Source organism: Alligator mississippiensis, chromosome 9, assembly GCF_030867095.1.
Source record: "Alligator mississippiensis isolate rAllMis1 chromosome 9, rAllMis1, whole genome shotgun sequence".
Lineage (NCBI taxonomy): Eukaryota > Metazoa > Chordata > Crocodylia > Alligatoridae > Alligator > Alligator mississippiensis.
Genome location: NC_081832.1, coordinates 8,466,846 through 8,755,203, shown reverse-complemented (window position 1 = coordinate 8,755,203; position 288,358 = coordinate 8,466,846). Strand labels below are relative to the sequence as shown.

Sequence of the window (288,358 nt, the reverse complement as noted above, 5' to 3'; positions counted from 1 at the left end):
TGTTTTTTAGCAAACTGCTTTTCAGCAAACTGTTCTTTCTTTAGGGAACCATTTCATGAAGGGAAGGTCTCCATTCAATGCAGCGTAAGATTCACTGAATCCATGTTGAATTCCATCTCTAAGAAGTTCCTTTTATTATCTCCTCTTCTCTCTTTGCTCAGATAGCACAACTAAGAGGCACTTTGCCTAAGAGACACAAATTATCAATTTGCATGAAGTATAAAAATAATGGGTGAGAAAGAGAGAATCTTCTGCGCTGGCTTTCTGATCTGGATGCTCACACACAGTAATATGAAGACATTCACATACCTAGCTTTGGGTACAGCTAACATCATCCCATTTGCAGTCATGGTACATGCACACAGTAATGATTAGTTAAAAATGCAAATACCCTTACCATCAAACATGTGAAGACAGCTCTCAAATGGCAAATTCCAAATGGATTTATTCCAGAATAATTTCCATATTTGATTCTTTTAAAGGGATATACTTTGCTCTACATAGCAAAGTCACATGGTAGGAATTAAGAATTCTATTAATGATTAAACAGAAAATGGTCTTCATTACTACAGTAAAAAGAGCTGCAATTTTCAAAGGCATCTAAGGGAGTTAAGAGCCAAAATCCCATTACATTTCCATGGGAGTTGGCTGCCTGACTTCCTTATGCTGCTTTGAATATCATACTAGATCAGGCCTAGTTGAAAAATTTCCATTCAAAGTCTTTTGCATCAACAAATTATTTTTTCACAGAAAACGTCTGCTTCCTCTAAAATGATGTGATCATCAGAAAACTGAAAAAAGTGAGACCATAATCCCTCAATAGTTTTACCAAAAATGTCCAAATTTCAGCTTTTTCTTTAGGTACAAAGAAAACCTTTGATTTTCTGTTCCCCAGCTAAATGTGAATGTTTTCTATGGTAAGTCTTCACTTCCTCTGCTCTCCAACGTCTATCAAACTCTAATCCACGGTAGATAGATACAGGGCAGAACGATGGACACATTTCCATGACATTAGCGCAAATACAGAACATCTTTAATTACTGTTATGGGGTTACTCTGCCTTTTACTACAGAAAATAAAAATGTCATCATGCCTATTCTTGTTTTGTCTGCAAAACACAGTGAATGCTTATATCACTATATTCATAACAACAGTCAGAATGCCATCTTATGCTGCTCTTTTAATTACTGGGCATGGATTATTCTAAGATTTCACTTATTATTTAGATTTACATAAATAGACCCAAATTATTGATATGTGCAGAATCTACCCATTTCATTGCGTATCACCAGCTATATGAAGCTGAGATTTTCTCATTTATAAAAGGTGGCTACCTCATATGTGGTTAAAAATAAACTTTTATTTATAGGTTGTAACAACTGCTAAAGAAGATCTCAGATGATGTAGTAGTAAAGAATTAAGAGTCAGATCTTCAGAAGATGCACTGGCTTAGCTGCACTGAAGTCAATGGAGCTACACTGATTTATTATACCTGCTGAAGTTATGGCCTTAAGTGTTTAAATCCTTCTGGTTATCTTTCTCCCACCTATTCTTTTGCCTTTGACATGGATCAATGCAGTAGCTAACATTTGGAGAGTACGTGCTGAGTATTTAAAGAAAATAATGCTTTCATCTATGTACATTGTATCTTTAGAAAAAGCATGTCTATGCCATGTCAAAGAATCCAGAGAGTTGACTAAAGGAAGCTAGTAATACTACTGAAAGGCGAAACGTGAAAGTCAGGAGACCTGGGTTCTAGGCCTGCTTCTCTATTGTGTGATCTTGGACAACTCACTTCACTTCTCTATGCTATTTAGACTGTAATCTGTCCAGGCTGGGGACTGTCAATGTAAATTTGCACAACACCCAGTGTAAAATAACATCATACCAGTTTGGGCTCTAGGTGTTTCCATAATAAAAAACATTAATAATACAGCTCTGACACAGGCTTTTTCACCCACAGATCTCATGACAATTTTTATTAAAGGTGAGTATCATTATTCCTAGTTTATGGATACACATTCATTCTCTGCATTGGTGACTCACTGAACTGCTCATAAAAAGCTGTGTTTCTTGGCTCACTGTTGCTCATGGGAAAATCAATTCATATTCACCCCTCCTATAATGTACTTTACAAATGCAGCAAGTGCCTGAACTCCGGCAGGATATTTAGAATTGAAATGCAATGTCTCAGAAGATCCCTTTTCGCCTTGCTCCCCATGCAGCCTGATGAATACTCCTAATAAGTGAGCTGTGCTCTACACTAAGCTAGACTGGGATGAGTTGCCACATGCTGTCTGCCTTCATTAATCATTATTATCCCACTGCTTCAGTCCCTAGGAGGTCTTGTGCGTTTCATAAATAAATTACTTTATGGAACTTTGTCTCTTTAAAAACAAACCTCAACAAATACACCGCAGAAATAATTAAAATGTAAAAGCAACTCTCAGATTAGAGGCCAGCTAGACAGAAGTGCTCCAGACTCTTCCCCATTCTGGTCAGCTCTTGCAACCAAAGTGTTGCTCCAAGTTTATAAGCTCAAGCTTGCAGGCTCTCTCACTTTTCTGCCTACCAAGCCTAGTCATCGCTGCACACCTGGATATATCCATTAGACTGAGTCTAATAGGCTAGGGACAGAAGTTACACATAAACTGGTTTAAGTGAGCAGAAACTGGTTTAAACCTGTAACAGAACAGACATTCAGTGCACATAAACCAGTTTCAAAATGGCTGAAACCAGTTTGAGATAAACCTGGTTGAATGTAGTATCAGACTTAACGGATTGAGAACAAACCAGTTTATGGAACTTCTGTCCCAGATTCCTTCCTGGTTTAAGTTAAACCAGAATCCCCCAACATCCCAGCATGCTCTGCAGCCTGCATGGGATTTTACTCTCTGCTCCAGTGGGCTAACCTGCAATTATTGAATCAATTCAGGCTCCGGTTTTTTGAATGTCTGCCCCTAGCCATAAAGAGTCTAAAATGTAAAATATCTCTAAACCATGTTTGTTCTAAACGTGGTTGTGGAGAATATGGCAAAGTGCTGTTCGTTTGGGGGTTTTTTTAATATATATGAATCTATGTATTGTGCACTGTGATTGACTAGAAGTGAAGGGGTTAATGTCTCCTTAAAGCAGAGCATTATAAAATGGGTGTGAGTCATGAAAGTGTGTCTGGTTTGGTAACAATAAACCATCAAGAAATGTCAATATAGAAGTGGAGGTATCCTGGAAATACCATTGAAGACCAATGACCGGATATTAACTTCTGTCAGCCAAGAGAGTCAGAACAATTGAAAACAGCATGACTAGAGTCTGGAACAAAGAAATGAGGTGTTAGAAAATAGTAAAAAGAATTCTGTTGCCCAATGTTGAGGAAAAGGGCCTTGGAGGCAGAATGAAAGTGCTGCTTTTCCATGTTAAATTAAGAGCCTTAAAACATTCAGTTGACTAATAAACACTATGTGTGTAGATGAAATGGGGCCCCTAAATTGAAGCGGTGGGTTTTAAAAAACACCGCTTCAATTTAGAGCTGATTAAACCCCTCTATCGTGTACACACCTCACTGATTTACCTGCTTCTCTGGCAGGGAGGGAAGGGCGAGCTGCCAGTGGGTGGAGCGGTCCTTGGGCTGCAGAGGGGCTGGTGTTTCCCCCTGGAGCAGCGGTGGCCGCCCCCCCCCCCAGTGGCCCCTGCCTGCAGGCACCCAGCTCAGGCAGTCCCAGCGGGCACTGCAGCCATGGAGGGAAGTGCCAGGCCCCCGCGCACCTGAGGCAGGCAGGCAGGCAAGCTCCATTGGGGGGGGGGAGCGGAAAAAAAGATCAGGCTTGCCGCTTTCCTTGGGCAGAGCTGCTTTCCCAGGCTGCTGCCAGGCTGCCTGCAAGGCTTCCTGCAAAGCTGCGGAGCTGCATGGAGCCTGGCACTTCGCTCCGCAGCTGTAGGGGCAGAAAACTAAAACTCCTTGAAAGAGTTTTAGTTTGCTGTGCCCCAAGTTATTTAAGGTGCATTACGCCATCGAATTTCCTGCAGCAGCTGAAATTAATGCACAATACACTGCCAAGGCATGCAAACACTGACCCATTAAAGCAGTGCAAAAGCATTTAGCCCGCTTTAAAGTGTTGTGCACACATGTCTCTTGTTTCAACTACACACAGCCCTAGTTTGTAAAGGCCATCCCATGTCACTGCAAATATTTGCTGATTACACCACTCCCAAGTCAGGGCATCCCCTGCAAAAAGTGGACAGGGCGCCAAAAAGAACCACTTTCTAGGGTCCACTTTCTGTGTCCACTTAATTCCACCAAAAACAATCTCTTCCCTGGAATGTCTAGTTAAAAAGAAATTTAAGAGACATAGAAAGGTGTCCTGTATTATGAATTAAAAACATACAATGCAAAGGAACACATCTCTACGACTTACACATTTGTTGGTCCAGATGCCAGACATGCCACATGACATCAACTTTCCTGATGATGAGCTAAGAAAAGGAAGCCTGAAATATAGTCAAGAAAGTAATCTACATGGCTCCACAGTTTACAAACAAGTCCGGGTTTCTTAAATTGGTTTCTACTCAGTCTATTCATTGAATACAAGAAGATTTATTTGTGAACAGCTATGTAGAGACTTCAATATCTGCAGTTTTTATCTTTTACCCATGTATTCATAAAATCAATTGTCCTTTGGCTTAAAAAACTAACCAAAATAAATGTCTTTGATAAAAGAAACTTTTTAACAAACTCAAATTTTGCATTTTTGTTAAAATTTTGTAGGTTTTCATAAAAAATAAACATTGAACATTTTTCATTTCTGATGATTTTTTGGGTGTTTGAAACTGTTTCAAAACACAGAAAGAAAATAAAAGATAGCAAAGCGATTGGGAAAAATCCAAAGTTTCCGTAAGAAAGTCAACTGGCATTTTTTACCCTACTAGGATGTGAACCTCTTGGTCTTTGCGCACACTACCTATTCTGCATTGCTACACATTGTAGATTTGATCCACTGTATTTTCACCCCTTTTCTCAGTCTTTGGTGAACCACTTTAAAGTAATTTTACTTCTCAGAGACATGGAGCCAAATTTTCCACCAGACTCCAATATTTTATTCGCACTTGTGCTGGCACTGCTGAATAGCATGCTCAACATTTTATTTGCTTGGAGCAAAATATATGTGTGCATATTTGTGTGCATACAATCTGGTATGTATGTATCAGTTGTGCACACAAACCTGGGTTCACAAAATCAGAAGCCAGAGGCTACCAAAACTGCAAAATGACCTTATGTTGGCCTTGATTTGCTCGTGGATTAGGTTTGTGGTTATAAATTCTATGACTTGCAAATATATGAGTCACTGTGCATTTAAAGTAGCTGATGCACAAATAGAAACCACATAAAACAATGGCCTTTTATATCTCTGACTAGTCAGGATGTTAAAATTAAAAGGGACTGTGAGAACCAAACAGTATTTAAACAATACACTCAAGGGAACTTCTCTGGAAAAACTGGAGACCAAGATAATAAGACAGAGACATTTTTATGATCATAGGATCATATGAAAGTGGGACTGGTAGGAACCTCATGAGGTCATCTGATCCAGCCACCTGCTTAAATCTAGTCATCAAAACTTGGTTATCTAGTCCAGCCCTCGGAACAAAAATTAAACAGTAGGTAACTCTTTGACTAAGTATTTTTCTTCCTTCTTGCTAGGGGTGCGTGAAACGGGCCGTATTCTATTAGGATTTGGATTTGGCCCGAATCAGGGACGGTGATTCGATTTGTTGATTCGGATCACTGTCCCTGATTTGATTCGGACAAATCCGAATCTGAAGATTTGATGCTGATTCAGAGAATCAGCGATTCAGACATAGACACAACTTTAAATGTTTTTTCTACATACCTCGAGGTACCAGCATGGCTCATGAATGCTGCGATGCTGGGGCAGCTGGAGCATCCGCAGAAGCATAGGGGGACTGCCTGCATGCTCAGCAGTGAACCCAGAAGTGGGCTGGAAGTACTGCCGGTCCACTTCTGGGTCCCCCCGGGAGCGCACTTGGGGGCCCCCCGCCCCTCTCGGCCTGGTGATTGGCTGCAGGGGGACCCCAGGTGTCACCCTGACCCAGGAGGCACCAGTCGCCAAGCCAGGGCATGCAGGGGAGGGGGGGGCAGCGCGCTCTCCAGCAGACCCAGAAGTGGACTGGAAATGCTTCTGATCCACTTCTGGGTCTGTTGCTGAGCGTGCTGGGGAGCCCCCCGCACTCCTGTGGGATGCTCCATGTGCCCCAGCATCACAGCATTCACGATCCGCGCTGGTACCTCAAGGTATGTAGAAAAAACTCTTAAAGCTGTGTCTATATCCGAATCGCCTAATCTTTCCAAATCTCTCCGAATCAATTCAGAGAGATTAAAGATTCAATTTGGATTTGGAGATTCAGCCACCAAATTGGGACGAATTTCTGCCGAATCGAATCAGAGACCAAAGCTTCGCACAGCCCTACTTCTTGCTTCTCACATCTTTTGGTCCTTTTAAAATATTTTCTTGATGGTCTGACTAGGTTGGGGTGCATTTCAGAAGCAGAGAGAGAGAACTTGTTACTCTGGTTTCTTCCCAGCTCTAGTAATTACCAAACACTTAGCAGGATGGCAATCTGAGATGAACCTCAGCCTTAGCTCAGGCCAGCACAGAACTGGAGTGTCCCCAGAATCAAACAACCCTAAAAAGGTAGTATGAAATATGACCCAGGAATAGTGGGGGAAGCCAAGGTTGAATGTGCGAAGTACAAACCAGGGCATCCATACAATTTAATGTCTGTAAATCATCATTCCTCCCACCAAGCACCACACAACTGTTCATTGTAAGCCGCAAGGCAAATAGCTTAAAGTGACATTTGCAGTTAGAAAGTGTTTTCTAAAGAATGGGAAACAAGAAAAAAGCAGAGTTCCACAGAAAAGGGAAAAAACAAGGAACAATCTTTCACCCTCCAACTGTGGATGACAAAGCAAAGAGACCCACAAGTGGTAGAAGAGAATGAGAGAGTAGGACAGGAAAAGGTCAGAGAAGGGAGGGGACAGGGAGGAGAGAATACTGGATGAGAGGAACACCATAAAAGAACAGCCTAACTACAATATTTTGAGAGAGATAGTTAGCTATGTTAGTCTGAAGGTAGGCTGATGGCAGGGCCATGGCTTGAGTTTTCTAGGCTACAGCCTACTTTGTCAGATACTCATGCCTCTCTGAATGAGTTTGCCTATAAAATGTCACCCTGCCCTGCCTTCTACCATATTTTGGTCTACCTGAAACTGAGAAACAGAGGATGGAAAAAGAGCATTAGCGACCAAACTGCAGAGGTAAGTTCAAGAACTGCCAAAATCCAAGTAAAGAGGCAGCAATGGATGAATTGCAGCATAACACAGAGATTGTGCCGTGTGCTCAAGGAAGAACTGAGAAAAAACAGAATTCAGGATCTAGGCTGAGATATGTCTTCCCTAGGTAAAAAAATTAAGGTTTAAGAAAAAGGGAATGAAAACCAAATGAACACAGAACAAAGAGCATGAGTGTGAGCAGATGGTACATGAACATAAAGAAAAGTAGCATACTGAGAGTCAAACCCCTTAAGCTAGGTAACTTCACTCAATCAAATGGAAAATTGCCCATGAAGAAATCAAGATTAAAACTTTACTGATTTAAACTCTATTGGTTGCCTATTCATGTCCATTCCAGGCTATCCATTTGCTAAAGCTAAAGAAACTACATCTACGCCCCTAGCATCTGTGCATGCAGCTATCCAGAATAGTTCTTTCTGCATTCTTGAGCCTGGTGTAATGTATATAGGTAGACAAAACTGATATTCATTACATCAGCATATGAGATCATCTGCCTGCATTTTAGGTATTCCCATTGCTGGATGGGTCAGGGATTGGTAACATTTTCTCTCAGTATCATCCTGTGCTTTACTCTGACCTCATTTACACCCTGGGAAACTGGTGAAATCAAAGTAAAGTACAAGTACGTGTAACTACAATCAGGATCTGGTCCATCTCCTTTATTTCTGAACAAGAAGATTTGGGGTTTTATGACCTTACACATATCAAGGGCATGTGAAATGACACTAACTAATTCTCCAAACCTTTGAATGTTCTCCATTAGTCAAGAAACAATTTCCTTTCTTTTACAAGGTTAGATCTTGATTTTGCAAACAACTCTGTATGTACTGAACTTCACGTATATGAGTAATCCCACTGAATTCAATGCAGCTACTTGTGTGGAAAATTACGGATGTAGCTAATAGTTTGCAGGATTAGGGTCTAAATTGCAAAGAAAAGTGATTGAAACAATTAAAAGAGCAAGTTTGCAATCATTTCTCTAATGTGGCGGTATGCTTCCAGGATGCAAAGGCAGGAATTCTTAACAGAGAGCTAGGAATATTAAACATGGTGGGCTTCAAGATAATTAAGAGATTAGGAAGTTAGAGCAAATACTGATCTTTCCTTAAAATTGTTTTAATTTAGTCCTTCTCCCCCTCCCCCAATCACACTGCAAGCTAGCTCAGTGTGAAATAAAGCACAGGGCGCATAGCCCACTGCATCCAGTACTGATTTCAAATCCTATTTATTCAAAACACTTTTAAAACTTGAACAGAGCCATTGCAATTTCTTCCCTCAGATTCCTGTTGTCCAGAAAAATACTGCAAAAGCCACATAGCTCTGCCATTCAAAGGCTTTAATTCATTTAGCATCTAATCATCAAGAACATCATAACAAAGGGGATTTAATTCTTCTTTCTAACTGTTCTGAACCAAATTTGACTGATGCAACTTTTTGATTCCTGAATCATACAATTTTTTTTTTATCATTTTCATACCAGCAAAAAATATCAGATATCAAAAAAAAAAGAAACAAAGGAGGAACATTTCCCAGAAGAAAATAAAGAGTTAATCAAAAGAGAGGAAGTCTCCAGGCTGGCATGTGCAGAGAGCCTTGTGGAAGTCCATTTTGTGTTAGTACCATGGACATTTTTAAAAAGGGCTAATTCAAAGTAAAATGTTAGTCGTGTTAATTCCACAGGCCAAATCCTAAGGTCCTGACTCAATTTTTATTCAGACAAAACTCCCTTGAAGCCCAGTAGGAAGCAAAGACTTTGTAGTGAAGGCATTGGACTAAGATTCTGGTGGTCTGGGTCTAACTGATTTCTGTCACCGGGACTCACATGTCATATTGGATGAGTCACTTCTGGGTTTTTTTGCCTCTACAAACAGAGCTAGGAATGTGTTCTCTTTTACCTAGTCTCTATTATCTTGCCATTTTAAACTACAAGCACTTTGTGCACAATAAAGTACAAAGTACTCCTTAAAGTACTCAATCTAGCACAATAAGGACCCAGCCTTCTTTGGGGCCTCTCAATGCTACCATAATACAAACAGCAGTAATATGAATGAAGATGTCATTCAATGGGATATTAGAACTGATATATTGGGTCTTAAAATAATGTTTAGTTTTCTCCTTAAAAAAATTTGACCATTCGTCTTTGACGCAGCAACTCTTGCAAGTGCTGAGTGCACTTACCTGCAAGGGCTCGAATGAGAATGAAAGATTCCCACATCCTCCAGGAGCTGCTCTGGACCTGAGCAGATCAAACTCGAAATGGGCAAAACTCCCAATTGGGATATACAGATTGAGTTCAATAGCTTTGGTGTTAGCATATCCAGGGGGACTTCAGCATCTTCACATCGGGGGGGGGGAAACTGCTGCATTAGAGTAGTCAAATCCTTTGCCCTCAGAAATAAACACTTTATTCAAGACCTCTCCACGGTGCCTCAGCGTTCTTGCTGATTCTCAGAAAAGCCTGGTACATAAATAGGACAGAAAATTCATTCAATTGGAAATGCTCTCCTTGTCCTCAATCAGCAATCGAGCCCAAGACCCTATTTCTGATCTGAACCTACATACAAGCAAAACAGAAGTAACTTCACCAAAGTCAATGGTATAGAACTGGGATAAGACAAGAATGAGGCCCCGCATTATTATGGTGAAGCCTTTCTACACATACCTCCCTAGTACCCCTGATTGTAATCCCAAAGTCAGAACTGAGGTTGCAGAAAGAGCCATCTACACTAAATCCTTCAGATTTTTTCAGATTCCCATGTAAATCATTTTAATTTTGGCTCTGTCACCCTTTCTGTCCTATTTCTGAGCCTGGAGAAGATGAGAAGTATGCACCAGTGCCTGAGGTGCCATCACCTCAAGAAGAAAATCATCAACTCTAGAGTAAAATAACCCCACAATAGTCCCATTCCTGCAAATTCATAAATAGCATTACTTAGGAAAATTATTGCTATTGTGTTTCCCAGAGAGAAATCAAAGTAAGAACCAGCTGTCTAGTTTGTTCTTTTCTGTAAGCTCACATGCAAACCTAACTGAAGCAGCAGATGAATACGGGTAAAGCAGCTTTCTGAGAGCTCTCACGTGGCACATTGTATGGAAACCACTTCCTTTGCCTGTAGGTGTTTGAATTGCTCTCTCACAGGGAACATGGCCAATCATTGTGCCACTGCAAAAAAAAAAAAAAAAAAGGGAAAAAGCATAGAAAAAAACAAAAAATACAGATTTAAAGCTGAAGTAAGAACAGAGTCTACAGAAATGTATTACAGCAGCCACGGATGAAATCAGTCCAGTTTTGCCACTGCTATGCCATTTAAGTTACCACACTAAAACCACCAATACCACAATAACATTAAATATTGAACAGATAGCAACTGTGAAGAGTTTAAATATGATCACAGCACATTTCAATAGTGAATCTATAAAACCGGTGCAACGTTTCATTTTTGTATTTTTCTTTACTGGAGTTTCCTCAATAAATAACTTATGAACATGCAATTATGAATATGGAACTTATTTGCATGAGCTCTTAATGCTTTGCGAAAATTAAATGGCTCCATCTTCAGTGAACTTATTATAAATGTATCTTTTATGAGCCGTATTTTCATAGACTTTATGCTTGTGACACTTGCAATGCCATGCTCAAGCCATGTCATTGGCTTGAGTATGCAAATGGTCCCATGCATGTTCAGCCACCCAGTAAACTGATTTACATGCTTAATTGTAGTGCTCTTGCATGTACACTTTAATCATAAAGTTAATTGCCCACAACCAGTCTTAGTTGTTCACAGCAGAGATATACACACAGCCTACTATTCTCACAGCCTAATCCAGGGGTTTGAGTGCTAAAAGACAAGTCTATACAATAAAAAGCTGGTAATAGGATCCATCTCTTATCTTCCAGATCAACTCACTGGGAAGACATGAAACACAGCCAATATGCTGGATATTCCTGCAGTAGCAAGATGGCCATTAGAAATAGAGTCACAGAAGCACAGAAACCTGCACTGTGCTTGGGGGCTTGCACATGGGCAACTATTGCAACTCAGCAAGGACTTCATCCCAAGCTCAAAGGGGCCAGTGGAAACATTGCAAGATCCAAAGCTAATGCTAGGGCGAAAATTGGTGAGGGCTGGTCACCTAACTAATGAACTGATTCAAATAATCCACCTGAAAAAATTGGACGTCAGAATACAGCACATTTTAAAAAAAATCCCAGTGTATTTGGCTAAAAAGGCCCACTCCCCAGGAAAAAGGATAAAGCCACCCATAGAAGCCAATATTCCAGCCTTTAATTTTTCTGTTTTTGTAGATATTCTAAGTGCTCATGACTAAGAGTTTGTTGTCTCCAGAATTCTTGTTTGTATAGTTGATAAAAAGCATCCAGATGTCACCAAAAATATCTGCCCCATTCTGTAGTCTGTACTGTACGTCACTATTTCATATGTTGCTCGGTTTGACTCTGATTCAACAGCTCAGCAACAGATGGTTGAGTTCTACTCTTCCAGTGTGTTAATTTAATTCCTTTTTTTAGCAGATATTGGGGCAATTCATCTCTATAGTTTATTTAGGCAAGAGGCACTTTTTGTTTCAGAAGCATTGTTTAAAATGTAGAGAACAGGAGAGATCCATAATCTGATGTTTAAAGAGGCAACACATTTGAAGGTCATTTTTCTTTTTATTTTACCGCTCATGATGGCCGCCCCTTTCCAGAGCATGCAATTTAATTCAAGCAGGTAAAACATCCCATATATTAACAGTGCTATATAAATAAGGCAGTATTACTTTTGTTATTCCAACATGTGCTAGTTTCTCAAGTCACACACAGAATATGTAGAGAGGTCCCGTGTACTTGATATAACACCCTAAATTACGGACAGTTTAGGAACTGATGCTGCAGCACAATTTCAATAGAAATTGAGGGCACTAAAGGCTTTCGGAAGGTGCTGCGCAGCTTGCTGGCCTCAGGCCTTTAAAATGACACCGCCTTTCAGTACGCCATAACTGCCTCATTACAGTTCAGACTGATGGTATGGGTTAATTTTTAAAAAAATAAAACTTCACTTCAGTTGTCTGAATTGGCCTTCAGTTGACTTGTATCGTCCATCTCTATGACGTGGGATATTGATGGGCCTTGAATCTTATTTCCTGTGGTAGATCTGCATGGCAGCAGTCTGGTGGTGTTCTCAAAGGACTTCGCAAGTTCTGCATTATGGTTCTCAACAGAGGATACTGCCAAAACTGTGATCTACCCGGCCCTTTTTGTTCCAACTAGAAGGAAGAGACAAATCTGTTGTTGTTTTTTTTTAACCAGATCTTCATCCCACAGAATCTTCTTCATCCTGTTTGCACAATTTAGCCTTTAATCAACTTATTAATTAAATAATTTCTCTTGATATGGGGCCAAATTCCCTGCTGATGTAACTCCAAACAAGTTCAATGGAGTTACGCCAGCAAAGAACTTGGCCTGCCGACTTTTAATTGGAATTCTGCCTAGCTCCCTGTCTTTCTACGCATCTCCATGAGCACCCAGTGCTGGGCTCCTTGAAAATAATAGATAATATCCCTATCAGATATCCTTAACTACCCCTGAACCAAAATTTCAGATAGAAAATATTATTCACATACCTCAGACATGAACATGTGCTAAAGGAAGTGATGTTCATAAAGATATATGAGTTTTTATCAACTCATCTGTGATAAGTAAAATCGGAGGCTAAAAACTGCTGTCATTGCAGATCAATTGAAAAACACTTATAGAAGATTTAATTGTTTCGCTTGAGTCTTCTAGGACAGAAACAGATGAACATCAACTGAAAATAAGAGAAGGGTCAAGGCAAAGTAGGAGTAAGGAAGCCTGAGGCCAGTACTTTTTGCCAGTCTTGTATGTAGGACCCTTACTGACTTTAGGCCCTATCTCTGACTTATACCTGTTTAAGTAAAATCACACTGGAATCATCGGCTCTTTTCCAAACTCTGTGCTCCTGAGGAAGTCATTTAGTTACAATCCTACAGGGATGTAACCCACCGTTTGGGCATCAGTGGATGTATACAGGGTTTAAAAATGTAGTCCTTTTCCTCCGTAACTTCCACCAGTGAAATGGTAATACCCTCTTCACAGGGATGCCGTGAGGCCAAATGAATTGGCATTTGCAAAGTAGGTCCGAATCCTCAAGTGAAAGACACTCTACACCATGAGCAAATTTTTGTCTCGTTCACATCAGAAGTAACTCCAATGGAGTTCCACTGTCATAAAAGGTGCTACTACTATTATTATAAGACTGTTACTTAAGCAACAACTTGAGGAAAAGCGAGTAAGAGATCATTAATTACTGTTAATGACATGGTTGCTTATGGAAAAGTTGCGACAAGACGACTAGAGAAGAGACTGTGTATCATTTTCTTCCTGCTTGAAGCATAAAACAGAGTTTATTCTACTTTCAGGATTCACAGCTGAAGTACCAAGCGGACGTTCTGCTGAGCTGGGAGTTGCTCACAAATTAATTGACTCCTCTGCCATATTCACTGACCAAAATAGAAGTGGTGCTGAGTTTTTACTGGCAGGCATTTTTGTTAAGTACTGTCGGTCCATATTTCTGGGCATGGCTACTATCATAATATGCTTTTCTAAAATGTTTGCCAGTGTTCGACTATAACTCTCTCCAGGGTTTTTAAGCAAAAGAGGAAATATCAGCAATTTTACAACTATAAACATTTGGACTTATCACAAATTCAGGACTGGATTCTGAAAATTGTACCCACATGAATACTTCTACTGGTCTTCAGTGGATATCTTGACCATATGTTAGTATCAAAAAATGGAGAGGGAAGGGATGATCCAGTGATTATAGGATCAGTGTAAGAGCGCGGAGATGTGGATTCAATTCCCTTTTCTGGCACACGCTTCGTTTGTGACCTTGGACTTGTCTTTTAGGTCAGCTCCAAAAAGTTAATGAGGAGCCTGACTCTAATTTATTACTTCAGGCATCTTCCAAGCTGAGATCTACCACTGACATGTGAGTAGGTCCTGATTATAAGGAGGAGTGGCTTTCAATGACATGTCACGTCTGTGGTTGGCATTAGCACCCTCTGCAAATCCATGCCCTTATAAGTGGTTTATCAAGTGGCTAGGAAACTTTTCTATCTGCAGGCAGCTTTAATCCCAGTGGTTTAAAAACAGTTAAAAATATTCATTTTCTTGTAAATTGTTTACTGAAAATATATGAACCAATTATGATAAACACATTTATCTTCTAAAGTAATTGCATTTGCAGTCGCTGTTTAACAGCTTCTGTGCTATAAATTCTATGTAAGCTAAGCACAAAGCATTTCTATTCTAGTGTGTGCTATCATTTGCTTCCTGGCCTATTAATTCCTTAAAAATGAAGAGCAACACTCAATATAAAATATTTAATCTATATTCCAGTAAAGCCCAGTTTTCTAACTTGTAATCAGGACTTTATTAAACTGGGTTCTGTAAAAGCACATGGAGCTGCAGGGACAGCTCCAAAGACTTTATGTACTTAGCAAATAAGTGACACCCAAATGGTGAGGAGAAATAGGGAAATACTTTTAACACACATTTGCAATGTCTTCACCTGCTCCTAGTCCAGCCATGAGAAACTGCCTGATTTCTCATAAATGTCACAACAACGTGGTCCTAGGAACATGGCCCCAGCTTGTTCACGAACTAATCTAGTGCCATGGGAAGAGCTTTGTCACGCCATATTATCCACTCTCTCACACATTTGCAGCACAATTCATACTTTGACCATACCAGATTAGCTACCTGGAGTTGGGTGCTCTTCTGAGCCTTGATTACTGATTGAAGCTTAACAGCCATTGTATTTGATTGACACAAAATCTATCTGAGGTTTATAGGAGGACTTCATTCCTAGCCACTTTTTCAAACAGCTTGGACAAGTCAAAGATCTATGCTTTATTGTGTGGTTAGGACCATACAGTTATCTGCAAGGGGGTTATACCCATCAAAATATGGATAGTCCCTGCACTGAGTTTCACTGACATCCTTCCTCCAAGGGAGGAGCACAGGAAGATCCTCAATTTGCACTGAATCTTTTGGGGCTCCAATGAAGGAGAAGACATATTACACAGATATTCTGTGGCTCCATGCTGCCTTCAAACAGCATCATTGTGCCAATAACAGAGTAGTGTCCCTACCCTCAGACCTGGGATCCCCACAGCCACTATTTCCTCATCGAGGAATGCCGATTCCTTTGTAACATTCACAGAAGAGCATTGACAGAATCTAACGGAGACAGCGAAGATACTATAAGGGCCCCATCCCGGATTTACATTGAAGTTCATCCCTGCAACCAGTGGAGAGGATCTGCTTAATTACCTTCACTCATTTGACTCTAACTTCTACCAGACACGCTCCCCAGAATCCTCTTGGCCCAAAGATGGGACATACCCTGAAGGCCAATCTTGTGTTTCCCATTTTAAGAAATAAATAGTGTAATTATTTTCCAGTCTGCCAGACATGGTAAGATTGCACATGATCTGTAAATCAGAGAGCAACCTGGAATGGGTCGATTACAAACCAAAACCGAAGAAAACACCTTCGCCGTCTTAATACATATAATGGACCTAAAACATCCTAACGAAGTGGAGATGATATAACATTCTGGTTGCCTGGAGACTGGCAGGTAATGCTCTAAATAATTATAATTTCTAGACAGCCCATTTTCAATAGCTCCTGGGCTGCACACATCTGTTTCAGAACCTCCTGTTCTCTGCTTCAGTTTAAAGATCAGACTCCCTGCTTATTCTGTAGTCAATGTTGCTTCTGGCTCAATGTCATACTATCTTATTCAAAAGCACAGTCAAATGTAAAAAACTCCTCAGTAATTAACCAGCAATTTGTAGAGGAGGTAAAATATCTTTATAGTAGAGACATAATTGAAAGCTGTCTGAAAGTGCTGCATGAAAATACAGTGAAAGACATTTGACCTCAACTACACCAATTTCACAAATAAAGCCTTAATAATAGCTTGCAATCACACTTGGCTGGGCATTATTCCCCAGACACGCAAGGTCTGGATTACAGGGCCAGAAGCAGTGACTCATTCTGCCAGCTGCTGTGATGGCACAGGGCAGCTTGTTATTCTGCCATGAGTTGTTTTGTGCATGTTGTAAAAGCTTCCTATACATCCGATTCCTTCAGAAACAACATGGCTCTTATGCAAGTGAGAAGGTACATTTTTTTTTCCTTTCACTTTTTATTTAGTGTACATTTGTGATGGAGGGAAAGAGAAAAAACAATCAAGTTTCCGTTTCTTTCCCCCTAGTCACACAGGGCTAAGTATTATTAAAGGTGATGTGGGACTGGCAACCAGGTTCGGAAGACTTCTCAAGAAGGACCATGGTACGAGGCTCCATCTTTCTCACAATACCAATATTGTGGCAGACACATTACTGAGATCTCTCTGAATTTTCAAAACACGGAGTAAAGACTCTGAGATCAGACAGTAGGGTCTTTCCTTGTAACTTATCCCAGCTGTGGATTTAGCACTGCAATTATGTTATCAAGGATAAACATACAGCCTATATCTTTGTCTCCTCTGTGGGTACAAGACCAAGAGTAAAAATCAGCAGTACAGGATCAAAAGTCAAAACCTGTATGACAATGCTCCCACCCACACTACCATCGCCACTCTCAGGGATTTAATCTTCTCTTGCTCACGCTACTTTAAACTGGCATAACACCATTGATTTCTTCTTTCCGCCACTGGTAGGGGATCATAGAGCTGAAATGTTGGTGGCAGTGTCCAGTGCCAATGCTTCTGTGCCAGTGTGGGCTCCAAAAGGAGTGGCTCTCCAATGGTCTAAAGCTTAGGTTAGGAATGAATAAATAGCCACAATTTGGAGATTGACAAAATCTTTATATTACCTCTCTGAATATCTTGGGTGTTGGCAAATCACCTGGTTGTCTTACTCCAAGACTGTTTTTGAACTTGAACTATGTAGAACAAACACCAAATTCGTGCTTCTTGTGGCATTTTGGCTTTTATGGGCACATCCAGACAAATGCAGACATGAAGTGTATGGTGCCACAAACACATCTGCAGCGCCACACACTGCACACGCTGCACATGCAGGCGTTCCCTATGCTGCTAATCTGCAGTGTGGGGGGGCACGAGGTTGATACCAGGAGACCCTGGTGTCAAAAAATCCTGTACCTTAAAAAAGCAGAACAATACACATGGTGGTAGCATGCGCCACCAGGAACCGGAGCCTGGCCTGTCAGAGCCAAGCTCCAGCTGCCATCCAGGCTATGCGCTGCCGGATGGCCATGGCTGCAGCCCCGGAGGCCCTCAGGATGCCAGGTAAGGCTGCCCCAGCCTTGTCTACCCCCGCAGTGCAAGGTGCTGCACGCCAGAGCAGATGTGCATGAGCATGTTCCACGGACATTGTGCCACTGCTGTTTGTCCCTGAGGAATTGTGTGTTCTCACTCATGGGGATGTGCCCGATGGGTCTGGTCTTCTCTAGGACCCAGAAGTGTAGGGGTGGTACTCTGGGGTGGGGAGTAGTTAAATTATCTTTTCAAAATCTGAAATATTCAGATGCAGACTGACGACTTTCTGTTTCACGAGGGACTGAGAAGAGGCTTTATTTTTTTCTGACATGAATCATCTGTCCCTTATGTGTGTTTGTATACATATATATATACATATATATATGTATATGTATATATATGTATATGTATATATATATACAGACATACACACACCTGAGCTCAAGTGTAAAACATTAAATGAACCAGCAGTCTAAACACATCAGAAAAAAAAGCCACCATTGTGTTTTGCCACTATTGCTATTCACTATTAATAATTTCCCTCTAACGTTCTCTTCACATCATACACTGTCCTCAAACCTCTTCAGTATCCTGGAACAACTGGGTGAATGCAATACAGAAAGGCTAGAAGAATTCAAGTCTAATCTTCCCGATAATAAAATTTCCTGCTTTGGGGCATAAGGCAACCACTGCATGCCCAGGGTTAGGAAGAAAGTTCCTCTATAAGCAAATAATTCCTGAATTAGTGGTAGGGGGTTTTTTAAACCTTCCCCTAAGGAATCTGTGACTTGCTACTGTTGAAAGAAAGTACTGAACTAGATGGACTAGCAGCCAATCCCTGAATGATAATTGCTACATTCCTAGTTTTCGTAGACTCTGCTTAACATTTTAATTAAGTTACTTGTAGTTGAATATTTCTTCTGTCTGCTAAGTAGACCGGGGGCACTCTCTGAAGCTAGTAGCAATGCTAAACTCCTGGGCATAACCTGACATGGATTACTTCCACTGCCAGGGGGGCCAGAGGGCAAAATATTACAGAATGAGAGTCACAATTTGGCTTTCAAGCCTAATTTTCCACTTAACTTCTACAGTAACATCATTGTCGCCAGTGCCCTGGTTCAGATGAATATGAACGCTCTAATCCTCTGAACCCTACAAAGAGAAAGGACATATCACATCACAAACACTCGCTGCCTTCTCTGGTTTTAGTCTTCTACTTAAAAATTACTAAAAACTGAACGTGTAGGGGAGACAAATTGGGGAAGAGACCGTTCTCACATAAAAAGACTGTCGTGCCAGTGCAAAATCATATGTGACCCAATTTAGAACAAGGAGTGGCAGGAAGGCAGCAGAGACGGCTGACACCGCAAACTCCAGATCTGAGCAGTTCTGTGGGTTTCCTGAAGGTAGGAGATAGGATCAAGGAGGGGGTGGGGTAGAGAATGGGAATGACATATTCTAGACTCTTGCCTATGGATGAATCCTAATCTTCATGCACCAGACTCTTCTTTGGGCAAGCCAGGAATACAAGTGGAAAAAAACAGTCTCCATTGTTCACAGTGAGCTCACACCAGCATTTTCACAGAATAAGTTTGCTTTTCTAAATATAATTGAGCTGATGCAACAGCTTTTGTCATTCTTCAATGGTGAAATATGATCTCGTTTGGAGACAACAAAGAACAGTACAGATTCATTCCTAATTACAGTGCAACATAGCCAGAACAGGGAAATCAAGCCAGGATTATTTTGCTAAACCCAGAATAAAATCTATCAAATATTTGGCTTGATCTGGATTCTAAGAGGTGCAGTTTTAGTCTGGACCCAACTTGTATGCTTGCAAAGTTTACTATACTCATCTTAAATTCATAAAAACTCTAAAACGTATATTTTAACTCAAACCCAGAGCCTTGCAGAGGTACCATATTTCCAAATCTTCCCACTTCCTATCTGACTTTCCTCTGCAGGTAGGAAACAGAGGTTTGAGGAGTGAAGGAGGAAGGATCTCCCAGAATGTAAGCCTTCATGAACTTTTATTTTAAACTGAAAGGAACCAAAGTATTTTTAAGGACAGGCAAAAAAAGTTGAGGCGAGTACCATCTCAATCAAGCAACTTTACCTACTTCCCTGAGAATGTATCTAGCTTCTCAGTAAACTTATTGATCTATAACTACTCTACAAACAGATAAAGAAATGGCCGTGATCATATTCCTAATCCAGCTGGGATCTAGCTAGTACATCTAGCTGGGAACTTTCCTTCATTTTTACCATATAAATATATCCAGTGATGGAAACAGTTGGGAAAAGCTATCTGAAACAAGCTCTTTCATGCAAAAGAACAATCAGCATCTGACAAAAAACTGCATCCACAGGTCTTGCATCCACTTGATCATCAACAAGTCACCCTTGCACATTCAAAGGCATATTTGTGCATGTAAAAGGGTAGATGCATATGCCAGTGACCATGGAACAAACCTGAGGTGTATACTTAGTCCTCTGACTACCATGGGAGTTTTGCCTGGGTTAAGGCAAAAGAATTTAAGATGGGGCCCAAGCCCAAATCTTGGGTGTCTGCAGATATCTCTGGACATGCAAGCATGGTTAGCCAAATGGGGATATGGATGTTTCCACAAACGTATAGCATTTTAAAATGGCTTAGAAATTTTGGCCAACTGCACAGTTCGATATTTGCAGTGTCATCTTTAGAAGCAAAAGGTAATGGGGTGGGATATTTTAAGAACAAAAAAAGTACTGAAACTCGTGGTAAATTTTAAAGGAAAGGATCAACACACTGATCTCAGAGACAGACCAATGAAGCAGCCCTTGCAGGATTGCAAGGCTCATTAGGTACTGTACAAACCCGGTGCCTTATTGTAACACGCTACCTTTCCAGCAGATCATCAATGACCTCAGACTGTCAAGAGGCCGAACTAAGACATAAAGAACACCCAGAATCAATGTGTACCAGTGGACCCTAGGTTATCTAACAGAAAACACAGTGGGCTGTATTCAGTCTTCTCTGTAGACCCTGCACAGGGAAGCTACACAGCTCAGGACACTGATGGCCCTTATCTCTGAATGGATGTCAACAACTCCATTCATTCATTTACTCATTCAGATCCCTCTCACATCTCTCACTGGTTGCCAGGCAACTCAAATAGGATTGCTGCATTTGTACCATAGCATGGCTATTTAATTTTTATTTTTTTTTCATTAGAAAGCAACTCCTACTTACAGTGGGATATAATCCTCTCGACAGACAACAGCAATAGATGCGGGTGCAAATCCATCTAGGAGGAGGCAATTCACAACACGTGAGGACATATTCAGACATACCTATGCACCCAAATCTATTTCTACAAAAAGGGCCAGCATTCACATTCTCCCCTCTCTGTCCGGTATGCCTTGCTGCCTGCCCCAGTCTCCCTCGAGCTCTACAAATCAGGCAAAATGCATTCTTTGCACATCTACACAAAGCAATGTAAATCCCAATCCCGCCGACTTTACCTACGCTGTTGTCTCATTTAATACTGTGTTGGGTTCATGAATTTTCTAAAAAAGCCTGCAGCCACAAATCTGTCCCTATCTCCAAATTTTAAAGCAGAATGCAATGATGTAAAAGATTCAAGAAATATTCGGGCACTGTGTAGCGTGGGTTCTAACACTGAGTTTCACTGACAGATCATTTTAGGCCTTCAGACAATCAGATCAGGGTTTCGAATACAGTGTTCCAGTGTCCTTGGGGTTTGGGCTCTTTGCGTTGTGAAGAGACTCAATAACTTCAGCCTCAGATCTAAAATCATGATGCATTTGCTTTCTAGACACAGCATCTTTAGATTTCTAAAGACCCCGCTCTCCGTGCAATGATGGCAACTGTTTTATTCAGAGATGCACTGCAGCCAGTTACAAGGAGATACCCACACTGTCTCCTGTCCCAGAGACATCCTTCTTGCTGCTTTTCTTTAAAAACAATTATCCAAGCCAACCAGAATGACAGGCCGTGTCTGGAGAAACCATACCATATTCCACATTTGACGCTCTTCCCCCAACTCCTTCCCCAACTCAGCCGTGGCCAGATCTTCTCTTTTGTCTTGGGCCCATGGTCCCTTTTATTTTGAACTTTTGCCCCAAACTGCATGTGTAAAAGTTCCCGGGGGTGGAGGGAAGACAGGGAGTGTCTTGGGCAGGAGTGCAGAGGAGGACTGGGAATCCTGCAGGCAGATATGCATAGTTCGGCCTCTCCAGGAGCAGACCAGGGAAGAAAGTGTTTTTTCTGAACAGCCACAATCCTCCTCTGCTTTTCTTTACTCAAGAGAAGGATTAAATTGCTCTGCTATGTCTTCCAGAGCATGTGCGAGAGACTCTAGACAGTGAGTAGGGTTTGGAGCCAGGTCTCATCTGACTTACAGCAGGAAGAATCCCACATGTTTCCTAAATCCCGATGACCCAACATGACAGTAGTGTCACAGCCTAAGCAGGGTTAAGCCAGAGAAAAAGTGGGAGGCCATACTCTTCCTTTCTCCCATGCATGGCTTAGCAGACAGTCAGCCTAACCAGAAGTAAACTGTTTTTATTTAAATCCAATTAAGTCACCCAAGTAAGACCAAATTCTAAACCACGCTGTAAAAGCTCAACAGTACCTGGAGTTGAGGAACATCTGGTAACATTTTAAATTTCAGAAATCAAGTACATGGCTATAAACTCTGTGAATGCACTTTAAAGTAGTAGCTTTCAGCTCATAATTTCATGCCTAATACACATTAACACAATCTGGATTTTATGCAGCCTACTAAAATATCAGTGCTGGAAATGGAAATAGGGACTGGTATATGGACAGTGCCAACATTTATATCCATGTAAAGATCAATACGTAATACCTTTCACAAGATAAGAGGTGCTTTATTCCTCAGCCTTTGTGCTTCTTTCCTGAGATTTATTGCCATACTTGTAAAGTTTTCTAGTTATTGGCTTTACCCTTTTCAAGGACTAAGGAATGAAGGGCAGTTGTGATTACCTATTAACTGTCCACTTCATTTGACTGTAAATCATGGCGAAAGAGTCTAATTTTACATATTTAAAACAGTGGAAAATATATGAGTGATCACAATTTTTTGTCAGAATTGTGCTAATTCTTCAATGAATATGTTACAAGACTGACCATAAATTATTCTGTCTTTGAAAAGAAAAGAGAACTTCAACCAACCATTGCAGTTATGCCAGTCACAGAAAGACTTTAAAGTGGAAAACCATAGGAGGCTGTAAGGATCACTTTTATTTTGGCAAGGATTCACCCTAACTTCAGAGGTGAGCCACTACACCACATAATACAAGAAACTCCAACATATAAGGAGTAGTCAGTGGCCAAAGCGAGGGTACATATTTTTCACCACAGGTTAAATACTTTTTTTTTTCTCATAACCTATTCTCAGTCTGCTTTTACATTCTTAATAGATCCAGTTTGTTTGTACTGCACAGTATGATGCCATACCACAAACCAAACATCTTAATTCCTCCATATTGTCCCAAGAAACCATAAAAATATATGAACTGGAGAGTGAAAAGTCTTTAAGACTTTCTGTTCTGATATTTATGCCAAGTGATTTCTCTCATTTCAGACAGATGCAGTATCTAATTGATATCATTCCCTATGCTGTTCAGTTCCAGAAAACAAAAATAGGGAAAGACCAAAAATAAATTTGATAGACACAGTCAACGCTCACATAGAATGAAGAGGCTCAATGATAAGCAAAATCATGAAAGTCATACAATGTAGAAAATAATGGCAAGACTTTACTCGTTCTCCCACTGTCACAGTTGCCCTGACAGATGGGAATTCAAGAAGACACTTAAGATCGGTCTGCTGTGATCCAGGCCAACAATGCAGGAGAACAGTGGTATTACTGTACCAAAACCTCTAAAGATATTTGCAAACATTTTGCAGGAATTTTCTCTTCTAAACTCTACAAACACCATCTTAGCCTCTTACATGTACTAGCAGGTTTCTAGCACAAATGAAAGAGAGACTTCCCATGAGGACAAGTGGAGGATCTACCAATTTGTCTCTTTAAGTTCCCTGTTTTCCTCTCCATCTGCCTAATCTGCAGGCACCCTCTGCATCTGACAACAGCATGATTGCAAATGCTGCCCTTTTGGGGTTCTTGTTTAGTGGGAAATAGCTCACTGGCACATAGCAGAACCCGATGATTTGGGGCCAGAAAAATGTATCATGAAACAAAGAAATCCCAGAAAATCTGCTAAGAAGTCAAGAAAGGTAGGAGGAAGTTTATGAATGGCAGTGGCAGCAACTTCTGCAGAACATCTGGGCCTTTTTAACATGCCGAAGACATTACAGCACAGAGCAGCTAATTAAAATGACAACAAACCATCCCACTTAAAATAAGGCATAAATATGTAAATGTAAAACATCTAAGTTGCATGGTGCAGTGTTTCACAAAACACTGGACCAGATCCTAAGTTGTCATAAATAGCCATCACTCCCTTGAAGCCAAAGGACTTATGCTGATTAACACTAGCTGAAGTTTTGGTCAAGCATATTTAGCACTCACATTTCTGTTGCCTTTGTAGGAGCCCTTAAGCAGGGACAGCCTATCTGTAAAAACATTTTGTGTGTATGGTAGTTAGAGATGGCATGTTACACTTTCTGGCTCCCTTCCTTGCTCTGTCCTTGATTCCTTGTATGAACTTGGTCAAGACATTTGGATTTACTCTTGTGTGAAAGAAGGCACAGAAAAGAGTGTGCAAAAAATTTTTGCAAATATTTATCAAAGCCATTTGGTTACCTTTGCAGCCCAGTAATCATCCCATTACTTCTGCCACTGATCTTCAACAAATTGTGCACACTCTTGTTTGAAAATGTAGCCCCCAACATCTCTGTAGATCTGCTTAGACATCTGTAAATTGGGATTTCACTTCACAGGGGTATTATATATTAATGTTTGCAAAGCTTCTTTGAGATCTTCGGATGTGAGATGTCATAGTGCTTAGTTAAAGGAGAATCAGAAATGATGAAAATATACTGCACAAGCAAATTGAGAACTGGTCCCTGCTTTATTGATATCCCTCCATCACATATCTATAGCATCTTATTCTGTCCAGTTTGGGCAGTACACTTTAACAAACCTGTGGACAAACTGGACAGAGTCCAGAAGAGAGCAACAAGAATTAGTAATGATTTAGAAAACAGAATTAAAGATAGACATAAGAATTGGGATTGTTTAGTCTACAGAAGAAAGGATTGAAGAGGGATGTAATAATAATCTTCAAGTATGAAAAGGGTTGTTATAAAGGGAGTGACTAATTGTCTTCTGTCCACAGAAGACAGGGCAAGAACTAATAGACTTAAAATGCAACAAGGCAGATTAAGATCAGATATTAGGAAAAGCTTGCTAACTCTGAGGGTAGTTAAAGCACTGGGTCAGATTACCTAGAAACACTGTGAATCTTCCTTCTTTGGACGATTTTTAAGTGCAGGTTAGACAGACATTTGTCTGACATGGTTTAGACAGAGATGATCCTGCTTTGACCAGGAAGCTGGACAAGATAGCTTCCTTAAGTCCTTATTTTTCTATGATCCAGACACTAAATAGGGAGTATACAGAAGCTGACAGATAGAAATGCAAAGTATTTTTGCTATTCTCAAATCTTCAAGTGACCTCTTTCCACACTATAGCTCTGTGGCAAGTCATAACACCCACAGTTTGCTCAAATTGTCCTGGTTATATCCTAGAGAATTGTGATAGTTCTCCCTGTATTTTGATTGCAGAGACTTGAAAATTATTAGGCATTTGCTTCACAGTTCACCACAAATGAAACATTTCTGTGGCTGACTTGCTGCTTGTAGCCTTGATGACGTTCTTTGGTCTTTGTCTCCTTTTCCAATGTACTGTCCTTTGCCACTCTGTTTGTTATTTCATAACTTTAAAATGAATTCATGGAACTGAAATCGCAGTGATTCATAAGGTCCTTGTGAGGTCGCAGCTAAAAATGACACTAAGCAAATGCAAGAAAAGGATGAGCGATACTTTAGGACCCACTTGATAGTTACTGTGTCTCAACAACTCAATTAAGTCAGGGACACTGGGTAATGTCACCTCATACTTCAGAAAAACTCTGAACTTTGCCTTTAAAGTTTCTAACTAAGATTCTCCGCTACAAAGACTGCCAAACATAAGCCTAAAATTGCTAGTGAGAACCAGTTTGTGATATATTAACTCATGCTGAACCGACCATTAGGCCAGAAAAAGAGTCCCATGGGACTCAACAGAGCTATCGTGAAATAAGCTGCTGCCCAATAACGACATCAGAATTTGTCCATCTTATATAAGAAAGAGAGGTGGGTTGAATTTATTTTTTGTCTCATCTCCTTTCAGTATTCCCAAATATTTTCCATTCTGCCACCAACCTACTGGCTGTTCGAGGCTTTTTCTGTTGAAGCTATCTCTACCCTAAAGACAAGTGATTCCTGATTAACATTTCTTTGAAATGGATGTGTACCCATGAAAAGCTTTGGGAAAATCAATTTGTCAGGACATTCTCAACTGTCTCTAATAAGGACCAAGGTTTTCTAGTGTTAACATGATATTGAAAGGCAGGGCTTTTGAGTTCTGTCCATAGTTTTTGGACGTTTTGGGGTCCTTTCTTATCGTCATAAGAATCAGATCTTTAAGTATTTAGATCTCTTGGGGAGCTTGGGCTGTTCTGCTTATAGCGTGGGGGGTTAACAAGTCATTCTAATCCAGGCTGGAAACATTTACTTTTCTGCGAGAAAAGCAACACCGAGAAAATTAAAATTGTGTGCAATTATCTAAGCAGAATTAAACAGAAGGGAAATCAGTCCACTCAAATGCAGACATATTTTCACTTGGATCCAAATACATCTAGACACAGAAGCACACATTGTTCTAGTCAACTTTGAGAGGGTTGAGTATTTGAAAAAAAATAAGACATTTTCAAAACTCCAAACCACAAACAGCGTCCAGTCCAATATACACTACAGCTTAATCTGTGCTCCTGCTGAGAGCTTCTATATAACAGAGGAAAGCCTTTATCCTAAAGATTATCCTCTTGTCTTGCAAACAGTCCTTTACAGGGCATTTTTTCTTCACAAAAACCGTCTGCTCCTAATGATGAAATTCAGTGACAAACCTAAGGGTTCTGCAAAGACAGATTGCACCTTTTTGTGAATTATTGTGTCTGCAAAAATGTGAACACAGCCAGTTTTGTTCAACAATTCAAACAGATGTCAGGAGTATGATAGCTTATGCACACTATTTTTCTGGGTGTGTGTACTGTAGACTTCATCTAACGTGTGGGAAAATGTCTCTTTTAAAAATGGAACGTTTTATTACTTTTCCAAGGTTCATTCAACATGAGACACAAAGCATTAAAACCAAACATGTCATTCCAACAACATACTATTGGCCCTTGAAATTTCTGGACTTCATATACAATTCCCGTATTATGAAAATAATGTCAAGGTTAGGTAGAAAACTTTGACACAAAAGAATGACCACGTCCCACTATTCTGAGACATAAAGAAATGCTTGGGTTTTGTTTCTTTTATATTAAAGTATAATTCTCAGCCTGCAATGAAGCATAGAATGAAACAATACTCTTCACCTCCACAGGTTCTTCACACTGACCTCCTAGCCCATGCTTATCACAAGAAAAACAGAATGGTGGAGCATATACCGTTGGTGACAATGAAAGGAAATTGATTGTAAATACGAAATAGGTCACCTTTCTGTCTGCGTGTCAGCTGCAAGCCGGTGATAGACGGCTACGAGTGATATTTCTTCCCACTGATGCATGAGTGATACATGAAAGTTTTCAGGCAGCAGCTGGTTGCATAAAAGCCAAGGAATACAATCAAAAGCAATAAGCATCTGACCTTTAGAAGGGAGAGAAATGAAGAGGGGTCATGTGGCTGAGTGACAGCTTTGTAACAACAAAAATTAAAAGTTTAAGTTTGGTTGTGCTGGTAATGTGTTCACTTTTTTCTTGCACAGCCTTTTTCTGAATTTGTGACCTTTGAGAAAAAAAAAACAATCACAAAGACGGAAAGAGTTGTGAGTTGTTGGGCTTTCAGTGAAGCCACTGGCAATCCCTTGCTGTGCCACTGACTTACGTGAATTTGGGCACGTCACTTAAACGCCACTTCCTCTGGCTAAAATGGAATTAACAGCTCTTCCTTTTTCTCACCCTTCTGTGTGCATTAGCAAGGGCAAGACTGTCTTTTACAATATACCTACCCAGTATCTGGCATAATGTGCCTCGACTTTAGCTGAGATCTGTACAGCCTTGTCACATTGTTCACCAGGGTATTTAATGGCTGGAGGTACCACCACTTGAGTATACCCTCAACAAGGAAGGTGCCCTTTCTAGAAAAAGACAGCAAGTTAGATCTCCAAGCTCTACCTAGAGAGCTTACCGGGATCAACTGCTGGGGAAACCAATGAATTTGATCCTCCTACAATGAAAAGGCCTGGGAGCAGGGAGAAGCTGCTCAGGACCCTGCAAGTAAAAAGTCTAAGCATCTAGCTGCTTCATCTGTGCACCAGTGCTGGATGAAGCCGGGACAAGGGAAGGAAGAATATATATATGGATTTACAGTCCTCTTCTCAGTATTCAGACCTTTCCTGCTCCATCATCTCCTAACAATACGATAATGGAAGGCACTATGAAATAAAAAAGGCTTTCAGATCAAAAAACTACATGTTGTTAAGACTGGATTTTCAAAGAGTTTAACTGCACAGCTTGGCAATATATGTATGCAATTTTATTGTGACCGCCTGGACTCAATTAGCAATTGTATGACAAGTTTTGAACAGAGTTGCTAAATTTGACTATACAACTAGCTACATGTGGAAATTAGGCAAACAACTGTGTGTGATTTGACAAAGATATTTGTAGACTTAAAAACCCACTTTACTTAGACAGGCTAAGTGAGACTTTGTACATAACTAGCGGTTTTGGGCCCCCCCTTTCTGACTGCCAAGTGAGCTCGTTTTGAGGAAATGTTGGGCTCTCACCTGCTGAAAATCAGGTGTTTGAATTGAGGTACCTAAAATGCCTGATTCATTGTCAAAAACTTGGCCATAGACACTACTTATGGCTAATTCTCTCTGTTGAATTTACCTATTAACCATGAAACCTTCAGAGAATATAAAAGAATTCTTATTCAAACAGAATTTCTAAAATGTTTTGTACTAGATGGTGATCATAACCTCAAAAGAAAAAAAAAGATTGCATTAAATTAAAGATACATGCTAATTATAATCTCTAGACATCAAGACTGCTGAGACATTTAAACACACTCTGCACCAGAATGAAACTTTTTTTTATCTTTTGAGAGACTTTTGTAGATTTTTTTTACATTGTCAAATACAGAACTAACTACATCTGTCACATCAACAGCACAAAGTATCAATGTTTTCTTCTATAAACATCAGGCAGCTTTTTGATCCAGATTATTACTAGTTAAATATTTTTAAATGATTGCCCTGCAGAACCCACTTTGATAGCTGCTGCGAGCAAATTTTATCTTCCAACCCTGCTTCCAAGCTCAACAGTGTGGGAGGAAGATTTTAAACCAATTCAAGAACAAAATTCATTTTCAGTCCATTTAAACATACTCCCCATCCTCCCAAACATATTTAAAAGCAATGCCACTGCACTCTTGGGAGAACAAATAATATAGAAGTAGACAAAGCAGATGTACAAAGGCAGAAAGTTAGGCAGAAATGTTTGGTTACTGCAGTGGGTGCCAGAAAGTATACAGCAATTGCACATACTGGGCAGGATGAATCAGTCATTTTTGCTCAATTACTTTTCTTTGTCATTTCTTTACTGTTATAAGTCATTCTCTTTACTTCCTCCTGAAACGTTTGGCATCTGTATATCCTTCTATACATTATAAGCATATTATGTTTCTTATCTTCCCCAATGATCTCCTTTTTGCCCTGCAGTTTCAGCAGTTTCAAAATAAACATGAATGACCAAAAATGGTTTCATCTACCAGCCTACAAATTACCAAGACAAATGGAGGACCTGGTGAAACTGCTCTTCAGGAATGCAGGGAGATGGCCTAGACATCAGCAAGACCATTTCAGCTCTGCTCTTATACTTAGAGAAGGACTTGAGGAACTTGGTAAAAGGTTAGCGATGCATCTACAGGATGGAGGCATGTCCAAGGAGGACTGAGAATGAGATGGTGAGTCTGCTGGTACCTAGATCATCTGTTTCTTCTACTCCCTGGTGGAGAACATGCAGTAGTATCTAGAAAACAGTAATTGGACCTGGGAGGAGGATTGTCTCCCTGAATTCTTGTTAATCCCCCAGTGCACGGCACGGCATAGCTACTCAGACTGGGCATTAAGATGCAGCATTATGTTTCAAATACATTCATGACTGTAGCACCCTATGAATTTAACACGCAGAAAATCTGCCTGGTTCTGTCTGGCAAGAAACAAGAAGCTGGGGACAACCCAAAGGATAACTTGACAGGGGATCTTCTAGGCTCCATCTTGAAAAAGTAACGGTGCTCATTTGGTGCCTGATTGTGGCATGCCAATACCATGACAGCTACTTACATAGTGACCCAACGTGCTCGCATTCTTGCACTAACTGGTTTTGCAAATTAGAATCAGAAATGAATATCCCAACTCCCATTGTTGCATATGGTTGCATTAGACCAGATATTTAAAGAAAAAAGTGTGCACAGGCAAAGCAGACATTTAATAAGATTGTGCTCACAAATATAGAATTAATCTAGACTTTACACAAAGATAGAGTTAACTGCCTAAAGAACCCATAGCCTAACTAGTTAACTAGCATGCCACCACTACTAATAAGTGATCCAGTACAGGTACAACTATATATGTAATTTTGTATGTGGACCCCCCATGCCTCTTGTTTTCAAAATTGGGCCCTTTCTGTTAACATCACATCAAAAGAAAATGCAATCAACACTAATAGTTACTTAAAATCAATTAAACTAAGTCAATTAGGATGGAAAAATAATGTGTTTGTTTCCACAGGTCTTCTCTAAAAATTGATTTCAATTTCAACTCACCATGTTGTTTCCCTCTAAAAAAAAGAATTGATTTTTGTGTCACTCAGAAGCACACTATCTCATAAGTATAATTCACATAAAACAAATTAAGAGGTTGATCAAATGCTCTGTTAATGTAACTCTTTAATAATAATATCACTTAGATCTCAAACTGCCTAATTAGATTTCAGTCATTGCAATCAACAGCCTCATTGAAACTGTTCATTTATAATTTATGGTCTCTTTGCATTTTACTGTTCTTTGTAAAAAATAGCAAAAAAAAGAAAAAAGAACCAGTATGTGGTAAAAAAAACCTCAACAACAAAAAGCCAACTGACTCACAGAGATGTTGCACATCTCCACACTCCTCTGGAGCTTTGGGGGGAATGCTGGCTCCCTAGAAGTCAATGGAAAAACTTCTTATGTGGCTAGGATTTCACTGTTGAAGAGCGTTTGTAGAACCCAAACCCAAGTATGGATCCAAATTCCACATCTGAACAAAACCTGAAGATAAAGAAAATAATAAATGCAGTATTCAAGACAGGTGAAAGATGAAATAGATCCAGCAGCTGCATTTGTGGCATAACAATTCAATGTATTGACATCCAGACACAAAATAGATTTTTACAGGGAATGCATATTTAAAGAGCAGGTCAGCTTGCATTACATTGTTTGCTTCGCTAAGGCAGATGTTAAAGAAAAAATTGTGAATGTCAATCAGTTAAGAAATATTCTATAAAGAAGACCTTCATACATGTAAGTTTGTGTTTGTGCGCACACATCTGCCTAGTATGTATGCTTCTCTGCACATAAGCCATATATCAGAAACACATGGCACAATCTGACCAACCCTCAGAGCAACACAATACTAGTTTGAGAACGGCATGTATCAATGGAAATATTTTTCAGGGGTGACAATGAAACCTTTGGGACGGGCTTTCAGGAGCTTGCCATTTAAAAGATTTCCCCATATAGAGCAGGTGGAATGTCACGCTCCAGGACAGTAGGTAAGGTTTATGAAGACTTGGGTCCCTCTCAGCACTGAAACCCTATAGGCATGCGAGCCATTTTAGTCTCTTTCCACTGTTCTTGAATGTTTTGTATATAATTATTTTCATCTGAATAGAAATCCTGATCAACTCGCATGCCATAGATCCATAGTCAGGTTTGGATGCTCTTGTTGGTGCTATCATCCAGTAGTCCAGGACTGCACTCTTGCTTACTCTTGCCTCCAGTGTCTACAACAGACCCCTGCAGAAAGCATTTGAATAGCATTGACTCCACAGACTTCTACTGATGTGCTCAAAATATGTGTAAAACAGCAGACAGCTGCTTAATTACCAATGAAGTATCCTGTGTAAAGATCTCAGTAAGTAAATAAATGCATCTGGGTTGCAGCCGCTGAGATTTATAGCACTCTTTCCTGATTTCCTTTTTCACACTACAGTAAATACAGTAATGGTGCTGGCTAATAAACAGTCATAAATCTGCTTTACTTTTTTTATGATGTTTGCTGATTGGAAAGTAATGCTGTGAAGTTGATGAAGTCAGTGACTATGAATGTGAGAAGGGTTTGTGGGTCGTTGGGGTTTTTTTTAATGTTTTGGTATACTTGAAACTTTTCATACTAAAAGACTTTTGTACTTCCACACTGATCTGTGGGGGGTTTCACAATCTCTACCTGCTCTTTTTTCGATATGCTGTAGGCTAAACCAGTGGTTTTTTACCTTTTTTCATTTGCAGACCCCTAAAATATTTAGAATGGAGCTGCAGACCTCTTTTGGAAATTTCGAATAGAGGTACAGACCTCTTTGAATTTAAATGTGGTGGATTCACATACATTTGATTAATCAGAGCCATCTTTCATGGACCCCACATTGAAAACTACTGATCTAGTTGATTTCTTCAGATAAATTTAGCAGATGCAGTGCAGATACCCAACCAGTGGCAAGTTGCAGGGGTCTGACATACCTCTTACCAAGGACTCCATGCAATTTCCTGAGAAGGAAATGGGAAAATACCTGTAAATTTCAATGAGACTTGGATTGGGCCCATGTTGTTTCCTTCCTTCCTTCCATTCATTCATTCTCTCTCTCTCATTAATTCAGTTTTTTCTTCCTTCCTTGAATGAGTAATGTGGCTTTATTTGGAAGCACTGGTTCAAAATATAAATCTGTTCTGGGAGCTGAGCTGATACAGAACAGCACAAGATGTCTAAATACATGGGGCCAGACCATCAGCTAGTATAAGTGAAACCATTTTATGCTAAGGATACCGCAAAAAGATATCAGAAGCCCATTTATGAGTTGGATGTTTCAACTACTTATCCTGGTTCTGCAAACACTATGAATGATGTCATGACTGGTAGCACTGTCCCTTGGAAGTCAGACCTCCTAGAGCAGCAATGCTCAACTTCAGCACAGAAATCTGTTGGAGGACACTGTGAAGGATGAGGCTGAAGCAACCAAAGCAGATGGAGGTGGACTAAATTATCCACATTTGGCTGGTTTGGAACCAACTCCATTTTACAAGTAGTGAGAGAGAAAGGGAGGAATTCCACCATAATGGCTTAAAGTGTATGTCCTGGTCTCTACATTTGCATGCTTATTTTGGAAATGCAACTAATTTTGCCAAATAAAGGAGGTGACTGCCTGTTTTGTTCACATAAGCAGTCGTTTGGTTTCATACATGCTCAAAAGCATATAACTATTTTAGTAGTGCAATTGCACCTATGAAAGTCAATGAGGAAAATGAGAGGCTGGCTTTAAATTGGCTAAAGCATCGTTCAGTGCACAAAGCCAGATAATGTTTGAACTCTTCAAAAGTGTGTGTTATGTCCAGGCACTCAGCACTGTAGAAATAAGTATATAATTAGTAGGGTCCTTAGAAAAGGACAAAATGGAGGGGTGATGTGGTGTTAGTGAGCTGTTACTGTAAATAGTATCTATAATTCATCATTTGCTGCCATTTGAGCCAAAACCTTGGGTCCAAAGGCTATATGTTCATGCACAGAGATAAAGAAGATAAGCTAATAGGAGTCATAGCTATTAGCACTCTCAGTTAGTCTTTCACTAATGAAGTCCAAGTGCCAACTATGCACAGGTATATGTCTCCCACTAACATTAAACCATTGCATCAAATATTTCAATCACTATACAATGGAAAGAAACAAGTCTTTATTGCACACTAGTGTAAAGAAGATAGTCTTTGAGGAAAGGTTCTTGACTGGGCATAAACAGACCTACATGCACATTTCTCCATTACAACCTTCTTGTTTGACATTGGGCAAGTCACTTGAACTCCCCATGTCTTGGTACCTCAAGTGTAAAATGCAAAGACTACTTTCTTATTCTTATTCCAACAGCGGGGATATGAAATCAATCTGGTCAATAATTGATGCTATGGCGATGAGAGAAGTCAATGATTGATACTACAGTGCTGAGTGCCAAATGAAGACATATACAATTATTTCTAAAAAAAAATAATATTGGAAGGGAAAGGGTAAAACAGTTCTGACAAACATCAGTAAAAAGGAAAATGGAGGAGAAAAATGAGACAAAAGTGTAATGGATTTAGATGGGATAATAATGTCAACCTCCCTTCTAGCAGCACAGGTAGAGGACAGCTGAACTAGCAGTCTTACCAGGACTATGGGTAATTTCTTAAACCATCTATTTCTTTTTTTTTTTTAAATACTAGGGTATTTAAAAAAATACTAGTTGGTATTCAACTTGCCATTAAGGTCCACATCATGTGTACAGAATACATGTTGCTGACATAATACATTAGCTGCTGCTGCCAACCATCATGATAAACAGGGAATAAATCAGAGGGTGAGTGCTTACACCTCATTTCTAACCCCAAATAACTTACATTTGAAACTTTGCTCACTTATTAAAATCAAACTGTGACATACACACACTCGCTGGCTTTTAACTAATTGAAGTAATCTGTATGCCAAAGGCTTCAGTCAATGCTCGCAGGGGATCCGATGTGTTTATATTTCTGAAGAGAAAGAGAAACAACTGCTTTGCACCACCAAGAGGGCAGCCTGGGGGCATCAGCACATCCAAGTGCCTTCTCGCCTTCTGATGTTGTCTCTCACGTGTTCAGCAAGAGATGAAACTCGCCCTGCTGTTGTGTCAATCAACCTTAAGCACCATGTCTCTGAGCTACAAGTGGTTTCTTCCAAGAGAGATATGTAAACCAAGTCCTTACGGTGACCTCTGAAAACTCTTGCAAGTCAAAGCTTAAATTCTTTCCAGGAAGAGCAATCTGTAGGCACTTATCCTCAGATGTGTTTCGGTATATACTTGTCTTTGAAATCAGTGAGATTTAGGTGCCTAAATTGAAGTCAGTAAGTCTTAGAGCCTTCTCAGCCACAAAGCTCTCCCTCACTATTAAACAGGCTCTGACACCCAGGGCTCCTATACACGTGCCAGATACACGTGCTCTGACACATGCTAATTAGCACACATCGAAGCACACTCAATTCATCGAGTCTGCTGGAGTGTGCTTAGCATCCTGCACATCATGTGCAAGTATCCACACTTCAAAATGGCAGCAGGGGCGCTTTAACTCCAGCTCGTCAAACAAGCATGAGACACTGAATACACGTGATGTTGCGGGGGCTTTAATTAGAGCGGCTCCTGAGAGCCGCTCTAATTAGAGTGTCCCCCCACCATTCCAGAGCGCATGTAAAAACACCTCCAGGGACCCAATCTCAGACTAAATCTCAGCATGCCTATGTGGTCAGATCCACAGGATCACAAAAGACAGACTCCTTCCTTCTGAACTGCCATAGACCTACCGTTGCTGTACTCAAAACAGATGAGCCACTGGAGCTGACCACCAGTCCCCGTCCAACTGGACTGAAAGAGCCCCGTAAGTTCACAAAGTAAGTAATTCCTTCCAGGCTCTGGCAAGAGGAGAAAAAATCAACTCTCCATAACTCCTGTCTAATAAAGGAAAGTGTTGAAACAGGATATTATGGAAAAGATGTAGCAAATCAATCAATCAATCCTTTGCATGTTGGAACGGGCAATATCTCTGTGCAAAAAAAAAAATGATCAAAAGGTATTTTATTCTTAATATCAGCGTCTTTTGAGATATGTTTTAAATTCCGTGTCAATACCATTACTGATATCATCTATATTTGGCGGGAGGAGAAAAGAGAGATGTGAGAAAGTAAAGCTGTTACTGTGGAGTTGTGCAGTGCTGAAAGGTCACCGCCGGGCTGGCTTTGTTCAAGACATTCCCAGTTCGTTGTTCCTCTGCACTACATAGATCTCAGGTCCCATTTTTATTAGTGCTAAAATAGGCAGTTCCCCTACTGCCACACCATCTGCCTCGCTCCTCTCCGCCCGCCGCTACACAGAGCATCTCGGAGTTGCTCTGAGAGGGGGGGAGAGAAAAAAGAAAGAAAACCGTATTGTTTTGGTCACACACCCTGCTGGCGGCAGCCAGTTTCCAACAGTGACTGTCTTCACAGAGGGGCACATTCAGCCTTTGCCAACCCGTGACACGCATTTTGTTAAAAAAGCAAAACAAAACCCTCATTGGTTTGGAATGAGAAGAAATGTGGTTTCCTTTCTGCTCTCCCACTGTGTGATTTCAGAGCCGAGCGGCTCCTCCCAGCATTGTTGCTGTCTTGTTGACATTTCAAACCCGGACTGGAAATTTCTCCTGACAGATTTCCGATTCAGCCCGAGCTTGAATTAGCAGCAGCGAGACCTGCTCACAGCACACACCAATAATGGGGTTCTCAAAAAGTGACAGACAATACAATGCAGGCGAGTGATGCTTTAAGCACACACACACACACACACACACACTTCAACTTTCAATCTAAAAATGCTTTCCTTGCCTGTTGATTAGAAAACTCAAATTGCATTTTGTCCTACATCATATTTGTCATCAGTGCAAGTGCCAATCCAACAAGAGACTCTCAATCCCAGAACGTATTCCAAATAAAGTGGTCTACAGTACCAGGTGGCATAAATAAGGCAAAAGAATTATCATTTTAAGGGCACCCTTTACATATAACTTCAAGGTACCGGGCAACCAGGATCTTATGAAACAAGCTGGACCATTCACTTTCCATTTGCTTATTAGAAATTGCTGTTGATGTGATTTTTCTAACGAGAACCTATTAATAATAAGACCTGTCAACAGGAAAAGACATTTGGGAACAAGAATGCATCTTTCACAATGGATTACCAGACAAACCACTTCCCCAGCACTGCAATGCCATAGTTTGGGAACAAAATGTAGCTTGAGCAGCATGTGATTTCTGAAGTCACCCGTATGAAATGTCTCTTTCAGTTATCTCTGACACAGAGATGCGGGAATGCCCAGAAAGCACTGCCATTTGTTTTGCTCTGGAATCAACATATATACCAGTGTTATAAAGATAGCTCCATTAACTTCCCTGCTTTGACTCCAAAGTGTAATCCCAGAGGAGTGGGGAAGAACAACTGATGGGTAAACTAGACACAACAACAAATACACAGATGGCAATTCTGACGCCAAGTCCTCTACCTCGGCATCCTCCTTGAAGCCACCCAGTCTTATAGGAGTAACTGAAAGCAGAATATGAAGAGGAGAAGAGAGCATGAAGATATCCTGATTGTAAGGCTGTGTTTGAACATAAGAGAGAAGGGCAGCTATAAGAAGCCAGCGCTAGATTCCTCATTCATATTTTCATTCCCTTCCTAAGGTTAACTATTATATCTGCCGTTAAATGGTCCTTGCAGCATCCTGCATTTTTGCAAGTTCATTTTTGTCCCAAAGATATCTGGCATTTCAAACTTTTAAGATCTTTTAAGGAGAAAAATAGCACTCTCTTGCAGAGAAAATGAACCAGATTTCATTGCAATATATTCCTATTTTCAACTTTGCAGGAAACATTCCCACTTCCAAGGACAGGAATTATACATTCATACATGCACTGACTTGAACTTCTACCTCCCCAAGGTTTACATGCAATGATGCATATAACAGTGCATATAATGATGCATGACGTTCTGTGCTTGTGAGATCTCATGCTATTGGGCCATACTCTCAGCTGCTGTGAATTAACATATCACCATGGAACTAAACCAATTAGCACCATCTGAGGATCTGGCTCAATACAGTCTGACAAGGCTTGGAGCTCCTGCTACCTTAAGAGCAGGCAGGCTGTGGCTGAGGCAGGCTGCAGGCACGGCAATTAGGGACCATGCCTGAGAAGCAGCTTGCAGGTGTGGCCAGGGCAGGTGTGGCATCTTCTGGCCCAGGAGCACAGAAATAAGCCCAGACCCTGAGTTTAACAGGTAGTAAGATCCTGGAGGCTGCTGAGGAAGTATCTAGTAAGCAAGATGACTGCAGCTCTTGAGTGCCAGCACACAAAGAACAGCCTGCAGCAGTTGGGAAGGGACTATGGGAGGAGCTCCCAAGGAGCCCAGTTAGGGGCTGAGTGTGCGACCAGCATGTCCACAAGCCTAGAGAAGGGTTGAGTCTGGGACCAGAAAGGTCCATGAGTCCAAAGAGGGGTTGAGTGTGGGACCAAGGGGTCCAAGAGCCCAGAGAGGGGTTGAGTGAGAGGCCAAGGGGTCTGAGTGTCCAAGGAGGCACTGAGCAAGGGGCCAGGACATTCAGGTGCCTGGAGAGGGGCTGAGAGTGAGCCCAGAGCCCAGAGAGGGGCTGTGTGTGGGATCAGTGAGCCCAGGAGCCCAGAGAGGAGTTGAGTGAGAAACCAAGGGGTCTGAGTGCCCAGAGAGGGCTGAGTGAGGGACCAAGGGATCCAAGAGCCAAGGGGGCTGAATGTGGGACCTGAGGGTCTGATAGCTGGGAACGGCTGAGAGCAGAAAGAAAGAACACCAGAGGGTGATGACACCTGTGAGGCATGGGGCATGGTGTAGGGGCAGGCAGAGCCATGCAATTATCCCGTAAGGCAATGACCACAGACACCTGGTCATCACAAGAATGAGAACAGATTGGGGAAACCCTGGGGCAGCCTCCCTTATATAAAGCAAATACATCAAGGAGTGGTGGGTGAATGAAGGGGTGCCCACAGAGACCAGAGTGGGTAAGGGCTGAAGGGACTCCAGGGAATTCACAGCCACCCCTGGAGACAATCCTGTTACAGGAGCACTCTACAGCTAACAGCTGTAAAGGTTTTGCATTTTAAAACTAACGTAAAAGGTTTTGCATTTTAAAAACTGCCTCATACTTTGCATCGCAACATATTGCAGACTTAAGTCTGCTTCCTTGCTTGCTTCCTTTGGGTCAGAAAAAAAAGGATTTTATTTATTTTGTTTGTATGATTCACACACATCTGTTATAGGGAATGAAAATTTCATCTGAAAGACTTGTTGATTTCCTGAAGGCCTGCCATGGTAAAGTAAACTCACCTGTCACTATAATGAGAAAGTGTTTATATCCAGTACTAACTAATCAACACAAACCATGCCTAGATTCACAGAGCAACTGATAAACAAGGCTTATTCCAGCATTGGTCATTATTCCACAGGTGGTAATACTCAAATATACGGTTCAATCCCCCAGCTGCCTTTTCCAATGTACACCAGCTCAGGATCTTACCAAATGTAGCATTGACCCTGTTTTAGCATTCAGGTTGCCTTTATCATCACTGCCTATCTGGATAGTAGTAGTAGATGTCTGGGGTGTGACAGGGTACCTCCACATTGGAGGAGAAATCAACAGTGTGGGGTATGCTCTCTGTGGGCACATGTACATGAGATGTTACCGTGCAGTAGCTCATTGCTAGCATGCAGTAGCATTGCCAGGCACTAACTATGCGGCGATGGTACTGTGCAGTAACTTGTTGCTACTGTGCGGTACTGTCAGAAAAAAAACAGACATGGCGATGGTACTGCGCAGTAACACCGACTACTGCGCAGTCATTGAGTACTTGCATATGCATAAAGTAAGTTACGTGGAGCCAGCACCACTTCTTTTGGACCTGGAACCAACTTCCAAAAGAAGTGGTGCTGGCTCCTACTCTGGGGGTCTTTAAAAGGAGGCTGGATGAACATCTGGCCAGGGTCGTTTGACCCCAGTACTCTTTCTTGCCACGGCAGGGGGTCGGACTAGATGATCTCCTCAGATCCCTTCCAACCTGACCAACTATGAAACTATGAAACGTGGGCCGTGTCTACACGAGCAGCAGACTGTGCAGTTGTTACTTTTAGTACCTGCTTATACATGCAAGTACTAAATGACTGTGCAGTAACAACTGCACAGTCCGCCACTCAAGTAGATGCAGTCCATGTAACTTGCTTTATTTAAACATATGCCCTGACCTTAAGTAAGATGGTCCAACAGCATGCAGGGAAAGCCCTCCTTCAACCCAATGCTCTTTTCCAGTTCCCAAAGATCACCAGCCCTGAGAATTGACTGAACTCAGAGGCCAAAGGGCTCAGAGTAAACCCTCATGCAACTCCCCCTCTCATTAAGCTGCCTCTACATCAAGACTTTACAGAATGAAAAGCTAATACGATGTCTTCTCAGAGCCTGCCCGCACGCTGGGAGTAAAAACCCCTGAACTGTCATGGATGCTGAAAAGCTTCTGTTTCAACAAATCCAAATTTGCCATCTAAATAAGTTTTCATCAAAAAATTCAAAACCAGCTCACCTGCTGCATCCTACCAACACCAGATAATTTTTCACGTGTGTACACAGCTGACAGTTCCTATAGTTCAAAGGGGATTGTGGTGTGTGATCACTTTGCCTGTAATTACAGTTGTTAGAAGCTAGCATCGTGCACACAAACATTAGTGTTTCAATGAATGCAAATAGGGAAGCGGCAGCATACATTTGCATGTTTGAGGAGTCGTATAATGCATCACTTTATTCAAAGTGCCACCGACTAATCAGGAACATGCTTTGAGCAGTCATGTTAAGTACTGCAAGATACAGGTCTGTTCCAGTGCCATCTTGATAACTCCATTTGATACGAGGTAGCTCATTACATCACAGTCCTGTGCATTATGCATGGAACAGTATCTGTTTCCCTTTCTCCACCAATAAAAGTTGTTTTGATGATAAATAGACTAAACTAAACCTTATAGCCATGACCCCCATGAGTTCAACACTGCTCTACTGCTGCATGAAAGCACTTTATGATCCTGCTGCTTCAAAGGAGATCACAATACTGCAGCTCTAACAGCCTGGCAGTACGTCACATCTTTGATCCTTCCAAACTTCCTGTACAAAACAAACAGAAGAGGTCAGAAAGCAAGATATTTAAAAAGCCATTCAAACAGGGAGCTCCAAGAGGGGGCCTCACAGATGGTTTTGTTGGAAATGTTAACAGAACAGATTCAGTAAGGCTCACGTCAGAAGGTCCTGTGGGTCCCTTCTGCATAGAAAGTATTCTCTGGCAGACAGTTTGAGGAGCCATGACTGGTCAACGTGAGAGTCTCTTTCATCTTTATTCAAACATTTAAAAACAAAAAAACAAAGTTGTTTATCTTTCACTTATGAAAAGAAAACCAATTAGCAAATGAAATCTTCGTGTCTTAGGTGACATCTAGCTGTGCAGACTCATCTATTTAGTACATGGATAGAGTTAGACAAGCTTTCAGATGCAAAGCATCATTTGACCTGTTGAAGAATGCGTTGCATTCAAAAGCTGGTCTAACTCTATCCCAACTACACAATTGGTCAAATAAAAGATATCGTCCTAAGAAATCCAGGCCTCTCCCATCTATTTAATAAGTCATTTGCATCTGCTTGCAAACAGTTCTATAAGTCCAATACAAAAAATCTTTAAAGTGCTGATTGTGGTACTCACTCAGTACTCAGCATTCAGGAAACCTTTCCTGAATTAGTAAGTGTGCATTACTAGTCATTGTAAGAGAATCACAATCTGGCCCAGCATATTCCTGTACTAATAACCCCAAACATCTGCTGCAATTCATTTGCTTCCCTTAAGCTCCTCTACTCCATCCACTTCCATCTCCATATACTACATATTTGAAACTCATCCTCAAGCATCTTAAAGAAATGACAAGATATTGCACACCTAAAGCTAATTAAATCTGATGTGGGCTACCCCATATAAAAATGCTTTTTATATAGGCTACCCTATATAAAAATGCATGAGCTACCGAGGGAACAGACCTGAGCTTTACATATCCAAAGCAAATACTGCATGTACTAGGGAAAGTGTAAGGGGATGTTTGAATTTCTACTGCTCCAAACATGAGAAACATTTCATGAAGTATTTATACAGTTCTTTGTCTGAAATGCCTTTTGATACCCCTTTAAAATGTTATGAAGGACTAATAATGCTTTTGTGAGGAGGAAGAACTGAAACTAAGCAACCTGCACCTGGTAAAAAGGGGCTCCTGGATAACTGAATGCAGCTGAATGGGAAAAGTGGGTGAGGCAGTAAATGTAGGCAAAGAAATCAATCCAGCCTTGAGCCAATTGGAAGCTTTCCATGTAAAGGATATTGGATAAGAGCATTAAAGATCTTGTGCAACCATGAGAGCAAGTTTTTGGCAAGACATTGTTACAGTTCCTGACAGTCCTAAGAAGGATTGATCCCAATGGCTCTGCTAAACTCCTTCTTTTCTGTGGGCTCAGTTCATTCTCCAGACATGCACATGTGGCTCTCATTTAATTTCAGCCATGACCATGCCTGGACAGTGGAAGAAAAAGATAATGGTCTTTTCCATGTGGACAATTAACACACAAAAAGAGAGAAAGAAAGAAATTTAGAAGAGTACAAGCTCCAGGATCTTCTAATTTGAAGAAAAAAGAGAGAGAGAGAAAACATGACATGTATTTGCAAAAATGTGGTAGTGCTAAAAGTCATTTATATGTCCAAAGGAAGGAAGGAATCACCTGGCTGTAGCAGAGAATTGGATATTTGGAGTCCTGGATGCTATCACTGCTCCACTCATGCTGTGCAAGGTTGGAAAAGCCATTTAACTATTCTATTTATTACAGATTTCCTTCGCTTTATGCTGTACATGCGTTCCTGGAAAACGGCACATAACTTGAATTTGCAGAAAGGGAACCCACTTTACAATGTAACAAATAGGGATACTTTCCAAGACTTCAGCTGTACTGACCCCCTCGACTGTACTGATGTGGTGTCGTGCTGCTCCCGGGGCAGCTCTAGCTCCAGAAGCATGGGCACCAGCTGCTCTGAGCAGTGGCCACAGCGCTGCTGCTGGGTGCCTTCCTGGCTCACAGTTCCCGGGGCGCTGCACTGATGGAGCCAGACCAAGTCGGGCTGCAGGGGCCTGGCCCAGGCACCACCACCCGGCTCAACCCCCTAAATAATTTTTTCTTTCTCCACCTACGGCATCGCTCCCACAATGCACCGCACAAAGCAGCTGACTACAGGCTTCCACCACACCGATCGCATAGGAGTCAATTTACCTCGCATATAATTAATTTTTGGTATAAAAAGGAACGAATTTGCACATACAGAACCCGCGCAAAGCGAGGGAAACCTGTATGTTGTAAGTTTCTGTTGTGCAACAGGTCAAGTCCATGACCTTCCGATATGGCCTGTTACTGGTTTTATTGTGTTGGAGTCTTGGTTTAGATTTTGAGAGGAGAAAATGCACGTTCTCCTCCACCTCCTTTCATGCTATACTATGGCATTTGTTGGTTTCAGATATCCAGCTGGCATTTCAGTTAGATTACTAAAGGTTTCCAAATAAGGACATGAGCAGTGTTAGAAAAACTGCATTGATAGGAACAGCAAATCTTCTTTAGGTCTCTGTGTATGTGTATGTCTCATTATTTTTCAGCAATCCAGAGGGCTACTGTTATTTGTCGATAGACCTCTTTCTTCTTCAATTTAATCATCACATTTTTGCTCTAGATTCTGTTACAGTCCTTATTTCTGAGTAACAGTTGGGCTATGACTGAAGACAAATTTAAGACCCTTACTTTTCCTTGCTTAGAGGAAACCCGGATGGTGGCTTACATCAATAGCTGCAGCGCAGTTGCCCAACGTGATAATTCAATAGACGTTCCACTCGAGGTTTAAGTGTTATGTTGGATCAGATATCATATCACCATTAAGGCCACTTTATTTGCCAGGACTTCAGATGAGATGAAAAAGGGTATAGTTGTTATCAGGACACCATTAGTTTATTTCAATGACACAACTGCTGCAAATGATAATAGAAAAACACTGACCCAATGGCACTTCAGACCTACCATAGCCTCTGGGCTTGGGAGCCAGTCATATGGTGAAAATGCTTGTTAGAAAATAATTGAACAAGTCAAAAAAAAAGGCAAAACAGCAGAACTAGAAGGATTGTACTTGACATGTTTTCCTCTGGCTCCCAGCTCCTGCTTCAGTAAGAGACTGCACCAGTGAGTGGAGCCAGGTCTATAATGCAAAGTGAATGGGATTCAAAACTACACCGATCCTCATCGGGGAACTACAAAGTTAGGATCCATTTCACTGCTTAAGGCTAGATATTGTGGCTGTAAAGTCATAACTTTCAGTAAGAGAACTATGGAGCTGTGACACCTCAAAACTAAGATATAGAGGCCCAGGCCAAGATGGCCTCTGCAATAACCACTAAAAGAGTGAACAGTCCTGCAATGCTGTCAGACCAGAAACAGAGGCATCCTGGTCCTTGCATACAAATGGAGATTGTGCCTGGTGTCTGAATCCTGAGCTGGGGCTCAAGAAGTGAGACACAGGAAGATAAAGTCCTCTTCTACGCCCTACCCCCTGGCCCAGATCCGGCTTAGTCTTAGTGTCACCTGGAATGTGATCTTTCTCCATCCGAGAGCATTTTCTGCTGTACCAGACACTATGCACTGTTCAGTACCCATGGCATGCTAGTGAAAAAAGCTTTATAGAATCAGCTCGCACACAGATAATCAAAGAAGACAAAAATTTAAGGTACAGGAAGACTAAGATTAAAGTGACTGGAAGAGAGGAACCAGCTAACTCCAAGACAGCTTCTCTGCCAGGTGGCACTGGCTTTCAGCAAGATCTGGGCACAGGAATGGGATACATGCTGTTCTTGTCAGTGAGGCGGAGGGAGCTTGGATTGAACAATTTCAGAAGCCGATTGAAACAGCACAGTAACAGAGTCTATGATCTGTAGCAGTCTGCTTTCCTCTGATCTGTTCTCATAGTCTAAAGCCCCACCTTTCAAGTGGAGTATGGCAACTCTTTGGCCTCTGCCACTATCTCACATCATCACATGGTAACGGCTTTTGATATTTCTTTTTTCTTTGCATAATACACATATTGAATTAAACTTACCCCTGTGCCAAGGGCCAGCAAAGGGCCCAGATTTTGGTTACAGTCCACTGAAGATTCGATGCTGATTCAAAGAATCAGTAATTTGGCCATAGACACAGCTTTATATGTGTTTTCTACATACCTCGAGGTACCAGGTGCGGCTCATGAATGCTGTGATGCTGGGTCGGATGGAGCGTCCCACGGGAATGCGGGGAGCAGGGGGGTGCATGCTCAGCGGCAAGCCCAGAAGTAGACTGGAAATACTTCCAGTCCAGTTCCGGGTCCACCGGGGCTCAGCGATCGGCCATGAGGGGTCCCCAGGAGGCACCAGTCACTGAGGCACAGGGCCCCCCCCCACACACGCTCCCTGGCAGACCCAGAAGTGGACCAGGAGTGCTTCTGGTCCACTTCTGGGTCTGCTGCCGAGTGTGCCGGGGAGCCCCCCATGCTCCTGTGGGACATTCCATGTGCCCCAGCATCACAGCGTTCATAAGCTACCTGCTACCTAGAGATATGTAGAAAAAACATTTAAAATTGGGTCTATGTCTGAATCTCTGAATCTTTCCAAATCTTTCTGATTCTATTCGGAGAGATTAAAGGGCCCTCTGATTCGATTCAGATTCAGATTCGGAGATTCGGCCACTGAATCGGGCTGAATGAAATCAGGGACCGAAGCTTTGCACAGCCCTAGTAAACAGTCTCTGATGAAGTGACAAAACAACATTAAAAACCTGCCTTTTAGACTAATTCTCAAGCATGTAAGTCACTGGTGCCCCAACATATCAAGACAGCTGAAGCTCTGGAATATAACCTTGTGGCCAGGCTGCCTCAAGATAAATGCAAATAAGTCTTTGCACGTGAAACACCAGCTTTTCAGCATGTTTTAAGACATTTCTGCTGTCTTTACCCCATTCTCTCCACATCACTAACTGCTAGTGAAACATTCTAGATCAGTCCCTCCGCAACTATATGAGTACCACCTAACTTTGAGGCTTAATTTGAAAGTCAAAGTTTGTTTAACTTTCTGGGGTGACCTGGGCACAGATCCAACCGAAATCCAAGCACATGTATGGTTTGATGCTGAAATTCTGCAAACAGAATGAGTTTGCATGCCTTCCGTGCTGACCGGGATGAACTGCCACCTTTCCGACTGAATTTTACTTTCAGCGGGGGTTCATTTGAAACCACAGCTGAAAGCAAATTGCAGTAGGTGGAGGTAGCAAGGGAGAGGGAATAAAACTAAAGGAAAGGTTTGCTCACATGCCTGGGAAGCCAAGTGTCATACAAAACTCCTCAGAATGTGCTGAGAACACAGAATATTAATGGCACCATCACAAAACTTCTATATTTCATCTTAGGAACAGGCCTCCTACTGCTTGTGTTTATATTTGATTCGTAAAAAAGTAAAAGCAGGCATCACAGATGTTGGGATTTCTGTTGTTCTGGTTTAGCTTGAAAAGGCACCAGGCAAACTGATAGATAAACACTTCTGAGAGTGATTGTCCCAGAGAGACACATTTTCATCTTTCAAAACCGATCACTTCATGGCATTGCATCATGTAACATAACAATACGATGTGTCTGAATAACAAATTGCTGGCTCCCTGCTGAACATGTAAAGAAATAATAAATATACTTTGCCTTCCCTTTCCTTTTCTTTTGTACTGATTCTTCTGAACTAAAATTACATGACAGTGTCTTAAGTTGGAGCACTGACAAACAAGGCTACTTTGCCAACATCCAAATTACCAAGCATGCAAATGCTTCATTTATCTTTCTATTCAAATAAGATGGTAAAGAGTTCGCTCTTTATTTTTTAATGAAAGCAGAACTCCTTTATTCTGTGGTTTCTTCTCATGGATCATCAGATGCACTCATGCTTTGCTCCAAAAAATTGTCTTTTACATGCTTAATATTTATGCCTCTCTCACTGTAGCCATTAAAAAAGCAACAGTTTAGCAGCTTAGAAAGTTGAGACACGCAAGGAGTCTTAACATGGGCACGGATGTAACCGGAGTATTGAAAAGGGGTCTTAATACAGCGTGAATATGGTCAACAGCCTAAAATAGGAGAGGAGCCTACTAATAGGCTCCTAATAGGAGAACATTAAAACTAGCCCAGTTGTTCCTATGTGACCACTGATTCATCATCTCCTGCTAATGCCCTTGCTGGTATTCAATTTTCTATGATTTCTGGGATTGTAGAGAGGCAGCAGCAAGGCGCCAGACTTCCATGCGTAGACCCTGAGATGGTGCAGAGTCACTTGGAAGAACTGGATGCCTTTAAGTCGGCAGGCCTGGATGGGCTCCATCCGAGGGTGCTGAAGGCACTGGCCGACATCATTGCAGAGCCACTGGCGGGAATATTTGAACACTCGTGGCGCACGGGCCAAGTCCCGGAGGACTGGAAAACGGCCAGTGTGGTCCCCATTTTCAAGAAGGGGAGAAAGGAGGACCCGGGCAACTACAGGCCAGTCAGTCTCACCTCCATCCTTGGCAAAGTCTTTGAAAAAATTGTCAAGGCTCACATTTGCAAGAGCCCGGCAGGACAAATTATGCCAAGGGGAAACCAGCACGGGTTCATAGCAGGCAGATCATGCCTGACTATTCTAGTCTCTTTTTATGACCAGGTTACGAAACATCTGGACACAGGAGGAGGGGTGGATGTTGTATACTTAGACTTCGGGAAGGCCTTCGATACGGTATCCCACCCCATACTGGTGAACAAGTTAAGAGGCTGTGACTTGGATGACTACACAGTCCAGTGGGTGGCGAATTGGCTAGAGGGTCGCACCCAGAGAGTCGTAGTGGATGGGTCAGTCTCGACCTGGAAGGGTGTGGGCAGTGGGGTCCCGCAGGGCTCGGTCCTTGGACCGATACTCTTTAATGTCTTCATCAGTGACTTGGACGAGGGAGTGAAGTGTACTCTGTCCAAGTTTGCAGATGACACAAAGCTATGGGGAGAAGTGGACACGCCGGAGGGCAGGGAACAGCTGCAAGCAGACCGGGACAGGTTGGACAAGTGGGCAGAAAACAACAGAATGCAATTCAACAAGGAGAAATGCAAAGTGCTGCACCTAGGGAGGAAAAATGTCCAGCACACCTACAGCCTAGGGAATGACCTGCTGGGTGGCACGGAAGTGGAAAGGGATCTTGGAGTCCTAGTGGACTCCAAGATGAACATGAGCCGGCAGTGTGACGAAGCCATCAGAAAAGCCAATGGCACTTTATCGTGCATCAGCAGATGCATGACAAATAGATCCAAAGAGGTGATACTTCCCCTCTATCGGGCGCTGGTCAGACTGCAGTTGGAGTACTGCGTGCAATTCTGGGCACCGCACTTCAAGAGGGATGCGGATAACCTGGAGAGGGTCCAGAGAAGGGCCACTCATATGATTAAGGGCCTGCAGACCAAGCCCTACGAGGAGAGACTAGAGAAACTGGACCTTTTCAGCCTCCGCAAGAGAAGGTTGAGAGGCGACCTTGTGGCTGCCTATAAATTCATCACGGGGGCACAGAAGGGAATTGGTGAGGTTTTATTCACCAAGGCACCCCCGGGGGTTACAAGAAATAATGGCCACAAGCTAGCAGAGAGCAGATTTAGATTGGACATTAGGAAGAACTTCACAGTTAGAGTGGCCAAGGTCTGGAATGGGCTCCCAAGGGAGGTGATGCTCTCCCCTACCCTGGGTGTCTTCAAGAGGAGGTTAGATATGCATCTAGCTGGGGTCATCTAGACCCAGCACTCTTTCCTGCCTATTCAGGGGGTCGGACTCGATGATCTATTGAGGTCCCTTCTGACCCTAACATCTATGAATCTATGAATCTATGATGCAGTAAAAGATGCAGACCTGTGAAGCCAGCCCGGCCCCTGTAGTGGGTAGTCAGTATTTTGCTAGTGATTTCATAGGCCTCCAATTCTACTTCCCTGGCCCAGGTCTTTGACACCAGACAATTTACTCCTGACTGGCTTTCACTTCACAGGCCCTGCCTGGAGCCCATGATGAGGTGCTCTGCTTCTCTCTCCTTGCTAACCTGCTCTGTGCAAGCTATCTGCTGAAGCCAGAGCTGACACTTTCCCCTGTCCCAAAGGTCTTTCAGAAAAATCTTCCCACTCAACAAAGCATCTCAGTGGTTTATACAAAGTCTAGGTGATCTCCAGCCGCTGTCCTTATACTATCAGCTGGAAGGTCATTGATTTGACATACGTGGTACCATATCACCTTTAAAAGGCCAGCGATCTAGTGCTGAAGAATGGGAGACCATCTAGAACAATGGTTCCATGTGAATGATAATTAAAGTTATCTCAAGATCCTTCTATCACTGGTATGTCACCTCATTTAAAATTAAACATATTCATGGTACAGGAGAAGGTCCTGTTGCAGGGTGTGCTGCCAACTGGAAGGATTCTACCGCATATGTCGGGTGGGTCCCAGAAATAAACTGTTCTGGAAAAAGGTTGAAGTAAAAGTAAGGGGAAAAATGGAAGGCCAGCTATCAGATAACCTCTTAGGGTATTTTACATGTGCTTTAGGATGCAACATCAGGAGCTTTAATTAGCGAGCCGCGCTAATTAAAAGCGCCCATGCGTCATGTGTATCAGCGTTCCCGCACATCCCTGCACTGAAAAAATGGTGGCAGGGCACTTTGAACTGAAGTTCATCAAATATGTTTTATTTCAAAGTGCCCCACTGCCATTTTTTCAGCGGGGGGACGCATGGGGACACTGATACACGGGACACAGAAGGCTGCCCGAGCACGTCAAATTCTGTGCTCCAACGGACTCAAACCTGGCTTTTTATTTTCCGTGGCTCTCCTTTCCAAAGCCACGAGCAGCTCTTGCACTAGCAAATCTATCAGTGTCTTTTATGCAGCAGGAAGAAAGGTAAAGGAATTCAGATAGCATTATAAACACAACAGCGAAACAAAAAGCTTTTAAGAAATTATATCACTCTTTACAGACGTTATTAAAGAACTGCTGATCCTCATCATCTGGCACCTTCAGGTCCATTCAGATTCTGCTTTTGTTGCTGTATTTAAGCACATTGTAAAGCTTCTCTTTGAAACAGAAAAAGCTGCTGGTCACAAAGAACATCTTTGGAAATTACCCTAATAGGAAAGAACATGCAAGAATCACAGTGGTGAGCACTTACACTGTCTTCTATGATATTTCCCAGTCTTATGACCTTCATTAAAACTTTCCCTAACGAGTCTGTGATTAAAGTGATGAAAGGTCATTTAGCACTTCCTATTCCTTAAAGGCACAAAGTCACACTTTGTACTGCAAAGAACATTTGTCTTCTCTCAGAATGCTTAAAACTGTATAGGAGGTAGCCAACATTGTCATGTTGAAAGAGTTGTTCATTTATCTTTCTCCAATTATCCTTTATTACAAAGACTTCAGTTGGCTCATTCAATTCTTGATGTGTTGTGCTTGTTGATTACAAATCTCATTCAAATTGCTGACAAGAAACTTAATTATAGATAGGGTCAGGCTGATTGTCTTACATTTCTACTAACATCTTATCTAACCTGTTCTAGAGTCTCTATAATGGTAGTGTCTGTCTTGTTATTGGGTCTCCATATATTTGCCCACAAACCAAGTTCCTTTTGTATGAGTGGCTTCCCAAAAACATTCCCGTAGGCAGTTTCTTCTTTCATTTAATGTAGATTTAAATTCAAAATGAGGCCTCATCCCCTTGCAAGAAAGGAGAACCCATCATCCTATGAGCCAACCAAACAATTGCTTGGACAACAATAATTTTTATAACCCACTATTCAGCTCTAGTGACATAAATCTTCTACTACTCATAGAACAGTTTCAATTCAGATATGGTCAATATTTATCTTCCATCTCAGTCTTTTGCTGAAACTATTCATTAAAAAAAACCACCATACTATCCTTATCTCTATATAGTTAACATGCATGTAAGAAATCTAGTAAATGGCTGAAATGTAACTTATGGTACCCATATAGAAAGACGGACTCATTTAAGCATCCATACTTAAAACAAATGCCAAGTATTATATGAATTAGGAACTGGGTGACTTAAAGGGGTTGGAATTAAATAGAGCAAAGCTTCTCTGGCATTCTGTTTTCATGCAACCCAGGCCTCTTATCTAAAGAGTCTCTCTCTCCTAAACCTCAGATGGAGGCTTGCCATTTTGTCTCTTGTTTGAAGGACATGTGGCAGATCTTATTATTGTAAAGTTATTACTTCAGTGGAGCCATTCTGACTTACTCTAAGCGAGGATCTGGCTGTCTCTCCCACCACTTCCATTAATCAGTAGCAGTAACTGTAGTAACTGGATTGATTGGATCAAGATTTTTTTGAAGTGTAAGTTTCAGATGTATAATATTGAACAGAAAAGGATGGGGAGAGAGGGAGTCAAATTCAGTCCTGATGCAAACTGCTGCAATTCCTACTGACTTCACTGAAGGTTAATCCAAACACTATCAAAGCTGAAACCAGTCCAGGGAAAAGAAAGATTTTTTCCTCCTTTTCATCTCTCTCTCTCTCTCTCTCTCTTTCTAGATATATAGATATAGATATATATAGATATAGATCTCTCTCTCTCTCTCATATATATGGAGAATATAACTCTCTTTTCACAATTAAGAAAAAAATAGAAATGAGGACAGCTCTAATTCCATTAAACATCACTCATTTCACACCAGTCACGAATAACTCAGGCAATGCTCTCCTTTGTGTAAATTCATGAAAGGAAAATCATATGCAGTAGAGGTTGAGGTGATTGTTTGTTATTGGTGGATGTCATGAGATGATGGAGATGCATCTAAGTCAGACAGCAAAATCTGTCAGGTTTTGATTTTTTTTTTCTATTTGAAAAGTGCAGAGAATGTAAACCAGAATAGTAAGGATTAGGGGCCCATTTTCTGCAGAAATCCTTTTGTACTCAATGGGATTTTTTTTTGCTATAATTAGGTACCAAAATTTATGGTGGTGGTTATTTCTATTATAGCAATGCCTAAAGGACCCAGACAGGATTGGGCCTGGTTGTGTTTGTGCTAACACCTTGTACGAGGGTTCCCTGACCAAAAGAACTTGTAATCTAAGCAGAGAAGACAAAAGGTGGTACAAAGGAAGTATTATTCCCATTTCCAACTAGAAAACATAAAATACATCTACACTGTAGTCACTGCAATGACAATAGTTTCTATAGAATTACCTAAGTTGGGTTTAAACTAGCTCATTTGGGTACTGCTAAGAGTAAAAAGCAGCAACACAATCTAACAGTGGCCTCTACTGAGCTGCATTTGCAAGGCAGGCACTGTAACAATAGTTGTTTTTTAACTTAGTTGAGACAAAGACATTTCACATGTAAATGAATAACGTTTATGGTGACAGCAAATACAGTATGGCAGACATCAGGGGAATCAAGGTACAATTTCACTTCCTTTCCTTATGGCCAAGGCGACTTTAGGAATGTGCAAGACAAGGGTCACAGTTTGGGATTTTGTCATCTTAAGAAAAGATAAAGGAATGTAGAGTATTCTTTTAAAATGTCTGCTCTGTTAGCCGAGCCTAATTTGCACAAAATGAACTTTTCCAACCCGATCTTACAACACCTTCAGCTCTCCTGTGAAATATGAATTTTCATATCCACCCAGGAAAAAATTTACAGTCTTTGCATTCTCCTATGCCTGAAGAAGGGTGGGTGTGCCTGAAAGCTTGCAAATATATATTTTTTTTTTGCAACTATCTAGTTGGTCTAATAAAAGTTATCACCAGAGTTCTGATTTCTTTTAAATGCCAGCATTTAGCTTTTTAAAATAGCTGAGTTACAGAGGCCCTGGATCAAAGTTCAACCGCACTGCCTCTGTGTCTGCTTTGGTGTGGAGGGGATGCAAGCAGCTGGGGCATGCTTCTCCAAAGTGCTCTCTGGAGTGCTGCAACAGTGACATGGATTGGACACACCCTCTGAGCGTCCACACAGGGATTAAGCACAGAGTATGCTCTAAACTCACACATTAGTAACTGTGTGCTAGCTGCTAACAATATAGACAAGCCCTTAGAATAGATTCTGTGCCAAACTCTTGAGAAAATATAATCACCATTTGATAAATGTCTAAGCTGGCTGAGCTGCATTCTCTACCACAGACAGTTGAATTGCAGAACACTTCACTGGAGAATTCTGCAGAATATTTCTCCTCTGTTTCTTTTCGGGATCATTAATAGGGAATTCCTATCCTGATTCTCATATGGATGCAAGATTGATAGAGGCCAGTGGGGCATTGGTTGGGGAGGGGGGAGGGAGGACGCACCCAAATTTGATTAATTCAGTCAAAATCTGGATTTAGAGAAGGGAAGGAACCCATCCAATTTATCACCTACTTCTTCATTTTTTCTCTCTCTCAATCTCTTTTTTTTCATTTTCAGTCCTGAGTTCTATGGATTACCTTAAACTGAAAGGCTGATGTGACCTATTAAAAAGAAAATCAATGCAAAAGTTAAACTTGCATGCAAGTATGATTTCAGTCCATTTACCAACTGGCTTTTGCCAAGTCATCACCCTAACATGTTTTGTAAATAGCTGAGGTTGACAAAATAGCAGAAGCTATTCAATTCTTCATTGGCTGATAGCATGTTTGTGCATGGAGTAACCTTTTCCTTCTCTTCTTCTGAACAAACTGTTCTGTTAAAAAAATTCCAATAAACAGATTACTAAAAAAAACCCATGCTCAAGTACAAATAGTCTCTCAACAACAACAACCAACACATGCATTCATGATATTTCAGAAATTCTCTCAATTGCAACCTTACATTGCGCATAGATGTACAAGTAAATATATACAATAATAATTATTATTCCCTGGATAAAACATAAGCTAGATTTTTTTTCTATTTATAGGATATGGCCAACATTAATTTTCCAACATAGATATTCAATTTTCATACAAAAGAGCTCACTTCCTTTTATAAGCTATGTTTACACGTACTGTGTGTGACAATTTAGTTGGAGGTAGAAAATTCAGCCTGAGTTCTACATGTATTTTTAATTCAGTTTTACTCCATCTAGACTCATATGCAAGCTTTTTACCTTTTTATACTAGCTTTAAACAGTTTACATTTTTAATGAAAATGTCCATATATAAAGAGTTTCCACATACATTTTTTCCAGTCTCCGCCTTGTTGTCAATTTTTTTTTAATTCTTATATAATTCTTGCCTAGTAAATGCAGAGCTTGATGGGTGTTTTATGTTAGAGAGCTGAACACTAATAACGACAACTTCTAATGAGCAGGTGTAGGCCTGAACTTGTCAAATGCCCAAGTTTGAAAGAAGTTTCCTTCCAAGGAAAAATAGTTATTTTTGTAAGATTCTCTTTAGGAAAATATCTTTAAGGAAAAAATGGTCATGATCCTTATTTTCACTGTATCTAGTGACTAGTGATTTACCCATTCATACTGACAGCCAGATTTAACTCAGGCTTCCCTTTATTCTATTTGTTGGATCCAATACAAATTGGATGAAATTAAGCTCCACTCCACGTGTTCAGGGAATGGCTGCTTCTCATGTTTTGCTGCAGTCTGGAGAAAGTGGCTGGAGTACAGCAGTTAAATACAGCCAAAACTTATTAGAGGGTTGGTTTAGCCATGGGAACAATCCCATGACCTCCATGGAATGTGCCCATGTCCCCCAAGTACATCCTGTAAGTCCTAATACTGGGCTCATCAAACAGTATGTGTACACCACACTTAATGCCAGGTTAATAATTTAAACCCATTGGAAATTTCACCAAATACAGACAAAGATCCTCATGAAAATCTTCATAACAAGATAGGCCTAGGTAGCTTTTTCAACTTAAGCACACAGGAGACTCATAAATAAACCCAGCTCAAAGGAGAAAACTTGGCTAAATCAGAAGAGAGATGTTTTACAATCTGGACCACCAGTTGCATAGACAGTTGTATAGTTACTCTATAAAATCAAGAGAGCAAAACAACTTCTTACAAGTCAGTTATATCAGCTAGAACATACTGACCTCTTTAATATCAGTGTTGATGTCAAAATACATATGTATTGGGCATGTCTTATAAAAGTGTTATAAACAACAGCCAGAAGTGCAATGTTAATATAAGTGCTGTCTGAGTGGCTTCTGTTAGCTTTGCGGGGGAAAAGTTCTGAATGACCATTATTTGTAACTAAACTAAACCCGCTCCCTGACTCTTGATACTGCCAAAGAAACCAAGGAGGAATGCTATGCCAAGCTTAACCAAGTCTATTCTGATGTTCTAGAGGGACACAAACTTATTCTTCTCAGCAAATTGAATACCAGAGCTGGAAGACACTTGAACCTCTGGAACACCACCATCAGGAAGCAAAGTTCTGCCAAAAAAACCCAGCAGAAGACATCATGGTAACACCCACAATCTAAGCATTGCACTTGATTGATTGTCATTGTACTTGGTATAGCTAAGATGTCTGCATCTGTAATGCTCCCACTTACTCGTCAAGCGTTATACAGAGTACCCAGCCAGGTTGAACTCTCCTCAACTTGCCTGCCACAACTACATCCAACCACCAACAAACTTCCAGTTGGAATGGAGTACTGAATGGAGGGTAATCTGTTTAATCTCAGCCAACTCTGAGCCAAAACCAAGACCACCCCAACCTCACTCATTGAGCTCCAGAATGCAGATGATGCTGCAGTCTGTGCTCACTCGGAAGCAAACCTTCAAGCAATCATCAACATCTTTACTGAGGCATACAAGAAAATGGGACAGATGTTTAACATTCAGAAGACTAAGGTCCTCCATAAACAAGCTCTTAATAGGCGGTCCCCAGCTCCAGTAATTTAGATTCACAGTGAGACACTGGAGAGCGTTTGAGTACTTCCCATACCTTGGAAACCATCTCTCACAGAAGGCTGACATTAATGAAGAAATCCAACACTGCCTCAACGTGAAAATGCAGCCTTTGGATGCCTGAGGAAATGGGTGTTTGAAGACAGGGACATCAAATCCAAAACCAAGCTCGTGCTTTATCAAGCAGTTGTGATCCCCACCTTACAGTACAGAGCTGAGACATGGACAACACACAGGAGACACCTCAAGTTGTTGGAGAAGTACCATCAATGCTGCCTACAGAAGTTCCTTTGAATCTAGTGGGAAGATAGATGCATCAATATTAGCGTTCTCTCACAAGCAAACACCATGAGCATCAAGGCGATGATTATCCAACATCAACTTCACTGGGCCAGCCACATCAACCGAATGTCCAACTCCAGACTCCCAAGGCTAGTTTTATTCTCCCAGCTCAGTCAAGGCGTATGATTAAGAGGAGGGCAGAGAAAGCACTTCAAGGATGACCACAAGGTCAACTTGAAAAAATGCAGCACTGACATCAACTCATGGAATACAATTGTCAAGGATTGCCCCAAATGGAGGATGAGTCTGCTGCAAGAATCACAGTACTTTGAAACCTCACGACAACAAGAGGAGACAGAAAAGCAGGAGTGGCAAAACCGGCATGTCACAGACTGAATCAAAAATCTGGACCCACATGCCCCAAACAGAAACACATGCCTGAGCTGCAACAGAGTCTGTTGATCCCGTATTGGCTTCAACAGCCAACTTCAGACCCACAGATAAGACAATCATGAAGATAATCATTCTCAACTGTAGGGGATTGCCAAAGACAATTTACTAACCAAAAAGCCATAATATATTCCTCCCCTTTCTCTCTCAAATATCAAAGGGTATACACCTGCAGCACCTAGTTATCCAGAGTAAACATGATGGGTCAATCCAGCCTTGAATTTGTAACATACTTATATTTAAAATTTGCAGAAAGAGATGATATCTACATATGCCATCCAGGCGATTCCCCAAAGTGTTCACCACATTAATATAATGAATAATAATCTTAATACTAATTGAAGAGCACTGCCCAATCACTACACGATTCAGTAGTTACAAAGAGAGAGGTTTTGCTTTAAGCAATATATTTCTCCTTGCATTAGGTAAAATAAGTCTGAGCAGTTTGGAATTCTTCGGTTTCTTTGGCATCCTGAAAAGTGAATAATTTCCATTAGTGCATTTCAAGGCTGCTTTTCTTCACCCTTTGTACAGTTCTCACCCGGCGTGAGTGCTTTTAAGACGTTCTTTGTTATTGCTAATTAAAGCGCATACCTGGCATTTTAAAAAGAAAATATACCCCCAAAATACCTGATGCTCAAGAAAAAAAGGCAAATGGCTGAGGAAAAGAAAGGAAAATATACCCCCAAAATACCTGGTGCTTAAGAAAAGGGCCAATGACTGAGAAAAAGAAAGGATTAACAAATGTAATTCAATACATTTTCGTGTTTTCAGAATTTTCCATCCTCTCTTCCTGGTGATTAAACTGACGCACAAATATGAAATCTTTAACAATAAGGAAGGGGAGGGAAATGTCTCCTTTCTCACTATTGCCAGTACTTTGCAAGCTGTTCCCCACAAAGCATTGTGAAAAAAAAATATCACAAGAGTGAGATTATGTCACCAAAATCAGTTACAACATCACGCCACTCTTCATTTAATGGCCAGATGACAGTGGGATAGCTTAGTATCAGAGAAAGCTATATATACAGTATTTTTGTTTTGCTAAATTAAAGGATGTTCCCTTATTTCAGCTAGAACCCCATATGCCACCCATGCCAAGAGACACCAGCAGCACATTTTCCTCTGAAGAAAGAACACAATGAACCAATTAATCAAACCTTTTCTGGTTTTAATAACTGTAAGGAAAATCAATGCAATCATAGTTTCATAGTTTCATAGTAGTTCGGGGTCAGAAGGGACCTAAATCGATCATCTAGTCTGACCCCCCGCCACTGGCCGGAGCACACGCTGGGATCACACGACCCGAGACAAGTGTTCATCCAACCTCTTTTTGAATTTACCCAAGGTAGGAGCAAGGACCACTTCCTTAATCTCCTCCTAATCTCTAACCTGAACCTATTCTCTAACCTCCTAATCTCTAACCTGAACCTATTCTCCAGCAGCTTCTGGCCATTGTTCCTCGTCACCCCAGGTGCTGCTGGGGGGAATACAGCCCTTCCTATTTGCTGCTGATCTCCCCTAACGAGTTTGTAGGCAGCCACCAAATCCTCCCTCAGCCTCCATTTGCTGAGGCTGAACAGGTTCAGGTCCCTCAGCCTCTCCTCATAGGGCCTGCCCTGTTGTCCTCCAACCAAGCAGGTGGCTCTCCTCCTCAAGGCAGGCCACATCCTTCTTGAAGTGCAGTGCCTGGAATCATTTCATAGATTTCAAAAATTTCATAGACATTAGGGGCTGGAAGGGACCTCATGAGATCATTGAGTCCAGCCCCCCTGCCATGGACAGAAAGTCTGGGGATCCCAGCAAGTCAAATGATCCCAGCAAGATAAACATCCAAACACCTTTTGAATGAGTCCAGAGTAGGTGCTTGCACCACCTCCGTCTGTTCCAGACCCTGGACACTTGGACTGTGAAGAAGTTTTTCTTTATGTTCAGTCTAAATCGGTCTTCTAGGAGTTTGTGGCCATTGGACCTTGTTATTCCTTGGGGAGCCCTGCTGAACAACTGTTCTCCCAGATCCTGGTGCACCCCCCTTACATGCTTATAGGCTGCCACCAAGTCACCCCTGAGCCCTCTCTTCTCCAGGCTGAAGAGTCTTATGTCCCTCAGCCTCTCCTCATACGGTTTGCTCTCTTGGCTTTTGATCATACAGGTGGCTCTCCTCTGGACACTCTTGAGCCTATCCACATCCCTCCTGAAGTGGGGGGCCCAAAACTGGATGTAGTACTCCACTTGCAGCCTCACCAAGGCCAAGTAAAGTGGGAGGATGGTTTTCCTAGAGAGGTATTGATGGATGCATGCCACAGTTTGGTTAGCTTTGCCGACCATGGCATTTCATTGGTGGCTCATGTTCATCTTGTGGTCAATCAAGACCCCCAGTCTCTTTCGGTCATGGTGCTGGCGAGCATAGCAGTGCCAAGCCTGTAAGTATGATGCTGGTTTTTCCTCCCAAGGTGGAGCACACTGCACTTCTCTACGTTAAATGGTATCAGATTTTGGTACCTGCCCACCTTGAAAGGGTGTCCAGGTTGGTCTGTATCCCCAGCCTGTCTTCTAGTGTGGCCGCCTTCCCCCATAGTTTGGTGTCATCCATGAACTTTACCAGCCCACATCCAATGCCCGAATCCAGATCACTAATGAAGATGCTGAAGAGTACTGGCCTGAGAACTGAGCTCTGAGAGACTCCACTGGTCACCTCCCGCCACATTGATTCACTCCCATCAACTAGTCCAACCCCGGAGCCAACCCCAGAGCCAATTCCCCAGCCATCAAACTATGAGAGGGTCAAGGTCAAAGTTCCCCAGCTTAACTATGAGGACATCATGGGAGATCAAGTCATGGTCTTTCTTGAAATCCAGGTATATAACATCATCGTTGTCTCCTTTACCAAGGCATACAAAAGGATGTTAACAAACTAGAGATCTAGAGATATTTGCTATGGATAACACAGTCTTTTCAAAGCACTAAGTATGCACAAAACAGGTATCCTTTCTCTTACCTTTTTCACTTCTGATGTGCTAAAGTGTCCTATTGGCTACTGATGTGCTCTTTGGTTTGCTAAAAGTGAACATTTTATACTTATGTAGATTGATGCACATCAGGTACACATGCAGGCTGCAGACCATGGCCCTGCCCTGACTCTGGACCACACTGTTACTACTGCAAGATCCCAACCCAGCTCCGGAGCAACTCCCCGACCTGCTGCACACCCTGCTATAACCCCCCATAGCCACCCTTCCCAGTGGTACCACTGCCGCTGCCCACCCCGCACTGAGCCCACTCCACTCCCACCCACAGCACAGACCCCCTTCAGCTCCCCCCCCACCAGGAAGAAGCTGGCACCGCAGCTGCCTGCCAGTGCTTCTGGGGCCAGTTTCCATGGAAGCCCCCAGCCGCACTATCTCCATGGAAACCGGCCTCAGTTACGTGGGCAGGGGCTGCTGGGAAATGGAGTCCACTGCCAGACAGGTCCAGTCTGCGGGCCAGACTTTGCCTACCTCTATGCTAAGCTATAAGTGGAGAAATGGTGCCCTTTGAGGTAAAAGCTACAGCAAATAGCTAAGTGTCTCATCTTTAATTCAGCAATCTGCTACAAACCACCCAGATATAAATCATCCAACTTCTACAGTACGTATAGGCATCAGTGGTGAAGCATTCTTTACCCTTCGTTCCTCTTTCTACAAGGGGGAGCGGACTTTAACCACGCATGCCCACTCAGTCCTTTTCTGGAGAAGGTAAAAAACAGTGCCAAATGGTGTGATGCTTTTGTAATGTGAATACTTCTTCACTAGGAAATGAAGCACAAAATAGCTGTCAGTAATTAACTATGTTCATTTGCAACCACCATTGTATATAACTGATTAGTACTAAAAAATAGTTAAGTCACTGAGTCCAAACCCCTGCACAGATGCAGGGTTGCTGTTCCTAAACAATCCTAGACAACCTTCTGGGACTTCTGTCCTTCAGCAATTATGAGGAGCGCCCTGTTCCAACAGCTATCCCCATTAGAGCCCAGAGGATAAATTCTCTGCTGGTGTAAGATGGGAAATCTCCACAAAATTCAATGACCTTACACTGACTTTCCAACCCTAATTTTCTATCATTCTATTCTATGACATAACACTAGTTTAACAGAGCAAAATACAGGCATATGTTGTGCACATAGAAATTAGGACAGTTCAGGTGTACAATCATACAGACAAATAACTGGAAACTTCTGTGCATTCAAATGATTTAAACTTTCATTCATAATTGTAGTAGGCAGGCAATTATGCATACATTTTAGAAGTGCAACCATATGATTTGACTTTAGGCTGCAGTGAATGACTCCAGAGTCTTTTAGTGACTGCTGCTGTATTCTTTAGGGGCAAATTTAATTATTATTTTATGCCATACGTAGACAACCCACTTATCATTCATGCCCGCATTTGAAAATGCAGCCTCCATGCCAACCTTTTATAAGAAGCGATACTACCATCAAACTCAGGAATCAGTCTGCATTCAGGCATTTTTTCAGGACTGCAGCCCTAGTATTTTTTATTCATTCATCCACCAACCGCACTTGAGTAGCACAGAGCAACAGGAAGCATTATTGGAGAGAAAACCACTCAGCAGGACCCAAAACTGAGGAAGGAGGTTGAAAGCCAGGGACAAGCATGTTGAGCTGGCATCTGTATCCTGTGAAAAAGCAAGGAACTATTTTGCAAAATGATTTGAGCAACCTGGATGCTCAGACAATCTGGTGTGCTCCTTTGCTCAACATGTAGCAATTAATTAAGCCACTTGGTGCTTTTTTATTTTTTCACCTTTCTTTCTTGCAAAACTAGCACTTAAATAGGGAAATATAGCTGGGTTGATGAAGCACTACAGGGATATACAAAAATGAAAGGCTTACTACGATAATCTTAACAGTATCTGGAAAAAGGCCATTTGACTCAACAGAAGGTATTACAGTGGGCATTGGTGTCCAATAGACTTGTAACGATGAACCAAAAAGATCTACTGGCTCCAAACATTAGTTATGTCTTGAAACAGCTGTTTGGTGGCTAGAGTAAAGCTGACTTCAACTTCCATTGAAACCTATAATGATAATCACTATTATAATGACCACCTGACTACAACACTCTGTACTCTTTGCTCTATGACAGCACAGGGAAAAAAAGTTAGTGAAATGAGGAACTGATTATTATTATAAAGGAGACTGTGAATTAAAATGTCAGCACCAGCTGATGGGTACAATGTGAAATCACAATACAAAGGCGAGCTGCTGAATCTTAGCATTAACCAAAGGGTTAGAGAGCAATTTCCACCTCTGCCTTGAACCAAGAAAAGCATAGGGTATGATTTGATCTTGCATTGATTCTCTGATGTACTGCGGAGAAATGGACAGCATCACACAGGCTCTGCTGAAAGGAAATATGCAGTATTTTAGCAGGCCCTTTGCAGCATATGAATAAAAGCTGAGGTGCCTGCTTCATGGTAAAACAGTCAAGAACTGGAAATCAAGGGTCAAAAGAAGCAATACATAATGCTCTGCTTTCAGATTAAATACAGGTTTCAAATGAAAAAAGCACAAGCTTCTGCTATGACAAAGTATGATTTTTTGTTCATCACAAATGTAGCTACACAAGCAGAAGATCCCTGTGCAATTACTGGCAGGTAAAACAAGAACAAATAAAAGTGAATTCTTCTGACCAATATATAGACAACTTGAGAATTTGCTACCACCCTAGATCATCACAAAAGTAATAATGAAGCTTGATTTTCAAATGGGCTGGATAATTTTATGACCAATTTGCAGTCATGCAAACTACAATAAAGGCACTCAAATCCTATGCTTCAGGAAGCAAACTGCTTCTGCCTAGGTAAGTGCATATATGGCTCTCATTAGGCCTCTGCAAAGTGGCTAGTATTCACTTCAGATTCGGATTCAGCTGATTCGGGGGACAGTGATTTGGTTCGGTGATTCGCCCCCCCCACCCAGCAGCACCTAGTGAGCACCAGGGCTTTTTTTTTAAATACTGGGAGCTGGGGCTGGCAGCGCAGCCATGGGGGGGCTGGGGTAGTGGGGGGCTCGGGGGGGAGGGGGGGGCTGGCAGGGGTCCACCCATGGTCCCCTCCCCCAGCCCCCCTTCCCATCCCTAGTACTTACCAGTTCTGAGTCAGCTCCAGCTCCCTGCCGCAGCCACCGGGGACTGCCCAAATCATCAAAGCTCTCCAAATCTTTTCCGAAGATTCGGAGAGCTTTGACTCTATTCAGACCTTTTAATTGGTCCCCTGATTCAATTTGGATTCAGAGATTTGGCCACCAAATCAGGCTGAATCGAATCACCACCCAAAGCTTCGCACAGCCCTAGTTCTCATCACTATACTATATAAGCACTTAGGTGTAACAGTGGGAGAGAAAGCCTCGCATCCAGCTAACAATACTGTACATGGGAACAGCTGTATTAAAGAAGTATGTTGCCTCCAGCTGTGGACTGCTCTTTCTGGTACACAGCTGGAGCATGACTGGTGAGCTACCTGTTTGGTGGACTACCAGTTTGACCCTGGACGGTGATTCTGTGTTCCTATGAATACTTCGCAATAATATCAGAAAAGAGGTGAAGGGCAGTTCAAGCGAGGGGAGCTAAGCCAGCAGCCTGTGCACCAAAGCAAGTTCTGCAGGATCCCAGTAACTTCTCTTCACTGGCTCAGTTTTATTTCTTCAAAAATCACACAAATTCAGCCTAGTGATCATTTCTTTTCCCCCTGATCCCAGCTCTTGCAAAAAAAAGACTCCAGCTCTGCTCTACTCATGCATGCTGTACAGGGCTCCTGCCTGGAGTCACAGTGAGCCTCTCCCGCTCCCCACAGGATCCCAGCTGAACTAGGAAGAAACCTGTGAGAGGATGATTTCACCTTGTTTGCTATCACACATGCCTCTTCCATGGGCTTCATATGATTTCTCAGAAGGAAAGGAAATGTTACATTCATGGCAAAGTGAGCTTCCTTCAAACCTCTGGCTAGAAGCAACTGTACAGTACAGATAAAAAAAAACAGGAACAACTTTAGGGGGAAAAACCTGCCTATATACAATGGACATCAATCAGACAGTGTTAAGCAAATACAACCTAAACAATCTCCCAGAAAGACAGCCTTCTCAGGAACATGGAGGGCTCTATTGCTTTAAGCTTCAAAGAAGAAAACCAAAGATAAATCATTCTGGTGCCATCTGCAACCATATCTGAAGATTGAAAAACAGATCTCCTGGTGTAAGCAGGTAGAGGGAAATAGAAATAGAAATAGACCCTGTGAAAGGAACCCACCATTGGGTCGAGCATTTTAAGTGGTGACAAATGAATGACCCTTTCTTCTGAAATGAGCCCATGCACATGTTTACAGGCGGTCTGCTAGGCAGGAGGTGAAAACCTTCCCAGCTACCTCTTGCTGAAATGCACAACCACTGAAAATGAAAGAATCCTCATTAAAGAGCCGTCTCTTCTCCTTTGCGTCTGATATCTCAGTGTCAGAAGTCACCTCTCATTCACTGTTTCTCCAGAGTCTTGGCCCATGCAACCCAGAGGGGAATAGGTAACATGCTACTATGAAAGAAACGCTCAAATGGGGAAAGTTTTCAAAGGCTGACTGGCCCTAAAAATTCACTGGAGAGTGCTAGCTGCTTCCCAATCCCATTGTTTCCCTATTCACCAGCCGTCTCCAAAGACAGTGCCCCAGCCCCAGACAATCCACAAGCTTGCTGAACTACTGCAGTATATTGAAGGTAGCTGCACAGGCCACTTCCAGCCTCTGCAACCCAGACACCTGCCAATTATTTGAGATTGGGCAGCAGCCATACTGGGTGGATCCCTGAAAATAGCTGCCAGGGGTTGTGGCCCCTGAACAGCCTGAAGCCACCCTGGGGTGTGCAAGTCACTAGGCCAGACCTTGAAGAATTATGGGGTAAGGGAAGAGACTTTCTGGGACAAGGTTGGAGTTGCCGCTCCCTAGCAATCACCTAGTCTGTACGTAGAAACACCCACATGCACAGGAAAATGCAGTACATAAGAGGGAAGGAGATGCATCCCCCTGTGAGGGAAAGCCCATTTATGAGATCTTCGATTTGTTTGCTTAAAATATTTTTTACACCAAGAAAAATGCCCTCCAAAGGCTGAAACATGTATGTTGGAAGGCGGTGGCAAGAGAATGAAACACATCATCAGGCTACAACATTCTCATAGTGAAAGACATGTTAAAAGCTTTCACGAGGCATTATTGGCTCTCTGTATAATAAAAGCACTTAATGGCACTTCAGTGAAAGAGCATTCTACAAAAAAAACACTTTGGAACAGCCAAATGACAAGAGACAACCTACAGCTAGGCCTAGAAATCTTGAAAGCAATTATTAATACTTGATCCAAGATTACCAATATATTTCGCAGGCTGAACCTGCTGAAATAGAAAAAGCATTGATTTATTATGTATAGAATTATAATAGAAATGTAGCTCCGTGCATTTCTCTTCCGACTTGGGGAAAAAAATGAATCCCCTACACCAAATAAACCAAAATGTTGGAGCTCTTGTGCAAATTACAGCACTCAGAATTAAAAACGCTGGCTGGTGTTCATAAAGGTAAGTTTAAAAAGCAGTTGAGTAATGTGTTTGTACATGAACCAGTCCGTTGTGGCAATGTCTCAATTGGAAGACGCAAGTGGTTGACTTTCTGTAATAACATCCACCCCCCTCCCTCCACCCCCCATCCCACACATTACACTTTAAACATTTAAAAAATCTCTTGTTCATTAAGAATGGATCCGTCAAAACAAGCAATAAGCAACTAGCAAGATGCAGCCAAATACAACTGCCCATTCACTTTGCTTTTATATTCCTGAGTTTGGGCCTGATCCAAATCCCATTAGTATCACTGGAAAGAGTCCAAAGGATTTGGATCAGCCTTTCTCTCTTTCCCTTCTAAATGCAAGCCTTCCAGGGGAAAGAATTTATCTCCTTGCATGTCTATATCTGAAAGTACATACATTTTGAAAGTATTATAAGGAATGCCAAAATTGAGGTGCCACAGATGCTTACAAAAGTGTTATGGACTAGCTCCGCTTTGAGTATTTGGCCTTAAAGGCCCCTGACAGGGCCTATTTATTATTGTAAGTTTGCAAATTTGAATACATACAAATATTTGTATCAAAGTACTAAGGAAAAAAACAACAAATGACGTTATCTAAAAGGAATTAAAATACTGTCGTAATCATATTATGTTACAGAAGAAAAGTTTAGGAAGAGAGACTGCCATTCACACTTCTGGAGTCATCAGAGACTTAGTATTGGGATGGCAAAGCCTGCAGTCCTTCAAGCATTACACAAGGAAGAACCTCCCTGTAGAGTGGGACTTTATATCAGGGGAAGAAAAAAGGCATGTGAGTTGCAAATGGGTGAGCTAGAATAAGTAAAAGCTTCAGATCAAGTTGATATCCTTAAACTCTACATGCAGTGAGATCTTGTTTAGAGGCATGATAATATGTGGCTAAAACAAGGACCTGAGGGCAAGGAAATGGAGCTTTATCCAGTACTGTGATACATACCTTCACTCTAGTCTAGAGGCAAGTAATGTAAACCACGAGTATCAAACTCATCTGGCCCCACGTGCAGTGCGCCACCTAAACCAGTCCCATATGCTGCATGCCAGCTCCAGCTCCAGACTGGTTCTGTACTCCACATAAAACCCACGGAGCCAGGGCCAGCGTATGATGCATGCAGTACAAGACCCAGGGGCTGGTGCGAGACCCAGAGGCAGGCCAAATCACAGGGCTCTGCAGACTGTCTCTCTGATATCCCTGACTTAGACCAAAACTGGATGCCCAAATATAGGCAATTAAACCTCACTTAGGCACCATATTTAAGTACCAGACTGAATACCTTGATTTTAAAAGGTAGTGATCATCTCCAGTTATTCAGTGGAAAATCCACATATACAGAGATGAAAACTAATGACCCCAGCATTACGTAGTACTTAACGGCTCCATTTCATTGTCAATGCTCCCAGAAGTGAGTACAACAGCACATTTGCACTAACTAGGAATCATCTTTGTTCCTTCGTTTTCATTTTACTGTGTTAGCATAAAAGGTGGTCACAGCGCCACTCTTGCACATCACACTTCAACAGGCACAGCTAAGCTCAATAAAGTAGAGTAAGTCTTAATCACTGTCTAGCCACTTAGAAGAGGAAGAAGGAAGGGCTGGATAAGTAGCTGAACTGATATACAGTGTTGCTGAAATGCTACTGCAGAGGAAAAAAAGGGGTAATCATTGATTCTAGACTATTCAGAAAGCATACCTCGGCGAAGGAGCCAGAGTCTGAATTTCAGAACACAATAACCAACCTGCTAACATCAGCATCTTGACTTAGGATAGAAAAAAGTTGCCAGTAAGAATGTAATGTTATCATGCGTAATTAAATAGCTGAAACTATTAATTTTTATCTCTAGTGCAACTCACTGACTTTTTTATTCAGCTCTCTCATGTACCTCACTTTTTCTTAAGATACACATGCATCCTACTGCATAGGGATATATGAATATTAATGAATTGCTCCAGTTGGCTAGCTTAATTCAGATAGTAACTGCTTCTGACCAGTTCCTCTGCACATGCGAACAATTAAACTTTTCTTTCATTATAGAAATTGCAATGCTGGATGGAGGTAACTATATGGAGAAATTAGGAAAGTTAGAGATTTCAAAAATCAGCAAATCTGTTATCAGCTGAGAGAATTCTTCTTTTCATTACTTTACAAGCGTCTTTTATTAGAAAATCTCCCTTTTTCTTTAATCCTTCTACTATTCTCAGTTGTTCTCTTCAACGCCATTATTTCCCTCCTTTCATGCTACCTGCACAGAAGATAGGACATAGAATCACAACATTTATTTGTCATTTGCCAGAGCCATTTGAAGCTGCTCAATGGAAGACTTGACATTAACTTCAATAGGAACAAATTCAAATGTTTGACTGTAGAATAATATTTGACTAGTAAATCCATTTTCATTCAAAGGCAAAGGCATCAAATTTGATTGAGTACAATCAAATCTATTGTACCTAAACTGTACTAATCCTTTCATGTAACATCATAAACATCAATAGACTACCACTAGCCATAGCTTCTTTCTGCGCTACAGCCATTGCAGCAAAAAGAAAGTGGAAAGCATAAAAATGCAGGTATATCCAAGAACAGGAAAATAAAATATTTCAGATACCAAACTGCAAAGCAATATTGTGCTATAACTTTAACTTGTGGTATATTCTTTTCTCTGAACTGCTATTTTTTTTGTAAAGGATGATCTTATTCCTTTCAAAAAGGAAATATTAGCATTTCTACTATAGCTATTATAGAAAAAAATGTAAAAGGTCCCAAACAAACTTTGCCAAATTTTGTTCTACAGAAGTCTAAACAGTGTCCATAATGGAAGCATTATGTACAATTGGTAATAATAGCCATTTGCAAAAATAATCAAAATGCATACTGACTAGTATATTCAGATCCCTCCCTGAATGAGGGTGTCAGATTTGATTAGGCATGTGTAAATGTATTGCTCCTAGGGGACAGCCTACAGATCAGAGTATAGAAACCATCGTTGGAATTTGCATTCCACATAGGTAAAGGCTTGGGTCTGGGAAGCAGAAGATTTAAAGTTAAATACCTGCCAGTGACTAAATAGTGCAGATAGCCATGTTAAATTATACAGGCAGGGTGTATGAACCTATGGAATCACTGCAACCTTAATTCTAAAACAGACAACTGAAATTTCCCCTACTTATTACAAGATTTTTTAAAGTGCTGTGATTTTTCTTCTAGCAATCAGAGAGCCTTCCAAACCCAAGGAAGTCAATGTTTCAGCAGGCTTTGGACCAGACACATATATCACCATTCCAAAAGACTCCCAAAAGAATACGTTTTACACGAGTGGCAAACTGACGGGAAGGGCAGGAGGAAGCCATGGCCCCCGGGAGCCAGCCTGGGCCCTTCAGAGGTCTTACTGTGTGATGTGACTTTAAGTATTACTACAAGAAGGCCGGGGAGGGGGTGGCACCAATGCAAGCATTGGCCCCCAGGCACCAGAGACCCATGGTACGTCACCGTTACACATACAAATTACATTTAAATAACTAAAATGGCAATACAATGTCCAACCCATACAAATTATTTTGATTCTTTACTATCTACATAGCCCAAAAATATGTACATGGTGTTTACCAAAATAAAACCCAAAATAAACTTAGTCTCTGCCAAGAAGTGCTTACAGTAAGAGTTAATCAGCCACTCTTTTTTCGTTTTATTAGGATGCAGACTGAAGCTTAGGACTAGAGAGCTGACAACCACAGAAAATTGTTGGGCATCTTGAGACTTTGACAGGACAGTTAAGTATAAGTATTCCTTTAAACAGGTTTGAGCCTCTTTCTACATATCCTTAAAAATCAAAACTATTCGTGCCATTCACAAGAAATGTGTATGAACAGGGTATCTGCTTATAATATATAATGATATATGCATAATGGCATATGATACACATTGCTCTGTTTCCTGTGTGTTTCTGCAAGTTCTGTGCTCTGTAAGAGAATATTAATTATTTCTTTTTGTAGGGTCTTATTCTTTACTGTTAAGAAAATTGGACAGAGATCTAATAAGCCACGGATGGGCCAGTCCAAAATCCACCATTTTCTTCAATTGACCCATGAATCAGGCTCTTAGGTTCTCTCTTATTTTACTTGGGCAAACTCTTTTTCATTTCAGTGAAAGAAAAGAGTATACATAAATAAATAAAAGGTAAGGGCCCGTGGGTTTAGTGTTAATAGAAAGCAAACCAACTGCTTCTAACCAGAACTGAGCAAGGAGATGAGAAGGTGGTCTGTTTGACTATTGTAGTCTGCTACTGAAAAGCAAAGCAGCCGAGAGGGTAAGACAGCTGCACTCTGCAGAATCTCTCAGATTCACTGATCCAGACATGCTTGAAAACAGAGATCTTTAAATCTAGAGTCTGAAAACATTTAAACATTTGTCTGAAAAATGAGCTTACAGTGCATTGGATGTCACATGCTGCATCTTGTGCAAAAGGTAAGTCATGGGGTTAAGCACACATCGTGATATTTCTGGAGCCAGTACAAGGGTTAGTTTGATAGGTTTTAATTTATTTTACAGGGAGATGGAGTGTGTGATCCATAGGGGACAGTTTTTCATTGCAGTTTTTCCGTTTTGATGCATCATTGGTATCATCAGCATGTACCAATGCATATGCCCATTGGAAATTAATTCGACTAACATTTTATCACAACAGTTTTATTTAAGAACAAAACGTGGAGCCCTTTCTTGCCCCAGCAAACACTTATTTGTAGTTTTACTGAAACCAGTTCAGCTGCTTAGGTGAGTGGATGTTCACAGTTTGACCTTGCACTGTAAAAACTCCAGTTTTTACAGTGCAAGGTCCTGTAAAGGTCCTACAGACTTTCTTATTCAGTGGTCCAATCTCCAAAGAACAGTAGGCTCCTTATTTCAACTGGGCTTTCTCAGTGCTGTTGGAACACCAGGGATCATTACAATGGCATCTCCCAGAAATCCAGAAACATTTTAAACCCTCAAATTAATAAACCTTTTTATAGTTGAAATTGCCAGTCAACTGACTTCTACTTAGCATAAGCGATGTAAAATGGTAACTTGATAGTCTTAACAGTCAGTTCCTGCAGCCTTTAGCTAGGCAATCCTGCCATTAGTCTCAATACAAAATTTAGCTGAGAAAGGGCAGAAATCCTTTAGGCCTAAAATAATGACATTAAAACTGAGTCCCTGCTCCTGAAAACACTGACTCAGCTGCCTACTTTTACATGTCTGCGTAGTCCTGCTGGTGTGAATGCTACCACGCTCAGGTGTCTAAAGTTTAGCGTGTGTCTCAATCTTTGCAAGATCAGAATCCAAAAAATATAGTACTAAAACTATCATTTGGTACCTGTACCATTTAAAATTGCAGTAGTTTAAAATAGAAAAGCCACAAGGCTGGTTTTTCTTACTCTTCTTATTTAAATGGTGTTTATTTATTTAGAGCAAGTAATTAGCAGAGCTGTGAGATCACGGATAGGACTGCCTGGGTAGAATTTCAGTTCCAATACACATGTACACCCCCCGCCCCCGCCACGCATCAAAGTGAGAGGTTTTAAAGCCTAATGCAGTGAAGACAGAAAATATTAAACTTTTTAAATTCTCATTTCTCTGGCCTTTTCCTCACCCCAGTCTTCTATCACTTTTTCTTAAAAGACATTATGTGTTAGGAGAGCAAAGCAGCCTGGGGAGGTGATATTTTACCATCGTCTGTGCTATTAATGCAGTTAAAAAATCCTCAGACTGGAAAAATCAGACAGATGCATCTTCCAGGTTCACATGTGCCAACTCCATCTGTTAAATCATTAAAACACAAGCTTGGCAGATTCTGCAGAAAAACACATTTGTTTTCACTATAAAGAGGAAGAGTAAACTTTCTTTCTGTTCTTATAAGGTTTTTTTTTCAATTACTTTAATGTGAAAACCTGCCTGAGTGGGTACCATTTAACATGCAACTAAAAAGATAGAGATATTCATTAAATTAGATTATTTATGTGTGTTAAATTACATGTTGTATAACTTAATGGGTTAATAGTAATAAGAGCTATTATAATGTATAAACTACATTAAGATGGTTCATCATTTGCCTTTTTATAATGTATAACTCCACATAGCACACTGTATGACAGATTCTCACAATACTGTAAGGAAAGTAGACTGGCTCTGATTATTTTTAAAGAGGTAATTTATATAAGGAGTAGCAAATCAGCCTGAAATGTGAAAGGAAGGTAACCTTGAGTGCAATAATTGATACCTGTTAACCTTTCCTAAATTTGGAATTGCTTCTTTTAGAGACAGCTAGTTAGAGTAACCATTACTTAACATGCAAGATAAAAGAAAAGAGGCAAAATAATAGCTTAAATCCAATAACAGGAAGGTGCATTTGCAAAATTACTTATGTACTACATTCTTACTACAGGCATTGTGCAATAGTTCTTCATTAAAGCAATTCTTCACTACATCAACACTACATACAGACTACATGTCTAAACGCTGAACCTTCAAATGCATGCATACATGTCTAGGATAACTGGATTTCATAAGCATGACAGGGTAAATCTTTTAACTCCTTATGACCAGCCATAGCTATCATAAAAGCCAGATTGCAGGAGATGGTGTTTCTCCCTTTTTGTATTCCCTTGAGGAACTAAATACCAGTCTCTGGTCACAGGCCTGTCTTAAAAGTCCAAAAAGACATTAATAACAAAAGAATGCACTCATCTTTTCAGTTCATCCTGCTACAGGTTATCATAGACAGGACTAGAGCTTCAACAACATTTAATGCTTTTGTGGCAGTGAACATCTCTAAGCCACCTTGCAGAATGGAGAAACAAGGCAATATTTATTGAATGGTCCATGGCTGTTATATGTAGTTTGAAAGGCACTTTTCATTTCTCTGCTCGGTGTTTTGTGAAAGAGGCATTATCCCTTGTGCACAAAGATCTTCCCCTAAGGTTATACTACTTCTACATTTTCATATTCACAGGTCCTTAAAGTACATGAGAAAGAAAGAAAAAAAATTAAAAATATGTATTTTCCAAGAGGAAAGAGCTTGCTATTCCTGTTATCCCCCCTCGGTAATATTGCCAGTAATGTTTCTGCTTTCTTTCCTGTAACAAACTGTGCAAGCTGTATCCTGCTGCCGGAACTTAAATTTCACAAACCAAAGGGAGGATTTAAGGAGGTTATTTTTCAACTTATGCTTAGTATGGTGTTAACAAGCATCTAGTGTTTCTATTATGTGTATTGTATATTTTTGTTTCACCATGTATATATAGTAAAAGGACGGAAAGAATCCCTGTAATGTATGTGGTTAAAACAAACAAAGGATGAAGACAGAACCATTTCTTCTTGAAAGCAAATCTGCAGTAAGTGTGATGAAGCGATGAGAAAGCCAATACACAGGAGCCTTTCTGCAGAACACAGAGCACAGGTAACAAAGACTCATTTGTGCATGCACGCACTAATTGGCTAGTTTAGCTCCACCGCTCTCATCTCACGTACAGCCCCTATGCAAAAGGCCCGCTTGAGAACGCATTTAAAATCTGGCCAACATTTCAGCACACTTTAATTACACAGGGTGAAAAAATCCTCTCATTGCAAGACCCATACCTAGGGTATTAAACATCATTTAATTTCCCCATGTTTGACATTTGCTTTTGTAGGGAGGGCTAGCTCACAGCTAAATCTCACTTACATGTCCAAAATAGAACGCAACTGGTGAATGGGCCTGAGCCCACTCTGCTCAAGGGCATCCCTTCCTATGGGATGTCTGTGAGAGTTACATGGGCCATATTAGGGTTTTCTCCATTTGGTTAAATTTCACTGGCAAGACCCAAAAAAAGTATAATACCGACTTTATTTGCAGGATGCAGAAAACGCCAGAGTTGCTGGCACCGCTGCCACTGAAGTGTCCCTGCTGAAATCAGTAGAGTCATTCCAGCTTTACAGTGGAGTGAAAATATAGCAAAGATCCTGACATTGTGAGTTTTAAGCAAAGTAAGCTTTTCGTACAAAATAAAATAATCCCAGAAACAATCTGGTTGTCCCTCCACTTGCAGTGCATTGATTTTATCTAAGTACTTTGGATATGTATAGGAAGGGTGTAAAGCAACAAATCATTTATCTCCAGCATTAAGGAAGTTTATAGAATTCATGATGTTTTATCCCTTTTTTCTGGATTTTATATAAAAATATTTCTAATTCTAGTTGCTAATCTGCTCACTCTTTTCCCATTTATAGTTTGCTCATCCTCAACTCCATTCCTACTATGTCCAATATACAGCATGTTTAGCTGATGGTTTTGAAGTTGGTTTCTTAGGAAGAAATCACTTGTTAGAAAATGAGAACATCTTAAAGGTTTTCTGCCTGCACTTTTTTGTTTTTTATTTAATTTTATTGTATCCTTTTTGCTTCTTTATTATGCAGCAATATAAACCTACATTCTCTGTTCCCTTAAAACAGAACTTAATTAGGAAACATGCTTCTGAAAATGTTGGGAGATTTTTTATTTATAAAAGCATAAATAAAATGCATTCAAGAGAATGCATTTTATTTATAAAAGCATTCAAGAAATGTTTTATTTCCTCTCCACACTTACCATTTTTCATGGTGTTCATCAGAGTGGACACAGAGAGATTCTACAACATTACGTATCTTGTTTCTGTTTGGGATCTGTCAGAAGAAAAAAATAAAAAACAAATGTTGTGAGAGGGACTTCTAACAACTTGTAAAACAGGTCACAAAACTCATTAATTTGCTAACCATTATGCCAGTCACAAAGCTGTTGCAATGTAAATGTTAAAATCCTGCAATTCAGTTAAGAAGATTAGGAGATCTTATGACTTAATGTTTGTGAAACACAGCAAATCACCTTTGTCAGATAATAGAAAAAAGTTATGGAAAGCAACTATCCTTTTTATTCAAATACAAGAAGACAAGGGTTTTTTTCCTCCAGTCAGCCTAGGGGAAAAAGTCCCTCATCTTATATTCACATACAAGAAACCTCATTAAATATATTATCATTAAACTGCTGCCAAAAGCAGTATGTGCTCAGTAATGGAAACCAACAACGAAAGCTGATTCAATGAAGCCAATATCGGCCATGACTATAAAATACAAGGCCCATATTGGGCAGACATATGGATGGGAACCTGCTACTTTTTTATATATAATATATTTCATATTCCAGGTCAAATTAGCTAAATCAGTTCCAAAATGTATCAATTGAACAGAACTCAATCGTTCCAAAAACCATCTTGATTGAGCGGGCAGAACTCCATCATTCTAAACCCCATGTATGGAGCTACAACCAGCAAGCATCCTCTGTCCCAGCCTCTCACCCTGGGACTTCAGATACTCCCAAATCCATTGGCAGGCATCCTATGTGCAAGCCCAAGCCCAGAGGTCTTGGGGTTCAGATGCCCCCAGATACTACAGGCAAGCATCCTCTATCCCAGACTCTTTAGTTTGGGACTTCAGATACTCCCTACATTTGATCTTAGCCCACAAGAGGCCAATGGGAAGCTTTTTTTTTGTAAGAATATATGTCTATATAGATGTAGATAGATAGATAGATAGATCAATATCTACCTATCTATCTATATCTATATAGATATATATAAAGGTTGTATATGTATACACCTTCTAGTCACTGTTCATTACCTCTTTAACCCATCACTGGAAAACCCACACACCTGTTACAATATACACACCCATGGAATGGCGCTCCTGTGCATGCGTCTGCAAGGTACCGTCTCCCTCAAACCCCCTGTCCCTTAGTCCTGTCCCCGAATACAGGGTTTAAAACTCAGTTCATTCACTGTCACTTCCTCTGGAGGACCCGCTGCTGCTGTCCTCATCTCTGTCTTCTGATCCCGTTGTCTCAGCATCCTCTTCACTGTCTCTGTCTGTTTCCCCACTGGGGGGGAGGTTTGAAAGATCCTGTGCCAAGTGTCCCTCTGCCAAGTGGAGCGCTCCTGATGCAGGACATGAACTGATCAAAGCAGGCCAACGGACTCCCCTGGTGTTTAGTCAGGTGCCCGTACAATGCCGCCTCTCGACAGCTCTCCGACCCCTGTCACTGCTTCACAGAGCCGTTTTACCACTTTCCACACCTCCTTGGCATACAAGCAGAGCCATAGGAGGTAGTCGATAGTCTGTGGTGCCTTGGCAGATTGCCCTCAGGCAACTCGGTCTCCCTAGTTGCCCCTCTCTATGTCTCTGGGGCCTCACTGAGAGAGCTCAGTGAGCTATCAGCCAAGGATAAGTTAGCGCTGTCCATCTGATAAGATATATGGTAATACCCATTGTATACAGTCCCCCTCAATGCCAACTCTTTTTCCAGTCCTGGTGAGCCACCACGCTGTATACATTTCAACTTCCTCTTCACCTCCACATCTAAGGTGCGCCTTTCTTTCCCATTTGCAATCATTCCTGTTTCTTCATCACCTTCTTCAACAGTCTGACAAATTTCACTAAACAAGGCCCTAAACAGTTTGCCTAGAATCAGCCAGTTGTATACGATTAGTGTGGCCCTGCCCTCCATGACATAGAGCTGGACCATGTGGCTCTGCACCTTAGCTGAATATAAATTTTGGAAGGATCCCAGAACTCATGATAAGAACACACAGTTCCAGTCATGAGTGGGGGGTGCTAATTAGTGCATGGATCCTTTGTGGGGGGGTGGGAGGTATCTAGAGTACACATACATGCTAAGCAATGCTGAGCTGTGTGGTCACTATGGCTTGAAATGCTGTTGCCTCTGCTGGGGCCCAGCCCAGTGACCTATATTGTAAATCATGAGCTTTCTCACTGTAGAGTAATATCATGCATAGTCTGTAGCCTTTTGTGGGCTAAGATCAAGTGGGGGCATCTGCATCCCAAGACCTCTGGGCTTGGGCCTGCTCATAGGATGCCTGCCAATGGATTTGGAAGTATCTGAAGTCCCAAGGCGAGAGTCTGGGATGGAGGATGCTCACCAGTTGTAGTGCCATATGTGGTGTTTAGAATGATTGAGTTCTGCCTGCTCAATCAATATAGTTTTTGGAAGTTCTGCTCGATTGATATGATCTGGAACTGATTTGGCTGATTTGACCTGGAACACAAAAAAGATTAAAAAATAAAGTTTGTATTATACATAAGTAGATATAAAAGTGCTGCTTAAAAGTGTATCTATAGAGTACCTGAGCTAAATATTACAGCAGTTCCAAAACAGAAAAAAATGCATCAATTCTGCATGAACTAAGTCTATGTGTATCTGTAGTAACTTTATGTAAATTACTGCAAGTATCTTTATTTCGGGGGGTTTTCAAATGTACCCCTCACTTCCATGTGCTCAGGGAGAGCAGAGCCAGACAGGAAGGAGAGGAGGGAATGGGCTGCTGGGGAAAGAAGTTGGGGTGGGGGGAAGAGGGCAAGGGGGCTACCTGATCCCTCAGATTTATTTTCTTTGCTATAGCAGTGGGAGGAGCACAAATTCAAGGCAAACCTCCAATAACAGATTCTATACCTGAAAAATTATAACAAAATTTTAAATGTTCTATATATAGAATCTAATTATCATAGAATCATAGAAAATTAGAGTTGGAAGGGACCTCAGGATGTCATCTAGTCCAACCCCCTGCTCAAAGCAGGATCATCGCCAACTATAACATCCCAGCTAAGACTTTGTCTAGCCGGGTCTTAAAAACCTGAGGGCTTGTCCTATATTCAGGGTGTCTTATATGTGAGTAAATACAGTAAAACCTACCATTTTTCTGTAGTTTTCCTCAGAAACAAGCACCTGCAACTGTGATTAGAAATATTCACTATGCCTCCATGAGTCATAGGTATATCATTTATTCTTACTACTTTCAAATCTCTCCAATTACTTGCTTTAAAAAAATCATGTAAACAAAGAGATCAGATGGCATAACCAGTAACAACAAACCTACCAGGCCCTATAATTTGCTGTGCATGAAACATGAGATATGTATCCCAGAGGTCACTAATGAACACTTAAGACAACCTCATACGAAGTGGGAAATTTTTGTCCATGATATGCTTTAAAAATGCAAAATAATGTTTTTATTTCTGTATCTGGAACAAATTTCTTTCAATATTTAAATCTATGTCAAAATATCACATGTACATATTCAAATAATAATAAAAAATTATTAGACGTCTGAAGAATCGTGTGATAGAATTATCTGAAGTATCTTTACATTTGAGTAAAGCAGGATTCTGACTTAATTTTTAAATTAGAAATAAAAAATGCATTCTGTTTCAGATCATCCTTCTTTGGATAATGTTACCTGAGCCTTTTATATGCATTTACTCACATATTTTTTCAACTGTTTTATTCTTATATCCTAAAATGAACAGTAGTTTTGCCTTCTCAGCAGCAAAGAGGGGTAGTCATTTCTCAACAAAATGATTGCCCCAGTAAAATAAATATGCTTCCACAAAGGACAACTAGCTCCCCCACCCAATGAATTCATCACACACTATTAGCTGTATCCGGGCTCATAAAAACTGACTTCAACCATGAAACAAAGATCTTCCCATATACACAATCTAAAATTGGTATATTTGAGAGCTTTTGAAAGCGTCCTGGAATCAGACAAGGGTGTAGATCAGAACAATTTGTGAAGTCTACCAGACACCTAACACTGCTGTTTCAGATTATGACACGGGGTCACATGCTCCAAGTTAAATTAAGCCTCTTCACTGTAGGTCATCATTTGTTAACATGCATATTATCTGAATTAGCAGAGTAACAAAAGCTCCACCAATATTAAGCCTTCAGAAATAATGGAGAACCTGGTCCAGTCTCACAAAGCAAAGTAGCATCCTTATTCCTTTCATAACATCGTTGATTAAACTTAACTATTGCTGATGACACCAGTAAAGTGTCCTGATAATTAAAAATGAGGCTATTTTGAAAACCAATGTGCTAAGAGCAAGAAAAGAATAATGCAGGTGATTTGAGTGGAAAGGACTCACTAATACATAGCAGGTTTAAAACAGGTCTGAAATATATTTTTTCATCCCTTTCAAAAGAAACGCCATTTAATGTGTTACAACAAAAGATGAGTAATTCTCTCTCTCTCTTTTTCACTCCCAAGTATGTGTAATTTAGCTGCTCAGAACATGCACGCTGCGATGTATCTCAGCCAATGATAATTTCATCATGCTACAGTTGCTATTTGTATGTAGGAAAATCTAATGCTAATAACAAATATTCTCTCCAATTAGAATACAATTAGACACTGATGCCTCCGATCCATCTCGAGAGAAACAAAATATCATGAGTCTAAATGAAGATCCCCTGTTTTCAAATTTACAGGAAGCTCACAAAAAGTTTCACACGCATATTACTTCAGAAACAATGTGCTACTTATTCTTCCTAGTAATGATATTTTACATAGCATTCTGGGATCAAAATGTAATTTCAACAATAATATATTTTCTGACATCCTCCAAGGAAAAATTACTAGTTTCTTCCCTCTAAAAGGATTTAGATGGAATAACATCTGTGTTGAGATTATTGTGAATATGTTAAACTGACAGCAAATCTCTAAGGGGCACTGCTCATTAATGTTCTGTGCATAAAATTAAAACTTGAAATATATTTTTCAAGCCATTTTGAATCATTTAAGCAATTCTCATGCAAAGAAACTATTGTGCTGCAATAATATATTTGGAGAGCAGAATATGAAAGCTATTAAAATGTCCTAGACCCCCTGCCTTTCACACAAAAAAATAGCAAAAAGGCGACTCTTTCCTGGTTTGAAACATGTAGCATGTGAGCCATACAAAAATAATACTCTGAAGGAGCACTAAGTCTTTTATTTCAACCCATATAATCCAACACAGTCAACATTATCTCTTCTCACTATATCTTTATTTCATTCATTTACGCCTTGGTACTTAAGTATCTCCAAAGGTAAAATTCTGGTAAGTGTTGTATATAGTCATCTAAAAGTAATTCCCTACCCAAACAAGGCTCCCTCTTTGTAGCAGGGGCTTGTTCAGAGATAGCAGTTATGTATCAAGAGTAACACTGTCACGTGATACACAGTCTAAATTGGCACTAGCCTTATAGGCTGCTGGTTATGCTGCTGGCAGAAATGATGTTCTTTGGGGTGCCAAGCGTGGACATTCTGCCATGCTGCCAGCTAGAATATATGTGCATATTCATTTAGGAAGAAGGACTGGGGTACCTCAGGCAATTGTACAGTTTGGACAGAATCATGGCTGATTCTGGGACCTCTGAAACCTCAAAGGAAATTGGAAAAGTTATTGAAAAATGTCCAAATTCAATTAGCAATTATTCAGTCTTTTGCAGCATGGAAGCAAGGCTGCTGCTGTCAGTGTCATTTTACAGACAGAAAAAGAACAGTAAGTCATTGAGAACGTGTTCGAAAGCCAATGCAATCATTACAATCACATTCAGATGGTGACAGTGCCAAGTGTTAACATCAACGATAATGGTTCCAGCGAGGCAATTGGGGTCCATTGTTAAATGGATAGTCAGGAGTTTTAATTAACGTGTGTTTTACATGATAGACTTCAGCAGCACTTTCTTGGAGTGGCGCCACTGTCTATAGAGTCAAATGGAATTTGTTTACTTAAAAGAAAATCATAGTGATCATAACACAGTATTCTACCACTTATGCTGCCTACATTTGAAACAACAATGTGGAAATATTAATGCAACCAGCTGAAGTTATGCTTACTGGGTCTTCTATTAGGCTCCCACACTGTTGCTGTCATAAATAATATCAGAGTACCAGAGATAGAACTGGCAGTGGTAAATTGCAATTGCAATCATATTCACCCAAAAAGTAGATACTTAAACATGAACTTGGGGGCCGAGATAGGTGGATTGATTTCTCAGAAGTTTTGAGCAACTGCAGTTGATCCTGGCTGACTGATATCTGAAAATAAAGCCGCCTTCTTGGGTGCCTATGCAGACATGAGTTTTAAATATTGCCCTTCAAATATAAAAATGCAGCACCTCTAAATTGTTATTAGCTGTATTCAGAATGAATTATATGTATGTCCCAGCTCTTTGAAGAAAACGCATTTATAGAATAACAGGCTTTCAGATTTCAAAAGTGTGATTTAAATACAAATACACAATTCAAGGTTTTTTCCTACAGACAAATGCTTCCTTTCTTCTGAACCTCCTTGACCAGTGAGGTGCCATATATTTTCATTTTCAGGATTTTGTTCACATCATATATGTGAGGTAGCATAGTGTGTCATGAAACAAATGCAGTTTTGGCATTAATTATCACGGGGGTGGATGGTCTCTAAACCAGCTCTATACCGCTTCAATCCTGCATCTGCCAAGGGTTGAAAGAGTCCTCAGGATGAACATATTGCCTGGCAGCTCCCTTACCTAGTGCTAGGTGAAACAGTTTCATATGACGCATGCAGAAGTTATGTTTTTTGCACTATTGGCCCCCTGAAAGCACTCTACAGCCATGCCATGACACATACGCGTGACAAATTAACCCTCGTCAAATGAGGTATCAGATGATGGCGCTTCACTTCACAACACCTTAGGGAACTTGTGTTCCCTAAAGTTAATTTGTCGTATGATTGAGGCTGGGCTGACGCAGCCCAACCCTGCCCCTGGGCTGTCAGTGGGAAGGGACTGGGGGAGAGAAGGGGAGTGAGCTGCTGGCTGGGGGTTTGCCTGGCCTGAGCTGGAGGGGGCTGTGGCTGGACCCCCCCCTCCAGCTGGACAAACCCTGGATAAAAGCAGGGATTAAACCCAGGTCTCCCCTGGGCTGGGCAAGAGCTCTAACCATGCAGCTACTGGAGTAAAGGAGTGAGCCAGAACTGGCCCCTGTTCCACTCATGTATTTTGTAGGGGTTGACAACACCTAGCAGGCCACACAATGCACACATGGTAGCTAGAGATGATCATGACCGGGTTCAGTCATAAACTTAGTATCTAGCAATTCAATAACACTGCTAGGATTTTGGTGTTTTGGGGCATGCCCAAAAGTATGACGGTAAGCATTTATAGAACTTCATGTTAAAAAGACTGAGGGCCTGTACCTATGGTGAGAGCAGTTTTTGAAGATCTACATTTTGGAGTTGGACAATGGACATGTCTAGATGCTTGCACACATGGGGAAAAAACCTAGCGCTTTAAACATGCACTCCCACGCCAAGCCCAGTGCATGCCCAGAAGAGGCATCGCATTAGTTGGACCTAGTTTGCCCAGCATCTGTATAGATCAAGTGCTTTAGTGGGGCTTTTTTGGCACTTCTATCTAATAGCTGATTGAATCAGTTATTAGATAAAAGCACCAAAAAGCCCCACTGAACCACCCAATCTATAAACGCTGCAAAGCTGGGTTAAAGAAACACACTGCTGCTTCTGGTAAAATACGTTTTGGGTTTTTTCCATGGCTGTCAGTGCCCTTGTGATAAATAACAATTTAAAGCCCATTACTCATTTTTCTATGAAAAAAAAACCTAAGATAAAAACTTCAAAAGCAAGTAAAAACCTTTGGTCATTATTACCCTGAATCACACGTGTGATTTTGTCAATGGGTACATTTTTCAGTGTATCTGTTCATATATTCAAATTCCACTTCATTTCAGCCTCTTTTTCAGCTTGTTTTAGGATGATAAAATAGTATTTCTCACATGTAGCTGTAACAGATAAGTAGTCATGCTTTACTTTGCATCTATATTTTCATATCTGAAAACATGTGACAACGAGTAAACTTTTTTAAGCGTGATTGGAGATTCAGCTGATTTAATTGCTGGTGTAATTGATAATTAGACCCAGTATAGATTAAAGCACCTAAGTGCAAGTGGAATATTCTGTTGTAAACTGTTGTTTGCAGTTAAAAACCCAGAAGAGCAGTATTATTTGGTATTTTAGGAGTACAAAGGGTGTTAGTTTTTTGGGGTTTCTTTTAAACAAATGGGAGACTTTTTGTACATTTAAAATTACTACTGAAAGTGTTTACAGTCTTTTGGCTTTCAAGTATGGCCTTTTGAATCTTAGCCTTAGGAAATGAAAAAAGGCTACGAGCTAAACATTTAAATATGTTGTCCCTTAATGGTAAATTTAATTCAAAACTTCACTGCATTCATTTTATAGCAAGGGCAATAATTGTCTCCTAGTGTGAAAAACCTGCATTAGCTATTAACAGTTCGTTACACAAAACAGTTGTCAGAAAAAAATAGGGAAAAAACTCTTTAAGCCCATAACTGGAAAGAGCTAGTTGGTTTCACTTGTTGTCGAGCTGTTTTATAAAAGCAACTGCAAGAAGAAAAACTACTGAGAAGTTGATGGAGGGCCAAAAATATTAATATACTGGAACACAGTGAACTTTTTACAAGCTGTAAATATTTTTTTGGGTTCCCACATATAACCGTAAAGTATGTTGAGTCCTTTCTTTGTCAAGCCTTCCACTATTAGTGTGCAGTCTGTGATGAATAACATCTACCAAAAAAAAAAAAAATTAGAAAGCCACAGCATGTGTCAGAAGGCCTGCATATTTCCTGTTGAAGCTACCAAAAGGAAAATCATTTTAGTAATACCAGGAGACTCTAGGATGAGCAGAGGGGTAAAATTAAAAATTCAAGAAAACAGGAAGCAGTAAATGGGATGAACTCGGTTTGTGGACCTTGGACACACTAGCAAGTTGATTCCTGCCGGGATGAAAGAAGAGCGTTAGTGGAAGAAATCTGTTCATGCAACAGAATAAAAACTACCATGTCGTTCTTGGAAGGTTCTTCGCCATTGTCCAAGCGCCTTGCTTAGGTTTCAGACATAAGAGCATGGAGAGGTTTCTGCTGTTTGCTTTCTATTAAAAAAGAAGCTGATAAGAGTCAACCCAATGCTGAGTTTGCCGCAGCACTCCTTCCCGGTACGATAAAGCTCATGAAGGCCCCGGGCAAGATGTCCACCTTCCATCCCTTTGATTTGAGCACGTTTTGTTAGGGGAAGATTTTTTTTCCTGCTTTTTCCCTCAGAAATCTCAGCCGTATCACATCAGAGAGGCTCTTCCCTTGCTTGGGAGGCAGCGGAGGGTCAAGGAACGTGGGGGACAATTAGTTGCTTGTCTGAAGGGCGTTGGCTAGCGTGGCCGGAGAGACTAGCTTTCCTAGGGGGGAGAGGAGGGTTGACCAGAAACAAGCAGGTCTGAAGGATGGGGATAAACTCCCTTCCCCTCTCTCAGCTCAAGCGGGGTCTCTTCCTTGGAGCTGGGAGTCGAGGTCTTGCTAACTGGAGGGTGGAGAAGAGACCCAGGGCAGCACAGAAGGGACAGGCCTCTCTCTGACCAGCCTTTGCTGCACCCTTGCCCCGGGCCCTCCTGCATTTGCCTCCACCCCGGGGTTGCAAAGGCAGCGCCAACGAAGGACTATGTAAGGAGGGGACCATGCAACCAGCAAGGGGATGAGGAGAGACTCCAGCCACTGGAGCCGAGGCCACACTGTGTCCACACCTGATGCCCCACAAGGCACCGGAGGCTCCGCCCAGGCCTTTGTCACGCGACCGTTGCCTAGGAACGCCCAGGCGGGGTCCGGCTGGCTCGGACCCGGAGCAGCTGCTGCAGCCCCGGCACGGCCGTGGGGGCCACGGAGGAGGTGGAGGTGGAGGGTGAGGGTGAGGGATGGCACAAATAGGCTCCAGCCCGACCCAGCAGCTCAGCCTCGTGGAGCAGGATCAGATCTGGTAATGGCCCCCAAGAGCCGGCTCCCCTGGGGTGTCCACCGCCCCCCCGCTCCACAGCGGTCCCCGTGCCTGCTCAGACCCCACTTCGGCAGCTGCGAGCTCCCTCAGACACGAAAGGACCCGCCAGGAACAAGGTGGGCATGCAGGAGTGGCATCAGAAACCCTGAGCCGAGGAGAAACGAAGCTGGTCTGTCACCAGGTCCCTTCCTTGCCCGTCCCCTCTCTTCACACCCCCCGGGCACCCTCATTTTTATCGGGGAAGACAAGTGGAGCCTCAAGACTAGAGGAGAATAGCAAGGAAAGCCTCTCTCCTAAGGCGGGAGAAACAGAGGCAAGAAAGAAAGAAAATAGCAAGAAAGGAAATAGTTCATGTAATAAAGCACCGTGTTATGTAATAAAACACGTGAAGAAAAAAAACTTATTCACCACAGTTTTAAATCTTCCAGTCATTTTCACTGGAACATAGTTTTCCCCACACTATTGCTCTTTATATTTCTCTGTCACGTTCGATCATCTGTTCTCAACTTCCGTCAACTCGAGACACCCCTTGGTAGGCTCAAGGCATCCCTTGGGAAATGCCAGCTCTCAGCCTTCCCTTGCTTTTTGACTGCCGAAAAATCCTGGAGCAATTCTTCTCTTGCAAACAGCTCACAACACATCAGATTCCTACTGGAAATCTCTGCGGGTTTGTCGTGCAGATCTTGTTTGCACACCTATCAGTGCTAACATCGCCGGGCACCCTCGACAGGCTCTCAAAGCAGCCCTGGTTGAGAATCACTAACTCCGATTCTCCATGCCAGTATTTTCAGTTAACCTCATCATAAGAAAGCAGGAAGCAGGCCTGTTTTCATTACTGATTACTGACTGCTATTTAACAAAATCAGCCATTTAATTGATTTTGGAGTCTGAAATATTTCTAGAGGTGTGTCATAGCACACGCAACGTCATCCAGTCCTGAATGTTAAACATAAACATAGCTGGGAAGGAGTATATTCCAAATTATTGTTTCATTTCCATCAAAACAGAAAATATTTTCCCCAGCCTCTTCAACCTTAATATACTAATATAGAAATGAGCCTGCTACTTTGAGGGAGAGGCCTACCCTTTTGCAGTTTATAATTTTTCCAGCAGACTAGTTCATTTTGTGACTTCAGTTTGTTACTTGAATGCAGGCGCTGAAGGTCTTTTCAGTCATTTTTCTGTTCGTTCCAGGAAAAGCTGTGTTCACAAGGAACTAGAGGCTGCGAGGAAATGGGCCAACAAATGGGGGTTTTTAGCGACATCTCCTGAGGAGGTAACACTGAATTCTATATAGTACCTGTATGAATTTAACTTGCATAGTTTACCCAGAATAGTTAGGTACAGCTTTTGATTAAGCTGTTCCAGTGCAGAGCCATTATTATTGAAAGCTTAGCAATATGTATCCTAGACAGGCAACTTTGGTCATCTCTACCAGGCAAAATGATTGGAGCACAAAAGTGTTGAAGAGTGCTTATAACACTCCTACATGTAGGGCTCCAAGTTAGTAAATGAAGTTCTTCTAAGGTGATTTAACATTTTTTTTCAGAGCTGCTTTCAGAATAAAATGACAAGTTGTAATTTATATGCTCTACATATTAGAATGCATACGACTCCCAGGAGTGTTAGCAAGAATTAGATGCATGTTGACAGAATATTTCCCCTTTGTCTGTCCATATGGTAGTTTAAAAGTGGAGGGAAAAAAAGGTTTTAGCTAATTAAATTTTCAGTATGGAAATTTACAACTTGCTAAAATACTTGGAAAGGCTATCCAGTCTCAGTGATAATTGCATTTTAGATGTGAGACATATAGAGGCCATGCTGTCCTGCTGCTGAACAACAGGACCAATGCTACCACTGATTTCAGTGGTAACCTTACCCTTGATTTCAGTGAGACTTATGCACCTAACCTTTGGGACTTTGGAAAGTTCAAGTAGACAGCCAAGTACTTTGGAAAACTCTGGCCCACTGGACCCAAGTATCCCTGCTTTACAAACAAGGACGAAATTTGCCTACCAACCCTCCTGCCAGGCTCAGAGATCTACTAATTACAAGTACATTATACATTACCATCATTAAGTCTCATGTCATAAAGAAATTACGGTAAATGAATAAGGAATCCAGGTTGTGGCCATACTGGTCTGGAGGCAAAAGATATCAGAACTTATGGTATTTTTTATTAGACCAACTAGATTTTTGCAAAAAAAAAAAAAATCTTTAATTAAATTATTTAATTAATTAAAGAATTTTTTTGGCAAAAATCTAATTGGTCTAATAAAAGATGTCACCTCTACCATAAGTTCTGATTCCTGTAAATTAATAATACAGATATTTGGCACTATTATGATTATTCAGTTTGCTGTCATATAAGTCACATTTCCATGACTTCTGGACTTTTGGGTGAGAGTTGGAGGCACTCAGAAAGATTCAGCCCTTACACCTGAATTCAGAATGAAATGAGACTGAGAAGTCCATTAGAACAGCTTCCAAAGCTATACAATAATTAGTCCTGTATCAGGTTGCCTAGAACAGGGCGCTTAGAAACCACAGGTATAGATATCAGAGGTTAAAACGCATTTCTTTGGCTGAAGTGTCCATTTTTTATAATGTTGATATTCTATTTTAGTTGATCAAAAAAGAAAAGAAAGAACCCTCTAAACCTAAGATTGAGCTTCCAGAACATTTACAGATCCGACCTCTGACACCACTGGAAAAATATATTAAGGTTAGAAAATTAGATTTTAAAATTGCTATACAGTGAAATCTGTCTTAAGCAGCCATCCAAGCACTAAAAGTCAGTTGTCTAGTAGAGGTGGGCCTTTAACTAAAGGTCAGACTAAATTGTACTGGAAACCTTAGGGATACTTTAAAAGGGTTCATTTAAGACAGGGACTTGCCCTTTGGATGTGGTTTTTGGTGAAGGTTTCACTGCACAACAATCAACTTCTACCATAAAGCAGCTCCTTCTTAGATTTGTGCATAACAGATTATTCATCTAATGCTTGCATGTCTGGGCCCATCAGCATTCATAAGGAAGGCTGTGAAAATTGTCCCTTCTCTGACTGGGAAGACAGAGAGATACGCCCCATCTTTCAAGATAGATCATACCCTGCTTTTTAACTTTCATTTTTCAGCTTCCTCACTATAGCTGAATGTTTCTCTATTTTTATTCAAGCAAGTCACTTTTTGCTGCAGTTTGTTTTAAACCCGCTCAATAGCAGAAATTAGACTGGCCTAATCAGTGAAACAAATTCTAGTATATGATTCATAATGGTTGGTTTTATAGCGTACATTTTATACTCATGCTTCAACATCAGCGGGAGTTATGTACACAACCGGATCAGAAGGTAGAAATCTGATGCACTACTTAATTCACAATTGTACTTTGTTGGAACTCCACTGGATACCTTTTCCCCACAGACACTTTACCCCTGGGAAAGATGCATAATCACAAGTGGAAAGTAAAGTGAAGTTCATGTGATTGCCAACAGAAGGGTGAATAGTCCATGAGATAACAGTGACCTTTTCCCACATAGTCAGATTGGAAACTCCTACCTTTTTGTGCGAAATTTCTTTTTGAAAGGACTTTGCAAAAGCCACAGGAGGAAAAGCCATTACTGAGATCATAAGAACTGAAAATTAAAAAGTAAACGCTGGTGCTACATATTGGAACTGAAAAAGTGCTGCAATTTCTGCTGTTAGAGCTTTACATCTTTGTCATAATTCCAGGTTTCCAGCCAGTCATTCGTACCTGTCACGGCCTGATTTGTGCTTGCACACTCACAGTACAGATCAGACAGCTGGTCATCAGTGCCAGATTACCATGTGCAACCCGTTGTGTGTGCACTGAAAAAGAGTCAAAGCTTCAGATTGGATCATTAAAATATACACTGGCCAAGGGAAGCAAGAGTTCGCTGTGGATCTGTCCTACAGTTTGTCTTTTAAAGACCTATAAAAATGTTTTTCAGTCCATAGTTTGAGGTTACAGCATTCACTCTCTCCCATGGGAATGAACCGTAACATCATCTCTCATCCTCTAGGTGGGTTAGATTCCTAATCCCTTGTGCTCACCCCTTCCTCCAGAGTATAGGAGGGGCATGGCTGTCTTCCAGTATCCTGCTCAGTGGGTGGCTCTTGTGGCAAGGAAAGTTATCTCTTCAGAGGAAGTGCTCCACCTAAATATCATAAACATTTTCCCTTGTTGGCTGGGGAACAAAGCGAAACAGCTCTGGCAAAGGAACTGAAACATTGTTCTCCTGCTCTGTATCTCTTTACTGAATAAGTCCCCAGATGCTAAAGTGATACAACAGAGAGCACTTTGAATGTGCCCAGTTGAGATGATTCAGCCAAAGCAAGCACAGCAGTCGGTGCACAGAGGCTGTTGGCTTTTGTTTGGTTTCCTTTTTAGCCTGATTAATGACTGATTAACTTGATGCTTAACCATTTTTTAGTAGAAAGGGACTGGAAAGGATAAATTAGTTTGTACGCAGGAGCCAGCTTGGTCACCAGTATCTTTAGTGCGTGGCCTTAGAGCTATTATTACTTAGCAATGTAACCACCAATTTGGCCAGTGCAGAAGTGCCTTTTTCCTTTGTTTCCAAATGTTAACTAGCCTAGGGATGATTAATATATGAAAAGAGGGAGACAGTTGAAGCTTATATGTGGGCTTATATGCTGTTCCTAATAATGAAATCAAGCAAAGCCCCTAGAGATTTATTAACCAAAGATAAGGATGAGAAGATAGAATTCAAGTTGTATTAAACATCTTAGTCTCTTGCCAAGTTATGTTAATACTAGTTTTCACATTCTTCCTCTTTCCATTACCAGTGGAAAAAAAAACAGCCTTCAAATCTTAATGTATGTTAATAAGTACTAAGGATCTAATGATATCCAGAACACTGCCCTTTTATTTACTAAGTAACAGGGATCCTGGTTTTTCTCTGATTTAAAAAAATTCCCAATTTTTAGTTAAAAAAAAGCAACCCCAAATCCACATTTTTCCATGATTTAAATGAAACACCCCTAATAGATAGATAGATAGATAGATAGATAGATAGATAGATAGATAGATAGTGATGTTTCATTTTAATCATGGAAAAAATGTGGATTTGGGGTTACCTTTTTTTTAACCGAAAATTGGGGATTTTTTTTTTAAATTAGAGAAAACCAGGATCCCTGCTCATTAACCCCTTATTACTACATGGCTTTGTTTTCTTCCACACCTGCTTATTTAGATATAGCAAGGGTTTTAGTTTGTTAGGCAAGACAGATACTTAGACAGATTTGGCGCTGCTATTAAAATGTTCTCATCATAATTTGCCCTAGAAAGAACCAACAACTTTCCTAAATGTATTTTCAGTGATAGCGTTTCTGTACTGTAAGGCTCAGTCTTGCAAGCTACTAGGCAACCTCAGGATGTCCTCAAGCCCCTTCAGTTTCCTCCTACTTCAGTGGAAGTTGAGCGTATTAGAAACCAAGCAGAAGGAGCCCCGAGTAAAGCAGTATCCAATAAATGAAGTACCAAGCTTCAGAAGAACACCAGCACGTAATGAATTACCTTTGAACACTGGTTGTTTAAAACTAAGTTTTAGCTTCTTTCAGTGCTAGAATACATTAGGGCATGTTGCATGGCAGCATCATAGAAATGAAACCCACTCAGTTAATACATTTACTTTATGTCTTCTTATTCCAGGCCAATCCATCTCCTCCAGTCCCTAAAACTACTCAGGGGTTTATTGGCTGGAGATCATCTGTGCCAGGGCTGAAACTTGAACATGGTTATCAAATCCGAAGCTGCAAAGGTGCCTTTCACAAGGATTTGCGGTGGCCAGATGGACCCTGTGATTGACATGAAGAAATAATGAATAAGCTTATTGATCCATTTGTTTTCTCAACCTAAGTTGAATATTCAATAGTACAAACAGCAGACTTTAAGTAGATAGTAAAGCATAAGTATTTACATGATATCAGCAATATACTTGGCAAGATGTGAGAAATTTAGTTTAGCATATCAGTTGTTCATGTTTTGTTGAAACCTGCAGTATACAACCTGTTAGTGCTGCTTAGGTTTTACTGAGAAAAATTGCTCTGTTAAGACCAATGGACAAATACAGCTCCTCTTAAGATTAGCAAGAGCGTGATTTGAATCCCATTCCTGTCCTCATACCCCCGTAAGAAAATATTTTTGTAGAATAGTGAGTGCATGTATCTGTAATATTTTCTCATCTCATGGCTCTCATTTCCTGTGCCTTATTTTGAAAGAATCATCAAGAAATGAAAAAAAGGAAAATCCAGGGAATTATAGACCTATCAGACTGACGTCCATCCCTGGAAAGATCTTGGAGAAAATCATCAAGGGATTCATCAGCAACAGGCTAACAGAAGGTAACCTTCTGAGTGCCAGCCAACATGGCTTTGTTGCTGGAAGGTCTTGCCTGACCAACCTCGTCTTCTTCTATGACCAGATGACACATTGCCTGGACAAAGGAGACGAGGTTGATGTCATATACCTGGATTTCAAGGAAGCCTTTCACTTGGTTCTTCATGATGTCCTCATGGTTAAACTGGGGAACTGTGGCCTCAACCATCTCATGGCCTGATGGCTAAGGAACTGGCTCTGGGGACGGACCCAAGGAGTACTAGTTGATAGGAACAAATCAACACGGCGCGAGGTAACCAGTGGTGTCCCTCAGGGCTTAGTACTCAGGTCAGTACTGTTCAACATCTTCATTAATGACCTGGATTTGGGCATCAGATGCAGACTAGCAAAATTCACAGACGACACTAAACTATGGGGGAAGGCGGTCACACTGGAAGACAGTGGCCCACCTGGACATGGTGGATGGACCAAAACCTCATGGCATTTAATGTGGAGAAGTGCAAGGTGCTCCACCTTGGAAGGAAAAACCAGCATCATACTTATACACTCAGCAGTGCTTCATTCGCTAGCACCATGACCAAAAGAGACTTGGGGGTCTTGATTGACCACAAGATGAACATGAGCCACCAATGTGATGCCGTGGCCAACAAAGCAAACCAAACACTGGCATGTACCCATGGATGCATCTCAAGCAAAACCAAGGATGTCATCCTCCCACTCTATTTGGCCTTAGTGAGGCCACCGATGGAGTACTGTGTCCAGTTTTGGGCCCCCCACTTCAGGAGGGACGTGGATAAGCTTGAGAGAATCCAGAGCAGAGCCACCCATATGATCAAAGGCCAAGAGAGCAAATCTTATGAGGAGAGGCTGTGGGACGTGGGACTCTTCTGCCTGGAGAGAGAAGGCTCGCGGGGGACTTGGTGGCAACCTATAAGTATATAAGGGGGGATGCACCAGGATCTGGGAGATACATCAGGACCTGGGAGAACAGTTGTTCACCAGGGTTCCCCAAGGGATAGCAAGGTCTAGTGGCCACAAACTCCTGGAAGGCTGATTTAGACTGGACATAAGGAAAAACTTTACAGTCTGAGTGTCCAAGGTCTGGAATAGACTCCCACCAGAGGTGATGCAAGCACCTACTCTAGATTAATTCAAAAGGCGTTTGGATGTTTATCTTGCTGGGATCATTTGACCCCAGCAGACTTCCTGCCTATGGCAGGGGGCTGGATTCGATGATTCCACGAAGTCCCTTCCAACCCCTAATGTCTATAAAGTCTATGAAAGAAACTTCCCCTGTCAAAGAACTTAGAAAGAGATATTTAGCAAGGATGCTATTAAAATGGTCTTTGCTACAACTTAGCCAAGGCAAACTGGAAATGTAGACAAGTTAGATATATAACCAAGCAACAGTTTTTAGTCTAGTGGAAGGGTGCTTGGCCCCTACTACTGTGTCATCCAGCCTGCAGGACTCCCCATGGGTCTGTGGGGAGCCCCACAGGCTGTAGCCCTGTAGATCATGTATGCAGGACATGGCAAGGCCCAGTCCCAGCACACAGGACTGGGCAGGGGTGACTTAAGGCTACAGAGTCTAATCCCAGCATGCAGAGCTGGTCAGTTTGTCAGCCATATTTGAATTTGGCCAGCATTCACCCACCTGTGAAGACATCTACCGTTGTACATTATTTACTATATTTTGTATGTAAGTAAACACAGTGCTGTATATAAGTAAACATGGTGCAACATGCTTCATCCAAAGACTTTTCACTAAAAGCAATCTACTTTTTGTTAACATTGTGGGTAAAAGAAAAAAAAATCAAACAGACCCATTAACAATGTCAATGGGTCATTATGTGACACACTAGGCAGCCTTCAGGCTGCAAAGCTACAAACTCTGCTTGAAAACATTTGTCATATGGCATTTAGCAAGCTTGTAATGTGTATACTGTGTCCTATTTATCAGAAGGCACATTGATATCTCAACTACATAGTTCAGTGCAATATAACAGGTGGAGGCTTCAAATTAGAAGTACTTCAAAACTACACATTTACAAGTTTCTTGGCTCATTTATAATTTAGGTGAAAACTTGCATCCTCATGAAGCGTCTGATGCATCTGCATTAAAATCAACTGAAAGATTCCTATGGACTTTGTTAAGTACTGAGTCAGTCCTTCCACTGAGTCTCTGATAAATCTATGGAAAATATGTTGCTCCCACTGATCATACAAAAAGGAAGTATCATTGACCTCCCACAGAAAGATCCCTCCTTGCTATAGGAATAACAGACTTTGTAGCAAGCATACTGCCTGTCGCGTTAGCAAATGAAGATAAAGGGAAGTCACAGGGATAGATGAGCTTCTTTACTGTTTCAGATGCTATGGGTTACACAATACCATGCTGGCTATTATACTGTGATTTTATTTCTGAAGTCAGTATCCTCTGTTCTCTCAAGCACTGAGCAACATACCAGTGCAAGTCTATTTTATACTAAAGCAACATGCATCAAAACTCATGCAGCTATTGTGAGATAGCTACCTAGACATCCCCACCAAGTAGGGTTCAGTCTTCCAGTAGCACTTCAGTACACATCACCCAACTGCAGGTTTGATAAAGGACATTTGGAAGCAGAGGAAGAGCATTGCTTAAATTTAACAGCTATTTGCAGGTTTTTAACTTGTGAAGAGGTTGGAAATAAAAAAAGATTATTTGAAGAGGGAGAAAAAAGAACCTTCCAAGAAGCTGACATAGACATGTCCTCCCTCAGCCTTCCCAAAAAATCCTCTAATTTTAGCACTGCTGTAAGAATTCCACTGTATCTTGTAGCCATTAATACCTGCTTCTTGAGTCAGCAACAAATCCTGAGCAAACATGGCAGTAGGTCAACAGCTAGTGGGTTGTTAGTGGGTTCTTCTTCCCAAGAAGTGACTCACCATGATCAACACCCCACCTTTTCATTTTAAACATCTTACTCCAAAAGCCCGTAAAATAATATTTGACTTTCTCCAATCTTTTTATATAAATAAGGGATAGGTGGCTCACATTCCCTGGAAAGATCACCAGAAGTAAGATTACCTATCAGAGGTTACCCCAGTCACTATTTTTAGGACAAAAATAAAGAACAGCTTAGAACCAGACTCTGAAAGTGAATTTTGGTTTCAAGTTTGCTACTGAATACAGCATTAAAAAAATATGGTACTCAATGAACATGCAGGGGCACACTAGAAGCGAGTGTTTTAAATCAGTGTCCTTTCCTTTCTTGTCATGGTTGAGCTCATGTCACTGTCAAAAATGTAGTCTTTTTTGTTTAATTATTTTTGCATCAATAGTTCTTTAAAATAAGCTAAAATCATATATCAAAATAAGTTTACATTGCCATCTGCTTTAAGAAAAACAGGCATAGTAGAAATGAACCCATAATGAACAGTCAGAACAGCACATTCAAAAAAATCATGCAGTCCATTTTTAAAGGTTAGGCCTTCAACCAAGAGAGACATGAGACTTTACGAGTTCAAAAGAAAATCCATACTGCCAAAACTGGCACCTTGGATCCTCTGCTTTTATATGAAGTGAAATCCAGATCCAAACCACTCCTGCTTTGATTTTGCAAAACCAAAACAGGGCTGATAATACTATATTCTGCAAAACCAAAATAAGTTTCCAGTTCAACAGGCCCCAACTGTAAACTTCTGAAGTTTATTTTTGTTATCTAAAACATTAACTCGGTACCAAAAATAAGTATTATTGTTATGCTACTTTGCTACTTTTAAGAGGCCCTTACTGCAGCAGAAAAATTAATGCAGAGCAACCTGTGATGTTAAAATATTTCTGTCTAGATTTGAGTTGTTTTTTCTTCATCTGAATTAGTGGGGGGTGGGGGTTGATGGTAACTATAGAACATTTGAAAGTCTCACATTGTATCATACTGATTGCATCAAAATTTCCAGGACTCCAATTTTGACCTTTTTATATTTAAGGAATTTCTGTCTCAATTGTGAATTAGTAGTAGAGAGAAGTGACCAGTCAACTGCCCCAGCCGTGAATGCAAATGGATGGCACAGGGTTATTAAATTACCTTGTACTGTTTCAAACCTGACATTTAATCTATGGAAATTAACCTCTTTATTGGAGCCCAACTGGGCACATAAATGTCACTGCACACTGTAAAATATCACACCATTTCCAAGGTCAGGACAATGTTAGTAAACTCCATGTATATGCCAGGGAAATACATCAAAACAATCAATGCCCAGGGTTTTTTCTTCTTTAAATGATTAAGGACAGAAATGCAACCAAAGCTAAGACAGCAGTAATTGTGTATATACCTCTTAGTTATACATTTTTATGAAAGCCAAAGCAAAATGTTATCTGCTTAAATGTGTAGAAACCACCCAGATGGCTAGTTTTTAGCCAAAAATTGAAAATAGGAGTATATAAAAATTTATGCCATTTTTCAATATTTAAATAACATTTAGTAAAGTTTCTTTCAAAGCCCTTGATTTCCTAACACAAATAGACTAAAATACTCATATTAGTCCAGTAATATATGTACTAGGCAACTGTCAATGCTCTGGATCATGGTGTACATGTAAGAGGTCCAGTCAGATGCTTGATGAATCTGATTGTGGCTGACAAACCCAATTCAAGAGTGACGCAGCTTGTTAGAAGTTTTACAGATCCACATGCTGTCTGAGTTGGAGTCCAGGTTTACAGCATACTGCTTTCTTATTTCTCGCTTTGCTTCCATCCTCTGGATCAAACCTACATGATGCTGAGTTGTACCCAGTGCCAGATGTTGCCTCCAGATCAGACAGAATCCTGCATGCTCCTCCCAGCTCTCTACATTGATATTGAATGACTTCAGATCAAGTAATAGATGTATCAATTATTTTTTTAGTTTGCTAACATGACAAACTGAGAGAAAGCAGGTTTAGGCTAGATATCAGGAAAAACTTCTTCATGGTAAGGGTGGCCAAAATTTGGAATGGGCTTCCAAGGGAGGTGGTGCTCTCCCCTACCTTGCGGGTCTTTAAGAGAAGGCTGGATAGGCATCTGGCTGGGGTCATCTGACCCCAGCACTCTTTCCTGCCTGGGTTGGACTTGAAGATCTGTTGAGGTCCCTTCTGACCCTAGCATCTATGAACATTTTCATAAACCACTGAAGCCATCCTGGCCTTTGACCACTGCTTTTTGAGAAGTTAATTCTTTGTTAATAGAAGTATTCTTAAGAGTCATGGATGAAATCCTTGAAAATTTATATGAGGATATTTGCTTTATTTGCATGTGTAATGAACATGGTCAGACATCCAGACAAACTGTGGACATAGCCAACTCTTATCATTTATAGATCTGTTAATTTTAAGTGTATGTACCCAATGGGTGTGTGTCCTCTAGGCTGCAGTAAGACACACTGGGCACATGTACATATGAAATTAATTGGACTGAATGAACTCCAGCACAGTTTGCACTGGAGTTTATTACTCCCAGGTGCTGCATTTATACGTGTGCCCAGGACCACAGCATGTTGAGCTGGGTTGGAGCAGCCCTGGCTGGCAGGGGACCTGGGGGACGGAGGGGTGGGGTCAACCTGCCAACCCGTGGCAACTCCAACCCAGCTCAATGTGTTGTGGAGGGGCTGACTGGGACACAAGGTTTGCTCCAGTGTGTAGCTAGCTGACAAGCAGTCCCCCAGACTGAAGCACCCTTGTGCCCCAGCCAGCCCCAATAGCCTTCTACACATGTGTTGCAGCATACTAAATAATGCCACTGTAAAATAGTACTTGTGTTGATAAGTACTAACCTACAATGGCATGTATTAGTTTATCGCCATATAATAGGGCCACGCGTGTGGACACTGAGACATTACTGTGAAGCTAATTAGGCAACTGCAGAAAACATCTCATGTAGATGCTCCCAGTGGGTATGTGCTTGCTTTTGGCTTAAGAACGGCTACACAGCTTTTTGTTTATTTGGGCCTCTGCTATTATTTGGCTTAAAGAATTTCTATTGACACAAAATAAACTTGCCCACAAGCAATAATAGTTATTCGGTTTATAGGCCAAAAAAAGTAGGTGACAAAAGTGCCTTTTCCATTCACATGGAACAGAATTCATTTCTGTGCTGCTAGAATATGCATGCAAAGTCTACCTTCACACTTGCTACATAGGATTGCACTCACACAAGATGCCTTCTATGGGGCTGAGCCTGGAGGAGATAGTTATTTGTTTAAAAATGCCTTTGGTGTCTGGGGATAAAGATTTTTGATTAGCTGAAAGTCAAGCGACGGCTCTGATTAAGTAACACCGCTGGAATTCCAGTCGCCAGGCGAGTGCTGTGATGCATTTGGAGAGGCAAAATGATAAGCAACTGCAGCATGCGCACAGCCGATTGATTTACTTGCTGTGCAAGGAGGACTCTTAATTAGAGGATAAATCTCACTGCTATCGTGTAACTGGCATTTCACTTTCTGGAAGGTTATACATTGTGGCTATCCTCTCACTGGGCAGCCCCTGCTGCCATGGCAGAGTGCCCTCATCTCTCCTGCCCTCATGGTCTTTCAGCTGCTGTTCCCAGCCTCCAAAACCTTCCAGATGTCAGGACTGAGCCCCCTGGCCAGATCACAGGGGCATTCCACATTCTCATGAAAGTTCAGCATTGGTATAAAGGGAAAAACCCTCAGCTGCCCCTTGTGGACAGTCCTCAGCAGCCCCATCACCCCTCCCCGGCTCAACAGAGTACAGAGAAAGTAAATACTTCTCTGGCAAGCCTAAGAGGATCGCTGGCAGACAGACACGACAAACGTCCCCTGCCAGGCCCGCCCTTCTGAACAGAGGTTGTGATAGAAAGGTATCTTCCTTGGTTCTGGGCCCTCAACCAGGCTACTCTCTCTCCCTCAACAAGCCTCCAAATGAGATGCTCTTTTTCTTGCAGGCTCAGATGGCCCCCAAGCCAGGGCTGATTAGGTCCCTCCTGCAACCATTAACTCTTTCCTGACTCATGTTATTTCTCCTTCCTATGCCATACATATAAATATACATCCAATTACAGTGGGTATTTGACCAACTGAAAGCATGTCAAAACACAGGCCTTGCTGTCATTAAATCCATCGTATTATAAACCCACTCTCAGTTGTGCTTGGGAACCGGGTAGTTTCCAAGTAGGCAAAACAGTCCCCCTTCAAGTCCCTCCTCAAGCTCATTTCTCACTGAGGCCTCCATGTGAGAAAGCAGCAGCAAACAATAAGGGAAATAAATTTAAAGCAAAGTTAGAGATCTTGTGAAAACAAGGAAACTGCCAGGCTCTGTTTCTTGTTACGGCAGCAGTGTAAAATGCTTTGGGAAGGGTTATTATTTTGTTCAGATGGATTGGAGCTCATTTTGACATTAGGGCTTCTGGCCACTCACGCAGGACTGAAGTTGTGCAGAGACAAGCTAAGAAATCAATCTTTCCTCTCTATGGTGCTGCCGGATTCATTTCCATACTGTTTTCTAACGGGAAATTCTCTGGTAAAACCTGAACAGTTAGTGCCGGGTATATTTCCACCTCCCTGCATACCAGTTGACACTACCACCACTATAAAAATGACACCCTCTCCTCATACAGTGCACTGGGCTCTGCAGGCTTCAATGAGCGCGTGGAAATCCCACAGAAAGCAACTCCATGATGGTAGTGGTCCTACAGCCACCCCTTTTCATTTTCCATCACCTCGCACCAACATTACAGACTTGCAACCCCTTTCCCTTCCACAGCACTGGCCCCCAGCACCTGGAGCTTAAGGACGGTCACATCTGAGAGCAGAGGAATCTCAATGCGTGCCCAGGCAGTTGGCCCACCAGCTGTTCAGAGGAGGATGAGATGGGGTCGGACATTAAAATAAATGTGGCAGGTTAATTTTAATGCCTAATCACTTAAGCAAATGCAGCTGTATTTGCTACAAAGTATGTGATGCTCCAGCCTGGCACTTGATTCAGCATGCCCTTCCCTGGCATGCCTCACTACAGAAGGTTGTGAGCAGGTCAGCAGAAAGCAGCATGCTATGCCTGATCTGCAGTCTAAGATTTTCCAGTACTTAACACTGCAATTATTTTAAAATCATGGACTTGATCGCTCAGAAGTAGCCTAATACAACATTACCAAACTGTCCAAATATTCATCTTCTGTGTTTAAAATTACCCAAGTAGTTACAGCCCACAACCTAATATTTGGTTGTGCGTGTGCATTTATAGATAAAAGCATCTGAAAATGTTGCCACCATTATAACCCCTATAACTGTATTTATTACTGAAATATGTCGTATAGGTTACTTTTATGGAAAAATTGTGCTAGATATATTATAAAACAATATATTAAAACCTATTTTAGATGGTACCTCTGTGAATAACAACATGTAATCATTTAAATGTATTACCCCTGACTAATATCATTGGAAACAAGAGGTTAGGCTACAGACAGAAAAAGAGAAATGGTTAGGAAAATCATTTTGTTTCAGGGATAATCGGCAAAAAAAATGTAAATGTCTTGTTTAACTCAACAATTTCCAAAAAAATCCTCCATTTTCAACAAATTATGAAATAGTCATAGAAAATTAGGGTTGGACGGGACTTCAGGAGGTCACATCTAGTCCAACCCCCTGCTCAAAGCAGGACCAGCCCCAACTACATCATCCCAGCAAGGTGTTATCTATCCGGGTCTTGAAAACCTCCAAGGATGGAGCTTCCACAACCTCTGGGTAACCTGTTCCAGTGTTTTACTACCCTCCTAGTGAGAAAGTTTTTTCTAATATCTAACCTAAACTTTCCTTGCTGCAACTTGAGACTGTTGCTCCTTGTTCTGTCATCTGCCACCACTGAGAACAGTCCAGCTCCATCCTCTTTCAACTCCCCTTGAGGTAGTTGAAAGGATGCTATTAAATCCCCTCTTGGTCTTCTCTTCTCCAGGCTAAATAAGCCCAGTTCCCTCAGCCTCTCTTCACAAGTCACGTCCCCCAGCCCCCGAATCATTTTTGTTGCACTCTGTTGGACTCTCTCCAATTTGTCCACATCCTTTCTGTAGTGGGGCCCCAAAACTGGACAGAGTACTTCAGATGTGGCCTCACCAGTGCTGAATAGAGGAGAATAATCACTTCCCTTGATCTGCTGGCAGCACTCCCACCAATGCAGCCCAGGATGCCGTTAGCCTGCTTGGCACACTGCTGGCTCGTACTCAGCTTATTGCCCACTGTAACCCCCAGGTCCTTTTCTGCAGAGCTGCTGCCCAGCCAGTCAGACCCCAGCCTGTACCGGTGCATGGGATTGCTCCATCCTAAGTGCAGGACTTTGCATTTGTCCTTATTGAACCTCATGAGATTTCTTTTGGCCCAATCCTCCAATTTGTCTAGGTCTCTATGGGCATGTCTACACGTTCAGCGGACTGCGCAGCTGTTGCTGTGCAGTCATTTAGCATTTGCTTAAGCAAGTAGCACTTCAGTGAGTTGCATAAGGTCACACAGTAAATCAATGATAAAATGGGGAATACAATCCAGGTATTCTGGCTCACTGCTCAAACTGAAAGACAATGTTTCCTTCTCTTTTGGCTCATTTCCTGGACTCCATACAAAGGCCTGTTGATATAGCTCATTGCTACTGCACAGTAGCTGATAAAAACAGCCATGCGGTATCAGGACTGTGCAGTAACACCAGTTACTGCGCAGTCATTTAGTACTTAAACAAGTACTAAATGACTGCGCAGTAACCAGCGTACTGGGGACTCCCAACGCTGCCCAGCTTGAAAGACCATATTTCCTTCTCTTTTGCTCATTCCCTGGACTCCATAGTTACAGAGGTCTGTTGATATAGCTCGTTGCTCCTGCGCAGTAGTGTCAGCATCACGATTCTTGCCCGGCAACTCTGTATTGCCATAACAACAAGCCACGGCAACGTAGCGTCTTATGTAGATGTGCTGTCTGAATTCGAACCCTACCTTCCAGCGTATCTACTACTGTCCCCAACTTGGTGTCATCTGCAAACTTGCTGAGGGTGCACTGCATCCCATCTTCCTGGTCGTTGATGAAGACATTGAACAAAACCGGCCCTGGGGCTCTCCATTTGATACCAGCTGCCAACTAGACATCAAAGCCATTGACTACTACTCTGAGTCCAATGATGCAGCCAGTTTTGTAACCACCTTACAGTATAGGAATATTTGTGCTTCATTTTGATGGCACTATCCCTGCAATTTCAAAAAGAAAAGATTTGAATTTTCCAATTGTTGCTGAAATCTTTCATGTCAAAACTTCTTAAAAATAATGCATTTCAATGTTTTCCTAACTTTTGCAATCCCTTTCTTAATGGCTTTCAATAGAAACAATGCCAACAGCTGTTTTAGATTGTAGAGTATTAAATGCAATAGGGTACCACACAGAAAAGAACATACCAAATTTCTCTGAAAATTCCCCCAGCATCCTAAGCATTGTGAATAGAGATGGATGTGAATCCAAATCCAGCATCAAGTCCCACCACCAAACTTGGGGTGTTTGGATAACTATTCAACTGTACTCTTCTACTCTATACCTTTATGGGCCGAGTTCAATCCTCTGAACCGTGGATACTAGCCATCATCACCTCTCCTCCCCTCCCCAAGAAAAACACAGCAAACCTTGCATTCAGGCTGAATCTGAGCAGCTTCAAGGCTCACTATGAACATTTGCACTGCTCTGTTTGTGGAGTTAAGTCACTCAAGCTGAACTAACTGCCTGGCCTCTGTGCACACATAGCAAAAGTGAGGAAAGCCACCATTTTAGGTTCTTTTTTTTTTAATTGTTTTGGACTGTAGAGTTAGAAGGGGATTATATCAACGGGCCTTTGTAACTGTGGAGTCCAGGGAATAAGGAAAAGAGAAGGAAATATGGTCTTTCAGTTAGAGCTGTGAGCCAGAACACCTGGTTTCTATTCCCTGCTCTACCACTGATTTACTGTGTGACCTTACTGCAACTCACTTGGGCCCAGGTACACACCTCACTTAGTCATGTAGTGATATGAAAATCTGGGAGAAGTCTAGAGGCAGAGAGTTGGACTTCCGTGTTTGTGTAACTTATACCCTCTAGTCCCTGAACACGTGTATTATTCCCATTCAAACTCACTTCTGAATTGGGCTTTTTGCCTTACTGTTTCCCATCTGCACCCTGTGCACCCCATCAGGTTGTAGCGTGGCTCAACGCAATGGTGGGATATGAGACATAAGCAAAATACGTGCCCTAGAAATGCAATAACGAAAGGAACATGACCAACGGTGTAACCCGTACTCGGATAGGTAGCCCCACGGACGTCAGCCTTACTGAGCAACCTCGCTGGTCTCAGGATCTGTAGGAACTGGAATGTATAGTTACCTCCCGGAGAAATATGTTTAAGAGACCAGCCAGAGAAAAGCACTGTGTTGTTTGCCATTATTATTTAAGGACTAAAAAATGCAACCATCATCTCCCCAGTCAGTTTCTGGGATATTGGCTTTCTTTACAAACCAACCCCAAAGGGTCAGCCTTGCACCAGGACGGAGCATGGCGGCCGTTCCAACCTCCTCTCCCCAGCACTCTCTTCCATCTGTCTCTCTCCTTTTCCGTGCAGTGCCTCCAGGCTGCCGTCTGACATCAAACTAATCTGTCCTGCTGAGAGAGCCGCACAGCCCTGTGCTCCAGCCTGACCTAAACCTGACAATGCCTTCTCACTTCTCCCAGACAGAAAACACCCCCTCCTCCTTCCCTGGTGAAGTGAGAGACGGTTAATGCGTTTCCTCCTCACTGGGGAGCGAGATGAACTCAGCTGCGCTAGTGAATCTTCTTTCCTTGCTGACATGCGTCAGACACAACACTCTCATCCTCAAAAGCTGGAACACAAAAAAAAAACAAAAAAACCCCTACCATCAGCTGAGCTGCAAGGCCCTGCCTGGAGAAATTAAACCGCTATGCTCTATTGCCAAGACACAGTTATGTCCTTTGTTAAAATATAAGCTGCGGCAACTTCACATGTTCCCCACCATGTTCTGTACAGAACATCCATCTAGGCTGTACGTTTTCATAAATCAAAGGAAAAATAATGATGGTGTCTTTTATTAGAAGCATCCTTCTTCAAGAAAATCTTCCGCTCTAATTGACCACTGCGGAGGTCTTGTGCTTTCAAAACTGATATTCTTCATTGTCTGAGTGCGATCTCACAAGTAGATGTCCTGTAACAAGCCATAGATTGAAATCTAGTAGTTTTGTTTGTAGAAAATCAAATTCTGGCTCTCCCCCTCCCTCCCTGGGAGTCAGGGGAGAACATTTCACAGCATGGGCAAACTACTTAGGAACAAATGTGCGACATCACGCCAGCCTCTCTGAGCCAATTGTAAGCAAATGAGCAGAGACTGTGATTTTATTAGTGACAGCCAAAACTTTCTGTCTGTGTAGAGTTTCCTTTAGAGCATTTTTCTGTGTTCTTTCTCTGCTGAGGAAGGAACAGAACTAGGATTTTCACAAGATACTCTCAGGTAGTTCCTTCTTTGGGTCAGAGGAATTGATGCATCTACATGTTTCCTACCCAATTTGTGCAAAATTGTTATTGTCAAGAATTAAGGATCCTCTGGACTACCTTGATCTGAAGGTGCTGACTGGGTTGTCACCACATGAACCTATTGAGGCTATTTCTCCCTTCACTTGCACTAGCATAACATTGGCTTCCATTGAGACCTTCCCGATTACCTGCGTGTAGGGTGGTAAACCTATTCTAGGGTAGACTGTCCTGCACTGCCTGTGTATACCTGATATCCAGATAGCTCTCTTGGACTTAATGATGTGTTGGATTTGCAAGGAATGCAGAGAAATATAAAACTGCACAGATAGGACATCTATGAGATTTTCTCCCTTTGTTCATTTTATGCCTATTTCACATTTATTAGGCCATATTACCTTCGTTAAGAGCCTGAATCTCAGGGTATAGATGTATGGATGAGTTAGCATGAATTAAGCAATGCTGTGAATTTATAGCACATCAGCTATTTGGTGGTAACTGTCCGCATGCACGCTTTTACCCTGCAGCATATGCCAGGTAGCTTGCCCAGCTTTCACTAAGAGATAACCTGCCTCACACTGGATGAGAGTGTGCTTGTGGGCAGCTAGCGAGGAGAAGGTGACATGCTTTTGTAAACCCTCGCTCCAATTTAATCTCACAATGACTTGCTCATGCATCAATAGTTTCAGATTATCAGTAGCTCTGCCACAATTTCAAGCAGGGCTATGTCTGCCCAGAAGTGCTAAAAAAACCATGTCTACCCCCTTTGAGTAATAATTGTACAAGAAGCCCAATTCTCCCAGGAACTGCCTGAACAGAGGAGTGGCAGAGGGCAAAGATGAGAAGGAAGGAGAAAAAGTAAGAGTAAAAGGGGATGCAGACCAGAAGGGGAGACAGGAAAAGACTTTCAGATGCATGTAATAAACAACAGCAAAAGAAAGAGAGGCCTTTCTAATTACAACGAAGCATCATGAAATATTAAAGACATTGCAATTGCTTGTATAAGGCTATAATTCCAATTCACAGCTCTTGTGACAGTTGCAAAGCAGGCAAGGTTCGTTCTCCTTGCATGTGACAACTCCAGAACCTCTCGATAGAATTACAGCTTTATTATGTATAATTGGCTGCATAATATTCCATAAATTGTTTTTTTTTATTATCCCAGATAATTATGCATACATATACCTGTCACTTATCTGAACATGTAAATCATACCCAAAGATCTGTGCACAAGTCATAAGCTTATTTCCAAAAGCAACACAGTTCACAAACATTTTTTTTCCTCCTCAGAGTGCCTGACTGGGGGAGTTTGCATAAACTCTCCCTCAGCCACCTAACTGATTAACACGGATCCTGGTTTTCTCTGTTTAAAACTTGTGAATTCTCTGATAAAAATGCAAAAGCTCTTATTAAAAATTCCCCAAATCCATGCTTTTCCATGATTAAAATGAAATGCCACTTATACATATGTATACATATATACATATACATATGTACATATACATATATATCTATCTATCTATAGATATATACCTATACCTATATCTATATCTCTATACCTATATATAGGTATCAGTTGAATAAAATGTTTTAATGATATATTTACCATTTTAAAGCAATTTGGAAACCTACCAGTGCCTCAGTAACTATAATAAAATACATTCTAAATACCTATAAATGTTGGTGTTTGATTGTGGGTTTTTTATCATGGAAAATCAGAGCTCCCCGAGCCCAGTTTGTTCACCAGGACATGGGTCCAGCTGCAGCGGTGCCCCCCCAGCTGCTTTGTGGCACCGAGCAGCCCTGATATGCTATTACCTCTCCCAACCCACAGCCTTTTCAGCCCCGCTGGTGCCCCCCCCCGCCCCAGCCCTGCTGGAAGGGGCTCCCAGCTGCCAGGGCTATGAGGCCAGGGACTAGGGTCCACAATCCCCCTGCCCCCTCCCAGCAGCACCCGAATGCCGGTTGCCACCAAAGGGAGGTGGCAGCTGCTGTGGCAGAGTGGAGCGTGGAGCCCAGCTCCCCCTCCCCAACAGGAGGCACAGCTGGAGCTAAGCCTGTCCGGTCGGGGTGGGGAGGAGAGGAAATGCAGGCTGCCCACTGTGGTCTTGTGCTCCCTGCCCTGCTGCTCTTCCCCCAGGGCCTCCGAGGCACAGCAGGTGGGACCCGGAGCGTCAGGGCACAATGGGGCAGGAAAGCTTGGTGCTGCCACTGGAAGCCCCACCGCCACGGTGAGGCACCCCCTGCCCATTGGGCAGCAGCGAGGGGCACAACTCCATGCCGCCACCTGCACTGCTGTCAGGCAGGCAGGGGGCACCTCACCAGGGCGGCATGGGGCTCATGGCAGCGACACCAAGCTTCCCCACTCCACTCTGCCCTGCCATGCCAGGTGCTGCCCACTGGGCCATGGAGGGCCCAGGGGGCAGGGAACCCAAGCTCATAGCAGGCAGCCCATACCCACCCCACACACAAATCTGGAGGGCACATGCCCCTCATGCTCCCCCCAGGAGTACATGCAATGGCAAGGACCCAGTCCCCCTGCCCTCCTAGACAAGCCACCCATGGCCCCATCCCACTCCCTACCCAGGCCCTGTGGCTGCATATAGCCCCAGGCCCCAAGCCCCATGCACTGTTCGGGCTGGGCAGCAGCCCCTGCCCAACTCCCTCCCTCTTTCACTATGGGGCCCTCGTACTTACCTGTAGGGAGCTGCTCTCCAGGCTGCCTGGTGGCCATGTGCATGTGCACATATACACATGGTGCCTCCTGCCTGACCGCCCTTCTCCTGCTGCCCACAGCCCCTTGCAGGCTGGAACTCTGCCAGCCTGCAAGGGGAAATCCTCTCTTTCCTGTGTTTTTCTTCTTAAAATGAGAACATCCAGGTTTTACCATGTTTTTCTGTGACAAACAAAAAACCTGGATCCCTGCTGATTAAGCAGTGGACTGCAACCTTCACCTCATTATCTACAGCAAACACTGGGCTGCCAAAAATACAAAATGCAAATAGATAAATTTCAGACTAAGTCTTGAAGGTGGATGTTTCATATACTGAATACTAAGGCTAGGGACAGAAATTACACATAAACCAGAATAACTAATTGGAAACGGGTTCAAATCTGTAACAAAACAGAAGTTCAGTGCATATACACTGCGTTCAAATTGGCTGAAACTGGTTTAAGATAAGCCTGTGTTGGATGGATGTAGTATCAGACAATGCTGATTTAGGTTAAATCAGTTTATGGAATTTCTGTCCCAGATCCCCTCCAGATTCAAGTTAACTCTCTGTCCCCCAACATCCCAGGATGCTTTGCCTTTCCCCTGCAAAACCCTCCCCCCTCACAAGGTGGGTAGGCTAGTCTTGGCCCAAGCCATCTGCTCCAGCTGAGCAGGGAAGTGTGGTCTAGCTTCCCCTGGCTTCTGTGCTGAGCCACTGCAGGCATGTGGTTGCATTTCCAGAATCAAAAATGAATGTCTGTTCCCTTGCTTATCTATGCATCTTAGACTAACTTGTGAAAATTGAATCGATTCAGCCTCAGGCTTTTTGACTGTCTGTACTTAGTAAAGATGTTTTGCATCCTATGAATCAAGTTTAGGCCTTGGATGCAATTCTAGCTGCATCACTTGGGGCTTAACATTTGCATCTATGATACATTGTGCTAATCCTACATTCAATTGCAATAGGGAGAGGAAAGTTCATCTTTTTTGGGAAAGCAACAGGGTAGGAGTCAGGTAATCCACATTCAGATTCCCACTTTCTAACAGACTTAGTATGACCTTAGTCAAGTCACTTAATCTCCTTTTGCTTCAGTCCCCTCCTTCATGGTCTCTCTTCTCTATTTAGATTCTGAACTCTTTGGGCATTTATACACATATTTTTTTTCCAGCAATACACCAGAGATCCACCGCTTCGGACCAGATTCGATTAATCAAGCCTGCTCTGCACGCGTGCTAAAGTGCACTGCACTGCGCCACGTGCAGTTGTATAAGTGGCAAAATGCATGCCAGTGCACAGACAATGGTGTTGGTGTGCTTTTTGAACTAAAGCAGCTCTGAGGTGTTTTAGCTCAAAAGCACGCTGCAACCATTTTCTCTGCACTGATGTGCGTTTTGCCGCTTGTACAACTGCATGCACCAGGCACTTTTCAAAGCGCCCAGTGCTGCAATGCACACATGTAAAATTGTCATTTGGCTTTGTACATATACAGCGCCCAGTACAAAGAGGTCATGCTTTTTTATTCATGGCCTCCAAGTATAAAAATAAATCAGTCAAAAATGTATTAAAAAGAGAAGAACTGAACAACGCAGAAGCAATACAATATACAGCGCAAGACCTTGTTGGGTGAATGATGCTCTGTCCCATATATGGTGGAAGCACAGGCTCTTTCTTGAACCTAAAACTAAACTCTTGACATCTTCTCAAGCCCTGCCTTTCAACCACTATGTTTGCTAAGATTCCCAGTAGTTTGTGGGTATAGGTTTGTGGCTGTGTTGATCTAAGGACATAGGCAGACAGGGTTCTTTGGGTAAATCCAATATTTTTTTTATTTGATCAACTCAAATAGTTGGAAAAATTCTTTGCAAGCTTCCAGGTACAAACACCCTTCAACAGGCTGAGGAAGTATCCACAGCCTTCCTCAGCCTGACAAAGGGTATTTGTACCCAAAAGCTTGCAAAAAAGATTTGTTCCAACTATTTAAGTTGGTCTAATACAAGAGAGCAGATTTACCCAAAGAACCTCATCTGCCCAGTAGTTGTGACACTAAATAGGAGGTGTTACATCTTCATGACAAATATTAGATACCAGTCTGTTTGATTAACATAATTTGTTGCTTTGTTGGATATTTTCTTTCCAGATGAGTTGTTTTTCATCCATTTTATCTAGATAAAAATATGCATTCTGACAGGGAACGCTAACGTGTCCTTTGCAACGACCTCTCGTGTGTAACTTTTCGTTCTCGCCTCCCTTTCTCTTCGGCACACAAAATAATCTCCAGCAGCAGCTATTGGTCAAGCCTCACACACACTGGATACCCACCAAGGCTTTTGGGGTGTTTAACATGAACAAAAGGTCCTTCCCTCTGATGTACATGTTTAAACTTAGCACTAAATTGTGGGGGGAAGAGGAAAATATGTAAAATGTCAGTTTCTGACAGGCAGAAAATTAGAATTCATTCCCCTGAGAACTAAATGGACTTTTCTGCTTCCAGTCACTAACTATGACAAGGTTAACATTTTTCAGTTTAATGACTAAGGACATTAAGTCTGCATGTGAATAAGGAATAAAATTACTAGAGGGTATTAGCTAAGTGTGTGACAACAGTATGAACTGACAACAGTGCTCCGAAGATGCTGATCCCAACAAGTAATGACCATTTGCCATGGAGGATCAATAGTGAGAAAAAACACAGAGCACTAGGATGTGGAGTCGATTCTCTGTCACTCGTTGTTAGGCACAGGAGTTAGATGGATATAACGGACAGGGAATGGCTGGGGAGGGATGGCAGGAAAGCCCCTTGCTTTGAGTGCGTTCCCTGGGATGGCAGTCTACCCACCAGATAGCACCTCAAGAGCATCATAGGAAAACCCCTAAAGCAACCAAGGATGGATGGATGGCTCCTCCAGTGTCACCATTTGCACCGCCGCACAGACAGCCCGACTCTTCTCTCGCATGCAAGTAAATTGGAAGGCAAGTGCAATTAAGACGAGACTTTTTACTGCTGCAAAGCATTTTGGGATGGATGTATCCTTGATGCAGCTGGCTGTCCAGACAGACATGCAGCTTCAACGCCACGGGCAGCTCAGGGTTAGAATGGTAGGTCAAGTTTTAGCTTAGCTGTCCATGAAGTGGCTCAGTGAGGGCACTTGAAGTGTCCCTAAGTCCCATCCTGTAGCTGCTGGGACCAGCAATTGAAGTAGTGCTGCTGCTTTGTACCCCCTAGTAGAAGAAACCTTACAAAACATTGAGACTGCAGAAAATTGCATTGCCCTAGAGCCCGCATCTAGAAAAGCTATTCTTCTAATGGCCACAAACTCCTGGAAGACCATTTCAGGCTTAACACTAGGAAAAACTCCTTCACACTCACAGCGTCCAGACTGTGCAATAAGCTCCGTTCAGAGGCGGTGCAGTCACCTACCCTGGAGATCTTCAAGAGGAGACTGGACAGTCACCTGACCCCAGTTGTCTTTCCTGCCTAGTGCAGGGGGCTGCACCCGATGATCTTGCGAGGTCCCTTCTAGCCACTTACAATCTATGAATCTATCAACCTAATGAGAGAGCTCTGAATACAGCAGATAACTAGGATGAAGCTTTATTTTTCTTACTCAGGTTTAATATCTCTGATTCCTTTTGGAATTGGACCTTGCTGCAGTTCCTAGGGCCAAAGCCATCAATGAGACCCATTTAGCCGCAGATCCCAGGCCAAATGAGAAAGCTTATCCTGACCCCCAGATCTCATTCAATGTAGCATCATCCCAGGTCTGGTAACACAATGGCTAAAAAAAAGTCAAACTGCAATGGATATTTTGGGTTTATTAAAAAACTTGAAATCATCATACCCAAGGCTCTTTCTGGATAAAAATAAAATTGTGGCAGTTGGAAATATTTGGAAGAAAAAGAGATAAAAAATTTAACTGTCTGGACTGTTAAGTAAAAAGCTCTGTGGAAAAAAATGACATTTAGAAATATGATTTTAAAATTGAAAATGTACCTTTAAATGGGAGTAGTGAATAAGTTATTAAATAAAATAAAGGAAGGCTTTGAAGGAGTCAATATATTTTAAATGGAAAGAGAAGAATTTTCCTCTTTTTATCATCTCCTTCCTTATCTAGGTTTCAAAAGCCATTTGGCTACAATTCAAGTGAGATCTAAAACTTTTAATTTAGGGAGGAAATGAAGTATGTTTTAAAAGTTAAGATATGAAGAAATAAGTTCAGAGGGGAACACAGGAGAAACTAAGTGTTTTAAAAAACTTGGTAGTGCTTCCAAGTTGGCAAACGCTGGAGACACTTCATCAATTATTGTTCGCTTTGCTGCTGCCTATCACTAGTGCATTGCTTCAGCCCGTCAGCTGTACTTTGGACGGAGCACCTCTTATTCACAGTGCTAGCAGATATCCAGGCTGAAAAAAGGGCTTTTATATTTCTCCAGCAAGTCTAATTAGATGAAGTTCTACCCGATCAAATCATACGCAGGTGTAATGGAATGGCAGATACCTCATTAGACATTCAAGATTTCCTTTAGAGGGTGTATCAGTCTGATCAATGAGTAAGTCAAAAGTAGAGCACAAGTCTATTCACCTGGGATTAGCAGGAATGCACTCAAAGTCCCTGGTGAATTTGCAATGCAGTCTAATCTGCATACAGTGCAAAAATAAGAGTTAAAGGAATCATGGGTGCTTTTACATTTATAGTTAAGGCCTGACTTTGTCCTCCTTACTCAGGCAAAATTGACCTTATGCCACACATACCCCTTAGGAAAGCAATTGCATTGCTTACACAATAAGGTACTAGTCAATCCTGGGGGATTAAAGCACTAGAGATGATATTATTAAAACACCTTCATACACAAGATTCTTCACAGATTGGGGATACCGGTCAAAAGGAGTTTCCTAGCCATGTTGCACAGTGGTAAAAATGAAGAGGCACCTTGGTGTCAATGCAGCCATCCAGATATGGCAAAATCTATCCCGATGCTGTGCATGTACTGCCTGCTGTGCTCTGATCTGTATTCTGCATTGTTCTCACTTCCCAACTACAGTCTCTGATTACTTTTGGTCCCTGGCCTCATTACCTTACACGTCTCTACAATGAACTGCATAAGCCACTTATCAGCCCATAATCCTGATATATCCAAATCATTTGCCTCCCTCCACCCTCACCTCCCCCCCAGACCTATTTTGTGCAGTCAGCATATTTAAGTCACTTTTGAAATTACATCCCACTCAAGGTCACTGCATTGAATTTAAATGTTTTCCATACTGCACATCAATGTACCTGCTTTAACTCACGTCTGATTTATTTATCCTGTTTATTATCAGAGACCAATTCAATCAATATGGGCTGGAATTCAAACATATACACAAACTTGAATTATGCATATAAATGCTCATCAAGGGATAGAAGACAACGACTGTACTATACAGGTCACTCCTCTATCTTATAGCTCAGCTTGTAAATAAGGAGGATCAACGTAATGAATTTTTTCACCTTGACTTTAATTTGACCTCCATAATAGTTTGGTTACCAAAAGCCAGAGGAGTTAAAATAGCATCACAAATTCAACTGCAAACATTTGGACAAGGAGCATCAGCCTCTCTCTCCTTAGCCAGAGATGTCATATTTTAGGTTGTACTTTCTCTAAGATGGCAATGAGTTTATTTAGCTTCTGTGCAGTTTTTGAGGAGTGCTTGCAAAACAAAAACAGAATCAAACCAAACCAGAAAATAATTTCAAGGCAAACAAGCAATCTTTCCTTATTCACTGAAATGTGCACTTTGCAATAGGAGTGGAGACATCACTTGCCAAGTAATAAAGAAGGGACAAATACACAAAGCAAAAAGAACAGCTTATGGAGAACTGGAAATGCAAGGAGAGCCCAGAGTGCACTGCCTTCAACTGATGCCTAGGTTAGACCTAAATGAGATGTGGGCAGTACAGTAAGAAGTGCAATAGTTTTTGGCCTCTATCTGCAAAATCCCACCCCTTCTAAATGTACGTGGTCAACGTGGTTTTCAGACAGGAGGCTCACAATGAAACTTTGATGCCCTTTGTATATAGCCAAGTTACACCAGGGGAAAACAGAGAATTCAAAACATGAGATAAGACAGTGGAAAGTGTGCTTTTTTTTTTTTTTAACCTAGGCAAAACTCCCATTGAAACCTGAGGGGCTTTGGCTAATCAATGGTTGTAGTTTTCGGTCCCCATGATGCCCATAGAGATGTAACTATTATTAGTGAGTCGCCCGACAAAGCCTTCACTGAGGCAATGCACATATTTATTCTTAAGCACAAGACAGCAAGTACCATGTAAAGACTGCACAGTCATGACAGAAGTGCCAGTCTTTCATTACCCATGAAGAATAGCAAATAGCCTCCCTTCCTCCCTCCCCCCAAGTACAGCACTTATTCTTTGGGTACAGAATACACTTTTGAGGGTTTACAAGTACAATGGTGAGCTCAGGAATTAAATTAATTTTAAAATGAGTCCTTTAAGAAATTAGCACCTGGCATCAGCCTTTTTTTATATATCCCAAATGATCTTAATAATGGAAAAACACAGATGCTTCAAACTCCCCATATGGTGAGAACTCGCCAAAATCTCATGCATTACCGACACTTGAACGTTCTTTTTTCTTTAAGGATGAATGGTCACTTCTTGCCACTATTTTCCTAACGGAAAGTTTCTCCTTTAGCAGCTGGCAATGGCTAATACTCTACTCCAGAGAATCCACATGGGGCAGGGTTTTAAAAAAGGGAGCAAAGCAAAGACAAAGGCAAACCATATAACCAGGTATTAACCAACCAATGGAAGTTGGATCTTATCAGTGTTTCTCTATAAAGGACCTTTGAGAGAGACCCAGCTACTCCAATCAGCTAACCAGCTCCCGCCACATCAGGTTTTCACCTTTCTAACCCATCTTGTTGATGTGGCTGGTCAAAAGTTACCAAAGATGTTAGTAGTCTGATTTAATCTGAACTTCTAGTGGCATTCATGTACACCACCAGATCAAAGAGAAAACTTTGATAACTATTTTTCTGATTTTCCCTTTCTATCCTGCTGGAGATGCAACACAACCAAAAGAAGCAACAGCAAAATTATCCAGCTAATCAACCTCCAAATACGAGCGCTAAATTCTCACCTAGAGTGAATCAGTACAGCTCCACTGACCTCAGCAGAGCTTTGCTGACTCGCACCAGATGGAGAGACAGCTCCTCCAGGATCTAAGATATCATGGCCAAAATCCAGTGACTCCAGGAGAGCCAAGATTCACCTTGTACGTCTGTCCAGAATCATAACTACGTGCGAGTCCAGGGAGCATCTTTTTAATAATTCATCCCTTTATGTTCACAGAACATTTTTGGCTGCTCCATCAATACATTTATGCTCAGTAGCTCCCAACTGGAATGCTGATTGTGTTGTGCATAAAATTAACTAAATTGCAGTCATCCTTTTTTGTTGGTGCTTTTTTGTCTGCTTCCTGCACGAACAATGTCGGGGAGATTGCAAGCTGACTACAATTCTCTTTCCCATGTGAGAGGAAAACATCCTCTAAGAGCCCAATCAGCAAAACTTTCCTGATGTCTGTCAGGGTTTTTAAACCAGGCTGCACTCTGCAATTTAACAATTTCTGTTCAATTGATTCACTTTGAGGAATGAATAGGATAAGAAATTGTCACAATGTTCTGCACTTCTGCTGCCGACTGATAAACGCAGATCCCCCGTTAGAGAACAGGTACAGTAACAGCCCTGAGTCCTAGTAGATCCTACTTTAAATGCTTTATTTAATTAGCAAGATATGTAAATGTTGCCAATATGTGAGACAATATTCTCAGGTCTCTGATGGAGGAGAAGGGACAAATCTGGATAGGAGGGAGGGGAAGTGCACATCTTTCCCTGTTGTTGTAAGCCTGCCTCTTCCCTCAGCAACGACTTGGGATTTAGGCACTTAAATACAAAATTTGGATCCTCAAATCCATGCTTAGCAACCTGGGAGGGGTCCCAGGTCCATAGACACCTCTGACTATCTATATTAAAGAGCTCTAGGTTTCTGCCTCACTATTCACTAGTTTTATTGAGTGTTCAGTAGAACAAGAACAGGAGCCCAGGTTTCCTCTCTCAGGTGAATGCTCTGACCACGGGACTATAGAGTAAGGCTTACCCCTAATCCTTCTCACTGGCCCCATGAACATGGAGCAGCTTCCACAGGAGGGAATCTCTCTCCCAGAAAAGCTATCAGGTTGGTGCTCATGCTTAGGTGGATTTGAACCCACTCAGGCAAAGGAGAGAATTAAACATGTCTGCTAATCGCTCTATGTGCTGGGATGTAGGATAAAAGTGAGGAGTGGCACCACTAACAGCTTTTTTTTTTTTGGAAAGAAAAGGAAAAAATGGCTGAGTCCCATATGAAGTGAGATTTGGGTCCCAGTATTCCAAAATAATGAGGGAAGCAATTTAAAGACATGTTTTTCTCAGCATTTCCAAAGGGCTACCTTAGGTAACTCCCTGCAGCTTCTGTAAATCCATTCTTAAGCACCTAACTTCCCATGGAAAAGACTGGAGAACAAAGGTACCCTGTACTGCATCCCAAAACACTGAGCATTGCAACACCTTAAACCTCGGTCATTATAAGCCTATCCCAAAGCCCACTGAAATCAATGGAAGTCATCTACTGACTTCAGTGAATTTTGGATTGGGCCTTAAAACACAGTCGCTCAGTATATTTCAGGTATTTGAATGGTGACCAGTGTTTTTGAATTACCATCTCAATAAAGAACTCTTGACTCCATTCACACTACCATGCAAAACCGTGGATTACCATGCACATATCTTGGGGATCTCCCCCAAAACTGTCAAAGCCCTGAATCAGAACCCCTCAAAATGAGCTCTCCAAGAAAAGAAAGGATGTTTGCATGGTTGTTAGTTAACTATTAGTTATGATTATTTAGCTTCCCTCGAGAAAGAGCAGAACAACTGAAAAGCACAGGCAACAGGGAAATGAGTTCTGCATAAGGGAAAGCGCAAGGCATCTGAGAACCAGACTCATGCATGCAAGTGCCTTTAGGAACTAAAGTTTTTTTGCAAATCAGTTGGATCAAAGCTTTCTGCGTGCAATGCCTGACTTAACCTTGTGCAGCTGGGATCAGTAGATGTGGAAAACCATGGAAAAAGACTTATGAGCTATGGTCACACTGATTCTCTCTTTTAATACCATCACTTTCCCCCCCTTTAATCCTCAGGCATTTTTCTTCACTCTTTTGGCTTAAAGTATTGACTCATAAATTGAAGTCAGCCGGCTAATTTCTAATATTGCTTCCATTTACAGCCACCTGCATTTAAAATCTGCCCCTATTACATATCAGAGTAAACAGCCTTCTTCAAAGACGCTGGTACAGAGTTTGCTAAGGTCAGCAATACTTCTGCTGCAGCCATAGGAGAAGAAGGGAAGATAGTCTCAATTAGTTTTCAGTGAAACATTTTATGGGAATTTTGTTCCCTCTGTTCATCTGAATGTGGCTCTCATCTGGTTAATTAGTATAAATCAAGGGTGAAAACCACACGGCCCATGGAGCCGCTCCATCCAGTGCGCCAGGCTACCAGTGGGCCAGGGAATTTGGGGGCATGGGTAGCAATGGGCAGAGCCTGCCACAGAATGAGGTGTCAATGGCCCTCAGCAGCAAGAGGGAAGGTGAGGCCTGTGCGGCACAACCCTTGGTCACTCTGCAGCTGCCTGGCCTGCCACCATTTATGCCTCTGCCACACCTCTGTCCAGATCCAGCACAGGCCACAAGATGAGTTGGATACCCCTGCCATGAACAGGGTGCATAGTGCAATGAGTGTTGAAGGGAGACCTACACTTTCATACCTCAATCACACATCGCTTCATTTCTCCTTGGATTTGACTGCGGCTCCAAGACAGCACTCAACCAGCTTTCAGCTCCATCAATGAAACTGTTCCTCTGCATGGTTATTTTCATAAAGCCTAGCCCCGTGTACTCTACCTTGTCCATGCTGCTCTAAGAATCTTTAAGCAATGCCATTAGCAGAAACAGTCCTCGGCTGAGGACAGAGATCAACCAATTTCTAACAATGCAAAGCACATCATCTATATACAAGGAGTTTGGACAAAGGCAGGCATACAAAGACATGGCACACAAGCAAGATCAAAGTGTAATTTAGAGAGCACCTAGGCACAAAGAAGACTCCTTCAAGAGAAAGACAGCTCACAGCTGAAGTACCTTTCCAAATGCTTTGCTAAGTATCACCAGCAGAAGGCACCAAGTGTGACAAGAGACATGCAGGACACGTGCCAGGCATGGTGGCATGTTTCCACATAGCAGGAGTCGGATGTTTTAGTTCTCAGCACCATCACTCGGTCAAGATTCAGGGGAATGAAGGCCATGCAGTGGGGAGGTCCTGTCCAGGCGTGGAAACAAGCAGAGCTGATAATGAAGAGGAAATGCGATGAATTATTTCTGTGTTTGTCATGATAAATTCACTTACACTCTTGTTGCCTTTTGCATCCAGGGAAAACGTGTCTCTCCAAACAGTTGCTTCTGTCGCACACTTCTATACATTATGAAAGGGACATGGCGTTTGTCCTAACATAGTGGTTTAGAGGCTTTTTGTTAATAAAACCTCTTTATTAACAATCCTCTCACTTTTCCCTTCTGCCATGTCCCTCTCCGAGGAGCTCACAGCACTGTTCAAACATTAAGGAAATCCCTTGGCATGATTCAATCTCCATTTTACAGAAAAGGGATCAGGCACAGGCCCATGTGCATGTCCACACCAGGCACTTCATGCAGAGATGTATCTGTTTTCCTGTTCCACCATGCACCTCTGATGCCTTATCAGACGTTCAAGGTCACAGGTTCAGACAGCTCTGGCTGAGAACACATCCCAAAACTAAGACTCCCAGCCCTTTCACTTACCACTAACACTCCCTTTCTTGCCATTTCCATCATGACGCTATTATAATTGAGATTGATCTCCTCCTATGTAGTGGCGGAGCTCATTATCTAATTTAAGAGAAGCAACACATTCGCATTAACCATGCTGACTAAGATTTTTTGTTTTTTCAATAGCTAGTTAAAGCAACAACTGCGAATGGTGCTGGTGCGCTTCTACTGAAATCTTACTCGTCTATTGGCTATAAACTTTCTTCTAATTCCCAGCTTACATTTATTGATGCTCATTTTTCCTGGAATTAACCATTTCTTTTAGCCTAAATATCTTTCTCCTCCCCGATATTTATTTCTGCTTTTGTATTCAATCCTATCCCATCCCATTGTTCATGTTAAGCTAAGCCAAGTTCTTCCTCCCCCACTTTTCTCCTGAGACAGCCTTTTCATTCCTGGTCATCCGTCTAGCCTTCCTCTGTACCTGTTCCGGTCAGAACCCACCCTTCCCAAATGTGGACAACCAGAATAGTACACAAGATTTCAGATGTCTCACCAGTGAGTGTACCATGGCATTAATACTTCTACTGTAAATCCCAGTCCTGATACACCCTGAGCTTGTATGTGCCTTTTCCAAGGCACTGGTAGGTCATGGTCATCCTATGATGAACCACTACCATCCACGTCTGTCTTCTCTACAATTCCCAAGTGATGAGCCTAGCTTCAAACAGAAGTTCTTGCCATTCGTTCCCAAGTACACAGGCTTGCACTTCGTACTGTTGAATTTCATCCCATTTTATACACTCCACCCTTTGAGATCATCCAGTTCCTTCTGTGAAATATTCCCAGTTTGTTCTTTCCTGACAGCATGGTCAATCAGGAGGCCATGCAAGGTTTGGGAACAGGTACAAATCTTTTCCACATTTCTAAGATCTAGGGTGCAGACTGACAGTCTAGGCAGAGAAGAAAAATGAAAAACCAAAGACACCCTCTGTATGTGGTTCCTTGAAATGGGCAATTACACAGCAGAATGCCAGTAGCACCATCTTTTACATCAATTCTAGCTGTTGCCAGATGCAGAACGTGTGGTCTACCATTCTCATGCAGCTGCTGTAACAATGGTGTCCTCAAACCTTAAAAGAATTAAGCAACAGAACAACACAGGAAGATTTCCTGTGCAAACAATTGTATTTTCTGCAGGAACTATATAAAATTAAATAGCACATCCCTCAAGTCCTTGCCAATGGAAGACTCCCATTGTTCTGCTCAGACTGTCTGAATTATGCTTGGTTTCACAATGACACACATCCTCAGAACTGAGATAATGGTGCGCAAATTGGCAAACAACACTACACCAAAGACAATTAAGATCTCTGGCAATTCTTACCAGGGATAAGTTTGCACCCAATACACAGGCCTTAATAATAATCCCCTTGTGAAGCAGGAGTCAGTCTACTCCATTGTCATGCCTGATCCCAGAGTGCCCTCTGCTGGGAACTGCAAGAACAACGTCCTAGTTCTCTCCAGGAGATTTCTGCTCATTTCTGTTGCAAAATTTGAATGGGATAGGAAAAGCTGGAGTTTCTTCCATAGGTTTTAATTAAAAATGCAGGTTTTAAAAATGCAGCACACACCTTGTAGTGTGCGAGTAACACTCAGCGGATGAAGCAATTTGTTTTCATTTGCTTTGGAGATCAGAACCCTCTGCCCCTGTCCGCTTATAGTGATGCAACCATCCCATCTGGGGCATGTGGTGTGTGTTATAGTCCCCAAAATGGCTAATAGCCCTGTGCATGTCAGTTCTTATAGATTTGAATGCTCTCCTGAGACAGGTAAGATTCAGGTTCAAATGCCTACTCTGCTTGAGAATCACGTTGTCCGTCCAAGTCTCTGATCTGAAACAGGCAGAAGCAAGTTTTCTCCTAACACGCTGGGTGAATCAACACTTGTTCGTTTTCCTTCACAAACCAGAAAAGTAGGCTTAGGCACCTAATTCAAGGAGAGGGCTGGCACCTAGAGCCCCAGTCACCTCTTTCTAGCCATGTTAGAAACTGAAGTCCTGCCCTTTCCATTTACCTTTCATTGCTAACTCACAAGGCTGCGTAGAGATCATCCTTCCTTAAGGGTGTCAGTCTCCTTCGGGTGCCTAACTCAGGCTGAGAACTCCAGGAGGTGGCCGAGTGCCTCGGACGGAGGTATCGCCACAGCTGGCATTAACACCCCAGTTCTGTTAGCAAGCACATTGCATTGACAGAGGGAACAGCATGAGCTTCACAAGTCACCATGTACAGCTTATCATGGCCAAGCGTGGCCTCTTTTGAAAGGCTCAACTCCCAGCAGCTCCTGGTGAGAGGAGCTCTTCTTGCACTGAGCTCTCTGGAAGATCTGAATGAGCTGCTGGGGGCTGAGCACTTGGAAATTTGGCCTTGAAGGATTAAGGGTGGGATTTCTTAAAACCTAATTGTCCCTTTGAAAGTCAGGGAGAGCTGGTGCTTGGTGCCCTGAGGTGCTTTTGCAAATCCTGCTAATTTAAAATTCTCTGGACCCAATAGCACACCTAATTTGCATGCAGACTTATTCTCATTATACCTACCAGTGATCATAGTTAGCCACCTGTAGCCATAACCTCATTAGCACATGTTATCAGAGGGAATAGGAGCCCTCCCCATACCCCCTGCCAATCTTTCAGTACAGAAAATCCAGGGACCTACCAAGGACTGCATGGCAAATCAGTGTTTCCTTATTTCCAGCTCCCTGATCTGCCCACCAGACACATCCCAGCCCGTTGCTAATGGTCAGAAAATGAGTCCAGCAACAAGCATTTCAAAGGGAATTTGGAGGCACAGCTTGCAAAACTGGACAGGGCACAGTATTACCAGTCTCAATAACCTGCAAGTTAAGAATGTGTTTGGGAATAGTGCTGTCAAGCTGGTTGTCATCAGGGCTATGGCATCACCAGCACAAGCTTATTTCACATCAGGACCTCCAGTATTTGAAGCATGGATCTTGAACCAGCTGTCCCCTCATGCTCCCCAGGGCTAAGTAAATCAGCCCACATGGGAATTTGTAGGACTCTAGGTCGAGGAGGGGATGGATGGTCCCCCGCCACTTGATCTCTGCTTCCAAAAGAAGGAGAACATTTTGCGTTCACTCTGCTTCTGGCCCCACAGGCGAGCCAGGCTCATTGCAGTCTGTCCCTCGTTGTCTGGGGTAGCAGCCTGTGCCCCGTAGATGAGCAGTTCATCAATGCAATCGTAGTGGCCCTTGATAGCAGCCACGTGAAGAGCAGTCCTGCCCAGCGGCGTTTTAAAATGTACATCTGCACCTGAAAAGAGCACACATGCTCAGGGCCTGGAAAGGCAGGAGAGGGCAGTGTGTGGCCTTGCACATTTAAGGAAGGAGAGAATGCCACTCAGGGGCCTGAATTTACTTCACGGCATTATAACATCCTTGAGAGACACTGTAATACAGATCCTCCCACTGCAGTTAGCAAATATCTGTAGGGAACAAATGCCTCTCTCTGCCTCCATCTCCACTACCTTGTCCTGGACCTTGGCCCAACAGTGACCCATGCAGGGCTCAGCAATTATGTAACCCGAGGTGAGGCTGAGAACCAAGAAGGGACAGAAAGAGGGGGAAAAAATCCTTTCAACAGTCAGGCTTGGACTGAAAAAAGCACAGCTGTACAGAGGAAGGGTCTCTTTCCTCGTGACGTGACACCTCTGCTTTCATAAAGCAGCAGCAGTAACGATGATACAGAAACCTCCTTCCATCTGTGGGAGTCAGGTGATGTGAATAAAGCACTTGCCCTTCGCTCACGTGATTTACAGCATCCCCAGAACCTCATGATCGAATTACAGCCACCCGAGGTACCGTTGAGGCCATGTTATTCCATGTATAATACATTAGGTGTAAAACAGCAGGGCAGACCATTCAGCACCAGCCATTAATACCCAGGGTTAAACTGTATTAATGGCTTCTTAACATCAAGAATTTTATTTTCCCAATGGAATCAATACATCATTTATCAGGTTCCTGGCACTTAAAGGTGTACGGCAAATGTTTAATTGCAAGCACAAACCCACCGCTCTGTACAAGTCATGCAGTTTTTAGCCTGTCTTTAGCAATGGGGTCAACTTTTCTGAAATTTAAAGTAATAGGCTTCTGGATCTGAGCCCAGCTGTTTGGGATGCTGCGATCTGTGCACTGTAGTGATGGGAAAGCATAGCAGTCAGTTGGCAGAGGAACGCTCCAAATGCTGGCATCCAGCCTGAGCCAAACCCCGCTGAAGCCAACAGAAAGATTCCCATTGTTTTTAATTGGGCTTGGATCAGGCCCCTATAATCATAATAAAAATAGACCTCAGTAAAAGGCAAAAATCACATCGTTCAGCCTTAACCCCTCTTTGAGACAGCCTGAAATGCCACAACCTGGCTTTTCAGAGCACAGTGCCTAGGATTGTCATTTTGCATGTCAGTTCTTATAGAACTGCCATCTTGGTTATACGAAGGAGACAAAAAAAAGAGAGAAAGAAATGAAAAGCGATGCTTTCTCTCTGAGCACTGTTCCCTACCAGGACCAGGGGAAATTCATGAGATTTTAACCAAAGGGTCACGTTTCTGTGTAAAGGAGCTGCTCCCTTTTCTGTAGGAAGTCAGCATCGATGATCAGAATGGCCCCTTTGGACCTTCCGTTTCTGGTGATTACCGTTTTCTAGTAGAAAATGGACAGCAGCAGCATGGCCTCTGTGGCTGGCAATGTAGAGTGCCACAAATGTGCGGTGTGCTCTCCAGTCCGCCTCCTGCTCCGGACCCAGGAAGTCTGACTGGGGAGTCCTGCCGACAGGGTCCTTTGTAACACCTGCACTTATTAGCTGGCAGAATAAAACATTGCACAATTTGCAGCTGATTATATTTAACGGTTACCAATATTAAACATTGCCTTATTCTAAAAGTACTGGGACAGGAACCATGCAAAGGCCAAGGTCCAGAAGAGACACTGGATAGGATTGGAGCTGGGCAGCTGTCTGATGGAGTTTTTGGCGAAAAGAGTCAGTATTCATGACACTTCTATTCTTACAAGTTCCTCCCAACAGCACCTCATGCTCCCAACTCACACTACAGGTAGGTCTCCTTCATCTGGCTCTCCCCCATGATGACATTCCCTCTCTTGGCAAGGGGGCCTGAGTGCCATGGCAGCTGCAGGGCTCTTTTTTCAAAAACCTGATTTCCAGTTCAGAAAGTTCTCTCAGAAAAATCTTTGGCCAGCCCTTAACCACACTACAGTACCCCTCTCATCTCAAGGGATACCACAGTCTATGCTGCACACTCCTGTGCCTTCACTGAAGCATGTACAAGTGATGGGGAGATATCGCAGACTTCCTACAGCAATGCTAGCTCCATTGAAGGAACCATGAGCTTTGAAGCAGCACTTAGCCTTAGTCAGGAATCAGCATGTTTTCCCCCTTGCCCAAACCATTCACCATCTTCAGATTTCCAATTCTTTTTAAACTGCATTCAGAGAGAGACCAGTATATTCGAGTATTATTGCAATTGATAATTAGCTGATATTTCACATTAGCAAGCTTTCCAAGGTCGTTATTTGAGCTAGAGCACCCCTTCTCAACCTGCGCAGTATGTAGACTAGTCTGAGGTGAGCATCTAGAACATGAACCTTTTACTAACCCGCCTTTCTTGTTTTCTTTAAAAAGCTGCCCCTCTCCCCGTTTACAAAAGTAATAAAACCAACCTTTGGAATATTTCCCTCTGCAGCTGCAGCTACAAGGTGCCCCCAGCCATCATGTTGCCAGATGCGCAAAGTAATTGTCCCTCCAGGGACAATATCATGGTTCTTAAATGTAGAATCATCTGGCAGGTCTACTGGAGGGGAATCCAAAAAAAGGTAAGATCTCATTTTAAAAGAATAAAGCTTTTAGAAAAAGAAATGCTCAGCACATCAACCTACAAGACTCCCTGACTACAAAATCATTATTTGATGGGTGTAATTCCATTTGAAAGCCTTCCCCCCAGCCCCTAGTAAATGTAACATTGATCTGGTTTTGCTGTCTGCCTCTTGTATTGACTGCTTCTGTTGTAGTAGCACCCAGATCCTCCAACAAAGATTGACATCCCATTGTGTGAGCACAAAGGCGTAGTCCCTGTCTGGGATATCTTACCCTCCTGCAATAAGGTCCACATGGGCAGATCTCTGTGCTAACATGGGCAGAGCTTAGTGACGGATCAGGGCTTAAGACAGAAAATATTGCATGGATAGAAGAATGGGGAGACAGGATACTAATCGAGATGAAAACTTTGTGTGCACACATGCGCAGGTAAGGCAAGTGACTGGATGGCAGGGGCTGTTTTTAAATAGGCATTAAATGCTGCAGAAACAAAATGGTCATCCTTTTCACCCACCTGGCAAAGCTCCTAGCAAGCCACAGATGGGTGGAATTTGCAGTCCCCCAGGGCAGGTGGAAGAAATGCTAAGGGCTGGGACAGAAGATCAATTCCATACACACAGAGAGCTCAGACCCTCATCCCGATACTAAGTGCCACGAGAATGGGCAGGTGTGGCCCTTGGACTTGAACCAGATATTAAGGATAGTGAGCGGCAAGGATTCCTTGCCTGGAGAGTCCCCAGGTTAGAGGTCCTCACTTTCATCCAGGTACTGGAGACGCTGAAAATGCAGGGGAATGCCAGCCAGCAACTCCAAATGGTCCTTGAGCTTCCGTATAGTCAAGTCGTTGTGACAGTCAGGTAGTGAGAAAGTCTCATTGGTCTCAGGCAGGCGGAGCTGGACAGTGAACTGTACTGGCAAAGAAACTGTGGGGGCCACACTGCTATTGCCTGGAGCTGCTTTGCTGGTCCTTTCCTTCTTGGAGTGGGCAGTGAAGCGAGAGCGTGGCCACATCCTATGGGTTGTGGGACTAGCCTGGAAATCCTTCAGTCAGTGGACAGTTGTCATTGAAATCACTAAGTCACTGGAGACGCAACCATTTGAAGAGCATCAGTGCGATGTCACAGAGCATCTGGGCAGGGCACATGATGATGTGACATATGTATGCCCTGAATGTGGGTTACAGAGAAGTAAGGCTGAAAGGGGCTTCAAGAGATCATCCAGTCCAACCAGGGATCAAACCAGCACAACACTCCAAGCAACTGAGCAAAACAGCTGCTTTGCTGAGCTAAATAGTTGAGTTAAAATGTCACATCACATGACAGTTTTCCATGAGTTTTCATCATAATCATAGCGCACAGCCCCACAGCTAGCCAAGATGCCCCAATGAGTAAGCAAAACTATTAATAGATCTCCTTGCAGACCTGGGCTAAGTACAGTCAAAAAGCCCAAGACTGAGTCAATTCAGCCTTTGCAAATTAGTCTAAACTGCGCAGATTAAATTGAAAAGAGAACAGACATTTACCTTTGATTCCAGAAATGCAGCCACATGCCTACAGTGGCTCAGGCCAGAAGCCGGGGGATGCTAGAGCAGGGCTCCCTGGCTGCGTTCATTTTCTCTTCCAGGCGCCCCCAAGGTCTCTGGGACTTGCAGTCCAGAATTACAGCAACAGGACTCTGCAGGGTTGCTCAACACTTCCTCTTTCTGTTTCCAGGTGCCTTTGGAGTCTGTAGTCCACAGCTGCAGCCCACAGTAAGTTTGAGTGGTGGAAGAGGTGTTTAACCCCCCACCCTGGCCCTAGACCCCAGCCGAGTTTGCTGGGTTGGGGTGGGAGGAGAGGCAGGGGAGCTGCAGACTGGGCTTGCCCCCTCACATCCTCTTGTCAGCCAGCCCTCACTGCTCCAGCTAGGGAGCAGAGGGGCAGGGCCAGCCATACTCTCTGGAGCAGGCAACACAGCCCAGCCCAGGGCTGGAAAGCATGCTGGGATGCTGGGGGACTGTGATTTAACTTGAATCAGGAAGGGTTCTGGGACAGAAATTTCATAAACTGGTTTGACCCAAATCAGTTAAGTCTGATACTATATTCAACCAGGTTTCTCTTAAACCAGTTTGAGCCATTTTGAAACTGGTTTATGTGCAATTAAATTATACTCTGTTACACGTTTAAACCAGTTTCTGATCCCCTAAACCAGTCCATGTGCAACTTCTGTCCCTAGCCATGGGGATATCCTCCCCCTCACAGGACAGACTAGAGAACCAGTTGGACATGAGTCCCTACTACTAGTGCAATGCAGGTTTGCTTCCTCCCATACAAAAGAAAGGACAGGGCAAGATTGAACTGTGGGATATATCATTTATGATTACTTGACAAACTTCTCAGAAATTTGGGGGAAAAGAGGAAATCTGAAAGAGAAGGGAAGGATTGATCCTTGGAGAAGACGGGGAGCTGGAGAAGTAAAGCTGGGGGAAGGTCTAGAAGCCAGGCTTAGGGGCAAATTGGGTGGAGAACATGAAAGAAGAAAAGGGGAACTTAGATTAAAAAAAAGAGGGAGTGCAGGAGAGCATTTTGGGAAGACCAGATGGGCACTTGGGGTTGGGAGAAGTACGGGGAGTGGTCATAGCTGGGGAGAAGTGTGAATGTCCTTGTCAATGCATGGAGAGGCAAGCACTTGAGGAAGGATACACAGAAAAAAGCAGAAATAAGTATATGCAACTATAAGAGTGCAACACTGAGATGGCCAAGGGGAAAAAGAAAAACAAAAATGATCCAACAGCGCTCTGCCCATGCCGTGTTCTCATCCAGTACCCTGGCTACTTCACCCTTCCCCATATTAAATGAGTTCTGATGCAACATGAAGGCTGGGAACACCAAGCACAGAAGACTGGGGAAATTCCAAAATTAAAAGTATCAATGACAACATTACATTTTGCCCAAACTTGACATTGCTGTTAAATTTAAATCCTAACCTAGCTCCTTATGGTTCCATTTGAACCATATAATGAATCAGTACTGTTGACCATACACTGCCATTGCAGCCTCTAGCATTATAACGGACTCAAGTAGTGGAAGATGACAAAATGCACGCGCTGTTTGTGACAGATCTGGCCACCACTGAGACATTTCGTAAAACAGTTGCAGAATTTATTGAGATAAATACAAATAGAAAGTTACATAGATTCTATATTCTGACAAGTGAATGGCACTTCCAGAGTGTCTTCACTTATTTGGACTCTAAACAACACTGTTTTTACAGACACGCAAACTGCCACTAGGGCAGTGTCCGGTTAGATGCCAAAGGTATATCATCTATAGCGGATACAGTGAGTTGGAATTCTAAGCAACATGACTAACATGCTTTGGATTACAAGTGCCCGATAATTTTCTACAGCAATATTGCACCACTAATGTTATTTTCATGTCCCTTAGTCAAAAGTGATTTTAAGAAATTATATCCTTGCAGCTTTTGTGAAAGTAGACTAACTTTTGCTGCATCTGCAACATACAATTTTGCATAATTTAAACAACCCAGAGAATTGCATGAGAATACATAGCTTTAATCTTCATTGCATACATGTGTCTGGTATGAGCTGTAAAGTGCAGTCTTTAGCCATGTTGAAATATTTCCAGTATAAAATAAAAAACAAAATTGTAAAAAGTGCACCAAATTAATAGAACTGCACACTGTCTAAAATTAAAAGGAGAACTGTGTCATTTCCTCTAGTGCATACAACCGTAGTTTAACAAATTTTTAAAAGCTCTAGTTTAAAAAAAAAAAAAAAGTCACATTATTTAAAATGGACATGGATCTCTGGAGCTAGAGAGGTACCAAAAATCTTTAAAAGCACAATTTTTTTTTAAAGAGATTTTGTGAACTTAGCTGGTGGCTTTTAAAAACCAAAAACCAAAACAAAACACCCCACAAGTTTTAATTAAAGAAGTCCCATTATGAAAACTATCCCACCTTTGTAAAGACACCCACCCAACGGACATTAGGGTTTTCTGGTAGATTACTGCAGGTAAAGGTAACTACTTAAGATGATTGCTGAAACAGAAAGCTGGGTTGTGTTGACGTTCGAAGTAACCAGTTTATATACAGTACATTAAAAACATATCTATGTACACTTAAAAAAAAAAAAAAAGTTGTGATCAGTGCTTGGAAACTGAATGACTCGTTAATAGTCAACAAAAATAAAACCTGGTCAGAACAATTTTAGAAAATCTGAACTCTTAAAAAATATCAGTATAATGTTAGCATTAGAAAAAAGATATTAAAACTACAAAAAATTAACTTGACTTTTTTGCTGAGAATCTGCAGTCATAAAAAATCTGTTTGCATTGAAGAGGCATTTGTTTAAAATTATAAAAAAATTAAGCGTAGAACTTTGTGGAATTTACAGAGCTTAGACTGTTTACTGAAATAGGAACTATATATTTTCCCCTATAGACTCTAAAAGCACCTATGGTCTTGCAAGCAAACAATTTATTACAAATACTATACAGTATAATTCAAAACTAGTTTCAGTGACATTTATACAAAATTGAACCTTCCAAAAAGTACAAGAGTCAGGCTGAGAAAAGCTACTTCCCATACAGCTGACAATCCAGTTAAAGAGTAATATTCTTAACTTCCAGACAGTTGAACTACTTAATGCTACAGTAATGAAATAACGTAGATGGAAATAGTCTCTCATTGGTCTATTTACAGACTGAGCAAACACTGAACATAATACTTTATCTACCATTAAATGAGACATTTCCCCAGTATATAAACGTTCCTCTTTAAACAAGGTTATGGCCCTGATCCAAAGCCCATTAAAATCAACGCGAGTCTTTTCCCCCCAACTTCAGTGGACCACGTTAGACTTAGGATGCAAGGGAAAACAGGGGTGAAAATGGAACAGCCAAAGGCATCAACATTGTAACTTAAGTTGGCATTTCACAAAATTGTTGGATTTAATGAAGGGGATTTCATTCTTTTCTTGTAGGAAGTTCCTGGTTAGATATATTGAGATCAGGTTAACAGTCTTAACGTCCCAAGTGCCACCCCAGTCAATGTTAGTTTGTGGGTTTTGTTTTTTTCTTGTTTTTTGGGGGGGGTTTTGCTCACCTCCAACCCCCATAATGACAACCACAGACAGTTGTAAAAACTGAATTTGTGAAGAACAGTAGGTCAGCCTCCTTACTCTGCAAACCTGTGCTTCACCTCCTTTGGAAACTTGAGACCACAATATTTTACAAGAATCTCCTCTCGTTGTAGGAGATCATAGATTCATAGATTGTAAGTTTGAGAGAGGCAGGCTTCAAGGAAAATGACTGCTGAACCTCATACAAGTTTCTTCATGTTATGTGAATGTGCATGTGCATGCCCCCCTTTTTAGATACTCTGCAAAACATTTAAAAATGTTAATCTCCTACCAATGTAATTTTAATTAAATGAACTGTCTTGAGGGCAGAAATGTTTGGGGAGATAACATTAAGTGTACAAAGAAAAGCTATGATAATGCAGTTTATAAAAAAAGAAGTAATAAGAAAGAGCCACAAAATACAAAGCAAGTTAATCCCGCTGTGATTTAAAGTATATCAGATGTCTATTAAAAGGTAAAAGGTGATCTATGAACATTAACTTTTACTTGCCAACTGTGCTGTTCAAAGTGAAATGGCTTCTTCGATCTCTCTCACTGATAAGAGATTAAAGTTCTGTGAATTATTTTTGCCAAGCTGCAGGAGCTATTCACATATATATACACACATTGTTCATTTAAAATAATAAAATGTAATATTATAAACAACATAAAAAAAACACAATAAAATGGGGGAAACATTTTCACTTAAGCATACTAACCTTGGGCTTCAAAGCTTAGGAAGTCCTTTAAGCTTGTAGCAGATTGCTTTATTACTGGCATTCATAGGGGTTGTACTATTTTTTTTAACTGTATTAAGAAACATTAACATTATGATACTGAAATGTTACATTTGTGTAATTTCTTAATAAGAGAATATATACAATACTGAAATCTGGGTAGATATGAAAGTTACAGCCCACTTTTTTGAGAGAAAAAATCCCCGAAGTCTGACTGATCAGCTAGTATCCATAGTTGAAGCTACAAAAATGGTCATTTAGTGAGAATTGTGGCATTGTCAGCGATCCCTTTCCTTTCAGTTCAGGTAGGCAGCCAACTGCTCAGTTCCTTTCTCCTCCCCGTGAATCAGGCAAACCAAGAACACAGGGCATGTTAACATTTTGATGTTCAGGGTTCATAGCAGGTGAACAGCTCAGTTTTGTTTTTCAATGGAAGTGGTCTCCATGTTATTCTGTTTTAGTTTTACAGTGGCAAAAAAGCAAACATCTTGGTCTCTGTCAGATTGTAAAGCTAGGACAGTTTCTTCCACAGCTTCTAGATGAGGATTGCCAACACTTTTAAAGTAAGCTAGAACAAGGGGGAGAAGGGAAGAAAAAAAAAAAAAAAAACCATTATCAGCAAAGCCATACTTCACATCAGTGCTTCCCAAGCCTGGGGGGGGAGGGGGCGGGGGTCACTCCCTGCCTCAGTAAAAGTTGCACATCCCCATGCCCCTCTATTTCAGCTGCTACCACTGCTTCCCCCCACTCATTACCCTCAAAACACTGCAATACAGTACACTGCTCAGACCCATCACAAACTATTCACATTCTCCTATTAAAAGAAAAAGTAAAGTAAGTTTTGCTTCCCCACCCAAGTGACAGGCATGGAGAGCATGCATGGTGGTGGTGGTATAGCCTTTTCCTTCACACAGTTACATAAATTGTTCAGGGCAGTTCATCTGATTTGCAGGCTTGGTCTCCCTGAGGAAGTTAAAGCAAGCCCAAGCAATCCAGACAAGAGGAACATGTATTTTTCTTTCTTAATTGCTTTTACTATTGATTGGCAAAGACAAAACTATTTGTTGAGTCCTCATCATTTTTTAGAAGTGGCTCTTGCTTCTGCTGAGTCCTAAGTGGAAACCTACCAGCATGAGTGGAAACCTGGCTGGTGGCCACCATCATACTTTTTTTTTTGTAAAAGCCTTTGAAGAAAAAAAAAAAAAAAAAAAAGCCTACTTTAAAAAAGTACCTGATTTGGGTGGCTGGGGTGGGGGTAGGGGCAGGGGCAGAAGACAGCAGGGGAAAGATCAGAGGTTAGACAGAGTGGGAGGTTCCTGTGTGCCATCTTACAGAAAAGATAGCAGAGATGACCTGGATGCTATGAGGAACAGAGGCAGGTGCAAGGAGAATGAGTATGGCAAATAGATTTTGCAAAGAACCTTTTAAATATTCCACTAGCATTACCATGTTCTGAACCTTTTTTTTTTTTTTTAAAGAGATGCAAAGAAAGAAAGAAAAAAGACCTTCTCAATGGTCTTCTGCACGAATTTTTCATCCCATTCCTACAATTTACTGATTCTTCCTCTAAAAAGTAATCTGCAGAACACTGTGTGACTTCTCATTACAAAACATTACAACTGCCCTCTACTGGATGTAATGTCACATCCACTATATTAGATGTAATGTCAGCTTCAAAGGATATATAGTCCTGGAAAAAAACTCCCCCCCCCCAAAAAAAAAACACCCCACACAACACAAATGTGGTGTTGCCCTTTTGCACACTGATATGTTCTGCACACTCCCCCTAATTATAGCATACTTATTCTGTTGTACAGAGAAACTGAACATCATTTTGCTGGCTGAGCAAAGCAGTTTGTAAAGAACAGCACTGTTATAGGAATGATGGAATTCATAAGAAATTAGTTCTTTCAAAGGAATTATTTAGCATACCTTTCTCCAACAGTGTTTGCCTTAAAGCCTTGGCTAGCAGAACCCTTACATTTGGCACAGGATCAGAAGCAAGACTTAGAAGACTGGGGAGTAAGTGCTCAACAAACTGGTCAACAGGCATACACTCTTCCTCTACCACTGCCTGGGGGATAAAAGCAGAACAGAAGACAAAAATCTAAGACAGAACACACTTAGCAAGCTGAATCATCAATATCTTAAAATATCCAACCCCCACTTTGCAAGTTGCCCTTAGTTTGGTCTGTGTTTAAAAAGAAAGTTAACTATATAGAAAAAAACAGAATAGAAGCATGTTGTCTATTTCAGCAGCATTCTCAACACTTGACATTTACAAAGCAGAGGCTGATTGTTGTTTCTGTTTCTTTTCCTTCTTCCGCTGGCCATTCTTTTCACTTCCCAGTTCCTGGATGGACAGATCTAATCAATGCATTTAGGTGACCCAAAGAGATGGAAGAATCAAGAACTTCCTTTGTCCCTGTTCAGACAGGGACTAAGGTGGTCACAATTCCTTTAAGTGGTCCAAGCAACAACTCTTTCCACCTTTGTGGGTCACCTTGACTTTGGGGAATATTTTCCCTGGCCAAAAGGACAAGACGTACAGCTTTCGTTTTTTTTCAATTAAACCAAAGATTAATGCAGTCAACACCCATTTCCATTTCCCCTTCTGTTTAGACAAGCCAAGGCACTTCCAGAAGCACCTGTTTTTCTACCAGTTCTTGTCTGGGAACCTCTCTTTATCCACGTAGCCCTTATGAACCTTGCTCACAGCAGAACATTGGTTCCTACTGGTTCCCAAGATGGGTTTTATGGAACAAAGTTTGTTTTAGCATCTTCTACAGTTGATTTTATCATCAAAAGTGCTGGCCAAGACAGCTTAGTAATTTGGACTAAAATCAGATCACCTAAGCCAATAAGCTATAGTTAGAAGATGAGTAACATTCAGTCAGTACTGATTTTAGTCAATTTAAATAAGATGGAAGTCAATGGCTCCATATCCCTTTCTCAGTAGTGAAAGCCATTTATTTTCTTCTTAGAAGCATTAGAAACTCTCCCAAATATGCAAGTATACATTCAACATAGAAATATAAAAAGGCATTCCAACCTGACAGATGAAGGCAAAAGCTTGTCTTCCAACCCATTTGGAACAATGACGAAACCTCACTACAAGTTCATTAATGAAATTTAATCCCAATGCATTTGCATTGTTTGCATAGAACTTCTGTAGTATAGCCACAACCTGTAAGAAGATCAGGCATGAGATTCAGCTTGTGAAAGCTGGTGCTTCAGTTGCATCACATTCTTAAACACTACTTAGAGACGCACGCGTTTTCTAGAAATATAACATAGTACTGTGTTTCTGTAGGCATACGAGAAAAAGAGAATTTAAAGCTGTTTTGCTGGGTCTTATTTTGACTTTTCAGTCCCTTGTCAATTTTGACTAATAAAAGACCCCCAGAGCAAGGGGATTGGGGGGGGGGGGGGGGGGGGGGGGGTGTCAGACTCAATGATCTAATAGGTCCCTTCCGACCCTAGAAATCTATGATTTAAAGAAGTCATTTTAAAAGCAAACAAACAATATCAATGAATTCACATCAAACTCTAGACAAATAAAACAATTTGACCAGCTCGAAATTGAAACGTATTTGTGTTCAGAGTGTCTGCTTGAAACTACAGCTTCAACAAACTTATCAAGTTTAAGTGTTAAGAAAATAAAAAAAGAATACAACCCCTACCAGTTTGAAGGAGATCCACCTGACTTCAGATACTTTATCAGAACAGAGAGTTAGTGCAATGTGTCTTAAATAATCATATACATCATTAGGGTTGTAGAGTTCTAATATGAGGATCAGCTGTCTGCAATACAAATAGAAGGGATTATCTTTGGAAAGCATTAACATTAATTTCTTCTCATTTTTCCTTTCCTATTGATGGTAGGGGGGAGAAGGAAATCAGTATGGTTTCTTGAACAAAGCTGCTGAAAATGCTTGAGGAAAAAATAAATCACTGTTATTATGCAATGCTTTGGGACTTTTGTTCAATTTATTATGTATACATAGAGTATATATTATCAAAACTAGTCCATTTCAATTGAGTTAAATATATGAAAATGCAACTTCAGCAGTAAGGCTTTGTACAAACTGCACGTGTAGAAGGCACCGCTAAATCATCAAGGAGAATAATACAGAAATACAGAGCAAGGTTTTTATGGTTTCTCAGGTTCTTCTCATTCCCTGAATTATTTCAGGGAAGGTATAAATAAATATTTAAGGTACACAATGTTGGGAAAACTGCACATAAGGTATCCTAGCCTTTACAGCAGTGATTCTCAACCAGGGTGCCATGAAATCCTTTCAAGGGTGCTGGGGGTTGCCATGTAACATTAGCACAGTTAGGGATGCAAACAATGATACACAGCATAAGCTCTGAGTTTTCAAATAGGGATTAATGGTGTCAAAAATATCCCTCCCTTCTTGTGGTCTGAGTTCTTTGCAAAAGAAGAATTGTTCTATTACATTCCATAGTCAAGAAACAACTGAAAAGTAAGAGCTGGCATTTTCTAAGAGTGGGGGTCTTGAGTCTAAAAAGGTTGAGAATCGCTGCTTCACAGGAACAAGCCATTGGTGCAGCACTGCCAATCACTCCCAGACACCTCACAGTGAAGTTGCAAAGTTCTTCCACTAGATGTCAGGGAACCATCATGCGACAAACTGCTATTTTCTGCTCTGGGTTTATATTACAAGGATAGCATTACACCTGCAGATGGTATCCTAACGTTAGGATTTCTGTGAAAGCAAGTACCTTAGTATGAAAATGACGGAAGATGTAGGTTGTAAAATGCGTTATGCTTAATTTTTTAAATAAATAAAAATTGATTTTTAGCTACTGGCTAGCTATCTAAATACTAAAATAAAAACATCATTATTATAACTTCCACCAAACCTATTCCACCCTCATAACACACACAATTGCGTGAAAAAACCTAAATGAATCAGCTTACTTTACAATAAAAAATAGTGCTTGCAATAATGTTCAAAAGATTTTAAAGACCCGTATTGCATAGACCCATAATTAAACCACAATTAAGTACAATCAAATCTGCCAGTGGCTAGACAAGAATTAACATGCTCTACATGTTTCACAGATTTTAAAGCCAGGTGGGGTCATGCGACCAGCTGATCTGACTTCTGGTCTACCAGACAGTTTGATTTCACTACTTCTGTATTAAAGAGACAGAGACACTGTGTGACTGTAAATGTGAGACAGAGGGCGAGACTGGACCCGAATTTATGAAAAAGTGAGAGACAGAGACTGGGTGGGATGTGGGGAGGGGATACTGGTAGGACAACCGATCCTGAAGGGCAACAGTCATTCTGGCTGATTGGTGAACTCGGCCTTGCAGAAGTCTGGTGACCTGAAGGTGGGGTATCTGCAGCAGTCTGGCAGCTCATACTGTTGAGATATTCTGCAGTCAAGCTCAGAGGAGACTGTAAGTGTCACCCCTCCCTTATTCCGGAGTGCATATCTCTCAGATCTAGGCCTCCAGAATTCGTCTATCTTTTTCTTGACAAGATTGTTAAATTGATGTATTTTTAGGGTTCATTTGGATTAATAGGCTATGCTAGTGGTTCCAATTGAACTGTTGTATCACAGTTGTGAATTTTGTATCTAGAGTGAATTAATTATGTTTAAGTACTGTTGTTGTTACTGCTTATCTGTTCTAATACAAGTTTTTAGATTGCTTTCAGTGTGTTTGTGATTTGTGGTGATAGTGGTACCTTCCTGTGAACATATTTTACATCAGAATTAAAACTGCTTCTCAATTTTCTATCACCTAAAAAAATTTTTTTTAAAAAATATATGAGCAAAATATTTTCTAGGCCTTTGCTTCCGAGGCTCTTTTCTGTGAAAAAGGCTAAATGAGTCAACTAAATGGTAAAATGGAAAAAAAAATGTTAGAAGTGCACCAATCGATACATCAGTGCATATCATATTGGCGCCGATAAAGGGAAAATTGACATCAGCCAAAAAAAGACGACTGCTGGTAATGTGGCTGATAATGTTGCCGATAAATGCCCCATGCATGGGCACAGTTGCAGCATGCACGCAGTCAAGAATGCAGCCCAGCAGCTTGGAGAGCAGCACTGGGTTGGTAAATCGGGGGAGGGAGAGAGGGAGTGAGGCTGGGACATGCACTGACTAGGCGGGTCAGGGCGCAGGACAGAGCTGCAAGTGGCTTGTCCGGGGGGCCCAGGGAGGGGCAGGTGCAGCTCCCACCACTGTGTGCACCTCCGGGAGAGGCAAAGGGGGCATGGGCCCCCTGGATCTGTGCATGGGATGAGGGTGGGCTGCTCCTGTGGGCTGGGGCTGAAGAAGGCACCGGGCACTGGTTTGGGCCAGGGCTGTGCATGGGGCAGGTGGCAACGGCAGCACAGGGACGGCAACTACAGCCACGCCAAAATTTGCCATAGCCCCCCTCTTAGCACTACCACCACCCATCCCAAGTGCAGCCTCAGCCCAACAACTCCACTGGGAAGAGCCCAGCCCCAGGCTCACCCTTGCTTCATGCACTGATCCAGGGGGCACATGCCCCCAATGCCTCCTCTGGGGGTGCACGCAGCAGCAGGAACCCCCACCCTTGCACAAGCATGGCTCCATCTCATGCCCCACCCTGGCTGGGCAGCGCCTGCCCGTGCCCCAGCCCCACTTCCTCCCTCGCCGCGGAGACTTACCAACCCAACACTGCTCTCCAAGCTGCCAGGCTTGCACATCAGCAATCAGACTGCTATCAGCCAATATGGCTCATTAATAATTGGCCATGAGTATCAGCCCAAAAAATATCTTTAATCCGTGCACCATTACAAAATGTTTAATCAGGTAACATATACACTCCAACTACATACATTACCTACTTGTGCAGATGGACCAATTTTTCCCAATATCCATTTTTAAATGTGGACATCAGAATTGCATTCTATATTCCAATCTCAGTCTAATGCTGTAAAGAGGTAAAAGTCATCTCCCTGCTGTTTTGCTTTCTGTAGTTATTTAACCCTACCATCCAACAGTAATGTTGTCTGAATATGAAATAATGAGTTATGGATCACTGAAGGAAGTTAGTTAAGGCTTCCAGCCTCAACAGAGAACAGAGAGAAAATGACGCTCTCAACGAACATGTGATCCCTAGAGGTTGAGCTATGGCATGCTGGTGGGTCAGTGTGTTGTACCCTAAGCTTCTGCTACTCTCCCAGACCTATTGACTTTAAATGGAGTTTCAAGGTTAAACCTAAATATCTCCCTGCCCCATATTCAATTCCAGATATGAAACCACGACTCAGGATGTGGAATCGTATCACCAGAGGTTGAAATGATTACGTTTTTACTTACTCTGCCAGTTCATAACGAAACCTCCAATTCCTGCTGTTATCAGTCACCACAAATTCTTGAAGCTGGTAAAGGTACTCTCGCCTTTTGTCTGCATGAAGCAACTGAAGGAAAAGGTGTTCCACAAACAAGGTATTATTAAATGAAATTGATGAATCCAGCAGTTCAAAATAACAATTTGAAACTTTAGAAGCTGTACCCCTCTGGGATATTTTCTGTTCCTTACTCCTTGACATTGCTATTTATTTACATTTTCCTGTAAGAAAAAGTTGGATGTTCATAGAAAATATGTTTTATTCTCCAGAAAACTACAGGCCAGATTCTAAAAACTGTGGACATCTAGCTGTACAAGCTGAATTTTCCAAGAGCTACTGTACAGTTACTGAAAAATCAAGCACGAAACTGCATGATCAAATTAGGCACGCCTAACTGAAAAACTCTTTTTTAAAAGTCTTTTAGTCATACTTTGTTCACCAGTCAAGTAGTGAGGAATTCAAGTTTCAGCCCGTTCTCAAATAAGCACACAAGACACCACTTTGAAATGTTTCCAGCTACAGAGCTTTTACCCATTTTTTCCTTGTTGAACTTGACTGGAAAAGTGTAAAAAACGATACTGAAAAGACCACTCTTGTAGAGGGTCCCAAAAATGGATTAATGATCTAATCTGTTCCTCCCCAATCCCTAAATTAATCATAGTCCTTCCTGCTACAGACCTTGATTACTCTAAATAACACTTACTTTGCACTGGCTTGCAAAAATAAGAAAAGATCAGATACAGGAGGATTTATTTATCTGGGAATGGAATTCAAAGAATCATAAAAAAGCATTTAAAATAACATTTCTGAGGGAAAATAAAACAAAAAAGTGTTGGTTTGTTTTATCTGCCTAAAACATCTAAAGAAAGTTTTTTTCAGTGTGAAACACACAGACATCCCTATATCGACAAAAGTGAAAACCCATGTACTTAAATGACATTTCCTCTTACCTTCAGAAAGTCATAGAGATGTTTAAGAACCCCAATGCGCACTTCGTCCAGATCTTTCAAGAATCCATTAAAAATCGGCACTAGATCAGCTGCTGTTAGTTGATCCCCTAAAATAACAGCCAGTTCGTGTATGGAAAAAGCTAGCGTCCGACGTACCTTCCACTGTTGATAGTAAATAAACAAATTATCTAGATTAAACACTGTAACTGTAGAAAACACTGAAGTAATAGAACTGGGGGTTTTTTGGAGGGTGGGAAGAGAAGAGGCAAAAACATTTACAACAAGCTCTCAAATTCTGTACATGCATTATATTTATGAAGCTGCATTTTCTTAAAGCCCTAAGGAGGAGAGAGGAGTGTGGGGAGCAGGGGGGGAGGAAAAGCGGAAAGAAAGGATTTGAACATAAATTTTGCCCATTATCAACAGCTTCACGGTTTCTTGTAAACCTCAACATTGCTTGCTTGCCTATTTCTAATTTGTATATTGGTGTTCTAAATTCTTCTCTGAAAATGTGATTTTACCTGTACATCTGATGCCAAGGTCTCATATGTATCCTTCAAACAGTGCCAATTCTGCCTGCCCAGAGTTAAAGCCACCCCTGGGAGACTATAAGCACAGTGTTTTGCTATTTCAGTGTCAACAGTCTGGGCTCGAGCTGGGTCAGTCATTGACAAGTACTGATCTAATAAAGGCTGAGGTATGATATCCTAAAAATAGAGACAGTAAATTATTAAAATCAATAAATTAAACAAGAAGGAGACAGACCATCAGTATGGAAAGACATCTGTCCTAGTACAGCATTCTCTTTTGTGCCTCCAACCAGATGGCAAATGGACCAGGGGAACAAGCCAGGACAGTATAACAAAGTAACTGAACACCCTGCAATGACACAAGCCATCTTAAACTACAGGACAAGTCACCACCTCAGTGACTTGTCAACCAGCTTAGGTAGAGCAGAAAACAACATCAATCTTTGTTACATTATCAATGTTTTAGTAAAGGCTGAAACATTATTTCATCCTTGAACAATATCATTCTGGGTACCGAACCGAGTTATGCAGCAACTAGACTCCTCACAGAACTTCGGAGTGTCTTCTGCATTTTGGAACTCAAAACATTTCACTGCTTATGACATACAGGCAGCAGCACAGGGCATAAGAAAAATCCCCCTGCTTGGTGCAGCAAATACGGATTTTACTGAAATCAAGCTTTTTTTTTTTGCTTCCCAGTTTCTATCAGAATCATTAGGGTTCTGCCTACTGATGCCTATACAAAATTTTGCAGGTGACTGGATGCAGTGCTCCTAAATTATTGTGCTTCAGACAGAGAAGTGTCATTTAATTGAGCAAAGAGCCGCACATCACACAGACAATTCAACTTTAACCACCTGTAACTTTGATTTATCGTCTTCAAAGGGTAGATTATCTTGCTCTTTCTTTAAGAAGTCGCTGGTCCCATTGCGTGGCTCCTCAGAGTCCTGCAAAAGAATTATGCTTATATATTTCCATTACAGAATTGGTGGTTGGGATCTCTCAAAGCATCACACCAAGGCAATGCAATTCCATCAAAGAACAGCTTTCCAAGGGCCAAATACAGCCCAATTCCGTAAGTAAGCAACCATGAGAAAATATTATTTATGTAAGACCATGTTACTCTCTACCTTGTTTTGGGTGACATTAAGACTATTTTCACTAGTTTTTACAAAAAAAGCTATTATATTATTAGGTAACATTGCAAGGGATCTGGCAGCGTTCAAATGCTGGAATATAGTTGGGGGGTTTTTTTAATTATAGTCTGAAAAAGTGCTATTTTTCTGTGCCTTAACAGTTACTGACGAAACAGCTCAGTAGCTGCTCTAGGAAAGCCAATACTCCTATACAATCTTTACGCATTTTGGAGCACCTCAGGTATTTCCCCAAGTTATTACTTTTATTTTCCTACTGATAAGTGCTGAAAATGTTATTCTGATGGACACGTAGGACATTAGTAACTTCCTATGCATTAGTTTTAGCTAAAGACAAAACGAAGCACTGTGCAAAAGCTTTCCTATTCACCCCCATGTGCACATCAAGAGCATCATAAAACAGTAAGGCAGGAAGTATGCATTTTGTCACTGACTGATTCAGCCTCCTGCCTGAAGATAAGCGGCTAATTTTAGATTAGATACAGGAAGGATGAAGACTATTTGGTTTGCTGCACATGAGATTCCTGTAAGACCATTTATAAAAACCACAACTTACTAGTTCTTAGCTTACTTAGGCCCCCAAATAAATAAGAGCTTTGAATAACTTTAAAATGTGATATTTATTAAGTGATATGGGATAATTATTATTGTAATAGTTCTTAGATATCAGGACTGGGGTACTGCTGTGCTAAGGGCTATTTAAACAGAGGTAAACATTGTTACCATCATTAAAAGTCCACTTGTCTATCTATCAGGAATGACTGTATACTTACTGTGCTTTTCAGTATACTGGTAGTAGTTTGGTCAATCATGTTATCATGGGATGATGGAGAGGATGAAGCATTCTCTACTGTGGCGATGCTGGCATCCAAAGAAGATATTTGCTTCTGAAGTTTGCCACCAGTCTCTTCCCTTGGTTTGGTCTCATGATCTCGGATGGAATCAAACTGAGCTGCTCTGAGTGCAGCAGACAAGACTTGAACCTGAGCTGTTATTAAGTGAAGGGATTTCAGCTTAAAGTTTTCCTTTACACACAGTAAAGTTTTCCTTGCACTTGGTTTTAAAGCTACAATTATTTATTCCTAAATTAAAATCAAATGCAGTATAAGAGGCTAACAAAAAATAAAAATAAATGTACTACTGGCACAAAAGGGCTACGACTATTCGATAAGAGAAACAGAGACTTGGAAGCACTAACATTTTCAACAAAAGCATAATAGTTACTATTTCTATGTCCTGAATAGATTTCTGATAGACTCCAACAGTAATTAGCAAAAGACTATCCTATCCTTAAAACTATACAATATGTTTTATTATGCATCTTTTGGAATATAGGTACACTGGTTAAGCTGGGTGGAATTAAATTCCCCACCCATCTCTCATCTCATCTCCAAGTGGAACTTTCTCTTGGTCTTCTCCTGGAGCATCTAATCTCCCTCCTCCTCCAGAGCTCTCTATTCTGTTCTCTGCTGTTTTCTATTCTTTCTTTCTGCCTTCATCTTTTCTTGTTTATTCTCTGTAATCCCAATCCCTTTGTCTACTATCACTCTCTCAAATAGGATAGACACCTACTCATCACCTTTCTCTAGCTGAAACAAACTCGTTTTCAGTTTCCTGATGCCCTATCAACATTTTTATCTACACCTCTGGTGACATGGAGCTCTCTACACACAGTAACAATGTGGGTGCACTGCTCATAGGCTAACTGTTCTCAGTCTGGTGTGGAGTCAGACTGAGTCTCCAATTCCATGTAGGTCTGACTCCCATCCAGGAGGGTTGGGATTCAAAATATTCATATGGCGGTATTTAGCTCATTGGGATGAGGCAACAAGTTGGTAACAGATAACAGGCATGGTGGGAGGGAGATGGCTCTGAAAGTATACATGCCAGCTTGCTATAAGTTTCAGCACCTTATATGCCTGGTCAGCAGGTGTGCATAAGAAAACAGTACAAAAACCAAGGCAGAGGCTCTGAAAAACATGTAGGCACATTCTTATTTCCTGGAGCATTATCACTCCCCACCTCACTAGTCTACTAGTTGTCATCAGCCTCAGCTCACTAGCTTCTCCCTTTAGTAGCAATTCTAATAATTACAGTAACTGAGCTTACAGCCAACATGGTGGTTTCTGGCAAGTGCTCTGCTCTGCCATGTGACAGACCTGGATTCTGTAGCTAGGATCCATCTCATTTCCTGACCTCAGGTACCAGGAACACCTTTAAGAGACTTTAACTGTGGGGGAGAACATGATGCACGACAAACTAAGCTTGGAACAAAATTAATGACATACAAGAGATTCTCATCACTGAATGAGTACCAGACCAGAAAACGACTTGCTGCAAGAAAGGACTATGAAGAGTGTAAGAAATTCTTTGAGGAAGCAGAAGCCATATTCTACTATTGTAAGCTCTTACCTTGAACATCTGGATCATCCATGTGCTCCTGCAAGGTTTCCAGCACCTTTTTTATTTCGCTACTAGCAACACAGTTATTACACAAAGCCTCTGATACAGAGCAGCCATCTTTATGCATCTCCGTCTTGGACTGAAGCAACTCCAAATCCTGGCTTATATCAGGGAGAGGTGGGCGCCAGTATAGGAAAGTATTAAACAGATCCTCAGCAGACTGGACCCTTGAGTTCATTCCCTGGCAGTTGCTGACTTGACAGTCTTTAATGCCCTCTATTACACAAGCAGCAATATCGTCACCTTGAGACAATCTAGTTAGATCTTCTCCGGGATTAGCACAGCTCTCTGAACTTGCTTCCTCTGTGTCTTTATTTGGGATTTCAGTGCAGAGCAGAGGGTTGACTTCAGAATCGCTCATTGAGGGAAGTACAGTTGATTTTACTCCCATTGGTTGTTCTGAACTAATAACAGAGGTGCATGATTAACAGAACAAATAAAGAGCCCTAAGACCATACTTTCCAGGTAAATGCTTTATAAAAAGACAACAGCAATTACAATAATTGTAGTTATTATATTTGAGATAAATCCTACTTTAGAACTAACTGTTCTACCTCTAATACAAAACAACTCTCCCCTTCCCAAATTATTACTGAAGAAACATTAAAGCATAGACTAGATTTAAATTACATGCCAAGACAAAAGACTCAGGTTATCCACATTTCATGCCATTATTGAAACTTTATTATCAAGTCCCTATAATATTAGTCCTGTGTTGCACACAGAGCCACAACAACTAAAACTGTAGGAAAAGGATCTTGTCAGTTTCTCTCTCCTCCTCAAAGGTTTTACCTCGGGGATGAACTGTTTGCACTGGAGCATGGTATATTTGCAATACTGCCTGCCTGGCAAGAACTGGAAGCGCCATCCTGGGCTGCTGGTCGGATACTCAGTGTCCCATCCTCCCGAATGTAAAGGCCAGCACTAGAAGGGTTTGCAAAGGTAGAAATAAATGGACCAAGAGACTGAAAAGCAGCTTGGCGAACCTGGGGTAGTATAAAAAAAAAACAAAAAACAAAACAAAACAAAAAAAAAAACAGTGATATATTCAGTAGTAGTGCTGTTACCATACTATTAAAACTGAAACATGGAATTTGGTTCACCCTTTTCTGTTACTGAATTAAATAGTAACATACAAAAAAATGTTTTGGCATTGCAATTCACCACTCAACAGGTCTTTGCTTCATATACTGTTTTTAATAATAGTATTTATAAGGAAAAAACAAGGCAACAGATCAAAGGGATTTAAGATGTAATGTGTGTGCCTAAAATATGGAAGTCATTTACCTGTAAAATGACTGCATGATTCGAATAAAATCATTTTTTTCACTGACTTAATCCAAATCCCACATTCCCACTAATACTACAATGAAATTTCTTTTTCTAGTCCTATATCATTTTTTAAAAGCACTGTCTTCAAATCTGAGCAACCAAAATTTGACACCAAACCCCTAAGGAGGGCATCTTACATTTCTAAAACAGAGAAATCAAGAAGAGTACTAAAATGTTTAACTGTGATCCTAACACCCTCAGCTTTCAGTTTTTGATGGCAACCAACCAGCCTGCACACTGGACCTTGTTCTCTAATTACCCAAGCACTAAATTCTACAAATCAATGAGGGTGGGTGGGTGGGTGTGAAACTGGGTATTCATATAGGATGCTGCAGGCTTGTGGTCTCCAATACTCTCCATTTGAAGATCCATGACTAAGAACTTCCACAGGTTCCTCATGTGGACATGGAAACCTTTAGCACTCAATCACCACTAATCAAGCCCCTTAGAAGCTATTTGAAATGGAAAAGTGCATTTGCTTAAGTCACAGGTATATCAATGAACCTATTCCTTCCTTACCCATCTGCAGGGGTCGCTGATAAGATTGATAAAGAGGGGTGACAGCTTACTCCTCCGAACTTCTGGGGAAGTAGTGTAAGACACTGCCATAAAGCACTCAGCACATGCTTTACGCATTCCCCAAACGCTGTCAGAGCAGAGTTCAAAAAACTTTGGAATCTGCCAAAAACAAGTGAAACCATAACTAATCAAACAGAAACTGCAACTTAGATAGCATAGATGGCAATAGTTCACATAAAAGGGGGAAGGGAGAAGAAGAGGAGGAGGATGTGAAAAAAGTGTCTAAGAATAAATTAATTGAAAACTAAAAACCCTCTTTTTGCCCCACTCATTTCAGTATGGTCTAGACTATCATTCAAGTTAAATAGGGGTTTAGAGAAGGACAAAAATTATAAAAAAAAGTTATTTTTTCTTAAAGCCTGTGTTGGCATAAGGCTAACTTATTAAGGCTGTAAATATAATTCCTTCCAGGTTGGGCAAGAAGTGACACAGTCAGATAAGTTTTAAAATATCAATGGGCTTTCAGCTGTGCTTCCATCTGAAAAACAAAGTCTTGCTACTCAATCCCAGCCTGGAGTCTCATTTTGGAACCATTGTCCTAGGTCCGAATAAGTCAACCATTACGTTTTGTTGAAGACAAACCTTTGCAAAGAGATGAATAACTAGCAATTTTTTAACCAGTCTAGTAACAGAAAAACAGCCAACCAATAGCAGAAAGTCACCAACTATGATTACAAGTTGCGCTCGCACAAAATACAAATCCATTGAAATATGCCTCTGAGGTTTACATACCAAAAACCTCTCTGTAGCATCTTGTCCAACTGCATTACAGATATCACCAAAGTTGGCTGCACAAATCTGAAAAGAGGGAAGAAATTATAGGTAAACTTGAAGGCCACTAAGATTATTTTGATTTTTGCTGTGGATTGAGAAAGAGGGGAGGGAGAGGCAAATTTCACCCCATATTTTAGTCTAAGTATCAATTTGCATTTGATAATTTGTGTGCGTTTCTCTAACTTAATCATGCAAGTAAACCCTGCAAGCACTGAAGCCTCACTCCTGAATACAGATTCCTTAGGTAGGCCTCCATGGTCCATGCATGGTATCACTGAATTCAATGTTTGGGTGAATCAACACATCTGTGAAAAGTCCTATTAATTTCAATCAGCTCCAGATGGTTTGAAGGAACTTGTCATTTGAATATTTGAATGACTTGAGCAGAAACTGCCAAAAATGGTGCAGAAGTAAAATACATTACATGCATATCAGGACTCAGATGTACTGACAGGACTGTGATTTTGGCCAGTTTCAGTAGGTGATTAAAGTTAAATATTTTGCTGAATTAAGATTCAAACTAGTATCATTCACCCCATAAGCTCCATTATTCAAGCAAATAATGAAGTTCTTCAGTGCAGAAAAAAAGGAGTATAAGAAACATAGCTAGTCTAAAATAATTTTACCCATCAATGGCAGGCTTAAAGCTGATTTGCACAGATGTTACCGTGAGACTGTGTAAGTGCATTTGAAAGAGTTCAGTTATGAAACTAGCCATGCCAACCTTACGGACTTGGAACAGCTTCCCATCGCCACACAGCTCACAGAAACGGGGAAGAAGTATGCGTTCAACAGTTGTTTTGCTCAACATAGAAGCCATTTTACAGATTATCTATAAACAAGAGAGGGGAAAAAAACATAACTCTTAGTCCTGTAACAGTACTCAATTTTGGTTCCAGTATACTTCTAAAAGGTCAGTTTGGAAAGCAAAAGTTAACTAGTTCCTAAAATGCAAAATTGGCACATGAACATATTTTAAAGTTTATTTCCCTTATTTATTTTCATGCACTCGTATATGCAGCATGTTCCCAGGAGCTTTAAATAAAAAACAATAGATAAAGTATTGTCGTGCCTGAGCATAACACTTCTGCACCAGCAGACAGACTGCAGGAAAACTGTAAAATGACTTCACAGAATAAGTTAGTTAGAAGATAATGCACACTGCTTTATACAGGGGTTCTCAACCTAGGAAGTAGTGTGCGCTACATGTTTTATAGTGTGCACTACACGTTTGGCTCCTGACAGATGAGAATAAAACCAAACAAAACAAAAACCAAACAAAACAGCGTTTTACTGGAAGAGGAAGCACGTTAGTTCAACAAGACTCGCCCAGCTTCTGTATAAATTGTGCGCTTCAGCAGAGCTTTTTGGCACTTTTAGCCATTCAACCCGCTATTACATAAAAGTGCCAAAAAGCCCCACTGAAACATGCAATCTATGCAGATGCCAGGCAAGCCAGGTGAAACTATGGCAATACTTCTTCTGGGCACGTGCTGCGCACAGCACAGGGGTGCACAGAGCTGAAAGTAAAGCACCATTTGTTTGGTTTTTTTCCATGTCTGTAAGTAACCTTAATATTTTTGTAACAGTGGTGTTAAGTGCCCCACTGTGACAGCAACCCTACAAAGCCATGTTCTTGAAAACAGTGTGTTTGCATGCTTAACACTAAGCATGCAAGTAGTCTCCCTGGCTTCAGCACGGCTTGAAATTTAGAAGAGGCATAGCTGTTTGCAGGATCAGAAGACAAAAATACAATAAACAAGTTTGCCAAACAACAGGAGAGAAGGGGAAAGAAGGATTAAGCTCATAAAAATAAGACAACATGATTATATACATTACCTAGGGCACACCTCATGGAATTCACATTCAATTACCTGCCCGTATATAAAAATTTTGGCTCATAGAAAAGGAAAAGAAAAATCATGCATTCATTAGATTTGAGCTCCTTTATCTGAGAAGCAGTTAGTATCAACTGTAACCATAAACCACAGGTTATCAGTAGCATTTACTTTAGACGCATATGCTTTTTCAGTATAATGCATGAAGATCCCTGCACCTGCAACTAGAGAAAAGTTTGGGAGAGGGTGGACCCACTGCTTTGCATCCTTCTTTCCACTGAATAGCTCTGTTTGATGAAGCCCAAAAATCACATGCTGAGCCAAAGACTGTTGGATTACCAGAGCATGAAAACATTTTTTTAATTTAATATTTTCAAAAAAATATTTCTCCCTCTATAAAAATAGTCCTCAGTCTTAGAAATGTTCTGAATTTTGTAACAAATTGGCAAATAAAAGCTCCATGATTCCTTTTCTTTGTGCAACTGTCAAACCTTCAGAAAGACATCTGGTAGTCAAATGTCACCCTGGAAATCTGCCAAACAAAGACAATCTAGAAGGTAAAGCTGTTTTACAGGTCAAGTGCTGACAGGTAGTCACACACCTTTATAGTTCATGGAACCAAATTTGATTTCTCATAAGTAAATAGAAAATGTTTTTTTCATCAAGCATTCTTGAGGAAAGTCTTGAGATTTAAAGACTTTCCAAATCATTCAAACTTTTCTGCAAAGTTGAGGCTCCATGTGCAACCCCATGTCTCACACTTCACACTGTACACTACTACCCTTCAAGACAGACATACATATACTGGAAAGAGAAGGAAGCGACAAGAATTATCAGAGGCCTACAGAACATGATATATTAAGGAGAGGTTAGAAGAACCTCTAGATTAGTTAGTCTAGAGAAGAGAAGACTAAGGGGCAGTGAGGGGGAGGGAAACAGTCTTCAGATACAGGAAGATTTTTCTAGAGGATGGCAACCAATTATTCTGCGTCCACAAGTAGCAATTGGATTAAACTGCAATAAGGGAAATTTAAGTCGCATGTTAAGGAAGACACCCTCACTACAAGGGTGGTCAAGTACTGGAACATATTACCTCTCAAGAGATTGTAAAAAGTGCATCACTGAAAGTTTTAAAGTTCAAGTTAAGCAAACACTTCACTGGAATGGTTTAGACATGAGTGATTCTGCCTCCATCTCCTGAGGTCCCTTCAGCCCAATTTTATTATGACACTGAAACTTGAAGAAAAAAAAAACTGTTTGCAAAAATTACAACCTTTGCAACAAATTAAAGAAAGCTGCCAAGCACCTTCATCGTGTGGTTTTATTTTCCCCCCTAGATTTTAACAATCTTTTAGCAGCTTAAAAATAAAAACTCTCTCTCTGATTCTAATCTTTCCATAAAAATGCCAAACACTCATTTATCTCTCTAGCTAATCTTCTAATTTACAGCTTTTGTTGCTTGCATTCTGTGCACGCGTATGTGCGCGTGCCAGCTACCTGTAATGTCAGCATTACTCTTAGACTGTAGGTTGACTGTTGTTGCAGCTTCAGATGAGGGAACACTAGTTTCCACACACAGTTCTTGTTAAAGCTCTACTTCCCAGTGACTTTAAATATAGAAAAATATTCCTCTGTGACAGTTTAAGGCCAGTTACTTTATAACGTTAATGTAGCTCATTTGGAAACTATATTTGACCACGTCTCTGTTTTAAAAAAGATCTCACAACACATGCCCATAATCTGAAACAGGAGTCCTGAATAGCACCCTGTGGTACTGGGAAGGACTGAGAAACAGGTCTTTCTTTATAAGGAAAAACATTCGTAATAGAACAAATGAGAAACAGTGACAGTACAAGAAGAACTGCACCAAGACTCCACTTAACCAGTTCACATCTAAACTTTTAAACTTCTTTGGTAAGTAAAGTCCAAATCCCAAATCCAGGCACTGACAAATCCCATTTCTAAATAAGGGATACAACACAACTCCCTCCCCACCCCACTTCTTCCTTTGGCACTTACATTTACAGCTTCCACCTTGTACTCATCATCACTGTCTGGGGCCGAGAGGTCCAACAGAATTGGACACACTTTATTTTCAACATCATTTTGAAAGACGAGGTCTTGCTCCAGCAATATCAGCAGTGCTTCTTGACCTGCTTTTCTAACCTTGTGACATGAAAAGGAGCAAATACCGCACACTTTAAAGAAGTATTTTACCAGTACCTGAGAACTGTAAGACTAAAAGGTGAACATTTTTAAGGAATAGAGTGCAATAAGTCTGAGAAGCTACCATTTAACTATCTAAAGTATTAATAATCAACACAAAACAAAAACTTATTTTAGTAAGATATTAAAATAGATGGCCTTTTAATCAAACTTTGGGTAGAGTAAAGAGCTAAACTTAGAGCCAGATATAGAACTCATCTCTGGAATCTATTGCTGATTTCCTCATTCATTTCTATCTAGGGGGAATAATAAAGATTTCTTTTGTTAAGTATTTTAAGAGGTATGGATGAAAAACTCTATTTAAGACCTAGGTATTATTAACCAACAGAGAACACCTCCCTATTATTTCCTTCTCCTGTCCTAAGAAAGGCCACCATGCCCGTCTGAAGTAACTATGAACAGCCTGAAGTTTCCTACCTGATTGTTAGGGTCAGTGAGGTATCTCACTACAATAGGCATAAGATACTCAGAAAATGCTGTTGGAAAGTTTGGTCGACTCTCTTGCAGAAAAATAGAAATGGGAGGTATCTGTTCCATCAATTCTGTCCGTACAGTTGGCTCTGGCAGTACAAAGAAAATCAAAGCTGTTTCAAGTTGGTTCAAAATTAGAACCCAGCATGTTCAATAAATGACATTTTCTAACGTGGAACTGTATAAATAGTAAATAAATTAAGATTCTGAAAATGTCAACATTTAGTATCTCAAATTTAACAGCGTTGAGAAATCTCACACTCAAATATAACCTCCTAGCTCCAGAAGATCAGGATATTTTTCGGAGAAGTCAGACATTATTAATGCACTGAGTTACCAAACCCAATTACCATGAGCCTATGCAAACCCGATAGTGACATGCACAACTGCTCCTTAAAAACCCCTTGCACAAGCCTGTGCAGCAACAGTGCACAGAAATAAGATACACATTTTGCCTCCACAAATATATAGCTAACTTCTTTCAAAAGCTGACTTTCTGTGCCTGACTACTATACTTCTTTAAAGCGTATTTGTGGGAACACATTTTTTACCCATGACTGAGCGACTGTGGAACTCCCTAACAGTCCAAAAGAAGCAGTACATATTATTTTTCATATTGTTTTCTGTTTTGATATGATGTTCTGAATAATTTTCATCTTCTGAAAAGCATCCAGAACATTCTCAGGTACACTGGAATGATACAAGGAATATTTAGCACTTTAGATGTTCTAAGTTTTGTAAGAACATCAAGGTTCACAAAACCCGGTGACGCACAAAAGCATTCACATCTGCTTCCTGTGTTTTGCAATAACCTACAACTCAATGGCTAAAAACTGTGCTGTACTTCCTTGACAGAGGCAACATTTAGTCTCTTCAGAATGACAGAGAAGGTTAATCAATCACTAACATGCTGATTAACCTTTGCCTTTCCATTAATTATATAACTACAGGTTAGGAGATAATAGTTTAACAGCTACATTTTCACTGAATGGATCTTCATTGGAATTTGCTTTCTAATTATTGTTAGGATAGACATTTAAAAAAAAAAAACAGCACACAAAAAAAATGAACAAGTAGAAAGGTAAGACACACCACAGGAAAAAAGCTATAAATATTACATTAGTTCAAACTTCTATTTAGAATGCTAGATATACAGTACAAGAGAAAGATCACAAGGAAGTTGTTATATTAAATATACATGTGTTACATGTAAGCAAGAATCACCATCACAACCCTGTGTTAATGCAATATTAAAGCTGCAGATTTAAATATCAAAACATCATGAAATTCAAATGTGAAGCTCTCCAAGCAAAGTCGATCCCCTCGTAATCTGAGTGAAGTTTTTTTTACGCGATTTTTTTTTATCTATACTATGATACGTATGGAAAGGTTTAGGGAAATAAAACATTTCAAACCTAGATTCCTAAATATGAATAATTAGATCCCCAGTTAAGCACTTAATTAATGGCCATAATCTTCAGAGGGGCTGAAAACCTACTGCTCCAGTTGATTTCAATAGAGCACAAATACTTTTATCCTGAATTCAGAAGCCTTACTCTAGGTTTGGAAGATGGCATTTTCAAAAGTAAATAAGCAAGTCAAATACCCAAATCCTACTGATTTGTAATGAGATTTGGACACTTAACTCCTTAAAAAAAAAAAAAAGGTTGGCTAGGTGACTAACTTTTAGGTATTTGAGTTAAAATGCTTAAGTTTATACATTTTTATGTAGAGTACCTTACATTGATTTCTGAATTTTCTGGTGGAACAGAACCAGCAGGGTAGTAACCAGAGAGCAGAAAACCAATTTTTGGATTGCTATGGCTCCTATCCAGCAAAGGGAATAAGCATTTCATGAAAGGACAGTCAAGCAGCTACGGCACTAGCTTAGGACTTGGAACCTCAGTTCAAGTATCTGCTCAGTCGCAAAATTCCTGTATTCCTTAGGAAAAAATCACTTCTCTCTCTTTATGTCTCAGCTCCCTATCTGGAAAATAATACCACTTCCCTACCCCTCAGGGTTGTTGTGAGTATAAATACATTAAAATGTTATGAGGTGCTCTGATAAGGGGGCCACAAGTACTTGAGACACTTTAAAAAAGTGGCTATCTTAATCTTGCTTATGGTACAATACTCCTTTTTCTCTGCCTCCTCCATACAAGAGTCAGGGATGAAAAACATATTCCAGGGGCGGGCAATTATTTTGCCACATAGGGTGTTTTGGTGAGCTGTCATGGGCTAGGTCAACACTACCTGCCCTCGCCCACAATGGGAGGGGGCTGCGGTTGTGTAGGGAGTGGACTCACACGGCAGTAACAGCATGGGAGTGGAGCCTAGCGCCAGAGCCCAGGGCAGAGCCATGATCTGCTTTCCGCATGTCCCTACAACAGGTGCCAGTTCCACAGGCAGAATATATATGTGTTACACGCAAGCGTGTCACAAAGAGCTGATTGCAGCTATGCCCTGGGCCCCAACCCCACATTATCACTGCCCTGCCATCCTGGGGCCTCAGGATCTTGAGGCCATGACAGCATGGGGCCAGGGCCTGGGGCAGAGCCACAATCTGCTCCCCGCATGTCCCGCCTGTGGAACTGGTGCCCACTGCAGGGATGGGTGGGGAGCGGATTGTGGCTCTGTCCCAGGCCCCAGCCCCATACTGTTACCATCCTGTTCCCCATCCACCCATGGCCCTATCCAATCTGCCATGCCACACGGGTCCCAGGCCAATCTCCTGCTGCCTGCCCGCTCCATCTGGTGTCCCTAGTGATGACTGCAGGGCAGATGGGCTGGGGTGCCTGGGCAGCAGCAGCCACAAAGACTAGCAGTGGGGGGCAGCAGCACATTCAGCCACAGCAGGAAGGAGCTGCCACTTCTGGGGCTGCCAGAAAACAAGTCCAACCGTTGCTCCACCCCAGCTCCACTATGTGCACTAGGGACTGTCCCCTGCACTGGGCCAGGAAGGGCCAAGAGGCTCACTGCGGGCGGACAAAACCCTTTGGAGGGCCAGATTTTGCCCAGCCCTAAGATAAAGGTCCATTGATAGGCCACGCTACTGCAGTATCACATAGTAGAACTGACAGCAGCTACCACACCTTTCAGTTGGTAGCAGATGCTGCATAACTCCAAAGACAGAAACATCTCTATGAAGGAATGAATATCTTAAATAAAGGAAGGCCACACCATGTTCAAGGTGCAAAGGCCTATCCTTTCTGTTTAACAAAATGTTACACGGTATTTATCAGTGAAACAAAGTAGGCTATCACATCTAAACTGCAGTTTCTTAAATAAGGGTAAAAATAAAAAAAAATAAAAATCAATCTCAAACCTGCATCTTCAGACAGCCTGACTGCTATTTCCATTACTGTCAAGAAATCTTCTTCATTATTACTGAAATCTCGAAAGACATCAAGTAGGCCTCTGGCAATAATTTGTCTGTGAATGGACAACATATTGTATACTTTAATATCCTGCTGACACATCAAGGATTAGGGGATAAGGAGAGGAACTTATCAGATGTGGGCAACTTAAAGGTATGGCCAATCTTGTTTTATATGCTCAAATGTTCAAACACATGTATGCAACATGCCTATACCCCAAATGGAAAATAAAATTGAATATCTTAAAGATGACCAATACTGAAAGAGACTATAATATGTAAACAACACTGTTTTTAATTAACTAGAAAAAACATTAAATATGCAATTGAGAAAAAAAATCACAAGAGATACAGTAACTTAACACTTTCTTCATTTCAAATCCACAGTTAGATTCAGTATCAGAATACCAAAAGATATTAATAGAATGACTAGGCAACTGACAAAGAGTAGGGAGAAAAGGAGAAATTCTTATTGTGGTTTTACAAAATAAAAATCTAATGATCAAGTCCTTACCGATTAAATATATTATCACTAAAAGCATACTTTTCCAGACGAGCCAGTGGAGTCAAGTTATCCTGTCCTGGAATGTCCAAGAATGCAGTTATCCTCATGCTATCACAGTCTGGTCCATAATCTTCAAACCCAACTTAAAAGGGGGGAAAATAAAGCATCAGCTCAAGAAGAAATAAAAGAATTAAGTACACTGCCTCAGCAGCACTGGCCACTTTTAGAGAAACTCTGCACACAGTTCTCTTTTGCTAACAAATACTTAGAAGACCCTAATCTTCACTTTATTTTAAAGGAAAGCAATGCAAAGTGGCTCAGTTGCCAAAATAAAATTTCCTCATATTGTGCATATACATTTGGGAACTTTCTACTGCATAAATACAAACTATTTACCTCTCTCTAGGCATGTGCATTTTTGTTGTTGTTATTTAAAACTCATCAGCACTGCTCCCCAAAAGTTACCACACCAGTATTTTCACTCCACCATTCTTAACTGTCATGATTTTATAATCTACACATGAAGGTTACAGACTATAGGCAAGAAATAGATAAAAGGTGAAAACCATAATTTGGCCTACAAGATAGGTAATTACTTAATAGCCTCTGTTATTAAAGAAATACTGAAAAGCAGGTCACATACAATGTATTAAAGAGGACCTCCCTCTCATGTCACTAAGAACTATACAAAGAGTACATGCCAGTGCTATATGTAACTACTTGGATCACAACTGAAAGTCTGTATTGATTGAACCTGTATTCTTCACTATATACAAGAGGACTTACATCTCTCACGGTGGTGATTTTTTAATGGAGTGTGACCACTGCATATATAAAATTAAATAGGCCTTAAGAAAAAAAAAACACTAGATATTTTATTAAGTAAATTTTTACTGCCCTTAATGGTTTGACTTGGATTTGGTATATTGTTATACTTACTTATTCTATACTTTGGCATATATTGCTTAATAAACCATGGGAATGTAATCTAGAAGCTCCTAGCTATGGCACAGACTCCATTAGCGGCCACGAGCCTGTGTGCGTAGGAAGGAAAATGACACTGTGAAAACTGTTCCCTGTGAAATCAATGGAACTTTTGCAATATACTTTAAAGTGAGTCAGACAATGTCTTTAATCACATTTCAGTTTCCCCTCACATGGGGCAACTACTTAACCCATCCATCTGTGATACTGTGAAGATTAGCTGGTCTATAAGTGCTCTGAAGAAGTAAATCTCTACATCGGGTATTAGTTTAATGAATAAAATATATCTTCCCAATAACTCAGTCCATCCAAATAAGGCATTTCAGAGAGCACAAAACTTCTTCGCATTGCTTAAATATGTTATCTTTCTGCTGTTTTAAATTCAAATATAAAATCACCAGTAGCTTAAATTTTGACACTGAGCTTTATTAAAATCTATTATAGATCATTAAAAGAGAAATTGCTCCACTACTAGTGATAACAGTACAGTGAGACTGGAGTGTATTTAAATATTGGACCGATACAGTATATTATCTCCAGTTTCAACAAGCAAACATTAACGCATGTAGACATCAATTCACAGATCAACTTTGTACCTACAGAGCTATGGGGCTTTGTGCCTGCTTATAAACATGAATTTGAAAGCAAAAACATGAAATTGCTAAGAAACACCTGCATTTTATTCACCTTGTTCCCTGGTCTGTCCCTCACCTCCAATCCTGGAGGGTCTTCTCCTTTCCCAACTGAGGAGAGAATTAAATCACCAGCAATACCAAGAAATACCTATTGACTAGAACTAGTAACTGCATCTCCCTCAATGGCATCAGTGTAAAAGAAAGCAAAGGCTCTTGGGGCACACTGTAGCCTTCCCAACAAAGGACAGCAGTAGATTTGAAACAACAGTTGGCCCCAGGCACAAATCAGGGCTCCTTAGAGATACACCAAACCTATTATTTCTGAGGAAATAAGACCTAGGTCTTAATTTTTTTTACAATTAAGATGCTATCTGTGTGTTGCAGGGGGAAACCAGAGTCTCCAAGGAAACTACTCCAACAAAAGACCAGAATAAGGACTGAATCCTGCAGTTCTTGCACACAATGAGCTGATTTCAATAGGAGTCCCAAGCACAAGAAAAATGGCAATCAAGTGAAGACTCATTTTTATGCTAACTTGTGAATCTATAGCCATAACTATGCATATATGATTTTTAAAATAAAGCAAGGGTTGCAGTATTTCTTCTGCTGACATTTTATAACACCCAGCTACACCAGCTCATTTAATAAGAATGACACCGGGGGGGGGGGGAGACAACGACACCTCCCACCACACAGATATACTATGAATGAGCAAACTCTATACCCCAAAACTAAATTTTACTTCTAATTAACTAGCTATTTCTAATGGCTGACATTAACTTTTGAAATAATGCCAGCCTATAAATAAGTTTCCATTAACAGGCTCACAATTTGTATCTGCTTAAATATTTTATATTGCGCAGCCCTAGATGGGGTAGACAAGTGTCTCCTTGCACCTTTGAGGGCTGGTGAAGTAAGGATGCTTGATATTTTTAAGGAAATTAAATCTACAGAATCTTTATCAAAATAAAACATTAAAAAACCACACTATTCACAATCACTTCTCTTAGAATTTAAGGGAGATTTTACTTCTCCATTACACACGGGACCTCTCCTGGATTCAACACATTGCATCTCCTTACCCAGTTCTCCACTAATCTCCACTTTATTTCCTTCCAAAACTGTGGAAGCAGTTCTACTCATTTATGGTACTGAGTTGCTCTAGTTGTTCCATAGCCTTGTTCTTAAAGACTAATCACTTAATAGGTGAAAGCCATATGATGAGTTCTCAGATTTCTCATCTTAAGTCTGGATACTCTTTCATACCAAGTAGGAGCAGTTCATACTTGGCACTGTTAATTCAAGATCAGTTCAGAAGGCAATAAGTGTCAAGAACCCTGCCATAAATTAGATACTTCTCTTTCTCTCTGCCCCACAAATGATAATCAAATCTGCTGCATTATGTATGTCCCTTTCAGCCTAAAGTTGATTAGAATATACATATATATATTTCATTCATCTTTACAAGGATGTGTACAAAATGCTCGTTTCTTTCATTATTTGTCACCGCTATATATAAAAGCTTGTAGAGATAAAAATCCTTAAATATGACAAACTTTAGCTTCATATCCAAAGCCAGAAGTTTAACAACCATAAAACTATTTTAGTCAAGTTACCAGGACAAATGACACCATTGTTAAGTGCCCCTGCACAGTGGCTAAAGACTGAATGAGTATGAACTACCCTCTCACCCTTGCTGATGATCCCCGCCAAGTCAGGTCAAGCCACACTGGCAGAAAACTGTGGGAAGTCTGCACTTGCTGCTACTCCTATTTTACTTGCTCTGCAAGCAGAAGAGATCAGACAGGCATTTTTCACTTTTCCCAATGAAGTGGGGAAAATTAGCTGGCAAACCTGAATTTATTTTGACAGCTATTTTGTTGGAACTATGAGTTTTGTTTTTATTTTTAACTGTAGCAGAGGGGAAAAAAAGAAAGTATATTTTCAATTCTAATAATGTATCTTAATCTGAAGCACTAGATCTTTTGGCTCCCTTATTATTAAAAACAAATGTAAGGTAAGATGTATTGAGCTTTGCTAAGCTTCTTTTAAATCCAGTGCAGGGATATACAAGTGCACTAGCTGATCTACCCCTACTTCAAATCCTTTGCTCAACACGGGTATTTAGATTTGTTTGAGGCCATGACACTAGCAACAGTCTTCTGTCTCTGCTTAAAACAATTAAAGTGGAAATACATACTGGTAATCCAATAAATCCACAACCAAATTTCACTAATTTGCAAGATGATTCCCTATATTTTTCAATTACATTTAAGAATTTGCATGATCTCTCTCTTTCTAAAGAGTCATTTTGACAGAAGGGAAGATGGCATTTTAATGAGATATTTAAAACTCTGAGTCTTTCACTTATTATCAGTCACTATGAACTTAATCTATTTTCCCAGAAGTGAAATGTTAAAAAAAAAAATCCTTCAACACACACTCATAATATCAAACTTAAAATGAATACAAGGTAGGCTTGATACAATCCTTCCTATTACTATTTTCACATATCACTTTTGGTCCTGAGAGGAGATCCCAAAGAATTTTCTAAATTTAACTGAAGTGCAAACCATACACAACATTTACCCATTCACTAATGAAATACAAGCACCATAGGGCTCAAATGCAAAAACTGTTCAACAAGGAACAACAACATTCAGAAGCATACAAAGTGAATATCTATCCTCTGACAGGTTTTTGCTATGTATGGGTTTTTCCAGTGGGCTACTTAAGGGCTTACTTATGACATTTTTTGCTTGTTTCTCAAAATTTCCTCATCACATTTCCCATGCCTCGTACAGATGCTATGGCTGAAGATACATGACAAAAAAATATAACGCCAGTACGTTTAGAGGGCAAACCTATCCTACTTCCACCACAGTCTTTAAACTACCATTCTCCATTAAAAGGATTGTCTAAGCAAAAATAATAACGGTCCAAAGTAACCAATTCATTCTTCGTAAGCCAGGAACCCAAGTCAACAACTAAAATGCTGGAGGGGGCTCCCCATACTCAGAAATGTTCTTACAAACTAATATTCTCTGACCCCCATTAATTAAACATCCAGATCTCTAACTTGACATATCTGAGGGACTCTGTTGAGCTCCAAAGAAGCTGTGATGTGCATGCACGTTTGGAGGGCTGAGATTCTCCCTGCTCTCCAGTAAACTCTGCACAACCGAGATGTAAATGCAGTAAGTTAAAATGTCAAATAAAGCTTATTGCAAAGTCTGCCATTATTATAGGAGAATTAAAGAGAAAAAAAAAAAAAGCAGCTACAAAATTAGTCCACTTATAAAGCCTACTTCTAAACAAATCAAGGCAGCTCTGTTTTAAAACACTTGGATGCCTATCTTGCTGGGATCATTTGACCCCAGCCAACTGCCTGCTCTTCAGGAAGGAGGCCGGACCCGATGATCTTGCGAGGTCCCTTCCAGCCCTAACGTCTATGACATGCGCGAAAAGAAACAATAGGAGGGACTGAAAGAAGCCCTGCGTTTGCAAATCAAGAAACACATCAGTGGGACCTAAGGAAGTTGAGGAAAGCCTGGTAGTTGAATACAAACAGCAAAAAGCAAACAAACCCCTCTTTCTAGTACCGCTGAGCACCAGCTGGGATCACAAAGAGCGTATGGGCTCACCTTCCCGGAACGAGGCAACTCGGGGATTATGTCAAGCCAGCAGCTCGCCTTCAGGCCAACGACAGGGGTTGCCGGCAAGCTGCTCACCCGACACAAAGCCCCTACTTCTCTCGGTCCACTGCTATAGCAACCCAAATACAGGCCAGGCTACTGTCGCTTGTCTTCCTCGGGAGCTTTTCTTTTTTTAAAAAGTCTTATTCACATTTCATAGACACACAGATTTCATAGACTTCACAGACTCACAGATGTCATCGTTTCATAGACCCATAGACTTCAGACTTCACAGATTTCATAGACTTCACAGATTCACAGATTTCACAGACTTCACAGATTCACAGATTTCACAGACATTAGGGCTGGAAGGGACCACATAAGATCATCGGGTCCAGCCCCTCGCCCCAGGGGCAGGCCATCAGCCGAAGGATCCCAGCAAGATACGGTCCTGCAGGCCCCTTCCCAGGCAGCAACACCCCTCCGCAGCCCAGGAAATACCGGCTCCCCTGGAAACAACCACCAGCCCCGTGCTCTCCCCACCTCCACAGCCGGGAGAGACCCCGCCAGCCCTCGGGCCGGGCCGGGCCGGGCCGGGCCCCCTGCCAGGCGCGGAAGGGCCGCTTGCAGGCCGGCAGCAGCCCCCACCCCACCCGGGGGACGAGGCCCCGCGGCTACTCACAGTCGTCTAAGTCATCCTGCAAATCCACGAAGTAGAGCGGGATCCCTGCGGGCACAAACAAGACACGGCGTTGGCCGGGGCCTGTGAGGGGGGGACGGGACCTAGGCCGAGGCCGAGCCACTTACCGGCCATCTTGGATGGACATGGGGAGGGGAGAGGAGAGGAGAGGAGGGGAGGAGCTGCCGGACCCCGGGCTCAGCCGGCACCGCCCCCCGCCGCATCGGCCCGGGGGGGGGGGGAAGGGAAACCGAAAAAAAACCTCGATCCCGCCCTCAGCGCGCGGCGGAAGCGGCCCGTCACGTGACCCCGCGGCTCCCAAGATGGCGGCCGGGCCGCGGCGCCTGAGGAGGAGCCTCTACCTGTAGCCGGGGGCCGGCGCGCGAGGGGGCTATGGTGCGCCTGGGCGGCGCCTGCGGGGCTCCTTAAGGCGGCGACGGCAGTGGCGGCGGCCTCCCCGGCCATGGCGCTGAGGGAGCTGAAAGTTTGCCTGCTGGGGGTGAGTGGCGGGCGCGGGGTCCGGGGCGGCGGGATCCGCGCTTGCTCCTCGGCCCCTCTGACCCCCTGACCTCTGACCCCTCCTCAGCCCGCCTTCGTGTGAGGTGTCAGGCCCTCCTGGGGCTGCCCAAGCCTTTTCCCCCGCAGTGCCCAGCGTGGGGCACGTGTTACCCCTGGAATAGATGGGGTGAACGCCCCCCCTTCCCCCAACAAGGCAAAGGCCCCAAAGCCCCGCCGGGGTTTACTGCAGCCGCTGCAGTGACAGGGGCTCTGCCCGCTCCGAAATCAAGGAGGCGTCGCCAGTTGGACTCTGTTCGCCAGCTCAGAAACAATCACGTTTTCTTTTTTTTTTCCCTTCGGGGTTGTACTTTGAGCCGAGAGTCCTCATTTTCGGGTACGTCATCTTTTTTCCCTCGGTGCTCGTACCCGGATGCAGGCGGTGGGGGTCTCGGTGATTCCCGTTCGCAGGCTTTGGCGGCCACCTCGCCCTGACCCCCCCTCAGCCCGCTTTCGGGTGAGGTGTCAGGCCCACCTGTGAAATGGTTGGGGAGCGGAGGGGATAAGGGAGGAAGAGGAGGGTGAAGAAAAATTCTCTTTTAATCCCCTCCTCTCCCCCACCCCCCCCATGAGATGTATTTGTTTTCCTCCTCTTGAACAATGTGCTTATATAAGTCTTTAGAAAGGTTATAAACGCCATAAAACATAAGTCAGATGGTTTGAGTACCCATCATCAGTAAGAAAAAAATACAGATTTATTTTTAATTAATTTGTGTTGAAGTGTTTGAAATACATTTTTCTTAATATCTGTTGACTTAATATTCCCTAAAGCCTTATATGTAAGGAAGGCCTAGATTACCCATCCAAAGAGTGTAAAGTGGATAGTTTCATAGATGCTCGGGTCAGAAGGGACCTCAGCAGATCATCGAGTCCGACCCCCGATTGGGGTTCAAATGGCCTCTTGAAGTAACAACTTTGTGCAACGTTGATTTCTAATACATCTACTTGAAAGTAGTCACAAGACTTGTTATCATGTTGGTATAGTTTGTTGCTGGAAACTAGTATGGATGTATGCACCAGTTACAGTACATTAAATCATTATATGGAACATTTTGTAGGGCTATAATCAACTAGGCGTCTTTTTTTACTAGATGTATTCAGTCTGGAAGCTGTATCTTTTGTAAGCCTTAATTGTGGTAGTATTTCAAAAGCACATGTGCAATATAGTGTTAAATTGTCACGGTGGAACTTCTAAACCTCAGATCATCATCTTGAGAATTAAATGACTTCCTCCTCCTGCATCACTTGCAGCTGTGTAAAATTGTTTTTCAAAGTTACTTCAGGTATGTCATGCATGATGTTTAAGGCCTTTCATTAAGTTGGGTGCGACTGAATGAGTCAGGCTGAAACATGTAATGCTTGCAATAGTTTGACACTATTGATCTGCTTATATGTAGGATGTTATATCTCTTATTCATCTAAGTGTACACTTCAACACAATGGTATGAGGCAGAAGCGCTTTCTCTGTTTCCTGTACAAAAAGCTCTCGCTTGAACTAGGTATTAAGAACTTTCTAGCATTACAGTGTAACTTTTGTCTTAAGAGACTTTCCAACGCAGTGGGTTTTGTTTTTTTAAATTAATCACAGAACTATTTGTTTGAGGATACTGTGTTTTAACAGAGCTATCTTGTTTTCACTAGTGAAATTGCTGTGTTTTTATTTTTTTTATTTTTTTAAGGACACTGGTGTGGGCAAATCAAGTATCGTATGGCGATTTGTAGAAGACAGCTTCGACCCCAACATCAACCCAACAATAGGGTAAGAACCTTAAGTTATTTCAGCAACTTAAAACGCTGGAGGAATAGATCCTTTAACCCCAGTGGCACGCAAAAAGCACTCCCTGCATGTGTTAGCTAGCTTGGGTAAAATGTTAAATCTATCTAGACCATGTGTCTTATTGAAGGTTTAAGATTAACATTTGAACAGAAAAAATAGGAGCCATGAACTCACTGTTGGATCTACCACTGATTTAGGTGGCCTTGGACAAGTCATTTATGTCTTAATTATCAGCAGTAAGTTATCACATTTACATATAAATCACCAGGCCCATGAATAGCCATCCATTTCCATTAGTGTGTTAGTTGGTGGCCAGGCATGCAAAATGTCACACAGAAATAAGACATGGAAAATACATTTGAAGAACTGATTTCTATTTGTAAGTCAGATGTTAAGAATTACTATTCTGGCCCTTGCAGTTTCCATTGTTATGCAGTAGAGTAGGCTTAAAATCTTGTCCTATTTTATGAGTATGAATAAACACATGTATTCTATTGCTGATGCAGATATCAGTAACCATTTCTTCGTGGTGAGACTTAGCATACTTCATTAAGGCACCATTCTTAAACTTCAAAAGTAACATTATAATAACTATCAGGCTATTTCAGCTTTACAACAGTAATGGTAAAAAAAAACCCACCCCCAAAGATCTCTCTTTTGTTAGTTACCAAGGCTGGTTGAATATTAGCAATGATTAACGTTTTTGTCAACTGCATTAATATTCTTTGTCCCAGCTTCATTAACTAAATTGATATTCAATTAATATTCTCTTTATTAGACAATGTTGTGAAATTGAATAACTGCAACTAGTTAGTAAAGATCAAAAGTATGGTTTTTTTCCTCTTGTAATGCCTAGTTTTCCTTTTCTTGGTTTTAAATTACAGTGCACAAGTTTAGATTAAGTGAATGACACTCTGTAGAAATTGTGAGGTTTTTTTAATGTCCTTATTAACAAGAGCTAGATTTCAGAGCAGATGGATCATTTTTTGTCAGATGAGTGATTATGACTCTTAAGACCTGAGTGTCATGCCCACCTACAGAAGAGATTTCCCACCTGTAGGGTCATAAACTGGTGTTAAGGATCATTATCTCTCTGCCCTTCTGATTTTGCTCAAGAGAGTCTGGGAAGGGAGTCTCAAATTTGTTTGGTGTGTTCATTGGCCTGTACCCAGCCTATCTAAAAATCTCCTGGGGCACTGCAGTGGTTGCTTTAACTGACAACTTTCTTCCTTTGGCAAAATATATTGTATTTTTTTTAACCATAAGACAAAGCTCATCTCTGCCAATAAAAGAACTGATCAAAGACCATCATGAATCTTACCATCAACTTCAGGGGCAGTGTTTTTCCACTTTGCCTTCTCTGATATGAACATATAGCAGCATATATTTTTAAAATGTGCACCCAGTTCTTTCCAGTGGGGAAGGAGAGGATGAGAGGGTGCAAACCACTCATGATGGAAGTTGGTTATATCATTTAATGTATCACTGCAGAGTGCTCCATACTATAGCAATGAAGGTGATCTGGGGTTGTACAGAGAACAGAACCGTATTTTGAATTTGGCAGTAGGATTGGGGTCAAATGCTTAGCCTGGCCTCTTGAAGTAACGACTCTGTGAGACATCAATTTCTAATACATCTCCTTTAAAGTAGTCTCAAGACTTGATATCATGTTGGTATAGTTTGTTGCTGAAAACTAGTATGGGTGTATGCACCAGAACTTCTCGAAACAGATGTAGGAAGTTCCTATACACTGCATACTCCAAAAAATTTAAATAAGTTCATTTTGAAACTACTGTTATTTATAGACTGTCTTCACTTCCTGGCTAAATTTAGGTCTGCAGAATTATTGACTGATCACAGTAAGTGGCAAAATATATACTAAATTCAAAAGTAGTTGCAGAGGACTGTATTTTACAGCAATATTTACAACCCAGTGGCTTTGTCAGTATTCTCTAAGACGTTTGAGAGACATTCTTATAACCTTCCTCCATATACTTAGTAATCAAGTCTAACTGGCATAAACATTCATGAAAAACTAATTTCAAAGTAACTTACACGAATAGGTACAGAAACCAGGCATGCATTCTAAGCTTTAGCATCATCAGGATAAGCACAAATTGTTCTACTAGGCTGGATCCTGAGATCTATCTAGATCATGAAGTATCTGCTTTTTTGAGTGTCTTTATAAAACTGACAATATGCCTGAAGCTCAAGCCAGGTCAGAGGATGCTAGTTGGCTGAGAGAAATCACCCAGACAATGTAGTTCTAATTCCAGAGTATCTTTTGAATACCTGGTAGCTATCTGAAACTCCAGAAATACTCATAGTTCAAAGTCCTGATTTTTTTTTTTTTTAATCAGCATTTCACCTAATGAGAAACTTCTTTTTCACATTTAAATTGTGTTTACTTCCCTATCGAATTAATACGAAGGTTTACATGGAACTAGCCTTATCAAATTCAGAATATTTAGCTGACACGCAGGTGCTTAGTAGAAGTTGGCTGTGGGAAGCTTATTACATCAGTGGTTCACATACCACACTGTCTTACAACCTTCAGTGTCTCAACTGATCTTTACAAGCTTATGTGCTTTGACTCCTAGCTTCTCAAGCGGCTGCTGCCCTGCACATAAATCATGTCAGTAACCAAGGGCATCTGAGACACATTTGTTAACTCTGCCTAGAACTGGGAATTGAGCGTTTTCAATGAAGGACATACAACTCCATAATTCACTTCTGTGTTAACCAGCAAATTCAGACCTTAAACTTCAGGGTCGATGTAATGTGAATTAATTTATCCATTTAATTTTTATGAGTAAGTCTTTGTAATCTTAATAAACTCTCCTCCAGCAATATGTAAGTGTATGTCTAAACTCTGTCAACAGAACATTTTAAAAAGCTGTTCCCCATATCACTGATGTAACTAGAGTTATAGGTAAGGCTTGATTTTTTTTTTTTTTTTTTTAAGCCATCTTTCCTAGTTTTTTCTTTGTCAAAACAAAGCCATATTATAGTAAAGCTAATTATGATAATGAATGAAAGCCAGAAATGGGTTTTTCATAAAGACAGAATTCCCATTTTTAATAATAAACTACTTTACATTTAGATTAAGTAAGTTATTTTTCACTTTTGAATTTACTTTATATAATAACGAGCATAAAAATGGACTTCTATAGCTTTTTTTCTTGTACATTAGCACAGTTGCAGATCTGCAATGGTTGGGTTATGACCACTTAAAACCTAACTTTTTCCGTGGAATCTCTCAAAATGAATCTTGGTAGCATTAAAATTAATTTAGGTTCAGTAAAATCAGTTTCTTATAAAACACTGAGCTCAAACTGGTATTACAGTATGGCTGAATATTTAAAATCCAGAATTAGTTAATATCTGTTGCATGAGAATTCATACTTTAGACTAAGCTTTAACATACTAATGCATGCCTCTAAATAAAAATGGTTCTGCTACTTGCCTTTTCTGAAAAAACTGGGTAAATCATGGTCAGATGACTGACTGAAATAACAAAGTTTCAAGGTAATATTGAGATGTGAGGCTTTTCTTAGAAATAAGCTTAAAAAGATAAAATCTGACTTATTCATAAGCCTGATTAGTAGCAACGCTGATAATATTGCCTGATACTTCGGATTGTACAACCCTGTTTAAAGTTGCTTGTATGTTTCCAGAGTTTAACCACTTAGACTAAAAATTGTAATGGCAGGTGTTTGCTTTAGGCTGAATGTTTTTTGTAAAGTTTGAGCCAGAATGATTCAGTACAGGGTTGTAGGGGGAAATATAGTATTTTGCTCAGGTTTAAAAAAATTGCAGTAACATAATAGTTGTGATGTTCCATACTTTGGAAACCGAGCATGAAGTTTGTTAGAGGGACATCCATTGGGTTGAGGATGTCATTTTTGTTGCCGTGATAAACTGCCCAAATTTGGCAAAATTATGCCGTTTGAAAACTTGCACTTATCACATGATCAGTAACATTTCCAGAGATTTGGTCTTGAACACGCTTGAGCCAGTTGGCTCACAAAGTTGATACAGTTATTGCAGATGGTCCAGTGCAGAACAACTGAGGCAAAGCTGGACATTCCCTGAAATTTCAACGTTTTATGCTGAGGTAGGCAACCTTTTTTGGCTGCAGGCCCTCTAACCTCTGGGACAGAGATGAGTGTGCAGTTGCATGTTCAGGATTCTTCCACTACCACCAGTTGTCCCTGCAGTGGCACAGAGAGTGCCCACAACATTGAAACATGACATCCTCAGGCTGGATCCAAAGGTTGTGATGGCCGTAGGTTGCCAACCCCCGCTTTATGTGATCACATGCTATCTTGTTTTGAGCCCATGCCTTGTTCAGTACTCAGGATGGACAATGCTTACTTAATCAAAAGCTAATCAATATTTTGTCTTAGCCTTATGGTTCATTGTGTGGACCTGTACTGTGTTTACTGGATGCTGTTCAACTTCTGCTCTAAGGATGATATTATTTATCTCCCAATAGACATTTCTGTAGCACTTATCAGCTCACATGCACAAATTTGCCGTCATAATATACAAGACCTTGGCTAGTGGACCACTAACTTCAATGGGTCTCTACCCTTGTGTAGGTCTTGAATTCTGCACAAAGCTCATAGCAGGAATCGGGCCTTTATTTTTCATGCTAAACATTTAAAAAGAAAAAAAATATTTGTCTGACACCTTATCAGGGTCCATTTGCTTTAATAGTGAGTTACCAAAGACCTTTACCTAATAAGCTTTCTCATCAGGCTATCTGAAGGCAGCTTCACATGTCTTGCAGACTTCGTAGTTCATATTGTGTATTTGAGTCCCTAGTTCCTGTCTGCCTTGTTTTCTAAGTATTCAGTATTTGAAAAGGTCAAAAATAAGTTTAAACCATTAACAGAACACACACGCTACAAAAAGAATAATTTAAAAAAACAAAACCCTGTTGGTTAGAGGTACGCTGATACATCGGTCCAATATCAGATTGGCACCAATATAAAGAAAATTAATTGTATCAGAAATTGGCCTGATGTGGTCAGTAATTTGCCCGATTAAATGCCTGTGCAGAACATATGCAGCTTGGAGAGCTCTGTGCAGCTGGTAAGCCTCTTGTGGTGGAAGGGGCATAGGGGGGCAGATCAATGCCCCCCACAGTGAGGGAGGGAGTGTGGGACAGGAGCTGTGGCAGCCAGGCCCAGCCCCTGCTGGGAAGAGCCCTGCGCAGCCGTGGTCCCAGCCCCACAGCTTCAGCCCACCCTGCCCCACCCCATGCAGATCCAGGGGCACATGCCTGCCCTCCTGGGGTGCACTCAGCAGCAGGAGCCACCCCCCCAGATGAACTGTGGCTCTGTCCCACGCCCCACCCCAGTTGGGCATCGCCTGCCCCAGCCCCACTCCCTCCCTCACCACAGGGACCTTGATCTCCACCCTCCCACACATCCCTTCCCTCCCCTTCCACCACAACAGACTTCCCAGCTGCACGCAACTGTATCTCAGATTGGATTGGTATCAGCTGATATGCCTCCTTAAAAATCAGCTATCTGCAGAGCAGGCCCTAGGAGTGTGCGGGGGCTGGGCGGTGGCAAGCGGCTGGAGCGGGGGGAGGGGTGGGAGGGCAGGGTGGTGAGCGGCCAGAGCACAGAGCCAGCAGCTGCAGCAGAGCTTGTACAGCAATGTCTGTGGGGCCCTCCAACATGCAAGGCCTGGGGCAGTTGCCCTGATTCGCCTCCACCCCAGAGATGGCCCTGGCTGTCGGTATTGGCCCCCAAAATCTCTATCAGTGCACCCCTACTGTTGGTCTCTTAGTTTGCATCACTCAACGTAATGTTTCTGCTGAAAGAGCAGATGACACTGAAAACTTATAGGAGTGTTGAGAACTGTTTCACATTTCCAGCATTAGGTTTCAGGAGTTATACCCTACCCCTGCAGGAGATGTTTAGGTTCCTCACAGAGCAGCAAAGTAGGAAATTCTCCTAAAATAATGTTGTTTAATATGCTTGGGTGGTGGCACTAGAGGGGTCCCATACACACAATGCAGTGCTTGATGAAACTATATAATGCATTTTCTGGGAATGGCAGGGATTTACAGACATCAAGATACACTGATAGGAAAGTGCGCTTGAGGGCTTCGCTCTCCACTGCTTTATTCCCATAACCTCATCAAAATTAAATGGGAAGGTTAGCAGGGACTTCTCTGTATTTTGTGTCCACTCTGCTACTCCCTAGTGAGAGAGCAATAAATGAAACTGGTTGGTGACTAAGATTTTGAAGAGGCTAGTACAGTAATGAAGGGCTCCCATATGGACTGCCTGCAATATCTCCTTTAATTTCTATATGTATTTAGGGGTGTTTTGTGTATCTTGTGGTGGAGTACGAGATATGAAAAATGCTATCTTCTTTGGCAGCGCATCCCTACGTCTCCTATAGCTTCATTAGGAAGCTAGGGAGGAAGGTGGTGCAGGTTTGTTTACCAGACTTCTCCCCTCTATGTTCTGGCATACTAAATTGGGTGAATTCCATCCTCTGTATAGGTTACTAGTCTCACCTTTCGGGCCTGCTGCTTGGAATTAATTTCAGCCTGTATGTGTGACGGTCTTCATTGTTTTTATGCATGATAAAAAGCACTTCACTTTTTAAAAAATAGAGGAAAATGTTGTTATATATTAATATACCATGAAGATATATATTGTTTGGCATTTTATATATAAAAAGGGAGCTGTGTATTTGAACTATATTTTACTTATATTTGTATTCTGAAAACCTTGAACTTCTCAGAGCATCCTTTATGACCAAGACTGTGCAGTACCAAAATGAGCTGCATAAATTCCTAATCTGGGATACAGCTGGACAGGAGCGAGTAAGTAGAAATGTTGTTTTCCATCATTTTGGAGGATTCAGTGTCATCTGATTCTGCTAGTTATTTATGTTAACGTTTGTTTTCTTGCCTGATTCTTTCACAGTACTTTGGAGACAAATCTGCATGGATTCTAATGGAATGAGTTATCTTTCATTTTGATTTACTGTCTTTCCTAGGGAAAGTAATTTATATAATATAGGGTATTTTCATATTTTCTAACATCTTTATAGAAGTGGAAAGCTTACTGAGACTGCACCTGGGTCTGGAGCACAATTTTGGACAAAATACTATACGAAGGATAGTTACAAGCTAGAAGGGTACTAAAGAGGAAACCAAAGATAAGGATAGTGTAAAAAACAGGTTTCTGTTCGAAGGGACATTGCCAAGAGGAAAGCAAACTGGGGGATTTTGCAAGCCTAAAGGTAATAGCTTGCTTTCTTGAAAGCATTTTTACTTGCTTTTAAATATTGATTTATAGTATCTTTCACCAGCAAAACTCTTGGCATATGATAATTATAAAATGAAATGTATGAGCCCAGTTTCATTGTACAAAGCGAGACTTTAATTCTATGAATTTATGCACTTTACTGATGTGAGCAGTCCAGTTCAATTCAATGTTTGGAACTGTTTAATAAGTACAAATTACATGGATATTTAAGTACTGACAAGGTTGGTACTTAAATGTTCACACCTTGGATTTCAAACTGCATTACTAGTAAAAAGTAAAACTGACTTTTAAACGTACCTTGTTTCTAATTTAATAGTGGAGGTGCCTGTCAGGAAGACTTTTTTTTCTTAAAGAACAAACTTTAATAATCTTTTTAGGAATTTTATCTGAAGAGGGGTACAGCTTTGAGAGCATGCAGCAAAACTATTCAAAAGGGTAGCTGGTTTAAAACAAAGCCTCACAAACTCAAGTTAAAAAGGAGGTTGAAAAGAAGTGTCTTTGTGCTGCAAATAACTTTGTTACTTACGGACTACAGGCGGTAGAAAAGAAGGTGTAGCTATGAGTGTGTTGTCTCAGATAAAGCTTTGGACTCTGGAAGGGTAAATGCAAGAGAGAGTTGGTCTTAAATTGACACCCCTCTGCGCTTTCAAATGTTTATGTATGATCCTTTCCTGAGAAGTGAAATGTGAATTGCTAGACTGGTGCTCTTTTGCATAATGTTTTATAAACATGTCTGAAACCATTTGGCAAAGGACTTCCATTATGTATTGGAGTTCCATTCTGTTCATTTTAATCATGTTTGCAAGCAGTGGAAGAATGTACTACGCTTCATCCAAATTACAGCAGTCTGTGAGCAAGCATGTCTGTAAATGACTGGCAATTGCTACTGTGAGCTTGTGTCAAGTGCATGTTTCCTCTTTTCCGTCTTAAGCATGGCATGACACTTTATTTTTTCTGTGCAAGTTATATGACATTTTAGTGGGGTGGAAGAAAGACGGACATTATCTCCCACCTCTTGACTAAGTTGCAAATTCTGTAGACTACTTCTTCCATACTCCTGAAGTGTAAGGGGTCACTTTGGCAGCAAGATACATTTGGGGACAATAGGAAAGAAGAAACAAGGCTCTGACACTTTAAAAGGGGATCCGAATAGCTCTTCAGTTATGTCCTTTCCTACGCTTCCATCAAAAGTACTCCTAACAGCTATAGCTATTGCTCCTGTAAGCTTACCAATCACCAGGGATCCTGGTTTTCTCTGTTTAAAAAGCACAAATTCTCAGATTAACCCCCACCCCATCTGCATTTTTCCAGGATTAAAATTAAACACCATGATGGGGGGGGTGCATCAGTTGAATGCAATGTTTTATTGATGCTTACAATTTTAAAGCAATTTGGAAGCCTACTAGTGCTTCCATCATTATAATAAAATAAATTCTAAATACCTATGTATTTTTGGTATTTGATTTTAGTTTTTAATCATAGAAAATCAGAGCTCCCCCTGTCCCCTTCAGTCCTCAGGATTAGATATGGCTGCAGCTGTCTTCCCTCTCCCACCACCCCTCTCCCTCACCCTCTTTGTGGCACTGAACAGCCCTGATATGCTGGTGCCCTGCCCGTGCCATTGTCCCTCCCCCCAGCCCTGCCAATGCCCCTCAGTCATGATCCCCTCGTCCCCCTCCCCTCCCCTCCCAGCCCTACCAGAGGGGGACCTGAGCTGCCAGGGCTACAGGGTCTGCATCCCCCTGCTCCCCAAACAGTGGCACCCAAACCCCAGCTGCTGCCCATGGGAGCAGAGGATGTGGGCAGCCTCCATGGTTCAGTAGGTAGGACCCAGTGCAGGAGGGTGGAGAGGCTCAGTGCCGGAAGCACTGCGCCAGCCATGCCCAGTGGCAATGGTTGCATGGAGTTATGCCCCCCACTGCTTCTGGGTAGGCAGGGGACATCTCGCCATGGCAGCATGTCCAACGTGAAGCTCCCAACAGCAGCAGCAAACTTCCCACCCTGCTCTGTCCTCCTGCAACAGGTTCTACCCCCTGGGCCACAGGAGCCCTGCGGGGAGGGCAGCAGAGCGGGGAGCCCTGAGCCCACCGTGTTTTTCCTTAACGGAGAAAATTCACATTTTTTCCATGGCAAACAGAAAACCCTGATCCCTGCTGATCTCTCGCATCCTCCCCCGCCCCTTGCTTTTGCTATGCACACAGTAGGGATAAGAAAAGTAGAATTCCCTTATGAACTCTAATTCTGCCTTTTCAAATGATCAATAAGACCAGCTTGAGTTCTTAATTAAAAAAAAATAGGTTGTGTTCCTTCTATGTCTAATATGTACTAGTTCATAGTCCACTTCACAGTTTGCCATGAATTGTCTATATTCATCTGTGGAGAGCAAGTGACGTTCTAATGCTATTGAAGGCTATGGTAAAACTTGTATTAACTTTCATAGAGCAGGGATTTTGCTCCCAATTTTTCCTCCCACCTACCTGTCAACAGCTCATTCTAGAACTGTTTTTTATGGCTTCATAATTTCTTGGAGCTGAAATGCAAAATATATTAATTAGTTAGGTGGTCACCAGCTGGTCATCACCAAATTTGATTATTCCATCTCTCCTGGTGATAGCTTCCATTCCAGTCCTCATTCTGATGGTAGCTTTCATTTGGATCACTCTCCCTTAAACCTAACACTTCATATGCTCAAGTGCCAAAAGCAACTGTGTTTTGGTTTTTTTTCTTTGCCTATGGACAGTACAACATTTCTTTCTGCCACTGTCAGAGTTTCAGCCTTGTTATCTAACCCCTCTGTTGACAAATTCTCATGATTATGTTGACTCTTGCTGGCAATTCTACGTTAGGGTTCAAATCAGAATTGCCCTGCAGGGCAAGAAAACTAGACTCTTTGAACCGACAGCAAAAAGAAAATTGAATTTTTCTGGTAACATCTGTTTTGGTAAAGAGAAAATGTATTCTATCCTCTGACTGTTCTTAGGTGGAAAAAAGTATCTAAGTGTTAGCAGACAGGAAATGAGGGTAATGCAAGATTTGCAAATGAAATAGGGTATTACCCAGTATAAATAGGAATAAAAAAGCCAGGTTGTCAACTAATCCAAGTAGTGGTTTACCAAATATGTTTCTCCTTGCATCTTAAATACTTATTTCCACCCCCCTTCCCCTTGTATTACACTTCTCTAAGATGCGCTGACTGCACTCCCATAATCTCTCTTCTCACCCATGAACTTTGTATACAAGCTTACTCTCAAAACAATTTTGTAAGCCAGGTGTAAATGCACTGGATTTTTAAGGATTTATTGAAATGCTGTCAACTGAATTATGTTAACCAAAAAAATAAATTGGCATTTTATTAGAAGCAACAAAGTCTTTGTGAAAAGCCATGCTTTCTTTATAATTTTATTTTTTCATGGCCTTATTGCAAAGTATGCATATGTCAATATAGAAGTTTCATAAATCAAAAATTGCATTTAAGTTTCAGTTAATTATTTTGTTCCTCTCCTGATACTTCTCAGTGTTTAAATTAGTTACCTATTTCTAATCTATCAGTTTTTTAGAAACAGTATTAAAATTCTTCTAATGTATTGAAAAAGTGCCAGTCACATTCTTTAGACCATTATGATCTCTTACGAATTCAAAAAGGCATATTCTTATGAACATGTTGGAGTTATCTTTATATTATAGGCAAACATACACCAAGCATTCCAAAATTCACAATCTTGAGAATTAATAGCAACTACAAGGTAATTGTGAGACTTCTGCTGTTTTTTCTTTTTGATAGGTATTCAACATTTGTTGTTGAAGAGATACACTTGAAAAAAACAGAAGCATCTGTTCAGTTTTGTGTTTTCATGAATCTCTTACACTGGTTCTATGGGTTTTTGGGGTCTTGACTCATAGTTTTTTAACCCTTCGCTATCAGTAGCATATGCTATTTTTCTTTAACTTAGTTTTCTATTTACTTTCACAAAGAATAAAAGTATTCCATTCTGACCAGCCTTCTTCTTCCCCAGTGTTCAGAATTAGATACTCATGCTGAAATCTGTACCTAATGTAAAAATCTATAGATCCTTTTTTGAATCTGGGGCTTTAATCTGGACTGAGAAATTTCATTAATTGCTTTGTTACAGTGGAATGTGTCAGTAGTATCAACATACATTTGCCAAATTGTCCTTATCTAACTCTGCTTCACAGGAAACTTGTTGCTTGCAGCCAGCCTATTTAAATGTAAAAATAAGTTTTCTATGAGAGTAGTAGCAACTTGATTAATTGGTCACTGACCTACGTGGTCTCAGGCCTAGTGTCAAGCCATTCTGTTTTCATCTTGCAGTTCCGTGCTTTAGCACCAATGTACTATCGAGGGTCAGCAGCAGCTATCATAGTTTATGACATCACAAAAGAGGTAAGAAAATGTAGTTTGTAACATCATTTTACGAACTTTTGCTTGTTTTTAAATGAGGAGATCCTGACTCTTAATTTCCTCTCCCTTTCTGATATCAGGAAACTTTCGCAACTTTGAAGAACTGGGTGAAAGAGCTTCGACAACATGGACCACCAAACATTGTTGTAGCCATTGCAGGAAATAAATGTGACCTTAATGATGTAAGGTAAATAACTACTGACAGTTCAGTGCTGGTTTAACATCTGGTTTAAACTACCAGTACTAAGTATTTGTTAATTTAAAAAATTTCAGGAATATTAGGAGACTTTGAGGGATGTACTGTCATTTCAATATGCAAGGTCTTTAAACTAGAGCATTTTGTAAAAGGCTCGTAATATCAGACTGCTGTACCGTATCCTTTTAGCAAAGACTGGTCCTGCCAGACAAGGGTTCAGTGGATTTTTGTCAACACCCAAACTCAGATGCCTTTTTATTGCACCAGAATATAAAACACAGTGGGCATGGATCTGAGGGAAGTGGATCTGGAGGTGTTGGCCAAGAAGGCCTCAGGAAGGGTTCTAGCAGTAGTTATGCTTTTGAGATGGTTTGAACCCATTGCTGAAGTCTCAGTTAATAAAGCCAAACCTAGAAAAGAGATGAGTTTAGATTCTTGTTTTCTGGACAGGTAGGGAAAAGTACCTGCTCTCACACCCACCTTTATTTAGTACCCCCAGAACACACATTTTCAAAATGTTAGATTTTGTTTTTGCTGGGGATGACTATTTTAAACCTCAGCGTACACATTTAGTTTCAGAACGGATAAATGTGAAGACTTGTCTGAGGAGTTCATCTTTGGCTAAAATCGGAGGTGGGAGAGAAGAATGTTGAAACTATATTTGCAAATTATACTGAGCATGAACAACAAGTTTTCATTCTTTCGGGAGACTGAACCTATATGTGCCTGGAGCATTCTAGGTCTGATCTAAGGACTCTGAAAAGATACTAAATTCTAACAAGGAGTGGGTTTAGACAGTTGATTGCAAAAATAACGAGTCAGTAATACATTTATGTAACAGTAAAAGTTCCACCATTTAGTTTTGCAGTATCAGGGAATTTAAAGTCAACATGAACATATGTAGTAATTTCTGCATGTGTTTGTTAAATGTGAGGCTTGGAATTCATATCAGAAATGTGGAACTGGCTAAGATTCCTGTGGGGAAACTCCTGTCCTGCCTCTGTTGATCTGTACAATCTAAACTTTTTATTATCCTTTACATTTTAATGTGTTTCACTTGAATTTACATTTCAGCAGAGATTCTGTGCAGTGTAGCATCATGCATAGCTTGTTAGTAGCTTTGGGGTTCCTGTTGCTCAAGTGGATAGTGTAAGTAACACCCACAGTTTTATAGACAGTGGGCACATCTACGCGTGCTGTTAATGCACTGTAAGCTTACTGCGTAGTAAAACAGCTTACTGCATAGTAAAACTGTGCAGTAAGTTTTTTTCCTGGGAGCATATCTATATGTGCACCTGTCGGGAGCAAATTTTGCTTTTGATGGGAGCAGTTCAGTCCAGGGCTACTCCTGTCCTGTTCTGTCCCCCTACAACAGCCAGGGGGAGCTCCAAGCTTCCCTAGGTGCCAGCTTCAGGCTGGCAGAGAGCACCCAGTTCAGGCCTAGGCTCTGGGAGAACAGGGGGAGCTGTTTCGGGTTTGGGGCAGCTTTCTTCCAGTCCTGTGTCCTGATCTGCTGGGAAATTTACCCCTCCCCCACCAGCCGTTTCCCAACCCTGGGAACAGCTGCTGGGGGAGAAGACAGTTTCCTATTCCCCTACTGCCTAGGCTGACCAGGAGCAATTTGCTCTGTCAGCTGTCTACACATACACTGCTGCACAGTAGCTACTGCACGGTTAATCTACCTGTATCTACAAGTAGTAGCCAACCATGCAGTAGACTAATCTACTGCACAGTAAATGCTGTGCATGTGTAAACAGTGAAATTTTGCTGCACAATAGATTAGACTACTGCACAGTAAAGCACCTTGTGTAGATGTGCCAAGTGTCTTTTTTTTTTTTTAGAAAAACACCTCCTGATGGCCAACCACAGATTAGCACTCAGAAGCTATTTCATTCACACTTCTTAGATGAAACGTGGTAGCAGTGGTTTACTTCATATTATGATGCTGCCTACTTAACAAAATACCATAAACAAGTGTTAAGTGACTACATAAAAAAAAAAAAATAGAGGAATTGGTCCTTCTATGAGTAATGTGGTTCAAAGCAGTAGATGCAAAATTACTTGCTGAATTTTCTATTAATGTAATGATTATAGTTGCTTAATCTGTTTCCTAAAATTAAGAAAATGTCTTTTTTTATTCACAATGTTTTGTTTTCTTTTTTTAGGGAAGTCATGGAAAAAGATGCTAAAGACTATGCAGATTCCATCCATGCAATATTTGTAGAGACCAGTGCAAAAAATGCAATAAACATAAATGAACTCTTTATAGAAATTAGTAAGTATTTCTGTAATTAAAATCTGTGGTTTTATTTTTCTTTAAGGGATGCCAAAGCAGAAAGTTAGATTGCTGTATTCAGTCTATAATTCTGCTGCCAAGAGTATCTTGGCTTCATGTTTGTCACCAGTGGATAGGGATTCAAGAATGCAAGATGAGCTGCTAGTTTCATGTCATTTTATAACCTCTAACGGCTTCTGCTCAGAGATTCTAAACCCATTATGATCACCCACTCTGCTGGATAAATAGCAAGCAGGGCACTGCTGTTAGAAGTCAGTGTCATCTTACTGTATCTGTTGTTGAATGTTTGAATTTAGTACTTCAAGGTCACTGAAGGATGAGTGAAGGAAACGGCATAGGAGATATCAAAACCTGTAAAAGACGTGTCACAACTTACATGCACATGAAAGGGGAAGTTTTGGAAAACACAACATAACGGTTTTAAAAATGCATTGCAATCCTCGTTTGAATTAGTTAATGGATTAGCAGTTGCACACTTATCACATGCTTATTATCATATTTTCTCATATACATCATACCCATAATATAATATGTACCTTTGTTCTTGAAAGACAGAATGAAGAGAAAATATTTTGTAAGCGTATGCTAATTCTTGAGACTAACTTGCTATAAATGTCTCTCTTCTTCCCTCCTCCCTCTTCATAGGTCGTAGAATTCCATCAACTGATACCAACCCCCAATCTAGCAGTAAAGGTTTCAAACTTAGAAGACAGCCATCAGTGACAAAACGCAGCTGTTGTTGACTTATCCTTTAAGAAATCAGACTTGTTTATACAGTAGGTGGTCTTGGAAGTTGATAGTTCATGTTGGGTACATACTGCTGGTCTTAAATTCTTATCTGCCTGATGTTCGTGGACCAGTTCATCTGACATGTATAGGCTTGCAGAAGAGACTACAATCATGATAATGTCAGCCTGTTTACTTACAACACATAATATCTCATGTATTAAAAGGGAATCCATCGTCATATGTATGGCCTTGCTTGAAATGAATTTCAGTATGTGGATGGTAGGACTGAAATACTTAATAGTTTATAATCAAGACTTTGTAATGCTTTCTAAAAAGGGAAATGAGCACTTTTTGAGGGTCTTTGGGAATGGGAGCAGCAGTGAAGCTTAAAATTTAGTCATAAGGCAATTCTGCTTTCCTTTGCCATTGTTTTAAATGTAATTATAGCTAATCCAAAGTATGAGACAGTTGCTATTAGACCACTACAGAATAAGTTACTAAAAAAGGGTAATGAAGAAACAGTCCCTCCAGTCCCCAAATCCCAATTTGCACTTTTTATTTAATGATATTGTAGGATATTAAAAAAATAAGCAAACAACAGATTTTAAACCACAGACAATCTTACCTTTTCATGCTGACTTAATCACTTAAACATTAATATGTTGTTTATAGGCAACTTTGTTTAAAATAAAGCAAACTTAGGTGAAACTCTAAACCATAACTGACTGACTGATAACGGATGCTGTCAAGAGTTCTGTTAAGACTTAAGGATTATAGGGAAAGCTTTTAATTGCTTAGCACGTGTAAAATGTTAATACTATATTTATGAGACCACTGCCTAAAGTATTATAAATTATGTAAAAGCAGTCAAGAAATCAGTTTCCTTTCCTCCTTCCATTCTTCACTCATGGATAGAGTCCTGGGAATCTCCAGCTAGTCTATCCTTGCCTGTGAGGTCTTGTACCCCAGTCAGTGACCTCTTCCAAAGGAAAGCTGCCTGTCCCTCTCTTCTGACCACAGCTGAATTTCTCCTTGATAAGGCCAGTTGAGATTGCCGTTGGTGCAGCAGAAGACCTGCCCATCGGGCAACTTGTACCTGCAGTGCACCCAGACCCTGCTGGCTTGTAAGCAAAAAATGTAAACAGGGAACCAAATCAAGTCATGCATGGTAGCGTAGATCGTTACCTCTTGGCTCCTGGGCCTTGCCCAACCCTTATTTTTGTTTTAAGAATATCAGCTTTTAGCTTATGTTGTGGTGTTTTAGTACATTTTATATTAAGCTATGAATTGACAATACCCTATTATGCTATTTTCATTATTTATTTTTAGACTCCTGCCAGCTGTGGTAGGAAACATCTCTCTCTTGAGAGAGAACATTTTAATAAACTCAAATATGTAAAATACTTTTTTTAGATTTTAATATTAATCTTAAAGCCATTTTTATGATATTTGTTCTTAATTTTTGATTTGGCATTCTACCATCCCAGTTATTTGGGCTGAAGAAAATTTAGAAAGAATATATAGGTAATGAAACGGCTTATTTCAGACTAAGTTGTTATTTCAGAGCCCTGTTTCAAAGCTATTCTTAAATAAAACAGTTGAATTCTAACAGTGATATAAAGCATATTCTGAATGCAATTAATAGGCTTTAATGAATTGTGGGGACTTTTAGGTGCACATCTGTTTGCAATTGTATAGATATGCTGTTTGCTTTTGCAAATAAGGTTTTTGTGCATGCAGATCGTGTTGCATGCATATAAATCGTAGCTGGTTTGAAGCCCCTGCAGAAAAAAATGGCCCAAATGGAACATTACAATAAAGACAAAACTATGTTCTTATGTGCAGCATTCACATCTAATACATAATATGGCTGAAATCTTTGTAACATTAGAACCAAATATGCAACTATAGACTTTAGTTACAATGTTATATCATATCTTTTACAAAACTTTAAAAAATGTTACTACTATGCTGGGTAACCTTGTTCTTTGGGCCTGATTATTTTTTAAGCAGTTAAACTAATGTGTGTAATTATATACCTAATAATTATAATAATAACTACTTGAAGTATTTGCACAGCAGCAGTCACAAAACTGCCTAATTTGTTTGAAAATCTTGCCCTAACATCCTTCAGTTAAGAAACTGTAGATGTGGTTATCCACTTAAGCTCGTATACAAACCATATTGATCTCCGAGCGAGTCCAAATGGTTGTCAAACATTGTATTCTTCTGTGACTTGTGCAATTTTTGTAGTGGAGATCTGTCTTTCAGAGCAACAGAAAACTGTTCTGGGGAGGTTTCACATGTTTGTCAGCTTCAGATCATCATTTTGTGATGTGTCTTTCATAATCTTATGTTGTTTTAACCCCCCCATCATAAACCTTAAACTATCTTCTTTTAGTTGCAAGTAATCGCTATTTTTTCAGCTTCTCTATGAAGAGAGATTTCGTACATACTGCAGCAGGGTCTCTCCAGTCTCTTCTTCCTATAGTTTCTGTGTATTATGCTTCTACCAGCAAGCTGTTGGAATTGGCAGAACTTCAGAAAATTCCTCTCTTCCAATTCTACACCAGTGCTGCTGATAGACATGGAGGAAAGAAAAAACACACTTTACCAGAAGAAGCGGCGCATTAGTTCAACCTGGCTCTGTAACATCTGAATCAGCATCTGGTTCAATCATCTATTACAGGGGTTATCAACCAGGGGTGTACACGTACCCCTGGGGGTACCTTGAAAAGGTTCTGGGGGTACACAGGGACGGGCAGGGACAGAGTGCCACCACCCTGTGCCGCTGCCTCACCAGAGTAGGGCTGGGGCGAGGCAAAAGCAGGGCCGTACAGATGCCATGCTGCAGCTGCTCCGCCACTTGCCATCCCCCTTCCCCCAGGGGTACACTTATCTAGGTTTTCAACCTTTTTTAATAAGTGATTCTCAAACTTTTTTTTTTCGTGGACCACTTGAAAATTGCTAAAGGTCTTGGCAGACCACTTAATAAACTTTTTTTTTGTTCTACATATCAAAGCACACAACTCGTTTTTTAATATCAGTTGTCTTACCTTTCTGATGCGGCGGATGTGCCTGTTTTTTGAGCAAAGTTCTGGGAAGTTGGGTGTAATGTTTGGTAACTTTAGCCATAAGTCACCTTTCTATGGACCACCTGAATGGAGCTCGCGGACCAGTGGTGGTCCACAGACCACAATTTGAGAACCTCTGTATTAGATAAAAGTGCCAGAAAAGCTCCACTGAAGCACCCAATCTATACAGACGTTGGCTGAGCTGTGTCAAACTAACACAGTGCATTTTCTGGATATGTGCTGGGCTCGGTACAGGAGCGCACAGAGTTTAAAGTTAAGTACCATTTCTTGTGGGGATTTTTTTTTAATGTCTGTAAGCAGCCCAAGGCATTAGGTGCTTTACTGTCTTTCATACAATTTTATCCTTTGCCTTGGATTTTAGCAGGCTTATAGATACAGCATTTGAGGATAAGAGTGTTATTGCAAATCTGGCAAGTTTCCCGATGCTGATCATATGGGGGGGGGGGAGAATATCTGTTAGAAATCAAGAGCATTTTTCAGGCAAGCTAGCAAATCAAGGAGCTTCAAATACATTCATAATCTAAATTATCACTTCATTGTCCTATGAATTAAAAATGCAGGTATAAGCTTGTAAGCTTCCTAGTCAAACCAGTTTCCTTATTACTGTGCCTGTTTAATACATGCATTACTTTAAGAAAAAATGAGCATTTGAATGTAGGTTTGTTTGGGGTTTTTGGTTTGTTTGTTTGGGGGAGGGAGCGGAGGAGATTGTAGCTTTACCACCTTGGACAGGAAATATCTGTCCCTTTTGGGTCATCTCACTTTGAGTCTCACACCATTGCACAAGGAAAATATGTCAGACCAAGTTAATCTTTTATAGAAGTGTTTTAGATTAAGCTACTCATTAGGACCATGCTTGTTTGAAATGTCAGAACACAGAATGCTGAAATGTAAGTTCTTTGATCCTAAAGAAAGCTTTGTTATTTCCTTTGCCATATCTGGAGGCTGGAATACAAATAGAATTACCATCTCCTTAGGAACAGAGACATGTATGTAGTTCACTGTTTACTTGATACAGAGCCAAGTGGTTTTCTTGTAAATTCCATTATATCAGTTTCTCTCATCAAGCCATCCTCATTCAGATATGCTGTACTACGTTTGGCTGCTGCTGCTTATACTTTGCCCTCAACCAGCTTCTCTGCTAATTTCTTCAAAGGTTGGCCTTTTTACAGAGAACTAAAGGACAGGTCTTTGGAGGTGATAAGCATCAACTCTTCCAGCTCACTGTCTAAGAACACTTTTTTTTTTCCCTCTGAAGTTTGGAGTTAAGGAGATCAGCACTTTTCAAGAATAGCCTTGTAGGGTTTTCTCTCTCCAGACTTGCTTGTTTTTCAAAATGTACTATGTACAAACTAAAGAAAAGTAGCTTGACTTAAGCAGTTGTTGCCTGGATATGCACGCTCCCGAATGCACAAGATTTTTGCTCCTCATTACAACAAGCTGATGTAAGTCCTCAATATACGAGTAGAAATTGCTTCTCTGCTGTATGTAGCATTACCACATGTTATGTACATGTTGACTGGGTTCCATTAAACCTTTAATGGAATAACTTATCAGTTTGCTTCAGCAGAAGGCAGAAACTTGAAGGGGAGGCCAAATTGAAAATTTTCTTAGCAAGTTGGAGTTGGAATTCTCTTGAGATATAAAGCAACTGTTGATGCCAATAAGTTAAGATTCCTAAGGTATTTGCTAGAATTTATTAGAAAAACACCTCTTTTTTTTTTTTTCCGGAAATCAACTGCTTGTCTTGCCTTTCTTCAGCTTTAAATCAATGTAGGCCTTCGCTTCTCTTGAAGTTAGTTGAGGCTAAACTGTTTGCATGAAGTGTTCCAGGATAAGACATTTGACAGAAATCTTAGGCAAAACAAAAATCTTGATGTGAAATTGGATGTACATAACACCAAAAAATGTTACTATAAGGCTATTTAATGTGAATGTTTTACTTACCTTGAGAGGGACTAGCTGCAGGAAAAGTTAAAATGTCCCTCTAGAGTTTTGGAAATCAAATCCTTTAAATGGAGCAAGAGAATGGTCATTCATTGTTCACTGTCCAGCTCATCAGGAAGAAGCCATCCTTTGTATATGCTAAACCCTTCCCTTTAGTTGCAGAAAGTAATTATTCAGGTTGAATATCTGTATTCCATGAAGATGTTAAGTCTAAACTTCCTTATTTAACATTACCAGTAATGAACATTGTATAAAATATTTAAGATTTTGAAGGGGCAAAGAAACCTAATCGATGTTGTTTGGATGGCTTCTCTTCTTGGTGAAACTGTCCATAGTGCTCCGTTGAGAAACATGATGTTCTATTTTTCATGTGTTGGATCAGCAATCTGCATGGACTATCTTAGGAATTGCTAATTTACAGGAGTGAGACTGTCTGTACTGCTTGGACTGCTACTCCTTTAGTAAATCTATCTTATAAATGGCAAAAACTAAACAAGTATAAAAAATCAAAGGAAATATTAAAAAATTACAAGAGTATGGATTGTTTACTGGTTTATTGTTACCTACATCATTCCTGACTATCTTATTTGTTCAAAGAACTTCAGGGTTCCTTTCTAAGCTATTGGAAGCTTTAAAAAACCAGTTCATTAGTCATCCCAAGACCAGAAATCCAGAAATGAGAACTAAACAGATATATGTATACTCTTAGTATCCTGAAATTGCCAAGAGTAGGCTTTCTTCGTGCATTTTTATGCAGCTGTAGTTACTCGCTGAAAATGAGAACTATAGCTGTTTGTAGATGTTTTAAAAAAAACGTGCTTTACTGGGAGAAGCAGCATGTTACTTTGACCTGGCTCTGCAGCATATGTATAGATCGGGTGCTTCTGTGGGGATTTTTGGCACTTTTATCTAATATCACTATTGGACAAAAGTACCAAAAAAGTCCCATTGAAGCACCTGTTCTATACAGATTTGGGGTGAGCCAGGTCCAACTAGTGCAATACCTCTTCTGGGCATGTGCTGGACTCAGCGTGCTCAAGTAAAGCACCGCTTTTTTACATCTACAAGCAGCCAATGTGTCTAAAACCAAACTACTTAGAAACTCAGCATAAAACTCTACAGAAAACTGACAGAATGTTCCTACCACATCCCCGGCTATACGTTTTATTAAGCAAGAAGAAAACCTTATTGCATGCAGAAATGAGCTGTTGGCATGTAATGTCATTGGATATTGAAGGTAGAAATAAAAACATGGCTTCTAGATGAAAGACCTGTTATGTCAGCTGATCTCTTGCTGGCAAAAGAATGATGGCAGATGTCCTGTCAAGTGGCTCCAACCTGCAGAAAGAACCAAGTTTGAAACAGTGATTTTTCTGTTTCTTTTCTTGGCTAACAACTGGGTGCCAACATTTTTCAGGTCCTCAGTTACCAATGCTTATTTCAGAAAAATGCCTTCTGATCCTTTGGATCTTTGAAAAAAATCAATGCAGATATTTCCAGCTGGAAACAAAAGTGCCAGATTTGGTTATCCTGTTTTGACCCTCCCAAACTTTGTCCAGGGTCTCCGATTGACCATCCTCTCCAAGATTTCCTAAGAGATCTAGAAATCTAAAAGTAGAAAGCTTTAATCTGAAACCCTTGCTTGAAATGCAGGCTTTTAGAAGACTGTAATGGTAGATCCCATAATGTGAGGGCAATGTAGGGTTTGATTTCCCAAATCTTAGATTGTGAATCTAGGGTCAGGTTTTTCAAGAGAGCTCAGTCTCTGTGTAGGTACCCAGTTATGGAGTGGTCACATTCTTGGAAAATTCTCTGGAATAGTATGCCCTTGAATTCTGAGTATTACTGAAAATGGCAGTGGTGCCAGAACTTGTAGCAAGGCTAGTACTATCTAATAAAAAAAACAATAAAATTTTGACTAGGCTTCAGGTTGACTGTATCTTTACATGTGAAATGGGTGGCTGCATTGTATCCCTTTGCACCTGTTGAATCCTCCACAAAAGGGGAATGATAAATGACTCTTCTTCCCAAACAATTGCTGGATTTGGCACCCTCCCCAAAGGAGCAATCCTGACTTCCTTGTTATGTCATCCAAGAACTTGGCAGTGGGAGTCTTATATTTCTGAATCAAAGCTTACTTCATGTATTGTGGCAAAGTAACCAATTGCCTCTCAAACTACGTAAAGGTATTTCTTTTTATTATAGACTGTTGAATTTATTTGTTTCGTTCCTTTTTTGCATATGTACAATTTGACACTCTCTCCTAGCATTAGATATAAGCCCCACTTTTCTCTCTATCCATTCGCTGCCTTAACTTTATTTTTCCCGTCATACTCTATTCAGTTGTTGCTTGTGAACACACTCTATCCCCTCTTTGTCCGTGCCTTGTTTAGTTACTCATTCTGTGATGTGCATGTCCTATGTTATTAAGCTAATTCTGATTCCCTGACAACTTGTTCTGTGCTTCCTGACTGGATTCAGATCGGAAGAGGTAACAAGTCTTTTTTCCTTTGTTCTCAAGATTCTTACAAGCATCTGCCATTACAGCAAATATTTGTAAACCAAATGGTAACTTGTTAGTACAGCCTTGTGGAACAGTCATGAAAACATAGCAGGCAAGATGCATCTACTACATCATACCAGGGTGATGACAAAAGCCTAATGAATTATTCACCTGGGTTGACTTGACTTTTGCTAGGTTCAGTTAAGACTTCAAGAATAGGAGATTAACTCATTTAATACAGGATATCGAGGCTGAGATATTGAACTTGGGCTCTGTGCTCACTGAAACAGTGATAGAAATGGAATAAAAACCTAAGCGGAATTTTTTTTTCTATTTTGGCATTTTTTTCCCCCTACTTAAAAATGGAGAAAAATCATTCCATGTGTCTTAATTTTTTAGCTTAAAAATAAATTATGGCATTTAAGTTCCAGTGATTTAGGCACAGATGTAATAATCTTGATAAACATATAGCTCTTGCAATGTAACAAGTATTTGTCTGCATTTAAAAAAAAAAAAGGAAAAAAATTAACCTTTGTACCAGCAATTCTAGTTCTTCTTAAGTTCTGCCTTCTAAAATACTATATTGGGTTAATTTGGTGCAAAGGTTAAAAGGTCGGTGCCTTCTTAATATAGCATCTGTTAAAATAAAACTTAAGCCGCTCACAGTTACAGAAGCATTTATAACACTGTATACCGCACAGACTTACAACCATTACTTCATTGCATGAAATGTAGCCTGTTTACTAGTGATAAAATATTGTAATGATGAATTGCCAAGCTTATGAATGTTCTGAGACTTGATTTTTTTTCTTTTTTTTTTTTTTCTTCTTTTTTTACAGTCTTCTCTTGGGCTGGTCCTGAGAGTGTACACAGTATGTCTGTATTGTTGGTTTGTAGATGCTGATGAGGAAAACTAGACTTATGATCTCTCTCTCTTGTTTGAATTGTTACATTCCCCACATAGCACATAATCTGCAAACAAAGATATTTTGTTGAGCATATTGTAAACTGCTTTGTTTCAGCTTAAGCCTTCATAACCAACTTTTTTAGTGTAATAACATGCTGAATCACTACCAGGTTGATGTATTGTGCAAAAAAGGTGTAAACATTTTATTAATAAAAATGCTTTGTTTATAAATGTGATTGCTTTATTTCTTCAATATTTCTCTAACTGTCCCAGTCTTCAAAAATAATAGGTATGCGTCAAGGACAATGTGCAGGAAAGGAGTTATAGGAAATACCTCAAGACGGGGAAAGCCATAAGTAACACTTTGAATATCTAATTTCTAGAAAGAATCTGGCACCTCTCATTTATCAGTCAGAAGTAGAAGGCTTCCTGGCACAGGTGCACGTAGGAACAAACAAGATATGCTTGTGGAAAAGGGAAAAGACAAATGGCAAAGATGAAAATATGCAGCTTCTGTCTAATGTTCACTTGTAAACTAACTTGTAGGAAACTGCAGCTCATCAACTCCAGGACGTGACAAACTTCTGCCAGTGTTAGGCTGTTAAATGGGTTGCTTGTAATGTATTTTTCCAGTCAGACTCTCAGGAGTATTGTTTGGGTTGGGCTGTTCATTTTGACTGGATAGAATAGGCTTTTTAAAATAGTTTTATATCATTTTGGGAGGAGTGGGGAACCCCACCCTTTTCATGTATAAAATATTAGCTACTGAACCTCTAATTCACACCCAGTTCCTCAATGCATAGTTTAACTGCATCAAGTAATATGGTGATTGCAGGACAAGGTTGTGCATCTTGTGGGCCCTGTTCAGATCAAATTTGCCTCTAGAGCTTTGGAGTCTGTAAACTGTCATGTTTGGATGTATAAGTTAGAGAAGGTGTAAAATCAATGTGATGTAAAGGGACAAGGAAAGCTAATTTCCCAGGAATAGTTCTTGTCCACATGGGTATAAGATCTGGGTTTAGAAACGAGACTACTTGCTTCTGTGTACACAATCAGTGACCTAACTCGCACATTTGAGTGCAGTTGTGCACACACAAGTCATTCATGCATACAGTTTCCTGATGGGCTTGTATTGTGGTAGCTGAGTGAACATCACAGGCACATACAGCTTATTTTAATATGAACAATTAAGCCAGAAAAATTAAAAAACATAATACAGAAAGATGGTTTTTGATGTATCAAAAGCTTTTTAGGAGGAAGTAGGGTCAGAGAGACAAAGTCCTTAAAAACGGGAAGCACAGTTGGAGCAAGATGAGGCGAGTTCCATGAATTTGACCTCCTACAGGTACTGTGGCCTCCCACTGCTTGCACGATTGTGGTTGCTGAAGTCAGTGATCAAAGTGGCTGCTGTGTTCAACAGCCTGCAAAGCTATGGTGATATTCAACTACAAGAGAATTATTATAATCTTGCTTTTTGGTTATGCAGCGGTGTGCTGCTGTTGTAAGGCCAACTCGCAGAGGTGCAGCCTCTGCATACTGAAAATGTATTGAGTGTATTCTGTAGTGATGCTACCTCCATTCAAAATGCTGTCCCCAGCTGTTGGATAGGGGGGGAATACACTCCTTGCCCCTCTGAGCTCTCAATCATTTACCTGTAACTTGAGACACTTTTATTTTTTGCCCTGTGAGTTTGCTTCCACTTGACTTTGAGCATTGCAGTCAGCATACTGATTCTGTGGAAGATTACATAGACCACAAATTTAGCAGCTGTTTTTAAATCCAGGCAAGACTACAGCAAGCAAAAGAGAAACCCTAGACAAGCTTTTTACCCTTAGTTTCTTTGCTTTCTGAGCTGGAGGCTTTTTTATCCCAGGCTGGCATAGAGATAGCAAATGACAGTCATATATATGTATTTCTCTGTTGAGTCTGACCCAGCTTCCATAATGACAATAGAAAGGTAGCTTTAATGGAAATTGGATCAAGTGTGCTTGCGTGTAGGTTAAGCAAAGGGTTATTTTTTTTCTACGAATGTGATTTCTCTGGACAGTTATTACATACCTGAAACTTTTTAGACTGTTTTAACAGCTCCATCCCCTCAAATGTATCTAGTCAGGCTATCAATTTTTTTTCTCAGTCCCTGTTAAAGGACTGTTTTCTTTTCATACGTAGGGTTTTTATTTATATCCACATTTGATTAGTGTTGGATGCTGGAAATAATTTAATTAGGTCTGGCAAAGTGCTTCTATCCAGGGGATTATCGTCAGGGTAACATTCTACAAAAGCTATCGGTAATACATGAATAGGGTCAATTATGATGAATATGTGCAAAAGGAAGAAAGGAAACTCTTCCTTTACTTACTAACTGAAGAACTGATACCATAACTATGTGGTTTTCTCTCCCCAGCTGGTGATACAGAGAAATCCGTTCTAAAAAGCAAAGGAGCTCATTCAATGACTATTCTTCAGTGATAATGTTCCTTTGCTTTTACGTAAATTGGGAGGGTGTTGGGTCTGGTTTTTGTTTTTAGTCAGAAAATGTATTTCACTATCTTTCTGTTAAACAATAAATTTTACAGTTGACTTGGGAAATGAATACTGTACTGGTGTTCTACCAGGTCATTTCCTTTCAATCCTTATTATGTATACAGTTCAATTTCTATCATTTTCAGGTATCCTTTTGAGCATGTTTATGTGAAATGTTTAAAAGGAAAAAGTCAGTGCATTTGCATAAAGGATACAATTCTTCTTTGGAGAAGGTCTGTCCTTTTCCAGACAACCAGCACACAGCACATTAGGCATGCTGGGAAAAAAAGAAACTTCCCACATATTCCTGTATTTGCATACTGCCTGAGATAACCAAATGCATAATGCATGATTTGCACATGCAACTTATGAAGAGACAACAACCCACACAGAGGCAAGCCCAACACACCATTTCGGGTAAATACCTTTATTATTCTTAGAGGTGTCTTCAGAAAATTCCAGCACAGAGCTCCAGAAGGGAGTTCAGTAATCCCCGGGGTATTTATCTACTCTGCCTCCTTCAACAATTTGCTAAAATCTTTCTGGCAATGTGGGAACGTGTAGTGAAGTGGCAGAAAATGAAGAGATGTAATTGATACGTAAATTGTAATTGTGTAATTGATACATAAATTTTGTAAATAGCCTTGAATGTATGCTCAGCTCTGGAAACTTGACCCATGCACTGCTAAATATACATGTTATTTAATTACCTGTTAAAGATACCTGACAGACTATGTTCATTTAGGCTCATAATTTATTTTACCTTTAGTAAGTAACATTGATTTTTTTTTTTTTTAAGTATATAAAGCATCTGGAGGCAAACATGGGCGAGCCCTCAAATCTGTGTGGCTTGAAGATGCTAGTTACAATGTACTCTGTAAAATAATAAACCCCCAGCATCCTTTAAAAGGTGGATCACTAAATGGTGGAGGAGGAAGGTTTTGGTTTTGTTTGTTTGTTTAAACGCACGTTGTTCGGGCAGAAGGGGGATGTTTCAAGAGGTATAAACAGTACCTTGAAGGCTTACTTGTGGTATTTCGGTTTGTATACTTTTAGGGGTGGGTGTGTGTGTGTGTGTGTGTGTGTGTGTGTGTGTGTGTGTGTGTGTGTGTATATATATATATATATATATATATATATATATATATATATTATACTTTGTCTATAATTTTAGGTCATTTGGAAGCGGCAAGTTTTACTCTGGGCTGCCCTGGGTTTTTAGTAACTGATGAAAGCCAGTATGTGCCTGCAAGTTTTTGACTGATGGCCATGGGTGTGCTCATGGACATAGGATGTCCGGCTTAAAAAAAGAACAATCTGTTCATAATAATAATAATAAATAAACCCCCAGAGGCTACAATACAAAGCAAACTCTTCAGAGCATCAACAAATTATTGTAGGAAGAACATTCCTCAAATAAGTTACCCCCTTTCTAGAACAATAAATGAAATTTCGTCTGGTTTCAAATCTGGTTAAATGTTGTACATTAATTTCTATTTTAGGGTGATACAGTAAATGAGAACACCACAAATAATCATAATGGGGCAAAATGTCCCAGATCCAAGGTAGATAAACTTAATAGAGGAATACAGCAGGAATAAAAAAAAAATCCACATTGTACTTTCGTGACTATATTTGACCATGTTTTCATTCAGATGGAGAGGGAATTTGGGGGACTGCAGCACCAAGCTATCTCAGTATGTTATGAAGGCATTGGTAGAACTCCCCTGACTTCAGTAGTAGAGAACTGTGCCCATAACCATTGTCAGTTTGTCACTTATGCTATATAATACTGAAAGCTAAATACTAAACTACAAAAAATATTCAAGATCAAAGATGTCCCAGAAAAAAATGAAAATAAAAGAATGGACAGGTTCTGAGTATCTGAAGAAAGCAGAACAAGTCAGCAGCTGAAAAGCAGAGATGAATATAGACAAGAGCAGCTGAAGTGTTGAGATGTGGTATAAATACTGCAGACATGTACTTGTGCTGACTTCCTCAGTGTTGAACATGGTAATATAACCCTCCCACTTAGCGGTGTTGATTTTTCACATGCATATCAATCATTTGCCATTGCTTTTACTGCCAAAAACTAGAACAACCCTGTCATTGCAAACTCCAGATCTTCCGAGTCCTGGATAAATCACTTGTGATTATAGACAGGAATGAAAATAAGACATGTTATACACTATCTCTTTACCTGTATAATATGCATCTGTATTTTGCACATCACATGTGGAATTTGGACTGATGTAGTAACGGTGTAGCAGTCTGAAAAAAATAGTTTCTTGTGCACTTAGTCACCTCTCTTATGCTCACTAGTTTACCTTGTTCAGACTTATTCTGACACACAAATCCCTGAGCAGTCGTTGCCATCACTATTTATTTTTTAAATCAACCCACCATGTGTTTTCTCTTCATCTTGGCAAATGTGCAATTTCTTCTCCCATGCCCAAGGCCCAGGATAAGTAAAATTCACTCTTAAAACCAGTGTGATTTTTTTTTTCCCCCCGTGTATAAAAATGCCGGTTTTTAAGACAACTATGCTGTGTATAGCTTTAGTATGTAGCCCAAACTTGGCAAATCCCTGACTGAGAAACATGTATACCAGTATTTCCCAACCAGTATGCCAAGGCACAAAAGTGTGCCGTCAGAAATGAATGGGTGTGCTGCAGAATTTTGCCATGGCAATGAGCTACAAACGGTATGAGGACAGGGAATGCCTTAACAGGTGTGCCACGGAAAAAATGTATTAACGTAAGTGTGCCTTGGGCTGGAAAAGTTGGAAAACACTGATGTATACCACAACTCAGAAATTCTTTAAGTGATATACAGGTTTCCCTTGCCAACCACCGTTTTGAGTAGCCACACTTAATATTCTATTTTAGCTACCACGGTATATGGTTTTGAGTAACCACGGTTTTCTGTGGCCACGTATCAGCCCACCACCTGTCATTTTTCCCATAAGCCTTTTGTTTTGCCAACCACGGGAACTTTCAGGAACCTAACCCCGCGATGGTGAGGGAAACCTGTATACAGAAATCCGCGGTAGTGGCTGCAATCCCTTGATTCAAAAATAATCTCTACCACAGCTCATTGATGGTTCTTGAAGTGATTGAAGGGTCCAGTACTTAAACCACAGACCTGTCCACAGAAGTTGCAGGTTTTTCCAGAGGGGAGAGTAAACCATAAGCTAGGTTTTCTTTCCTTTTCTTTCCTCTGCTCTTTTCTTTCCTGCAAGGGCAAGATACCTTACCTCAAAATGGGCTGCTGTTTGGTTGCAGTTGCGGTACCATTGGAGTCCATTGGTAGAATCATAGAAGTAGGGTGGGAAGGGACCTTGTAGATCTTCAAGTCCGACCCCCTGCCTGGGCAGGAGAGAAACTGGGTTCATGTGACCCCCGCCAAGTAGGCATCAAGCCGCTTCTTAAAGACCCCCAGGGTAGGAGCCAGCACCACTTCCCTTGGAAGTTGGTTCCAGATCCTAGCCGCCCTGACTGTGAAGTAGTTCCTACGGATGTCTAGTCTGAACCTACTCTCCAACAACTCGCGGCCATTATTTCCTGTTATCCCGGGGGCTAACATTGACAGCCGGCTCTTTGTGTTGGCATCCGTTTTCTAGAGCCATGCTTTCAATGTGTCCTTGTAGCGTTTCCTCTGGCCACCACGACATCTCAGGCCATTACAAAGCTGGGAATATATTATACAGGTTTTCCTCACGGGGATTAGATTCCTGGAAGTTCCCATGGTTGGCAAATCTGTGCTTGGTAAGACAAAAGGCTTATGGGAAAAATGGGCTGAGGGACTTGAATATGAATAATAGAGGAACATACAGTGTATAAAAATCGTTTTTATTTACCTTTAAAACAGGAGCTGTCAACTGGGGGTACACATACCCCTAGGGATACTTAGGTCAGAGGGGATACCTGTGGGTGGGTGGGGACAGAGTGTGCCCAGGGTGCGGCAACAGCATCTCCCTGGTGCAATCGCCTTTTTTTTTTTTTTAATTTTTTTTAACTACTCCAGGTATAAAGTCAGGAGGCTTAGTTATAGATAAAAGAAGAGTCTCTAAATGTGACCTAAAAATATAGGTTCTAATCCTCCAAGGGAATTTACAAAACACTTTTCACAGACAAGCCTACGAACTTCACTTCATCAACCTCTTGGATACAAAAAATCATGGACTCAATATAGACATTGGATTTATGACACATTATAACCTGCCAGACATCTGACTCCCCAGGTACCTCTCCACTATTTGCCTGCTACGTTCATCCTCCTCTCTCCCCCCCTGCAGCCTGTCTGTCACCCACTGACTCCTCAGTTTACGGTTACTGACTGCCTGTCTTGCATGCAGACTAGCCCAGCCTCTGGCTTCTTTACCACGAACGCGTGCCCTGGAGGCTGGGGCGGTACGGTGAGCTCCTGCAGGCCGCGGTGGCACTGTCAGTGGCGGCAGCAAGCAAGGAGCTCCCACAGGTGGCTGCAGCACTGTCGGCAGGGGGAGAGTGGTGAGCTCCGACCGGCAGTCGGCAACCACCTCCAGGCGCAGCCAGCGGCAATCGCGGACTGGCTGCGGACACCACCAGCAGTGTCCGCAGCGACCGTCTGCAGGCGCTGCCAGCAGTGTCAGTGGTGCCTTTTCGCAGGGGGTGCACTGCCACACTCGGGGGGTGCACATGCACCCGCGTGCACCCCCTACGCGTCACCAACGTTCAGGAGCAGCGCGCACCAACTGCAGCGCCTTCCTCAGCCCCACCAAGAGTTTTTCAACCCTTAAGCTTGCTAAGAAAATTATTTTTCCAACTGTTTAAGTTGGTCGAATAAAAGATATCCGACGCACCCAAGGAGCCTTGTCTGCCCGTGTCCGTAGACCAACACGGCTACAACCTACACCCCTGAAAATACAAACATGCTAGATAACACGGGTCCACTTTGGACGTGAAGGAGGCACGGAGGAGCCGAGCCGTGCAGGCTTGCACAACTAGGTGATTTTCAGGCTTCAAACCCCTAAAAATACAAACATCTAGCTAGCGTGGGTCCACTTGGGGTCTAGAGGAGGAGCCGAGCCCCCCCGGCTTGCAGAACTAGGAGATTGCAGGCTTCAAACCCCTAAAAATATAGCCATGCTAGATAGCACGGGTGCACTTTGGACCTGAAGGAGGCACCCCGGTTTTTTTAGGGGTACAGCCCCGCCTGTGCACGCCACGCGGGCGGGGTGCCGCAGCAGGCCCGGCCCGGGGCGCCCCCGTCAGGGGAGACGTCAGCGGCCGCCCCGCCCCGCCCCGCCGTGCTGCATCGCCCCGCCCCCGGCCCCGCCCCGTGCTGCATCGCCCCGCCCCCCCGGCCGAGCACCGCGGCGGGATAAAGCGCCGGCCCCGCCCCGCCCCGCCCCGCCGCCGTCGCTGCCGCCACCAGCAACATGGCGAAAGCGGAGCAGGTCCTGAGCCTCGACCCGCAGCACGAGCTCCGCTTCAAAGGTAAGCGGTGACCCCCATCCGCCCGCCGCCATTTTCCGGGCCCCGCGCGGACACGTCCTTCAGGGCCGCGGCCTGTGCAAATGGCCGGAGCTGGGAGGGCCCGACCCTCTCCCTCCCCTCGGGGACGTCTCGCCGCCGGGCCTGGCGGCTCCGACAGCCTCAATCCCTGCTGCCCCGGGGTCTGGGGGGGGGTTTTCTCTGAAGGAGCTGAAACGCGGGGTAGCATGTGCAGTGGGTTTCCCTGGGGGGAAAAAACCTGGTCTTAATGAGCAGCATTGCCCCCCTCCTCGCCCACCACCCTCCTTTTTCTCTTCCTCCCGTTTTTTTTTTTTTAATTTTTTAATTTAATTTTAAAACGATATACACATCTACATCTCTTTTTAAGATGAGCGCCTTGCAAACGAAGCGGAGGAAGGGCTTCGTTGTTTATAAACGCAGGTGATGGGCGGATGGACGGGTAGGTGGATGGATGGGGTGGACAGATGGATGGATGGATGGATGGATGGAGCGGGTGTGGGTGCGACGCGCCGTTCGGAGGTTTTTACACAGTCCGCCTCCCAGCCCTTTTTGCTTCAGGCGAGGGCAGCAGGAGTCCTGTAAGTTAAGGGAGCGCGGCCCGCTCGCCTTCTTCCCAGCCTCCGTCTCCTTGGCATGTCATGGTGTCTCTCTCTCTCTCTCCCCCTCGTTGCTCGCATTTATTTTTCCTGGGAGCTGCCGTTTTCAGTGTGTGGCTTCAATGATACAGGGGTGTGGGTTGTGAGGACATCGGTAGGGTGAAATAAGATCTGAAATCTTCAATAATACCCTTGTTTGTGACTGTGTTATCCTAGTCGTTGACCAGCATCTTGGAAATAACGTGATAATCTGCTCTTTTGCAGAGGGACAAAATTAATAGCTCAAAACGTTACCTGGAATGAATGTGTTGGGTTTGGGGGGGGGGTTGGGTTTTTTTTTTTTGCTGCAGGCCAAAGTATTTGCACGTTGCCACGGTAACAGTGTCAAACACATTTTCGAAGCCAACTATTGCATTATATGGTAGTAATGTTAAAAATAACTTTTGGCTTTTTATTGAGCGAGCAAAAATCCTTTCCAACAGACGTATATAAAAATGTAGGGAGCTGGGCAAAAGAATTGACCTTTAATTGGCATTGACTTGTGAATGAGATTTATTATAATTTTGAATTGGGGGGGGGGGGGTGTCTGGTTTTCTCTCGTATGTACAAACTCGATGTTTTCAAACAAGCAGCGTCTAGTCTTTATTGGAGTGAAGAAAGCTAACCAGAGGTTGACAAAATAATGGCCTTGAGGGTCAAGGGTAAACAGTCCATAGTAGCTGAAGTTGAGTCAACTAGCTGTTAGATCTCTTCCTGTCATGGCTGCAGAAGTGATGTGCTTTTTAAAAGGCAAAGTCGCTTCTGAGCTTGGATGGTCTGTGGCAAAGGACACCTACAAGAGATGTTTGGTATGCAAATAGTCACTCATTAGTAATAACTCTCTCTTACTTGTAGCCAGTTGGTTTAAATAGAATAATATATACTCATTCAGAAAAGGTGCATTTGTAATATTCAGAAAGTTGATTCTGCTCTGGGTAGGTCTCATGTGACCATGGTTTTATAAAGCAGTTGTGAATCTGCTTTTTTAAATACCACTTTTCAGAAACACTTGATACAGTTGAGGAATGGGGACCACAGGGTTCCTTTACAAAGGATTCAGTGTTTCCATAGGATTGGGGCCTTGATTTCATTATATTGTATTGGAAATGAAAGTCTGTAAATATCCCATAACTGAAATACCTCCACTTCTGGATCGAAACGTTTGTGAAGTCTGTATCTCTCAAATTTATACAACTCTGTTTAAGTGTGAGGACCAGAAAGTTAGCTTTTGCTTGAAAAAAGCTCCAGCATGCTGGGCTGAAATATAATGTTGAGAGAGGAAATATCCCCTAGTGTGTGTGCCTGCAATGGGTGCATAGCAGCTCCCACTTTTGGTAACTTTAACACCTTAACACTTTGTTTTGGGAATCTTTTTTTGAGAAATTCTAAGACTTCTTGTTTGCGACAGACCTTTTAAAATAATACAGGGCACTGTACCTTTTTTTTTTTTTTTTTATTCCAAAACATTTTGGTCAGGTTTGGAGGGGAATTTTTTTTTATCAACATTTTGACAAAGAAAGTGTTCACGTTAATCTGTTTTGGCAGAAATTCTAAAACTGGGCTCCCATCGTCACCGAAGTAGCATCAGTAGCAGATGTACGTGTTGTGCTGGGAATTCAGCTACTGGGAAGGAAAGGGGGGAAAGAGTCTTGTATGCTTGACATGGATCATAGCCCCAGCAGCACGTGGCCAAGCTGAGGCCCCTGTGGGATAGGCGTTCTAGTCCTACTCCTACGTTGGTGTCAGCCAGTGTAATCCTGTAGGTCCAATAACGAAACTTTGTGCTGAAGGTGATGGAAAAGGGGGTCACAATTATACATCACATAAATGCTTTTTTACCTTCTCCAAAAAAAAAAACTGCATCCAAACTTCCCCCTACTCCTTTGTTTAAAAAGAGCCTTTTTAGCTTAGATATCAGAATTCGATGCTTGCAGGTAGGGAAAATAATAGATGTACTGTCTTTCCAGTCCCTTGTTGCACGCATTTTGACAGTCTCTAATTTCATATTCATACTGTTTCTTAAAGCACCCTGCAGTACATGGGATGAGCTCCCAAGAGGGCAGACTTAGGATTTCTGCTGGGTTTAGATTGCCTGTGCAAAGCAGCATTAGAGAAATGATTGGCTTGTTAATGCTCCCAGTTAAAATTTGATTCGTATGCAACAGTTTGGGGGGTTAGCCAGTTTTGGTTTTAGATATGTTTTAATGTTTTTGCTTCCCTTGTGGGTTAAGGGATGCTGGGAAGGGCGAAGAGTAGAATTGGAAGTGTTATTTCAGTGAAATGGCCTGGATTGGCTAGTTCAGGTGTGATAACAGCTTTTTGTAGAACGTGGCCTCTACAAAAAGGTAGTCCCAGCCTGGTGACTCAGCAGGTAGCTATGGTGCTCCCCAACTGGCACACAGCAGTATTGGCAAGTGGAGGAGGTTAGTATGTCTGAAGCTAAACCAATGAGAACTATTTCCAATAGGAAATCACTGTTTCCTATTTCCACTGCATGAGTATCCCCACCTGTATGTGTGCATTCCAGTTCCATTTAACTTAATTTCCTGAAAAAGGCAGGCAGAAGAATAAATTAGTATAGCCAATACTCTCCTTAATCAGCAACACTACTTTAAAATTGGCTTGAGGCTTAGTAATGATATTTCCAAGCTGCCACCTGTCATGGTTTCATATTTATCCTATGGGTATGTCTGTGCTGCAGTCCAGAGGTATGACTGCAGCTCATGTTGTTATACTCAAGCTAGCTTTTAAACTAGCTAGTTCATGGACACATTGCAGTGTAACTGCAGTGAGTTGTAGTCTTTTACCTTTAGGCATTTACTGGAAGGTTTAGGTGGGCTTGTGCAGCCTGAGTTACTGTGGTTAGACTCCTACCAGTACCTGAGCTGCTTAAGCTTAAACTAAGTCAGATATGTCTGCATGAGCAGGTATGTTTATAAAAATGTGACTGTCTCTTGAACCTGAAAACGAAGGTCTGATGATTCAGGATTCTGTTTAGTTACTTGCAGTTACCTTCTGCCACTTAACAAAATTCACCATTGTAATTGACTCCAATTTTGGCAACTCTCAGCAGAGAGGTCAAGAATTGCAGGAAATGAAGACTAAACTGTCCCGTTATCTCTCTTCCTTGTGGTCTCGCTACACTCGGGTAGAAGTGTCCTTAACTTTGAGGGACAGAACTTTGTTGTCCTTGGCTCTGCTATACCTGTTCTGTGGGCCAGTATTTCCAGTGTTGCTGGAAAAGACAGTTTTATGTATGTACCTAGAACTTTATTTTTAACATCTGAAATTTTCTTTTGCCCTTTAGGTATAAATAACTCTCATCTTCTCTGCTGAAAATGTATACAAAGCTTTCTTTAAACTCTTAGAAAAACCACGAGCCTTTCTGGTATTTGCAGCATAATGTCAGTCTGTACTAGGATTTCTCTACTCCTATTTAAAGACTACTGTATAAATAGCTCTGCTACTCTTATCAATCCACATTTTGCTTTAATTATTAATCTGATTGCTAATCAAGCCAAGTGGTTTATGCTTAAGTGTGAGTAAAACATTCATGTCTTCCTACACACTTGGGTTTGATTTTTTTTTTTCTTAATTTAAAAATTACTGGATTTATTTTCCTTTTTGGTTTGCATCTAAAGAACAGCTAAGCCTTGTGAAGTTATGTAAATCTAAACACGCAACCCAAATATCAAACAAAATTAGTCCTTTTCTGCCAACACTCGAAGATTTGAAGTTCATGTTACAGTAACTCTTTCTGCAGTACAAATAAAATCATTAGTTTATTTTAACTATGTTAAGTGGTTGTTATGGCAGTGCAGACATGGTACATCTCCTTTAAAGTAATGATGCAACCAGAATATAATTCATGATTTTTTTTTTATGATTTCCTAATAGCATGTCATTAGCTCTAATATTGTGAAAAAATTAGCAGTGCTGAAGAGGAAAAGCTGAAGGTAAAGGTAAGAAAGTGCATGGCAATCTTAATATTCCACAATGTGACTTATTTTAAAGATGAATGAAGTTGAAGTGCAGTGTGATGGAAGGGGCTGGGGGTGGGGATACATTCTCACAGGCCATCTGTTCCATGTATTATGGATGCATCACTAACAGCTCCATAGGTAAGGTACTGTGTGTGGGAGCTAGTTACCACAGTTCTGTGGCTTTGAATAGTTTATGTTGGCTAGGGAATCAAAAAAGCTGGAGTATGAGTTGAGATTTTGAAAGTGGTTTAGAGGATTTAGATGCTATTTTTTTTTTTTTTTTTTAAATGATAGATGTAGATACATTCCCTAAACTGTTCTGAAAACCTCACTTTAAAATGTCATAGCCTGCTTCAGGCCATTCAGGCATATCTGTTTAAGGACTTCTCAAGTAACTTTTTTTAACTGATTGTATCCTAGGAACAGTTCTTGAAGTAAGACAACAATGGGGTTAACATGATTTGGGGGGTTGGGGAGGAGAATCTCAAATATTACTATTTCCTGTCAACAATAAAAATGATCACAAAAAAAATAGGGAGACTATTTATTGTACCTGCATAATTGTCATTCCTCAACAGACTTTTTTTCTTTTTATGTATTTTTGTACCTCAGCCTGGTCAAATACTTGACTCGCTTGTTTCAGGCGTGAAAACACGTACGTTCAAAACCTTCTCTTCATAATTTCCATTTCTTCTGAGTCCTGCAACCTTTGATTGCCAGCTTGTAGCTCACTGAACATTTATAGTAACATTTTAAACAGCTTTTGAAAAAGGCATTTATACTGCAAACACTTGTGCGCTTTGAGCTATGGAGCCATTACAATGATATAAGAAAAGCGGCAAGACCAGGTTCTTGGGGGAAAGGAGGGGATGCCTGGCAGTGTTGTTTGAGATACGAGTTCTATTTGGCATTGTAGAAAATATCTGTGAACAAGAAACACGTTTTTTTTCGGTATAAACTTGGATGAATAGCATCTGCCCTACTCCTAGAAGTTCTACCATCAATTAATAATACAGCCCAAATATAACAGAATAGCGGCCAATTCCAGCCATCCCCAAACTGATATATAACAGCCTACTTGTTTTCTAGCATTCCAGTTATTTCAGCCCCTGAATGAGCAAAAGTACTATGTCTGCTCAGTTCTCCAACCCCTCTCAGCACCAGTTTGGGAGAATGTACTTTGTTGCATGCTGGGAGAGGAGAAAAGGGGATGAGAAACAGAATTATTTTATACCTGGCAAGCAAATTTCAAAGTTGAAGAGCCTTCACAGAAAATGCCTGAGTGCTGGCAGCAATATTTTTTGCACTTTGGATGTCATATTTAGTAGGGCTGTGTGAAACAGTACCGTTTCATTTACACTTCCTTTTGACCGTTTTGATGGTACACTGTTTAGTTTTGTTTCGAAAGCGCTGGTCCGTTTCATTTAGTCGAAACATCAAAACAGCGAAACAGTTTTGCCCAGAGTCTATGATGGGGAAGTGCAAAACTGCCTATAACTTTGTCATTTTTTGGCAGATTTGAATAAAAATAGCAGGTATGGTAGCCCCTGCTGAGGGCATGAGCCCTACCAGGTTTCAAGGAGATGTTATTTTACCTGTTGTTCCCAGAAACTAACTTTGTGGGGAGTAGCACCAGCAGCATCTCAGGCAGCCAAACTGACAGCCTTTCTTTCCTCTCCTGCAGGAGCTTCTCCAGCATGTGTTAAGGCATGCCCTCACTGTGTCATTTTCCTCCTCCCTCTCCTCTACTTTGTTTCCCTGCAAGCAAGCCCATCTTCAGCTTTGAAACCTGAAATGTTCTGAAACTCTCAAAACATTTCAACTGCCCTCACTTCATTTTGATTTTGTCGTTTCAGGCTTGAAATGAGTTGAAACAGCCAGCGAAATTTCACACAACCCTAATATATAGCTGTAGCACAAAACAGAAGTCATCCCTCTGTTTCTGCACTAGTTATGGCTGCTTAGTGGATTTAAGGGGAGCTCCATGTAAACTCAGCTGCAGTATAGAGCAGCTTCCAGCATGGTGTTTTTCCCCAGGTGAAGCTATCTGAATAACTGTTAGTCTTTGGTCATAAGCACCTGGGAATCTAGATCCCCACATTGGGCAGACTGGACAAGACAGGAAAATGTGAATGGGGTATCATTTGTGCTGCCAGACCTTCAGAGGCCGTGAAGATCTGGCAGATTTGCTATGTGTAACTTGTCTACAGAACCTTCCATTATAGTGTTTAGTAACTACATTAAAATGCATTGGTCTAATTGGTTTGTCTTTCTAATTATAGACTAAAAATAGTCCTCTTGGGCAGATATTCCATTAGATTCACTATACATTTTATTTGAAGAAGGCCTGCAAGATTTAGTTATAAGCCATTAGTGTGAATGCTCAGCATTTTACCAAGAAGGCAAAAGGAATAATAACTAGGGGCAGTCCTGCACAAAAATGTCTTTGTTCTTGGCTTCTGTTGGATTCTCCAGAATATATATATTTTAAAAGTGTATATAAAAAATATATATATAAAATATAATTTTAGGCTTTCTGGTTGCAACATACTAGCAGTTTTTTCTTTGGAAAATAAACCGGTGTATTGACCTCACTTTGCAGCTAGATGAAATGAACCAAAATTTTGTGCAAATCTGTGATATACCTTTGAGTTGTTGACATCTGGCTAAGGTCAAATTCTACATAAATGCACACCCTGTAGAAACTGGCCTGGAATTGTTAGTTTTAATGGTCATAAATTATACCTTTTGAACATATGCTTTGAATAATTAGACTACTTGTTTGTTTGTTTGTTTGTTTGTTTGAAAAATTGGTACTTCCCATCTATAGTGAAAAAAGTTCCCCTCTATCTTCTCCTTGAAGCTTGATATGACATAATGAAAAGTCTCTCTCTCATTTTCTTTTTTTAAATCTTTATGGTGCATTGTATAAGGCAAGTGCACATCAAATGAGCAATTTCTACAAATGTCATAACTTAACTTTACAGAAAACTGAGTAATGTGAATGTTCTTCTGGGGGTTTTTTTGGTTTTTGCCTTTCTTGTAAATGTTGCTTTTTGTCAAGCTGAAGACAATGTAGGAATCAAATGACTCTTGCTAATTCTGCCCACTTCTTACCGTCATGCTCATTGTGTGCTCTCTCTCACCATATCGGTCTTGTGTTTGCTCCCTGCTGTGAACAACTAATAACTATTGAGAGAACCTCCTAGTTAGTACAATAACAAGGCTCTCTTTTCATTTTTGTCAATGCACTTGGTTGTTGTCTTTGAAAGCTTTATTGGATAATGTTTTAACAGCTTTGTTTGTCTTTAACTATTGTCTAGGGCTTAATTTATCTTTGTTTTCATAGGGAAGTCTAATCTTTCATGATATGTCCCTGCCCCTGTAAGCCAAATTCTGTTGTCTGTAATTAAGCCAAGCGTCCATTCCCTTAAATGGGGATCTTTTTGGATTAAGGGCCATTGAACTGAATTCTTTTCCAGGGAAGAGACTTTAATGAGCATTCTCATCATGGATAGCACTTCCCTGCCACCCTTCCTCTCTGCTGTTCTCCACATGGTGACCAGTTGACAGAAGAGCCACCTTGCTTTTTTTTTTTTTCTTTTTCTGCCTGTATACATGTACTGTGTACATAAACAGAAAACTTTCCAAGTTGAGGGCAAGGCTATGGCTCCGTGTTCTCACTTCTGTCCAAATATTTAATATGTAAATCTGCTCTAGGCCACCTCTTTACAGACTGAGATACATACATGATTTTTCTTTTCTGTGTAAAGCTTGTAGGAACTTGTCTAATATGACCAGCATAATTGTTGATCTTGAAAACTTGTGTTTTTAGACAACCTTTTACAGAATGGGGATTTGTGCTATAAACTCCAATAGCTGTTTCACTTTTGCTGCCACTTGAAATTTTCTCCCCCTGTGACAGACCTACGGCTATTAACATGTGGACAGGAGATAAGTGAAGTGATTTGAGGTTTTTATGCTAACAAAGCATTCTCAGCCTTGGACAACTGAGTCAATCCATCCTCCCTGGAATTATCAATTAGGTTGAGTATTGCATCCTACAAATAACTCTCCTAATTAAAAAAAAATACATAAATTAGTCCTGCTGTGGCATGCAGTACTTCATCCCACATTGTAGCAACTACTTTATGAATAGAATCTCTTTACTAAACTCCTGTGTCTAGCTCTTTCATCTGCAAACAAAAGTCCTTCCTACCATAGTGCTGTGGATTAAAGGTGCTATGGCTTTAAATTTAATCCTGTTTTCTCGGTCAGTTTCTACAACGGAGGCAGGGGGAGGGAGGAATAGGGAGTGTGCTTTTATGCCTGATAATCCAGCCGTTGATTATATAGCAAATCTATAAAGGTTCTCTAAGTGTGGGATCTGGTAAGGAGGGACATCGTTGTTTGAAGGTCTTGTGCAAGTCAATTCTGCTCCTGGAGAGTTCTATAAACCTGGGAGCACATATCGGCTGCCTAAGCAATGCTTTGAAAAATTAAATCTTCATAAACAAGTCTTCATTTCTTATCCACAACTAATTTAACCTTTCACTTATTGCCTCTCGTATCATGTGACTTCCCAGCATAGTCTGCATTTTTCCCAATGTTTGTTCTGCTGAAGTTGAATGTGCTTGCTTTTCTGTTTCTTACTCCCTCCACTCCTGAGCATTTGAAGCGATAATAACTTAGAGTCAGCATGCACAGGATTAGTTGACTTTCATCAGATAGGGGGAAAAGCTCTAATTTCAATAGGGTTATATATAGCCTCAGTAGGGCTCTAGGTACCTGTGTTTACTATGCCAGTTACAAAATTGCTACATTCTATTCACAACCACAAATAATCCTGCATTCCCTTCTTCTAGGTATCCAGATAACAACATCTATGGGGATTACTTTAGTGCAAAGCCTGGAGGTTGCTTACCCTTTTGCAGTCTTGAATTCTGAGCTCTTGGCTCAAATTAACTGTAGGGGGGAGGTGGGGAGGGTGCTATCTGGTTACTTCTAGTGGTGCCTTTTTTTTAATTCTAATAACCAGATTCCCAAAGCATGCAAAAGCATAGCTTGCCTTACTTGGAAAATTAGGGTTGGAAGGCATCTCATGAGATCATCATCTTGTCCAACCCCCTGCTCAAAGCATCCCCAGCTAGATCATCCCAGCCAAGGCTTTGTCTAGCTAGGTCTTAAAAACCTCCAGGGATAGAGATTCCACAACCTTTCTAGGTAACCTGTTCCAGTGTCTTGCTGCCTTCCCAGTGAGAGGTTTTTTTTTCCTAATATATAACCTAAACTTCCCTTGCTGCAACTTTTAAAGCTATAGCTCCTTGTTCTGTCACCGGCCACCACTTAAGTCTGTCCTCTTCATAACCACCTGTCATGTAGTTCTAGAAATACTTCTAGAGCAGAGGTTCTCAAACTGTGGCCTGTGAACCACGACTGGTCTGCGAGCTCCATTCAGGTGGCCCACAGAAAGGTGGACCATGGCTAAAGCTAGCAAACATTATGCCCAACATCCCAGAACTTGGCTCAAAAAACAGGCACATCCATCGCATTAGAAAGGTAAGACTACTGATCTTAAAATACGAGTTGTGTGCTTTGTGTGGTCTGCAGGGGAAAAAGTTTTGAGAACCACTGTTCTAGAACATAAAATTCTCGATTTTAGTTTTTTGGAGTTTTTGTTTGTTTTTAAGGTATTGAATAGGTAAACTTATTAAATTACTTACTCTGAGTGAATGCCTATTCTATGAACAGTGTGGTTCCCCACCTTTAATTTCACTTCAGCTATTATTTATGTTCAGGTATTTAAAATTTTACACGTTACGTCTTTAGAAATGTTTTCAAACCAGTAACAGTACTACAGTTGTTATGTTGCATATCTATGTGAGCACACTATATATTAGTAGATTTACTGAACGTTGTTCACAGTGGCTGTTCTGCTCCCCCTACCCTATGTTCAGTATGTTCAGTGTTCTGTGGTGGAGACATCTGAATAGATAAGATTTGAATGGTGAGAAACATGTTCCTCCCAGAAAATAAGACAAACATGGCCAAGAAAAAAACTACTGTGATAATTCCACAAAGATTTCACAGAAGACAGTTCCCAAAATGTCAATTTTTGGTGATTTTTAAATGTAGCACTGACTTCAGTAACCTGATAGCAGTGATACTGGGAAGCTTGCACATTATGACTTCCATGCTCGCTGCTGCTGGAGAGAGCACTTCCATACCAAAAGGGTATCTTTTATTCTTGGCATCCTTTCAGGCCTTGATCACTATCACTGAGATTAAAAAAAGAGCTCTAATTGTGGGTTGAGCTTTGTCATACGCTTGTCTGGAATAAGTTGTTTTCAGTCCTGCTCCAAGGTTACTGAATATGATATAGCAACTGCATTGGACCATTGCTGAAGAAGATGTGATTTTTCTCCCCCGCCCCCTCCCCCCCCCCTTCCCCTCGCACTGAGCACTAAACACAAGTTTAGACACCAACAGAAGTCAGTGGTCACCTGGTGCTTCTTTAACACTCCTAATGTTCTGTGAACAGTCTCTGCTCCATGAGCTACAGTAAAGAATGCAACCCCTGGTTCTTCCTACTTCATCTTGTTTTAAGCTTTTAGACACTAAAAGCTTTTCTGTCCATGCCATGTTCTTTTCAAGTAGAGTTGAGTGTATTGGGAAGCTCTGCATTTCTGTTATTCTCTAATTGGGGAGAAGAAAAGAGAAAATGCTCCTTGGTTGTTCTGAAATACATGCCCCTTTCTCATCTGATAAAAGCATGTTTATATGTAGAATAAATAATATGAAGCAATTCATCTGGTGTGCAGTTCTTAAAGGATGGTAAGACATTTTCAGAACAGATTATATGGATCTAGAATCCAGCCAATTGTGCCATCAGTCCTTTATTTACTTAAAATATACTTTGTGTACACATAGCTAAGCTTAGGACATGGAAGTAAAAATATTTATCCCGTGACTCTGTTGACTGACTAATGTTTGGATGCAATAAAACTCAAAAGATGTCAGACTGGAAACCAGTAAGTGAAAACTTTGTTAGAAAAATCCTTTGAAGGACGTGCTCTTTGGTCTCATTTGGCAGACTTGAGTGTGGCCTCTCACTTAGCAGATGTTGGAACCGTGAAGTCACTTAATACATTCTGAGGATATAGAAGGCAACAGACAAAAATATACTTGAACCAAAAGTCTTTCAGTATTTTTTTCATACTTGTGCTTGTTTTTCTTCCCTTCCATCTCCTCCAACTTGTATGTGTCATGGTCTTGGCAAAAATAGACTGTGTCAAAAGAGACCAGAGGATGACCTTGATTAATCCATCTAAATAGTTTGGCATCTGAATTGTATAATTATGTTGGCTGCTTATGTATTCTTCTTTCCTGTTGACTTTCAGTTGGTGTTTTAAAATTATGACACTTTTCAACTTTTTTTCTTATTCCTTCCTTTGTTTCCCCCTGGGAATTGTCACTTTCCTTGATTTTTCTTTTTCAGTCTTATGGGAGGTTAATAACTAGAGGTGCACTGAGGCATTGGTCCCATATCCAATATGGGGAAAATTGGAAGTATCAGCAATCTGCTCTTTTTGGGTAATGTGGCTGATAAATGCCCTGTGGATGCATGCAGGGCAGGGCAGGGCAGGAGCAGCCAGGTTCAGCTGGTAAGTCTGGGCGAGGGAAGGGGTATGCTGGGGGTGTACATTGAGGCCCCTGCGGTGAGGGAGTAGGCCTGGCCCTGGGGCAGGGGCAGGCGCTGCCCTGCCAGGGCACAGAACAGAGCTGCAGGTCATCCGGGGGATGTGGGGAAGGAAGGGGGTGGCTCCAGCCACTGCACACACCTGGGAGGGCAAGGGGGGTGTGCCCCCAGATCTGGGTGGGGCAGGCTGCTGCTGAGGGCTGGGGGAGCAGCGGTGCTGGGAGGGGAGATTGGCGGAGCCAGAGCCATAGCACCCCCCCAGCACCTGGCACAGCCTCCTGCCAGGAGGAGCCCAGAACTGCCCCCAGCTCTAGCCCGCAGTGGCAGCCCACCCCACTCCATGCACAGAGCCAGGGGACACAAGCCCCTCCATGCCCTCCTGGCATGCGTGGACCAGTGGGAGCCCCCACAGTTTCCAGATGAGCCACAGCTTGGTCCCATGCCCTGCCCTGCCTAGCTGGGCAGCACCTGCCCTAGCACCAACTGCAGGAGCCAGGTTTCCCTCCATCACTGTGGAGGCCTCTATTTTCCACATATCGCCCCCCCCTTCCCTTCTCCTACAATGGACTTACCAGCCAGTCGCCATTCTCCATGCTGCTGAGCTGCATATTAGCAATCGGATCAGTATAGGCCAATATGGCTCATTTAAAAATTGACCGTCTGTATCGGCCCAAAAAATCTCTATTGGTGCACCCCTAGTAGTAACCCTCTTCCTTTCCATCCAATATGGACAGTTTCTAAAGGTTCTTCCTTTTTGATCTAGTAACAGATCTTGCAGCTTGGTGGGAAGGGGATTCAGAAGAGTGTGGCTTTAACAGTTTTAACCTTGCAGGTACTGAAAGACCCTCTGCAGCCCATTCTAGTTCCAGTCACTATGCTGCAGTACCAGTCTTCTCAAAGTGAAAAAGAAAGAAAAATCACCCACTGCCAGTTGTATAGTACTATGGTGCCCGCATCCTAAGTGCTGGCACTGTTGGTGTAACCACATTAAGTGTCCAGTTATCATTTGAGACCTGTGCTGTAAATTCTGGTATCATTCTATCTCGTCAATACCAGGCTTCCCACTGTTAGTGAATCACTGTGGTATCTTTGCTGTACCAGCAGTTTCCCAGACTCTGCAACCAAGAAGAAAGAAGAGTGGGTATGCCTCGCATTCTGCTATGTCAGATGTACCATGTAAGGAGAGACACCACTTCCTCCTCAACTTGCAACATTGGAAAGCTATTGTACTGTTGTTCCTGGGGTCCAGATGCATAAATCCTGCACTTCTGATAAGGAAGCTTGGTTTCATTACCATTGCTTTTTTTCAGTTCTAGATTTGGGAGTAATCCTGTTCTTTTGGTATGTCCCAGCACAATCTCTGGCTCCTTCAACTTATTAGCACCTTTTGGCATTTAGTCTGCCCAAAGGCCAACAATGGTGACACCATTCCATACCTACCATTTCAGAGTAGCACTTCACTCCAAGGTAATTAAGAACCTGCTGCTGCTGCTGAAGCTTTGAATCTGGTTCAGGAAGAGTTACAAGTTAACTTCAATATTCTGTCCCCCATATCCTCTTATCTGAGATTGGAGTACTGTTATATGACTCATTCTAAACAGCTTTTGAAGAAGAATGGCAGGTGTGTGTGCTTGTGATCCAAGGGAAAGTTGTCTGATCTTTCCTGCACATCTTTGATGCATGTCATCATGCTACATGCATCAAATAAAGCTCAATAATGAAGACCTTCTGGACCCTGAGAAGTTACTCTGGCAGGTGCCAGCTTATAGCTTTTCCATCTGTGCAGTGTTGGATACTGATGAGTCAAGTAGTTATCTATGGATCCAGCTCCAGGATCTGTCATTGAACCAAGCTTCAATCTTCCCACATTTTTCCCATGGAGCAGGAATGCTAAAAACCTGAATTTGGGTGTAAAAATGATACTTTTGGAAGATGAGATGACTATCCAAGCTATACTCCACTTCTATACTTCTAGTTTCTCTGATAAAATTCCACAGTTACAAGGAAGAATTTCTTTAATGTGAAGGAAACGTGAGTAGTCAAAGGAGGAAAGTCCAATGGAACCTGAACCTGTGTGAAGAAACTCCTCACACCTTACAGATGTTGCAATCTAGGTGGTGCCTACCTTCTCCCCACCAGGTGACCTGGAGTTGAGATCAGAGAAGAGCTAGCCAGGAGGAGCAGATACAGAAGCAGCCCAAAGCCAGGGCCTCTAGATTCTTAAAGGACTCTGGCATTTGGGGGGGTTTTTTCCTCTCTTCTTCCCCTCTTTCCACACCCCCATGTTATTTAACAGACCCACTTGTCTGTTCTATCCCCTTTGCACATTTAGTTGGTTCCATCCTATAACTAAAAACCCTTAAGTGCATTGAACATTGAGTCCTTCATGTCATGAGAACATCCTTCTGGTTCCTGGTTTCCAGCATTCAGTTGTCAGGTGGAAAGCCTGTCTTTTGAAGGATGAGGCTTGTTCACTTCCAAGAATAATGAGGTTTTCTGTTATTTAATGGACACCTATATAGTGCTAAGCTGTGTGGGGTATATATTCCTGCTTTAAGGAAAAAAACAGCAAAGTCCCAGGTCCTCTTAATACCTTCAGCACAGACCATCTAAGTCTCCCAGGGAGTGTCTGAGGTTCCAAAGGAGAACAACTTCATTGCTTCTTCATCCTCTATGCATCCAACTATTGGCTTACATTTGTTTCCTTTCTCTCATCAGGGTCCTTCTGATGGATCATTCTCTCGTTCCCCGCATTTTGGCAGCTATCTCTCTTTTTTACTTCAATGGCATTTGGAGTATCATAGTGACAGACCATTTGTTGTGGAGGTACGAGCACAGGGAAATTCCATTTAGATCCACACATTCTGTTTATTTCCATAGATCCTCCCTATTTGAGAGCCTATGACAGCAGGAAGTAGTTTCTTCTGGTCCTTGATTCAGCAGACTGTTCCAGCAGAATTTGGAGTGAAGGGATGTTACTCCCTAAAGAAAAAAGGGGGACTGGCTTATCAGTTCTGGACAGGAGACGGGCAAACCCCTTTGTGTACTGACTTTGAATTTCAGGATGGTACGGGTACTGTGGTATCCCTTATCCTCACTCCTGGATCCACATAGCAGGTCCCCTGGAAGCTGCAAGCCTTCAGGATACATACTCGTAGAACCGTATCTTCTCCCCTTAAAAAATGGCTAAGATATTAAATTGGTAATTTCTGTCATCAGTGCAGCATACTGCCACTTAATTTGTTATCAGTATGTAGTGGATTCACCAAGTACCTGGTTGCACTAACAATCTACCTGAGAGGTTATTACTACAATCAGGAGTGAGGAGGCAATGAATACATACATGCCTCAACAACTGACTTACCTGAGAGATTTCAGTAGGTCATTAGTAGGCACATCTACACATGCAGTTAGTTTGATACAATAAACTGTGGCAGTTTGCACCAGTATTTATTGCTCCCAGACTTCATGTTTGCACGTGCATTCAGAACTGCAGCACACTGAGCTGGAAAAGAGCAGCCCCAGCTGGCAGGGTCTGGTGGGATCAGCTTGCCAGCCCGGGACTGCTCCAGCTCGGCCCAGTGTGCTATGGAAGGGGTGGCTGGGGCACGAGAGTGCTCCAGTGTGGGACTAGCTGGCAGCAGCCCCCACACTGAAGCACCCTCATGCCCCAGGTAGCACGGTCATCATCTACATGTGCGTTGTAGCACGCTCAATGCTGCCATAAGATAGTACTTGTGTTTTACAAGTACTAACCTATGGTGGCATTTACTGGTCTACTGCAGCCTAATAGGGCTACTTGTATAGATGCTGAAACTTTTTACCAAGGAGTTAGTTAGGCGACTCTGCAGTAAACTTCTCATATAGACATGCCTAGTGTATTCAGTTTACTATCCATCTTCCTATCTCCTTGGGGTTCAGGTCAACAAGGAAGAATTGATTCTTCTAGTTCCTATTCAGTATGTTCAACAAGTGCTTACCTGCCTCGGGGAAAGATTCAACTATATGATTATGTCAGTGATCGATTTATAAGCACGTCCTCAGACTTCATTGAGTACTCACCTCGGGTCTCCAGGCCACACAATTCTCTATAATGCAACATGCCAGACTTGCTGGGGTTTGAAGTTTAATTTCCAGTATTTCTGGGATCACTTGTTTCCAGGTGATTCACAGCCCATTTAATGTGCCATAGGATGCTGAATAAATAGGGTGATCATAACAATTTGAGGGACATCTGGGGGTGGGGGGGTGGAAGGAGGGGCAGAGAGGAGAGTGCCAGTGCATGCATGCACACAGCCCCAACTCTGCAATTTCCAGGAGCAGGGCAGGGCAGGAGGGTACATGCATGCACGTGCACACCTGTTTCCCTGACCCCAACTCTACTGTGTGAGCACCTCTTGCCACCCAGCAGGGTCCAAACCAGAGATCAGCCCACTGCCTGGGCTTCCTGGAGAAAACTGAATTGGAGCAAATCTGTCCATGGGCTGGGCACCTGATCCAAGAGCTGTGCATGTGGGTAGAGACATGGCCAGGATGCTAAGTCCTGGATTGGCATTACAGAAAATTGAAGCATGAGATGGCCTCTGAAATCTGGGACTGTCCCTGCCAATCCAGGATGTGTGGTCACTCTACAATTAAAAGACAAGCCATATGTCTGCTAGCTATGATTTTTACTTCAGAGGGCATCTCTTCTCCACTCGGCCAGAGCACAGCAGTGGTCCCATGCATCTGATTGGAGAAATGATGCCCTGTGAAATAAAAGCAATCAGAGTTGAGCCAGTGTTGCTGTTTGCTAAAGATGTGTGTGACCCCAGCTTGTTTGCAAGCTGTTGTCTTTGCAAGGGCTGTGGAACCTAACCCCACAAACTGTTCAGGTTTGACTGCATCAGACATCACCTTGAAGAACTGAAGGGACCCTTACAAATCCTGTCACCCTTAAACTGATGGAAAGCTACCAAGAAATTTAGCAAGTTTGTGTGCTTGCTATCTTCTGTTAGCATCAAACTCCAACAGATGGCTCCAATCTGGAATGGAGGCTCATTTGGACTTAGAGGTTTGAGCCTCAAGTCCTTGTTTCATGTGAACGTTCTGGAGTTGAGAACAATTTATCATACTACCATCACATTTTCCACCCCTCGCTCCCCCATTCTCCAAGAATAATCCCAAGTCTCAGTGAACAACACCACAGCAATGTTTTGTATAACAAATAGGAAGTGAGATCTGCGCCACCTTCCCATCAAAACTGCATTTGTGGAACTGGTGTATCGATTACAAAAAAGTAAGTAATTCTCCACTTACCTGACCTTTTGAGATGTTCTGGCTGATTGCTTCCATAGGTACCTTTCAGGAGATCCTGTAAGGATGTAGTCATGCCAGAATTATTTGCTGGTTAGATCAAATCAAGGGTTGAGTCAGCCAGCCAGCCTGCCTGCCTGCAAATGATGAGCAATGGGAAGTGCTACCAGATGATGTGAAGACTAGCTTCAGCAGTCACCATGTCTTATGCATGCATGTCCTCTAATATCAAAAAACTCAAGGGCTCTGCTGAATGCCCGTGCTTGATAACAGCCTGGCCAAAGCTGTCTTGGGTCTCAGACCTAATAAATCTCTCAGTTTGGGCCCTGAGCCAGCTGTCTGTCAGGATCTAATAGTAGAAAGGGAGGTACAACAGATTTCACCAAAACTCGGGCAGCCTAAGTAGCTTTTTGTGATGGGGCACTGGTAGCAGAAATAAGTAGGGCAGCTCCTTGGACTTCCAGACATGTATTTTATAAAGCACTAGGTGAAGTACCCATTCTTTGCCCAGGTTTTTATTTTTGTAATTACGGTGTTTGTTTATTTTTAAGAACTTGGTTTAATATAAACAAACTATTTTTTACCTAAATATTTTAAAGAACATATTTAACATGGAGTAAAAAAAAAAGGCAAGCATCAATATAATGATGCTTGAGCTGAATTCACTGCATGCAAAATGGAGTGGTATCGCTCCATCTGAGAACTGAATTAATCCTAGTCAGTGGAAACCTTAAAGGGGTAAGTTGAAAAATAACTTGTCTATAATTTTCTTAAGGTGGTATTCGGTCATTTTCTTTTTTGGAAGGTTTAGAGTAGCTAGGACCAGCCATTCTTGAGTTAGAAGTGGACAGAAAGACGCTTCATTTTATTGGTAGATAGATGGATGATTCTCCTGTAATAGCTTCACAGTCTATTCCTGTTTCAGCAGGGCAATCTTCCATTAGTATGGTTACTCCTAGCACCCACCTCCATCTAATTAGTGAGTCCTAATCAACGAAATATGCACTTGTCTACTTCTGAAAGCCTTGAAGGAGTAACTAGCCAATTACATTGAACTGCTGCACTACATCCTTATAAAGAAATGCTGTTTGCTGAAACACCCACTACTGCTTCTGAGGTTGGTTTTTTTTTTTTTTTTTTTTGCTTAGCAGTATCATGAATTGGGAGGGGAAAGCAATTTAACAGAGATGTAAACAGGATAAGCGAGAATGGAGGATCATAAATGGCTGATGGAGGCCTAGAGATCTGCCTACACTGTTTCTTGAAATAACTAATCTTCACATTTGGAGCCATAGGGCCCCCTCAACAAAATGCATCTGAAATATGTTGATATAATGCAGACATTTCTGGTTTCTCATTTCTCAACTTTGATTCAAGAAGTTGCTGATACTTGCTTAATTATGACCGTCTCCAGAGCCACATGCTGATGATTAAAACCTGGGGTGTAGTGCTTTCTAAAACACTAATCTTTGTAAGATTCTGTGCAATTAGAGAAGTATTTTCTTACCTCTACAGATGAAGAAACTTTAAGTGCTCAATCTCACTCCTGTTTTGAGTGAGTTTCAACTCCTAATGAATGTAATGGCTTAAGATCAGGCCTGTAAATAACTTGACAGAGGATATACAGGGAATCGGTAGCAGAGCTTTGATTGGAACTTGGGACTTACTGACTCCCAGCCATGAGGTGGTTCCTCCAAACATTCTGCCTCTCTTGACATTTTAACTTATTTCATCTAAAGTTTGTTTTTAAAGGTCATCCACTTTGGCAAGATGCTCAGTTCTTTAAGAAGGAGTTTAAAGTAAGGTGAAATGTTGCACCTACCATTGAGCCCTCCAGTCAGTCTCCGTGGTTTTTATAATCAGTTTGCCTCTTTAAATATTTTTCCGTTACTGCTGAGAGATGAACAAAAAGGGGGAAAGACAGTGCAATAGAGAATGGAGCCAATTTCAAATGCTGTTGGACGCACTGTAAGTAATAAACTTTCAGTTAGACTAATCATAAGTGTTACAAATAAGAGTCACAACTTGCACGGAATTGCAATTTGTCTTTTTTACCTTTAACATGAGGTGCTCCCTCTGAAAGTTGATGGTGAGAACACATTTGGGTCCATTCCTCTGATGAAACCATGCAGGCAAGACCCTCATCAGCTGGCTTCTTCAGCATTCCATGCCTTTGCAGAGCAGTCAGCCTGAATCTTATCAACTGGGGCATCAGCCCCTGGCAATGCCTTTACAAAGAGTTACAAACTCCCTTCCCCTGTTCTTCTGCTAAGAAAGCTGCCTTGAAGTATTAAGCAACCACAGAAAAGAATCCATGTCATTAGGTGGCAGTGGTGGCATTAAATAGTGGTGGAAGGTAGCTGTGTACAGGAGCAGGGGGGTAACTATTCTTAAGGCTTTGTTAGAAGAAACTCTGGATGTTCCAGTGTCCTGTCCACTGACTTGAAGACATGTATCCAAATCCAGTCTTACTGAATCAAGGTGGGGGAAATTTTAAATGCCTGGTCACTGCACCTTAAAAGGATCCCATAGTAGTGCAGGCAGCTTTCTTAGACTCTGTTCCTGGCCCTGATGGTCAGGAGAATTGTCAGCTTAGCAACACTTTAGTGGATATGATTGCAACTGCAAGAGTGCCACTCCGCAGTTCTTTTTGCTCTTGGCTCCAGTTCAGGAACTTGCTTAACATGTACCCATCTTTAAGCATACCCAGTTCCTTGCTAAGCTGAAATCCTTTCTAGTCTCAACATTGATATATCTGCTCTATCAGTGAAAGTGTGACTTGCAGCCTAGATAAATGCACCCAAGCTTGTTTTTGAATCTAATCTGAGTAACATAAACGGTGGCAGTGCAGTGCCGGCTGTTCCAGCCTGTGAGGGACCCTGAATGTATGTTTGGGCGCTGGCATAAACTGAATTCTTTCCCAGCCCCTATTGTCATGATTGTTGACTCCCACTCTAACTACATTAAAGCTGGGCAGTGGTGTAGCAGTTGCACTTCCTGTTGCAGTGTCAACATGCCCACTTGAGGATTGTTTGTGTAACACTAATGCAAGGAATTTTGATTAGGATAAGTGTTATGAGGTCATACACGCAAGCTGTGTAAATGAAACGACAGTAGGGTAATATGTTTGCCATAGCAATGGTTTGTGCCTTGAGCGCAATACAGCTAAGCAAATGGGTGTCAGCTCAGACCTTGCCGATTTATGAATTTGTGTGTTGCCTTTGTAAGGCAGTGAGATGTGGTTAAAACTTTAAATAGAGTTGACCGTATTATTTTGACCTAACTCTTCTGGGTTTTTTTTCTTTAAATTATAAGACCCTATGCTCTAGAATGACACTTTAAATGTAATGATACAGCCTTGGAGTCTGAATAAGAAATGGAGTGTGGCAGATTGAGAGAATGCAGTGATCTCCAAACATAAGGGGCTGTGCGCATAGGTCCTAGGTGGAAAGCAGAACTATCACAAAAAAAAAAAATCTGGAAAATAATGTTGGAGTATATACCAAAGTCAGTCATACCTTTTTGTTTATTGTAGGACACACACTTGGCATCTCCTATACTAGACTGGTCTTTTTTTTTTTTTTTTTTTCAATAGCACTTCATGCTTTCAGTTTGTATTAGTACAAATAGACTGTATTCTAACTGGCAGGAGAAATTCAGTCAGATCTTAGTGGAACATCCGCCCAAATTCTGTTGGTTGCATTCCTTCTTCTGGACAGTTTGTGCTCATGACAACCTCATTTCAGATAATGCATGTAGTGATTATAAGGTGCCATAACTTTATTCCCAGGATGACACTAGTGGTATTTTTCTCCTGGTCTCTCTCAAACCTAGGGAACTGGTAGAGATAGGGGGGGGGGGTTTGGAGTGGGGGTGGGGAAGGGATGTTTTGGGGGGGGGGTTTGTTGTTAGAGAAATTTCGTTTAGGAATTGCACTCTATCAGTCAATCTGTAGAAGGATAGTTTTCATTTTTATGGAAATAGCAAGTAACCACAGATTCATTTTTTTTTTTCTTTTATTTTTATTTTAATTCCTTCTGTAAATTTAAAGACCAGATGTTTAGAAGCTGTTAGGTCAAGGATGGGCAATTATTTTGGGTGGAGGGCTGCTTACTGAGTTTTGGCAAGCCATTGAGAGCCACATGGCAGGCAGCCAGGAGCAGATAAATATTAATTTTCTAAATTTTTATAGGGGTCCCACAGGCTGGATAGAATAGCCTGGCGTGCCGCATCCGGCCCACGGGCCGCATTTTACCCACCCTCGTGTTAGGTGCACGAGAATAAAAAATTTTTCTCTGCAGAGTTAATACACTCTTGGGTTTTGCCTCCTATCCTAGCTCCCATCAAGATACGTAAACGTGAGTGTAATAATGCTTTCGGCCCAAGATAGGTGGCCCATGCTGGAGTGCTTGGGTATGTAACCTGACCGCTTCAAGTGAGGATACAGGCTGAACAACTGAAGTGCTGGGAATGTTCCTGCATATTTTTAGTAGTGAGGATGCTCTAGCCACATGAGCTCAGACTAACTCCGCAATAGACAGACCCTGGGAGACCAGATTTTTTGGTGTTTGAGCATTTCTGAATATAATGATCAACTGCATTTCTTCTGCTTGCCTATAACTATTGATGACTAAGGGCTTTGGCAACACTGGTGGAAACCAGAGTACAGGTACCAGTGTAGGAACAGGGAAGTTTCTATCTGGGTCCTGGGTGGTGAGCTTAACCATGTCATGAGGGGCTATTTGTTGGTTTGCTTGTTTTTTGGGTTCTTTTGTATAAAAAAGAAAACCCTGTTGTGCTCATCCTCCTTCCACCCCCCCAAATGAATGCTCTGCTAGTTGCACTGTGTGGGTTTTTATGGATGGGTTTTTTCTCTTACTTGCAGTGCTTTCATCACAGCACCCAGCTACAGGGTTGGGCTCTGTATTAGCTACTTCATTAGTAGCTCTGCTGCTCCCTTTAATATGTGCAATTTTGGGAGCTTTTTATTTGCATGCTGATAGTTTAAATGGTCTTACCTTTGGTAACGATTTTCTCATTCATGCAAACTAATACAGTAGGTTATGCTGTATGCTTTGTTGTATTTATGCAGCTATGAAATAACTGATTCAGTAGTTACTTCACAACTAAACCTGTGTAACAGCAGGTCGGGGCCACTATTCTTGTGCCACATAAATTTATCCTCCCCTTGTGTCTTACTGCTGGTGACCAATAAGTTAGTTATTGTCATATGTATTCACGTGTAATGCAGGTCAGATGTTCGGAGACTTCAAGCGATCCTTAGATTATGTATAAACAGATATACTGTTGAATATCTTAATACATTTTAAGATTTGTAGGCACAAACTTAGCAATTCAGAGTTTTAGAAAGTACTTTTCCTATCCTCTGAAATCTACTTTGCTCTGTTCTGCAGGTCCTTTCACAGACGTTGTCACCACCAACCTGAAACTCGGAAATCCTACAGACAGAAATGTGTGCTTCAAAGTGAAGACTACTGCACCACGTAGATACTGTGTAAGGCCTAACAGTGGAATTATTGATGCAGGAACATCAATTAATGTTTCTGGTAAGTCATTTGGTAGTTAAAGATGACCTCATCAAATTGAATTCTCGTAGTGGTTTGTGAACTTTAATGTGGTACAGAAGTAGAGTAACAGGCTAGGGGGCATGAGCTTGTATTTGTGTTTATTTCTTTTTCCTGGTGCCTTAAATTTTACATCTTGTACAAGTCACTGAAAGCAAAAACAAACACATGCAAATGGTAACTTCAAATAGTTACTTTCAGAATGCACTTTCTATACCTTCAGAAGGCATTTTGCTATGGCACTGAAAATGTCAAATGAATAACTTCTCTCTTATGAAGTTAAAAAAAAAAAAGGTTATTCTTTTACCTGGCTTTACTGGTGAGAAAATGGCTTTTAACTTGCATAAGTTTACTGAAGATTAACTGAATTCCACGGAATACAAAATAACAAAAGGGGGCTTGTTTTGGTGCAAGCATACAGAACTAGTTCCCAGGTATAGACAGGTTCTTTAGTTCTAAGAATGTGTTAAATGTTCAGTTACACTCCAAAGAAAAATAAATGTCTAAACCTAAGTTACAAACACTTATTTGAGAAGCTGTTTGCAAACTCATTCAGGCCTGTCAAAAGGAGGATCATGACTCTTAACTGGTGCCTACCTACTAACTTGTCCCTGGAAACTTGACTTGAGTCACTCTCTCTCATCAGGTTCAGGACTTCAATTAGATTTTGCATTCCTGTTTTTGAAGTTTTTCTGCTTCTACAGGGATGGTGTTATCTGGTCGGCACCAGGTTTCCATTGATTCTAATAACAGTTCATTCCTGGAATGACATGACTTAAACAGTAACATCTTGTTCCTATTCATGCATGACAGGATTTATAGTAGCGTGTAGAAATGCCTATTGACTTCTACTAACTAGTTTTCATTGTCTAACAAACATTAGGAAGAAAGCTTTATTGGCAAGGTGCATGAGTTGGGTTTGTGTGTAGTTTGTTTGTTTTTGTTTTTAAATCCTAGATTTATTTATTTTATTTTTTTTTATATGCTCAGCCTCCAAAGTACATCTGCCTGTTTACCTGGTAGCACCTACCTTTCTAGAGCTCACTTTCCCTTTTTATTAAAAAAAATTTAAAAAAATGCTATGGTAGGCCCCAATCCTGCAAAAATTTTAGCTAGCCAAACTGCATGTGCAAATTTAGGTATGTCTCCACTGGGATTTGTCATGTGTTTGAAATTAAGCATACTTGTGAATCTTTTTGCAGAACTATGGCTCTATGTAATCTCTGAAGAATGTTGCAGAGTGGGGAGAAGAAAACTAGTACAGCATGATATTAAAAAATTGGGAGAGGCAGGGCAATTCCTTGGATTCTTTTGTTGAATCCTGTAGTAAGCCTTCAAATAACTGGGTAAGAATGAAATAAAACACTTGGAGAGCAGCTAGAAATTACTCTGAACCTTAAAGCCATCTGTCATCTTTGCTAGTTGTGGGAAAACAGATTAAAAGCTTACAGGTTAGTGAAGTGATAATGAAAATTGGGCTGATTTTCTGGCTGTAAATTACTTATGGCATGCAGTGTGGATCCCTTTCATTTTTTAGATGAAAGGTCTTCTGTCCCTGCTGTCATGTCACATCATCAGTGCCATCTTACTCTTTAGCTTTAGGCATCTCATTTTAAAACATTTGTGCCCGAAGAGTGACTCTTAACTATACTGTGCTGGTGATTAGGTTTCGGAGGGTTGCTGTGTAATTTCCCCTTTGCCATCTTTTATGGAGGTTGATAGCTTAAATCAGAAAAAAAAATTGGACAAATTCTTGGAGGAAAGGACCTTCAGTAGGTATTGAATATGGTAGGTAGGGGTGCATCCTCAAAATCAGAACTTCCTAAACCTCTTATTGCTGGAAGTTGCAATGGTAGGAGAAGAACAGGGTTTGAAAACTGGATGTCCTGTTCACCCTTTCCCTTTCATACCCACACTCTGCCTTTGTGTGGACAGATATATTGGGCTAAATGAGCCTCTCGTCTCACCCAGTAAACGGCATTTCTTATGTTCACCTCACAACTGCGCTTCCATTTTAACTTGTAGATTGCTGACTATTCCAGTCCTAAGGTTTCATAGTGGGCAACATAAGGACTGCATACAGTATGCAGATTAGGATGAGCTCCCCAAATATTCTGTTTTATTGCAACCAAATCCAAACATTAGTTTCCAGCCACAAAAGCCTAGTGGAGTAACACATAGTGATGCTCAGCACTTGTTCTCCCACTCTTTGGAAGCTGTCTCTCTTGATGACCTTCCTTGTCCTGATCTATAACCTAGTTGTTCTTGTAAATTTTGCTTTCACATGGAAATCCATAGTCCTAACAAAGAAATATCCTAAAATGCTTACCTTCACACTAACACTGCATTGCTAAAGTATACAGGGCAAACAGCGTTCTTCAGATGATCTTTTTGTAATAAGCTCTTTAGTGGATGCAGACCCCAGACTCTTGGATTACAAACGTTGTTAGTTCTTCCTTTTTTCCCAAGATTTGCATTCATATTTACTTTTTAAATATGGTCAACTTGAATTTCAGCCTTTTCTCTTTTTAAAAAGAACAATCTTTCTCTCATTCATGGTGTCTTCCTTTAAAACCCACTGAAGACCTTTGGGGACTCGCTTCAAAAGAGCAGAAGAGCTACCTTTGTTTTGCAGTATATAAAAGATTCAAGCCATGACAAGACCCTACAGGAGGGTCTGTGCACTAGTGATCAGTAAGTGAGATGAGGGTAAGAGTAGGTAGCTGGGTATAAAGCTAACAGGCTGTCAGTTGTGGGCATGTGTGCGCTGGCAACCACTAAACATGGATGGTGGTAGCAGCCACAGAGAGAGTGTGCTATGCTCTTAGTGTTGAGGATCTGAGAGAGGATTCAAAACATCTCTAGCCTCAGGTTCACCTGAGCTGTGCAGAGAGCACCTGTGTTGTCCCATGGGGCCTATATACAATTCCCTGCTCATTGTTGTCATCAGCTTGCCAAATGTTGCTTTAATTGCGGTACAGAAATTAAGTGCCAGGTATGGCAAACTTGTTTCCATTCTTGTCTTCATACTTCAGACAGCATTTAAACGCTGAATTTACTGAACTGTGCATGTGAAGTGAGTATATAACTAACTAGTAAATCAGCTTTTGGTCACACCTGCCTGTCTGAACCCATCTACAGGATGAGGGCCTGGGAGTTAAAGCTTTAGGAAAGAGAAGGTAAATTTGTGCAATGAGTCTAGCACTCCGATTTTCATCACTTTCTTGGCAGTAACCCCACTCTCTTTCACCCTAAATCTTTTCCTCCCCCAAACCCTCTGCCTTACTTTATTTATTTTTATCTTTTTTCTTAAGTCTGTTAAATCCTCCAAGACACTGAACAAAGAAGCTGTCTGTTTAAAATGCATAGCAGTTTAAAAAGCAGGATTAATTGATATTCTGATTTTTTTTTTTTTTTTTTCTCTCCATAGACAGAGACCTGTCAAAAATAGCTTCCTGCAGCATGTTTTTATGTTGTTTTCAACCTTGGTTGAATTCTGTTGTGTTTTCCTTTCCCCCCCCCCCCACCCCAAACCCTAATGCAAAAGCAAGCATCATAACATTTTGTAGCTGCCATTTTCCTACCTACTAAGCAAAACTGATTTGGGTTGGTTTTGTGGGGGGGGGGTTGTTTTGTTTTTGTTTTTCTGGGGTGAAGGGAAGAGGGGAGTTGTAAACTTTATATATTCCTGCTGAGAAAATATGGGGTGGGAGTTGGATGATAATTTTCAGCCAATTAAACTAATTGGGCTATATTTACTATATCTAGTCTATATCCGCCTGAGATTTGCTAACTGACTTTAACATAGCCATTTGGTAGCATGAGATTGGTACTGCACTTCTTGAAAGGTTATGCCAAGCTCTAAGTGCATACGCATCTAGAGCAAGCTATTAATTCCTCATATTTACTGTCTGAAGAATGTGCATGTAAATGCAGAAGATCCAGTTAACGTGTGTTAACTGGTCTTGGGTATGACCATAAACTGCATCCAGCTGGAGGACTTGTGGCAGTGTGATGGGGGCTACTTGCGGTGTGGTAGCTCCTATAAAATTCTACAATATTGCAACCTCCAGGTAGGGTGAACTTTTAAGGCACCTCAAAGCTCTAGTGCCTGCTGCCTTGTGGGCAATTCCTTGGTTGGAAAAAGGCTAAGGGACATTGCCCTAGCTGAGGTGTTGGGCAGCCAACAGCAGCTTTAATCTGTTGTTCTCTGGCAGAAGCTATATAACCATCAAGGCACCGAATGTCTGGGCTCAGTCTGGCCTTCGGACTTTGCCCAAATGTCTAAAGGGTGGGGGGGATGCTCTACGGCAGCCTTCTCTCCTCCAAATTCTTGCCTAGGCATACGCACCAAAGGTTTTGGTGTGATCTCTACTAGCCAGAAATATCAAGCGTCTTGCATGCTGGAATGTTCAGACTCTGACCACTGGGCTCAGTTCGGACTTAATCTGAAGCTAGATAATGGGGCAGCTCTACCTTCCAAGAGCTGTGGTTGTGTACTGCCTGCCTTGCGTTAAAATGGTACATGCAGCTTGTAGCTTCTCAGGAATGTAAATTTATGAGTGGATAATTCATCTCAAATGAGAAGAATCCATGTTATCAGTGTATTATTCTTTACTTGTGCTAACATGAGAACTAACTTAACACATCTACAGTGGCTAGAATCCAACCTTCTATTTTCCAAAAGGTTGGCAAATGTCCAACCTCTAGATGTTCTCTTGTGGGCCTTTCAGAGCTGTCTAATACCAGAGATTTCTTTAAAGCATTCCTGCTCCTCTCGGTACATTGTATGACTACAACTCCAGACCTGTTGTAGTTTAGATTTGCAAAAAAACTGAATATGTAATTAGGCATATTACTGCATGCATAATATTGACAGTTTTAAGTGCAAATATCAGCTGCTATTTGTGCCTAGCCAGCTGATTTGCATGAGCATTTGATCTCAAATATTTTTATAAAATATGGGCTTTTATGTACACTTATGTCCAAAGAGCATCTTGTGTAATAAAAACCTAGTTTTGTAGCCTCCATGAGTATGCAGCATTATAGAAGAGACATGAAAATAATGGGCATCTACTACTGTAGTCAGGGCCTGAAATCTAATAAAGGCTGAAAATGAAGCACAATGTGAGTAGAAAAAGCCTAGCCTCCCAGTTCATCTGTTGGGACTGGGCTGAGCAAAGTAAATGATAACTACTGCTTTCCTCTCTAACTGAGTATCTCCATCTAGGATGGCAGGATTGCTGAGCAAATATGAAATTCCAAGTAATTAGTGTAAGAGGATACAGAGAAGAGTGATGATGCAGGCACCCTGAGACCTGTCCAGCTAACCTTGGTGATATGCAGCCCTTTAGAGCAAATATTGGAGAACAGGATAAACAAACAGCACTAACATGACATTTTATCATCAAAGAAAGATATTTCTCGGTCTAGGAAGTCTGGGATCCCTACAACCTGGTCCTTTTTTTTTTCATTAAGTCTGATATGGTGTCACATGATGTGATTAGTTGACTAGAAAAGATGTGGTCTCCTACAAAGATAGAAAGATGGATTGAGAAGTATTGGTAACTCATCAAGTTTCTCCAGGATCAGACTTTAGATGCATCTTACTGAGTGTGTTCTCTGACCTTAACATAAAGTACACTAATGAAATTTGCTGAGATGGTCAGAAGTTATTGTTAATAGAGGAGGATTCAAATATCCTACAGGAAGAAATAGCTGCTCTTAAGGACTAGAATAATAGAAATGGGATGGACTTTTTAATAGCATAAAGTGCGCATTTAATGCACATTGCTTCAATAAAATGGGAGCTCATTAGTTGGAGAAGAGGCAGAAGACCCAGTGTATACTAGTTGGTCTCAGGATTACAGGTCACCAGTGTGGTGGCTATAGAAAAAAGCAAATATCCAAGTAAAGATAAGGAAGTATTAATGCCTTTGTCCAAGAAATTGATGAGACCTCCCCTGGGATCAAGTGCACAGGTCTAGTTTAAATTCACTTTAAACATGAGTAAACTGGAATGAGTGCAGAGAAGGGCTGCTAGGATAATCAGAGGAATGGACAGCCTGTCTTGGGAGAGGGAGCTAAAACTCAATTGGTTTAGTCTACCAAAACTGTGGTTAAGAGGCTCTGTTACTGCTCTTTGTATATACATCAGGGGTCAGAGGAACACCATGAATAGAAAGAAGCTACTGAAACTGAAAAACACTGTTGGCACAAATAACTAATTATAAACTTGCCATGAATAAACTTTAGGCTAAAAAGCAGATGATAGTTTCTAACGATTTGAGCTGCAAAGTTATGGAGTATCCCTCTAGAAGGAGCAGTGAGGTAAAGAACCTAGTTGGTTTTACAGTGGGGTTTCATCAGCATGTGTATAAAAGAGATGAAGTGATGTGGCTTCCTGTAGTAGTAGGAAACTGGCCTTGGTGGCCCAAGAGGTCTCTTCTAGACCTGTGCTCCTGTTTAACCTTTGAATAAGGGAATAAACAAATATTTCAAGCCTTGATGGCAGTGCTCTTCAGTTTCTTATAAGCATGTCCACAGTCACTTTTCTGCAACTGCTGAAACTTGCCAGGTCTCCAGTTCATCCATAGAAAATTTAAGTGAAAAGTAACAGCTAAGAAACTTAATAAGATTAGACTTTTATGTCTAATTAATTGCCAGGTCAAACATGACCCATTTACAAGTGCAGTTTCTTCTAATGGCTAGGCCTTCTAGCTCAACCATGTATTTATCTGTATACAGTCAGAGATTCTGCAGTGAAGACAGCATTTGATCCCTGGCTTTACTTTGACTCACTAGTCAAACTAAATTTTAGGTCTCCTTCTGTGGTCCTATAAACAGTATGTTGTCAACACTGTTTGGTTTATTTGCGCATGACTCTTGCCCAAATAATGAGATATAACATAAAATCACAGTTTTGTAGTCTTTTTCTGTCATACAAAACTCACCATGCATGAAGGCAAATGGAAAGAAAGAAGGTATCCTTAGTTCTCTTTAGTCCATGGTCACACATGCACAGGAGCCTTCTGGAGACAGTACTCTAGCTTTGTCAGCCTTTTTTCTTAGAATTTAAGCAAGAGTTTCTTAAATCAGCCCTTTTACCTTCACAGTATTTCACTGTGCTCCTGAGATTGACTGCCATCAAGTTCCTGTGATGTTAGGCAGAGATGGCTGGGGTTTTGATGGTATGTGCCAAGTATTAGGGCACTCCTGCTGTCAGTAAGGGAATGTCTGCACAGCCCAGTGCATTTTCTGCAGAGATGTTCAATTTTGCTCAGACACTAGAAATTGTTTAGCCGTGTTATGGTGAGACTCCTGTCAAAACGCACAAAAACCCCACTACAAAATAACCAAATCCCTGCTGTTAAGAGCATTATTTGGAGATTTCTGGTTTGGAGTGGCATTTTTCTTTATTTTTTGTTTTTCTGTGAAAGAATTTGCAAAGGTCTAGTTTCATTGTGAACAGACTTATTGGGGGTAGGTATTTTGGGTATCCAGCCTGACACATGACAGGAATTGCATAGCAAACCTTTCAATGTGGTTTTCATGTATTGATCTGAAAGGGCAAGGACTAACAACACTTCTATATTATCCAGCCCCCTCTAGCTTTCTGCTGTTATGATTCAGTGAATGAGACGTAGAGCAGCAATCATTTTGGCATTCAGAAATGGCTTCCGTATCATAGCTTGGGAAATTATGACTTTGAAATGAGCTCATAGCTGTACTTAATAGACCAAACCAATATGAACCACTGACCTGCAGAAATTGGATAGCTATTTGACCACCCAGTTAGTCCTCCCCGCTATATAGTTTTGACCAACGGAAGACGACTAAGCTTGGAAAGAAAAATTTCAGTCACTATAGCCAAGAAACATTGCATAATATTGAACATGAGTGCTTTCATAGGTCAATCCAGTCTTCATTTGGAATATGTTTTTCTGAAAAGCTGGTTCACAATTTTGCGCTCTCTCATAATAATGTTTATTTTACACTGGTATTTGATTACTGCAAGTGGAGTTTAAGGAAGCATTCCAGTTAAGAAAATTCACTATCCAGCAGTTTTCCACAGTTGAAGATAGCAAGTGTGTGTGTGTGTGTGTGTGTGTGTGTGTGTGTGTGTGTGAGAGAGAGAGAGAGAGAGATGGCACAAGCTTAGCATCATTCTATTCACTTAAAATTTGCTGTGGCTGTTCTTGCCCTAGAACAAATTGGATCCTTGCATGTAGCAGTGATGCAATAAAACATTTAGGCAGTCTCATGAAGCTGTATAGTGGGTATCCTGAATTTAATGCATTTAATATACTAGTATTATACAGTACTAGTGTTTTAGATGAAGCATAGTATCAAACAATAAAGTACAGCATGGTACTAGTACATTAAAACTTGCTTCAATTCTGGGACTTTGAACTAACTGATGAATTTGGCAAAAGCAACTTGTCTAACTCTAAAAGGTAAGGTACCCTCTAAAATCTTACTTGTATCAAGTAAGCAGTAGCAATTGTGGCTTACACAGTTTGTTAGATTTCCATTTGCTAGTCTGAAGCAGTTTGTAGCATTTGATCATGCGTGGTCATATGCAAAATAGCCTGGTTTTTACATTGTACATGTTGCCTAACCTAAGAAGGCACTATAGGCAACACATTCCTTTTCTTACCTGTCTCCCTCCTAAGTTGATCTCTTGTGCGCACACACGCAAAAACATTGCTGTTCCTGGTGACTGTTGCAGTATTTCGGTAACCGGAATATGCATCCTTTCTCCCTCTTCTAGCCACTCTAATACAGGGGAATTGTCTTTGTGGGGGCAGGGAGGGGAATTTACTCCCGAGTACCTAATGCAAGGGAGTGGTGGCAGAGGTAAAAGAAAGCTGTATTTGCAGATCAAGAGGTAAGATGACACCTAGGATACATTTGTACTGCTTCCACAGCCCTCTGAGGAGTGCTGCCAAGAAATATTGAAAAGGCTAGTGTAGGAGCAAAATAGTGGCAGGAGAGGGGGCCCTCAGGACAAGTTCACAGCCTTATTTCTGGGTGTAGTACAGAAGGTAGGTTGGGTGCGTTTCTTGGAGTATAGACACTTCCCATGTGATCTACTGGATAGGATCTAGTCCAGGGGTGGGCAAAATACAGCCCGCGGGCCGCATCCAGCCTGCAAGGCCACTCTATTTGGCCAACAAGGCCCCTGAAAAAGTCAGAAAATTAATATTTCTCTGTCCTTGGTTCCTGTCAAAAGTTCCTGCCCTGCTTCCCCCCCCCCCCCCCCCCCCCCCCCCCCCCCCCCGCCAGCGCTCAGCATCACCTTGTAACCCAGCCCCACTACCAGCCTGGGCCCCATGTGGCTCCGGGCTTGCCCATTGGGGCTGCGCATAGCGACAGCAGCTGCAGCTTGCTGTGCCAAGGAGTGTTTGCCACCACTGCCTCTGCTGCCCAGCGTGCGTGCTCTGGGGCAGGCAGCAGCAGCCAACACTACCTAGCGTGGCATGCGGGGGGGCCGCAGCTGCTGCTATGCGCAGCCCCAACGGGCGACCCCTGGAGCTGGTGCAGAGCCCAGGCTGGCAGCAGGGCTGGGTTACAAGCTGGTGCTGAGCACAAGGAAAAAGGCCTCTCGCTCGTCCTGTGGCTGTGCCCTGTGCTGCAGCCACTTGCAGCCCACATGAGGCTGCCTGTGCTTGCTCAGGACAGCCCTGCACGGGCTGCAAGTGCCTGCAGCAGGGAGCACCGGCCACGGGGCAGGCGAGGGGCCGCTTTTCCCTACGCTCAGCACCAGCTGCTTCCCTGCTGGCTAGCAGGGGGTTGGGGCTGTGCGCTGCCCCCCGCCTGTACTGTATGGCTGGGGGACCGGCAGGAGCACAGGGCCTGCACCAGAGTCACAGGGCCAGTGCAGACAGGGCCCAGAGCGGGGTGGCAGGAGCGCAGGGTCCCAGCCGGCAGGGGCTCTATGAAACCAGGCCAGCTCCCCCCTCTCCCTGCTGGTACAGCCCAGCCTGGCTCCACAGACCCTTGCCAGCCTGTGCCCTGCTTTGGGCCCCACTGGTGCTGGCCCTGGGGCATGGGACCAATGTCTTGAGACCAAAGACATTGGGACATTAGTCCCAAGATGGTGACCAGGAAGCAGGGCACCTGTCGGGGGGGCAGGACTACCCATGCGGCCCTCAACAGCCTGCCAGAACTGGGTAAGCGGCCCTCCGCCCAAAATAATTGCCCGCCCCTGATCTAGTCCAATCCATCCTTCCTTTACATTTTGACCTATTCTATAGGTGAACTCTCAGCACCTTTTAAAGGACACTTGGACCTTAATGTGATTAGTCTCAGCACAAACTTAGATGAATATGACTTGGTAGAGGAGTGAAAATTTGGTGAACAAAGAATGCTACTCCCATATTGCTCTTGGGTTCTGCTGGCTCAGAGCCTTGGGATCTGAAAAATTAATTTAGTTGAATACCTATTGCCTCACCTTCAGGATGTTACAAAGATGCAGAAGAAAACTTTTACTTGCACATGCATGTTGCATAGTGTTTATTCTTCACTTTACAGTGCATTGCCCTGAATTTTAATTTCAGTGATGGCCTGTGAATATGGCTAATACTTGTGTCCTAACTGCATCTTTTTTCTGCTTAGTTTGTATAGTATATAAGAAATTGCAGCCAAGCAAAACTTTGATGTACATTTGGAAAGGGAAAAGTTATTTTTGGTTTAAACCAAGCAACATGAGATTTCTAAACATTTCAAAGAAAACATGCATTCTTAGGCTTTTGATCTCAAACATTTGAAATACTTATAGGACTTGTTTCTATGGTCCTCCTTGAGAGCTTTCAGCTATAATATATGTAGAAGATTACAAATTCATTGGTTTGTCAGTAATATCTCCTATATCTCTGCTTGGGAAAGCATGTAAATTTTGTTATATACAAGATACACTGTAACTTTCTGTTCACAACCCAAGCAGAATAATGAAAGTGGTCATCACTTTTTCAAAGTTCTCAAACCAGATGGTAGATTTAAGGGATCTTCACCACTTTTTTTTTTTCTTTCCTAGTCTTGAATTGCAGCCTTACCTGTGGAACTCTTACTTTGTACAACCCTAACAACTAAAATTATTTGCTTTCTGTATTACAAGAAGTGATGTAGTCAGTTGGAAGTACTTATGATGCTGACATAATGTTCTTTTTCCTTCCCTTGTAGTGATGCTACAGCCTTTTGATTATGACCCTAACGAGAAAAGTAAACACAAGTTCATGGTTCAGTCAATGTTTGCTCCAGCTGATACTTCAGATATGGAAGCAGTAGTAAGTATTGAAGCTGATTTACCAGACACAGTAGACATAACATTGAACATGGAAACAGAGATAACACTGAAGCTTACAAAGGGGCTTCATGAATTTGGGGATTTTTTCCTGGTAATCCTGAGGAAGGGGGTGACATCTGTATATTTGGGAAGATCACAGCATTGTGGAACTAGATAGGCAATGAGCCCCAAAGAGCCTCTTTCTCAGATAGCCAATACTAGTCCTGCCATCTAAGATCCTGGGCCTGGGCTCACACTTTTTGTCAGGGTCAGATTTTTAAAATACAGCGTCTGGGGCTAGGCTGGTCTGATTTTTTGGCATCTCCTAGGCTCTGTGGAGCTTATCTTTTTAACCTTTCTCAATGTACAATGAGCCTTCTCTTAAGCAGCCTGCACCTTTGCAGTAGGAACTAGCCTCATTTAATTATTGTTGTTTTCTTTAACCTTTTCCTTGTTCATTGTTTTCATTGAAACACCTGAGCCATGTGTTTCTGAGCCAGAAATCATGTAATCCAATCTCTATATGGGTTAGTAGTTAAGGAGGAAGAAGAAAAGAATATAGCAGTAAGATTGCTGGCTACTTAAGTAAACTTGGAAAGAAGTGAAGCAGGCATCACTGACCTCTTATAAGCAGTCACTAGTACTTTTTTTCTAGTGGTAGCACTTCCTGTAATAGCAAACAATATACCCGTCTTCTGCCCCCTCCCCCCCCCCCTTTAACCAAAAGGAATGTGGCTTTTTTTTTTTCCCAAAGTCTTCCCCAAAGCTCCTAGCTATCTGACATGATTTATTTTCAATATACCCTCTATGTGCTTTTAAACTCCCTGGGCACCTCCAAACCAGAATGCGTGTGGTATGCCACATCGCACTGCAGCACTGCACACTGCATGTGCTGTACATGCAAGCAGTCCCCACTAGCTCACTTGCAAAAACCCCTAGGGCAGCTGGAGCTGGGCTGGCCAAAGCCATACTCTGGCTGCTGGCCAGGCTCCTTGCTGCAGGATTGCCATGGCTGCAGCCCCTGGAGGCCATAGATAAGGCTGCTGCAGCCAGCCCAGGTGCTGGCCTTGGCCTCCCCCACCCAGGGCAATGTGCTGCATGCCAGAGCATGCATGCATGGGGGTTCCCCAGGGAAAAGTAACAACAGTGGCGCATATTGTGCCTCTGCTGTTTGTCCCTGGGGAACAGGTGTTTCTGCTCATGAGGACACATCCCCTTCTTGCATGTGATTTTAGAACGTCGACTCCAACCATTTAAAAGTAGATCCATCAATAATACTGCAATCTTTCAGACTGTTCGCTCCTTCTGATGGACCATGTAGTGGACAGTCGATTTAGTATATGCTGGGCTGTCTGGTGTCCTTTGCCACAGGGGCACAGTGGTGAGTTTGTAAAGCCCACTTTGATTTTGTTGAAGGCTCCATAGTTTGATTGCAATCAGTTCAGGTTTACGCATGCCTTGCATGGGAGCTTGACCAGGAGGGTGTGAGGATGGTAGTTGTATGTAGTTGTGTAGTAGGGCATGGTTGTTACTCCATTGCTCTTCCCACCTTGTCTAGGACCATGGTAACAGTATGGTGTCTCCTGCTTCCTCTCTGTTTCTGGTAGATACTAGTAGCTGTTTTCTGCTTCTTGGGTGTTGCTTCATTGGGTACTTTTCAATCATGTCATGTAGCAGATGGTCTTTCTGTTGGGCTTTGATTGCCAGATCAAGCGGTATCCCAGACCTCTTGATGTTATGAGGGGGGATTCCTGCCAAGATAAACATGTTTTCCCATTCCATGTATACTGGGCAGCCACTTACTACTTGTAGTACAGAATTCAGTTTGCTGGTGTGGGCATTATTTGCCCACACAGGGAGGCAGTATTCTGCTGGTGCATAAACCATGGCTAGTGTAGCTGTTCTCAAGGTAGAGAAGTCAGCACCCCATGTTGTACCGGCAGCTGCTTAATGGCTGCTGCCCTTCAGGTTTACCTCATGCCTCAACTTCTTCTCCAGGTCGTGGTGGAAGGTTAGGTTCTGTCTAGTGACGCCCAGGTAGGTTGGTGTCGTCTTGAAGGGCAACTCTTTTCCCTCCACAGCACCCCACCTGTGTTTTATAATACAGGACCATTTTTATTTCAAATAATCTTGGAAATTAGCCAATTCTACAGCTGGTCTAAGCCCACTTGTGGCCACGCATCTTTCTACCTTCATGAAAAGAGGACTTGGGGTTTTAAAAAAGAGAGCATATTTATTGATCATTTTTTGCACGTATTGCTTGTTTTCCTAACTCAACAATGGTCATGCTCATTGTAATAGGAGTTTTGTTGTTACAGTTGGTTTCATTAAGGGAATTGCTTCTTTTGCTATATTCCTTTAGAAACTAAGGTTTCTTTCCCATGCATGTTTCTACATTATGGTAATATCAAAATGTAGAAATTATGTAACAGAGAATAGTACAATACCTACTTTTTATAAAGACAGTACAGGATTCACCCAGAGCACGCTCACATTATAGTAGCTCTTGTTAGACTGGCTAGAGAACTCAACAGGTTACTTTATATTTGTTTGAGAAGCAAACCCTCCTTGGATGATATTACAGACTCTTAAAGCTTGTTGTGTAAGCATTCGGAGAGCATTCTTGAAGTCGCCCTTCCAAATAAAGCTATATAACTATATTCTTGTCTACAATAACCAATATGGGTGGAAGAAAAGCATCTGTGCAGTAAGAAACATTCCTACATTGGCAGAGATTAATCAGTCTCTTTCCACATGCGTCCCCTGCCCATCCTGCCATGTCTTCAGTTGTGAACTGTCCCATCTCCTAAGAAAAGTTTCTCTAACTTGATAATGTATTTAGGAACCTAGATGGACATCGGAACTTCCAGGGCACATTAGACCAACATAAAACAAAACTACTTTTTTTTTTTTTTTTTCCAACAGCACTCAGTCAGTCCTTCTATATATTACCATCATACAGAAATCTTCCTATTCTGGATAAACAGGTGTGACACATTACTGGAGTACTATAAAGCTTTCAACATTTCACAGCCAGCAAACTCAAAATAGAATCCTGATTTCAGCCACAGAAGATTTGCAGAACAATTCAGCTGTTTACATGGGTCAAAATCTTCAAACTGCATGGGCAGGACCATAATTTTTCAGGCTAGTTGAGATAATCTTGCTAACTAAAATTAAATTCAAGATGAAGAAAAGTATATGAAAGCTTCAGGTGCAGTGATTATGGACCTTCACAGCTAGATATCATTATTGAGAAGCAACCACTTCAGTTAGAAGTACAGTTGACACCAGGCAAGGATTTATAACTTGTAATCCCCACCATAAATGTTAGATAGTCTTTGTACTGGCAGTTTTTCCTAATTGTAGGGGGAAAGTGAAGTATAATTGCACGTTATTGTCTAGCTGAGGGGTTATTGGTGAGGAGTAGAATTGTGGTACAAATGGCAACCTGTATTTCATAAATGCTCTAACAAGTATTAAATAAATAAATAAAAATCCCTTTGGTCAAATGTTTCATCTTGATTAACGTCTCAAAATAGGAGGAAAAACCTAAATGATCCCTACCATTCATAGTATTACTGCATTAGCTTTTGAAAAGTAAAATAAAAACATGCAAGGCTTAGCAAAGGTTTGTAGGTATTCTCTTTTCCTGTCACCTAGTATGTTGATGTTCTTAAATGGCTTAATTCCTGTCTCGCCTGTATAGAACTGAGAATGCTCGACTTAACATATTGCTGATAATGAGATAGATACACAGACGTGACCTCACATTTTACTAATGAACAACAGAAAACTGGAAGGTTTTGGTAGGAGTTTCTGAGGAAGTAATATTTACTCCCCAATAAACACAGCGCTTAGAGACTGTAAAGCAGTATTTGAAATAAATTGGAAAGAAAGATCTGTGACTTAACAAAAGACTGAACCAAAAACAGCAGTATTTTAGATGTGGTTTGTTTGTTTGTTTTGTTTTGCTTTGGTCACTTTCCCTTTTCTGAATGCTCTTATTGCACGCCTTCTGTTTGATCCAAGTGATAGATATACCTGACAAGTGTTTGTGGGTCAGACCTTTATTGATATAACTACCAACAAAGTTCCCACTTTTGTGTCCATTCTAAATACAGGCTTCTTAATGCTATGATTTGATTTTATTATTTTAATTGCTTTTACAGCATGTTAGTGCTGTATTATGTCGCTTTTAGTTTGTTTTAAGGTAGTTTTAAGAAATGCCACTCTCAATTTTTAAACTGCTTTGTGTTGATCATGCTTTTAAGTAGTTTGTCACTACCACTAAATGCCTGGATAAACACCAGTGCTTTTGTCCCCACTGTTTTGTTTGTTTTTCTTCCCTGAGCCAGACTATATAAGGAGTAAACTAATCGCACTGTCTTTTCCACAAGACTTACTGTGTCCTTCTTTTTCTTCTTTTAAAAAAAAATATTTTAGTGGAAAGAAGCAAAACCAGAAGAACTCATGGATTCAAAACTTAGATGTGTGTTTGAGCTACCAGCAGAAAATGATAAACCTGTGAGTACTTCCAACAGTGTTCTGGGTGACTTATTACCATAGCAAGAGCATATAAAATGCAGGTTGCAGATCATTCATTTCAGTATCTGAATGACATCCTTTTTTTAAAAAAAAGAATTTTTAAATATTTGTTTTGCTTATTCTACTTTGAAGTTAATTTAGACAAGAAGTGCCAAAAGACTGTTAAAATTCTTTGATATTGCTGCCTTTTGGGTTGATGCTAGAGTTCTCATTTTACCCTGAGCATCAGCAACAGAAGCAAACCTGTGCAGTTCTGCCAGCCTCCTTTCTGACCTGGCACTGTCTTTAAAAGTAGAAGGTTATTGTAGTATAGGATCCCTGCTTGGTAGGAACGGAGTTGAGTAGTGTTTTGCTAGGGTGCTGCTGAAAGCACTGATTAATTCATGATGGAAATAAACATCCTCAAATGCAGAGCTGAGGGATCGAGACCTACTGATAAACATGTATCCAGTGCTGCCTGCACCTGAGCTACAAACGTGGTGTTCTTTGCATTCATGATTGTGCAGATGCAATTGTACATGTGTGATATTGGTCCTATAAAGCTGACAGACTGGTGTCTGATCAGCAACATTGAAATTTCAAGACCGTGTATTCTAAATCCCTAAAGGTCATTAGGGCAAACAGACCATAAGTTGCATTAAGATTCTTTTTTTTCCCCTCTGGCCAGTGTTCTTGATGACTGGGGGGGGCCCAGGGAGGGGGTGACCGTATTTGTGCTTGTAGGTAGGGTTTGTTATGCATGACAAGAACATTTAGCAGGAGCAGAAGGGGAAAGAAATCCCTTTCTGCCCAAAATTGGTTGGAGTAGTTAATGGAGAAATGTGGTTGGAGTAGTTTAATGTCCCCACAGACATGTTCAATTACACACCAGTATCATTTAACATGATCAGGTCCTGTGTCCTGAACTGTTTTCAAGGGTGGTTCTTCCTTCCAGACCACAGAAGCATGGGAGGAGAGTCTGGAGAGAGAAGTGGTGGCCAACTGGGAGGAGTGAGGACAAATATGCAGCAGGATAATGAGGTGGCTCCTGGCAACAGGCTGGTTCTTGGAAGCAGCCCTTTATCACTGTGCTCCCCTGACTCCCTCCTCCTCGCTTATGGTGGCACTTATGCCCCAGGAGCTGTGCATGTAGGTGTATTGTAGCTGCAGGAGAGGTGGGAGCCATCAGCCAGTAAAACCCAGCCCTCATTGTGAGAAGATGGGCAGGGCTGTTTTGTTTCCCCAGAGGGAGCATCTGGGGCTAAGAGTCCTGTTTGCTCTGCAATTCATTGCTCCTGGCTTAGCTGTAAATCAGGAAGTGAAGCAGGGGCTGTAGCATAAAATGACATGTTTTAATTATAGGCATCATTTGGGGGAGGGGAGGTCTTTTAATAACCACTCTAAAATCAATGTTTTTCTCTTAAACAGCATGATGTAGAAATAAATAAAATTGTATCTACAACTGCAGCAAAGACAGAATCCTCTGTAATGTCTAAGTCAATAAGTTCTTCCTTGGATGACTCTGAAGTTAAGAAAGTAAAGGAAGACTATAAGAGGCTTCAAGTAGAAGTTCAGAGGTTACGGGAGGAGAATAAACAGTTTAAGGTAAAGATTTTGCTTTTGACATTTGAAGTGCACTCTGCAGGGTGGATGTGGTGGGTTTGGGCCCTGGCATTTTAGTGTTGGCAAGGCACCAAAAAAGAACAAATTTGTATCTGCAGACTTTTTTTTTTTTTAAATACCACATGCTTAAATCAGTGCCTCTTTACAGTGTAAAGTATTTGGCCAGATAAAATGAGTTGCGGGTTCCAACATTTATGCATTTTCTTGGATTATGTTAATTTGGGGTGGCATTTCCCGAAGTAATCAGTTTGGTCTAAGCTTTTTGTTTCCATTTAAAGCTGTGGGAGTTCTAACATTGACTCTTAGCAGGAGCAGAATTAAGTTAACCCTGAGCATTTTAGAATGTTCAACCATAATACCCAAAAGAGCTATTGGTGCACTTTTAAGAAGCTGCATTTTAGCTTGCCCAGCAGAGCAGCACAAATGCTCAGTAGTCACTGCGACTTGTTCTTTTTCAGAGCAATTTTTAAGTGTCAGGGTCTTGAGATTAGTCACATGACTAAAAAACAGTAAATTGGGGCACACCCAAACAGAAGTAGCATGACAGGCCCTACGAGGAGAGACTGAGGGACCTGAACCTGTTCAGCCTCAGCAAGAGGATGCTGAGGGGGGACCTGGTGGCTGCCTACAAACTCATCAGGGGAGATCAACAGCAAATAGGCAGAGCCCTTTTCTCCCCAGCACCACCTGGGGTGACAAGGAGCAATGGCAATAAGTTGATGGAGAATAGGTTTAGGTTAGAGATCAGAAGGCAATATTTTACAGCTAGGGTGGCTAAAATCTGGAACCAGCTTCCCAGGGAAGTGGTCCTCGCCCCTACCTTGGGCAAATTCAAGAGGAGGTTGGATGATCACCTGTCTAGGGTCTTGTGAACCCAGCATTCATTCCTGCCTGTGGTAGTAGGTCAGGCTAGATGATTTGTTCAGGTTCTTCCTGACCCTAGCTACTATGAAACTATGAAAGATTTATTCAGGGTGGAAATCAATAGTCTTTCCTTACTTTTGTGCCACCATAAAAATATTCCATATCTTTACAGCCATGAAATTGGGCATTTGTAGTGCAATGGAAGGTAGTAATTTGTGTTGCTTATTGCTGTAGACATCTGTTTGCTTTGTGGCGGAGGAGCATGCTCTCCAGCCACTCTGGGCAGGGGGTTGAGGGGCCCAATCCTGCACACCCTAGGAATTCTTGCACTGGATCGAGCCCCTGAAGCCTTGGGAGAGCCTGCCTGGCTTTCTCCATTTAGCTAGATGGGATCTCCAGGAACATGTCTGGGTAAGCAGGGAAAGCTGGGCAGGTACTCCCAGGGCTTGAGGGGCCCAACCCTGCTTGGGAATTCCTCTGCAGGACCAGGCCCCTCAATCCCTGCGAGAACATGTTGCCCATTGTCCCAGCTGTTGATGTAGGACAATGGGCAACATGTTTTGCTTGGTGAAGTGCATCAGCTATGCCAGCACCCATCTCAGCACAGCTGATCTGCTTTATTTGGCAACGTCTGTTTCTAGCCTCAGTCTGCTTTAACACTGGCTCAAGGAAAGGAAATCTTTCTCTTAAAAACTTGTTTTGTTGTTTATGGCCACTGAAGTAAGCCGGATGCTGGCTTAAACTCATACCTCTTGGTTTGTCAACATCTCAAGATGGCTGTTTTAAAATGCCATATGAATTTAAAAAATCAATTTATCTTAAATGCTGTTCCAAGAGCACTCCTCATTTAAGACCTGCCTTATACACATTGTGTACAAATTAGGTGCCTAACTCATCTGAGAATCTGGAATGCAATAATTACCTATGAACATTTGAATTAGGACAGTGCACTATGAAAGTATTAAGTATCTAGCAGTTTCATTTTTGCAAATATTTGAGTAGTACAAAGTATTTCTGATGATAAATTCTCTACAAATGTACCAGGGGTGCTCAAGCCCCAACCCACAAGTCAGATCCAGCCCCTGGTGTCTTGTCCTCCAGTCTGTGGGAAGCCCCATGGATTGCCCTTCACAGTAGATTGAGTGAGCAGGGGATAGGTGCAGCCTGGTGCTTGGGGCTAAAAGGTTGAGCACCACTGGTCAACTCTAGAGCCCCCTATGTTTCTGCCAAAATGATAAGAACATGTGAAAAGAACAGGTTGAAGGAGTGTGTCCAACTCTTCCAGCAATGTTTTGAAGCTTTAACTTTTATTAGTCAACCCAGCAAAATTTAATGTCGTTTTGAGGATTATTTTGATTATTTGCCTGAACTTGAGTTTTTCATTGCTGCAGTCAGTGTCTTATGGTTTGGCATCTTTTAATTCAGGGAACAGTACTGTGCTTAACACCCATTGTCCAGGAACCTAAAAGGTACGGGCTACAGAGATGCATCCCCCAAGTTCAGCCCGCCCCTGTTTGGGAAGAAGCAGCTATTTTTAACAACAGAGCAGTGCTGCACAACTAGGTCAGGAAGTGAAATGATAGTGCCTCCTGTAGTAGCTGGAGTATAGAAGGTGCGTCAATCTCCAACCTAATTGTTACTTTAGTAATGGAGAGCACCACCAGGATGCAAAGGGAAGGCAGCACTCCTGTGATTTCCCACCAGCATTAATGACATATTTATGTTGGTGTCCTACAAAAAAGAGAGTAGTTATTTTAGTTCAGTACCTGAGAAATCTTGTTATCTTATTTTTGATTAGTGTGCCTACTTGTACAGCTATTCAGGATGCACGGTATTGAAACTTGAGCCCTTCAGGTTGCTGTCCCATGCCCCGTGTATATGTGGGATGTTTCTGGAGTCAATTGTAGTCTTTATTCCCCTTTTCAAATTTCCTAGTGAGAATACAAGAGTGAGGAGTCATCATATTCCTACATCAAAGGCATGTGTGTTTCTTCAAAGGAGGATTGAGTCAAACAGATTTACTAGATTATCCATACATTCACCCAAGTGTTACATTGCTAATGACTCATTAAATTCTTGAGGTGGGATTAGAGGAGGTGGAGGTCAATATACTATTTTTCTGTTGTTCAGAGTCAAATAATTAGGGTTCCTTCCTGTAGGAAGAAGATGGGCTGCGGATGAGGAAGACCTCCCAGACGAACAACCCAGCTTCTGCCATTACTACTGTCAAGGAGGAAGGGCTGAGCACTAGACTACTTGCTCTGATTGTTTTGTTCTTTATCCTTGGTGCAATTTTAGGAAAAATAGCCTTGTAGAGGCTGCATGCTGAGGATTGTACATTGGTTTGATGGTTCTGCCATATCATTGGATTAAAATTATTCATAACAATGTTTAAAACAAATTAATGTATGACATCTCACAGGTCTTGCCTTTTTAAATTTACCCCTGCACAAATATAACATAACAATCTAGAAAGTTTAAAATGTACAATGAGTGAGTTGCAGAACGTTCTTATGAGGAAGGAAAAATCATGATTTAACACTACAATGAAATATTGTAAATGTCATTTTAAACCTTCTTAGCCCTTGGTACATGATGCTGGATTACCTCTCTTTTTTTTTTCTTTTTTTTTTAAACAAAGAAAAACCTCTTTTCTTCCACTGCTGGTGCTGGCCTTTCTGGAGGTGTGGCGCTGGGTTAGGTAGGAGGTGTTGATAACTTCTGTAAAATACATTAATCCACTGTTCTGCTCATAAATTTAACAGTTTTTGTCAGTGTCTTCAAATCTGTGCAAGTTCCCAATTTCTTGGCACTTAAATGAATAGTGAGAAGCTGAAAAGAATTGTATGTGGCAGCACTGAATGTGCTAGGCATCATTAAGAGGCATCTATTGACTGGTATGACACTCATTTGGAATAAAGGTCAATTCCTTGTTCTCTTAACGGGACCAAGCTACATTGCTGTGGGTTCATTTAGTTGAATTAAAATGTTATTCAGAGATGTTTAATGCATATTTAACTTATTTAATGTATTTCATCTCATGTTTCCTTATTGTCACAAAATTGACTAATACTATGGTATAAAAAGGCACCTGTTCTAAAGCCAATGGATAGAACTAAAATGTTGCTGCTGTAGTGATGCAGGATCCTTCTGCCTCCTGATGTTTTGGGCACTACATAATTATCAGAGTTTTGATCATCTAAACATTGGGGAAACAGTGGTCAGGAAATCTTGTTTTTGTATGTAAATAAGTCTATCTAGGGAAAAAAATTATTAGTAGTAAACTAGTTCTATGCCGTAAAATGACCAATCCTGTTTGACTATGTAGCATCTTAAAAAAAACAAAAATTAAATAAAGCCCCCAAATTAAAGTTTCTTTTTTTGTTACTTTTGTCACATTCACTCCTTTTTAAAAAGAAAAAGCCTATAGTCACTACCCTAAAACTTGCTTCTGGAATCAAGTAATTGCTGGCAATATTGTAAGTTTGTTCCATACTTTCCAACTTTTGTCGAGACTGGCTGACAGGCTAAAATCAGGCGGATGGAAACTATGTTCAGAATAACACAGTTTGTGCCCATGATGACGCTTGCAGTTTTTCATTTTGTGTGGCTGCAATATTCCATAGGCATGATTTTTTTTTTTTTTTAAAGTGAGAGTAAAGGTGCACCTAAATTTTTAAATACATTCTAATTACCAAGCATGTCTAGTTACTGAATGGAAACAGGGTAAAGCTCCATTAGATGAACTTTCTATTTTGAGCACGTACATGTTCCCTGTATTCCAATTTCAGAAGCCATCAGATTAACATTCCAGTGTTGTAAATGCAGCAGGTTTGAAGTGTGCTATAACATCCCGTAATCTGGAAGTATGATCTTTTTTATGGCTTTGTCTCTTTTGGTGTTCCTGAAATGCTGTGTATTTACAGCAGAAATGTATCAACATGATCTATTTGTCCCCTTAAAAAGGCTTTCTTCATTTTGTCAAGATGGTTTTTAACTTGCCCATCAAAAATTAGCTGCCTCTCCTACAAGTGCAGATGAGCAGAATTGAGCAGTGCTACTCTTGCTGGTCAAGTTTTAATTAATATGCATGGCTGTGGAGAAAACATGGCCAAAACAGCTGACAAAGGATTTAAAGATAGGCCATCCCCCCAGAGCAGAGGAAAAGCAACTTTTAGCAGCAAGTAGTAGAAATGCTGGAAATAGTACTTGTAGAAGAAATCAAGTGAAAGAAGAGTAGCTGTGAGATGAGACGGGGTGATGCAAGCATCTAAGAGCTGTGCCTTTCTTCTTCTTTAGGGTACGTGCAGCTAATGGAAGCCTTCTGAAGCCTTCCGTCTTCTGTCAGCCAAAATGATCAATACAGGAAGCATACCAAAACTTCTCTTTCAAAGGGTAGTGGTAAATAGTAGCAGACAAATGGTTTTGAGCAGCATATGTGGAAAAACCTTGAGTAAGGAGATTGAATTGTCAAATGTTCTGAGTGGGTGGGATCACTATCTGACCTGCTAAATGTAGGTTCTCAGCAGCTGGATTCTCTGTTGCTTGTGCTCCTTTCTGGAACGCTCTGGCTGTCTTGTTCACCATCACACCCAGCTTCATGAGTGAAATTTTAAACAGGCCAGCATTGCAGGGAGAACAAGCATGAATGCTGGTTTTGTTTGTGGGGATGGTTTTTGCTGATGTCCTGAGCAACTGTCACGTGCATTATCATCCGTCAAAATTGATTTTACTGCTGTGGACAACTTAAAGGAAAGCCAAAAGCATGTTGAATCCACAGCTTGCTTCTAATGGTTGTGCCTCACAGTGATCTTTAGAACATGTTAAGTAATTTATGAGCAAAGTTGTTTCTAGTAGTTCATTTGTATAATAGTAATGCCTGGGGACCCAGAAGACATGCCACTGCATTTTGCTAGTCACTGTACAAATGCATCTTAATATAGTCCCTTACCCTTAAGTGGTTAGCTACTTTTATATTTTATAAGCTCCCCAGGTATGTTAATGATGTCTGTGATTTGTGCAAATATGCTCCATAGTCAGGGCTGAGCTACAGTATCACTCCAATCTAAAAAGCTCCTCAGATTAATTTACAGTGCCATTAATTAAAGCTGGAACTTTTTATTGAACTCTGAGGTCGCTCATAGGTACTTCTGGCTTGTTGTGGCTGCTGGCAGAACTGTCTGGTAACCAACAGGTTCTCAGAAACAGTCTTCCAGCTGCTGAGACCAAAAGCTCTTGGTATCAGCCCACCAGGGGTTCTGTACCACAAGACATTTTCCACTGAGGAAGTGTATCCATAAGCTGTCTGCCTGGAGTTCTCCTGTAATTGATGCTATCACTTGGATCAAATGCTTTTAGAAAGAGAATCAGTCTCACATTAATGCACCACATGTTCTTTGGAAGCCCAGTACTAAGCATGAAGTTTGTAAGTGACCTTCATGATACGTATATATAACTTCTCACCCCTGGACCAGCACCCAGTCATGAGTAAACAACTGCTTAAATGATGCATCCATGTCACTACCATTTTACTAATTTCTTTTAAAAAGCACTTTTTGGGTGCCTCTCGCCCAAAGAAGTCTTTATATTGAATTTAGTAAGGGCCAGGAAAAAAGCCACTTCTGTATACCTGGAATCTTTTCCCTTTGTGTTTTTCCTTGGCAAACACACCTTAAAACTTATGTGAAAGGCAATTTAACATGTAGCAACAGCTATAAATAGGGTAGAAAAAGGGCCTTCTCTTTTCACATAAGTCCACTTTTTTCGAATTGGGACGTTGCCATTTGCGTTGTCAGTTATTTGATTTCTGCACACAACCGTAGCAACTGCCTGTGTGAGTGAGGCCTCCAATTTTGGAATTTATTCTCCAAATAATGGCCTGAAACATCTGAGAACAGACTGATACTTGGATACAGGGCATGTGAGGACAATTGTTCTAAAAGCATGAACTAGTGAACAAGATGCTTTGATGAGAAGAGCCCTTACCTGGAATATTAGTAATGTGCTGCCAGTAGAACACAGGCTGAAATCTACTGGCCAAAGTGTATAGACCCTCTAGTTTTGGGGGCAAGTGAAGCTCACGTTCTGAACTTCACATCTGTGGCACTTTCCCAGCACCTGTGTGGAAGGCTAGGGATCCCTTCTTTTTCAATTTTAGTTTGTATCCCTGCCTGAAATCCTCTTGCAGACTCTCTGGGAGAGGACTAGTGATTTAAATCATGTTGATCTTTTAGGGTAACATGAATTGAGACATTATTCCAAGAATTCAGGGTATGGGCACATGGGGAGGTTCAGCTAAAGAGCGCACAAGTGTGTGTACAAACTGGCAAAGCGAAAGTCATTTGCACATGCAGCTCTGGTACAAATAAGGCTCATCTGTGTGTGCAAGTCGGTGAGCATCCTGACTTTAAAACACTGGAATAGATTACCAGAATTTTATGCAGACAATATGTTCTTCAGTATTTAAACTGTGGTAGCTGCGGATGTAAAGTACAAATAACTGAAATTTTAAGTCAAAATTTGCATTTTGCATAAGAATGCTGGATCATGCACCGTAAGAGAGGCATCCCAGTGTGAGCTGGAAAAAACAGATTATAGCAGCTCCTTAAATTTTGGAGAGGTGAAGGGAGAATTAAAAGGCCCTTTTAAACATATAAGCTCTTTATAATAGTATTTCTGAAACCAAAATAAAGAAAAAAGCCCCAGTATAATTTGTGCAAGAGATGAGCTGAGTCCAGCACTGCATTTGGAAGCAGTTGGGGTTTATTGTGCAACATAATTAGAAACAGTTTGCTAAAAATGGAATTCACTCATTAAAAAATGTTAATCTAAACCCACAGCTTGGCACTGCTGGAAAAAGAAGCAACTATTGCACAACATGCTCCAACTGCTTGCATAGTTCACAACCTAGCCCTGCTAGAGATTGACTCAATTAAAAGATGCCAGTGGATCATAATGGCAGCATGAATAATACGCGGCTGCTGCTAGATAAATAGAAGGATTTATTGTTAAAGCAGGGCAGGCTGATCCTTTGACTCTGCCCAATTAAGATTACTTTGTACTATACCAACAGCCTGATGTATATTTAATCACTTTGTCTAATGGATGTTGATGCAGAAGTGACACTGTTCACTGTACCATTATTGACTTGTTTTGATTAGCTTTAAAGAACAAAGTAATTGTGTGTTTTAGCCGCTCAGAGCAGCTTAACCATAAAATTGGTGTTTTATGAATAGGCCGATTTCCTTCCCCTGCCTCCCTCCCCCACCATGGGTTGAAGCTGAAGGGTTTTTTTTGGGGGGAGGAGGGGGTTCTTTGTGGGGAAACTCAATAAATAACAGCCATCCAGGAATCTGTTGTACAGTAGGTATGATAAAAAACTTCAGCATTGTTGCAAACACCCTTTTTATACTTACAGGAATAATTGTTCTCATATAAACTCTATTACTTGCCATAGACCTCACTTCCTTAATAACCTGCCTGTGGATTTGAAAAGTCAGGAGAAGCAAGAGATGCATTTCAGTCCAGACCCAAGTTTACAGTAAAGCCTCTGTTTTGAGAGAGACTTATCAAGTATAATTCCCAGCTCATAAATACAAATGAAACAGGCTGCTGTTTCACTCAAACAAATTGTGCTTTTGATACTATATCACATGATCCTTTGTGAGCCATACTGTTTTGTTTTGGTTTTTTTCTTTTTTCCAGAGGGGGGAATAAAGGATGTGATTAAATGACTGATTTTTTTTTTATTTTTTTTTTTGATGCATTAAAACTATATAACGGCACCTGATATCGTGCATCTGGCATCTCTGTTCACATTTTAACTTAATGCATAGAAGACCAGAATTTGAACTCTTGCTTCTTGAGGAGCCTTATACTCCTCAAACTTTCACTCTTCAAAACTAGCTGCAAGGGCCCCAGAAACAGTCTACATGACATGCTTCCTTCTTTTCAGAAATGAGGGCCGTGCTCTGATTCTTCTAATCCTGAACCCAGAGCTTCCTCTTCTGTGAAGAAACCCACGGCAGGGTTAGAAAGGCCTCCTAAAACTCCCATGTGGGCTGGCAGAGTTCCTGTTATATAATTACACACGCAATGCCTACATTTAATGCCGCCCCTTTGTGCATCTGGCTTGTGATGCACTCTTTAATTACATGATTTAGAGACATGGTATCAATCACGTACAAAGAGGCTGAATTATAGTTGCTGGTACAACCAGATTCTTGGCACCTTCTGGCTTGCAAGTGCTTGTCTTTGCAACATTGTGTTTTGTTTTTAATGTAGTCCTTTGTCTCTGGTGTCTAGGATTTTTATTAATTAATTAATTTATTTATTGTAAGGCAAGTGAAACCTCTAAATAGATCCAGGAGTAAGTAAAATTGATGGCAGTGCTGTCGTCAGCAATCGTCCTCTGCTTGAACAGCAGTTGAGAGCTATTTTGGCCAGTGGGTTTCACAGGTGGGGGTAGGGGTGAGATTTGAGGATATTTGTTCGGTGCCAGGCTCTGTAAGGCAGTGTGCACCACCAGGCCCAGACTCTTCTGTCCATCCCCTGCACCCCACCCGACCCCGAGTCCTGTCCCTTTCCCACTCATGTCTCATTCCCATGCCTTGTCCTGTTCTTCAGCCTTCACATCCTAGTTCTGGCCCCTGCCCCAGCAGAACTTGTCTGCATTTTCTTGCCCTTCCAGCTCCTTGTCTTATCTGTCTCTTCCCCGCACTGCCTGCTAAGCTGCTTTTCTCCCCGAGCTCTTCTCTCCTCACCTGCCACTTCATTGACTCTGCATCCCACATGATGCTGTATCTCTGGGACTCTGGCTCTGGGTCAGATCCATGTCTGGTTCCTAGTCACAGTCAACATTTCCACCTAGTCAAGTCTCCCACACCAAGCCCAATCCTGTCCTCCCGTCAGGCCCCCAGCCTCACTAGATTCACTCTCCCAGCCTATTCCTTTCCCTCCCTGTGGCCTTCACATTGTCAGCACTCAAGTGAGAGCTTCCCCCTTCCTCTCCTCTGTGCCATCTGGGTGCCAGCTGTAGGACAATTGGGAACACAGTAAAGAGCAACTCCCTGCTGCCAGCTCTTGTGTCCAGCTGTATCCTAGCTTAGATCAACAATCTCAAGTAAAATCTTTTTGACTTTTCTCCTCCCATTCTCTAACCTGGCCCCGTAGCCCAGGGCTGGAGCATGCTCAGTTGTCAGATGACAACACCAGTAGAGATGAGGCCTAGTCGCATTCAGGAAGGATGAAACCTTAGGAACCAGAACTGCTAAACTTCTAGGAGCTTCTACTAAGCCAATGCATGCTGGTTATTTTGTTTCCCCAAAGGTTTGTAAATCGATCGAATTTGGGTGAATTCTTATGAGGCTGGCAAAAGACACAGGCCACCCTCTCAAACCAAACAGTAGAGCAGTTCCTTGAAAAGGCTTCCCAGATCTATTGAACCGGGGCAAGATGATTTGGTTTTTCCTGTAGCCTCATTCTTGGCAACAACTGAATTGTTTTGGCTGAAATTTCACCCCCAAAATTAAGCCATCTGCCCGATAGAGGCAGACAAGTGATATGTGAAAATTCAATCAAGCTAAAGTTTAGCCAACTTACAAACAACTGACAATGGAGTCTTAATGAGACATGTTGAGGATCTTTGATATTTTTTGCTACCATTAATGACCTTTGGGTGGGAGGGATTTGTAAGTATGGCAGAGAAGGAATAGTTTCACACCTGCCCTGGGACTGCAGACCTGGAAGAAACTTCTTAGTGATCAGCTCTGCAGCTCAAGAGGCCTCTGCCTTGTCCTGTTTCTCCAGAGGCATTATTCTAATCAAGGGTTTTATAATCCAAGACCCTTCAGGGCACTTGAGGCTGTATAGGACAAAGAATAAAGGTGGCTCCTTTCCTGGAAATCTGTAATGAACTTCTTGTTGTGTAAGGAATGCAGAGGGCTAGGAGAGGTGTGTACAAAATAGCAGCTGTTCCCCACCCATTCACTGCATTTGGAGACTCCTCCTCACCAGCCTATTCAGCATTTGGATGCATTTGGCACTTACCTGGTTGTCTCTCCCATTTCCTGCTGAAGACTACTGGATAAATTGTAGTTTTGAAATCCAACATTAACCAGTCAAGTTTTCTATTATACTTGTGCATCTGTGCACAGACATGCCCACCTGCACAGTTTGCACTGCAGTGGTGTCCAAGAGGTATCTATCGAGATCAGATTGTTCATTAGGTCTATGATGGCATTAGGAATGTGAACCCAAGTCCAGCATCATAACTGCTAGCAGGTTTTGTGTTGTATTTTATTTTTTTCTATGAAAGATCTGGTTTCTGATAGAGACTATCTTTGTTAGAAGTGCTGATTTCTCAAAGTCAAAACTGCATAGGCATGTATCAGTTTAAACTAGACTTCTGCCAGGAGCTAGTAATAACAGTAAGTGCTTGGTTATTCCAGAGCACTTGGCAGAGGTCATTTTCATTGTCCCCATTGTACAGACAGGGAAACTTGAGGCAGAGCACAAAGATGTGACGAGCTCAAGGTACATACACAATAGTGTGTCCCAGGTCTGGGAAGGGATGGGATGTCTGGTGTAAACCATAGAGAAACCTGCCAATAATTAGAAACCTCACTAAGGACATGGAAGACTCAGGTGCATGGTCCTGCTCTGTCTGGCCCTAATAAGAGAGACACCCTATGTTATAGCTTCGTTCCTTTGACTGGCTCTGTTACGAAGCTGCGCAAACCTCTGTATCCATTGCTTCAGTATTAAAGGGCGGTAACGTGCGCTCTGACCACGGGTAGTGTAACATTTCTTACAAACAGAACACCAAGACTCCATGCACATGGTCGCAGCTTTTCTCTGCAATGCAAATCCATCTGGAAGTGCTCAGGCTTGTTTACTGTAACACGTTTGTGGTTGGTTTTAATTTGAGAAACACATGGGAACCCCAAGAATGCACAATGCTTTACCAAGCAAGTTAAAAACAGAAGTTGTAAATAGCCAATTGACAGAGATAAGTCGTTAACTTTAATTGAAGAGGCAAGGAAGAAAATAGATCCTGGATTAAGGACTTGTCCGGCAAGTTTCAGCCCAGAATGACTGTTTACATCCACTGCTGGAAGCACATGGATTTGCAAAGGCAGCTTTTATAAATAGCTGCTGGAGAAGGCACAAAAGACTCCGTGTGAACCCGTTAATGCAGAAAGCAAAGGCTGCATGTGGAATAAAAAGAAAAATGCATTGTGGCCTTGTTTAACGGAGAGCCGGGATGCACAAAGCATCTTGAGACATGAAGTGTTTTCACGTAGGAATTTTCCAGGCATGTTTAGCCAGTACCTCCCTGCCTACCTATGGATGGGTGCCTCAGACATCCTCCTCTCTCCCTACCAAACATGGCCTGCAATAGGTGATTGCTCCAGGAGGACAAAGCTGAGGCAAACTATGAGCAAACGTGGGAGAGCCAGAAAACAGCTACTTCTGTTTGGATTAAAGGAACCAGTCCCCATCGTGGTTTTCCATGAGCTCTGGCTACTTCAGACACTAAAGGTAGTGTGCCCTGCTGAGGGGAGTCTATTTTGAGCCTCGTTGTAAAGATAGTCGTCACTGGGCTGGAAGTGGGTGGTTGCCTGGGGATTCATAGGAACACGGCGCTGGAAGGAGCCTGCTGGGCCCCTGGCTCCAGTCCCCTGGGTTTGCCTTCTGTTGTGCAATTCCCCAAATCTCGGCCTGATCGTTTTCAGTGTGGGCGGAGGACGACATCAGTTACCACCGTAAACACGGGGGGCAGCAAGAGGGCAAAGCCAAGGCCAGCTCTGAGCAAAATAGGGGAGGGAAAAATAAGACTAAAGACCAGTGAATTAAAACTGGGAATTCTTGCAAAAGGCCAGAAAAACTGATTTTCCCCATCACACCTGCGCTAAAAGCCAACTCGGACGCATTTGTTCAGTGAAGTTAGCCATTCGACATAAAGTACTGGGAATATAAAACCAGTGGGAAAGATGGTGGAGACGGTCGTGATGAGTACTTTGTAGAGCTGTTATGTAATGTTAGTCTTGTCACCATGCCAAAGAGAACCTCAGATGTTCTGACTGACCAGGTTTCTACACCATGCCCTCCAGCATAGCATCAAATCTGACAAAAATGGTGATTGAGAGTGTAAGTGATGTGGTATTTGCATAAGGTATTTGCATAAAACCTCTCTCTTTGAGCTAAAATTCAGAACTTCCTTTACCAGCTCAGATTAGATGTTTGTCAAGTTTTCAAGGAAACATCCTCAGGCTTGGTCTGCTGTTTTAGAATGAAGACCACCAAGGGACCCCTTGGATGTTGAAGGGGAAGTGGTGGTTTGGTGAATTCAAATGGCAGCAGCCTAAGTCACAGGTGCATCAGTGGGCCAGCCTGCTCTGGGGGGACATTGATCTGTTGAAGGTGCTGAACAGTGAATGCTTGGACGGGGATATGGCACAGCTGACTTTCAGCTACACCGTTCCAGGACTTACCACTCGGTTCACCCAATTTTACAGTCCTGTTCAAAAGAAGGTGAGACTGGCTTAACAATTCTAATCCTCAAACCCCAGCAAGAAAAGAGCATCCAGACATCTTGGGGGAAGGAGAGCGAGTATGAAATGACTGTTTCTACTTTGATATGCCAGCGTGGCTGGGCAGAATGTAAAATTTCCTGTGCATGCAAGAGAAACAAAATCTAATAAATTTATAGTCATTGCATTATGGCTGGTCCAGTTCCTCTTTAAACATGTGAGTTTGTCCTTGGAGACTTCCGTTACAGCAGACAACACTACACGACAACCTTTTAAAAACTACACAACAACCTTTAAAAAAGCAAGCTTGGGAAGATGTACAGGTGTTTATGTACAAGGTTATATTTTTTCTGTGACAGGAACACGATTAGCATTTAGACCACAATCATACAAACTGTTAAGGCATCTCATTTGGATCAACTGTTAACGTACAAAGCCACCCCCCCACCCAAGTATTTATACATTATAAAACCCATAAATTACCTAAAGTACAAGATGTAGTTTTTGTAAATACAGCATTAAAAATGTAGATGTTGCCTAGCAGATTTAAAAAAGATCCTTTGTGAGAGAGGGTTTAGCTATCATGTGGTATCTTCTCCAAGTTAGCTAAATGCCTCTTTGCTGCAGTAGGATAGGGAATATAATTCCACACCTCATTCACTTGGCAGCTGGTAAACAGCCAGGACCCGATGATGCTTTCCGATTATAAAACTCCCTCGTGCTTGTGTCAGCTTTATAAAGCACACTTAGACTTGCACATAGGTGAAAATGTCATTTTTGTGATTCAGACTGAAGGCTCTCATTAAGGGTTGGGCCAGTAAGCTATAGGGGTTTTGCTAAAGTAAGGGGTGTAAAAACAGGTGGACCAAGGAGCTGATGACTGTAAGTTTGCTTGTGCATGTAGGCTGGGGTTTGCATAGTACAGGATGAGAGAGTCATAAATGGGCTGGCCATTTCGCGAACTATTAGGCAAGGCAACAATATGACACGTGGGATCGGTGTGACCCCAAACCAGACCTAGTTGGCATAAAGTGACTTAGCAAAAATAGGAGCAGAAAGGGATGTGGGATCACCGCTCTCTGAACTGTTGTTAGCTTAGAAACGGAAGTGAACTGGAATCCTTGTAGCCCAGAGCCTGGGAATAAGTGGTTGGAAAAACTATCTGTGTGCCTGAGGACTGCAGGGATGGCCTCAGTTTGTTACCAGAGCCCTTCCCTCTGTGAGAGCGCTCGATGGAGACTGTCAGGCAGCACTCGGAGTGGAACGCTTTCCACGTACACGTGAGCAGAAAGCAACCCGCTCTGAATTCTTATGCGTCACTACGTCCCATGTCTTCTGGCATAGGTGTATGTGCGTATACAAAGTGGGATAGGCAAGGTTTGCTGCCAGCGGCCCAGGGCTCTTGCTGAAGCTGGGTATTTGAGCTTCTAGGAACAGCAAGTGAAGGGAAAAATACTACTTAGCTTCAAGGAGACTGACCGGCCAGCTTTTGGACATCTGGTCTGAACAGAGCTCTCGGTTATATCCTAGCAAATGCTGAAAGCTACAAGCAGTGATGGCAATTCTAATTTATATAACCTGTATTCTTTATATTGCTAAATGACTTGACACAGTTTGCAATGCCTCCATGTTGCCACATTAAGTGTGGACCAGAAGCGGGTAGATAAGGCAACGTGTGCACAGGAGGCAGAATACGTAGTAAGGCACGTTACATGGGGAAACTCCCTGGCTTTGTCCGTATTTTAAATGTGTACAAATCTAAGCAAAGCTGATTCCCGATGTGCTTATCTGAAGAGGATATAAAATTGTCTTAGCACCAAAGCGGTCTGCATTATGTGCTGCACACAACCAGGCAGCTGGAACCACCTAGTCCCATATTACAAACTGCAGTGCTATAAACAATACCAAGGCCACAGGCAGAGGTTTTAGCACTTTGCTTTGGTTAGTCTCCTCTTTCCCCACGTAGTTTGGACTGATGTATCTAGCAAAAGTCCCCGAGGCCCCCGCACACTGGATGAGAGGTGCCTGGTAAGAAGTGGGCCGCTTGTCAGGTCTGTCCGGACTGGACCCGTCTGTGGGCCTTTCACCAATAAACAGCAGGCTGCGATCTTTCACATCCTGCTCTGTTTTAAAAAGCTCGTACTCCACGTGAGGCAGCTTGATGCCCAGAGCCAAACATCCATTCGTGGGTGTTATATCCTGTTCCAGCCCAGCGCTCCAAGAACCAGCCTCTCCGCAGCTTCCCGGTGCGGAGGAGTTTAGCATAGCCACTGTGACCTGATCCATGGGTGTAACCCGAGCATGGGTCACTTTAAAGGCTAGATCGGTGCCACCTCTCACTTTGGCAGACGGGATGCCCTTGGTGTAATGTCCAGATGCGTAGATGGTGAAAGTCGGCTGTCTGCAGAGTGGGTCGGAGTAGTGATAGTAATAGCCTTCCCAGCTACGATTGCTGCCGTGGAATATGAAGTACCTGGTAAGGAAAAGCACCGCTGGCCGCACCTCGCACTGAGTGCTCACCCATCTGCCGCTCAACTGCACCGGCAGCTCGGCTCTGGCAGGCAGGACAGGCGGTCGGTGCTCGTCAGACCGGTATATGATCCCACAAGCAGGGCAAGGATGCACGTGATGCTGTTGGACAAATGAAAAATAATGCAAGGGAATGAAATGCAAAACCTAGCCCAAATATTCAAAAAGCAATGGACCAAAGTCCCCCATCCCTGGGGCAACTCCATAGAGGTCCACAGCATTGCACCAGGGAAGAATGAGCAGCAAATAGGTCTATATAGTTCAGTGAGCTGCAGGGAAGCACCCCCAAACCACAGTTATTCAAGGGGACACAAGGCGGAATAAGCTGGATTCTGTCTTTGGAGACGTATGTGCATGCATGTTTCAGGAGTAGAAGATGGGCCAAGATGCATGTGGAAAGAAGCAGAGCTGCAGATTAGCGTATAGGAGGCCCTAAAGAAAAGCTCCTACCAAAGAATGCAGACCCAGCCACGCTTGATTTTGAAGGGCCCCCTGCGATCCGAGTCTTTCCAAGCCTCCAAGACAAACCTGCCCTTATGTCTAATTCTAATTCTCTAAGAGCTGCTGGTGCAGTGCTGAAACCTATTTTCCTATGGATTTTGTGGAAAAAATATTATAGTATATAGTCACTGATCTTTTTCAAATAACCAGTGTCATAACGTTTGATCATTTCTGAAATGCCAGCTAGTCTTTACTGAACTGTTTGTATGGAACAAGGTTAAATAACTTGGTAGTTAACAGGAGGGTGGGTAATTTACAGGCAAGTTGATTGGAGTCTGCTGCAATTTAGTCGTTTTCAGCTTGCTTTACTGCTACTGTCATGTTAATGAGTGTTGACAGTATATAGTACATTATGGATAAATAATCCCAGAAGTTGGCAAATCTATATTCTCTGTAGACAGGAAATTCTTTGATAATGGAAGGTAATTCGGGAGAATGGGTTACTCTAAAACAGATACAGATTTGAAGGAGTAAAGATGGTATTCCCCCATAGCAGGTTAAAAAATAGCTTCTAGTGAGGCTGCAGGACTCTCCTATGAGCGCAAACTAATGTTGCACGCGAGTTCATTAAAAAAAATGTCCAGCCAAATTAACGCTACAGATGGGAAGCTAAAAAGTCTTAGTTGTCAAAACCAGTCGCATGAAGTTATTTCTAATATTTGGCAGCTCCTAATTATCCCCAAGTGATGACATCATGTGTTGGTGAGTTTTGGAGAGCTGTTAGCTGATTAACTGCAGAACTATATTCAGAAAGTGAATTTCGACATCTGAGGCTTGGTTTTAAATTAACTTTTAAAATCTTTGTTTATCATCTGGCTTAGCTCACGGACATGGTTTTGGCCTAAGATAACACAAGTTCATACCAATCCACGCATGTTACTTCGAGGTTTGTCATTTTATGCCTTTCTTTTTGTCTCTGAAGTTGCAGTATTGGGGGTGGAAGCTTCCCTTACCCCCAGCCCTTCCCTTCCCTTCCCTTCCTAGCAAGCCTTTTATTTGGGTTACTTCTGTTCCATCTGGTAATGTTCACTAAGGTTTTTCTCCCCATCTCACTGCTCAATCACATTTCGGAATTGATTCGTTATGATTTAGATAAAAATACATTTTTCTGGAAGTGAACCAGCGTGCTGGCAAAAAATAAAAAGAAACTAAGCCTGCTGTTTAATTTATGTCAGAGTGAAAGTTTGATTTCTGCGTAATAACATAATTGTATTCAGGGCAATTTCCTCTTCTAATGGCATTACGTTGAGGAATAATGATTTAATGGGCGATGCTTGTTTCCTCATTCCTCTTTCAACCTGAAGGACAGGACAAAGAACTGAAATGAGGGACGCAAGACAAACAGCAGTGCAGGGAGCTTATAATGCTGTGGGACTTGATATTTTCACTAATCTTGGTGCAGGATCTGAGTCTGCATTTCTGATGGAAACAGAGAAGCTAAAGAAAACCTATTAGCTCCATGCCCCTGCCAATACAGGGCTGTTCCCATATGGTTTTTCACTATACTGCCTGGACCTGCGTACTTTCAAAGGCCAAGTTGTCGGTGCAGAAATGTGCCAGATCTACATACAACCAAGCACTTACTTTTGTGGTTAGGCCTCTGAGCACGCCTGGCACCCTGTTTGCCTTTTCTGGGCAGGTTCGCTGCCCTCCCTGCTCCACCTCTGTTTCTTTCCTTTGCTTTGCGTGCATGCTTATGATCTTGAGGGACCCTTCCCGGGGCTGATGGACATGCTCCTCCAATGAAGGAGCTGTGGGGAAGCTGAGCTGGAGTTTCTAGTACGAACTGGGAAGATGCAATGTGCTTACCATAGCGCTCTGCATAGGGCGTTGATACCCCGTCGGTCGATAATGGAGCCTCTCGGACCACTCGGTGTGAATGTCCCCTAAATACAGCTCCTCCACTACCCTGCTGCCTGCCTGCTGAGGCTGGAGCAGGGGCTGGTAATGCTTCTCCACCCGCACCAGGCTGAGTTCATGCATTGCAAAACCGAGGGCTGCAGTGCAATCTCGCTCTGTCTTGGCACTCAGCAGCTCATAGAGGGCCCCCGGAGCCCAGGACCGTCCAGGTGGCAGGAATCCCTTGCAGCCTCCTCCTGAGGTCTGGTTGACCCGAGCAGCAATCTCTTGCATGGCCCTTTGGCTGTGAAAAACAATGCCCACTTTGTGCAGGTGGTAATCTGCCTCAGTGGCCCCTCGGGTGATCCAGGAGGCCTGGCGCAGCCGGAGTTTGCCTTTGATGACCAGGGAGTAGGAGGGGTCCCGGCAGAATGGGTCCCGGTAGTAGAACTGATAGGCCTTGAACAGGCGGTTGGAGTAAAACAGGTAGGATCTGGTGAGGAACTCCGGTCCCGGCCGCACCTCACAGCTAAGGGTAGAGAGGAAAGGAAAGAGTCCTTATGTCCTGAATAAAGAGCTGGGGCTGCACATCACCTTGCTTCTCTCTACCAAGAAACTAGTAGGGCGCTTGCCTCTTCTGTTCCCAGGCTGAAAGGGTTTTGCCACTGCACACTTCCTTCCCCAAGACATCAAGGGCCCTGTTGCCACCATCCCTCCAGTGACCAAAGCATGGCTGGAGAAGAGACATGCCCATTGCACTGCAGACGGGCACCCCTATGAGATCCTACCATAGCCTCCCAATGGGAGGATCTCGGCTACCTTTATGGCAATAAGCAATTGCTCTCAGGCTGTCCCTATAGCTTGCTCCTATGGCCTTCTGGCTGGGGGCGAGCGAGACTAGGGGAATCTGAACCCCAAGGCCTCTGGGCTTGGGACTTGCATGTAGGATGCCTGCCGTGGATTTGGGAGTCTCTGAAACCCAAGACTGATGATGAGTCTGGGAGGTAGGATACTTGCTGGTGGTAACATCACACAGAACTGAACAGCTGAGCTCTGCTCTGTCGATGGGCTTAGGAACTGATTTGGCCCAAGACACAACATTTAAAAATAAATAAGTAAATGGTTTCACAAACGAGCAGGCAATGTTTCTGTTTTAGGGGCCCAGAGGAATCAGGCAACTGGGATAGGAATTGCCCATAAGTGAAAAACCAGGAGATATTCTTCCTCCAGCTGACAACAGAGTGACCCTCCCTAGCAAAAGGGAGGCCTGACCTAGGTTTGTGAAAGGGATTAATGGGTGATGCATACTGTTGCTATTAAGCTCTTTGCTCAGTCCCAAGGAACTGTTAACTCTTGGGAACTGTTAACTCTGTTAACTCCTGATTTTATCAGGAGTCTCACAACTGGTGTTTAGGTCGAAGCCCCAGCTTCTGCAGTTGCAGGGTGAGGGGAGAGTCCCTGCCTTCAGATGGTTTTAAACCAAGTTTCTAGGCCTCATGGATACTGAGAGCAGCTAGAGCCTAGTGGTTACAGCACTTGCTCAGGATGCCTGACACCCAGGTTCAGTTCTTTCCTCGCCCTGAGAGTTCAGACTGCATGTCCCCTGACCCAGGCAAGTGCTCTAATCATTGGGGCATAACCCACTCTTCATCCCGCTTGACGCTCTTCCTCTGCACAGAATACAAGATTCATTTGGCCAGAAAGAGTGAGGAAGACTGGTGCTGCAGCCCAGTGGTTAGCACGCTTGCCTGAGTGGGTATGGGAGGCTGGGTTTGATAGAAAACGTTTGATCGGGGAGTGGAGCCTGGGTCTCCTTCCTCGAGGGGAGTCCTATAAACATGAGCTGCTGGATATAGAGGGGATGACCCTTGGCACATGCCCACCACAGGTCACTGTGCTGCTGCACGTTGGGAGGAGGCTGATACTGTCAGTAGGTGCTTATGCACGCCAAAGCCTGGATCGAGCCCCTCCACAGAAGGGCACTTAGCTTGAGGATCTTAGTCAGGCTGGGAGGAGGAAGGAAGGGCAGCAGGCACTTGTCATGACTGAGGTGCGCCTAGGTCTGTGCAAAGCAGAGTTTTAGAGTCTGAACAACTCTTAAGTTTCAAAGCTGAGGCACTTGCAGAGTGTAGATGCCTCCAGGGAGAAGCACCAGCTGTGCAGGGGATTTCAGGGCCATAACAATAGATGAAAGCATTTATATTCTGCCTAAATTCTACTTAAGGCACCTAATCCTTCCTTTGGATCTGGCCCTGAGTTCCTTTGAGGATCTTGCCCATGGAGACTAACATGTTTTAACTCTAGGGTAACACTGGGCAGATTTTCCTAGCAACTGGAGGAGCTGTAGTGGCAGCGCTGACTACAAGACTCCATCTGGGTTAGAGGGAGAGGGCTGATTAGCCAATTAAGGGTGGCTAGGAGACTATAAAGTTGCTGTCTGGGGCTGTGATTCTTACTCCAGTTTGGGAGTTTGCTCTGTTCAGATGGGGATGAGTATGGGCAGGGGCAGCAAGCAGCTCTTTTAGTTTAACTTGTAGGGTGACTAACCGATAAGTAGAATGGAGTCTGGAAACGTAGTTGAGCGTGGGTGTTTTGTACAGGTGTCTGGAAGGTAGTTTAACTTGGGGGCTGTGGCAGTCCTCAGCACACATCCTGATCTCAGAGTTTTAGCTTAGGAGTGCAGCCCAAGTGGGGACTTTTCAGGAGGCTTCTGAGGGCTTTTTTTTCCTCCCCATTTGCTACAGCTAGGAGTCTGCAGCCCAGGTGGGAAGCACTAGGTTTTAATATCATCACTACCATGCTTATGGGTGGATTTTGTTCCATTGTTTGGAGCAGAAAGCTTGACTAGTAAAGGCTCCCAGAAATAGCCAGGCTCATGACCATGTTGAAGCCTCTTCTATAACCAGATGGTATAAATGTTACAGAAACCTGAGCATAGCTTGCAATAAAGGGGCAGCACCTGCCCCTTTCTCCCCAGCAGAACTAGTACATCATGGGGCAAGTGAATCTGGAAGCAGAATCTGGTTCTGGATTTGTAGCCTGTCTCAGGGGCAGAGTGGAGCTTTTAACAAGGATTTGAGTTTGGCCTCATATAAAAGTAAAGGGCTATCTGCAAAAACAACATTGTTCCAGCTGCACTGATTGAGCCACCAGCAAGAATGTTCCCCTCTAGGGGCTTAATTTGGGGCTGGCTCCCAGCTGCAGACAGTTCACAGGCATGTCCTTACACAGGGCCGTCACCAGAAGCACGTACATACGCTTCAGCTGAATGCAGTGGTGAGCCCAGTCTAGCGCTGCTGAGGAAGGCGATCTCGCCGCTTGCAGCTCAGGACCCGGGGAGGGAGGGGGGGAAGGGACAGATGGTTGTCAAAGCCGCCCGAGCTTTTGGGATGCTCACCCTGTAGAAATCCAGTGGCCTTCCAGCCGGGGCGGCAGGAGAGCTGAAATCCTGGTGCTGTCCTGAAGGTGGCGCAGGTGGTACTGGCACTGTGGCTCCCACTGCAGCTTTCCAGTGCTGTGCTGCTCAGCCTGAGAGGTGGGGACATCCCATCGCTTCTTGCCAGATGCATGAGCTTAAAAGAAGAGAGAGGCTTTCAGAGTGGATGCAGTTGCTCCTGCATTTGCGTTGCATTATTGGTTTAATTAAAGGTTCTTGGAGCCCTGCCTGTTCTGTTTGGACCATCAAGGAGCTGCTCTGCTCTTTGCTAGGTCACACTAGGTCTTTCTTGTTCCTGCCTCTACATTTTTGGACTGGATCCTTCAGATTCAGGCCTGACTGCTTCCCCCTGTCCTATAACTTGACACTATGAAAAAAAGCAGTCCTGTCTGTAGCCATGATGACTGTCACAGGCACAGCCTGTAACCAGCCTTTCACAGCTAGGTCATGATCCCCAGCATTATCAGATCATCCATTTATTGCTCCTTTTGGAGTTTGGGTAATGAGCTGAGACAGCTGTGGCAGTGGAGAAGACAATTTCATGATAGCTCTTGATTGGGAGGGTGGAGCCGGAGAACAAAGACTGCCTTGCAGTCCCAAAAGCCCAGCAATCAAGGCTCCTTAAAACATCTCCAGCTTGTCTACATCATGAGTAGCATTAATGTTCATTATAATGTGTTCATCAAATCCCATGACACTGTTCTCTAAGATATATAGCCCTCTCCCAAAGAAACTTGTGCATGTGCCTAAATCATTCAGGTAGCCAGGTTGTAGCTGTATTGGTGTAGAGAAAAAAAGATACAGGACCTATAGTAGAAACGATCTCTTTTATTAAACCAACAAGATTTTTGCAAAAAAAATGTAAAGAATTTTTTTTTTGAAAAAATCTTGTTGGTCTAATAAAAGCTATCATCTCTGCTACGAGTCCCGATTGCTAAATCATTCAGTGCTTTAAGGGACATGTGTCAGCATGGTTTTGTCATACTTTGATACTTTTCCTCAGTTTGGTGCGGATTTGACAGCACACTTCCAAGAAGGTAATGTTTATGGATTTCTTCCTTTTAGGAAGATGCATTTTAGTTCAAAGGCTAAAAATGTTTACAACGGAGGAGAAATAAGATGCCAAATGTAATACAGTGCCTTTCACCTCAAATGACCCTAACATGTCATTTATACCAGAACTGCAGTCAGCTCTGGGCTGGAGGAAAGCACGAGGCCAAGGAAGTAACTGATATGCAATTCGGGTGAGCAAAAGTCCTGCTAGGAGGAAATGTGAGTAGAATACGACCCTGTCTCCAGTCATGTTCTGCAAGACAAATACCAAAACGCTCATTGTAAATGAAGGTTGGGGCAAGGCCAAAGTGTTTTAATTGTAAAGGCAAAGCTGTTACTATCATTGCCTCCATTATACAGCACAATGGCTGTTTTGCCTGACATGCTGAGTGACAAGAGTGCTCCGTACTCTGCTCACTGCCGTCATAAGCGGCCGGCCTGCTGCCCACAGCAACGAGGCTGGGGAGCGCTCCTTCAAAAACCCTCCTTTTCTTCACAACATCTCATACACCTGCACGCAGACACGTGTCTTGGCACAACAGGGAAGCGCTGAACCTTGCTGATTTCCGATTAGATCTGGCTGCGTGACACTGCAGAGCCCCGAGTGGACGATCACCTTGGATGGGCCCCTAGTCTAATCCAGAGTGATCACGGCACCGTAATCCATTAAGTGGCGAGCTTCCCAGATCAGGCACTGCATGTGCCTAAAGCAGAGGTCCCCAAGAGAAAGCCCAACGGAGATCTACTGAGTGCCTGAGGCCCAACACCTGCAACAACAACAAAAGCCCTTGTGTACCCAGAAGCTGCTTTTGCTCGCGCAGCTGGCACACGCACTGGGCACATGCTGTTCACGACCCACAAGAAGAACTAGTTAAAACAGAAACAGAAGGATTTTCTCTCAAGTCACAGTGTTAGAGCTGTATAATAATTTTTACTTTACTGATCAGCTAAGAGATTAATGGGACCCTGTTGCTTTCAGCTGAGTTTCCAACAGGTCTTTGCTCTGCTCTCGCGCTCTCCCCCCTTCTTAATCTATTGTGGAGGCAGCAACAGAGACAGGGAATTACAGCATGGGAATGTGAGACTTGCCTGTCGCCCCCCAGAAGGATGGTAATTCTGTCACTTACCTCATTTCCCGCAACAACGGATGTTATCGGCTTAGGGGATATGTGAATGCTCAGCTAGCTCCTGAAGACCTGCCTTAGACTTGTATTCATTCTTTACTTGGGCAAACTTCTGGTAGAGTCATTGGGAGTCTGCCTGAGTCAGACCTGAATAGGTGTGGGGCCATTAGGAATAAATGAGAGAGACCTTTCTTATGTAAACTCCTGAAACTGTGACTTTTTATCCCAAGGGTACAGTTGACCCATCTAACAAAGAAATGTCCCTGGGTTCTGGGTATCACTCCAGACTTATATTCAGCTGCATTCATTTCACTATAACCCAGTCAGAGTCTCTTTTACTCTGGCTGAACTCTGAAATTTAGCAACCGGCTGGAAAACGTAGGCATTACATTCAGCTATCGAAGCTGAGAGACAGAGTTGCTCCCTAAGCTTTCTATAAAGGAAGAGGAGAGTTTAATATATTGGTTATATAGGCTAGGGGCAGAAATTACACATAAACTGGTAGAAGTGATTGGAAACCGGTTCAAATCTGTAACACAAGAGAAGCTCAGTGCTCATAAACCACTTTCAAACCAGTTTCAGATAAACCTGGATGGATGTAGTATCAGACTTAACTGATTTAAGTTAAATCAGTTTACTGAACTTCTGTCCCAGATCCCCTTCAGACAACTCACAGTCCCCCAGCATCCCAGGACGCTTTGCAATTCCCCCACAAACCTTACCCCCTGCCCGTGTAGGGTGGGCAGGCTAACTTTGACCCAAGCTGTCTGCTCCAGCCAAGCAGAGAGGCGTGCTCTAGCACCCCCCAGCTTCTGGCCTGGGCCACTGCAGGCATGTGGCTGCATTTCTGAGATCAGAAGTGAATGTCTGTTCACTTGCTTACCCGTTCAGTCTACATATCTTAGACTAACCTGCGAAGATTGCATCAATTCAGGCTCGGGCATTTTGACTATCTGTATTTGGCCATATTGACTGGCTGGCTGATACCTCAGATATTTGAACAGCCCATACTACAAGTTAAATACCAGACTGCCTCTTCTTAAAAACTTCAGGAAGAGACTTTTGGGAAGGATTTTCTTCCGCCCTGCCAGGGCTGCCTCTGAGATCCCATCCCACATAACCCAGTCACATTTGTGCAAAGCCTGTATCCTTATCTGGAACGTGACCTCTAAGAAATAAGCCAGTCTGTCCCTGCCCCTTATCTATCAACTTTCTCCCACAGATAGAAGTCCAAGTACCCTGGACTTTTTGAAGAGGGCTGCATAAAAAGATGAGATGAAACAGTAATGCTGGAATTGTCTTTCCAGGTGAACTAGTGTAGATCCTGCATAGAAGAGCCTCACACAGAACCTAAAATGTTCTTTTTACCTAGAAAACTGCCCTTGATTTTTGTTAGAAGCAGAATTATCCATTGACCAAAAACACAGCATGACAAGGCCCTTCACTTGGGAAGAGAAACTTAGTAATCTGACCGTATCAGAGACACGCCACTTCCCATCGGGAGGGATCGGAGCCTGGCTTGTGGAAGGGAATTCATCTCTCTGGTGTGAATATTTGTTTTCAAACACAGCTAGCGCGCACAGACGGCACGGTCCGCTACAAACTGCAGCAAGGATTCAACGGCTGGGTGCTGCCAGCAAAAATCCCACAGAGCGGCAGTTCAGTACACAATGTAAAATGGTAAAATGCATATAAATGCCATGGGCCAGATCCTCCACTGAGATAAAAGAGCAAAGCATTAGTGGCCTATGGAATAATAAGAGTTTACACTAGTGCTTCTGGGCAATTACATGACGCTCAAACCCTCACTACTACCCTGAAAAAGTAAAATTTCATTTAGGGAAAACTCCAAGTTAAATCACTTGCCTGCTCATTTTTCAGCCCCTAGATTTGCCACAGTTAAGCATACAAATCCCTGGGAAAGTAAGACAGCCTGAGTCACTAAGCTTCTCATGTGCAATTTCTGAACACCTGGGGAAGCTGAGAGAGTCTTCCCTTCAAAGAGGATTTTAGGTTTATAGGTCAAGTCACCTCGTCTGTAAAACTGCCATTTGCACTAGGGGAAGGGCAGTCAGTCTAAAACACCACTGCCCAGACACTTGAAACAGGGTCATATAGCTTTTACAGTGTGTATGCTAAAAGGGACATGAGCACTTTATATCTAGCAAAGGGAACTGGCATCCCCGCCAAATGCCTTGCATTAGTGTTTGTTGAAGAGAGCTGTTGACCTGGCCCATGTAGTCTGAAATAAAAAAGGGATCATTTTGAATGATACAACCCAGTTCAGTGAGTTAACCGCTGCATCCTGGAACATTAGGAGCTTTTATAGGATTAGCCAACATCGCCTGCATCTTGAAGCTGTATGTTGGCTGTCTCACAGTTGAGTGGTTATTGCTGGGAGTCAAGTGGCTGAGTTCTGTCCCAATATTGCCATCAATTAGCCTAGTGACCTTGGGCAAATTATTCACTCCCCTGCATCCCATTTTCTTCATTCGTCCTCAAAATATGCAAAACTTTGCCTCACAGAGTGTCACGAAGCTTACTTAACTAAGGTTGGATTGAAGGGTCTCCACTGATGTCTTTCAATGAAAGGAGGATTTGAATTCAGCTACTTTTAAAAACTAAGTGAATTACTTATTCTACAGCTTATAGTCAAATATTTTTTATGACTTTAGGTGGTAGAGTTAACAGCCCAAATTTTACTCTTGGTTATAAAACATAAAAGTGGAGTCACTCTCTAGGTATTAATGGAGTTAATCCACATTCACACTTCTGTAATAGAGCAGAATGAGGCCCAGTGCTATCCAGCAAATATGTGCTTTGTTTTTCAATCAAATCTCCTGTTTCATTGAAACCGGCCTTTATCCACTTTTGCTAGAACTGCATAAGTCTATGATGTTTTAGAACAGGGATTTTCAAACTATTTTCATTTGCAGACCCCTAAAAATTTTTAATGGAGGCAAAGACCCGTTTGAATTGTAAGCGTGGGTATTCACACACTTTTGATCGATCATATTCATCTTTCATGGGCCCTTTATACATAGTCTGCAAACTCCCAGGGGTACGCAGGTTGAAAACCATTGTTTTCGAGCAGAGATTCCCAACCACTAGGCCGTGAAGGCACGAGCCCCCCATCTGTCCACCCGGGTGAGCAGCTTCCACTACCGGCAGTCACATGCGGGGTTAAAGCTGGGTGGCAGAGCAGCCCTGGGAGGGAGGCAGCTGGCTCTGTGCGCCCTGTCCCACTCCCATGCTGGTCCACAGTATAAAAAAGGCTGAGAACCACCGTTTTAGAGCACAGGCATTTTCACTACCGAACCACATTATTTTGACATGTTCAATAGGAGAAAGGCATTCTTATCATTGGGTGTAAAACTCAACAAAAGAGAAAGAAAGCATGCAAAAACTGCCAGAAGTTAAAAACTTGACTCCACAGCAGTCCTGAACAACACTTCTGGGTCCATGCGCCACCAGACTTCAAAACAGCTACTGCTCATGTCCATGTATAATAGCTGGTCCTCCTCTCGAATACTCTGCAGATACCCCCTCCGCCCCAGAACCTGGAAAATTGCCAAGTCAGGTCTGAACATTGCAGTTTTGGACCATTTCTATTCTAAATCAGAGTAATATAAGATGTCTGCCATCCTGCCATTCAAGCCACTGCCAAAGGTAGACAAGAACAGCTTCTCGCTCCTCTCCAAAGTAAACCCATCAATGGATCCACTTACTCTTTGGTTTAAGGGACATGCAAGGGAGAAGGTTCAAGCTGGGAAAGAAGGAAAACATCCTTTGACCTCCAGGGCCAAAATGATCATTAATAGGTACGGACCTATCTAAATCTGTGATCACCATGAAAAATGGCATTGGCTGAGATTTCCCAGGAAATCAAACAAATAAAAATAAAATAAAATGCTGGCCTTTTCATACCTCTCCACCAATCAGCGTTGAGGGGTAGTGCCACGTGAAGGGCAGCCAGAAGTCGAGATGGTGGCTGCCCCCATGTCCCTCCTCCCCCTGGGGCCTCTCCACCAATCAGTGCCAAGGGGTGGGGCCACTGTGAAATGACCATAAAATCAGCATTTCAGACTGCAGCCAAGCTGAAAATTTCTTTTTCTCGCGGCGAGTTAGGTAGGTCACTATTACTAGGAGAATGCCTGTCTTCGACCCCTGCTATTCAGTTCAAAAGAGAGAGAGCCCTGTATGCACAAGGAGCTCTTACTGCACACGTACATCAGCTCATTGTGTCAGCCAGCGACCCTGCTTGGAGCCCGACCTGGTGTTCACTGGTGTCACTAGCAGCTGGATCAGACCCCAAGCCATTTGCAATGACCCCATTCACATGAACACTTTAGGCAGGCATTTTGCACACTCATTTGCACATTCATCCTTTCAAAAGGTATCAACTAACAAAGTGGCAGGGCCTGCACACCTCATTCAAACCAGTTCCCATAAGAGTTAACGTGGGACTTCCTTGGCCAAGGGCTACAGCTGCTCTAACAAGGTCGTACTGTGCACAGCTCTCCCACTGGGTACAGGCAACCTGCTCCACCGATTCCACTTCTCCGCTTTTAAAGGTGAGGGGAAACCCTAGGAAAAAATATTTTAGGGCGCCCTGTTGGAGGTAAATTTTGTTTTGTGTTTTACCAGGCTTTGGGGAAAAAGTTACACTGAGTCAGACATCTTTTTTCCTCTATAGCTAGAAAGGAACATGCCTACATTACTGCTTGCAACAATATTAGTTATTATAGATCAACTCTCTCCAGAGCTAAATTGCTTAATCTGGTAAATGTTATTGCCTCCTATGGTCAAAATTTATTATTTCCATTTATAATTCGAATGTTTCACTTAGTCACCCATTTGCATGGATGAGATCAATGACCATAGTCACAGGGAATTACATACTACTTTATTTACGAATGACACAAAACCTTTAAAACACCGTGAGGAACGTTCAAACTAGCACAAGCCCATGAATACCAAAAGCACACGGATGTATTCTGCATAAGTGAATTACACTTACTCACGCAGACTTTATTAAATAGCAAAGTGGCATTTCTCGGCCATTCCCCTGTTCCGAGAGCATGCAGAATGGATTTGGGGTTAGCCACTAAAGGAGTAATTGTTCTTTTAAAAGCAAGGAAAATGTTTAGCAAATCAATTTCTTTTACATTTATGTAGAGATTGGAGTTGTGATATTTTTAAAACACTCCAAATAAGGAGCTTCCCAAGAGCACGACATTGCGAGGAAGATCTAGATGTATATTAAAATCACTGAAGTTATAAAACTTGAATAGAATATAATGAGAAAATGAAGAACAGCACAATTTTGCTTTCTCTGTGTCTGTAAACACAGGCCTCAGTTCAGAAAAGCATTGACCCCCTAGTTCAGGACAGCCACAACCCTGGCTCAGGGAAGCACGTAAGATTAAGCACACATCTACTGGCTTCAATGGGTTTTAAGCATACACATGAAGTTAAGCATGCGTTTAGATACCCTCCTGATTAATGACTGCCTGCACTGTGAAGCCCAAGTGTGATCAAATAGTTAAAGAAGGAAATTATTTGCCTGGACTGCACCTTATTCACTGCCTTATTGTTTAACCTTTGGCCCTCTCTTTACCCATCTGGAAAATGGTCATAGTTATTCATAGCTATCTCCCAGGTCTGAAGCTTAATTCATGAGTGTTTGTTAAGTGTCTTGTGTTATCACTGTAGAAAATGTGAAGTGTTTCTTCATTAACCTTTTTAACAGACCAGCATAAGTTGCACACGGTGAAATGCTCTACAGTTGCAGGGTACTTCTCCCAAATTTTTAAAACAGAACAGAAAAGAACCATACATTAAATTGTGTAGATCTGAATTTTGAGATTTGCTGGTCTAAAAGACCACATAGAGTCAACAAGATATTTTACACAACAAATTTTCAAATTCAGTTCTCCCTCCATGACTTTTGGTATATTAAAAAAACTGGTTTAGATACCATGGGGGGGGTCTTTTCTTTTCTTTTCTTTTCTTTTCTTTAAGAGTTAACTGCTTTAGCTTAACTTCCTTCTAAAAATGTGCTTCAAAACCTGTCTGTCTCACCCATCACAATGTATCTCATCATTTGCATTCAGCTGGTGGCACTCCTTTCCCTGCACACAGCACAGGAAGTATCTTGTTTATCCAGTGACAAGATGAATTTGTTATGTCCAGAGGCAGTCTGATATGAAAGCAGCTGTAGTAAATCCATCATATAGTTTCAGACAACCACGCTTGGCTAATTGGTATTGTGATGTCATTCCAGAAGAGTTTTCTGTCCGAATATGCTTCAATCTGAAACCCCACCCTCACAATTCTGACTTCACTGGAGAAATATTAAAAGGCCAAATGCAAACTGAGTCTGCTTCTTTGCTCACCTGGCACGCCTGGACACTGCTGGCTCCTGCCTGGATGTGAGCAGAGCAGAATTTGACCCTTATTCTTTTGAATCTTAGGTTTTTCATTTAGACCAGTTCTAATGAACTGACTCACTTAAACAGAGATGCTGGAGCTGCAGTACAAGCTCTCCCTCCTACAAAATGCCAGGGCCCACCGAGTCCAGAGAAATACGAGAGGAAGGAGGATGTTTGCAGGCATCCTCAGCCCTGGACCTGCCCAGCTCAACACTCAATCCCAGCTTCGTGCAGTGGGAACTCTCTCTCTCTGCACATTGATACCGGACGGATGTGAGACAAGGCAGATGGTATTTGGGGTAGGGAGTGTGGGAACGGACAGAGACAGTCTCTCCTGTACCTTGGAGGTCTTCCTTGGTATTAACTCTGTTTAAATAAAAAGGCTTCTCTGGTGGTTTATCCTGAAAAAACAAAAACAGGCCTAACCCTGTATACAAATGAGATTACTGCGCTTGATCCTCCTTCTCATTGCAAAGATCCTATTTTCTTTACTAGCACGGGATCAGGGCTGGAACAAGGAAACACTCAACTCCAAGTAATTTAAGATTAAGCTGGCATCACCCAGTGTGTGGTGAAGTCTGGAGAGTGAAGGGATTCAAGGGCAAGCGTACAGGATGGATTTGGGGAGGGAATGGCTGTCTAGCACTCGCCACCAAAGCGCAGCGTGCACAACAGAAAGGCACACCCAGAAATCACAGCAAGGAGCCAGAGACGCGTGCTACTAAAACTGCACGTAGTAGCAGGAAGCACATTCCACCGAGCGATCTCGACGTGCTTTCATCCACGAATGTTTCGCTAATCAGAATTTCCCTTTTTTTTTCCCCCATTACACCAAAGCGGGGTTTACTCATTTATACTTGAAATACATCACAAATAACAACTCGCTTTCCTGGCTGGCTGTGATCCATAAGCAATTCACTGACTTCTTTTTTTTTTTTTTTTTTTAACCAAAATATCAAAAATTGGAAGCGCTTTTCCGCAGCCAACTCGGTCAACAGGGGGGAAAAAAATGTCCAGAAGAGAACTTTCAAGCAATGCCATCTGGGCATCCAGCCCTTGGTAGGCTCCACCATTGTGGTCAGCTCAGTGGTAACGTGTATTTAGCTAAGGGGGTTGTGCCTCTGCCAGTCCACACTGGCCGGGATGCTTGGGGCGCTTCCAGGATAACGGACAAGTGTGCTCAAGGGGATTTGTCCTGCTGTGAACTAAGGCCAGTTCTCTGTTGAAGTGCCTTGAAACTGCAGAGCCTCGTTAGTAGTACAAGGCTGCTCCAGGAGCCTGGATGTCGATGCACTCAGCTTTGCTAATGGTGCAGGCAAACTAACTCAGTACATTTATGTCTCCAGGGAGAAGCTTGCTATAATTCAAACGCTAGGTCAAATCTTGGGACTGGTGCTGCATGATGCAGTTACGTGAATCATCCCCTTATCTGATATTCATAGAAATGGGTAAAACCAGACACGGAGCTCCCCTTGTGGTAATTCCTGATGCTTACATGAACCTGCAGGACTCAACACAGAGAGACAAGGGGGTTGCGGAGATTTAAGAACAGGAGATAACCGATTTGTCTCCCGAGTTCAGCCTCAGGAGGCTGGAAAGAAAGCTGGTGAGCTGAAGTAACACTGCTGCTTTGTGAGCTATGTTAAACTCTGACCTGGCTTGCTGTAAAAGTTTGGTGCTGGGAAACCTATGCGTAAAACCAAAACAGAGAGAGAGGGGGAGAGAGAGAAAGAGGAAACCTAAGTTTATTTTTTCTTCCTGGAGCGCTAGCAATTGTGCGGATTTTTGGTTCCACGGATTCAGTTAACGAGACCATCTCTTGCCTTCGCGAGGCCTAGATGGCGGGGTTCGGGTCACGGCATCGCACGGCTTTAGAAAAACAAAACGTAATATCATCGAAGGCTGGGTCATATCCTGGCGCTATAACTGAGACTCGATAAAATGGAAGCGTTTCACAACCTCGAACTGCAATTCATATTTTTGACCATAGTGAAAATCACACCTATCTCCCTTAATTTAGAAGAGATGGAAACTTAAAAAGAAAATCAGGCACCTGGTTTTAAACAGTCCTTTCAAACTTCTGCGTGCCCCAGCAATTTGGCCGATCCTGCATCAAATGGCTGCAAAGACACTTTATTAGTGGCCATCATAGCCCACTTTAATAGTGATGGCTAAGCATATTTTTTCCTGGAGACCTTTGAAGAGAGAAACTGGTAATCAGACGACGGCTTGGCGATGAAATGCCAGCCTCATTTCAAATGCCTAAATCACTCACATGGATCATGAGCACAGAAGGGACCACCCACCACATCACATTAACATAAATATAGCATTTACTCAAAGCAAAATGAGTAAGGGCACTGGCAGGAGTTGAGAGTAGAACAACAGAAATGATTAGGGGGTGGGAGGAATTGAGTTACAAGGAAAGATTAAAAGAGCTCAGCACACATAGCCTGGCAGAGGAACAACTGGGAATGGACATGATAACAGTCTATAAATATTCAGGGAATATAAACACCAAGGAAAGGGAGGAATTTCTTCCCATGAATAAAGGGGTTCTGTTGGAAGTGACTGAAGAAAGGAACAATGTAGGCTGAATAGCGGGGTAAACTTTTTGACATCCAGGATCTCTCAGGCTGCAGAAGCCAATTCGCTTGGCGTGGTTCGGAGTAGAAGGCACAAAGCACTAGTGAATGTATAATAGAGAGAAAGCCCGCCTTGGCAGAGAGCAGGCCTGGCAGCTCCAATAGCCCTTTTCATCACGAACTGCCTTGGGCCAGAACGCCAGCTCTTTGCTGTCACTGCGGAGCCGCTGCTCTCCCGAGAAAGCCTATTGTCTTCAATTGAACTGCTTGCTTAAGTAATTGTTCATCAATTGGAGCAAGAGTTGCACAATCTGATTTTATTAAACTGGAAGGAAAACAGTGAAGGGCCAGATTTTCAAAGGCACTTAAAAATGCAGTTAGACACTTAACAGGGTGTCGGCCTCTCAGCCACTTTAGCACACTTGAAAATCCCCCAGAGTCAATTTTAGGCAGACGAAGCATTTACAAATCTGCTCTCTGGGGGCAGAACCATCCTTTTGATCCATGTTTGTACAACACTTAATATAATGAGATTCCTGCTCCATCATGATAAAACTAATAGGAACAAACAGTGTTGTCTACTAATGACGTGAGAGTATTCTCCTGGATTCGACCACTTCAAGACTACCAGATAGAGGATTATGAAAGTAAGGGACCGCTCATAAAGAAAATGTGCTGCAGTTGGGTCATGTTAGCAAGCATCATGCTGGAATATATTTCAGATACATATCTCAGTTGATATATGGCACTACACTAGGGACATGTACACCAAAATAAAAGAACAAGGGGAAAATATTTAACTTAAGAGACCACAGAAAAAAGGGTACTTGGTTGGTTAAAGCACAGCATTAGAGTTATTTCAACATGTGTTTTTGGGGCCTGGGTGTGGTTTCTAGATAGCCTGAAATTTCAGTCTACTGTTTTGCCTGTCAACATTAGCCAATTTTTGATGCATTCCAGTTCTCTTAAATGCTGTCGATGGATACTGAAATTAAAGCCGACATTCAGCCAGCATGCAGCATAATCTAATAATAGGACTTGTACTACTTGAAATGAACAAAGTTTAGAGCATTCTGGCCATGAATTTCTGCTGTCATTTATATTTTCATTGGCCTTTTCCAGGCGGCCTAACGGAAAAAAAAAGTCTATGAAAACCTTTGAAAATAAAGTGTCATTGTGTTTTGTTTCAAGAGGACAAAGACAACTCTCAGAAGCCAGAACCTGACAGTGATCCACCCCAACATCTCAAGGACATCTGTGTGAGAGTAGCCTGAATCCCCATGACACCAGTGGGATTGTCAGGTGTGCACTGATCTCGGGATATAAGGTTAAATCCTGGCTCCTTGGGAGTTTGCCACTGACTTCAAGGAGGCCCAGCTTTCACTCTCTTCACCACTCACCATGATGTCAGTGGGTGATGTGGGCAAACCTGCAACAGTAGCATGGGATACGGATGAAGGAAAGGACATGACCCGTCTTGGAAGCGCATAAAGTGCCTTGAGTGGATGTTTGCACATGGTTCGGTGGCCGACCTTACTACTGTCAGCAGTCACAGTGAGCAGAAGTTCACCAGAACGGAGTGCCTGTGCATGTTTTTTTCAGAAGAAACTTTAAGAACCAGCATATTATCTGCTAAGGTAAAAAAAAAAGTACTGTTGTACTTGAACAAAAAAGTAATCAGATCACAAGGTTGGGCTAAAAGGTTAAACTGCATATGAAAGAAAGCAATTTAGATAATGAAGGAGCAGACAGGACTTGCTCTGCAGAACCCTCTCTTCTACAGCTCTCCCGCATGTCTCATTTTGCAGGCTGTCATTCAGTTTAATTGCAAAGCTACCTATGCTCCACAGAAATCTGGTGCCCCCTTGCTCTTACCATTGTAATTCCTTGCATCAGAAATAAAGGATTATGAGCCTGGGGCTACAGAAAAAGTTAGTTTCTCTGATAGAAGGAATCCAGGAGCACATTAAGCTTCTTGTCTGGATACTTTTTTGTGCTCCTCAGTTAGGGTCTTTTGTGCAATGCTGCATCCCTCCTGTGAAGCCGGACATTTCCTTCACTATAAATTGCTTTCCCCAGTTCCTCTAGTTGCACCCCACTAGAGGTGACGTCTCCCTCACTTCAGTCTACTTCAGACACTGCTTGTTTAAATCCTTGTGCAGCGTTTCTTGTCTAATCTAACCGGGCCACTCGTTTTCTCCAAAAGACGCCAGTGACAAAACTTCTGTTGATCTCAGTGGGAGCAAAAGACCCTTGAAAAAGATACTCAGCTCAGATCTGAAACTCACTAATGGAAGCTTTCCCACTGACTTCCAGGCAACTCTGAGTGGGCTCTCCTCTCTCCCTCTTTCATACAATGCTGAAGATAAGGACGGCATGCACTGCAGAATAAACAATGGACACCAGCAAACCAATTGCTCTGAATAGGTCACTGCCTCTGATTTTGTCCCTGCCTTCACCAAAGAACCCCTCGTCCTCAAAATGTCACAAGCAGCATGTTCGGTTTCTACTTAAGCTCATGTTAAAGTCCTTACATTTCAGAGCACTGCACAGGTATTTTTCATGCATGGCTTTAACACAGAAGACCTATGCTTCCCTTCCAACATTTCTTTTTAAGTTTGAAAATTCTGGCACCAGCGCTAAGATCAGATCAGCACTGCATTCAGTTATATGACAAGGAAGAGAATCCAATACAAAATAATACCAAGTGAATTAGATATCACTTGGTGGCCAGTTAATATAACTGTATTCTGTTGAATGTTGAATTGAGGTCAAGTTGGCTTGTTAATTTATTTTTAACTTGCTGGGTTGGGTTTTTTTTAATCTTTATTTCAACCCTGGCCAAAACATCAACAACTAATGTATTATATTGGATCCTGTGATTTGACTCTATAGCCTTTTCCATAATGACAGCTTAGGCATGTTACAAAGTATACAGATATAGATAAAAACAGGGCTGAGATGTAAAAAAAGGCACAAGTGAAAAAAATACATTGTGGTTTCTATATTTTCCCCGCAAGCACAAATTGTTGAGTAAGGAGATTTTCAAAAGCCAGAAATTACTATGGAGAAAACCAAAGCTGGAATCCAATGCTCGAAGAGGCTGCATCTGGCAGAACAAAGTTTGGAAAGAGGATTTGCTTTCAGTGGGTTCCTGTATTTCCCCACAACATAGCACATGTCATGTACAAAGCCAGTGCTTTCACGGATGAGATACCACCGCTGTGAAAGTCAACCTCAAAATTAGAAAGCACCTAAGTGCTGCTGTCCCCTGGTCCCTTTGGGTTTTTTGGTTTTCTTACCCCTTTGGGTTTTTTGGTTTCCTTACTCCCTCCCCCTCCCCCCCTAAAAAAAACACACCAAAAAAAACTCTTCATGGATTTGAAAATGGAATATTTGCAGGTTTACAAATAACACTAAGAAATCAACAGCTGGAAAGCACTAATTATCTGTGTAACCCCCCTTCTCCTAGCTAAAAATACCACCTGAAACTGAACTGTAAAGCATGACTCTGGTTCCAGCTTCTCCGTTTAAAGCCTGTGAAATTGGAAGGTTACGTTATTTGCAATCTACATTATTTGAAGCAGTCAGAAGGGATCACTCTTTAAAAATGCCTCGCTGGATGGAGCATTTCAGTTTCCAGGCATCAGCACCAAAACATTTCAAAATGAATGGTGCAATACCAGGTTATGAAATCATAAAGGAGGGAAAATCATCTTTGTTACTCGGAGCACTTAGAGGAAAAGTTAGGCAACAACGGTGTCCCTCCATCCCCACGTTTTGTCATTTCCACTGACTCGCTTGTTAAATCTTCATTATTTGAACGGAGCGCAGATTGCAAACCCCACGGCCCTGACGTTCAGTGGACGCAGAACAGAAACGCGCAGGGATGCGAGGTCAGCCGTCGATCCCGTTTACCCATCCACGGGACGACGGTACACGTCTTTGACCGTGGTCGAGAGACACCGTCAGGGAGGATGTTGCCCAGTTCGATACTCTCATCATCGCTACAGGTCTGGTCTGAATAGCACTGGAAGCATCTACCTGGCGCTCCACCTGTTGATCTCAGTAATGCACTTGGCAACTGTGGATGAGCGGAGTCCCCTGAAGCAGGGCAGCTTCCACTCCCAGCAGCTTGCAGAGATTAGGGGCCCAAGCGAGGGATCTGGACTGGTACCTTGCAGCCCACATCATCCTTTCCCCTTGCGGGGCGGTGTGTGCTCTCTGCCCCCCGCACCCGGACACGGTCTGCCAGTGTCCTAGCCCCGGGACAGGGCAGCGTCCCCCCCGGGGACCAGCAGGACGCCCTCCCCGGGGCTGCCCCTCGCGCGGGCCGGTGCCTACCTGCCAGCAGCGCCAGGAGCCACCAGGTCGGCAGCATGGTCCCGAGAGCCGCCGGCCGCGACACCCGCGCAGCGCAGCGCTCGGAGCAGGCGGCGGCGCCCGGCAGGGAGCGGGGCCAGGGGCGGCTCCGGGGCAGGCGGGTCCGCTCCCTCCGCCCGCGGCGCCGCCTCCGCCCGCCCCGCGCCGCGCCGAGCCGAGCCGAGCCGCGCCGCGCCGAGCCGCCCGGGCCCGCAGCCGCGTCCGTGGCCCCGCGGGGTGGGCGCGCTGCGGCGGCACGTGGGCTCGGCTCCCCGGCCGGGCGGCATCCCTGCGATCAAGGCTGAGCCTGAGACTTGCATCCCGGGGCAAGACTGATGCTGGCAGCTGCGAGAGGGATCCTTTCACCCCGGTTCTCCCGCCTGCGCTAAAGGCTGAGACTGGTACTTGCACCCTGGTTCTCCTGCCTGCGCCAAGGGCCAAAATGATCCTTTCACCCCAGTTCTGCCTGTGCCAAAGGCCAAGCTTAATAGTTTCATCTTGCTTCTCCTGCCTGCGCTAAAGGCCAAGATTGATAGTTTCTCCCTGGTTTTCCCACCTGTGCTAAGGACCCAGACTGATCGTTTCACCCTGGTTCTCCCACCTGCACTAAAGGCCAAGATTGAGAGTTTCATCTTGTTTCTCCTGCCGGCACCGAAGCCCGAGCCTGATAGTTTCTCCCTGGTTCCCCTGCCTGCATGACGGGCCGAGATTGATAGTTTCATCTTACTTCTCCTGCCTGTGCTAAAGGCCAAGATTGATAGTTTCTCCCTGGTTCTCCTGCCTGCACAAAGGACCGAGACTCATATTTTCACCCCGGTTCTCCTGCCTGCACAACAGACCAAGATTGATAGTTTCATCTTACTTCCCCTGCCTGCACTAAAGGCCAAGATTGATAGTTTCTCCCTGGTTTTCCCACCTGTGCTGAGGACCCAGACTAATAGTTTCACCCTGGTTCTCCTGCCTGTGCTAAAGGCCAAGATTGAGAGTTTCATCTTGCTTCTCTTGCCTGCGCTAAAGGCCGAGCCTGGTAGTTTCTCCCCAGTTCTCTTGCCTGAATGACAGGCTGAGATTGATAGTTTCATCTTGCTTCTCCTGCCTGTGCTAAAGGCCAAGATTGATAGTTTCTCCCTGGTTCTCCTGCCTGCACAAAGGCCCAAGACTCATATTTTCACCCTGGTTCTCCTGCCTGCACCAAAGGCCGACATTGATAGTTTCACCCCGGTTCTCCTGCCTGCACAACGGACCAAGATTGATAGTTTCATCTTACTTCCCCTGCCTGCACTGAAGGCCAACATTGATAGTTTCTCCCCAGTTCTCTTGCCTGAATGACAGGCCGAGATTGATAGTTTCATCTTGCTTCTCCTGCCTGTGCTAAAGGCCAAGATTGATAGTTTCTCCCTGGTTCTCCTGCCTGCACAAAGGCCCAAGACTCATATTTTCACCCTGGTTCTCCTGCCTGCACCAAAGGCCGACATTGATAGTTTCACCCCAGTTCCCCTGCCTGCACAACGGACCAAGATTGATAGTTTCATTTTACTTCTCCTGCCTGTGCTAAAGGCCAAGCCTGATAGTTTCTCCCTGGTTTTCCCACCTGTGCTGAGGACCCAGACTGATAGTTTCACCCTGGTTCTCCTGCCTGCACTAAAGGCCAAGATTGAGAGTTTCATCTTGTTTCTCCTGCCTGCGCTAAAGGCCAAGATTGATACTTTCACCCTGGTTCTCGCGCCTGCGCTAAAGGCTGAGTGTTAGTGAATGTTTCCAGACTGGAAAATGAGCAGGGTTCAATACAGAGATGCCGAGTACGTGGGGGCCTGAGGGCCCTGGGCACGCTCAGGAAGAGGGCTGTCACTTGAAACGTGTAAGACTTTCCACATATCCATCATCTTAGCCTCCACCCCGCCAAAAATAAAAGTCGGCACCTATGGTTCAGTATCTAGGACAGGGGTAGGCAACCCCCAGAACGTGGCATGCACGCCTTTTGGGGGGGGCGCCATGAGGGACCCAATCCTCGTTGGGGCAGTGCAGCCCTGGCCCCTTCCGCACTGTCTGCTTTGAGGCACACGTGCACCCGCCACCAGCAACAAGCCAAGCCACGGCTCTTCAGACCCCAGTGCAGCTGGTTGCAGCCTCTCCGCCACCTGCTGTGAGCGACCCACGCTCTGGGGTGGGCACACACACCTTGGGGAGGGCAGCGGGGAATGGGCTGGGGCGGCGTTGCCACAACAAGGATTGAGCCCCTCGCAGCTCCCTGCTGTCTACCGTACAACTTGATGTTGCGGGAGTTTTTGAAACTGCCCAAAAACACTGCCGACCCCTGATCTAGGACATAGTCGCAAGTGCATGGATCAGGCCAAGAACCACATCGGTGTGTGCTGTCAGCTGAACCCTATGAATTTGTTAAAACTAAGTGCCCCTATGTGAAGTCACATTTTTTTTCCCTTGCTACAGGGAGAAACTTATCACTTCCTATATTATTCTAGTAATTTCCTTTATTTCAATGAGACTAGGCATGCCTACATGTGCACTTTAATGCGCAGTAGCCCATTCTACTGCACATTAAAGCAGCATGTAAAAACCATGCTAATATGTTAATGCGCAGTAGAATAGGCTACTATGCATTAAACCTCACTAAAAAAGCATGTGCTTTGCGCTACTGTGCATTAGCTCCACATTGAAGGTACTAAATTTAACGCATGGTAGGAAGAGCACTTTAATGCACGTGTAGATGTGGCCACTGTCTGTGCATACAGGAATTAAAATCTAGGGCCCAAACCTGCAAGCCCTTTGGTTCCTCTGATGGTCATGATGTAGTTTAAAGCTGAGGTGTCGTTACTTCGGCCCAATATGACACAGGACCTTTTATAAGTGTGAACGACTAAGCTGAAGTGCAATTGTAAGTAATTAAATATATATTGCACTTATCAAGATAAAATAACAGAGTGCATTTTGTGGTGTAGGAACTTTATTTTATTTATTTAATAAAATTTAGTAATTCACAATGAATCTCTAGGTCCTTCATCCAAATCACTGAGGGTTTACTGTGCTTATAATGACTTATTTTATCTAATACACTTGCAAAGAATCCTTGTTACAGTCGGGTTAAAAAAAAACTGGAAAGAGAAGTTTTAAAAAGCAGGATGTGCCTTTCTTGAGACCCATTCCACAGAAAGCAAACATGTTGCTTGGGTGCAAATAATTCTGTAATAATTATTTCAGTTTCAAGTTGTACATCTGATCTTTCACATACAATGCTTCCAATGTCCTCTGTAAGCTGATGCTGGTATGGTCTTACTGCAGTCAAATTTCTTTGGGGATATTCTGAGCGTGATTTTTTTTCCACAAACCAAAGCAATTTAAAAATTGCTTTTTACACAGGTGTTTGAAAATTATCACAACCATGTGTGACAGATTCTCTAAGCTTTTATTGTATAGCCTACTAGTAGTAGTAATAATACTTTTCATTCATATGGCTCCTTTCATCCCAGGAGATCCCTGAGGATTTTAAAAATTTAACAAAGTAACACACTCCTTTTATTTAGCAGGATTGTTTCTGCCACCATTCAAATGCAGATATGTCTGGGTGGAGATGGCAGCTGTTCCACGGCACACAAGATTCGGATGAGAAGAATACCATATCCAATTAAAACTGTATGAAGGATTTAGGTAGGCAGAATATAGTTCTTCAAGTTGGAAGATTGCCAGGGTTTTAGGCTTAACTTCCCTACTCTAGTAAAAAAAATCTGGGTAATCTTTAATTACTGCAGATGGTCAGGACTTAGGTTTCATTCCTTATCAGAATAACATAGAAGTAGCTATTTTTTGGATCATCAAATAACCGCAGGGGATATATTTGCTACTGTCCTCAGCCAAGTACTTGTAAAGGAACCAGTCAGCACAAATACATCATGGTTTCAACAAAATGGGAGGCCAGATTGTCGCCCCAGTTTCCCCTTCTAAGTTAGTGGCATTTTATCCACTGTGCTGGGGTCCATGCCAACACAAGGTTCAGGCCCAGGAGTCAGTCCCCGAGCACCGAGTGTTAGTCATGGACCACTGTTGTCTTGTGCCTTCTACTGCTGCTTACATCCGGGCAAGGCGAGTGATGCTGCAGCATTTTTCACTGGTGTAAATGATGGCATAAGGTGTAGGAGAGTGGGAAGTCCGGTTCAAGAAGTGCAAATGCACACTCCACAGCAAGACAGGTGGAGGGGTCAGCAGAGGAAGGGCAGGCATCCGGATACTGCTCACCTGAAAGGAGGGTCTCTCTCTCCACACCCTTTACAATCAGAGGACTGGAAAGGACCTCAAGACCCCTCCGACCCGCCCCCCTGCATGAATGTTACTCCAAAGTCATCCCTGTCCAAATGCTTATCCAACCTCCTCTTGAAAACCCCTTCTTTAAAGCCCCAGTTAACCGTGGCAATGAGCAGCAGCAACTTTGTTACTGAAGTTCATTCCCCAGGCAAATAATAATAACAGATAATCACCCTAATGTTTGCTTGGTTGGAAATCTGAAGTGATATATAATTTCACTGAGAAGATTTAGTATTTACTCTGAACAACTTTAGGTCCATTGCAGTTTTGCAGGGTATATCCTTTTACCTAGTGCCCTGTAAATGCCCTGTAGGACAATCTCCAAATTTATGCATGCGCTGTAAATGATTGCACAAATGTTCTTGAAGATGCATGGGTAAAGGAAGAAAAACCCTTGGCCCTAGAACTTCCTTTTTATTCAGATAATGCCAATTGCTGTGGCTGGGTCACTTGTGAAACATCATTCATGTACTGAGAGAGACCTTAAAGAGAAATGCAGTCATCTTCCTTGGGGTCTGTAAAACAGCCTCTCCCTGATCTGAGTTTCAGCCAGAAATAAATGCAGATGAATGACAGATCCTTGGTAGCTAGGGCCTACAGAAGAAATGCCAGGAATCCCTCATAACTGGAACTGCGGTGAATCTCACTGGGAAACTCTGGAGGGAGCTATATACATTCAGCAGTGGTTGGCTCCTCATCAGATTCACCATGATGCTGGAACCAGGAGGTGGGGACAATAAAGGGAATGAAAAAATAAACATAAACCTGCAGAGAGATTCTTGGGTCTCAGCAATTTCCTAGCAAGGAAAATAAATAGAAGATGCAGGTTCGTTTTCTTTCCCCATGGTAAAAATGCTTAGCACGAAGAAAGCACTTTTAATCTCCGAGCAGTCTAGAAAACACTGACTCCTTAATTCTCAGAAGACCCCTGCAGGCAAGCTTTATCTTCTAAACTGGGGCAAGATTACACACCTTGCCCAAGGACAGAGATAGCATCAGTGTCAGACACAGCATCTCTCCCAGCTCTAACAGGATTAGGAGTGCTTCTTTTCCCTTGTTTCACACGCCAGCATAACACCCCCTTTCTCCTGACCCACTGCTATATTCTGTGCTTAAGTGACAGACTCCTTCCACTTACCAGTGACAACGTCTCCGTGGCGGCTCTAACCTCTCCTGACTCCCTGTCACCCAGCTGGGGAGTTTCTCATGGTTTCCTCCTGAGTGGAGACAGAATATTTTGAGCCTACAGTTTGAAGCTGCAGAGCTCCCTGACTTGTGGTCTTCCTTCATTAACAACCATAATGATTTTTGAGGCTAGATCCATTAAAATACACATGGCATTGTTAGTTTGGTTAGAGCTACTCAGTGAGAGGTAGCCTTGAAAAATACTAACCCACCGCCATTGCAACACTCATAACCAATGCACTTTATAAGATAACAATAGGGAAATGTGAATAGGCCTTTTAGGGTCCTGGCTCAATGTATGTGTTTATATGATAAAAAGCACTAGAGTATTATTTACATGCTTAGCTGGGGTTTATCCTTTTTAGACAAGTCTGGACTGCTACCTGTTATACTTGGCTCGTGATGGTTTAAATAAGAATTTATAGACCCTAAGCCATCTGCAAAATGTCCCAGTTCTTCAAGGCCAATGTAAATGCAATGAGGGGGGAAAAAAAACCACACAAAGAAAAGGTTAACACATTTTTTTTTCCTCTTGGCACATTTTATAATTGACTTTATAGTGTCTGAGAGCAAAGGCTTGAAGCAGATGAAGCTCACAGGCTCTCGGAGATAATTGCTGCAGTTTGCATACACCAGGAGGGACTTTATTTGGTTTCCTTCCATTTTGACGTGTCGAGAATACACGCACTCCAGGGCGCTCCACCGAGCCAGGCCTCATATCTGCACATGAAAGCAGCTGCCTGTGATTTCTATCGCCATGTTTATCAGGAATGCTCATTAATTCAAGGCTCTTTTTTGGGAGAGGAAGAAAGACTAAGCAGTGAGCCAGCATTGTCTTTCATGCAAGGTGCCTCTACTTTCTAAACTGCAAGGGAATTAGGAACCGTGTCATTAGCTTTAACAGCTACTTTGCAAACAACTGGAAGAGCTGTCCCACCACGCGCTGCTCTCAGACACTGGAGCCTGAACCTTCTCCTGCCTCTCGGGCTCCATCAGTGTTAGAGAGAGAAATTTAAAATTAAAATAGATGTTGAAACTCTACCTCATGTTTTCTTATGAATGACAGATTCTTCCTGCCCTCAACTCACCACATTTCTCCAAGTTTGAAAATTGAAGCTTCCTTCTTAACAGCAAAGAGTGGGAAAGACATTTGTGGTCTGGTGCTTACAGCAGAGGGCTGTTGCTTCAAATCTGGGCCAAGTCTGTCGGTGCCCCTGGACTCCGCTCTGTCACGCTGGGCACCCTCGGCTCCCACTGACTCTGCTGGGCTGAGCCCTTACGATCACAATCCACGTGGAGCTCAGTTTCTTTTTCCCTCAATAAACCTGCATAGATCCAGGCCCTTCCTTGAAAAAATAAGGGCTGATTCAGAACTTGAAATAGCTGGCAACTCCAAAGGGATTGTGCCGTGCCAGCTGAATTTCCTTCCTCCAGATGCCCTGAGTTTATTTCCATTCTCATGATGACCCCTGCTGGTGATGGAGGAGCTGAGACATTCATATCCCCTCACCTCTGACACCTCCAAAATCTCTGATTCCTAACATTTGGAAAGCAGCTCTCATTTTACTTCCCTCCGGAGCCTGGATTTTTGAGGTCAGAGACAAACTCCCATTGTCTCCAGTTTCTGTCCACACCCAGCACAGGAAGGAGAATAACAATCTGGAAAGAGGTTGTTTTATTCCAAGGGATAGCCACACCACTAGCTCCCACGGCAGGAGCACACACCAGCTCCAAGTAATATGTTTATCATATAAAGCAGTGTAAATGGAGCTTGCACAACTTTCTAGGACGTTAAACCACCATCTGGCCTACAGAGTGCAAATATACCTACCCTACATCCAGGCTTGAATATTAATGTTCATCCTCTCCAGAGCTCAGGAACATAGTAATGGCCGGGTGCCTTAAATACCTTGGACAGATGAATGGATGTAATCAGCTCTCACCCCTTTCCAGTTTACAGTATAAGATTAAGCAGCTCCAGTTGCAACGCTGTATATAAAGATGTGTAAGGGCTGTGGAGGTCCGAGCACAGCTACTGCCCAGGGAGAGGAACTAAGAGGGAGCCTGGACCATCGGTAAAGAAAGGTAAAATAACCTTCATGTTTGCTCAATGGTTGTAGTAACCAGAAAACAGCTGTTAAAACAGAGCTGATGATGTGAAAAATCCAAACCTTCCCATGGTCCTGAGTCCACAGCCTTTCTAATAAAGGTTGTTTTCTGCTCATTGGAATGATAGCTTATTTTTTAGATTCAGAAAGAAAAATGGCTCAGGGCACATAATGGTATTGTTAAATGAAAAGGCCACCAGCCAAATCTGTGGTGAGGAAACCACCCTAAATTGCCCAGCAGACCCCCCTCTGTTCCAAAAGCTGTGTGAATATGCACCTGTTTGCCACTCAGGACAAACTCCTTATGTGTTATGGTCCTGTTAGGGATAAGAACATATGACATATCCATGCCCCAGTTCAGCAATGCATGTCATCATATGCATGCATTTTTATTCATAATGCAAGTTTATTTCCATTTTCCTCCAGAAAAGTATTTAAGCATATGCCTACCTTTGATTTAAGACTTGTGCATGCAGACGCCTTAATGCCCAGAACTTTGTTCCATGGGGTCAGTCCATGGTGCTAATAAATTACCTGCAGCGTGGTCTCTCCTCTGCTTCTCAGAGGCAGCAGACCTGGAGCTGACCGAGTCGCTGTCTAGTTCTCCTGCTTCTACCAGCTTTTCAGTGCCTATGAATGCACACTGCCTTCCACTACTCAACCTATCATCATCTTTTCAAAGCTTATGCCAAAAGTGGAGTCAAGTGATGAGATGGAGATTATTTCTGAGCGTACACAGGGTGATACACTATTTAGATGTACACACTTCTGGATATACATGAGCAGTTATAATCTTTCTCTACATCTGCATAGTTTGTTTTCTTTGTCAGCATTCCTTACGGCCTAATAACAATCTGCAACTGTCCCAAACAGCTGACTTATTACATAAATAAAGGTAAGCGGTCCATAATTTTTTCTAATTGCTAAAAACATGTTCTTCCTGCTCTCGGGGGTTTCTATTAGAGATTGTTAACATCTGGGTTATTGGCACAATAGAGCCTTTGGACTGAAAGGAGCGCTGCCCATGTTAACCAGTGAATGTAGCCTCGTGTATTAAAAAAATGCTTTATCTGCACTGTATTTACAACCTTAAATGAATAAATCTAATGAAAGCCGAAGTCAGAAGAGACTAGTTCATGAGAGAAGGAGCAGAACTAAGAATTAGGAGCTAAAGATCCTACTGTATTTATATTTGGTGTATGGCTCTGGATGAATGGTTCAGCCCCACTGCATATTGGTTTTACCATATGTAAAATAGGGATAGCTATAGTTAATAGGCTTTGTGAACTTCTGTGAACTCCAATAGGACTCGTGGGGACAAAATCTCTAAAATCCTGTTTTTTCTTGCGCTTCATTCAGCTTGGATGATGAAAACCAAATTGTCAGTTTTACTTTTGTTCCTTGTATCACTTCCTCCACGAGCTTTCATGAACTAGCTCATTGCCACGGTGTTTGGCTTGTAAGCGCTGAATGGGAATGTTTAAAACCAACGTGGGGGAAACTGTTTTCGTTGGAATTTAAAACACAAACGTGGACACATTTCTACTGATCTTAGATTTTGTAAAAACTTGTTTTTACAAAAACCTAAATTTCACTCCTAAATCAAGCTGAATTTCCCATTAATACTACCGGTACTTCGGAGCCAATACAGTCCATCATATCAATGACAGTTTAGGTATTTCAAAATAAGGTTGTGCTATAAATCTGTGCACCATACTGTGCATTTGTAGGAAGTTTGTATTCCCAAAATGCCTAGAAAAAAACAGACTCTGCATACACGGAAGCTAGTTTTTTCACCCTCAGTGTCTCAGCCAGTTTAATTTTATAGTGAAAGCAAAAAAGGAACTGTCAACCACAAAAATCAGACTCATATACAGACAAGAGCGAGGTCTTTCTCTGTGACTGGCCCTCAGATCTGGAGATCATTCTCCGGAGAGATCAAGATGACCACAAACCACAGCTCCTTCAGACTTAAATGCAAAAGCCACGGCTTTGCCCGAGGCTGCCCATAATAACACCACCATCACCCTCAACAGCAGCAAAATCAGAGGCCTGTCCCAGCTTAAAAGTGAAAGAGCGAGAGTAGTGTTCCCATTCCTGCCACCGGATCTGCATGGGTGGGCACCTGCACAACCTCCCCTCAGCCAACAAACAATACCATGGGGGCCTGTTTCAGATGCATTACTGAAGTGTACAGATGCACTGGTGCTGGGTGTTTTTATTTCTGAGGAAATAAAAAGAGAAAGATTATCCTACGTGGATCTTTTATCTCCTTGTTCGTGTGCCGCACCCTGTGCCTATAATATACTGGGAAATATCTCCCTCTCCTCATTTATCAGTCCATCTCCCTTTTTCCTTCATGTTCTTTTTCCAAGAAGATTATCAGCGACATCCTCGCCTGTTATTGCATCAACGGTGAAGGTGAGTGATTGCATTGGCATCAGCTGGCGCTCCTCTCCACAAAGAAGATACTTACACCGCCTGATACAAGCGTCTATGCCAACTGATAGCAGCAGGATTGGGACTGTGGTGCCGTGCAGAGGTGAATGAGGAATTGCACCAAGACATCAGTTTTCTGAGTAAATGCCAGCCTGAAATTTAGAGCTGCCGGGGGAACCTTTGATCTGCTGAAGACAGAATATGGAATTGATTCTTTGCACTTGGAGGCGTGACTGGTGTTATATTTCCTAAACCAGACAGGGGTGGTCCAGATGTCCATGACAGATTTTTGGGTTGCCACTTTAAATTCTCTTTTTTTTTTCTTTGTGTAGGAAAACTCTCTACAAACAGTTGCTGGTATTTGAATCACTGTCAGGGGAAAAAATATTGAATAAATAGCATCAAACCTCAGAATTCCCTCTTCCTTAGCTGCAAGGAGCTCCACTTTCTGGTCCGTCGCATGCTTTAGTCCAACAGGAATTAACAAACGGCTGGGAAACTACACGGTATTTTCCTAGAGGAATGGAAAATACAAATAGTTGCTACAAATAGTGCTAGTTACAAACTTTTAATGTGCTTTTTAATTCAACTCCTGAATATTACATGAATGTTTTCCTGGGACAGAGTGCAAGGCTTAAACAGAACAAGCTTTTGTGTTACCAAAAAAAACAACAGGTTGAGTCCACTCTTCTCAATTCAGTGCTAGTTTTCCCTGAAGAAGTGATTTAGGAGGCTGAGCCATTTTCCAGTGACTTAGGCACTGGTTGGGAATGCAATTTTTTCAAATTATCTTAAGTGAGCCAGGCACTGAACTCCCCTTGAAAGATAATTGGAGGTAAGCAGCAAACTAATCTCGGTGCTTTTGAAAATCCAGCCATAGGAATTTCAGTGAAAGTCAATGGGATTTATTTTAAGAGGTGCCCAAATTACTTGACAAAATAAGACTGGGGCTCCATTGACGACTTGAGTAAGGATTTACAGATTGGGTCCAATATGGATATTTCAATATTCTGGTACTATTCAATGTTCAGCTGAGCTGTAAGTGTTTTAAACTGTTACTACCTCCCACTTGGTAAGCATTCTTCAAAAAGATCCTTTAATGTGAATAGTGGGATGTTCCAGATTTGAGTGCAGGTGGGTGTTGCTGGAGGACTGTTCGTTGTAGTTGGATGGTAACTGTAGCTCCCAGTATAGTTGGAGAAAAGCTCTTCCTCTCCCTGTCCTTGATAGTCTTCTGAATCAGTAGCTACAGCATGCTGGGTGAACAAAGAGCATTCAAAATACTCAGCACAAAAGTGGTCTCTGATGTCATTTATCTCTATTTAGTGGCAGCATCAATGAGGTTTATAGTTGGCGTTCCACTTGCTGGGGTGATTGCTTTAATACAGCGGGGTCAACCTTTTTTGGCAGGTGTGGTCCAAATTAGCCCCATGTTTTTCCCAAGTGCCACTCCAATCCTCTTCCCCTGCTCAATCTGCTGCTTTGCTTTCTTCTCCCTGCCCTATCTGCAGCTGTGCTGCATGCCCCCTTCCCAGTCCGCTGCATGCCACACACATAGGCTGCCTGTGCTACAGCTTGGCCAGTGGCCACCCCCACTGGAACATTTTTAGCCTTCTCTGGGGAAGAAACAGCTGTCATATCACCCAAACACGCAAAACTAGGTTTGAACTGACTACATTAGCAGAAAGGGAAGGACACTACATAAGAACTTCCTGGGACTTACTCTACATCTGCAAGCCCCATTTGGAAGAGCTCTGCTATTCACCTGAGTCCCTAGTCTTAGGTGTTTGTGTAGCTCTCACCTATACACATATGGTGTAGGAAAACGACACAAGAATTAGGAACTTCCTAATATCAGGACAATAACAGTGTACTCAAAGTAAAGTGCTATACTTTTAAACAAGGCAGAAGTACAACTACCTACCTCAAGTCTGTGTGCAAATTTCTATGCATGCCTATATCAAGTGCACTGTCAAATCCGGTAATGGTGTATACAAGCCAGGGAGTCAACTGTGTGCATGTTTTGGACAAGACAGTTTGAAACGCTGTTTGGAATACTGGGATCAAGGAGACGAGAGATGAAGGGGCCTTGCCCATGATCAATCTGTCCCCATTCAGACAATCAAGCTTGAATGAAATCTGAACACAAAACTCAGGATCCAGCCGTGCAACTTTATTGTCCTGATTGTTTCCATGTACAAGCCAGTAATCACGGTATAGGCAGAACTCCCAGTTCCACATGCAAAGCACTGCAGCATCAGCCTAACAGATGGCAATGATGGGGCCTCACTTGCAGCACAGCTCTCCATTTGTGTAGCAGCGGCCAGCTCTTCAGGGTAGGATAGGACTGCTCTCTCAAGCAGGAGCATCCCTGTCTAAATCACCTCATTCCAGTCTCTTAACCTGAGAATTGAATAAGTTGGACCTAATCATGCCCAAGAGGAGTGTATTTCTTCCTTGAATCTTTACGGGTTGTTTTTTTATTAGCCTTCTTTGTGAGTGCTCTAAATAAAGGACAATATAATATCATATAATATAATGAGTTTCATACATCTCTCTCTCTCTGCAATAATGAGCTTCATACCATAATGGAAAAAATATGGAAAAGTTTAGCTCTTCTAAGAAACTTCCATTCATGGATTCCCAAGGTCACGCCCACCTGTCAATAATAATGATAATCATTACAATTAATAATGTATGAAGGAAGGCTGTCATATTGCTACAAGAGAAACCGAGCTTTACAGTTTTCTTTGTCTCTTATAGTTGAATCCAACTCTGTGTAAGATGGAGGTGTCAAGCATCTGGCATACAGGCTGGATCTGGCCCACAGAGCCATATCATGCAGCCCCCAGTGCTGCCCATGGGTCTCAAAGCGACCCACAGGCAACACACGGGGCACACCAGATGTCTCAGGGTGCTGCACAGGGATCCCATTCCAGTTTGTGTCCTGGAGGTTCAAGGCAGCCACTGCAGCCTCAGAGCAACCATGTGCCACTCTGGTGCATGGCCGGATGAGTTTAGGCGCAGACAGAAATTACATTTGTTGTGTGATCGGCCCTTTGAAAGTGCTCTACAGCCATGCCCTAACAGAAGAGCATGCTGCAGAACGCCCCAAACATGAGATAAGTTAGCCTTCATTGTACAAGGGTTCAAATGAAGGCACTCCAAACTAGAGCACCTTAATTAACTTGTGTCTGTTCTAGTGGCTGGGCCGCTGCAGCCCAGCCCTGTTCCCAGAGCTGTCTCAGGATGGGAGGGGAGGGAGCTTAGACTGGGGTTTGCCCAACCTGCATTGGAGTGGGGGCAGATGGACTGGAGTCTCCCCACTTCAGGGAGCTCCAATCCACCCAACTCCACTCCAGCACAGGCTGGGCAAACACAAGTCTGGGCTTCTTCTGCCCCGCTCCCTTCCTGAGACAGTACCAGAGATGGGAGGGGATAGGAAGGGGCTAGGGGAAGAGGCTGCTGACATGCAGCCTCTCTTGCTGCATCAGCTCCAAATTGGAGCTTGATCTTCTACCCTCCCAACCCAACAGCTAACATCCGTTGGATTGCGAGGATCGGTCTAACTCATGGCACTTTCTGTGGAGCGCCATAAGTTAGATGAGGGAGCTGCACTTCTGTTTGCACCTTTTGACACCTCTGATATAAGAAATGCAGTGAGTCCTGGGTCCAAGGAAGGTTCACCTTTTTGAGATGATTCCTCTTATTCAGACCTGATCAGAAGCCCGCTGAAAGTAGGGGAGAGAACTCCCTTGCCTTACTTAGTCTTATTTGGTCTTGATATTGCTATTGGAATAGAGCACTCATTCGTTTGGTTAATAGCAAAAATTAAGTTGAAACAGCTGTTGAACCACATGTGCATTTCTGAAACATCAAACACCACTTTTCATTCTCTTGTTTCTTGATTAGTCTGTTGAACATCAGTTTTCTGGTCACTCCTCCACTTTAATCAAGGCAAAATTACCTATGAACTGAGCATTTTAACTTTTCTCTGTATTGTTCCAGGAAAGTAAAGGTAATTGCTACTAGGTGAATTAGTCTAAAACAATGAATTTCAATTCATCTCACAGCCAGTGAGAAAATAAAGATAATTGTATGGCATTTCCTGCTGAATTAGGGAGCAAGGGGGATTTTTTTCTTCAAATGGTATCTTTTCAATAAAATGTTTTTCAAGATTATTAATAGTGTATATTTTTAAATGTCTGTTACCTTCAAACGTACAGCTAAGCTGACTGCAGTAATTGTTAGGAAAATATTGCTCTCCCTGTCCCAGTGGTGGCTCAGTGAAAACCATGACTTTGTTTAAGAGGAGATTAAAAAGTAACAAGAAATTGCCAATGGTACAAAGACCAGCATGAAGCCTGGCAGAAATGTATATTTTCATATTCTCCTTGTGATGTTCACCATGTTATAGTGAATAGATATATCTGGCACCCATTGAAGGCAAACAGTTAATGTGGGACCAGGACTGGGCATGAAAGTAGAATCCAAAATTCCCTTAAAAATATGAAGCCAACCACTGAAATGGTACTACCGACTTTGGATGTCTCCATTTTTACATGCCCTTTGGTGCTAATCTTCAAAAATGTTGAGCACCCACTTTGTAAAGTCAAGTCTCAAAGAAATGTCACAAACTGGCATCCAGAAATTGAGAAATCCTGCACAAAAGTAAGCATATGGGGAAGGATCTTGCTAATGGTTTAAATAAATATGCTTTGGAAACCAGCTCTGCAGTGAAACTGTTTATGTCATGGCTCAGCCTAAATAAATTGTAATACTATAATGTATTTTTAAAAAAGAGGTTTAAACTTGTAAGTTGTAAGCAAACTGTTTATGGTTTCAAACATAACTTTTCAATCATTTGACGCATAAATAGTTTTTTTTCTGCAAGGCATGGATGCAGCTGTGAAGACCATAACATGTCAGGTGACTTTCTCACATCAGGGCAGTCATAGGAGTAATGTATTTTTGGAATAAGCAGCACAAATATAACAGCAAAATGTCTCTATTATATAATCTTTATATTAACAGGTGAAAAAATGGCAGCCTAATTTAGTTTTCAACAGAAAAAAGTCTTCCTCAGAGCCAAAGAAATTCATTTTTGTTGTTTAATCTGAAATGTTGCCAACATTCAATCTGTAATGGGAATCCAGTGGAAAATTTGGGGAAGAAGAATTAAAGATAAATGTCACTTTTAGTTCAGCAACTTTGCCTAAGTAGAGTTTAATAGGAGTTTGAAGAGGTTTTGCCTGAGAAAGGAGGGAAGACCACATCCTTTGTGGTTTGTCCCTAGGATTCGCTACGATTAGGTCTCACAACATCTGCTAGAGAAGCAAGGATGATTTCCACAGAATTTTGCTTAGAGCTACGTGATCAGTAAAATGCAGATTGGGTCTAATTAGACCCTCTGTCCAGTTGGTCAAGGGGACCTCTGGAGGAGATTTTAATGGAAATCGGGTGTCTAAATCTTTCAGGCAGCTTTGCAAAGCTCAAGTTTTAAAATCTGTTTTTGTTCATTCTTGGTGTGAGAATATAACCTTTGAAATGTTTTCATGGAACAAATTTTGTTGAAATGTCCATACATGATAAAAAAGGTCACATTTTCAACTAATCTCTGTTTCTGGAACTAACCAGGCATTCACCTTGGACCTCGGCTTCCATAAAAAATATTGGCAAGATCAAGAGATGTCCATGACATTTTGCTGAATAGTGATGAAACAGCAAAAGAAAAAAATCATCAAAAATATTCTGCCCAGTTGCACACACAAGGTCCCTTGGAACTGAATGGCTTGCCCTTGAAGTAAAGTGTCCATGCCAGAGTTTTCAGGATCAGGACATAGCCTGCATTGGACTGTAAAACAAAATCCCTCAACATTCAAAAGATGTCATCATTAATAGGTTTCTAACTTCAGATAAAACTTGTTATTATTATTTAAACCTGCCACAAGGAACCGTAACTCCCTAAAAACCCCAACCTTAATGTGGTCCAATCAGACAACTGGTTAAAGAGCCTGGTTCAGAGAGAGAGCTACAAATTTTCTAACCCCAATAAAAATAAAGCAAGCCAGAATGGTCATTGTTTTCACCCAGTTTTGAATGACTCCTTGAGAACTGAAGCCTCGTCTTATAAATAACTTCCTCATTTTATCCTTCAGGATCTGCTATCAACACATTGCCTTCCCCGGATCAAAAATTGGTTCAGTAGGGCAAATATAATGTTCAACATTTTAACAATAAGGTTATTCCTGTTTAATCAATCTCTCCTTTACTAAACTGTATGAAATTAGTTTAATGGAGTGCCAAGATAAGTAAGAAACTGAAATTAATCTGAAAATTTCTGTTACTGCCTGTTAATGGTGAACTTTCCTGCCTTTTCTGTCTTGAAAACTTTCCAAGATTGTTCTGAACTTGAGTGAAATATCTTATTAAATGTTGCCTGGGAATAATTTTTGTGTTGGATGATTTAAACGCAACAATATAAAAAAGCTATACAGCCCTGTATTTTTGTAAGGGCCTTAAAATATAATAGCAAACATACTCGGGTATCCTATGCTTGCATAGGTAGATATTTTAACAAGGCAGCTGAACATATACAATCTTTCCACCTTTAGTCTATGACTTGAAAAAAATAATAAATACAAATTCAGGAAGAAAAAGATGTAAATGGAATCGGTTGGGAAGTTAAATGTGAATATAATAAAAACCATATCTTTCAGATACTTAAATTATACAGTGCCAAGTAACACCAGCTCTTGCTGGAAAGATGACTCCACTGATAAACAAATAATACCTGGATTGCCTCTTACAGAGCAGATGAGCTTAAATGGATCTTAAAGCTAAATAAAGTGCTTAGATGTTCATTTTCTGAGTCAAACATAAGACCGTGGTGTTAACACAGTAGGAAGAAATGGGGTGGGGGAAGATAATATGTAAGTTTGCTATTGGTCCCAAGGCCACAACGTTCAAGTGCTGCCCAGGAGAAACAACCAGCTCACGTTCAAGTTGATCGTGGGTTGCTGGCCCGCACAAAGTGGGCTTGCTGTCTCTTGATCCATTTTAATGGACTGCTGCCCTCATCACAAAGAAACCACCACTGGAAGTGGTCCTAGCATACAGGACTGGATCGCTGGGTGTCCCCAAGCAGTGACAAAGGCAGGGCTGCTGTAGAAATCTGGACTAGAGCAAGATAGCTAGCTGTGTTACTCTGAAATCAGGCCGAATGCAGGGCAGGTGGGCACCTTAGAGACCAACTTGTTCAGAGAGGCATAAACTGGTCGGCAATAAAACCTGGACTAGGAAACCGCCTTGTACTGACTGGATCCCCGTGCTGCTCTCTGCAAGCCCTTTCCACCATGTCCTAGAACCATAGAAATGTAGGGTTAGAAAGGATCCCCAGAAGCTATAACATGGTAGCAGGATCAAATATTGTTAGACCATCCCTAAAGTGATGTTTTTCTCCTTGGTGAAAGAGATACCACAGTCTCCACAGGTAGCTTGTTTTGGGACTTCATTACCCTAATCAATAGAAAGTGTGTACTATTACCCAGCCTAAATCTTCTTTGCTGCAGATTAAGGTGATTTCTTCCTGTACTTCCTCCAGTGGAAAAGAGTAACAATTGGTTACCAATTTTGTACATGCTGGAGAACTGTTATCATTCCCACCCACCCCCAGTCTTCTCTTTCCTAGACTAAACAAAACCGGTTCCTCCAACCTTTCTGCATAGGTCATGTTTTCTAAACCTCTTATCATTCTTAATGCTCTCCCTGGACTCTCTCAAGTTTATCTACATCTTTCTTAAACTGTGGGGCAGAAAACTGGACACAGTACTCGTGTGAAGGCCTCACCAGTGCTGAACAAAGCAGAAAATTACCTTTCAGTTTTGAATGAATTAGCTTGTCTTAAAACAGCATCATAGTGTTGACTCATATTGAGTTTGTGATCTCATCTATACCACAGATCCATCTCTGTAGTTGTGCTGCCTAGCCAGTTATGTTCCCTTTTGTATTTGAAGATTTGATCTGTTGTAGCAGAACAACTTGAAAGTTGCTTTGAAATATATTTGCCCACACAAGGTTGAATATCTAACCAAAGGTGGCATCACAGAGTTGAATCCCAGCCAGTAACACCCCCTCCCCCTGCTTTTTTTTTTTGTTCTGTGCAGACAGCAATGGGTGTTCACAAGCCTTACCTGGGTGAACTATCCTGGGTCGTGTGTTCAGATTTCACAGTCAGGGCATACCGGTGATTCAGTGCAAAGTGGCTGTAGCACATCTAAGGGTCTGGCCTGGGTAACAAGCCGGGTGTATTTGGGGTATGTTGAGTTATATTTTTCAACCTCTTCACAGACGAAGCAAGCAAGGTAGTAAGATGGGGCTGGTTAAGTTGTGGAAGACCTCTTTTCACCACTCCCACCCATAGGCCCCATACTCTGGCATGCAAAGTAGGTTCCTCCAGAGTAGAAGCAGGTATGAACTAACTTTTTATTTTGGTGCATTTCATTATATCCATGCAGGACACACCGAAATGCAAAACAGCGGGGACTGCAAATTCCCTTTCCCCTCCTGACTGACATTCTCTTTCCCAATGTATCCAGCCACTTCCAGGCGCTAAGTGCAGCAGATGTCCAGACAACACCAGAAAAATCTGTGCAGGAAAATTCAGAGGAAAGCAGGTTGTGTGACTTCACCTGTGGATTTCCATTTCTAGGATGTGCTTTATTAATAAACCCAGCTTACTTGAAAAAGTACCTTGACGTGCATGTTGTGCTAATGTCACAGTGACAAACAGCAAGGGATACACTTGTACTCTACTAATTATCAGCCATTCAGCTCTACCAGGCAGTAGCTCCACATGGCAGCCTTTGATGGAAAATGCATTAATAATTTGCAGTCGGATCAATGAAATCCACTGACACCCTGGGGTTACTAAGCAAGGGACACCATTGTTAGACAGAGTACAGCGTGAATTAGGACTCTGCTGTAACTTTTCTAGGGCAGGAAGTA

General features: G+C 41.9%; 6 protein-coding genes across 10 annotated transcripts; 3 read left to right on the top strand and 3 right to left on the bottom strand.

The window, feature by feature from the left end:
* Positions 1-75,230: 75,230 nt before the first annotated feature.
* CIMIP1 (ciliary microtubule inner protein 1) lies at positions 75,231-91,161 on the top strand. The gene is made up of 4 exons (XM_059713057.1): positions 75,231-75,328; positions 85,092-85,173; positions 86,524-86,622; positions 89,590-91,161. Exons 1-4 carry the CDS (start codon positions 75,231-75,233, stop codon positions 89,743-89,745), a joined length of 435 nt encoding a protein of 144 aa, XP_059569040.1. The 3' UTR covers positions 89,746-91,161.
* Positions 91,162-102,068: 10,907 nt separating this feature from the next.
* ANKRD60 (ankyrin repeat domain 60) lies at positions 102,069-123,341 on the bottom strand. Its single transcript, XM_059713056.1, has 6 exons — positions 123,061-123,341; positions 122,152-122,282; positions 121,111-121,276; positions 119,549-119,728; positions 117,426-117,536; positions 102,069-102,127 (listed from the first exon to the last, which is right to left on the bottom strand). Exons 1-6 carry the CDS (start codon positions 123,314-123,316, stop codon positions 102,069-102,071), a joined length of 903 nt encoding a protein of 300 aa, XP_059569039.1. The 5' UTR covers positions 123,317-123,341.
* Positions 123,342-125,423: 2,082 nt separating this feature from the next.
* Positions 125,424-158,127, bottom strand: LOC102565812 (serine/threonine-protein phosphatase 4 regulatory subunit 1). Of its 4 annotated transcripts, none has more exons than XM_019484493.2 (20): positions 158,025-158,127; positions 157,666-157,710; positions 151,739-151,871; positions 151,174-151,280; positions 147,795-147,937; positions 147,171-147,317; positions 144,038-144,145; positions 143,272-143,337; positions 142,480-142,638; positions 141,421-141,614; positions 140,578-141,032; positions 138,939-139,153; positions 137,869-137,958; positions 137,003-137,188; positions 136,482-136,643; positions 135,500-135,600; positions 131,848-131,968; positions 131,217-131,351; positions 130,097-130,238; positions 125,424-128,732 (listed from the first exon to the last, which is right to left on the bottom strand). In XM_019484493.2, exons 1-20 carry the CDS (start codon positions 158,125-158,127, stop codon positions 128,578-128,580), a joined length of 2,967 nt encoding a protein of 988 aa, XP_019340038.1. In that variant the 3' UTR covers positions 125,424-128,577. The 4 variants fall into 4 exon arrangements, with proteins under 4 accessions (XP_019340038.1, XP_019340039.1, XP_006271819.1 ...); XM_019484494.2 differs by lacking the exon at positions 158,025-158,127 and adding an exon at positions 157,925-157,943; XM_006271757.4 differs by lacking the exon at positions 158,025-158,127 and adding an exon at positions 157,791-157,891.
* On the top strand, positions 158,079-183,622 carry RAB22A (RAB22A, member RAS oncogene family). Its single transcript, XM_006271756.4, has 7 exons — positions 158,079-158,161; positions 159,897-159,976; positions 166,769-166,850; positions 171,629-171,700; positions 171,799-171,905; positions 174,080-174,189; positions 174,856-183,622. Exons 1-7 carry the CDS (start codon positions 158,126-158,128, stop codon positions 174,951-174,953), a joined length of 585 nt encoding a protein of 194 aa, XP_006271818.1. The 5' UTR covers positions 158,079-158,125; the 3' UTR covers positions 174,954-183,622.
* A 7,661-nt stretch (positions 183,623-191,283) lies between these two features.
* On the top strand, positions 191,284-236,285 carry VAPB (VAMP associated protein B and C). 2 transcript variants are annotated; one of them, XM_059713235.1, is made up of 6 exons: positions 191,284-191,394; positions 214,439-214,591; positions 225,794-225,897; positions 230,343-230,423; positions 231,852-232,028; positions 235,070-236,285. In XM_059713235.1, exons 1-6 carry the CDS (start codon positions 191,337-191,339, stop codon positions 235,223-235,225), a joined length of 729 nt encoding a protein of 242 aa, XP_059569218.1. In that variant the 5' UTR covers positions 191,284-191,336; the 3' UTR covers positions 235,226-236,285. The 2 variants fall into 2 exon arrangements, with proteins under 2 accessions (XP_059569218.1, XP_014465216.1); XM_014609730.3 differs by lacking the exon at positions 191,284-191,394 and adding an exon at positions 191,821-191,851.
* Positions 236,286-245,750: 9,465 nt separating this feature from the next.
* APCDD1L (APC down-regulated 1 like) lies at positions 245,751-269,415 on the bottom strand. The gene is made up of 4 exons (XM_006271755.4): positions 269,289-269,415; positions 253,710-253,884; positions 250,283-250,841; positions 245,751-248,074 (listed from the first exon to the last, which is right to left on the bottom strand). Exons 1-4 carry the CDS (start codon positions 269,323-269,325, stop codon positions 247,310-247,312), a joined length of 1,536 nt encoding a protein of 511 aa, XP_006271817.1. The 5' UTR covers positions 269,326-269,415; the 3' UTR covers positions 245,751-247,309.
* Between the last annotated feature and the right edge of the window lie 18,943 nt (positions 269,416-288,358).

Excerpts from the sequence above, each read along its gene's own strand:
- CIMIP1 (XM_059713057.1), top strand. The coding sequence starts at position 75,231 with ATGCCGCCTCTCGACAGCTCTCCGACCCCTGTCACTGCTTCACAGAGC. Across the intron at positions 85,174-86,523 it reads TAGCGACATCTCCTGAGGAG|TTGATCAAAAAAGAAAAGAA; the intron begins GTAACACTGAAT and ends ATTCTATTTTAG. Across the intron at positions 86,623-89,589 it reads CACTGGAAAAATATATTAAG|GCCAATCCATCTCCTCCAGT; the intron begins GTTAGAAAATTA and ends TTCTTATTCCAG.
- ANKRD60 (XM_059713056.1), bottom strand. The coding sequence starts at position 123,316 with ATGTGGCCACGCTCTCGCTTCACTGCCCACTCCAAGAAGGAAAGGACC. Across the intron at positions 121,277-122,151 it reads CAGAGGGAAATATTCCAAAG|CTAATAAGTGCAGGTGTTAC; the intron begins GTTGGTTTTATT and ends TTATTCTGCCAG. Across the intron at positions 119,729-121,110 it reads CCATTTTCTACTAGAAAACG|GTGCAGATGTACATTTTAAA; the intron begins GTAATCACCAGA and ends TGCTCTTTTCAG.
- RAB22A (XM_006271756.4), top strand. The coding sequence starts at position 158,126 with ATGGCGCTGAGGGAGCTGAAAGTTTGCCTGCTGGGG. Across the intron at positions 171,906-174,079 it reads TGTGACCTTAATGATGTAAG|GGAAGTCATGGAAAAAGATG; the intron begins GTAAATAACTAC and ends TTCTTTTTTTAG. Across the intron at positions 174,190-174,855 it reads TGAACTCTTTATAGAAATTA|GTCGTAGAATTCCATCAACT; the intron begins GTAAGTATTTCT and ends CCCTCTTCATAG.
- LOC102565812 (XM_019484493.2), bottom strand. The coding sequence starts at position 158,127 with ATGGCCGGGGAGGCCGCCGCCACTGCCGTCGCCGCCTTAAGGAGCCCC. Across the intron at positions 143,338-144,037 it reads AGCTGTTCCAAGTCCGTAAG|ATTTGTGCAGCCAACTTTGG; the intron begins GTTGGCATGGCT and ends CCCTCTTTTCAG. Across the intron at positions 137,189-137,868 it reads ACGATAAATCAAAGTTACAG|GATATCATACCTCAGCCTTT; the intron begins GTGGTTAAAGTT and ends CTCTATTTTTAG.
- VAPB (XM_059713235.1), top strand. The coding sequence starts at position 191,337 with ATGGCGAAAGCGGAGCAGGTCCTGAGCCTCGACCCGCAGCACGAGCTC. Across the intron at positions 230,424-231,851 it reads CAGCAGAAAATGATAAACCT|CATGATGTAGAAATAAATAA; the intron begins GTGAGTACTTCC and ends TCTCTTAAACAG. Across the intron at positions 232,029-235,069 it reads AGGAGAATAAACAGTTTAAG|GAAGAAGATGGGCTGCGGAT; the intron begins GTAAAGATTTTG and ends TCCTTCCTGTAG.
- APCDD1L (XM_006271755.4), bottom strand. The coding sequence starts at position 269,325 with ATGCTGCCGACCTGGTGGCTCCTGGCGCTGCTGGCAG. Across the intron at positions 250,842-253,709 it reads GGCCACTGGATTTCTACAGG|CTGTGAGGTGCGGCCGGGAC; the intron begins GTGAGCATCCCA and ends CTCTACCCTTAG. Across the intron at positions 248,075-250,282 it reads GCCCTATGCAGAGCGCTATG|CATCACGTGCATCCTTGCCC; the intron begins GTAAGCACATTG and ends TTTGTCCAACAG.